Consider the following 285,244-nt stretch of genomic DNA (forward strand, 5'->3'; position numbering starts at 1 on the left):
TGTGTGTCTGTATTTGCCATGTGATGGACTGGGTGTCCGGGTGTTTCCTACCTTTCGCCCAATGAATGAATGGATGGATGGATGGATGGATGGATGAATGAATGTGTATATTGTATTGTTTACAATTGTGTTCTATGTTGCACCCTGGCCGTAGAGAAACAGTGTTTCATGAAATAACAATAAAGCCTGTTGAACTTGAGTTTAATTATTATTTAATGTTTTTATTATTTATCATGGCACTGTATCTTGGCACTTTTTGTACTTCAAAAATCCACTGAGCAGGTCTTGATGTGGAGAGGATCAGATTTCTGCCTGCAGTAACCATAGCCATGTTCTCTGTAGTGTAGACCCCACTGAGGCTGTGGGGTGATCCCACCGTTCCATTCACAGCTCACTCACTCAAACATTCAGCTCTGATTGGCTGCTGTTTGTCACGGCACACCCCACAGCCCATGATTGCTGTGCTCTGATTGGCTGAGGCATGTTGACTTCGCCTATTACACTCAGGTTTTTCTCTCACTGAAGTTCTGCTGTATGAAGTTCTGCTGTACAAAGTTCAGATTGCAGGTTTGAGATACACTCAGTGCACTTTGCACAGATCAGAGGGGACAGCATGGATACAATCATGGTGAGATTACATGTTTTATTTGATCCTCATTTGCTTTCTTTTATCTACGTGTAATCTCACTCCTGTTATATGCATTTTATAATCTAATTATGTTATAATCTACAGTCTTTAACCATAACTGTTTATGTAATTATTAATGCAATAAATTGCTGAATTAATAATTTAACATTAGTAATCCCACCACCACTGGGATCCAGGTTTTGAACCCACAGTGGTGCTATCGGCTGGTCAGGTGTGCTGGTTGCACCCTTGGCCTTGACACACAAAAATTTCTTTAGATTCCTTGAATTGTTTAATGATATTATGCACTATAGAGAGAGAAATATGCAAATCCCTTAAAATCTTTTGTTTTAGACTCTAAATAAAAATACTTCTAACCTAAATTGATTAATTTAACGTACAGTGTATCACAAAAGTGAGTACACCCCTCACATTTCTGCAAATATTTCATTATATCTTTTCATGGGACAACACTATAGACATGAAACTTGGATATAACTTAAGAGTAGTCAGTGTACAGCTTGTATAGCAGTGTAGATTTACTGTCTTCTGAAAATAACTCAACACACAGCCATTAATGTCTAAATAGCTGGCAACATAAGTGAGTACACCCCACAGTGAACATGTCCAAATTGTGCCCAAATGTGTCGTTGTCCCTTCCTGGTGTCATGTGTCAAGGTCCCAGGTGTAAATGGGGAGCAGGGCTGTTAAATTTGGTGTTTTGGGTACAATTCTCTCATACTGGCCACTGGATATTCAACATGGCACCTCATGGCAAATAACTCTCTGAGGATGTGAGAAATAGAATTGTTGCTCTCCACAAAGATGGCCTGGGCTATAAGAAGATTGCTAACACCCTGAAACTGAGCTACAGCATGGTGGCCAAGGTCATACAGCGGTTTTCCAGGACAGGTTCCACTCGGAACAGGCTTCGCCAGGGTCGACCAAAGAAGTTGAGTCCACGTGTTCGGCGTCATATCCAGAGGTTGGCTTTAAAAAATAGACACATGAGTGCTGCCAGCATTGCTGCAGAGGTTGAAGACGTGGGAGGTCAGCCTGTCAGTGCTCAGACCATACGCCGCACACTGCATCAACTCGGTCTGCATGGTCGTCATCCCAGAAGGAAGCTGACGCACAAGAAAGCCCGCAAACAGTTTGCTGAAGACAAGCAGTCCAAGAACATGGATTACTGTCATGCCCTGTGGTCTGACGAGACCAAGATAAACTTGTTTGGCTCAGATGGTGTCCAGCATGTGTGGCGGCGCCCTGGTGAGAAGTACCAAGACAACTGTATCTTGCCTACAGTCAAGCATGGTGGTGGTAGCATCATGGTCTTGGGCTGCATGAGTGTTGCTGGCACTGGGGAGCTGCAGTTCATTGAGGGAAACATGAATTCCAACATGTACTGTGACATTCTGAAACAGAGCATGATCCCCTCCCTTTGAAAACTGGGCCTAATGGCAGTTTTCCAACAGGATAACGACCCCAAACACAACCTCCAAGATGACAACTGCCTTGCTGAGGAAGCTGAAGGTAAAGGTGATGGACTAAACCCAATTGAGCACCTGTGGCGCATCCTCAAGTGGAAGGTGGAGGAGTTCAAGGTGTCTAACATCCACCAGCTCCGTGATCCAATAGATCCAAGATGGCGGCGCGTTAACACGCAGCGGCCGCTCTGGGGTCGAAAAACTGTGTTTTTTTGTTGTTTTCAGGAAAAGTTTGTAAGTTTGTTTAGGACAGTTTTGTTTATAAACGTATGGAAACCACTTTTGACTTAGTTTACAACCGCCAGACACTGCTACAATTGAGAAAACAGTCAGAAACCAACCTGCAAGATGATCTGCAGCGAACTCTGCATGAACTCTGCCTACTTCGCGAACCAGGCCTGCAGTCCTCGGTGTTACCTGAAGCAGGTGACCGGGGGAGGGGGCGCCGCAAGCGGTGCTCGAGGAAGCAGAAGCGTGGAAAGCGAGCCGGGGTCCGTGCTAGGCTAAAAGCTAACCCAAGCCGGCCGGCTCTACCATCGTTATTCCTCGCAAATGCATGCTCTCTGGAGAATAAACTGGACTGTATCAGACTTCAGCGAACTACCCAATGTGAGTACAGGGACTGTTGTGTTTTAATTTTCACTGAAACATGGCTTAGCGACAACATTCCAGACAGTGCCATTCAGCTAGACGGGCTAGCATCGTATCGCGCCGATAGAAATGCAGCTCAGTCCGGTAAAACACGAGGAGGAGGCGTTTGTGTTTACATTAACACCGAATGGTGCAAGAACTCTGTGCTTGTTGTGGCGTACTGTTCTCCGATGGTGGAATTTGCTGTTGTTAGATGCAGACCTTTTTATTTACCACGGGAATTCACCAGCGTGCTTATTGTCGCGGTGTATCTTCCGCCCAGCGCGAACGCGAAGGAAGCATTGAGCGAACTTTACAGAGCCATCAGCGAACTGCAGAACACTCATCCAGACGGACAGTTTATTATCGCTGGGGATTTTAATCATGCAAATCTCAAGTCTGTTCTCCCTAAATTCCATCAGCATGTGGACTTTGCTACGAGAGGAGCGAACACGCTGGATAATGTTTACACGAACATTGCCGGTGCGTACCGGGCGGAGCCCCGCCCCCACCTCGGATACTCAGACCACATCTCTGTAATGCTAATTCCAGCATACAGAGCACTCGTCAGGCGCTCCAGACCTGTACAGAAACAGGTGAAAACCTGGCCAGAAGGATCCATCTCTGCTCTTCAGGACTGTTTTGAGTGCACTGACTGGGACATGTTTAGGGAGGCTGCAACATACAGCGATTACACTGATCTAGAGGAGTACACGACTTCAGTGACCTGCTACATCAGCAAATGCATTGAGGAAGTCACTACCACTAGAACCATCACTTCCAGACCCAACCAGAAGCCGTGGATGACTCCAGAGGTGCGTGCACTGCTGAGGGCCCGAGACTCCGCTTTTAAAGCAGGTGACCAGCCGGCTCTGAGAACAGCGAGAGCCAGACTGTCCCGGGCAATCTGAGAAGCAAAGCGCGCACACGGCCAGAACATCCACAGCCACTTCCAGAACAGCGGTGACACACGGCGCTTGTGGCAGGGCATCCAGGCCATCACCAACTACAGGACGACTCCACCCGTCTGTGACAGTGATGCCTCCCTTCCAGATGCGCTGAATGACTTCTACGCTCGGTTCGAGGCGCAGAACAACATGTTGGCGAGGAAGATGATCCCACCTTGTGACGACCAGGTGCTTCGTCTCACCACAGTGGACGTGAGGAGAACTCTGCACAGAGTCAACCCACGGAAGGCTTCTGGACCAGACAACATTCCTGGCCGAGTGCTCAAAGGATGTGCAGACCAGCTGGCAGATGTATTCACTGACATCTTCAACATCTCCCTGAGCAGCGCCATCGTTCCAACGTGCCTCAAGATGACCACCATCGTACCTGTGCCAAAGAAGTCATCTGTGTCATGCTTCAACGACTATCGTCCCGTAGCACTCACGCCTATCAACATGAAGTGCTTCGAGAAACTAGTCATGAGGCATATTAAGACACTACTGCCTCCCACCATGGACCCACTGCAGTTTGCGTACCGTCCTAACCGCTCAACGGACGACGCCATATCCACTACACTTCACCTGGCTTCTACACACCTGGACAGAAAGAACAATTACGTCAGGATGCTGTTCATAGACTTTAGCTCAGCATTCAACACCATCATTCCTCAGCATCTAATTGGAAAGCTGAGCACGCTGGGCCTGAACACCTCTCTCTGCAACTGGATCCTGGATTTCTTGACTGAGAGACCTCAGTCCGTCCGGATCGGTAAGAACACCTCCAGCACCACCACACTGAGCACCGGCGCTCCCCAAGGCTGTGTGCTCAGTCCACTGCTGTTTACTCTGCTTACGCACGACTGTACAGCAATGCACAGCTCGAATTCCATCGTTAAGTTTGCAGACGACACAACTGTGGTGGGACTCATCAGCAACAACGATGAGTCAGCGTACAGAGAGGAGATACAACATCTAACGGACTGGTGCCAAGTCAACAACCTGTCTCTGAATGTGGATAAAACCAAAGAGATGGTCATTGACTTTAGAAAGACACTAAGGGACCACTCCCCACTGCACATCGACGGCTCATCTGTTGAGATCGTCAAGAGCACCAAATTTCTCGGTGTTCATCTGGAGGAGAATCTCACCTGGACCCTTAACACCAGTTCCATCACCAAGAAAGCCCAGCAGCGTCTCTACTTTTTGAGAAGACTGAGGAAAGCTCATCTGCCACCCCCCATTCTCACCACGTTCTACAGAGGAACAATCGAGAGCATCCTGAGCGGCTGCATCACTGTCTGGTTCGGAAATTGTACTGCGTCGGACCGCAGGACTCTCCAGCGAGTAGTGAGGACAGCTGAAAAGATCATCGGGGTCGCTCTTCCATCTCTCACGGACATTTTTAACACCCGCTGCATCCGCAAAGCTCTCAGCATTGTGGACGATCCAACCCATCCATCACATGGACTTTTTACTCTGCTCCCGTCTGGGAGACGATACCGCAGCATCCGGACCAACACAACCAGACTGTGTAACAGTTTTATCCCTCAAGCAATCAGACTCCTCAATTCAGTACTATAACAATTTCCTCCGGAAATTTTCTGCTGACACACACTAACCTGTATTGACTATGTTACTTGCATTTTTTGCACACCTCCTGGAACTGAACAAGTAATTTCTGCACCTTACTTGTATTTTTGCACCTTATTTACTTTTTAGGCACCTTATCGGCATTGCCAATTTTACGCTGCTAATGTACATGTCACTACCTCATGAACCATTGTACCATCTATTCACCATCATGTACTAACACTTGTCCTTAGTCCTGTCTTCTAATTACTTGTTTATATTAGGGATAATTAGGAATATCTTTTGTAGTTATTTATTATAGGATTTTTTGTATTTATTGTTGTATTTTACACTGTTTTGTATTGTCTTGCACTTTTTGTACCGTGTTACACCGTGATCCTAGAGGAACGCTGTTTCGTTTCAATATGTACTTGTATGTAGCTGAAATGACAATAAAACCTCTTTGACTCTGACTGACTCTGATGTCATCATGGAGGAGTGGAAGAGGATTCCAGTAGCAACCTGTGCAGCTCTGGTGAATTCCATGCCCAGGAGGGTTAAGGCAGTGCTGGATAATAATGGTGGTAACACAAAATATTGACACTTTGGGCACAATTTGGACATGTTCACTGTGGGGTGTACTCACTTATGTTGCCAGCCATTTAGACATTAATGGCTGTGTGTTGAGTTATTTTCAGAAGACAGTAAATCTACACTGCTATACAAGCTGTACACTGACTACTCTAAGTTATATCCAAGTTTTATTTCTATAGTGTTGTCCCATGAAAAGATATAATAAAATATTTGCAGAAATGTGAGGGGTGTACTCACTTTTGTGATACACTGTATGTTTAACGTATATTTAACTTTGAACAAAACAGGCAATAATGAAGTATAATATTATTTGTAAATTACATATTTAATGATCATGCAACTGATCACTAACTGCAACAAAATAAAAAATAAAAATTAATGAACAGTGATACAACATGATGAAACCAGATTAAAATATTACTAATTTTATAATTATTAGTAATACTAATATTAAATCCACAAACTAACTTACTGGAAATGTGACATTTTGTAGTGTGATCCATTCTACTGACATCGTTAACTACTTAACTAATTGAGTGTTTGTGTGTGTGTGTGTGTGTGTGTGTGTGTGTGTGTGTAAATGCATGTGCTAAACCTTTAGCACATGCATTTATTGTAGGTTTGGCAACTAAAATATGGCAACATCTGCAGGGTTAAAATATACATCCAGCAACTTCTGTTGTCTAGTTCTGTAATATCATTTAACCTTGCTGAGCACCTCAGCACCCTTCTCCTGATAGAACTCTCAACCCTCCTCTGCACTTGCTCAAACAATCTTACCTCTCCTCCCCAACTTTGTTTCCTGTCTATCCTTGTCACTCCCAGTGTGAATCTCAGCATCCTCATCTCTGCCACCTCCAGATCCCTCGCCGGTCTTTTTGTCAGTGTCACCGACTCCTAGCTGTACAACATAACAGGCCTCACTACAGAACTGGTTTAAAGTGAGCTTATGGAATGTCTTTTCCAAAGTCCAGATATTAGCTGTTAACTAATGTGATTGAAGAAAAAAAACTAAGTAAGAATTAACAGAAATTTTTGACGAAACAAAGAACAGCTGCAAAATTGTTTTACTTTACTAGTATGTGGAACGTAAACAAGATAAACTAGTAACTTAATATACACTGTAAAAAAGAATAGCCAAAATGAAAAGTATAATGTTTATTGTGATTGTGTCTTGCAGACGTTACCTGTGCTGATCGGACTCCTAGCTGTGTTAGCAACAGTGCTACTTATCTGGCTGAGAGCTGGAAACAAAGAAAGCAAGTTTTTAAAAACGCTGAATGATCCCAGTGTTAAATATCCTCTGCCCCTCACAGAGATCGAGGTCAGTAATGCAGATCCATAAAGACATTAAATCTAAACTGGTATTGTATCTAAAATACTGCTGTCACGTTAAAAGTCTTTATTAAATATTGCTGTCCATTATTTTGCTATATATCTTATTTTCTTATGCCTAGTTCACACTACACGATTTTTGCCCTGATGTATGCTTGCCGACTGGTCACCGCTAGATGTGGCAGCATGGAGGCAACTCGACGTTCACTCAGGGATTGAAACTCGGCTCTCGATCGCTACGTGTGAACTGTTCAATGACTCGATCTGAGTGCTCGCTGAGTGCTCGGCGACTCAAGATAAATATCTAGCATTTTAAATATCTGAACCAGTCGCTGACTCAAATTTGTGTAGTGTGAAAGGTATTGCGAGCAGGTTGCGAGTGGCAGCGAGTGTGGTGTCGTACTACAGCCAATGAGAATGCAGGATAAGGGGTGAGGGGAAATTTGGGAAGGAGTGTAAAGACGTGGGACAGGGGCAAAATACAGTTTCTATCAAAATACATCAGCACACACACAAGCTTTAAAGTATTTTGTGATATTATCGTCCACGCCAAACCATAATACCCACACTGCATTGCAAAAAATATTTGCACTCACTACAGAACAGACAATCTGTGCTGGTCGCGTAGCCCAATCCACTCGGATTCATTTATTCTTCCTACTTGCTTTTACGCTGTCCATCAGCACACAAACAATTTTGATTGCTGGCTTATTGTTGACGTTCATTTTTGGACGTGGTATCGTTAAACCCCTCGTCACTTCTTGTGTGTGTTTTTGTGACAAAACGTAGTTTGGGAGACCAGGTAGTAGGGCTGGGCGATATGGATCAAAAATAATATCTCGATATTTTTTCGCTGAACGGCGATATATGATATATATCTCGATATTTTTTTATCCCATAAGGTAATAACAAAAAGACATTTCAGAGACAAAGCTACATGTTCCAAATTTTTTACAGGCACTTTTATTAAAATTTTCTGTATTTTGTCTTTCCAGTAAAAATAATGTAACATAATGTAATGGCGGAGTCAGACAATTTCCATAGGGGTGGCCAGACTGAGACCATTGCTCACACAGGGGTCACACAGAAACTGATACCTTTTTTTATGTGGTCACTCACTCATTTACCTATACAGGCAGTGAGTGCCATGTAGAATTACATCACGAAGACCCGCATACTACTAATAAGCTTTTGTTCTCTTCATTTTCCCTGACAAGTAAAAAAACTAAATATAGCAACCTTAACATTATGAGGAAGAATTTCAAAGATATTCCTTTGCAATACTTTATCATTTGGCTGCCAACTTGTGTGTAATGATGACACTAAGTTGAACCCCAGAACATGCTAGCGTGAATGCAGGGAAAACTAATTTTAATTTTCTTTTAACAATATGATACAGACTGACCAACACTATTAAGCCTTTTTAAACTAGGCTATTAACACTATTAAACTATTTCAGCATTGAAAATTGACTTTACTTTTAACAGCCTTCTTCATTGCTGGAGCTTTATAAAACGGAATATTTTCTTTAAAATAGAAGTTTTATTTAACTGCTATTAAATTGTTTCCCAACAAAATCCGCCAATTTTGTTGGATAACCGCCCAATCTGGCAACACTGGAACGCGCAGAGCCCGGTGGCGCCTTTATTCGTAGCGCGCCACAATTACTACCAAGTACAGTAGTATTATATTAGTACTAAGTAATAGTAATACTACTTCTGTGTTGGTGGTTGACATTACTGTTAAGGGTTTTCCTGCACTGTTTGGTGGAGGTGTGCTGATGAATTGCGTCCCTGTGTAAACCTGCATGCAGAAATACTTCCGCAAAAAAGTTGCCGGCAATGCGGTGGTTGGGGTTCGGGTTGCCAAAGATTAATTTATGGTGGACTTGGAGTTTTTGGAACGAGCTCCTCCACTGCAGAGCCGCTTTCCACCATACTCGTTGCTGTGCCCAAATGACCCACGTAACGAACGTACGCCATTTGCGTAGCTGTATGACGTCATTACGTAAACAACGCAGAATATCGCTATTATTACGATATGGGCTTTTTTGTTTCGTTTTAAAAATTATACCGGTATTATCGTGAACGATACGATATAGCACACCCCTACCAGGTAGACTCGCCTGAGATTCCTCCCGGTGATAGATGGTGTAGTGTGTAATCCCCTAATGCCGATCTGTCGTGTAGTGTGACATACACAACGACTTAAAAGATTCCTGATTACAAGAGATCCAGTTGTGTAGTGTGAACTGTACAGCGACCTGACGACTTGGAAAGTCGTGTAGTGTGAATTTGGCATTACAAACCTTAATTGAAAAAATGCAACAGTATGCAACAGTATGTCAAATGGCAAAAAAAAAAAGCAGTGAAATTCGACTTTTTTAGACAGAAACAATACAAAAACAATACTATTATACTATTATATTATTTTATAATAGTGTTTATTAACTTTTTCAGCAGTTACACAAAGTTACATTGACAAGAGTTCTCTGAACTCAAGCTCATCTGAAATAGACTGATGAACAGTGGGAGGAATATTGTGGTCTGAGTCAGGTTGATTATGGAAATGATAAATATCGTGTTCTTCAGGGTAAACACGTAAAGGACTATTTCAATTGTTAGCATGAATTTTAAAAGCCAGGGTCTGTCATAGTATTGGTATATACACTGATCAGCCATAACATTAAAACCACCTCCTTGTTTCTACACTCACTGTCCATTTTGTAGTTCTACAATTACTGACTGTAGTCCATCTGTTTCTCTGCATACTTTTTTAGCCTGCTTTTACCCTGTTCTTCAATGGTCAGGACTCCCACAGGACCACCACAGAGCAGGTATTATTTGGGTGGTGGATCATTCTCAGCACTGCAGTGACACTGACATGGTGGTGGTGTGTTAGTGTGTGTTGTGCTGGTATGAGTGGATCAGACACAGCAGCGCTGCTGAAGTTTTTAAAGACCGTGTCCACTTACTGTCCACTCTATTAGACACTCCTACCTAGTTGGTTTACCTTGTGTATGTAAAGTCAGAGACGATCGCTCATCTATTGCTGCTGTTTGAGTTGGTCATCTTCTAGACCTTCATCAGTGGTCACAGGACGCTGCCCACGGGGCGCTGTTGGCTGGATATATTTGGTCGATGGACTATTCTCAGTCCGCAGTGACAGTGAGGTGTTTAAAAACTCCAGTAGCATTGCTGTGTCTTATCCACTCATACCAGCACAACACACACTAACACACCACCACCATGTCAGTGTCACTGCAGTGCTGAGAATGATCCACCACCTAAATATTACCTGTTCTGTAGTGGTCCTTTGAGAGTCCTGACCATTGAAGAACAGGGTGAATAGCAGTTAACAAAGCATGCAGAGAAACAGATAGACTACAGTCAGTAATTGTAGAACTACAAAGTGCTTCGATATTTTAAGTGGAGCTGATAAAATGGACAGTGAGTGTAGAAACAAGGAGGTGGTTTTAATGTTATGGCTGAGCAGTGTATACTGTAAAAACTCATTCCAGAATTACTTGCACATTAATATGGATTCCATTAATGGTATTTACACATTTTGGAGCAACACATGCTGCTATCTGGAGGTCTTTTTCAGAGTTGTCAATGTTTGTTTTCTGCATGTTACAAGTGTGCTAGTAAGTACTAAACTAGCCTGCTTGTATGAATGGCAGCATTGTTCATTCTGCTTTTAAAATTCTGATTTTATCTTTAATTCCCAAAAGATTATGAAGTGTTCTTGAACTGTGGTAAATATGCTCCTGTCCTAACATTTTTGAAATGTGTTGCAGGCATCAGTTTTGGATCGTATTATTTTTTTGGGGCAAAAACGCTAGCTCCTGAAAAGATAGGTTTTAAGACTGGGAAATGGCTTTCTTGACATTTTTATATTTGTTTGTAAAAGATAATTGAATAAAACTGCTGTATTTTTTCCATGGTCATCTGAAGTGCCAACTGAAAGGTACCTCCAGTGGTACTTGGACCACAGTTTAAAAAGTACTGGTTCAAGCCTCTCAGGTGGCGCAGTAGTAAAATACGCTAGCACACCAGAGTTGGGTTTTCGAATACATTGTATCGAATCTCAGCTCTGCCATCCGGCTGGGCTGAGCGGCTGCATGAACAACGATTGGCTGTTGTTCATAGGGTCAGGGGCAAGCCGGATCATAGGTCCTCATAACTGGCTGAGGGATAATGCTGATCGGGGTGTGGCTCTTCGTGCACGGTGCTGATCGGTATATATGAACTCGACTCATGCAGGTGAAAAATGCAGTCTGTACTGAGCATGTATCGGAGGGGGCGTGTGTCAGTTAAGCGTCCTCAGAGGGTTGAATCAGTAGAGGATGCAATCAGGGTAACTGGACACAACTAGATTAGGGGAGAAAATTGGGGGAAAAAAAGGAAAGATAGAAAAGTAAAAACTACTGGTTCAAAGTGCTAAATATGTTAAAATAACAGTCTGTAGTATTGACACCCACACTACACGTGTAATAGAGATTTATGTATAGATTTTCTTTTAGGTAAACTAATAATTAATTGTAATATCTTCACTTCATTTTAAAAACCCTGACAGGAAATCAGTCATGACACTAAAAGATTTCGCTTTGGACTTCCATCCTCCCAACACGTACTCGGTCTTCCAATCGGTATGAGCTCTTCCTAACACCTTTATAACCACTATGTTCACGATTATATCCAATGATCTGTTTTCTGTTATACCTCAAAAGGTCAGCATGTGTACCTGTCTGCTAAAGTGAACGGGAATCTGGTGATCCGAGCATACACTCCTGTCTCCAGTGATGAGGACAAAGGCTTTGTAGATCTAGTCGTGAAGGTAAGTAATAATACAGAGTTTTGAATGTTTAATAACTGTGTGCAGATGTATACACAGCAGCAGGGTAACATTAAAAAAGTAATAGACAAATATTTTTGGAGAAGAAAAAGGACATTTTTAACACTCAATGTCTGCTGCCAACTGTGGAGTACAGTGGGTGGCCTGTAATGATATGAGCAATGTTGATATACACTATATTGCCAAAAGTATTCACTCACCCATCTAAATAATTGAATTCAGGTGTTCCAATCACTTCAATGGCCACAGGTGTATAAAACCACGCACCTAGGCATGCAGACTGCTTCTACAAACATTAGTGAAAGAATGGGTCTCTCTCAGGAGCTCAGTGAATTCCAGCGTGGTACCATGATGCCACCTGTGCAACAAGTCCAGTCGTGAAATTTCCTCACTACTGAATATTCCACAGTCGACTGTCAGTGGTTTTATAACAAAGTGGAAGTGACTGGGAACGACAGCAACTCAGCCACGAAGTGGTAGGCCACGTAAAATGACAGAGCGGGGTCAGCGGATGCTGAGGGGCATAGTGCGCAGAGTTCGCCAACTTTCTGCAGAGTCAATCGCTACAGACCTCCAAACTTAATGTGGCCTTCAGATTAGCTCAAGAACAGTGCGTAGAGAGCTTCATGGAATGGGTTTCCATGGCCGAGCAGCTACATCCAAACCTTACATCACCGAGCGCAATGCAAAGCATCGGATGCAGTGGTGTAAAGCACGCCGCCACTGGACTCTAGAGCAGTGGAGACGTGTTCTCTGGATTGACGAATCAAGTGTAAAGTTTGGTGGAGGGGGGATTATAGTGTGGGGTTGTCTTTCAGGAGTTGGGCTCGGCCCCTTAGTTCATATGCGTGTGAAGGCAGACGAGCGAATACTTTTGGCCATATAGTCTATATATAAATCATCTCAAAAATGTTCACTGGGTTACATGTCAAGGGTCTGTGCAGTGTAAAGAGTTTCTTTCCACCAGACTTGTCAGATCATGTCTTGGACGTGGCTGTTTGCAGCCAGAAGGAAACAGTCATTCTAAAGTAGAAAAAGCCATTTTCTAAATTCTTGCCACAAAGTACTTGCCACAAAAACACTTGCACTTGATAATGAGATACTTTTGGCAATACAGTGTATATTCTGCATCATTGTCCTAGTAAAAGGTACACACACTACCAAGCTTAGCTTCCAGACTGTCATTCAAAATCTCCTGGTACTTAATAGTGCCCATGATCCATGTATCCTAACAAGATTTGCACAAATTGGTTAACATTATGAGAAACAAGAAACATTTGTCTTATTTATTTTAACAGGTCTATCACAAAAACACCCATCCTAACTACCCTGATGGGGGCAAGATGTCTCAGTATCTAAACGACATGAAGATTGGTGACACCATTGACCTCCGAGGACCAAATGGGCTGCTGGTGTACAACGGGAAAGGTAGAGCAACTAAGAAAAGATGTATTCATAGGAAAATCATAGATGAATTTGATAAAACATCCTGGTCAAGTGCAAACAGCATTTCTTTAAATAAACATTCATATATATACCGATCAGCCATAACATTAAAACCACCTCCTTGTTTCTACACACACTGTCCATTTTATCAGCTCCACTTACCATATAGAAGCACTTTGTAGTTCTACAATTACTGACTGTAGTCCATCTGTTTCTCTACATGCTTTGTTAGCCCCCTTTCATGCTGTTCTTTAATGGTCAGGACCACCACAGAGCAGGTATTATTTGGGTGGTGGATCATCCTCAACACAGCAGCGCTGATGGAGTTTTTAAACACCTCACTGTTACTGCTGGACTGAGAGTAGTCCACCAACCAAAAATATACAGCCAACAGCGCCCCGTGGGCAGCGTCCTGTGACCACTGATGAAGGTCTAGAAGATGACCAACTCAAACAGCAGCAATAGATGAGCGATCGTCTCTGACTTTACATCTACAAGGTGGACCAACTAGGTAGGAGTGTCTAATAGAGTGGACAGTGAGTGTACACGGTATTTAAAAACTCCAGCAGCGCTGCTGTGTCTGATCCACTCATACCAGCACAACACACACTAACACACCACCACCATGTCATTGTCACTGCAGTGATGAGAATGATCCACCACCTAAATAATACCTGCTCTGTGGTGGTCCTGTGGTGGTCCTGACCACTGAAGAACATGGTGAAAGCTACAGAGTGCTTCTATATGGTAAGTGGAGCTGATAAAGTGGACAGTGAGTGTAGAAACCAGGAGGTGGTTTTAATGTTATGGCTGATCTGTGTATAGTGTATATATATATTTTTAAAGCAGCAAGTGCTACATACATCCATAAGAGGGCAGTAGTTTTATTAAGCATTATCTCAGTACTGTATATACTATGCTTAGATTTGTTTAATTGTTTGTGTTGTGTAACTAATTTGTTAACATTTCTCAATCCTCTAACAGGTCAGTTTGCTATCAGACCTGATAAAAAGTCAGATGCCAAGGTGCGGACGTTTAAACACGTGGGCATGATTGCAGGTGGTACAGGTAAACACAAAATGCATTGCATTCAACTAGTCATGAATACTTACTAGATTTTAAGCTCAGTGTTGATGTCCAGACTGTGTCCATAATATTTTTTTTACAGGAATCACTCCAATGCTGCAGCTTATCCGCAGTATTACAGCAAATCCTGCCGACAACACCAAGTGTTCCCTCATTTTTGCCAACCAGGTATGTTTATAAATATTTACAATAAGCAGCCCCCTCTACTGGTCAAAGTAGTAATCACACAAATGTGTTGTTTCATGTCATTGACAAGAGTTTGTTCATTGTGGGTGGACATTTCTGGGGAACACTCTAGCCTCAAACAAGTTCTTAAAATTAGGGACCGTCCTTATAAATCGAGGCACCTGGTCACCCTAGTTAAAGGTGACTGTTTTAGTTTGCTCAGAAAAAGTCTTTCTTTTGTTTCATAGACAGTAGTAGCTCAGTGTTTAAGGTACTTGACTACTAAGACTACTCAGAAGGTTGCTCGTTCAAGACCCACCACTGCCAGATTTCCACTGAATAGGCCTCTGAGGAAAGCTCTTAACCCCCAGTTGCTTGCATTGCATTGCAAACCTTTGTTGTGTTTCTTTGATGTCATTTGTAAGAGTTTGTTCATTGTGGGTGGACATTTTTGGGGACAGCTCTAGTCTCTGACAGGTTCTCAAAATTAGGGACTGTCCTTATAAATCAAGACACCTGGTCACCCTAGTTAAAGGTGACTGTTCTGGGTTACTCAGTAAAATGTCTGTTGAAGGGGAATAATTTTAGTTTCAAGTATAATAGTAATGCAGTGTTTAAGGTACTTGACTACTAATCAGAAGGTTGCTGGTTCAAGACCCACCACTGCCAAGTTCCCACAGATAGGCCTCTGAGCAAAGCCCTTAACCACCAATTGCTTGCAATGCATTGCAAACCTTTGTTGTGTTTCTTTGATGTCATTTGTAAGAGTTTGTTCATTGTGGGTGGACATTTCTGGGGACAGCATTAGTCTCTGACAGGTTCTCAAAATTAGGGACCGTCCTTGTAAATCGAGACGCTTGGTCACCCTAGTTAAAGGGGACTGTTCTGGTTTACTTAGTAAAAGGTCTGTTAGAGGTCTTTTGTTTCAAGGACAACTTGTTTCAACTCTGAACCACAAGAGTTTGTTCACATTGTGGGTGGACATTTATCTGGGACAGATTTTCAAAATCAGGGACTCTCCTTAAAAATCGAGTTGTCTGGTTGAAAGGGAATCATTTTTAGTTTCAAGACCCCCTGAGACCCTCCCCAGAAGTCATGGCCCTGGAATGATTATTAGTCTGGGACCTTATATATACTGTATACATGCATATATAGGACTTTATACTGTATACAATATACAGTGTATCACAAAAGTGAGTACACCCCTCACATTTCTGCAAATATTTCATTATATCTTTTCATGGGACAACACTATAGACATGAAACTTGGATATAACTTAGAGTAGTCAGTGTACAACTTGTATAGCAGTGTAGATTTACTGTCTTTTGAAAATAACTCAACACACAGCCATTAATGTCTAAATGGCTGGCAACATAAGTGAGTACACCCCACAGTGAACATGTCCAAATTGTGCCCAAATGTGTCGTTGTCCCTCCCTGGTGTCGTGTGTCAAGGTCCCAGGTGTAAATGGGGAGCAGGGCTGTTAAATTTGGTGTTTTGGGTACAATTCTCTCATACTGGCCACTGGATATTCAACATGGCACCTCATGGCAAAGAACTCTCTGAGGATGTGAGAAATAGAATTGTTGCTCTCCACAAAGATGGCCTGGGCTATAAGAAGATTGCTAACACCCTGAAACTGAGCTACAGCATGGTGGCCAAGGTCACACTGCGGTTTTCCAGGACAGGTTCCACTCGGAACAGGCTTCGCCAGGGTCGACCAAAGAAGTCGAGTCCACGTGTTCGGCGTCATATCCAGAGGTTGGCTTTAAAAAATAGACACATAAGTGCTGCCAGCATTGCTGCAGAGGTTGAAGACATGGGAGGTCAGCCTGTCAGTGCTCAGACCATACGCCGCACACTGCATCAACTCGGTCTGCATGGTCGTCATCCCAGAAGGAAGCTGACGCACAAGAAAGCCCGCAAACAGTTTGCTGAAGACAAGCAGTCCAAGAACATGGATTACTGGAATGCCCTGTGGTCTGACGAGACCAAGATAAACTTGTTTGGCTCAGATGGTGTCCAGCATGTGTGGCGGCGCCCTGGTGAGAAGTACCAAGACAACTGTATCTTGCCTACAGTCAAGCATGGTGGTGGTAGCATCATGGTCTTGGGCTGCATGAGTGTTGCTGGCACTGGGGAGCTGCGGTTCATTGAGGGAAACATGAATTCCAACATGTACTGTGACATTCTGAAACAGAGCATGATCCCCTCCCTTCGAAAACTGGGCCTCATGGCAGTTTTCCAACAGGATAACGACCCCAAACACAACCTCCAAGATGACAACTGCCTTGCTGAGGAAGCTGAAGGTAAAGGTGATGGACTAAACCCAATTGAGCACCTGTGGCGCATCCTCAAGTGGAAGGTGGAGGAGTTCAAGGTGTCTAACATCCACCAGCTCCGTGATGTCATCATGGAGGAGTGGAAGAGGATTCCAGTAGCAACCTGTGCAGCTCTGGTGAATTCCATGCCCAGGAGGGTTAAGGCAGTGCTGGATAATAATGGTGGTCACACAAAATATTGACACTTTGGGCACAATTTGGACATGTTCACTGTGGGGTGTACTCACTTATGTTGCCAGCCATTTAGACATTAATGGCTGTGTGTTGAGTTATTTTCAGAAGACAGTAAATCTACACTGCTATACAAGTTGTACACTGACTACTCTAAGTTATATCCAAGTTTCATGTCTATAGTGTTGTCCCATGAAAAGATATAATAAAATATTTGCAGAAATGTGAGGGGTGTACTCACTTTTGTGATACACTGTATATAACCCAGAATTGGTTGTAATAATTCTGACAAAGTTCAGAAGTAAAAAAATGCTAACAGTTTTAATAATGTCCAGAAACTGGCGTGAACATCTGGAGCCTCTTGTGTGAAGTTTTGTTTACAGACATGTAACTCTGTACACAGACTGAGAAGGACATCTTGTTAAAGAAGGAGTTGGAGGAGGTCGTGAAGAATCACCCTGATAAACTCCATCTGTGGTACACACTTGACAGACCTCCACAAGGTAACACTCACTAACTACTGACCCAATAAACGAATAATTGTAGTTACTCAGATCTATCATGGTTATAAATAAATGCATGAATTTTCACATATTTCAATGACTGGAACACATGCTTTTTTGTTTATGATTTACTTATGCTGGTTACTTCTCTATGTCTATATAAATAGGGCCTGTTTGAGTGAACCATTATGCTCCAGTAGTTTATTATTCATGGCAGACTTGTTTTTGCTGGTTACTGGATTACCTCTGACCATCCAGACAACCTTTATGAGTGTGGCAAGGGACAATTGTTCCATGTACATGTTAATAGTTGAAACACTTTTATTTGGACACAGAGAAGGCAGCAGCTATGGTTGATCATAGCGATTTTAAGGCCATAGATGACTTTATTAAAATATCAAGTTCATTATGTATGTTAATGTAACACAGTGGGTCTGGAACTATTTGGAAACATTGGGTACTTGGCTGGAATACACCCTGGATGGGGCACAGCCATCAAAAAAACCACACACTCATATTTTTTATTAGAAGCAATTAAAAGCATTCAAGACACATTTGCATGTTTTTAGAAGTAAGAGGCCAAAGTACCCAAGGAAAACTCATGCACACAGGAGAACATTCTAAACTCCTTACAGACAGTGATCTGAGCACCCACTCTTCCTCCTGTGCCGCCGTGCTTCTCCATGTTACATTTGTGTCATCTATGCTATAGTAAAGCTGCTGTGTTTATGCAGGTTGGAAATACAGCAAAGGTTTTGTTGATGCTACAATGCTGAAAGAACACCTACCTGCTCCAGCCAGTGACGTGCTGATTGTGATGTGTGGTCCACCCCCCATGATCCAATACGCCTGCCTGCCGAACCTCAACAAGCTCGGCTTTCAGCAAGAAAACATTTTTTCATACTAACACCAGTCGAGACATTTAAATAGAACATAAACAATATGAAAACGATCAGACCTGTGTGAGAGATATGTGCTGATACATGTGATGTTTTTATGAAATTTTAGTACTGTAACCGAACTGAACTTGAAGAATGTTTTGTACATTCACCTTGGAATAAATATGCTGTTAGACTGTGATTATTCTCTTCATTTTACTTAATTTACATCCGGAAAGGTTAGAGCCTTTTGTAAAATGCCATAAAAACAAAATTCTCTAAATTGTACTGATAAAATAACAAAGAAAGGACTGAGAATGAAACAGAATGAAAGAGAATTTGGGAACCTCAGTTCACTAAGGGCAAAGCCTTATATATCACTGTCGATTGTTTGTGACCTTTAAGCCCTTATGCCAAGTTCACACTACACGACTTTTGGAGTTGCTGGGTCACTGTACAGTTCACACTACACAACTGGATGTCTTGCACTCGGGAGTGTTTTAAGTCATTGTGGTTTTTACACTACACGACTGATCGGCGATAGGGGGTCACACACTACACCATCTACCATCAGGATGAGTTGGTCTGGTCTCCCAAACTACATTTTGTCACGAAAACGAGGGGTTTAATGATACGTTGTCCAAAAATGCACATCAACAAGAAGTGAGCAATCAAATTTGTTTGTGCGCTGATGTGTAGTGGAAAAGCAAAGAAGACAAAATAAATGAATCCGAGTGGATTTGGCAACACGACCAGCAGGGATCGTCTGTTCTGTAGTGAGTTGGAGGTTAATAAATATTTTTTATACAATGCAGTGTTGGTATTATGGTTTGGCGTGGGTGATAAGGTTACAAATACTGTAAAAACTTGAGTGAATACTGATGTATTCTGATAGAAACTATATTATGCCCCTGTCCCACATTTTTCCAAGGTTTTTTACTCCTTCACCGGGTTTCCCCTCACCCCATATCTTGCGTTATCATTGGCTGTAATTCGACACTGCACTGACTGCCAGTTGGCTGACTGATCCAGATATCTAGCAGGCTAGATATTTTACTTCAGTCGGCGTGTCACTCGGATCAAGTCGTTGAACTATGGCGTCGATTGTGAGCCATGTTGCGATCGCTGAGCGAACGGTGAGTTGCCTCAGAGCCGGCAAATCTAGCAATCAAAACCAGTCAGCAAGCAAAAATCAGGGCAAAAATCTTAGACAGCACTGCATGAGAAAACGTTATGCTACTGTGATAAATAAAGCCAGATGAGCTTTGGTAACAGTTCAAACTCTGGAAAACAGTTGTCACTTAAAATGCTTTATCAAGAAATTCAACTTAAAATATATAAGAGAAAGCTGTACATTAATCATATGCAGAAATAAGTTCTTTGCTCCCACTTTCATCTTAGATGGACAATAAAACAGTTGACATATGCACTGCAATCAAATAAAGATTTAATAGAATTAACAAATGACAACTTATTGTTTTTAATGCATTAAATTTGTATGCTGTTAGAACTGTGGTGGCCATAGTTGCAGATGAGCAACTATGACCAGTTCTGAGGACTGAGGAATTTAACACATCTTTAACATCAGTGCCATGTGCTGTATGCCAGTCAAAAAGCCAACCACGGCAGAGCTGTTCAGTCTAATTACTCAATAATGTTTTGCAATTTATTGATGAGAATCTTACGTAAACTTCACTAGCATGGTTAGGGGGTCGTTGTCCTTTTTATTGATCACGGCTTGCAGCATCCCGCCTGAGGTAACCCAGCCTTTTGCTCCTTTGAAAAATCCCTCAACAAAATCCTGGTCGATTCTGACACACCTCCCTAGTGCCTCATGCAAGTTGTTGCTAAGCAAACCCCAAACCGTCCCTGGGTCATTCTTACGCCCAAAAAACAGGAACAGAGCAAAGCAGGTTCTACCTACAGAAGAGCAAAACTCCACCATCCTCTCAACTCGGGTCTTCTCGAGCGCCTCCGGACCAGATGTACGCAAGATCTCCATGCAGGAACATTTCTCTCTGTCCTCCTCGATGTGCTCAGAGAGATGAAGGACTTGCACAGCAATCTGGATTCTTGGGTTTTTGCTGGGCAGATCAAGCAAAGCCCAGACCCAGTCTGTCCCCAAGATGAGTCTTTGCTTTTGGGTCATGACTGTACAGCTGAACATCTTCGTTAGGTTTAGGTGGAGGCTGCGCTGGATGTAGGTCATAAGGAAGATCTCCCTCAGGGTTGCACTGCTTGGGTAGAACTTGTTTTCCAGGTCTGTAAAGTGTAGATACTCACAGGTCCTGACTGTAGCCGCATGAATACACTCACTAAAGAGAGACCAGCAGGTGACGCTTGATGGGGTATTAGTAATAGACCATAGGTATTTTCTGCTTTTGGTCTTGGTTTGACCTTTGTTTTGAGTCATCTTGCTTGATCCTGGTCAAAGAGTTGTTTCCCTGATACACTACAAAAAGTGATTAGTGTCAGTACCTTTAAATTAAAATGAACAGATGAAAAGTCAAAAGTACACAATCCTCCCTTTAACACAAACCAGCATTTGCATCCTTGCTCTGGAGCCAGAGGCTAATATGGCTAATATTGGACACTCAAAACCTATGATATTGTTTTAGATTTTTGTCCTCATCTATGCCTTGCTACAAGACAGTTCCTTGGAGTTTGTGGCTGACAATGCAGTGTAAGTTGTGTGCCCTTAAAGACCTGTGTGTGTGCCTTTCCAATCAGTTCAAATTGTAACATGGGGACTTTAATTAAGTTCTGGACACATTCAAGGATAATTTAAGCAATCAGGAGGCAGCAACACAGTCTGCAGTGCCACAGCAAAGGGTCTGAATACTTTTGGGAATAAGAGATTTCAATATTTAATTTTCAATCAATTAAAAAAAAATTTAATCAAATCCACAACACAACAAAAATCAAATCCATAACACAACAAAGTGTACAAGAATCCAAGGGGTCTGAATACATTTTGAATCCACTGTACATAGGATTTGATACTTGACGTAAGAGTAGATCTTTCTTACAAGTGTGTAAACGTTGTTTTATGATGGCTGTAATGCAAATAACTTTTATGAATAACAATCTAGACTGAACTAGTTTGTAAAATAGCAAAGATAAACATTTACAGCATTTTCTAGACTATTTTTATCCAAAGCGACAATTTTGACTGAATACAGGTTGAGCAATTGAGGGCTTATGAGCTTTGCTCAGGGACCCAACAGTGGCAACTTGGTGGTGGTTGGGCTTAAACCAACAACCTTCTGATTACTAGTCCAGCACCTTAACCACTAAGCTACCATTGCTTGTGGTTAACAACTAAACTAATGGCCAAAGGCATGTGGACACATCACCCCAAAAAAACCTTTATGAGGTCAGCCAGTCATTTTGGGCATTTCTTAAAGTTTTACATTCCAATTTATCCTAAAAGTGTTTAGTAGGGCTCTGTCCTTTCCACTGAAGTTTGTTCACACCAAACTCATCAAATCCAGAGGATTTTCCATATTTTGCCATATAAGTTGGAAGGATGTATTTTTTTCCCATATAAGTGTTTTTAAACAACTGTTAGCAATACGAGTGGCTTAAACACATGAGCTCAGTAATTAGGAGGAAAGTCCACATACTTCTGTACAATCATTTCAACAACAATAATTTCAGATACAGTACTTCAAAGAAAGTGAAAATGTGCTCAGTTTTGATTTCTGATCATGAAAGGTTTTATTGGAAACATATTAATGTACTATTTAAAACAAATAAAATCATACCTTATTATTGTTGTTCCTGTGGTTGTACTCACCAGTATCAGTCTTTCCTTGCTGTTGGGGGAAAGAGACACTCCAGTCGACTGCTTTTTCTCTGAATCCTGACAAAAGACGTGCGCTAGTTTATCGTTCAATAACAAACTTGGGTCCTCCCTAAAGCAAACCTGTCCATCTGCAATTTGGGAGTCTGCTCATCAGTTAAGTCTTGCTTGTCCAAACTCTGGTCCATATTTGTGTTGACAGAGGGTTAAAACAAAATTAGCAAACAAAGTCCAGGTCTGTTTGAACAAAAACTGGTGCTTTTAAAGTGCTCAAAGTGTAGTTTACAGAACTTTTTAGTTTCTTATTAAACGTCATGTGTATTTTAAAGTCCATTTTGGTGTTCATGCATGGTGTTACCTAATAACTCACTATTTTTAAATGTAAAATAAATTGCCTTTAAGTCAATATATGCCTATATAATAACTATATTATATTATATATAATTTATTATACAGTATAATATGCCTATATAATAAGTCTGACATGGTCAATACACTACAAGCCACCAATGCAGCAAATCCTCATCATTGCCAGTGCTTGTACTACAGGACCTACTGCCTTCATTATCCTTAAGTGCACAATGAACACAAGTGTACAAGTTAACATACAATATATTAACAAAAATAATTAATTCTATAACTGTCAATCATTTATTCTGTTTGTTTGTAGAGCAACATTTTGTAGCTTGGTGTAGTGCAGATGCTTTCAGTTTTCAAGAGACAATGAAGATCATTTATGATTTTATTAATACAAGCAACAAGCCTAAATGTTCTTTTATAACAAAACATTGAATTTCAAAAGGGTGAAATAATAAAGCTTAAATGAAACATGATATTGTTTGTAAATTGTTAGTTTATTGGTAATGGCAGACCTATTGTAATTAAAATGTCTTGGTACACTATACTGCCAAAAGTATTCACTCGTCTGCCTTCACACGCTTATGAACTTGGGTGACATCCCATTCTTAATCAATAGGGTTTAATATGATGTCGGCCCACACTTTGTAGATATAACAGCTTCAACTCTTCTGGGAAGGCTTTCCACAAGGTTTGTCCATGGGATTGCCAGACAGAGGAGTGTGATTCGTCACTCCAGAGAACACGTCTCCACTGCATTAGAGTCCAGTGGCGGCGTGCTTTACACCACTGCATCCGACACTTTGCATTGCGCTTGGTGATGTAAGGCTTGGATGCAGCTGCTCGGCCATGGAAACCCATTCCATGAAGCTCTCTACGCACTGTTCTGGAGCTAATCTGAAGGCCACATGAAGTTTGGAGGTCTGTAGCGATTGACTCTGCAGGAAGTTGGCGACCTCTGCGCACTATGCCCCTCAGCATCTGCTGACCCCGCTCTGTCATTTTACGTGGCTACCACTTTGTGGCTGAGTTACTGTCATTCCCAATCACTTCCACTTTGTTATAAAACCACTGACAGTCGACTGTGGAATATTCAGTAGCGAGGGAATTTCACGACTAAACGTGTTGCACAGGTGGCATCCTATCATGGTACCACGCTGGAATTCACTGAGCTCCTGAGAATGATCCATTCTTTTACTAATGTTTGTAGAAGCAATCTGCATACCTAGGTGCTTGGTTTCATACACCTGTGGCCATGGAAGTGATTGGAACACCTGAATTCAATGATTTGGATGGATGAGTGAATACTTTTGGCAATATAGTGTATATCATGGAGCCCATTATGCTGTACCATAATGAGGTTCCCAGGGCCTTTAGAGGAAAAACAGCCCCACAACATCACAGGCACTGCATCATAATCAAGTTGTAGCCTAGTGGTTAAGGTACTGTACTAGTAATCAGAGAGTTCCAACACTGTCAAGTTACTGCTGTGTGGCCCTTGAGCAAGGCCCTTAACCCTCAATTGCTCAGACTGTATACTGTAACTGTAATGTAAGTTGCTTTGGATAAAGGCGTCTGCTAAATGCAGAAAATGTTAAATGTTAATGATATTAACAGTGGGCATTGGGCTCCTTACAGTGTAGTTCATCGTTCTTTAATGCCGAACTGGAACCGTGTTCTATGGTCAAATGAAACAAAAACTAAACAAAGTTATAATAGTATTTGGCAAACTCCAGGGGCCTAGGTTTGTGGTTAGATGACAGAAAAGGCTTTTTGCTGGCGAGTCTTCCAAATAATCTGTTGGCATGGAGGTGGCATCTGATGATAGCTTTGAAGACTTGGTGACCCCAACATGTTAGATTTTCTGTAACTCAGACGTGTCTTTCGTGTCTTTTAAGGAAATTATATGGCTATATGGGCTTATATTTATGAGAAAGATAGTTGATGATAACTTATATTATATAAATTATAATAATACGATAACCTATTATTATTTTTAGCCTGCTAACATTCCACCTTAAGGAAAAACATACAGAATAAACCTGACTTGACTAGATATCAGAAAATCAATTAGATTTTTTTGGCTGAACTATTTATTTAATATGATATTGAGGTTTGCTGTGTTTGTCAAAATATTTGACCTAAACACAAAAATACATCATGCATATAAAAATACAGACATATAGATTAATAAAGATATGAATTTAATCTAAAGTTTTGATGCACAGTGTCTATCATACATCCTAAACATTCCTAACACACGTGCCATACGCTTAGAAAAATACTAACAATATAATCTTATTTCACTGTGTTCTAATCATATTAAGAAATGTGGCTGAATTTAAGCGCAGTGAGTTCAAATTCAGAAGTTTGATCATAAAACGTCTCTGATTGTCAGATTTTACAAGCAAAGCTCAGTCTGGTTTTTTGTAAGTGCTGTTACTGGAAGCCTCCACTGGGGGACGTGGTGTGTTAGACAGAGGGATGAGGCGTGGACTGGATCAGGCAGGGGTCATGGAGGTGCTGGAGATCTGATATGTCACTGTGCAAGGTTGGAGAGGTAATTGTGGTGTTAGCGAGGCAGTGTTTGGTCACACCATGGCTGTCTGGCTGCGTCTCATTCCCCTCAGAAGGGTTTCCCGGCTGAGTAAATGCTGAAAGCGAGAGGTAAGGCATGGCTGAGGTTAGAGCACAAAGCAAGTCTAATCGCTAATTCAGTATCTTCTCACAAAGCTCACTCAATTCCAGTGAACATCTGAAGTTGGACTAGTTCTTTTTACTGTTGTATATATGCATTTTTTCCCTTTTTCACCCAATTTAGTGTAGCCAATTAATCTTTCACTGTTGGTGCTCATTTTATCAGCTCCACTTACCATATAGAAGCACTTTGTTGTTCTACAATTACTGACTGTAGTCCATCTGTTTCTCTGCATGCTTTGTTAGCACCCTTTCATGCTATTCTTCAATGGTCAAGACTCTTCCAGGCCAGGACCACTACAGAGAGTACGTATTATTTGGGTGGTGGATCATTCTCAGCACTGCAGTGACACTGACATGGTGGTGGTGTGTTAGTGTGTGTTGTGCTGGTATGAGTGGATAAGACACAGCAGCGCTGATGGAGTTTTTAAACACCTCACTGTCACTGCTGGACTGAGAATAGTCCACCAACCAAAAATATCCAGCCAACAGCGCCCTGTGGGCAGCGTCCTGTGACCACTGATGAAGGTCTGGAAGATGACCAACTCAAACAGTAGCAATAGATGAGCGATCGTCTCTGACTTTACATCTACAAGGTGGACCAACTAGGTAGGAGTGTCTAATAGAGTGGACAGAGCGTGGACATGGTACTTAAAAACTCCAGCAGCGCTGCTGTGTCTGATCCACTCATACCAGCACAACACACACTAACACACCACCACCATGTCAGTGTCACTGCAGTGCTGAGAATGATCCACCACCTAAATAATACCTGCTCTGTGGTGGTCTTGTGGGAGTCCTGACCATTGAAGAACAGGGTGAAAGCAGGCTTAAAAAAAAGCATACAGAGAAACAGATGGACTACAATCAGTAATTGTAGAACTACAAAGTGCTTTTATATGGTAAGTGGAGCTGATAAAATAGACAGTGAGTGTAGAAATATGACTGTGGTTTTAATGTTATGGCTGATCAGTGCATGTATAAATAACAAGAACATTCTATTCTAAGGGTGTTAATAAGCCAGGACTGCAGGGCTTAATTACACAGAAGATTAGACGGATGGACTAACGGATGGACAACACTTACTGTCAGATGGTTAATTCTTTCTGATAAGGCCTCAATCTGTGTCACTGCTCCTTTAGTTATTAGCATCTGCAACATCAAATGTTACATATTTTTACTTGACACCATCATGTTCAAGAATTCATAACATTTATGACCTGTTAGTAAGTGCAGTCCGTAGGGGGATGATTACTGATTTAGAGCAAGCAATGGATGCTAATGTTAACTGAAGATTAATGGGCGGGAAAATCATGCAATGTACTAGAGTGATGTAAATATACCTGGATACAGAAGCCTTTCCTTTAAGTGCTTACTGCTCCTCTCCCATAATGCACATCTCCATCTGGTGTAAACTGGGTTTTTTGCAGGGATCATCCAGTAATAAAACATGTTAATGAATGAAGTGACGATAGCATGCAGGTCTGTATGAATGACTGGTTTTACCATAGCAACAATCATCAAAGCAACAGCTTTCGATTTCCAAATATAGTTAATGTTTGGTGTAAATTAGTGTTATGAGGTAAATGTAGCTAACGAGTAACCGATGGTAATAGCAACTAGATTAGCATCATGCACAAACACTTAACGTCATAACATATTGTTTGTCTATACAAATTGTTGATTAGAGTGAAACCAAATGTTTGTAGACACCTTATCCATTTAGTTTGGTTGGATATTTTAGCCAAACACCACTGGGTCTCCTTATACAAACAATGGTAGTAAAATGGGTTGTATTAAAAAGTACTTAATGTCCTAGATACCACCTTCCCAACATCAATGCTGTTCACATTTCTGACCTGTCAGGGCTGCCCTAGTGAAATATAACCACTGCAGTGGGTACAGAGCCTATACCAGGAACACTATCCCAGAAACCTGGTGAGTAGAGTAGTGGTAGCTGAGCAATGAAGGTACTGGACTGATAAGCAGAAGGTTGCTGTTTCAAGCCCCACCACTGTCAAGTTGTCAGTCTTGGGCCCCTTAACATTCATGACAGGAACGGTAGTTACTCATTACACAAGATTCATCAGTTCACATGGTTATATCAAACACAGTCTTGGAAAATTTTGTATCTCCAATTCACCTCACTTGCATGTCTTTGGACTGTGGGTGGAAACCATAGCACCCGGAGGAAACCCACACGAACACACGGAGAACATGCAAACTCCACACAGAAAGGACCCGGACCGCCCCACCTGGGGATCAAACCCAGGACCTTCTTGCTGTGAGGTGACAGCGCTACCCACTTAGCCCTGCTCGAATTGTAGTCATCCATAAATGTAAGTCACTTTGTATAAAAGTGTCTGCTAAATGTGACAAATGTTTATCGATGGCAGTCCATCAATTCATCCTAATGCACTTACCTATTCCCACACTTACACCTAAAGGTTTTGGTATGAGGAAAATGGCTAGGGCACACTATGAAAACATACATGGAAAACATATCAGACTCCATTTAGACAGAAGGAACATTAGCAGAGGTAAGAATCAATCCTAGGTCCTCAGCACAGTAAAGTTATAAATGACTCTCACTACCTGCTGAGCCATCATGCTGCCCCAGTGCTATTGTTCCAACATAGAAATGTCAGGATGCAACAACAGCTCATGTGCAAAAAGCAACAGCCAAAGCAACACTAACTATGGGTTTTAAACTGCTTTTGAAAGCCACGTCAGAACAAAATCTGTTCACTGGAGGCTTTAAGCGTTTGGTTTCCTTGGCTGAGTACCTGCACTCAAGCTTGGGATCATCATACCACTGGACTCCAGAGCAGTGGAAACCTGTTCTGTGACTGGTTCTTGGTCTGTGGCTGTTTTTAATAGTTTTGCTCCCTTTGTTGTGGTCAATGGAAATAATACTATGTGACGTAATATTGTGACGTTGAGATAATTATGTGCTTCCAACTTTGTTGTGGTGAGTACAGAATGCTTTTGACTTGAACCTTGAACTCTTTTAAATGTCATTTTACTACACTTGATCAATTAAGGATTAAACAGTCTTTGAGAATGCAGTTTGTACAGTGCTAAACTGGTAGCTATAAGCTTCCATTACTTGTTGGCTCCATGGCTTAGGTGCAAAACAAAAGCAAACATTGGTCGCTAAATCCTCACCCTCACCAGTGTTTGCTGCACTAAGCAAATACTGTCTGAATGAAAACACAGTATCACAGAGATCATAAAGGTTTATTGATTACTATTCATTTGTATGTATTTACAAATATATACAGTATAAAAAGTTTCTTAATATAAAGCTTTATATCCATCTATAAAAATATTGTGTTGATGTGTGATTGTTATTCTGTATAAAACATATTTGAAATATCCACGCTTAGAAAAATCATTTAAAATTGTTAAAATTTAGCAACATAAATATTAAAGAAACGTGCAAATATTGCACATGATAATTCATTAATCCTTTGATCTCCCAAACAAAACAGCATATATTAGATTATAATAAAGATACATCTAATTTGATCTTATCCTACTTCAAAAACATCAGACAATGAAGTAAAAAAACGAAGCATGGGTCACTCTTCAGCCATCGCTCAGTGGTGCATCATGAGCATAAGTGAGGGATGCCAGGGATGGGATGGTGACACTATGACAGAGGGTAGTGTTTGGATTAGGTGTTATTATGGAAGCATGAAGGGAAAGTTGGGAGAAAGTTTGGGATTTGGTTGGGTGGTTAGTTTAGCTTGAGCCCCGCAGAGGCCCCACCTGGTCCCTCCTCTCAGTGCCCCACGCCTCGATCGCAGCGTTGACCTGCTGTTTATTCCCATGCAGAGACAGAGCCTGAGAAGACCCTGGAGGGCAGATGTAGTCATCGGGGTCGTCTGGGCGCTTCTTTCTGAGCTGGCTGAAACCTATTTTCTTTGGCTATGTGAGAGAGGGAGAGAGTGTGAAAGAAAAGAGAGAGAGAGTAGAGTAAATCTTTTGCTCTGGTGGTTACTGGGTAAATTTCAAAACCAGTGTTTTAATTGTAATATAATACTATATTATAACATATAATAGTAAGGGAGTCTTTTACGTTGTTATTTGTGAGCAGTAAAGACAGGTGGTAAAGGTCCCCTGGGGGCTTTAATATCTCTACTATTTCTACACTATTTTATGGCTTTGTAAGCATTTTATACACCATTATATGAGCCAGAACATTATGACCAACCACACAATAAATGATGCCACACTAAAGCTCTGACCCGCCTATGTACCAAACACCCTGCCCTGTAGTGGTTTTCGGCTTGGCCCTCTATAAGCACCCTTTGCTGTTTAAGAGATGACCCTGTCGTCTGGCCACAACGATTTGCCATTGTCAAAATCACTCAGGTCCTAAAGCCTGGCCTGGAATGCTACAATCAAAACTTACTAAAATTCACTATTAGCTTATTATTTTATATATTTCTGACCGTTACATGCATGATCATTACAAAATAGGCATTGCCATTAAAAATTGTTGGCCGTGGTCATAATGTTTTGGCTCATCTGTGAATGCTATTATATCATACAAAGAGATTACACTATGATAAAAATGGTTGTTAGAAATAAATATTTTTCCTTATTTTTATTGATCTTTTTTCTTTCTTTTTCTCCCAATTTTAGCAGAGCCAATTAGTCTTTCGCTGCTGGGGATCCCGATCGCGCCTGCCCCACGCTACTTCCGATGCATGCGCAGTCCCTCGACCCCTTTCTATTCCCCCATACATCGGTGGATACGCACGTAAAGCCGGATATCACGCACCGACCTCCATGCTCCTCCACTTCTGTACAGTCGCCTCTGTCTGCTAACCAGGGTCCTTACACAGCGTCGAACACCCCACCAAGTTATTAGTACAAGTCTTTCCCACCCAGCAGACTAGTGACCAATTTTGTCTGCTGGAGGCACTGCCAATTGTGCCCGCTAGGGGGCACCAAGCCAACCAGTTGTTATAAATATTTTTATTTAGTGGAATCTTTTTGTGTATAATAATTAGATATTGACCAACAATTAATATTGAAATACCAGACCATAATAACAAATACACTGTTAATACACTTGCTCTTTGTAAATGTATGTAATGGTAGTATTCAAAAAAATTCTGACCATTAATTGCTGTAATTTCATTTTAATCTTAATAAGCTAGGAGATTTATTAATAGTCCTTCTTCAGACCAATTTTATTTGTGACCTTTTGTAAAAGTTGATGATTAATTTCTCACCTGAAAATCTATTCTACTGACTTGCATGTTACATCTTACATTCTTCTTTATTATCCTCTATTAAATTATGTATCGACTCCAAACCAATTCCACATGACGATTATGTACTCTGAAGACCCTAAGTACTGTGTGAAGTGCACTAGGGAAATGTGCCGTACCCGGACTTTAGCTGTGGTGGAGAGTGGTGTGTAGTTCGGCGACTCCATGTGTTCTCGTTTTTCTCGTTGGGCTTGATTTCCCACCAGAGAATTAAAATTGGTGTTGAGGTGTCTCCTCAGCAGGGACTTCTGAGGAGGAATGTTGAGCATCATCGCTAACGTGTCAGAGTTAAAGCGTGGCTCCAGGATCTAGCCATCAAAAAATAACAACAAAAAAGCCTTAAAATGAGGGATAACATTAATATATTTCTGAACTTTTTTTACCATTTTTATTCACATTCCAAAAACACTTATGAAGGATATGTCACCATTTTTATGTAATTTAATTATTAGGACAGAATACTTAATCCATTGTTCATCTATCAAGCTGATTGAAAAGGCTAAGGATATTTTGTGAGCTGTTAAAGAGTCTCTGGGGTCTCAGGGACCCCAAACATGAGGTTTACTCCCAACAACAGTGTACCTACTGTCAATCATGACTGTGGTAATATTATGTGTCGGGGCTCTAAAAGTGGTGCATTGCATTTATTGTAATTTAAGAAAACCAAATCAAATTCATAAAATCCAATCGTTTAGTCATGATTCAGATTCTAACCCTGTACGTGTATGTGAAAGCTGTATGTGCTGCTCACAATTAGACCCCCGTGCACGCCGCTGCCCCTCAGGTTTGGTGCGTATTCAGCCAGATCCACTGAGCGCATCCACTCCATCACACGATGGTTGGACCACTGAACCACCTCAGAGGGCGATGATGGTGCCTGCGACTTGGAAATAGATGCAAACACAGCATGAGCAACTGGTTATAAAATACACAGCTTCTTACCAGCAAACAATTACAGAAATATGATTAATACCTGGTCAAAAGTATATAGACACCTCTCTTAATTACTGAGTAACTACATTTATATAAAATGTCAGAATCTATAATTTAACTTAATGTGGCAGAAGTTAAAACTCTCTCCTGTTTCCAGCAGTGTTTCTAAATAATCCAGTTTTAACTTCTTGGCACAGACAGACTTTCATTTCAAATTTCCAGGTACTTCACAAGCTCCATGATGTCATGTATCCTAAGTTACCCAGTGGCGTCCAAAAAAAAACATTCTCTCTCATTCTTTATCATACCTGACAGTAAAGTTCAGATTATTTTATGTATATGACATGTTTTTATAAGGGTTTTTATTTTCAGATATAAAATGACTTTAATTAAAGATAAAATAATCATCATAATTTCAGTTGGAGATCGAGCTTATTAAACACAAGGACATTTTTATGTGGCATAATTACAGAAGTAAAGCTTTTAATACCCCCCCCCCCCCCATTTTGCTCCAAAACTAGTCGTATCCAATTACTTGATCATATTTCACATCTGCTGCTGAAGACTTCCACTCCAGACCAATTAGGGCCGTAACTAACATACACACCCCCCTAACACGTTTGCAGACCTGACCGCTTGTTTTCATATGGGGATCTGTATCACACATAGAGGGTGTGTTTGAAAACCTAGTGAGCTGCCTTGCTGTCTTACTGCCTACATAGGCAGCTGCCTAAGTAAAGAGGATTCTAAGTCATTGACTTATAAGTCATGTTATTCGAACGCACTACTTAGACAGCGATTCCATCAGTTTTCGCTTACTAAGCTAACACAGTTAGCCTCATGCCATTTAAACCAATGGGATATTAACACCTTTAACTATAGCTGTAACTCACCTCGTCCCCTGGTCTTCGTTTTAGACAGTTAGGATTAAACTTATTCACATAAAGCACATGAACGGCACATTTAATGCTCAGATGGTGCAGCTGGCTGCTCACTTTCAAAAGCAGAAGATCATTCTGGGGAAAAAAAAAAAAAAAAACTAACTAAATAAATAAAAATTACATGTATATACACACACACACTACTGCTCAAAAGCTTGAACATTCATAGTGAAAGATGATTTTTTCTCTATTTACAGGACATTCTACCTTTGAAAGTGATAATGAAGACATCAAAACTGTAAAATAAATCATGCAGATTTAAAAAATGTGCTAAACAAATCAAAAGCTTATTTTCATTATATTTTTTGCCACTGTTTAACTGAATAATAACTTCTTATTCAGTTATCATCTATTCAGTGATGATCTGCATTGCATTACCAACACAATTGAAGAAATAGAAATATTTACCACAGTGAGGTACTGCAGCATCCTCCCATCCACACGACCTTCATGGAACTGGTCTTTATACTGCGGTAACCCAATATCATCCAACCATCCTGCACCAAACACCAATCAAAATCAATTATGTGGAAAAATAGCTTTAATTCAATCATTTTCACCAAGTGTTAAAGGGCCCAACTGTTTCAATTTGGCAGTGGTGGGGCCTGAACTAGCAACCTTCTGATAAATAGCCCAGTACCTTAACTGCTAAGCTAAATAAAAAAGCTAAACTTTTTTTGCTAAATAAATAGGAAATTTGAATTGCTTATTTATGTAGAAAATTCTTAAAAGAAAATTGACACATTTACACAGCATCAGATGGCGCAGTGGTAATATGAATCTCAGCAATGCTATCAACCTTCCTAGGCACCAAACAGGCACAGTTGGCTATGGCTGTGAAAGTGGGAGAAGAGGATGAATTGGGAATTTTCCTTATTGTTGCTGTAGAAACACTTTACTAGCATCAGCATCAGATGGCGCCCTTCTAGGCGCAGGGACAGTGGTAGCTTTGTAGGTAGAGCTTTGGGATATAAACTTGAAGATGTCGGTTCAAATCCAGGCTCTGCTATGTAGCCACTGTTGCTGTTGGGCTCTTGAGCAAGGCCCTTAACCCTGTCTGCTCCAGGGGTGCCGCACAATGACTGACTCCAGTCTTCAAACAAGCTATGATATGTGGAAAATGAATTTCATTGTACTGTACATATATACTGTATATATATATATATATATATATACAGTATATATACATGACAATATCTTCTATTCGACCTGAGACATTAGTCCCTTTTAAATCCATTAACATTTACGGCTGATTAGAACCTAGGTGAAACAAACATCTATTTTTTAATACAACACACTCCCATGTCATTGCCATGCTGTTGTCATTGCTGTGCTGAAAATGACCCACGAGCCAAATATTATCTGGTCAGAAGGGGCCCCTCATATTAATACAACCCCTGGCAAAAATTATGGAATCACCACTCTTGGAAGATGTTCTGTCAATTGTTTAATTTTGTAGAAAAAAAATAAATCACAGACATGCCACAAAACTATCATTTTTCAAAATGTCAACCTTCTGGCATTAAGAAACAATAAAAAAAAGAAACAAATATAATAGTTGTGGTCAGTCACAATTGCTTTTTTTAGATCAAGTAGAGGAAAAAAATATGAAATCACTCAAATCTGAGGAAAAAATTATGGAATCACTCTGTAATTTGCAGTTTAAAAACAAAACATCTGCAGCAGATTAGATTTGCTAATTATTCTTCAGTTTAAAAAGAGTGCTTACACCTCGGAGAGCTGTTGCACAAAGCAGATTGTCATGAATCATGGTTCCAACACAAGATATGTCAGTTGAAACAAATGAGAGGATTATAAAACTCCTTTAAGAAGATAAATCATTGTGGAATGTCGCAAAAGATGTTGGTTGTTCCCAGTAAGCTGTGTTTAAAATCTGGACCAAGTACAAACAAAATGGGAAGGTTGTAAAAGGGAAGCATACTGGTAGACCAAGTAAGACATCAAAGCATCAAGATAGAAAACTTAAAGCAATATGTCTTGAAAACAGAAAATGCACAACAAAACAAATGAGAAACAAGTGGCCGGAAAGTGGAGTCAATGTCTGTGACTGAACTGTAAGAAATCACCTAAAAGAAATGGGATTTACATACAGAAAAGCCAAACAAAAGCCATCATTAACACCTAAAAAGAAAAGAACAAGGTTAAAGTAGGCTAAAGAAAAGCAATCGTGGACTGTGGGTGACTGGATAAAAGTGATCTTCAGTGATGAATCGCGAATCTGCATTGGGCAAGGTGATGATGCTGGAACTTTTGTTTGGTGTCTGTCCAATGAAATTTATGAAGATAACTGCCTAAAGAAAACATGTTAATTTCCACAGTTGTTGATGATATGGGCCTGCATGTCGGGTAAAGGCACAGGGGAGATGGTCTTCAATAAATGCCAAAGTCCACATTGAAATTTTGGACGCTTTTCTTATTCCATCAGTTGAAAGGATGTTTGGTGATGATGACTTCATTTTTCAAGATGATAATGCATCTTGCCATAGGGCAAAGGACGTGAAAACTTTCCTTCAAGAAAACATATAATGTCAATGGCATGGCCTGCAAATAGTCCGGATCTCAATCCATTTGAAAATCTCTGAAGAAAATGGTCAATGACAAGGTTCCAACCTGCAAAGCTGATCTGGCAACAGCAAGAGACAGTTGAAGGCAGATTGATGAAGAATACTGTTTGTCATTAGTTAACTCCATGCCTCAGAGAGTTTAAACCATTATAAAAGCCAGAGGTGGTGCAACAAAGTAATAATGGTGCAGTGTTTTCTAATGATTCCATAATTTTTTCCTCAGATTTGAGTGATTCCATATTTTTTTCCTCTACTTGATCTAAAAAAAAGCAATTGTGACTGACCACAATTATTATATTTGTTTCTTTTTTTATTGTTTCTTAATGCCAGAGGGTTGACAGTTTGAGAAATGATAGTTTTGTGGCATGTCTGTGATTTATTTTTTTTCTACAAAATTAAACATTTGAAAGAACATCTTCCAAGAGTTGTAATTTTTGCCAGGGGTTGTATATGATGTGAAAAGTGTACAGAGCCACAACATGCATTAAAAAAGTAGGTGTAGCTTATGAAATGCTAAATAAATGCAGATTCAATGAATGGGTACTGGTGAGGGTAAGTACTTGAATGATCAGTTTAAAAAATATGTAGATTTACTTACGTGTAACCCAGATGTGGTCGAGCTCTGCAGATTTCTCATGTTGTCTGGTGGTGAACGAGTGCAGGGCAAGTTGTAGCTTCTTCCTGTGCAGTGGGTGCTTCATCCCCAACTCCTAAAATGACATAATGCTTTTACAGCTTTGATTCTTTGAAAAACAAAGTTCATTAGGCTATGGTTTCATACTATAAAACTACTGTATCATAAATATTAGTACTAGATCGTTGTACTAAACTTTACACTGTGTAATTATTTACATATTATTACACAGCATATACTAGCACTCAGAATTGAACGTAGCATTACTACACTGCCATCATGTCAGTATGATCATGGTATCATTAGGCTTACAGCATTATAAATAATTATTATAGTTATTATGTCATCTGTGAGTTGGTGTGGCATAACTGTAAAAAGCCACTGGACTCCATCCTGAAAGGACTTTGGACTCCAAATACTGAAGGCGCTGGGTGTTACATGAACCTAGCCATTGTGGGGGTGGGGGACATATCAGTGCCCTTTTAGGTTGGATAAATAGGATCCTAAATAAATAGGAGGGTTGCTTCAAAAGGGCAATCCTATTTAAAAATCTTTGCCAAATCAAATATGAATGAATAATCCACTGCAGCAACCCCTAACAGGAGCAACCAAAAGGGAAATTATAAAGTTATTATGTTTTTATAACTTATAAACTTATCATTTTATGAACTGACACATTTACATATACATGTTAGAAGCATTACATGGGTTTTAAATGATTTTCCCAACTGTTCTTTTCTGTGATTGAGTCGTTGAAACACCTACTAATTTCTTTTAACATTTAAGATTTTAAAGTTTGTTTTTAGATGTTTTTTAATAGAAATAAGTTCCCCTTTAGATTATTCATTTGGTGACCTACAGTTGTAGAATATCTGTGAACTCATGGTATAGCCTTTTAATTCATCGTTAATAAGTATGATAGACTAGAGCTGGTGACTTCACTGTACCACTATAAATCTTGTGGTTTACACACACAAATTCACCTTCAGGTCTCAACATCATTTGGACAAACAACTGTCAGTAGAACAAAGTACATGAAGCAGAGTTTTTTTATTATTTACCAAGATTAAGACAAAAACCTAAACTGTCATCTAATGTTAAATGAAAATGTGTCAGGATAGTCAGATTAGCTGTCACATTAGCTGCCAGCCAATCAGAAATCAGGATTTTTCCTGACCACAGTATGAGCTAAAATTAGATGACGGGTATGACGAGATAAAAGGACAGGTGTGATCTGATGACTGAAATTGTTTTCTGATGCTGACGGCAGTACAGATCAGCTCTCATCAGCACCACTGACAGGTGGAACTGACATGAAAATCAGATCCCTGTGTGTGTACATGTGTGTGTGTACATGTGTGTGTACATGAGTGTGTAAAGTGTGTGTGTGTGTGTGTTGATTTTCTCTGTATCTTGTACCTTTTCGAAGTCATGTATAGAGGCTGAGAGGAGAGTTTGCCCACTGTTCACCCACTGCCGGGCATTGAGGACATACTGTTCCAACCCATTATCCTCCAACCATGCACACACCTGATCACATGACCATTTTGAGAAGGGAGTGTTCATCTCTCTGAATTTTGAAAAAGAATAAAAACAATGAATGGAAACGATGCAAAACTGCATCAAAAGATCAGACAAAACATGAAAACATAATTTTAAAAACTACAACGCACTTGTTGTTTACACACTGCTGGCCCTACCCTGACTGAGAGGGGTCTTACCTAACAAACCCCCTCTGATAAGTGTGCAGTTGCCAACCTTCTCTTTTCACCCCCCAGAGACGAGTTCACACAGAAAGCAGTATGGTGTACAAAGAGTTACACACTGATCTCCATTATTCAACATCTCTGCAGGCTGCGATTGCAGCAGTGATGAGTTCTGTCAGGGAAATGGTTAAATCCCTTAGTGTCTGTTTAGGCGACCGTCTGGGTGATAGCCGAGCTGAGATTTAAAAACGAAAGACTGAGATTTACATTTACATTTTCAGCACTTAGGAGACGCCTTCCTGGGCTGGCATGTTTTCCACTGCGCCACCCAAGCACCCAATTATATGAGTCCTAATAAAAGTATTACATCCGGTTTTCAAAAATGTAGTGTGAGTTTATTAAATGTCCCGATGAGATAATTGACTGCAGCAGGAAGTACAAAAGATTACGTAGGTGTAGATATGTAAGATATAAAAGCTTCCTAGCTATATGCTCACCGTCCTGAGAATCTGTTGCTGACACATGCTAGCCGGGGTCCCGTCGTGGCACGGACTCCTCCCCTTCTGAAGTCATCCACACAGTCTGCTGGGAGACTCCCCGACTGAGTCCTTCTGATCCTGACACAATGAGCGCTCATTTAAACAAATATGTATTATATTAATATCTCACATTAAATGATTAGAATGATTAGCTTTAAGCTTTACATGATCATACGCAGCATTATAATGAGTGTGAAACCTCCTCATTGCACAAAATGATGTCTGATCATTATTCAAAAATTTTTATGTTTTACCACCACTTTATCCTGGTCAGGGTCACAGTAGGTCTGGCTTTCCCAGAATCAATGGGTGCAATGCAGTGTAACACAACCCGGACAGGACGGCAATCCATCACGGGGCCTCTGCCATCACCACACCTTATGTGCCAGTATGTCTGTATGTGGACGCCCAACTCTAATGATCTAATCTGATCTCTAATTTCAATAGATACATCAGTTTAGCACAATGAACACAGCTAGGCAGGCCAGTAGAGTATATGAATCACTCAGCTTGAATCTTACCATCAAAGTTTAAGCAGTCACCTTAAAGATTAAACAGGAACACTATGACAAATACGAAAAGGATGCAAATACATTTTTTTTTTTCTCCCGATTTTTAGCACGTCCAATTTTTACCCGATTGCGTTATGCTTCCTCTACTGGTGTTGACCCCCGCCCCGATTGTGGAGAGCGAACTGACACATGCCCCCTCCGACACGTGAGCAGTAGCCGACTGCATTTTTTCACCTGCACGAGTTGAGTTCTTATGCGAATCAGCCTTGTGCACGGAGAGCCACACCCTGATCAGCATTATTCCTCCACTCTGTGCAGATGCCATCAATCAGCCAGCAGAGCTCGTAATTGCACCTGTTATGAGGAATCCCCTCCGGCTCCCCCTCTGCGAATGAGCCAATCGTTGTTCGTGTAGGTGCCCAGCCCAGCCGGATGGCAGAGCTGAGATTTGATACAATGTATTCGAATTTCTAGCTCTGCTGTGCTAGCGTATTTACTGCTGCACCACCTGAGCGGCCTCAAATACATTTCTAAGACAATGACAGCCTTGAAATGTAAATGAGTAAAAATTGAACAGTAGAATGGCCAACCTGCAGCGCATAATTCATTCAAAAAGTCACAATGGTGCCAGGAGGATTGGTGCTGATGTCACAAGTCTCGGTTAAAGGCAATGGTCATGATACCATGATATAAAACCATGCAAATGTGGCATTTTTCATGAGAGCAGCAATAAGGAAACCACTACTAACCACTACCAATCAAGAAAAACATAAGTGCTTGTCTGACATTTGCAACATAAGCTTCAAAAAATTTCTTCAACATCTTGTTCCAATGTATTATAGACATATTAAAACTACATCTAAAGTAAAACAACTAATATTAATTTTAAAGATTGATTATAGAAACGATAGCAACACATAGAATGTCCTAAGCTGCAGTCATTCAGTCAAAAAGGTGGTGCAGTAAGTATACAGGATAGCCTTTGTGATGCAACCCTCTTATTTCTGTTGCTTCTATTGCTTGGGTCTGGGACAGAGACTGACATAGCCCCACTGAGATTCAAACCGTGGATCCTCAATTCACCCAGAGCATACTTTAATGCTGCACCACCCAATCGCCAAAACAAATAAAGCTTATCTGTGTATGTAGTGTATCTCTCCATGTTTTTTAGATGATCTGAAATCATTCATTCATAGTGACAAATATGCAATAACAGGCACTCAGAAAGGGTGCAATTACTTTTTCCACACGTTGTAGATGAGTTTTACTGATAAATCTGAATAATCTGTGAAATCTGGTGTTGCTTACTTTCCCCACAGTTTCCGGATGCCTCTCTGGTTCTTCTTATTCTCAGGAGAAATAGGAGACTGCTGGCCCGAGTCCATGCCTGAAGACAGCGGCGACAGGTCCGACAGTGTGGACTCGTCTGTCTTCTCTGACTTTGCTGTGAAAAGAGGAAGTGATCTCATTACTTATGTTCAGTTAAATCTGGAGTTCAGATCGAGTCCTTCAGTTTGATGTTTTGCCTGCCTGCCTGCCTGTTTTTTTGTATACAGAATTTTTTGTTGAGCTGAATCAGGTGTATTAGAGCAGGAAAAACACCAAACTCTGCACACTTCAGAAGCTTTTTAGCAGCTCTCTAAACGATCTGATCTTCACCCACCGGCTGAGAAGAGCTCCAGCTTCCACCGCGGTGCTGAGGCATGCATAAGAGGACGGAAAAAAACATCTAGTAAGCATAAAGCCACACAGACAGAGTCCTAATCCCCCGGCCCACTTCTTCCCTTATATCATACACAGCTGAGCCTTGATGCAGCGCTCTTTAGACTTTAATCTGGTGTGACGGAGTGGAGAGGAAAGCGAGGGTGTGAGTTTGTACCTAAAGCCGGGGCGCTGGCACTCCTGCAGCGATCTTCACCCCGGGTGAAAATTGAAAGGAAAGCAGATGCATCCAGAGGGATGAAATGAGGGATTATAGAGCAAAAAAAGAGAGAGAAGGAAGAGTAAAGCATGCAAAAATAACAGAGCATCGGAATTAAGATTAGAACTGGTGAATTTCAGCAACTAAGCAGCACATGACTAAAACACACATCTGTTAATGAAATAGGTGCAGGGAGCTTTTAAATATGCACAACGTTTAAACATCTTAGTACACCTGGTCATTTGCATTTACATTTACAGCAACTTGGTGGCAGTGGGGCTTAAACCAGCAACCTTCTGATTACTAGTCCTGTACTTTAACCACTTAGTCATCATTGACCACCGCAGTCATCTGATGTGAGATTAACATGCAGGTGATGGGCAGTGGTGGCACAGTGGTTAAGAAACTGGACTAGTAATGAGAAGGTTACAGGTTCAAGCCTCACTACCACCAAGCAACAGTTGGGCCCCTGAGCAAGGCCCTTAACCCTCAATTGCTTGTACTGTTATGGCTAAATGGATATTTTAAATGCCATAAATGTAAAAACATGCCAAAGTGCTCTCAGCTAGTGACCAGAGACAAGGATCTTAGAACCCATGTTGTTACATTTACATTTTCGGCATTTGGCAGACGCTTTAATCCAAAGCGACTCACTAATTCACTAACTCGCTAAATGCCACAGTGTAAATGTGTAAATGAACCCAAAAAGAAGTTAATCAGATTTACAGTAAACTGCGAATGAGCCAATCGTTGTTCGTGTAGACGCCCAGCCCAACCGGCAGCAGAGCTGAGATTCAAACCAACAAGTTGAGATGTCAGCTCTGGTTTGCTAGTGTGTTTTACTGCTGCACCACCTGAGCGCCCTGGTATAAGGTTTTACAGACATACTAAACAAAATATAAAGTAAAACAACTAATATTAATTTGACACATCGATTATAGAAACTATAGTAATACACAGAATGTCACAGTTGCAGTCACTGCTGAAACAAGTGGTGCAGTAAGTATTAAAGAGCCAGTACATGTTTACGAAGGTGATATAGATAAATACCTCTTTTTCTCCTTCATTCTCTTTTGGCTGCTCCTATATACAGGGGTCTTAACATAGGATGTATCCACATACCTGATTTGGCACAGTTTTTACACCATATGCCCTTCCTGACACAACATAGCAGTGCTGATATTCAAACCCTGGATCCCCAACTCCCCCAGAGCATATTTAAATGCTGCACCACCCAACTGCCCAAATAAATAAAGCTAATCTGCGCATTTACTGTATCTCCCCATGATCTATTATTATCAGTGTAGATCTGATGTTTACTTACTCAGACTGATCTCGCTCTCTTCACTCTCGTCAGGTGATAGATGTAGCGGAGACGAATCTCTCTCCCCGTTCATTACCGGACGAGAAAACTTCCCTGGAAGTGTCCGATACTTACTGCTGTCTGATATGAGCCGATTCTGATAGCAGCAAAAGAGGAAATTATTACAACACACTCTTCATTTATTAAACTCACGAGTAACATAAGATTAATTGTTGAAATTTGTAAAGGAATTAGCATGTTATGTTAGGAGGAGTAGGACGTGTTATGAAAAGTTAAAGGTTAATGTTATCGGATGCTAGTACCTCTAGAACAGGTGCAATTGGCTGCTCCATTACATGCTTGGGTAGGCAAAGAACACAGAAAAGGGAAAACGTACACACACATACACACACACACAAAAAAAAATTGAGTTTAGTAGTGAAAATGAGTTTAGTATGGAAAACACATTCAAAGTAATTAGCTTTATCTTTGTTGAAACAGCTAGGTTAATAGCTAAAACATAAACAACACATAATACAACAGTGGAAAATTCTCTGATTGGCTGGCTGGTGTGTATTAATTCTTCAGGACAGGACAGTGTGTCACCATGCTGATGTGTAATTACAACAAAGAGCATTTAGAGGAATGCTCAGGTGGCATAGCAGTCTAATACTCTAGCCGTAGCCTAGTGGTTAAGGTACTGGACTAGTAATCCAAAGATTGCTGGTTCAAGCCCCACCACTGCTAGGTTACTGCTGTGTGGCCCCTGAGCAAGGCCCTTAAACCTTAATTGCTCAGACTGTATACTGTATCTGTAATGTAAGTCACTCTGGATAAAGGCGTCTGCTAAATGGCAAATATGTAAATGTAAATGTAATACGCTGACCCACCAACCACAAAGTTTAGACAGCCACTCAACAGACACAAATGGCTGTGTCTGAAGGAGGAACGGTTGAATGAAGTATAGCCTCATATGTGCTGCAATAGAGATCCTAGTCTGGTCAAGTGCTAGCTGAAACAGCCTAGCCTAGCCGTACACTCACTGTCAATTTTATCAGCTCCACTTACCATATAAAAGCACTTTGTAGTTCTACAGTTACTGACTGTAGTCCATCTGTTTCTCTACATGCTTTGTTAGCCCCTTTTCACCCTGTTCTTCGATGGTCAGGACTCTCCCAGGACCACCACAGAGCAGGTATTATTTAGGTGGTGGATCATTCTCAGCACTGCACTGACACTGACATGGTGGTGGTGTGTTAGTGTGTGTTGTGCTGGTATGAGTGGATCAGACACAGCAGTGCTGCTGGAGTTTTTAAATACCGTGTCCACTCACTGTCCACTCTATTAGACACTCCTACCTAGTTGGTCCACCTTGTAGATGTAAAGTCAGAGACGATCACTCATCTGTTGCTGCTGTTTGAGTCGGCCACAGGGCGCTGTTGGCTGGATATATTTTTGGCAGTGACAGTGAGGTGTTTAAAAACTCCATCGGCATTGCTGTGTCTTATCCACTCATACCAGCACAACACACACTAACACATCACCACCATGTCAGTGTCACTGCAGTGCTGAGAATGATCCACCACCCAGATAATACCTGCTCTGTGGTGGTCCTGTGAGGTCCTGACCATTGAAGAACAACATAAAAGGGGGTTAACAAAGCATGCAGAGAAACAGATGGACTACAGCCAGTAATTGTAGAACTACAAAGTGATTCTATATGGTAAGTGGAGCTGATAAAATGGACAGTAAGTGTAGAAATAAGGAGGTGGTTTTAATGTTATGGCTGATCGGTGTAACATGGAAGCAATAATGTCCATTTTTTCATCTGAATGTCTTTTAGATTATAAACACAGTGATGTTAAATAACTAAAAAAAGTCATGTTATATATACAGATTTAGAATAATGTAGTTATTTTAATGAAGGTTAGTATACTTAATAGATGAGTTCATATTATTTTATTACATTGTTGTAGAAGAGAAAGAGCAGTAAAGGAGGTTCGGCTGACATGCTTCCTGCCTATACAGCTAATACTTATCGTTTCCTTCAATTGCTTTCAACATAAACAAGCATGACATGATACGAACCCTCTGTTTATGGCCGCTCTGTAACTCCTCCAGACTGGACGACAGCATTCTTGGCACCAACCTGCAGAGGTAAAACACAGCAGGTGTTTAAACCCAGAATTCAGAAACAAATGTTGTTGTGTTTAGGTTTCCTCTTGACATACTAATATTCTGTAGTCATACACTAGCTACGTCTTTCTAATACATACACATCTGAATCAAAATGAAAGGCAGTAGAAGTTCGTTATGACAGTCTATTGCTGGGTTTACATGCAAGGATTTTTGTCAACCCAATTAAAGTCATTCAGAACCACAGCAGTACCACCTCTGAACACCTCTAACTACTGTGAATTAGGATTTTAAAGTTGCCTAGGCAAGGACTCTACTGATGGAACCTGGATGCTGTGGCAGGACCTACAGTTGTGGTTAACATTACTAAACCTCACTAAACACTTTATTTAAGATATTTTACATGGTGTACTTAATTTTCACTGGTGCCACTAACTGTGAAACAGGACGTTTATGATTTACATTACATTTACATTTTCGGCATTTAGCAGACGCCTTTATCCAAAGCGACTTACATTACATTACATTACAGCAACCTTTGTATTACTAGTCCTGTGCCTTAACCACTAGGCCACGGCTTGCCCTTCATTTCCCCTCACACCGTATCTTGCGTTCTCACTGGCTGTTCGACATAGCACTCATTGCCAGTTGGGCGACTCAGATTCAGATATCTGACATGCTAGATATCTCTCTTCAATCGCCGAGCAACAATGTGGCCAAATTAAAGCAAAAATGAGTGGGTAAATGTTCCTTAACAGCACTAAAAAGAAAAGCTATGTCTACAGGTGTTCCTTCAACAACTGATCTTTTGTTTTCTTATGTGTATTATGGTATTGTGTTACATTTTATACAAGCAATCCAAAACCATTTAGCGCAACAAATATGCAAAAATACAGCTAATGCCTAGTTCACACTACACGATTTCTGCCCTGATTTTCACTCGCCCTACTGGTTCGGCGCTAGATTTGCTGGCTCGGGAGCAACTCGGCATTCGCTCGGCGATCGAAGAGAGATATCTAGCATGTCAAATATCTGAATATGAGTCGCCCAACTGGCAATGAGTGCTATGTCGAACAGCCAGTGAGAACGCAAGATACGGGGTGAGGGGAAACGAAGGGGAGGATTTGTAAAAAGGTGGGACAGGGGCATAATATAGTTTATATCAGAATACATAGGCATTCGGCACACACACAAGTTTTACAGTATTTCTGACCTCATCGTTCTCTACAAAACATAACACCAATGTTGCATTGCAAAAAATATTTATTAACCTCCAACTCACTACAGAACAATCCATGCTGGTCGCGTAGCCAAATCCACTCAGATTCATTTATTTTTTCCCCTTGGTTTTACGCTGCACATCAGTGCACAAACTTTGATCCCTCGCTTATTGTTGACGTGCATTTTTGGACATGATTTCATGACAAAACGTAGTTTGGGAGACCAGAGAAGCTCGTCTGCGATTCCAGTTGGTGACAGATGGTGTAGTGTGAAACCCCCTATCGCCGATCAGTCGAGTAGTGTGAAAGCCACATCGACTTAAAAGACTCCCGATTACAAGAGATCCAGTTGTGTAGTGTGAACTTGGCATAACTGGGACGGGAATACTTTGGTACTGTTACGCAGAAGGAAATAAGTAGTGTTTTCATACATGCAGCAGTCACACACATGCACACACACGGACCTGCATGCACATGCCTGCAGAAACTCAGAAACTGCACCCACATGCACCAACAACCCCCTTCTACTTGCCATTGCTCACTGAGGGAACTTGGGCGGACTATGCTGGGCAGCGCACGCCAACCGCTGGCGTACAGACAGATAGAAACAGTGAATGAAAGAAAATAGAATAGAATAACAGAAAACAGAAGGAAAACAGGTGGAGCTGATGTGTTAACCACCACCTGTGTGTGTGTGTGTGTTATTCATACTTAGAATCCAGGTTATTTTGCAGATACATCGGAGACAGTAAGAGTTGAGGTGTTCCTCGTGATGCTGATGACACCTGTCGAGCAGATTATTAATTATGATTATTTTGTGTAGTTTACAGATCATGAACACTCCACTTTTTTATTGTTTTTTTACATTTTCATAAAAATTTATTTGTAATCAGTACAACATATTTTCTCCCCATTTTCCTCCCGATTTAGCGCACTCAATTTTGTGTTCTGCTGCTGAGAGATACCAGATTGCATTCGAGGAGAGCACGTCACTATACATGCCTCTTCCGACACGTGTACAGCCCTCCTCTTCTCGCCCCTGCATTCTGCACAGGCGTCTCTTCCGCCAATCAGGGTCCTTACACAGCGTATGAAGACCCACCCACCCACACATAGTCCGGCCCCCACCCTGCAGATACGGTGGCCAATTACTATCTGCTGCAGGCACTGCCAATTATGCCCGCTAGATGGAGCCCAGCCGACCAGTTGCAACACTGAGTTTCAAACCGGGGAGTTCAGAAATCGGTGCTGGTGTGCTAGCGGAATATCCCACTGCGCCACCTGGGCGCATCAATACAACTCTTTGAATATAATTATACATGCCTAATGTCATATATACCACTATAAACAGATACACTGAAGTGCCAGAAAAACTAGTACACCAGTCTAATATTTGGTAGGCTGCAGAAATATGACAGGGCATGGACCCCACAAGCTGGTGGAAATATTCTGTAGGCAATGAACACCATACATCCTGCAGAACACTCCACAATTCTGTTGTACTCTGAGGTAGGATTTCTGTGTTCTAAAGCGCATTACACGGCATCCCAGATGTGTTTGATAACACTGAGGTCTGGTGACTTAGGTTGAAATGGCAAAACCCCAAACTCAGATGAGTATTCCCACAATCATAGTTTAGCATCTCTAAACGTGTATGGTGGCGCTTTGTGCTGTTTGAAGAGGTCAAACCCATTGGAATGAATGCAGGACACAAACTGGTGTAACTCATCAAAAAGGAGGCTCACATAGTGTTCATCTGTAGACGTACCAGGGGTCCCATAGAATGAAATCTAAACAAAACCCTGTATGATTAAGGAGGCGCCACCAGCCACTACAGTGCCCTGTTGTTCTAGCTTTTCTGGCACTTCCGTGTATATACACACTGTTCCAGCATTTATGTACGAGAAATAAATATTCACCTGTACGTCAGACCGGACAATATCAGAATAAGCTTTTTTAGGAAGAACTTGTCCTTTCAAAGATCCACTTAGATCCTCCTCACTGCTGCCATACAGCAAACGATCTGCATACACACACACACACACACACACACACACACACGCACGCACATACACACAAACACACAAAGGTTTATGTACTGTAGTGAAAAAGACATTTACAGACACTTACTGTTCGATATTTTGATTGGGAGAGTTTAGTGCTAAATGAAGCGCAAACATTGGTGTACAAAGCAATGTGGAGTCAGCAAAGTGATACATTTAAAAAGTTGAATGAAGCGATGAGGCAGTTACTGTTGATGCGAACTAAAACATGCAGGTACAATTACATTTGTGGCGCTTAGCAGAAGCTTTTTATTTGAAGCGGTTTACAATTGTGACAGAATACTACCCAAGCAATCAAGGGTTAAGTGCCTTGCTTAAGGGTGGTAACATTGCATTGGTGGGGCTTAAACCAGCATCCTTCTGATTATTAGTGAGCTACTAAACACTGGTGGATAACCACTACCCACAAGTTCATAGCTGATTATGTAGCAGTGTGTCTGATTTAAAGCTCCTCTGTAAAGAAGAGTAGAGCTCATGTAATTGCAGTTTTTGCTGGTGTTAATAATACAACTAGTTATTATGTTAGAGTAAAATTACAGTCTATTTCACAACTATTGGCACCCTGAAAGAAATGTCTACGTACAAAGGGTTACGAGAAATTCACCTTTTGGCAAATTAGCTTAACCAAACACTGAAAAACCGAATAACACCCAACCTTTAATTCAATTTATTCAGTGAAAAAATGGTTGCCAAACTGATACATTCTTAAAAACAAAATATAACTGACATTACACTAACACTTTACATTTTACTTAAAGTTGATTAGAGCATCAAGAACCTTTTACTCAAAAATCCATGACCTGTTTCACTGGGGTGTACATAATTACATTTGCAGCATTCAGCAAACACTTTTATTCAAAGCTACTTACAGTACTGTGACAGTCTAAGCAACTGAGGGTTAAGGGCCTTGCCCAAGGGCCCAAGAGTGACAACCTGGCAGTGGTGGAGCTTGAACCACCTTTTGATTACTAGTTACCTTGACCGCTAGGCTACAACTACAACAATTACCACTGCCATATATGAGGTGACACAGAGGTCAGATTCTCTTAGACATTCTTCAACATGGGAAACACAAGGTCACATAATTTAAAGGGAAAACTGTGTTGTCAGGAAATGTCTGTAAAAAATTTTTACTTGACTGACTGAGGCTATAATTAAAAAGTTGGAACTGTGACAAACTTGTTTGAACAAGGGACCAAGTTTGGTAAGAGAGACAGAAAATCCTCAGACTCACTGTTGGACAGTTACAGTGGTAGCTCTATGGTTAAGGTACCAGACTAGTAATCAGAAGGTTGCAATTTAAGCCCCATCGTCGCCAAGTTGCCATTGTTGTGCTCCTGAGCAAGACCCTGAACCCTTTATTGCTTAAATTATATTCAGTCATAATTGTAAGTTGCTCTGGATAAAAACATATGTTAAGGCAGTTGATGTAAAGCAAGTATATCTAAGTAAATATGATAAGGAGATGTAGTTGATTATTAAAATATGGGGACATGACCTAAAAAGTGTCGAAAAAGGGTACATAGTGTATTTGTGTGCAGTATACATAATGAAAAAGCAACACTGGTACGTAGACCTTTAAAAGAAAGAAAATCATGAGAATGTTTGTGAGAGTTCAGCGTGTTACCTTGAGAGATCATCATGTCCTTTCCTTTTCTGTACTGACCCAGCAGAGCTGTAAGCTCCTTTATATGATGATCCTGTACAGAATAAATTCAAATTATTATTATTTTTATTATTACTATAGTTATTATTATTATGGGTGCTGGGTGCTTGGGTGTTGCGGTGGGTAAATCTCAGTGGTTTGAGATTAAAACCAGAGATCTCAAAACTGCTATCGGCCAGTCGGGCATCTAAACAGACATGAATGGCTATGTCATATGAACAGCTTAGATATTAGGAGGTGCACTTGTCAGTGCGATTTCAATGCTGGTCCCAAGCCTGGATAATTTATTTATTTATTAGGATTTTAATGTAGTTTTACAAACTTTGGTTACATTCATGACAGAACAGGCAGTTACTAGTTACACAAGATTCATCAGTTCAAGTATTTAATGTCAGGACCAAAACCAATCTACCAAACTAGATAAATAATCTGAATTGTGCTGTAGGCTTTTACCTTTTCATCATTGGCAGCTAAAAGTGTCTCCATCCCAATTCGAAGCCTCTGTAACTCCAGATCTGAAAAACACACACATACAATTTGAATGTTAAGTTGCTGGTTTACAGTGGAGAGGTTGTAAACGGATGTCAAAGATGTCAGACTTTTTCCAGTGAATTTAAGGAGGGTCAAGGGGTTGTTTATTAGGTTTATTGGGATGTGCACTTGTCAGTGCGCTCTCAGTGCCGGTCAAAAGCTTAAATTAAAAAAAGAGAACTGGGTCACACAAGGCATCCAGCATACAAGTGGACCAGATCCTTTATATGTAGAATAATATGCTATGTTTATCTGATGTAGACATTCCCTAGAACCAAACACCAGAAGGTCAGAAGCATGCTCTCAGAAAACAAGGAGTGTGTATTACACCCTTTTAACACTGGATAAACTCATCTTTCCACACACAGACATGCACAGACTCATACAGGAGGGGGTGTGACAGCATGCTGGTGTAAATTACACAATAACAGGGCAGCAAAATGCACATTTCAATTATCAAACATTTGCTTACATTTATCTGTTAACTTCCTCCTGTACAACTCCTCTACAACAGAGGGCAGTAAAGAGCAGAGAAACCACAGAAAGAAAGCCATGTGTTAGTAACTCTGACACTGACTGGTCCTGTCCCAATCCAGAGGGGGGATAAATATTTAAGCAGTTAGTTAAAATGTAATGCATGTTTCAGTGCATATATCAACACTAAACAAACATAATGTATCTGTCTGAAAACCTAGTAAGCTGCCTTGCTGCCTACTGCCTACCTAGACTGCCTAGAAGTAGAGAGGATTCTAATAAGACATCAAACTTACTGTATAAGACATTATACGACATTATTTAGAAACACTACTTAGACAGCGATTACGGTGATTATGTTATCGCAGTTTTCACGTACTAAGATAACACAGTTAGCCTCAGGCCATTCAAACCAATGGGATGAGGTGACACAACCTGCTAGCATGCCAGCTAACATCTCCCACTTTAAATCTTTTTAGATAGATAGATGGATAGATTAAAAAGATTAGCCTGAAAATGAATTGCTTTTAACTAGGGCTGTCATTAATTGTGTTAATTAACGCGTTAACATTTTAATCGCGATTAAAACAATTAATCGAGAATAACATTTTTAATCAAACGATTTTTATTGGACTATGTTTGTGGCACTTTAAACATGCGTCACTGTGGTAATTTGCGCTGCTTTAACATAGAAACGTTTGTTTATACTGAATAGCGATAACACAAGTCTTTTTCCAGTTTGCGGTCGCGAGTTACAAATTACTCAAGCTGCTGCTGCTGCTACATATTGCAAAATGTAGGGGTAATTTTTGTCTTCAAAAAGCGTGAGGAATCATCACTAGACAAAATTACAGTTATTAATTGTCACTTCAGTCATCTTTGGTCAAAGCACGGATTTGTCTCGTCAGGCGTCTGCGCGCACGGATACACGTTACAGGCAAAATGAGCTCAGACTCAGTGTAACTTTATTTCAGAGGAATTTGGATGGAAAGCCCATTAACTTTAGACGTCGTGGGAACATAACAAACACTGTTGTTTAATGTATCGCAATAGACTGTAGACGCTTTAACATAGTTAACCATGTGGGTCTACATGACGTTATACGTGTTGCATCCAGAAATGGTTCATTGTAGTACCCTGAGCGCCTGTTTTCAGTGGCAGGGTTACAAACAGGAAAAGATCCTCACTTTTGTCAGATAATGTGAACTGACTTGTCATTTTAAATAACTGGCTGAAAGCTGGGTAGCTGTTAACAACTCTATATAGGCATTGGCTGTCTTTCTAAAGATAATTTACATTTAATAATTTTATCATAATTTTATTTGAGGTTCTAGATCTCAGGAATGTTTTAATGCTTTTAATTTGTCCTTGTTTGAAAGGTGCTATACAAATAAACTTACCTTGCCTTGTTTTGTCTTATTTTCATTTATTTATTTGCCTTTTATTTATAAAAAAAATTTCTTGCAAAAAAAATGTGCATAACTTCAAATTTTGGTTTGTTATTTTGCAGTCGATTAATAGCAATTAAAAATGTTACTTTTTACAACTCTTAATTAGCTTACCTCTGTCCACGCTGTCGCCATTAGCATTTCCTATGGATAGGAGCTGATTCTGGAGGCTCTCAATCTCAGCATCTTTGGAAGAAAGGACCTGCTGAAGCTCAGAGAGTTCCCCCTGCAAAAAGAGAAACATATCAACATATTATCATTACTCCAACTGATCCAGAACCCACACATTAGAACACAGAACACCAAGCAAATCCACAGGGGGATGAACACTGGGGTAGGTGCTGAGGATAAGGAGAAAGGTAGATGCTCTAATGTGGCACCTTTACTTAGTAACCACATTGGGAACTGACATACAGGACACATCTGACATGTCTTTAAATAACAAAGCATGGACAGTAAGATATATAGTGTAAATATATAAAAACACCTCACCATGAGACCATGAGCTTGATGGACATCCTATTCCAAAAGCGTGGACATTAATATAAGTTGCCTACCCATCTTTAGTTGTGATGACAGCCTACTGCATGCTTTCCGCGAGCAGTACGTCAGTCAAAAGATGATTGTGAAGTCAGACTTTTAAAGCCTTCCTAATGTGACAGATGTTATTTTTTGTATTTAAGGTGAAAACAGGAACAGCTTTCCTTCAATTCACAATAAACAGGGAGGTAAAACAGACATATCCAGGATGGTTTCTTTGTTCTGCTTGTCTGCGCTTCCAAAATCAGACAAGATGATGGGCACGGAAAGGGGATAACATTAGATCCCATTCAGCAAATAGCACAGCTAATTGTGCACTGTCTTCTCAAATCAACATCACCAGTTCTGCTCCACCTTCTTCTTCTGAATAGTCAGGAATCTATTTCAAGCTGTATTCCATTGCAAGTACCAGATGTCTCAGCACCGGAAAACTGGACCTGGTCCTTTTTTTGTCTTTCATGTGCTAATTCAATACCAAAGGATTTAGCTGAATGTTAATGTGTTCTGATTAACTACAAATACAGTGATGCAGTACAGGCAGCATCATGAACAAACAGTCAGAAAGATCTGGTGCCGTGTTTGCTAATGGTGCTGATGTGTGAAGCATTAATCTTTCATGACTTCAACACTAACCAACACGCACACATCACAAGGATACGGACAAGCTAAACAGACCCCTTTACCCAGTAATCAGCCCTGGACCTAACCTTATATAGGAGTACATACAGCACAACAAGAACGACAGAAGCAGGTAAAGCAAGAACTAGAGTTCAGATGAGCACAAGAACTGAAGAAGAGGACCTTTAAAACCTTTGTGTACATTACCTGCCCTCATACAAAGACAGAGCTCTAGAACAGCTCTAGAACAGTTTTAAAACAGCACTGCCTACAGTGCACAGAGCACTGCCTACAGATCACAGAACCCTTTCAGCCACAGTCCAGGCTTGTCTAGATCTGTCCTCAGGACTCAAGGAATATTCAATGGCTGGTAGTAGAATAAATCCCTTTCAGAAGCGCAAACTGTTAACCACGACTAAAAACTCACTAACTCACTACTTAACTTAGTTTTTCTTCTTTGTCCCACCCTACAATCACTGAGCACTTTATTAGGTACACCTATCTGGTACATTTATTGATTATGTTTTAAGCCATATCTACCACACAGATGCAATTTGTTACCTCTCTGTACCCCATTTATCAATCATCTGCACTGACCAGATGACGTTTTGGTGGTGGACCAGTCTCAGCACAACAACGTCACTAACACTGTTGTCAGGATTTTAAAATAATATTTAAACGTACTGGCCTATTTATTAGGGACACATACCCTGTTAGCACTCATTGTAAGTGAACAGTTAGAAACTGAAGGCTGTTAAGGGTGTTAATCTTCTTCTAGTCTTTCATCAATGGACACCTGCTGCTCACAGGATGCTGATGACTTTATATTTTTGGTTGAAGGTCTATTCTTTAAGATTCTTTACTTGCTAAATTTAACCTATTGGAATAAGCAAACATCATACTACTTCTCTTACCACCACTACTACTTTTACTACTACTCCTACTACCACTCTTACTATCACTACTACTCATACTTCTTCTTTTACAACCACTACTAATTTTACTACTACTCCTACTACCACTCTTACTACCACTACTACTCATACTGCTTCTCTTACTACCACTACTAATTCTACTACTACTCCTACTACCACTACTACTCATACTTCTTCTTTTACTACCACTACTAATTCTACTACTACTCCTACTACCACTACCATTGCTACTCTTACTACCACTACTACTACCATTACGATTCTTACTGCCACTAATACTACTACTACTACTACTACTACTACTAATAATAATAATACAATTTTAGCGGTGCTCTCACAATCCGCAAGGACCATGTTTTACCCCCACTAGACTTCTGACCCTTCGGTTTATGCCATGTATTGAAAAGAAATAAAACCTGTTTACTAGAAGCTTAAGTCTGAGGCAGTTCTACAAATTACTTATAAATTATTTCATAATTTTGTTGTTTTCTTTGCAATTTGAACCAGGTTTTTAGACATAATTAACTTTGAGGTCCTGTCCTTTATGTTCTTGTCCCTCGTGATGAAGGTTAGAGGGTGAAGAAGAGGAGTTAAGCACCTGTGCAGCTCGACAGCGCTCCTCCCAGCGCTGCTTCTCTACCTGAGTGTGCTCGACTGTGAGCTTCAGGCTCGAGAGCTTGGTCATGAGCGACTGGTAACACACATGAAGAGAGTAAGAAATAGAAAGCTGGAGAGAAAACAAATGCAAAGACAGAAAGATTGGAAATTACAGGGACAGAATGAGAATTTTACACTACATCGCCAAAATATTTGGTGTTGTTTTGAGAATTAAGTGTATAGGAGCTAAAACAGCTCGGCTGATCAGCCATATAAGCAAACAGAACTGGGTGTTATGTTGCCCATAAAAATGATCCGTCTTCATTCAACTGATGCAAGACTTGAACCCAGGCAAAAAATTTAACCCAGTGTCCAACCTTACTAAAGCTGTTGTAAAGAAATGGTAGTAAATCTTCACACCCTTGATCTAAAATCTACCAGATATCTCAAAACATTAAAAGCGTTTTGCAATAGCAAATGTGGTCCAATTTTATATTAATGAACATGATTTTGATTTAAATTTAAAAAAGCATATAGGGTGGGGTGTTCAGGAGTCCACATCATTTTGGCCATGTAGTGTTCATGTAGACAGAAAGTGAGCTGTAAATAAAGCAAAAGACAGGTAGAGTAAGGTAGTGGACATAAAGTAGTAGCAGAAGATGGACAGTGTGAAAAAGACGAAGTTAGAAGTTTTTTTTATCTATAGGAGATATTCATACCTAAACTACAACCTAGTTTTAGTTTACAAAGTATTCAGACCCCTGCACATTTTATTGTGTTTTATGAATTTTCTCAGTTTTTTTCTGCCTTTTAGTTCAATTGCCCGATTGCGTCATGCTTCCTCTCCACCAATGCCGATCCCCGCTCTAATTGAGGAGAACGAAGCTAACCCACGTCCCCTCCGACACGTGGGCAACAGCCGTATACACCTTATCACCTACACTTTGATGAGTGCGGTGCAGCTTAGCACTGTGTACGGAGAGACAGACCCTGATCAGCACACGTTTTTCCCATCTCTGTGCAGGCGCCATCAGTCAGCCAGCAGAGGTCGTAATTGCATTAGTTATGAGAGAGGGCTTAATCCCACCCATACCTGAACAACAGGCCAATCGTTGTTTATGTGGCCATGCAGCCTAGCCAGCAGGCAGAGCTGAGACTCGATACGATGTATTCGAGATCCCAGCTCTTGTTCCAGCGTGTGTTTTTACCGCTGCGCCACCCGAGCGGCCAGTTTTTGATTTTTAATACATTTTTCAAAAATTCTAAAACCATGTTTTATTTTCTAATAATTCCGGGTAACAAAGTATAAATCAGGGGCTAAAACTGCAATCATATCAATTCATAATTAAACCCCCAATAACAAAGTGCACAAAAAGCCAAGTGGTCTGAATACTTTCTGAATCCATTGTATATCTAAAAAGTACAAATACTGTCATTTTAAAAGTATGTGGACATCTGAGAAACAGCTTGCTGCAGATATTGTTACCAAACCACGGTCACTAATAAGGAACTGAAACTCCACTAGGAAGGTTTTCATCAAGATTTTGGAGTGTCTGTGAAAATTTGTGCCCATTCAGTAAAAAAAAGCCTTGTGAGGTCAGGCATTGATATTGCATAAGAAGACCTGGCTCAGTCTGAATTACCCCTAAGGTGTGCAGTGGGGTTATGGACAGGGGTCAGTGCAGACCACTGAAGATTCTTCACACCAAACTCAAATAATGTCTTTATGGACCTCATTGTATGCATAGTCATGCTGATGACTTTTCAAAAACTCCTGCCCCATAGTTGGAAGCATAACATTTGTCTTATGTAACTAATTTTGTATACAGTAGACCCTTGAGTTATGAACGGTTTACCATACAAACATTTTGGGTTACGAACGATCTTTTTCAACTTAACGTACGAACACATTTCGGAGTAAACTATTCTTTCTTTCGTGCAACTGCACCTACAAAATACAACACTATTGAAATAAAGAAGAAAATAATAGAGAAATATGAGAGTTATTGTTGTTTCTGGTAGATACATTTTATATAAAAAGAAGGAAATGTATTCTGGTGTATGATACAGCACAAGTACTGTACTGAAATGTGATGTGTTTTATGTGCAGTACTACTGTGTATTGTTGTTTATTATTGTTTATTACAGTAATGTCTATTCTATAATTTAAGATTTAAGGGAAAATATACTTGTATTTATAACAAAAAAGACCATTTAAGACATTAGAAAGGTTAGGTAAGGGGGGGGGGGGGGTGGTTTGGGAGGTCTGGCACGGATTTATTCTATTTACATTATTTCTTATGGGAAAAATATGTTTAACTAACGAACATTTTGACTTAAGAACAGCCCTTCGGAAACAATTAAATTCGTAAGTCAAGGGTCTACTGTATTAGGATAAAACACCTAAACTCAAGATTAAGAAGGGGGTCCACATACTTTTTGACAATATAGTGTACGGCCATATAATAGTGGATCATGCAACGCCCACGTACAGCACACAGCACCGAACATAGCAACACCATAAGAGCTCAGTATTAGTTTATTATGAGGTTAAGCAGAAGATGGAGAGTTGAGTGACTAAGAGGTTAATAAATAGTACCTTTGTAGCCTTCAGCTTTCTCTCATACTGACATTTTTCTGTCTCCAGTTTGTCCACCTTGGCCTTCAACGACTGCAGCTCATGTAGCAAAGCCTGCTAACAACACAGATAAAAACACATTAAACAGCTGTAACGGAAAATAAACAACAGTTTCAGACGGGAGGGAACGTTAGAAGGTCTTGCAGGTCTCAGGGACGTTAATAAGCTTAAGGTCACAATTCATCAACACAGTCATTCCACCACCAAGACTACCACCAAGGTCCCGTTTACCCCTAGAGTTACAAGGAATGAAAATATGAAAATCTGAAGGGAAGGATGGGCATTTTTCCAACAGCCCCTCACCAATTCCACGCCACACACCGTGCAGTTAATGAAAATCCTTACGCACTCAGAGAATTACCTTTTAGAACATACTTATTTAGTGCAGGTACACCCACCACAAGTGCATGTTGTAGGTATGTTACTACTGTCGCTTACCCACCTGATGTGATGTACTGTAGTGAGTAGGTTCATAAGTTCAGTTATCTTTATGTAATGAAGAACTATGTGAGCACACAAGTTGATTTGCTGACTCATTTAGTTCATACAGATCATGATTCCAAGGTTACCAGATTTTTCCTATGTGGATCTTTTAGGACTAACACTTGCCATTAAGTTCTTAATTAATAAGGCAAATGAAAACATCAAATTTATACTGTATATTTGGTCAATTAAGTCAAATAAAATGCTAATGGGTTACCACATATAGGTAGCCTGATCACTTAATAATCAAGCTTGTTTATATTGATATATCCAACACATTGGGTTTATTTTTAAATTTTATTTGCCATTCCCAGGAGGCAGGATGGAGGAGGGCTGTGGCTGTCATCCAGCCCCAACAACACAAGTGCAAGCCACGAATCGCTTCTTTTCACCTGCCAAGGGTGAGGTCTGACAGAGCTCAGTATCATATGCGAAGAGACAAGCACTGCCATTCGTAATCAGCCATCCCCTGTGCAGGTGTTGTAATTGCTCCAGTGACGAGGACTGCCCCGTTCCGGCTACTGTCCCTCCAACTACAGACTCACAGTCAATAGTGTGTCTGTGTAGGCACCTGACCAGCCGATAGCAGAGCCGGGTTTCAAGCTCAAGGGGTCGAGATCTCAGCAACGGTGGGCTTGCGTGCTTTACCGCTGTGCCACCCAGTAGTCCAAATTCTTTTTTAAGCAAAAAACTGCCTCAGTTAAGAGTATGAAAATTACCTGCGTGCATTTCACACCTCAGAGGTTGACAGTTTTTTCCTGAGTAGAGCTTTCTGGCTCCACCAGAGATAACCTATTCACACTTTTATAATGCTAAAGAGGAAAAATAAAAGACTTGTGGGGTACAATCCAGTCGTTGTACACCTACAAAGTGCACTGAGATAGTAAAAGTACCTAATAGATACATGGAAGCTGTATAGCATAAACCATCAACAAAATGCTATATCTACAAGAGCACAAGAACAGACCCACTGAGTTAGTGAGAGGTCCAGTCATGCAGGAACTCCCTAAACCAAGAAACCAAGTCACATTATTCTGCAATAAACAAAAGCAGTGTGAGCACACGCAGTGGACACCAGTAGCCATGAGGATACCCTGTGAGAAAAACCTGTTAATGTTAGTTTGGGTCCAGGGAGGTAGGGAAATACAAAGGGAAATAATAACAGTAAGAGAAGGAAAGCGTGTGCAGTAAGCTTCATGGCAGAAGGAAGGTCTGCCTACGTTGTCTCCTCCAGATCTAAAGCTGCTGCTGCAGTCCTCGCCGTTCGGTGACCACATGCCCGAATCCAGGCCGTGATCTGTGGCATCTTGTCCATTGTATGCGACATGAGCCGCGCTCTCCGCTTGGCCCTCGAGAGCCCGTTGGTTCTGGATACGTGTCGTGATCTCCTGCTGGAACTTGCGCATCTGTGCCTGAAGCTCGCTGATCACATTAACCACACACTGACACACACAAAAACAATTCACAAAATATCAGAAAGATTCAGAAGGAAGAAGGAGCACATGAAAGGAAAGAATGGTTTATTTAATAAAAGTCGTCTTTTTCATGTTTTATACCTTGCACATACTGGCCATATAGTGCATGGCGTAGGGTGTAAATAACACTAAAATTTTGCTCTAATTTAGTGCTAAAATTGTACTGTAGATACACTTTAGTATTGGAAATATTCTCATTCGTTTTGTAGTTCATCACAAACCGTTATTCCAAAACCCCAAGATTCTTTAACAGAGATTTAAAAACACAATATAATGTTTAAATTAACCTTGCCAACATGTATTAAAATATACACCGATCAGCCATAACATTAAAACCACCTCCTTGTTTCTACACTCACTATCCATTTAATTAGCTCCACTTACCATATAGAAACGCTTTGTAGTTCTACAATTACTGACTGTAGTCCATCTGTTTCTCTGCATGCTTTGTTAGCCCCCTTTCATGCTGTTCTTCAATGGTCAGGACCCCCACAGGACCACTACAGAGTAGGTATTATTTGGGTGGTGGATCATTCTCAGCACTGCAGTGACACTGACATGGTGGTGGTGTGTTAGTGTGTGTTGTGCTGGTATGAGTGGATCAGACACAGCAATGCTGCTGGAGTTTTTAAACACCTCACTGTCACTGCTGGACTGAGAATAGTCCACCAACCAAAAACATCCAGCCAACAGCGCCCAGTGGGCAGCGTCCTGTGACCACTGATGAAGGTCTAGAAGGTGACCAACTCAAACAGTAGCAATAGATGAGCGATCGTCTCTGACTTTACATCTACAAGGTGGACCAACTAGGTAGGAGTGTCTAATAGAGTGGACAGTGAGTGGACACGGTATTAAAAAAGCAGTGCTGCTGTGTCTGATCAACACCATGTCAGTGTCACTGCAGTTCTGAGAATGATCCACCACCCAAATAATACCTACTCTGTGGTGGTCCTGTGGGGGTCTTCACCATTAAAGAACAGAGTAAAAGCAGGTTAAAAAAAGCATGTAGAGAAACAGATGGACTACAGTCAGTAATTGTAGAACTGAAAGTGCTTCTGTATGGTAAGTGGAGCTGATAAAATGGACAGTGAGTTTAGAAACAAGGAGGTGGTTTTAATGCTATGGCTGATCAGTGGCTGATCAGTATATATATATGTGTGTGTGTGTGTGTGTGTGTGTGTCCAGACTTTTTGAAACTTTCAAGTGTATCAATGTCTCTGAGAATTCTGTCAAGACAAATTACCAACTCAGCGTTTGGTTACGTTTGCGGCTCACCACGTTGCTAAATAGACATGAGTAAATCCGAGCTTAGTGCCGAAGAGTCTCTGTTTTCCCATTTAGCATTCTTTATGTCAGGGACGACAGAATGATTCATGGTCAGATCCGTGACAGACACGCTCAGACTCTCAGATAGAGGAAGTTTTATATGATACCGCTGCATGAGGTTGGAGCTGATGATAGGGCCACGTTCCACACCTATATTTAGCTTAAACACTCAGCAGCGTATGGCTGGTATACATGTCTGTAGGGAAAGTGTGTGTCTGTGGTATGCTGCAGATGGATTTCTCTTGTTCTGTCAGCTGTTGCACAGGGAGAGTGTTTATAGATGCACAAATGCAAGAAGGGATTACTTCCTACAATGCCAAGACAGAAATGGGATCGATTACGGTTTCCTAATTGGGGGTTTGTTAACTACTCAAGATTCTGATTAAAATAAACATAAAATGCATGTTTTACCAGGTTAAACCTATCAATGAAAAGGAACAGAAGTTAAATAAAGTACTGAGTGAATCCATGTCATGTAAAGATTGCTGGTAGCACGTAGGGTAGATGTCGAAATTATTCAAAACTGACATTTAACATTAGTTAAAAAAATCAAATAGAGAAATGTTAAAGCACATGTAGTTCATCTAAAGTGCCAAAGCAGAAATAAATAGCAAACACAATAATACCGGCCATCCATGCAATGTTAGAGAAAACAAGATGTCAGACCAATCAACCTTATTCATTTGCTCCAATGTCCAGTTATGATGTCAGCGTGCCCATATTAGGTGCCTTCGACAGTGGACAGAACTGTAGTATACTTGCAGCCTTATATGCAGAAGGGTTTGATGCACTGTGTGTTGTAACACATCCACATCATCAGCAATGTAAACCACAGTAGCCCAGGCACCATGGACTTTATTCCCATTGGCATCAATGAGTCTTAGTTGCCCAACAACCTGTCAGCCATTCTTGCTTTTCCACAGTTGTCTGTGAGTGCTCCTTGCTATATTAAAGGTACATTAAGTAACTCGGGCCAAATTTTTACATACACCGATCAGGCATTACATTATGTCCTAATATTGTGTTGGTCCCACTTTTGCTGCCAAAACAGCTCTGACTGTGGTACAAAACAAGCTGTGCTGTGGTATCTGGCAACAAGATGTTAGCAGCAGATCCTTTAACTTCTGTAAGTTGTGAGGTGGAGCCTCCATTGATCTGACTTGTTTGTCCAGCACATCCCACAGACACTCGATTTAATTAAGATCTGGGGAATTTGGAGGCCAAGTCAACACCTCAAACTCGTTGTTGTGCTAATCAAACCATTCCTGAACCATTTTTGCTTTGTGGCAGGGCGCTTTACCTTCTTCAGCAATTTGAGCTACAGTAGCTAGTCTGTTGGATCACGGACCAGCCTTTGCTCCCCACGTGCATCAATGAGCCTTGGCCGCCCATGACCCTGTCGCCGGTTTACCACTGTTCCTTCCTTGGACCACTTTTGATAGATACTGATCACTGCAGCCCGGGAACACCCCACAAGAGCTGCAGTTTTGGAGATGCTCTGACCCAGTCGTCTAGCCATCACAATTTAGCCCTCGTCAAACTCGCTCAAATCCTCACGCTCGTCTATTTTTCCTGCTTCTAACACATCGACTTTGAGGATAAAATGTTCACTTGCTGTTTAATATATCCCACCCACTAACAGGTGCCGTGATGAAGAGATAATCAGTGTTATTCACTTCACCTGTCAGTGGTCATAATGTTATGCCTCATCACATGCAAAATTGACATAACCATGCACTTTTTTGTGGGTAGGTTTTAATGTTTGAGTATTTTTAATATGTTAAATAAAAAAATGGTTTATAAATAATAATGCAGTATAATAATGGAGCTGCTGATCCAAGAGAATTAAAACTAACTAAACATAGTTTTTTTTAACTTAATAAAATGTTCCAATGTAACAAAACAATTCGTACAGGATTCATGACAGAGAGATACACCCCCTAATTCACAATGTGTCCATCACACTGAAACTGACTTTGTACTTTTGTCTTCCTTAATGTACACCCTCTCTTATCCCTTCACATCAGCCTTAGGGCACAAAACCATTGTAAAACATTTGTTATAGTGTGTGTGTGTGGGGGCGTAAACACAAACAGTACAATGTTTATTCAAACACACTGGGTTTGTCCAACAGCTGAAACACTGTGATGACCGTGTCACAGTAAATGCTTACACTCCAGTCATGAACCAATTTCAGCAGTGATCTGATTATTTAAATGGTCACTTATATGATTTTACAACTGGGCATGTGCGAGAAAACTGCTGGTTTGTGTCTGGCTGCATTCTCAACAGTGTGTAAAATAAATAAATGTTAAATAAGTGTTCACTATGCACTATATTAATAAGTGATGAATTTCTATACATGATCATGCATTAGTGTGTCAACGTATGTAATCCATCAACACAGCAAATTACTATTAAATGAAGTCTGAAGCATATCATTTTGACTAATCCAGTGATTCTGTCCAATTCCAGTGATGCCAGACACAATGAACGTTTTAACAGCACAACAAATTCTTGTGATTCAAAAATGAGATTGTGGGGGGTAAAATGTGAGAGTCTCTCTGGACTATGCTTACAACTAATCTTTTCTTAGCTTTTGAACACAAATACCCTGATGCTTAGTGCACATAAATATGGAATAACCCTGAAGTCATCAACAACATTTACTCAGATAAACTTTTGGCACTCTGGGATGCCAAAGTTTAGTACACTACAGTGGCATGTTCAAGCAAGTTTAAACTTCAGTGATTCTAGACTAGTCTGTGTCTAAGGGATGAAAAGCTGGATAGGGTTTCCGTTCATTGCCATTGCAATAGCGGCTTTTGCTGTTTTGTAGAGGCACTGGCATGAGTTTATAAGGATCACTTAGAATACAGCTTGATCCTCCTCCATCCATTGCTAGCTAGTGTAAAAGATACGTCCAGTGACTGCACACTTGTTGATGGGACGTGTGCTGTGGCCCTCTTTGGCCAGTGTAGGAGTGGAAATAATTTGTAGTGGAGTATTAGAGATGATCGAATTGTGAAAACAAGAGGGAAAAATGCAAAACTGAAAAGCAATCTTTCAGATGACGCACACAAATCAACCCTTGAATAACTGAAGAAGTTTGACATTACCCAACATGGCAACCAACGGCTTTGTTTTCTTTTTTTCCTCCCATTTTCTCCCAATCTAGCGTTGTCAATTTGTCTCCGGCTGCTGGGGATCCCCGATAGTTTTTTTTTTTTTGCTGTTGAGGAGAGTATATTGGTGCACACGCCTCCTCTGACCCGTGCTCAGCCCTTAATGGAGCCCTTTTTCACCAATGCATTCTGCAAAGGCACCTCTATCTGCTAATCAGGGTCCTTACACAGCATTTAAAGACCCCACCCACATATTCCGGTCATCCCTCCCTGCAGGCACTGTCAATTATGCCCGCTGGATGGCGCCCAGACGACCGGTGGCAACGCCGAGTTTTGAACAGAGAAGTTCAGAATCTCGGCACTGGTGTGCTAGCGGAATATCCTGCTGCGCCACCTGGGCACCCTTTTCGCTTTGTTGATTACAAAAAGAACAGTAATAAAGCCATGGTTTGGAAGAGAGAAGTATTTGTATATCCAGCAGCATCAGACGGGTTTAACTGCTTTTTACAGGGCTTCATACTGTATTTCTAGCTCTCAAGTTTATTATTCCTTGTCAAAAGCATCAACTAATACAATCTTTCTAGACTTTGGATAGAGGGGATTTTACACACCCCACAATGTAAGATTATATTAAATGATAATTGATGAAGCCAAAAGTTGCAACAGCCCCTGAGAGAACTGTCCCTTATATCCTGTTGAGTAAATTAGGAATGGGGTAGACCTTTGTATCTTTTCCTTATGATAAATCTTAACATTTTAACATTTTACCACATATTATAGTTATTTTTTTAAATTAAATAAGCCTCTTATTGTCAGTAGGTGGTCTGCAGATGAGTGTTAAAAAGAAGATGTTTGTACAGAAGGCAGCTGAACTGGAACAGACGTGTCTTAGAAGTTTTATGGAGCACTTTTGAAGCGTTTGATCTCACCGTGAGTCTGTCCAGATCTCCGTGGCATCTCAGGGGGACGACAAGAATGTGACTACCTCAAATCCGACACCCCATACTAACTCTGTCACTTCAGACAGGTCACATTTCAATTAGTGACTGACCCTTGTTCACATTCCTGAGCAACACAAGGCGTGTGCATCGCAGGCCATCACATGGTTTGTAAACTCACACATGTATGAGCATAAGCGTCAATGCAGCTGATCTTCTGAATGTAGTTTCGCAGCAAAACGTACTGCTCTCACAAATGCCACATACTTTGCTTACTTATTTACTTTCAATCCCAAACCTCAGTGCAACACAAGACAAGTTCAGTTTCAGCAATGATACAAAGTCTCAGTACAACAGAGGCTGAAGGATAAATTCTTCAGACATGAATTTAACTGAGACTTAGAGAAACTGAATTAAAGGAAATATAAAGAAAAAGTCAGCAAATAAACACAGCTGCTGGTGAAGCCGTGCCAGACAAGCCCTACATGGACAAAGAGAGCCAGAGACTTTCTGCTGTGCTAATAAATCAAATCATCTGATAAATCACCAATACAAAAACCCAGCAATATGGCAACAGAGTATAAAAAGTGCTAAAACTAGACCTGTTATAATAATACATTCTTAATAAACATCGAATAATGATTTCATTATTTTTCCTCTTGATGTTACGCTTGCATTTTAGTATTGCCATAACATTAAAACCACCTCCTTGTTTCTACACTCACTGTCCATTTTATCAGCTCCACTTACCATATAGAAGCACTTTGTAGTTCTACAATTACTGACTGTAGTCCATCTGTTTCTCTGCATGCTTTGTTAGCCCCCTTTCATGCTGTTCTTCAATGGTCAGGACTCTCCCAGGACCACTACAGAGCAGGTATTATTTGGGTGGTGGATCATTCTCAGCACTGCAGTGACACTGACATGGTGGTGGTGTGTTAGTGTGTGTTGTGCTGGTATGAGTGGATCAGACACAGCAGCACTGATGGAGTTTTTAAACACCTCACTGTCACTGCTGGACTGAGAATAGTCCACCAACCAAAAATATCCAGCCAACAGCGCCCTGTGGGCAGCGTCCTGTGACCACTGATGAAGATCTCAAGGATGACCAACTCAAACAGCAGCAACAGACGAGCGATCGTCTCTGACTTTACATCTACAAGGTGGACCAACTAGGTAGGAGTGTCTGATAGAGTGGACAGTGAGTGGACACGGTTTTTAAAAACTCCAGCCACTCATACCAGCACAACACACACTAACACACCACCACCATGTCAGTGTCACTGCAGTGCTGAGAATGATCCACCACCTAAATAATACCTGCTCTGTTGTGGTCCTGTGGGGGTCCTGACCATTAAAGAACAGGGCGAAAGCAGGTTAAAAAAGCATGCAGATAAACAGATGGGCTACAGTCAGTAATTGTAGAACTACAAAGTGCTTCTATATGGTAAGTGGAGCTGATCAAATTTACAGTGAGTGTAGAAACAAGGAGGTGGTTTTAATGTTATGGCTGATCAGTGTATACTACACATACACTTTATGGCTGGCCTACCTGCTGTCACACCCTGCTGTGTTTTTTTAATTTAAATGTGTGATTTACCATCAATGCATTCAAGTTCACTCATTTCATTAAATTGCTGTAAAAAACAGTTTTACATGCCATTTACCACCTAAGGTGTTTCTATGAGGATCCTTTTTCAAAAGGAGCATCTATATTGTAGGTGTAGCTCATAAAAAACAATGAAAAAGCAAACAAGCTGCTTCTTGCTGTGAGGCGACAGGCGACAGTGCCACCGTGCCGCCCACTTATAGCATTGTAAATAAAAATAATGTTCATTTATTAATGCTAGTGACCACTTAAATCAGGTCAAGGCTGGTGAATCTGGAGTCTAGGCTAGCACCGCTGGTTGCACAGTAGAAAACAACCCATAAATCTGTAGCCTGGCATGGTTCACTAGTCAAGTCACCTACTCGCATGTAAGCTGGTAGAATACAGAAGTTCCTGGACATGAGGAGAACATGTCATATTTAACCCAGGCAGTGACTGGAGCTTAGAATCACACTCAGGACTTTGAAGCTGTAAGGTTCTGATACTACTTGCAGTGAATACATGCTGCATTAAGTAGTGTGGGTGCCACACTTAGATTCTAGCCTTCAGTTACTTTCTGTTAGAAGTTTGGCATGTTTACCTTTGCGTACTCTGGCTTATTTCACCTTCTGAAAACATGCAGAAAGTGGATTGGCTGCTTTAAATTGCCTACAATATGTGACTGAAAGTGGGAGTGTGTGCTATTCTGTAATGAATTGATTCCCTGTCCAGGGTGTGTTCCTGGCATGCACCCAGTGTTTGCTTATAGTACTGGACTTATCATAATTTGGATCAAGATACAGTGGTGGCACAGCAGGTAGTGTTGGTGCACCAGGTTCCTAGAGATCTTAAGATGTTAAATGCCTCCAGTCACTGTCTGTGAGGAGTTTGGCATGTTTCCCATGTCCATTTGGTTTTTCTCTGGGTACTCCAGTTTCCTCCAACCTTCTAAAAAACACATTTAGACTGGTGTTTTAAAATTACCCCTATGTGTGAGTGATTAATTGATTAAAGTTCATGCCCAGTATTTCCAGGTGGCACCGGATTCACCGCAAGTGGTAAAGGCTCAGTGATATGGATACATTAACAGAGCAATGAAAGGACGGAGTACCTCGGCTTTGTGCTGTTTGTCATCTGCGTCCGTGTGCCCATGATCCTCATCCATACTGACCAGCTTAAGCTTCAGATAGGAAACCTCATCAGTCAGGTTCAGCTTCTGTGTTTCCAGTGAAGTACGATTCAGCAGCTCCTACACACGTACACACAAACACACACACAAACGTAAGCCCATACAGGTCGACATCCACTGTATACTGTATACAATTTGATCCATAGTCTGATCACCCAACACTGTGTGGATATCTGCTCCTCTACTGGGTAACAAATTCTCAGAGAGAGACTTCTGGGCCCCAGCCAGGCATCGCTAAATATATACAAGCAATGAATGCTATTTTTGCTTCCTCTCTTCCCCTTAATGTGTGTGTGTGTGTGTATCAAGAGGAAGGCTTTTCTCTGCATTCCTCTGTCTGAGGGCTAAACGCTGCTGGAGCCTGAGACCCCACTGAGAAACTCTGCTGAGTTAATGTTCCATAATCCTTCACAGACTGAGATAGCTGAAGTACGCTCATGAAGTCCCCTTTACATTGTAACAGACACAAAGCCACGGTCAGACAGAGCCTAGACCTACAGGGCCAGCAGTGACCTCTAAGAGATGACATTTGAGGAGTCTTTGCAGAGTGGACAAAAGTATTAAAACACCTGACCATGTGCTTGTTGGATATCCCATTCCAAAACCACACGCATTTATACTGAAATGCTCCCCCTTTCCTTTTTAGCTTTAATATCATCCACTTTTCTAAGAAGACTTTTTGCAATACTTTGCAGTCAGTCAGTAAGGACAGGCACTGATGCTGGAAAAGAACATCTGGCTCGCAGTCCATGATTAAATAATCCCGAAAGTGTTGAGTTGGGTTGAGTTTAGGGTGTAGGTGTAGGTCACTGAAGCTCCTTTGCACAGAACTAGTCAAACATTTTTAGACCTTGCTCTGTGCTTGGGGGCGTAATCGTGCTGAAAGAAAAAGGGGAATTCCCCAAACTGTTGCCACAATGTTAAAAGCATATCATGTACCTTATATCATTTTTATACATCTGTTAGAAGTGAACGTGGCAAAAACAGCTAAATTTAAAAGGGTGTCCACTAACTTTTTGCCATATAGTGTAAAAACAACAACATCTCAAACTATAGTGGATGAGAAAATGTATTAAGATAAATGTCTTAAAAATTGGATGACCATTCAATATACAACTATGGGAAGAGTTTACATGCACTATAGCCAATTTAGCTCTGATGCACATCACATTGCATATACTTTTTATTATTTCATTACTGTTTTCATGACAGCAACTGGCAAGTCCTTTGGTACATGCACTCCAATTGCATGCTCTTATTAGCCATGTTTCTCACTAGCATTGCTATTCCAATACTGCAGCTTGATCTAAACCAGACCTGGGCCACATCCGGCCCGCGAGCCATCCTCAACCGGCCCGCATGAGGTCAGTGGCAATTAAAAATCAGACGTAAATAAATGTACATCACACACGGCATATAACAGAATTGTTTTTATTTTGACGGGACCGCTATGTCCCTAAATTTCCGTAAGTTGCGATTTACGTGTGTGCGAGTGTAACCAGCTTCACCGTAATGTGTCGGCGAATAGAACTGAGCGCGGCTGAAAGAGACGGTTGAAGTATTTATTTACAGAAGTCAGATGTAAAGCTGTTTAAGGATCACAATTTAGGGTTTAAATTGCTGCTACAGTACTAAACAGAGAAATACAAGAACATGAACGATGCGGAGCGTCACATCTGAAGCTTCGCCAACTAAACTGCAAAAGCAACAAGGACTTTTTTATAAAGTTTAACACATCCAGAACTGAAGCAGCCAGGACCAGCTCTGTGATTTTAAAAATAATATCCAACAATAACAAAGGACTGAAAAACAGCAAATATGGTACTTAGACTCTTTGTCTAAAGATTAAACACATTTTGTTCACATTTGTTTTTGAGAAATTAGTTGATTAAATAGTGAAATAATGTTGATGTTTTTACTCTGCCTACTTCTCATTTTCTGATTGTAACATCTAAACAGTAACAGATTATCAGAACTGTACAATTTACTGCTTTTTGTAAAGAGACAAAATTAACATGAAGCAGAATTAAGTTCACCTTATTGGTCCGGCCCTCCACAACAGTCCCAGTTTCTTATGTGGCTCCTTGGAAAATTTAATTGCCCACCCCTGATCTAAACAGTTTAAGCCTTAAAACGACAACTTTTATTGCTTTACTGCATGAAACGTTTTCCTCAGTTGCATAACACAACTTTAAACTTAACTGATTTTGTCTGGAGATGAGAGCTGACATTTATCGTTATGGTTGGTGGACATTGTTTACAAAGCACACGAGTGAATTCCTGGCTGCTTTCTCAACCAAATCTTATGTGCTACATAGTGTGTAGCTATAAATTAGCCGTACACTAGTCAGATAAACTAATTAGAGTGCTAAGTGCAGTTTGGAATGCGTTCTGTTTAAAACAATGCTGTTTCTTCACAATGAACACATTAGATTATAAACTTTAAATTCACTTTTAAGCCATTCAAACATTCAAAACAAGTCTCTAGTTAGACATGAAGTCTGAGTCAGTGAGATTAAACAGCTGCTGATCCTGGATCAGTGAACTTGGTGAAGCATGGTGGGAATGATGTGGGCGACTGTGGTGGAGTGTGTATACGGGAACAGCGCTGGAGTTGCTAAATTATCATTGCTACACAGTTGATCACAAGATAATGCTTAGTCACCTTCTAAACATCACAGCCAGTTCCCATTCCTTTAAAAACACACTTCTGCTTTCTGATTTCAGTCAGTTAATGTTTTTTGCCACAAAACCTGTATGCAAAAACATGTGAATCAGAATCAGATTAATTGGCCAAGTATGTGGATACACACAAGGAATTTGGTTCGGGCTGATGGTATCTCTCTAGTATAAATGCAGTATACAAGCAATGTATACATTAAACACAAAAAATATACAAACTATAACACTATATACAGGCAATATATAGAAAATTTATGGACGTGTACATGTATGTATTACAGTATTACAGTACTGTACAAAAGGCTGCGTTCACAATGAAATAGGCTCTGGGTATAGTGTGTATTCTCATCATATGTTAGCCTTATAGATCCAATGCTAAACCAAATAAGCAAACGTGTCATGCATGATCAATACATCTGAGATAAGTGGGGAAAATTTCAGGAGATCAAATTGTTGCCTATTATTTATTCGACCATAATAGAAACTATAAAGCAATAAATAACAACATTTAATTCCAATCATAATCCACAATCCAGTCTAAATCCAGGTATCATTACAGAGGACTAACAGAGCCACTTATAGAGCCAGTTATCCATTATTGCACACGTCTGCAATCAGACCCGTCTGTAGCTTCAAAGGGCAACAACTGAAAGAGCTTCGAGTTTATCAAGAGGTGAATCACGGCCGGCTTATCGGATTGCTCAGCACACGTCCACCGGCTGTGTAAACACACTCTCAGACAGACCATCCCACATGATAAGCTTTAAACGCTGGGCATGTCCACCAGATTCATAATTCGCCATTGAGGAGGTAATTAAACCAATTTCCAAAAATGACTGTGGGTGAGACTCATGACATGGATATTCAGAATGGAACTGGTAGTGTAGAGGAACACGGACTGTGATCCGGGGATTACGTAACACCAGAGCAAACAAATACACAAACAGCTCTTGTGGTAATCTGTGGGTAATCACAGCTTACATATTGTAATGCAATGCTGATGTTTCTCAAGCAGCGGAAGTACAGTTACTGTACCGAGTCTTTTATTAAAAGTTGACTCATCTGAGGAAATGTAATATGATTTGATGACTAGGAAATTGATAATGACAAATACATTTAATGGATTGAAAAATGTTTGCAATTGAAAACTCAAACATGAGGTGTTTTTGATAAATGACATGATCTGGCCCTCATATTCTTAGCAATTAATTAATCATTAGCATTTCGATTTAAGTCGACCAGATAGCAATCCGTTCCTCCACAGAGCCAACCTTCTTCAAAGTGTTTACACAAATATGGAAGCATATAAATGTCTGAAATGTGTTGGTACAACCCCATAGTGTAATCCCTCCTTAAGCAAACTTTACAGTTGATGCACAAACTACAGGGGGGCAGGTGCACTGGGGTCCATGGCTGGGGGTAGGCCCTCCATGACATGTACTCAACCCTCCACCACACTGCCTACCCATTGGCTGCATTCGCAAGGTCGTTATTATTATATTACAATATTGTAGCGGCGATATGTGAGTGACATTCAGCTCAGCCAATCAGAATGCAGCACCTGGTTTATACATGTGCGTTCGGACGTTCTGCAGTTAGTTTTGTGTATGAGACTCACCGTATGGCCCCAGCATTGAAGTTCAGGTGCTGGAGCTAAGCAATCTAAAGTGTTGTAATGCTCATTGAAGTCCTGACTAAACAGTTGAAGTGACTCTACCTTGTCGTGTGCCTTTATTCCCACACCTCCACCAACGCACAGAGCAAAGGACTTGTAGCATCCCCGCCGGACGAGCAGCACTCGCAGCGGCTAGGTGAGCCGACCCTCTACAGTAGCAAGTGGTTAAGTTAAGTAAAATATTAAAATAACTAGAAGACAATTTTAGAATACATGTAATCAAAATATACAGTGAGTGCACAGCAAGGGATTTTGAGAATCTGTGTAACCTGCCTAACGTTACTAGACCAATATACAGTGTATCACAAAAGTGAGTACACCCCTCACATTTCTGCAAATATTTCATTATATCTTTTCATGGGACAACACTATAGACATGAAACTTGGATATAACTTAGAGTAGTCAGTGTACAGCTTGTATAGCAGTGTAGATTTACTGTCTTCTGAAAATAACTCAACACACAGCCATTAATGTCTAAATAGCTGGCAACATAAGTGAGTACACCCCACAGTGAACATGTCCAAATTGTGCCCAAAGTTTTCGAAGGGAGGGGATCATGCTCTGTTTCAGAATGTCACAGTACATGTTGGAATTCATGTTTCCCTCAATGAACTGCAGCTCCCCAGTGCCAGCAACACTCATGCAGCCCAAGACCATGATGCTACCACCACCATGCTTGACTGTAGGCAAGATACAGTTGTCTTGGTACTTCTCACCAGGGCGCCGCCACACATGCGCGCTGTCTCAGCTCAGTGTGTCCCCCGCCATCTGTCAGTGGATCACCAGCTTTCTGACAGACCGGACACAACAGGTGAGGCTGGGAGATATTACATTTACCATAAGAACAGTCAGCACTGGTGCACCACAGGGCTGTGTCCTCTCTCCACTGCTATTTTCTCTCTACTCTAATGACTGTACCTCTACAGACCCAACAGTGAAACTTCTAAAGTTTGCAGATGACACTACGATCATTGGACTAATCCAGGATGGAGATGAGTCTGCATATCGGCAGGAGATTGATCGGCTGGTGCTCTGGTGCAGTCAGAACAACCTAGAGCTGAACACACTAAAGACTGTAGAGATGACAGTGGATTTTAAAAAGAAACCTTCGACACTGCTCCCCATCACCATATTCAACAGCACTGTGTCTACCGTGGAGACCTTCAGGTTCTTGGGAACTACTATTTCCAATGACCTAAAGTGGGAGGCCAACACCAACTCCATCCTCAAAAAGGCCCAGCAAAGGATGTACTTTCTGCGTCAACTGAGGAAACATGGTTTGCCACAGGAGCTGATGAAACAGTTCTACACCGCAGTCATTGAATCTGTCCTGTGCACATCCATCACAGTGTGGTTCAGTTCAGCCACAAAACAGGACAGATGCAGATTGCAAAGAGTGGTGGATAGAGCGGCAAAAATCATCGGTGCTCCTTTGCCCACCCTCCAGGACTCATACACAACAAGGACCAGAAACCGGGCAGAAAAAATTATCACAGACTTCTCACACCCTGGACACGAACTCTTTAACCTCCTACCCTCTGGCAGGCGCTACAGAGCCCTGAACACAAAATCAAACAGACACTGTAACAGTTTCTTTCCAAATGCCATCAAACTCATCAATAACAAAAATTGAACTGCTGTTTACTGTTGTTTACACTGCACTTTATACATGCTGTATAATACCGTAACTGCATCTTACCTTACTCAACTATTTATTTTACACTATTTTTATATTTTCTGTACATATGCAAATTCTGCTGAACATGTAAATTTGTACATTGTCTACATAGTCTTGTCTGTATATTGTATTGTTTGTAAATTGTAGTGAGTCTACATAGTCTTGTCTGTATATTGTATTGTTTGTAAATTGTAGAGTCTACATAGTCTTGTCTGTATATTGTGTTGTTTGTAAATTGTAGAGAGCTAACAACAGCCGGCAACAAATTCCTTGCGTGTGTAAACATACTTGGCGAATAAAGCTGATTCTGATTCTGATTCTGATGCTGGACACCATCTGAGCCAAACAAGTTTATCTTGGTCTCGTCAGACCACAGGGCATTCCAGTAATCCATGTTCTTGGACTGCTTGTTTTCAGCAAACTGTATGCTGGCTTTCTTGTGCGTCAGCTTCCTTCTGGGATGACGACCATGCAGACCGAGTTGATGCAGTGTGCGGCGTATGGTCTGAGCACTGACAGGCTGACCTCCCACGTCTTTAACCTCTGCAGCAATGCTGGCAGCACTCATGTGTCTATTTTTTAAAGCCAACCTCTGGATATTACGCCGAACACGTGGACTCAACTTCTTTGGTCGACCCTGGCGAAGCCTGTTCCGAGTGGAACCTGTCCTGGAAAACCGCTGTATGACCTTGGCCACCATGCTGTAGCTCAGTTTCAGGGTGTTAGCAATCTTCTTATAGCCCAGGCCATCTTTGTGGAGAGCAACAATTCTATTTCTCACATCCTCAGAGAGTTCTTTGCCATGAGGTGCCATGTTGAATATCCAGTGGCCAGTATGAGAGAATTGTACCCAAAACACCAAATTTAACAGCCCTGCTCCCCATTTACACCTGGGACCTTGACACATGACACCAGGGAGGGACAACGACACATTTGGGCACAATTTGGACATGTTCACTGTGGGGTGTACTCACTTATGTTGCCAGCTATTTAGACATTAATGGCTGTGTGTTGAGTTATTTTCAGAAGACAGTAAATCTACACTGCTATACAAGCTGTACACTGACTACTCTAAGTTATATCCAAGTTTCATGTCTATAGTGTTGTCCCATGAAAAGATATAATGAAATATTTGCAGAAATGTGAGGGGTGTACTCACTTTTGTGATACACTGTATATACTGTATATATGAAATTTGTTGAGGGGCCAAATTTATTTTTTTGCACTGGGGCCCATGAGCTCCTAGTTATGCCACTGGTCTACAGGCAGGTAAGTTTCTCCTGACATTTGCCAAACCCAGGTTTATCCATCAGACTGCCACTCCACAGAACATGTTTCCACTGCTCCTAAGTCCAGTGGCAACATGCTTTACTTTGTGATTGGTGATGTAAGGCTTGCATGCAGCTGCTTGGCCAACAGGTTTGGAACTGTTTTTAAATGACTCTGATCATTGACTGTGAAGCATGTTTTCTAGTGCCTTTGTGTGTTTCACCATGTCCCAAAAACATACAGAAGGTGGGGTTTAGGTGGAAGTGAGTGTATAGGTAGGTATGTGGTGCTCTGTACTGGACTGACACCCTGTTCATTGTGTATTTTTTGTGAAGTGGAACTGGACCAAATGAAAACTTCAGGATACATTTTTAAAGATGATAGCCTGAAGTGGGCCAGTGATAGCTCAGTGGTTAAGGTACTGGACTAGTAAACAGAAGGTTGCCGGTTCAAGCCATGCCACCACCAAGTTGCCACTGTTGGGTCCCTGAGCAAGGCCCTTAACCCTCAATTGCTCATTGTGTTCCGCTCATTGTGTAAGTCGCTTTGGATAAAAGCGTCTGCTAAATGCTGAAAATGTAAATGTAAAGAATGAATGAATGAATTTCCATGTTCAGGCAAGTCAAGAAAGTCATGAGGACGCTTTCTCTACTCCTGTTTATCTTCCTCTGTCTAGATCCCCCTCCCTCCTACTTGATTCTAATCATCAGTCTAATGATGAAAGTCATGAGGAAGGTAGCTTCCCAGGGACAAGATTATCAAACAACACTTGAATAGAAGAAGCTACAGAGTCACAACAAAATCCTTTAACTTTCCAGTTAGAACTGGTTTGAACATCCACAAGTGCAAAGTCAACTGAACCCCACGTCAGCCTGATATGAGTGCGCCGCACAAGATTTTATGACATGGTTTCAGACTCATTTAAAAAAGGTAAACAGGAAGTCAGTACTAACTTTAACAGGGCTGCAGGACTACTTGTAAACAGCAGGAACAACAGCAGTAAGCTTCACCACATCTGTTTACATCTGTTCCTACAGAGGACCTTTTCTGTTGCAGCATGATTGTGCCCATGGTTTAATAAAGACATGCTTTCTGGAGTTTGACATGAAGGAACTCCACCGGCCAGCACAAAGTCATGATATGTATTTAGTCGTACAGCTACCATTACAGAGCAGCTGACTGGACGTCACATGTTTTATCAGCCAGTAAAATGTGCTCTGTTTAAGCGCCACCTCAAAGCTGCAAATATCACCACGGCTGTTAATCATTAAAAGCTCTATCAGCATTCAGCCTTAAGGTCACACAGTGAAACATAATCAGCTCATTACTGAGGTGTTACTACACTATGGTCAGTGGAAACTTGTTTAAATCTGGAAGTGACCAAGACACCAAGTGCAGAACAAAGTATTTAAGTTGGCACGATGAGCACCGTCACTGAAACCGTGGTTACATCTCCTCCAATCTACTTATAATACAAACACAGACATCCAGAACACAAATCTCTCACTCCAACAGAGCGCCAAACGTGCCAGAGCAATCATTTTTATAGCTGGTATTTACACTACACACACTTCTGAAACGGTGCTGCTCAAATTTACACATTGTAACATAATTATAGCAGGTGAGAACAGAAAACTGTCAAGTCAGAGAAGCCAACATGTGTAAGCATTTACTCTAATCCAGCAAAGTACCATAATCTGTAATGATATATCACTACAACACCAAAACAGTCTTTGTCTAATCTGAAGCTAATCATACATTGATTTAAAAGTACATATAGTGTAGAATCATCATAGCGTCAACTCTAGGAGAACTATACTAGGGCGCTCAGGTGGCGCAGTGTTGAAACACACACTAGCACACCAGAGCTGACAACTCGAACTCATGAGTTTGAATCTCAGCTCTGCTACCAGCAGGCTGGGCACCTATACAGACAATGATTGGCTCGTCTTTCAGGGTTGGATGCCACAGGGGATTTCTCACAACTGATGCAATTGTGGCCTCTACTGGCTGATCGGTGTCGCCTGCATCGGGGCGAGGGATAGTGGGGTTCGGTGCATGACTCTCCGTGTGTGAGACTGAGCCCCATATGAGCTCATCCCGTGCACGAGAAAAGATGCAGTTGGCAGGTTAGCAGCAGTAGAGAGGACGCAAAATGCAATCTGGCAATTGGACATGACTAGATTGGGAGGAAAATTGGGAAGAATACCAAAAAAAAACTACATCAGCAGACTTATAAGTTGTACATAAATTATGACTAAATGAAAGAACCCTCAAAGGCAATGTAAATACCTGGAGGAGTTTTTCAAGTGTCTTTTCCCGTTTTCTTGTCTTTCAGTTGCTTGGTTATGTAGTTTAAAAGAATTGTTTTATCATACTTTTTAGATATTTCTAACTAATTTGTATTATTAAAAACTTTAAAGTATTATTATTTTTAAATCATGCTAATTTATATTGATATTAAGTACTGTCAAGTTGATTTCAACTCCTGGTGACCATATGGATAGTATTCCTCCAGAGCATGCTGTCTTCTGTTTGGGTCTCCAGGCTCCTTAATTGCTCGTTCTTTGTTCCTCTAATTGTATCCATCCATCTTGCTGCTGGCCATCCTCTTTCTTACTTTCTACTCTTCCAAACATAAATGTCTTTTTTTAAAGAAATGGTTCTTTTCCTAATGTGTCCAAAATAAAAAAAAGCTTTCATTTGGTTATTTAGACTTCAAGTCAGAAGTGACCAGTCTGAATGTGAAACCAGTCTGTCAATTTTGTCCCTTTTCTGATATGATTTTAGCTTGTTGATTGGCGTAGAGATTCCTCATCAGAACAATGCGATGCTCTGGTATTCTCATCTTCCCGTGTGGTTCAACACAGTCAAAACTGTAGTCACTGAAGCACATCTTAACATCCTTTTCAAATTCCTTGGCTTTTTTTCCTCATAATCCAGCATACATCTGCGATGGTATCTCTTCTTCTTCAGCTTGTTCTAAATTTTTCTCCCACATCTGGCAGTTCTCTTTCAATGTAAGGCTCTAGTTTATGTTGAATCAACTTCAGGATAATTTTACTGCCATGTGTTATGAGAGAAATCGTACCATAGTGTGCACACTGACCAATAAGTGGTTTTCCAAATTTGTGACATAATTGGTCAGCAAGTTCATCAAAATATTGAATTTCTGTTGCAGATTGTTTGTGAAGCTCTTGTGTTTATTCTTACCACTGTTGTTGGATCACTGTTTGGTTAATTATTACCAGTCAATTGACATCTCTTAGCATTTCAGATTGAAGTTGAAGTTTATTTCTGAATTTAAATATCTTATGGAAAACAGCGCTTGTTTTTTCACATTGCTGACTTTACAGATGTTGTTGCTGTTTTACTGATACTGATACTTTACTGTCCTTCAGTGTGGCTCTATGTAATTCACAATATAATTCACTTAAAAGTTCTTTTTTTTTTTTGTTTGGCCTCTTTTTTTGCAATTAAAATTGAGATTTTCCATCTGTGGACAGCTTGCTGGCATTACAATTGACTGAAGAGAGCCACAAGTAACCGGCTTCATATTTACCCTGGTTAGCAGATAGAGTCTCAGCACACACCATGCTACTTCCTCCCTATTCTCTTGCCGCTTGTGCTGGTACAAAAAACAAACAGTAATTGTCGCTGTTGCAACAACAACGTGGTGACTTCCCATCTGCCTCTGTTGCTCAGACATGTGCAATAGTGTCTTTGAATTGACCCGCAAGACTCAAACTCAAAATTGAAAGTCTTAAATCTCAGTATAAGTGGGCTTGCGCATTATACTGCTGTGTCACCCGAGAGCCCCAATAAGAACAATTCAGTATTAACCAGTGGATCTTTATTTAACTTTATTCTAATATCAACTGATAAATCTAAGTGGAACAAATCTTGTTTACACTCTGTCTGTCAGTCATGTTATAGACACCCCCTCCCCCCAAAAGTTATTTAGTCCACACCTAAAAACATAGCAGACCACCCACTATATTGTTTCACTGACATTTGTTCATTCTATTTGCTTCTTCCCTAAGTAAACTGAGGCAAACCGAACTAAGGCAGAGGTTGGCATTTCACAAAACACCCTATTCAGAAATTGGTGGAAGTATGGAGGTACCTGTTGGAGCATTTCCTCAGTGGAGATGAGTTTATGATGGTGCTCCTCCAGTGAAGCCTCCAGATCTCTGATCTTCTCTCCCTGAGCCTCCACCTGCTCTGTCAGTACACTCACCTACAAGAATACACACACAACAAAGCTTACACAACTAGATCTACAGTAAGAGTCATATGTTTACATGTACATGTAAAGGTCATGGCAGTGTTAGGATTTTAATAAATTGTGCAACTGTTCTTTTTCTACAGCTGGTGCCATTATAATGGATGCACATTTGACTTGACATCCATTGTAACCTACATGGAACGGTGGACTCATGCCAAGGTAGGAAAGAAAACCCAAAATGTTTCTTTACACTGAGTGGCATGGACATTCCCTGGGTGTCACTGTCCATAGTAAGTCAAGTTTTAAATAGTCATGGGTGCAAAAGCTGTCATATAAGAAAGAACCCCCAGTTCCAATTTTGTTGCTGATTACATGGATAAAGAAAATGAATTCTGCACAAGAGTTTCAAGATGAAATGAAATGAAAAAAAAAAAAACAACAACACATAACGTGGCCTCAATGACCTCAGAGGTATGTTTGAAAGAAAAAAGTTGAGGCCTTCAAACCTAACAATGCTGTACCTACTGTCAAGCATGGGGGTTGTGGTAAATTGCTTAAGTGCTGTTTTGCTTGCAGGACCTGATGCATTTATTCGCATAGTGCCACTATTTTTATATATAGACCTTACATAAAATTTGACCTAAAGTACGTGAACACCCTTAATTCTTGTGGTAGTTTGTGCACACATATTGCTAAAAAGTAATGAAGTAAACCTCCGAACCTCAACCCCAAGATGAACCAAAATTGAACTGATTGTGAGCAAGACTTCTCGTCCAGCATCACCGTCTGACCTTACAAATGATCTATACATTCTCAGAAGAGTGGCGGCTGAAAAAGCCACAGAAAGACAAATCGGTATTAATGCTCATGGTTTTGGAATTGAGAAACTAAAAAGCTCATGGTTAATGGTTAGGAGTCAACATACTTTTGGCCATGTGGTGTATTTAATGCTTCAGAGGAAAAGTAAAGCAATAAGCTGAAATACAAAGGTTTGAACTTACTTTGGTGTAATGCAAGATATCAACAGCAAGACCTTCAAACTTTAGTGTTTAGTCTACAATAAGGTAAAACCAAAACAAAGATCTCAAGTCGCCCTCATGCTGGCAAGCTGACAAAAATACAGCAGTGAGGTTACTAGTGGTCTGTGGGTCTACTGACAAAGACTTCACATCAACTGACAAGAATCTTTTGGCCTGTTTGACATTAAAAGTGTTTAACAAAAGCAATTCTTCTTTTTCTTGGCCTTTGTCCCGTTCGGTTGCGGGGTCGGCTCTTCGGCGGATCACGATCCGCGCATCGATTTGGCACAATTTTTACGCCTGTTTTTGGACTGTGGGAGGAAACCCATGCGGACATGGGGAGAACATGCAAACTCCGCACAGAAAGGACCAAGACTGCCCCACCTGGGGATCGAACCCAGGACCTTCTTGTTGTGAGGCGACAGTGCTACCCACTAAGCCACCGTGCCGCCCTAACAAAAGCAATTCTAAATATTTAAAATGAATAATTTTAATTTAGAAACTAAAATCATATCAGTGGACAGTAAGCCAACATAAAACGTGAATGCTTAATATGAAATAAAAAGAAATGCTAATGCTAAAAAGAAACGAAATGTACTCTGGTCTATTAATAAAACATTTAAATTTGAGCATCATGTAACTTTTTGTGTTGATTCAAAATCTACAATAAAATAAAATTAGAAACATTGTCTCAGAATGAAGACATTTTAGATTTCTAGTGGTGTGTGAGTCTGTTTTTGACATTGTAACATCTTATAGTTATTTTTTTACTATCGTTTAATCCTGGACAAAGTTGTGGTGGGTCCAATTTTCCCAGAATCACTGGGTACAATGGAGTAACACACCCCGGACAGGACGCCAATCCATTGCAAGGTCTTGGCTACCCACCTCTCAGACATAGACAATCATGTCTGTATGTAGACGCCCAACCGGACGATAGCACTGCTAGAGAGTCTAACACCTGGTGGTTAAGGTTCTAGACTTGTAATTAGAAGGTTGCTGGTTCAAGCCCCACCAGGTTGCCACTGTTGGGCCCTTGAGCAAGGCCCTTAACTCTCAGTTGCTTAGATTGTATACTGTCACAACTGTAAGTCGCTTTGGACAAAAGTGTCTTTTAAATGCCAAAATGCTAAATGCCAAAAATGTTAAATGACTGAGGAGGGCTGTAACTAACACACGCCCCCTCTGACATGAGTGCAGTAGCCGAACACTTCTTTTCACTTGTACAAGGCAGATTCACACAGGGTTTGTATGGAGATCCGTAACGTACACAGAGAGTCACACACTGATCTCCATTATTCCCTGTCTCATTGTTCTGGCAATGATTTCAATAAAATCATATAATCAGCATAATCTATTTTAATAAAAAAATGAGTACAATTGCTATTTAAACAGAGTGACATCTATGTGATCTTTTCAGCTAGAACAACAGCCACTTGTCTGAGAAGGTCTCTCACCACACTCTGAACTATGTCTGTGGGAATTTGTGCCCATTCAGTCAAAAGAGCTTTTGTATGGCTGGTCACTGATGTTGATCAAGAAACCTTTAATTGATGTTCCAGTTCATTCCAAAGCCGTTCAGTGCAGGTTTTTAAACCAAGACCTTGCTTTGTGCACAGGGGTACAGCTGTGTTGGAACAGGAAAGAGCCCTCCGTAAACTGTGGCTGCAAAGTTGGAAGCATGTAATTTTCTTTTCAAAATTGATCTGTTACCCCTGTGTTAGCAATTGTTGAGGCTGAAACACATGAATTTAATAACTAGAATGGGTGTCCCAATACTCAGTGTATGAATACTAAGTAAAAAAAATAATAAAAAGTAACTTTTGGGTTTTGCCAGTTTCAAGGACGTTATACCAGCACTGATCTGTACATAACAAAAAACCAGAAGAACCAACAAATCCACATTAAAACCAATCCTCAACCCAACCAACCGTCATAAAAATCTCTGTGTCTCTGTGTACATGAACCTGTTTTACACTTTGTACTTTAGTTACATAGAAAAAGTTCCACTCACCAAGTTCTACACAGTGCTGAAGTTTAGTTACTCTGCTCAGTCCGTCACTCCCTCGTACAGTCGCACTGTTGCGACACGCTCAACCCCTGACAATCTTTCACTCCCAGTTTCACTCCACTGAAGCGTCAAACTTCATCAGAGTAGCATGGATGAAAGCAGAAGTGTAAAGTGCTAGATCACTGAGCCCCGTGTGACCTCAGTTCAGTTTAACGTCTCACTCCAAACCCCGCCCACCTGCTACCCAACAGGTAAAAGAGGAAGTCAAAGCTCTGCAGGAGCCAGTGGGATTGCTCAGTGGGACTGAACCGTCCACCAATCAGAGACAGATCCTGGTTAGGACTGCAGGAATGTGGCTGCAGACGGGCAACTGCAGGCTTTGTAAACATAAACCTGCTCATTCAGTCGGCCAGTTCTAATGCAAGAAGTAATACAACCTGTTCCTGTCTCAATCCAGCTTATTCACAGTGTTTTGTCAGGTTAGAAAAGGCGTGGAGCAAATAGGATTGGTCTTACAATAATTTCCGGGAAGAAGAGACAACAAACAAATGTGACCTTTTTAGGTTTATAGTAAATCAGAGAAAAGGAAGAGCAGAATGACCAGTTTGGGATGAGTTGAGAATAGACACACAAACACTGAAGTGAATAACAATATGTTCTCACGAGCAGCTTTATTGCTCCATTCTCTTGATTAGTGCCTTGACATGTTAAGTACTGTTTTGTTAGACGACTCTTACAATGTACAGAAAAAATCTGTCAATTGTTTTAATGCCCCCCCCTTTCACCTGATCTACCCATTTCCATAATGAAATTCCTCTTTCACTTGCACAACCTCTACTCAGACTAGTAGCAGCCCCCTCCAACGTGTAAAATCGTCGGCCACTTCTTTCCACCAGCTCATGGTAGATTTCCACAAATCCGAACTGCGTACAGAGAGTCACGCTATGCCCTATGTGTACCTCCACTACTCATGCTGACGCCAGACAGCAGGAGTCACTGTAGCAGAAATGAGGAGAATGCCTATTTAACCTTGCCTTGCCGGCTGTGCCCAGACAGGACTGTAGCACTGCTGAGACTAGAACTCAGGACTCAGAAGTCTATGCAGTGGTGGGCTAGTGTAACTGACTGATGCACCACCTAAGCACCAAGCCACTTTAATACACAGTATATACACCGATCAGCCATAACATTAAAACCGCCTCCTTGTTTCTATACATACTGTCCATTTTATCAGCTCCACTTACCATATAGAAGCACTTTGTAGTCCTACAATTACGGACTGTAGTCCATCTATTTCTCTACATACCATTTAAGCCTGCTTTCACCCTGTTCTTCAATGGTCAGGACCCCCATTATTTAGTATTTAAGTATTATTCAGGTGGTGGCAGTGACACTGACATGATGGTGGTGTGTTAGTGTGTGTTGCGCTGGTATGAGTGGATCAGACACAGCAGCACTGCTGGAGTTTTTAAATACCGTGTCCACTCACTGTCCACTCTATTAGACACTCCTACCTAGTTGGTCCACCTTGTAGATGTAAAGTCAGAGACGATCCCTCATCTATTGCTGCTGTTTGATTTGATCTTCTAGACCTTCATCAGTGGTCACAGGATACTGCCTACGGGGGGCTGTTGGCTGGTTATTTTTGGTTGGTGGACTATTCTCAGACCAGCAGTGACAGTGAGATGTTTAAAAATTCCATCTGCGCTGTTGTGTCTGATCCACTCATCCAGCACAACACACACTAACACACCACCACCATGTCAGTGTCACTGCAGTGCTGAGAATGATCCACCACCCAAATAATACCTGCTCAGTATAGTCCTGTGGGGGTCCTGACCACTGAAGAACAGCATGAAAGTGGGCTAACAAAGCATGCAGAGAAACAGATGGACTACAGTCAGTAATTGTAGAACTACAAAGTGCTTCTATATGGTAAGTGGAGCTAATGAAATGGACAGTGAATGTAGAAACAAGGAGGTGGTTTTAATGTTATGGCTGATCGGTCTACATCTACAGTTCAGTAACATTCTTTTTCCGCATATACCAGCTTGTTTGGAAGCTGTGGTCAGAGTGCAGGGTCAGCCGTTGTATGGCGCCCCTGGAGCAGACAGGGTTAAGGACCTTGCTCTACAGTGGCTGCATGTCAAAGACAAGATTCAAACCCACAGCTCTACCCACTAGGCTACCACTGTCTATACACTGGTTGGTGTATACCACAAATGTTTCTTCCGATGAAGCGCATTATACCTTAAAACATTGTGTAAATATGAATGGAGGCTACAATCTTTACTACACGCTCAATTATTGATGAGAAGCTGATAAGCAGGTAAAGTCCCCGGCATTCCGATGCTCGTTTCGGCTGTTGTCGAACGACCTCCTGTTTTGTTTGTTTGTTTATTAGGATTTTAACGTCATGTTTTACACTTTGGTTACATTCATGACAGGAACGATAGTTACTCGATACACAACATTCTTCGGTACACAAGGTTACATCGAACACAGTCATGGACAATTTAGTGTCTTCAATTCACCTCACTTGCATGTCTTTGGACTGTGGGAGGAAACCGGAGCACCCAAAGTAAACCCACGCAGACACAAGTAGGACATGCAAACTCCACCCCACCTGGGGATCGAACCCAGGACCTTCTTGCTGTGAGGCGACAGTGCTACCCACTTAGCCACTGTGCCATCCACGAGCTTCTGTGTAAGCAAATCACAGCCTTCGCTGTTATCATTTCCTCCTAGTACAATAATCTCTCTAAGTGCTCATCTCATAGCTGCTAATGTTGACTGGGTTTGAGTGTATGGGTGTATGGGTGTATGGGTGTGTGTGTGTGTGTGTGTGTGTGTGTGTGTGTATGGGTGGGTGGAGGGGTGTCGGGTGACTGTGTGCTGGTGAAGAAACCTGGCGGATTGGGGCGGAGCACTCACCTGCAGAACCAAAGACTCTTTATCCCCCTCTAATCTTTCCAAGCGCTCTTGATACGTCTCATTGTTTGGAGATGACTGTTGGTTAACCTGCAACAAACACACACAAACACACACACACACAGAGACAAGTCAAAATTGGTGGATTATGAAAGCAGAATGCCTGGATGAATGCCAAAGAGCAAATCGGTTAACAAAGAGGCTCTATACAGTAGCACAGGTGATACAAACACAAGAACACTAAAGCAAATCATTTAATTGGTCCTGAACAATAGAGTGAAGATCCACAACATAAACACAAAAGCTGCTCATCAGAATAACGTACAAGACATCAACCCTTAGCCAGAAGCATTGTGGGTATTCAGTGTTGTGAATTACCCTGTTACATGCACATTTTTCGTTAAAAAATACATCAAAAGGTCAAAAGCAAGTGGACCCCCAACAACCATGAGCTTGTTGAACATCCTGTTTCAAAGCCATGGTTATTAATATGACATTGCCCCCCTCCAGGCTCCACTTTTCTGAGAAGGCTTTCCACAAGATTTCTATGTCTGAGCGAACCTATTCAGTCAAAATGTATTTATTTATTAGGATTTTAACGTCATGTTTTACACTTTGGTTACATTCATGACAAAACAGGTAGTTACTCATTGCACAAGGTTCATCAGTTCAAGTCTTTAATATGAAACACAGTCATGAAATACAGTCATCTCCAATTCACCTCACTCTCATGTCTTTGGACTGTGGGAGAAAACTGGAGCTCCAGCAGGTAACCCACACAGACACAGGGAGAACATGCAAACTCCACACAGAAAAGACCTGGACCGCTTCATCTGGAAATCAAACCCGGGACCTTCTTGCTGTAAGGCGACAGTGCTACCCACTGAGCCACCGTGCCACACCATTCAGTCAAAAATGCATTTGTGACGTCAGGCATTAAATGTACTACATACTGGGTCTGTTTGAAAACCTAGTGAGCTGCCTTGCTGCCTACTGCCTACCTGGGCAGCTGCCTAAGTAGAGAGGATCGAATTATAAGGCAGATTATTCAGACACATTACTACTACAGTTAGCCTCAGGCCGTTCAAACCAATGGGTGAGATGACACAACCCGCTAGCATGCCAGCTATCTCCCTCCGTGTACAGAAAACAGTTAAACTGTCACTGACAAGCCCGAATTTGTAAATAAATACACTTGTGCACCTTTATACAAATTAAATATCAATGAGAACTCTGTTGTGCCGCATTCGTCCAGCATATTTGCCTTTTTTCTTTTTTTTTTTTTAGAAATTTAGAATTGTGCTGCACTGAATGCTGGGATCGCCTTGAATGAGGGACGCTCCCTCGTTATTCAGTCAGATTATTACTTTGAATTAAGGCACCTTAGTAGGCAGCATGTTAAGGTATCTAAGAATTCGGACAGGCTTCTTCTTGGGAGAGTGTAGGATGACGTAAAATGCGTCTATGTAGGGAGATCACTAGGTTTTCTGTTAGACCCACTGTTCCAGCATGAGAGCGCACATGTGCCCAGAAAGGTCCATAAAGTCATGGCTTGACAAGTTCAGTGTGGTGGAACTTTAGTGGCCTGCCATGAGGCATTAGTAATAATAATAATTTATTGGGCCGTTGATTTCAAGCCAGGACTTTTTGTCTACCATTAATTTAACCTAACAAATGGGCACAAATCCTGACAGACAGACAGACAGACTCCAAAATCCTGTGAAAAGTAGGGATGTAACGATGCACCACAAGACAGTTAATAACCGATTCAAAAATGCCACGATTCAAACCGGTTGAGATGTAAAATGAATCAATATTTACTTTAAACAGCAGAGGGCACTGGGGCTATACACCTCACCTGGCTGACGTCACTGGCGCTATATGCCTGGTTGCCAGGTTTGAGCTTTTCCAGCCCAATTGGGCTTAATTCAAAATTGTTTTGCATGGTTTGTACCTACCTCAGAAATAAAATAGCATTCATTATTTAGATAAATAAAAGATAATCACAAATACAGTATTGTATTTATTTATTTAAAAAAAAAGAAAAACAATAAAAGGAAACTGTCATAATTTGTCTTTATTTTATTTTGCTTAAAAAAAAATCGGGAAAAAATCGTGTCGTGAATCGTATTGCATTGTGGGTAGAGTGTATCGTTATATCCCTAGTAAAAAGCCTTTCCAAAGAATCTCACGGGCAGGTGTATTCTTCCACAGAATGTCAACAAAGCATGGACCCTGACCAGGGGTGTCCAAACAGGCGTGTGTTGAATACGATTCTACATGCAGATTGAATCTGGCGAGCATTTCCTGTGACTTCATCACAGTGTCGCCTCCAGAGAGGAGGAGCAGGACTAGTTTACGACCCGACCGAGACAGGCCGAGGGTGTGTACGTTATAAAGAGACAACCATATGAGGTGCTGGAATTTCCCCCCGATTTGTTCGCCATGTTTGACTGCAGTGACTAAATCTCACAGACCGACTTGCAGCCCGATGCTGGAGCAGAAACTCGGCCGGGACGGGATTTTATTATAATTATTATTATTACCGTAGTGCAGAAGAATGTATGGTGTCATGAGTCCTTCCCTGTTATGATGTTCTTCTACAAACTGCTTACACAGCCTGAATGTAATGAACATACAGAATAATTACAGCTGTTTTCCACATGAAGCTAATGGGCAGATGGAGCGGTTATGCTTTGTGGTAAGTCTGGGTTGTGGTGCATATTTGGGTGGAACAGTGCACCCTGCTGCCATGTCTCATTAAAATCCTAGTCGTCGCCAAACCACAGAACACACAGATTACAGTATGTGCTAGGGATTAAATCAAATCTGTGTACAACACAGGTGTAACACCACCACTTTAAAGAAATATTATTTGACAAATATAAATTTTTCCATTTACCCTGAATGTTGATCAGCTAAGACACGATGGTAAAAATTTAGTGACCAGTTTGGGTCTATGATTTCAATTTGAGTTTTTTTGGCTGCTCCTGTATGTAGGGGTCACCACAGTGGATCAGGTCAGCATACCAGACTTGGTACAGTTTTTACACCGAATGGCCTTCCTGTTGCAACCCTCCTATTTCAATACAGGCTTGGGACCAGCACTGAAAGCAAACTGACAAGTGCACCTGCCCTTGACTAGACCACCTCTGCAACATTAGCCAGCATATCACTGCAGACGCCTGACTGTCCGATAGCACCTCTGAGATTCAAACTCTGAAACCCGTGATCTTAGCAATAGTGGGTTAGCAAACCACAGGACCAAAATACCAAAAAAAATAAATAAATAAAAAATAAAAAAAACTGTTAGCAAGCTGAGGTTTACAGTGGCAAGAAAAAAACACTTGTGTTCCGAAAAAGAAAGGCTGTGCATGTGACTGGAAAATCAGCAAACCTACAGTGAAGTATGAAGGGTGGGAGCATCATGATATGGTGCTGCCTCTCTGGCATTAAAAGATGGCTTCATAAAAATAATTTAAACAGCCTTGAATGACCTCACAGACCTCCTGATTTAAATCCTATAATTAAAATGAATGTAACCCTAATGCTAAAAGCTAATTATTTCTTACCTTAAATGTATAGCTAGACATACACCGATCAGCCATAACATTAAAACCACCTCCTTGTTTCTACACTCACTGTCCATTTTATCAGCTCCACCTACCACATAGAAAGCACTCTGTAGTTCTACAACTACTGACTGTAGTCCATCTGTTTCTCTGCATGCTTTGTTAGCTTTGTTTCATGCTGTTCTTCAATTATTTAGGTGGTGGATCATTCTCAGCACTGCAGTGACAATGACATGGTGGTGGTGTGTTAGTGTGTGTACAGGAATGAGTGGATCAGACACAGCAGTGCTGTTGGAGTTATTAAATACCGTGTCCACTCACTGTCCACTCTATTAGACACTCCTACATAGTTGGTCCACCTTGTAGATGTAAAGTCAGAGACGATCACACATCTATTGCTGCTGTTTGAGTTGGTCATCTTCTAGACCTTCATCAGTGGTTACAGGACGCTGCCCACGGGACGCTGTTGGCTGGATATATTTTTGGTGGGTGGACTATTCTCAGTCCAGCAGTGACACATCGGTGTATGTGCATGTATTAACAAATTATTCACTGCACTTAGCAGCACTTTTTGTCCAAAAACATTTACAATTGTGACTGTATACAGTGTAAGCAATTAAGGCTCAAGAGCCTTGCTTAGGGCCCTAACAGTGGCCACTTGGCGGAAGTGGGGCTTGAACCAGTGACTTCTGGATTATTAGTCTAGACCTTAACCACTGACCTACCACTGTACTGCTGTGTGGTGTCTGGCAAAGAAAACTCCAAACATCATAACTGATCCACCTCATTTTTGTAATAACGAAACAGTGCACATTTACTTTTGGCTGAACTGTTCTTTCACAAACGTTTCAGTTGCAAAATCACAAGACCTTCAGCCTGCAGGTCACGACAGCACAGCACCTAATACACAACGTACTGAACTATAATTAAGTGTCAGATGTTGCCTTTCATCAGAGATGTTTGGAGCCATGCTGAGCTTTTAGGAAACTACTGGAGGATACAAACGCTCACGCCAAAACAGGTGGCGCTGTTCTGGATCGGAGACTCGGGTGGCGCTGGATGTTATTTTTACTTATAAAGAAATCAGACCAGTTGCAACTGAAATCATCAATGAAGGATGAAAACGATACATGTTAATAAAACATCCATGCTAAATTATCATCAAGTCACCGACCAACAACCCAACAATTCCATGCAAAGCAAAGTAGGGGCCCAAAATGTTGTCCTACCTTCTTAAGCCAGGAGAAATGTTTGTAGAAGTCTATATCCTGCTCCATAATGAAGGCCCATGTCTGCCCATGTGAGTCTATGTGCATGTGTGTGTGTGAGTGTGTGTGTGTGTGTGTGAGAAGCAAGCAGAAGTGACCACAGTCTGGGGTCGGAGGGCTCACTAGTGGGGCTTTAGTGCTGACGGATTCCTGTTTTATGGATCCTCCTCCTCCACCTCCTCCTCCCATCTTCTTCCTCCTCCTCCTCCTCATTCCAGCCCTTAAAGACCAGAGCTCCCGCTTCTCTACAGCAACTTCTGTCTGCCCCAGACACACACGTCTGGAGTTAATGCAGTCACGCAATACCTCGGTGTGTGTGTGTGTGCGTGTATGTGTGTGTGAACACACCATTCTGAGATTTGTTTAATCTTTACAAATTCTTTCTTTCACTTGTTTTAATCTAACAATTAGTCCTTGATTGAATCCAGGTATAAGCAGCCCTCATTATACAGGAACTCCACTTAGTTTTAGTCTCTCTCTCTCTCTCTTAAACTCAGTGTCTCTCGCTCATCTCAGCACACTGGATTTCCCCTTTAGGACACACTGCACTGCTAATTCAAGTCACAATGCAAGTCTGAAATAAAACACGCCCACTGTATGTGAGCCAGGAAGAGAGGAATAAACAAAGCACCCATACATTTGGATGGTTTATGATGAAGTTAGCCAAAATTAGAACATTTATTGTGTGCAGCAAGACTAGACCTATTTACATGGACAAAGAAGTTCCCCAACTATAGCCAGTTTAGAAAAAAACAAGATGCTAAAATTTGCTTTTGTGCCCTTCAAATCAGTTTATCTGCACTAAGAACAGAGGCATGAATATCAGGCAATAGTGATTTGGTCAGAAATATTGGATATTGGTTTATAAGGTTTGGAAGGCCAAGGGGTGCAGCAAGCTAATGCGATAGCTGTATTGGCTCAGAGCCTGAGCTGTTGAGTTCAAATCTTAGCTGTGCTATAGACTGGGACCTATGTCTAATAACCACAAGTGACTGTGCCTGAGAGAGGGCAGTCGACGCGGTTCCTCACTGTTGCTATAAATGGGTCCTCTGCTGGCTGGTCAAGGCGCCTACATGAGTCATAGCCTAAATCACCATATGCAATGCGTCTCTATGAGAGAGTCTGGCGGCCGTCAACTGCACACATGTCAGAGGAGGCACATGCTAGTCTGCAGCTCCCTTGGTCAGAGGGGGGGTTGTGCAAGCGGTGGAGAAATTGCCTTTGGGAATCAGAGATGGTATTTTTGGTGGGTGGACTATTCTCAGTCCAGCAGTGACACATCGGTGTATGTGCATGTATTAACAAATTATTCACTGCACTTAGCAGCACTTTTTGTCCAAAAACATTTACAATTGTGACTGTATACAGTGTAAGCAATTAAGGCTCAAGAGCCTTGCTTAGGGCCCTAACAGTGGCCACTTGGCGGAAGTGGGGCTTGAACCAGTGACTTCTGGATTATTAGTCTAGACCTTAACCACTGACCTACCACTGTACTGCTGTGTGGTGTCTGGCAAAGAAAACTCCAAACATCATAACTGATCCACCTCATTTTTGTAATAACGAAACAGTGCACATTTACTTTTGGCTGAACTGTTCTTTCACAAACGTTTCAGTTGCAAAATCACAAGACCTTCAGCCTGCAGGTCACGACAGCACAGCACCTAATACACAACGTACTGAACTATAATTAAGTGTCAGATGTTGCCTTTCATCAGAGATGTTTGGAGCCATGCTGAGCTTTTAGGAAACTACTGGAGGATACAAACGCTCACGCCAAAACAGGTGGCGCTGTTCTGGATCGGAGACTCGGGTGGCGCTGGATGTTATTTTTACTTATAAAGAAATCAGACCAGTTGCAACTGAAATCATCAATGAAGGATGAAAACGATACATGTTAATAAAACATCCATGCTAAATTATCATCAAGTCACCGACCAACAACCCAACAATTCCATGCAAAGCAAAGTAGGGGCCCAAAATGTTGTCCTACCTTCTTAAGCCAGGAGAAATGTTTGTAGAAGTCTATATCCTGCTCCATAATGAAGGCCCATGTCTGCCCATGTGAGTCTATGTGCATGTGTGTGTGTGAGTGTGTGTGTGTGTGTGTGAGAAGCAAGCAGAAGTGACCACAGTCTGGGGTCGGAGGGCTCACTAGTGGGGCTTTAGTGCTGACGGATTCCTGTTTTATGGATCCTCCTCCTCCACCTCCTCCTCCCATCTTCTTCCTCCTCCTCCTCCTCATTCCAGCCCTTAAAGACCAGAGCTCCCGCTTCTCTACAGCAACTTCTGTCTGCCCCAGACACACACGTCTGGAGTTAATGCAGTCACGCAATACCTCGGTGTGTGTGTGTGTGCGTGTATGTGTGTGTGAACACACCATTCTGAGATTTGTTTAATCTTTACAAATTCTTTCTTTCACTTGTTTTAATCTAACAATTAGTCCTTGATTGAATCCAGGTATAAGCAGCCCTCATTATACAGGAACTCCACTTAGTTTTAGTCTCTCTCTCTCTCTCTTAAACTCAGTGTCTCTCGCTCATCTCAGCACACTGGATTTCCCCTTTAGGACACACTGCACTGCTAATTCAAGTCACAATGCAAGTCTGAAATAAAACACGCCCACTGTATGTGAGCCAGGAAGAGAGGAATAAACAAAGCACCCATACATTTGGATGGTTTATGATGAAGTTAGCCAAAATTAGAACATTTATTGTGTGCAGCAAGACTAGACCTATTTACATGGACAAAGAAGTTCCCCAACTATAGCCAGTTTAGAAAAAAACAAGATGCTAAAATTTGCTTTTGTGCCCTTCAAATCAGTTTATCTGCACTAAGAACAGAGGCATGAATATCAGGCAATAGTGATTTGGTCAGAAATATTGGATATTGGTTTATAAGGTTTGGAAGGCCAAGGGGTGCAGCAAGCTAATGCGATAGCTGTATTGGCTCAGAGCCTGAGCTGTTGAGTTCAAATCTTAGCTGTGCTATAGACTGGGACCTATGTCTAATAACCACAAGTGACTGTGCCTGAGAGAGGGCAGTCGACGCGGTTCCTCACTGTTGCTATAAATGGGTCCTCTGCTGGCTGGTCAAGGCGCCTACATGAGTCATAGCCTAAATCACCATATGCAATGCGTCTCTATGAGAGAGTCTGGCGGCCGTCAACTGCACACATGTCAGAGGAGGCACATGCTAGTCTGCAGCTCCCTTGGTCAGAGGGGGGGTTGTGCAAGCGGTGGAGAAATTGCCTTTGGGAATCAGAGATGACCAAACTAGGAGGAAAAAAATGTGTGTGTGTGTGTGGGGGGGGGGGGGGGGGGGGGGGGGGGGATGGGCAGAATGCCTTTCTATATCTCCAGTGCACCTCACTTGCACGTCTTTGGACTGTAGGAGGAAACCAGAGCTCCTGGAGGAAACCCACACAGACATGGGAAGAACATGCAAACTCTACACAAAAAGGACCCGGACCGCCCCACCTGGGAATCAAAGCCAGGACCTTCTTGCTGTGAAGCAATACAAAATGAAGTGAAATAACTGTTAATTAGGGGTTTTCTGTAAATATTATGGGTTACAACTAAATATACCACACTTGTAGTAAACAATTTATTTGACAGTGTCACATGTTCTATACTGTCAACACCTTAGTGGCATGGCCTCGTTATTTTTGGTTTTTAATTATAAATACTTAAGCTGGAGACTTCTCTGTGCTGTAAAAATAGGGCTAGTGTGGTTGCACCCACTGAATGGCGTCACAGTTATTACAATGGGAAAGTCTGTGAAGATTAGCACAGATGACAGGAAGTGCATTGCAGATATAAAAGAAAAAAATTAAAATCGCACGACTGCCATGACAGACACTTTCCTTACAAGTGTATATTAACATTTAATAATAACTGCATGTGTATATTCACACCTTTAGTATGTTTTGCTCAGATCTTTCACTTGCTCAGTGATCCTTTTCAATTTGCATACGTACAGAGGAGAGTACAGAGGAGAAAGAAGCACAGACAGCGGGAAGTCAGGGACACAGTGTGTAATCTGTGCCCGTTTTATACACGATAGTAAGGTTTTGTGTGCAGGGTGCAAGCCGAAAGTCTTACACATCCGTGTGTGGCTGCAAGCTAAGCAAAGCAAGCAAGAAATAAAGGAAACGTTAGACAAAAACGATGGGAGGGCATATGATAAGAAAACAGCTGTATAGCGATAAGCTTGGGAGGCAGTTAGTTTGAGATCTGTTCTAGCTTTTCCTTTCAACTCTCAGCTCCCCAGTCTCAGACCATTTCCTGTTAGGGTAAAGGGGGAGAAATGTAAAGTGTGTGGAATTTCTGAAGACAGCTGTCACTGCCTTTTACAGCTTGGTTGGTCTAAATTTTTTCAAATGGTACTTTGAAAGTGCACTTAGGTTACACAAATTTGATTAGTGCCCTGATTGCTCTTGGCAGGTTTAGGCAGCAATTATTTGGTTGCCGCTGGCTGCTCCACTGTGGACAGTGGCGTTTGTGTCTGTTGGAGGAGGGTTCCAGGTCACTGGTGCAAGTGCAGCCTCTGCTGACCGGTCCAGGCGCCTGCACAAGGGGGAGGCTGATCACGGACAGCAGTGCGTGCTTCTCTGCTCTGTAAAGCAATCAACGGCTGTACACTGGGAGCACATGACAGCCTCTTTCCTCCTTGATCTGGGATGGGGTTGGTGCCATCAATGAGTCAGAGAGATTGCATTATCTATACCTGCATGGTCTGCAGTAGTCTTTACTTTTATCCAATACGTCCAAGGAACATCTATTATCTTGGCCCATGGTCAGCTTGGTGTCTTAAAGCCTGATCCTACGTTCGCGGTTAGTGGTGCAACACAAAACATGGATTTTAGCCCCTCTGGCTCAAACCACAATGATGCCATATGGCATTCTCAAAAGAAACATCAGTGGATGAAGGGGGTCCTCTTTCAATCATAACACAACACCAGAAAATTGGCTGCAAAAATGGTGTTTGTGTCTGTTGGAGGAGGGTTCCAGGTCACTGGTGCAAGTGCGGCCTCTGCTGACCGGTCGAGGCGTCTGCATAAGGGGGAGGCTGATAACGGATGGCAGTGCGTGCCTCTCTGCTCTGTTAAGCAATGAATGGCTGTACACTGGGGGCACATAACAGCCTCTTCCCTCCTTGATCTGGGATGGGGTTGACGTCAGCAATGAGAGAGAGAGATTGGACGCAACTGGATTTGGTGGGGAAAAAGCAGGGCCAAATATACCCCCTTGGACATGTCTTTAATTTCCTGTTGGACCATCAAGTTCTGACACAGATAAATGTTTGTACTGATGATTCCTGGACCTGAAGTTGCTTAACGTGACATTAATGTGACATTCCTGAAAATCAAATTGGGTGCAGTCAATCTGAAGAATCATTAAAAACCCAGGACACCAAGAGTACGCAACTCCACAGCAGTGACCACACAGAGCCTTGACCATAAATTCATAAAATTGATAAACACCTTTATTTATATGTCAATAACATACTTCTAGTGCAGCATCAGTGCCTCACAAGTACCTCACAACTGGCACAAATGCTCACAGAGACATTCTAAAATCTAGAAGAAATCCTTCCCAGAAGAGTTAAAGCTGTTATACAGGGGGCAACTTAATGTCTACAGTTTGGAAATAGGATGTCCAACAAGCTCATGGTCAGATGTCCATATACTTTTGGTAATGTGACATACTTGTTATGGAGAAATGTATATACTTATAGGCATTATATAACTACATGTATAACTTATGTATAAGAATGTGTGTGTGCCTGTAAGACCCCACAAGTCTTCAGGTTCTCGCTGCAAAATGAAGATTATTTACATACTGCCTGTCCACAACAGTCCACCACTAACATGGTCTGCTGAGGGTGATTACGTTCAAGCGTTTCTTTTAACCCTGTTATTAAAACAAACTGCCACCAACCAAGTTCAAGAATTCAAAAAGACAACAAGAAATTCCAACAGTTCTATCCAAATTAAGATGCCAAAAATAGATACCACAGCCATCCTAGTGTGCCTGCAGCAGAGAGACCCCCTCCTGAGTAATGATGTCACTAAGGGACTTACCCTGGAGACCGCTGGATCGTAGAGCCATGTTGAGTGGGGACAGAACCAGATTGAGAAAATAACAGAGAGCTGAGACGTGAAGAATGAGGGAGGCAGGAAACTAAGTACAGCCCTATCAGAACCTCAGAGGAGAACCCAAACTCCTTCAAACCCATCCAGGCTACACACACACACACACACACACACAGCTGAAAAACAGCCTGTGAGGAAAACCACAAAAAATCCCCATGATCCCACAGTCAGGCATATATACTGGAGACCCACTGCTGAGAACTAATGACTCGTTTAGCTCTTCACACTGTTATGAAATACATCCAAACACTCGGCTGTGCTGAAAAAAAAAAAGAAAAGCTTTTTATTCCTACCTCAGGACGCTACACAGCTTCAAAAACAGCAAAAATATAAATAACTGACGTTATTAAGTCTGTAATCATGCACATGATCACATGCTGCTCATAACAATCCTATTACGTCCATCTGTGATTGATCTGTCCAGGTTTAGACTAATGAAAATGATACTTTGCTGAGATGCAGCACTCACTAGAAAGCAAATTCAGATTCTGTAGCGTATTGAGCCAGGTTCAGCTACGCAATTCTGTCATGCACAAATCCCATTTCCAGAAAGCTTGGGACATTTGCAATGCAATAAGAGCAGAATCTGTGGTTTGTTAATTATCTTGAACCTTTATTAAAATAATAAAAGTACAAACAATGACTTTTAATGTTTTGGGTGACCAACGTCATTGTATTTAGTAAATATAAATAAATCTTGACTTTCATAGATTATTCAGGCTACACAGTTTTGAAGCATTTCACTATTGGCAGGTGCATTGAGTTTACAAAAAGTAAAGGGGGATCAGTTCAAGAATAACATTTCGCAATGCAAGATTGCAGATAATTTAAGTCTTTAACCACCCACCATACATGATATAGTGAAAAAAATCAGGGAGTCCAGAGAAATCTCAGTCCATGTAGGGCAAGGCTGAAAAAGCAAAGTTAAATGTGTGTGATAAAGAGATAATCAGTGTTATTTACTTCACCTGTCAGTAGTCATAATGTTATGCCTCGTCAGTGTACAATTAATGAGACTCTAAAACAGTGGTAAACACTCTCTGTCCCAACTTGTTTTAGAGTGTTGCAGGTATCCAATTCTAACTTTGATAATATTTACAAAATACACCGATCAGCCATAACATTATGACCACCTTCCTAATATTGTGTTGGTCCCCCTTTTGCTGCCCCATATGCAACAAACTGTGATGCACTGTGTAATCTGAAACCTATCAGATCCAGCATGAACTTCTTTAGCAATCTGAGCTACAGTAGCTCGTCTGTTGGATCGGACCACACGAGCCAGCCTTCGCTCCCCACGTACATCAATGAGCCTTGGTCGCCCATGACCCTGTTGCCGGTTTACCACTGTTCCTTCCTTGGACCACTTTTGATAGACACCCCACAAGAGCTGCAGTTTTGGAGATGCGCTGACCCAGGCGTCTAGCTGTCACAATTTGGCCCTTGTTAAACTCGCTCAAATCCTTACGCTTGTCCATTTTTCCCGCTTCTAACACATCAACTTTGAGGATAAAATGTTCACTTGGTGCCTAATATATCCCACCCACTAACTGCTGCTGTGATGAAGAGATAATCAGTGTTATTCACTTCACCTGTCAGTGGTCATAATGTTATGCCTTATCAAACATTTGTGGCAGATGCTTGCCATCCAGTCTGACAAAGCTTGGGGTGATCTGCCATAAAAAAATGGATAAACTGCCCAAATCCAGGTGTGTGATGCTTGTAGAGACATATCTAAGAAGACCTGCAACTGTAATTGCTGCATAATAAGGCTTCAACAAAAGTATTCAATAAAGGGTCTTTGCCTTCAGTGTCTCCAGAATAGGCTCTGGATTCACTATGACCCTAGTCAGTATAAAGTTGTCATTTTTATAAATATTTTATACAGTTGATAACTTAGCAATTCACTGTTTTTAATTAACACACTATGAAAGTCTAACAAAATGTAAAACGCTTTTTACTGACCGTTCCTTTCTCGAGCCACTGCAGCAGGGACTGAGCTGTTGAACAGGACAGCTGTGAGCGCAGAGACTCCGGACCTTCATGACCATCCTGAAGCTCCAGAGCTAAACGTAGCTCCTCAGCTAACTGTAACACCTGCAGCGCACTCACACTGACTGGAGAACCCAGATCATTTACACCATTACTGTACTCCACCATCGCCTTAGATCCTGCACACACCGAAAAAATAAATAAACAGAACTGAAGACAAGAGAACAGGAGACAGAGAAGGAGTACATTTGGTACCACTCAAGCTCAAGCATACCAGCAAAGATAACACATTTCCATTTATTTTAAATGGTCATGTGTTCTGGTTAAGGTAGAGGAAACTGACAACACTGAGGAAAGCTTAGGGTACTGGATACATCAGGAGGATGCTGGTTCAAGCCCCACCATTGTCAAGCTGCCACTGTTGGGCCCCTGAACCCTCTTTGGCTTGTTCATTCAGTCACCACTGTAAATACGAGGGTTCTTCAAAAAGTTTCCGCACTTTTTACAACTCTATTTATTAAGAATTTAAAAAACAAACTCCATCACTTTTCTACACAGTCAACTTGCAATGCATTTTTTCCCCAGCGTCAAACCAACTTTTTAATGCCATCAGCAAATAATGTTTTGGTTGAGCGTGTAGCAAAGATGTTCACAAGTCACAAAATACAAGTCCGAGTCAAGTCACGAGTCAATATAATATACACAAAACATGTATTGCAAGTGTAGCGTAGAAATACACAAATAATATGTAAGTTCAGATAAAAAAACAACAACAGATTAGCAACTGTATTTTGTCATTTTACTTAGTGCCTTTACTTTCCTAGGTACCAGTTAAAAGCTTAAACTGACGTTTTGTTTTCATTGCAAATTACTGCACAGCGGCCAAAATCCCAAACACAGCAAAAAATCCATAATACTGCTTACCTTACCTTGTTCCAGATGCTATTTAATTTATAAACGTGTGTCCCATTAGGAATATAATCCCTTATTTTGTAAATGTGCTTATAATTAAAAACCTCCAAACTTTTCCCGATTGTGAAGTAAAACACGAACTCGTTAGAAAGCCAATCAAGTGTTTCATTGACATCATCTGTGTGACGCTGCAAACTAAATACATGCAAATAACAGCATTTCTTACTAAAAATTTAAATCAGAAGGACTGATTGGTTCAGAAAGCGGTTCTTACAATCATTAGCGCCAATTCTGTAGGAGCGTTCCATTCACATTATCTGTTACTGTGAAGTGCACTATGTAGGGTATTCCACCATTTTAAGTAGGAAGCGACACTTCATCACTATGCCGGAAGCTGGCTGTAACATTTACCCATTGCACGCGTTGCGGGTTAAGACGGCCGGAGCGTTATTAGAGAGCAGAAAATGACACGATCAGAATGATGTCGGATCATATATGTAGCCACTGATGCACCACTGCTTTCACATCATCATCACACTAAAATCTTCTTCCCTTTAAAGCTTCTTTAAGCATCCAAAAAGGTGGAAATCAGATGGTGCCAAATCCGGACTATAAGTGTCTCTCAGTTTCTCAGACATGACCGATTACTCCTACTACACCCTCACCGTTTATAACCAAAATATAAAAGCAGAAACTTTTTGAACATCCCTCATAGCTCTGGATTACAGCATTTGCTAAATACCTGTGATCTAGGTGCACCGGACACTGAGTGGTTAAAGACTTGACTAGTGATCAGAAGGTTACTAGTTTTCACTGTTGGGCTACAGAGCAAGCACGGTCTTTAACCCTCAATTAATTGCAGTTTTGAAGATACTTTGGATGAAAGCATCTGCTTAATGCCAGAAATGTTAATGTTATGGACCTAGTTTGGTTCACATGGACGTAGTCATTCTGGAACAGGACTTTCCCCAAATTGCTGCTGCCACAAAACTGATAGCACATAACTAATGTATATTAATAATTGTATACACCACTGTTAGCACTGAGTGTGGATGAAACACCTAAACCTAATAATTAGCACATTGTTTGGCCATATATTGTCTATACACTATGTTACTTGTGACGTTCAGTAATTGCACCAGCCCTCGAGCTCTGATAACAGTGTTTCGGAGCATAACATACGTTTTGAATCTGATGTAGGATGTGCCTCCAATTATTACTGACTGATTGCATAGGGTGGCCTTGCTAATGATTATTAAAATATAACAGAAAGCAAGTGATTTGTACAGTAGTCAAAAAGTCAAAGTCAAAGTGAACTTTATTGTCATTCAGACTACACAGCTAGGAGTGCACAGCTGAACGAGATTGCGTTTCCCAAGCTCCAATGTGCAGAATATAAAAAAGAGCATATACAAGACAAAATATACATAAAGTTTTAAAAAAATATATACATTAAGTGAAAAAAAAAAAAAACCCACTATTGCACATACATTGTAAACAGACATAAAATACACGTTAAGTAAAGTAAAAAATATATACACACTAAGTAAGAAATATTGCACATAATTTGCAGTGATGAGGTACCGGTGTAATAAATAAATAAAATGCCTGGTGTTAAACACTTAAGTTATTGCACAGAATATAATAGAAGAGTAGCAGCATGATGTAGGTATTTAAATCTTAATAAATAAATAGTGTGGTATGAATTAGGCTTTAAGTGCATTCAAAGTAATTTACTAAACCTGCAAGTCACTTTGTGATCGCTGATAGCACATATAAACTGATGGCATGGAAGGGCAGGTTCTTATCTGATGTAAAACTGGTAAGTAATCAGATAAGAAAACAAGCTAGCTTATAGTCTATTGGGTTATTTACTGCAAGGCATCTTGTAGCAGAGTTTGGACTACTATAAAACAGATACCATGATGTCATAAGCCTTTTTTTTACTTTTCTTTTAGAAATGTCTGGTAAATAATGATATTTTTAAACCTCTGGCATTACACATCACAATCATTTTAATAATAAAAATAGCCAAACTTGGTGGCCAGGTGGAGCACAGGGATATTCCGCTAGTGCACCAGAGCTGGGATTCTGAACTCTCTGAGTAGGCAGGGTGCCCCCTAGCAGCCACTATTGGCAGTGCCTACAGCAGACAACATAGGCCACTAGTCTGCTAAGTGGGAAAAGACCAGATAAAAAAAATAACTGGTTAGTAGCCTGAGGTGCCTGTACAAAAGTGGAGGAACGTGGAGATTAGTGCTTGACTCTCCATGGGCAAGACTGGCCTCATGTGTGAATTCACCAACGTATGGGTGAATAAGAAGGGGTTGGTGGACTGCACACGTGTCGGAGGGAGCATATGTCAAGCAAATATAGTCTTGGACGTGATCGGGGTCCCTAGCAGCATTTATTAATATAGTATTAATACAGTAACAACATAAATTAATGAGTATTGTATTCTTAGGGGGAGGTGTGTGGAAATTCACCAGAAGCATGAGGCACGTTCGAATACATTTTAATATTACTGCTTTACAGTTAGGCCAAAGCAGAATTTAGCCTTTGTTAACTATATATCTCACAAATATTAAAAACTAAATCCTAATGAATGCAACCTCACTGACTTCACTGATCATCTCTGCACAGCCTCACACAGACACGTTTCATCTCCATCGCTGAACTCTGCTTTCATTTCCAACCGCTTCCATCTGGATCTTACAGAGCGCAGATGAACAATTCCACAGCCAGTGCAGCATGGAAACATCTGGAGAAGATAAATAGGCCCTAACACAGAATAAAAAGCCCACCAGGACATGGTAGGTTGGTCCAAAAGCAATGAGAGCCGTGAACTCTACAAGCAAACCGCAAGCAAATAAAGGAAAGAAAAATCCAGTGTGGACATTCTGGGATTTTACAAAACGGATTTATGTTGAATGACATTTAATCCTCCAAACAAGATCTAGATAAGAAAAAAATTAATGGTAATATTTAACCTGATGGTTTTACATCTTTTTCTAAGTTGGGACACAATGGGCTGCAACAAGAGACTACAGATGGTCTTGTGTACAACATTAAGTCTTGTTTTCTCAACCAAGTCTGGTATTTACCGTTGGTACAGCTCTGATGGGTGTTTATCTCACTGCTTCTGTATTTCACCAGTTGCCACAGCAGATCATTCTGGTCCACATCCTTGATCTGGAATCGTCGGATGCCCTTCCTGTCGCAACCCTCTTTATTTTATCTGGGCTTGGGACCGGCACTGAGCGCACTGACAAGTGCACCTCACAGTGGCTATGCTGTTCAGTTATCTCCCCAGACAAAGTCAATCATGTCTGTATAGACACCCAAATGAACAATAGCACCACTTAGATACGAACCTTGGATCTCAATGGTTGTGGGCTAGCGTATTTTACTACTGTGTCACCCAAGTGCCCTTTATCTCATTTTGTGATGGTACCTAAGAATTCTTTCTTAATTTATATTGTTTTACTTTTTTATATCAAGTGGTTCATCAAAGGTTTATAGTAAAAAGACAAAATAAGCAACATACAGTCACCTGTTTTCTCCTGTTGGGAAACTGTCTTTTACAATTAGTAGATGTTTTACTTTAATTAAACAATAATAAAAGCTCTGCTTTTTCTTTATTAATTCGTATTAAAACAGTTGTTGTTGCCTTCATTTCCATTTATGCTGCATCATGAACGAATATTAGCAGTTTCATAAAGCACTTGCTTAGTTGTGCCATTTTCTAGTCACCAGTAGGTGGAGCTGCTACAAAACAAAAGGTTTTAATTATCTGCTCATACAAAAGAAGCTGGAGCCTATCCAAGGCACACAGTAACACCCTGGACGGGGCGCCAGTCCATTGAAGGGCAGAAACACACACACATACACACCCCCTTTCACCTATAGGGCAATTCAGTGTCTCCAATTAACCTGATTAACCTGACTAACCTGTTTTTGGACTGTGGGAGGAAACCGGAGCTCCCAGAGGAAACCCATGCAGACACGGGGAGAACATGCAAACTCCACACAGAAAGGACCCTGACCGCCCCGCCTCGGGATCGAACCCAGGACCTTCTTGCCGTGAGGCGACAGTGCTACCCACCGAGCCACCGTGCCGCCCGAATCCGTAAACTGTAAGGCTAATTTATTTTACCACGGTAAATAATCTAAATGATATGGACATTCCTCCCACTTAATACGTTTAGGTTTTTTGCCACATTTATTGCTAACAGGTGTATAAAATCAGTGATATAAAATAAATGATATGCTTTCCGCTTTTTGGCAGCAGTTAGAGTTATGACTTGTCAAATGTTTAAAAGATCTTGACAAAGCTTTGCTATCCCCGTGTCCATGAAGGTCCATGCACCTTTGGGATGATTCCTAACATCGATTATGAGCCTTCTTGTCCATCATTAGTGCCTGATCTCACAAATCTGTTTTGACTGAATTGACACAAGTTCTCACAGATATATTACAAAATCCTGTAAAAAGACTACTGCTAGAAAAGTAGTAACTGTTATAGATGTAAAGTAAGTCAACTTCACGATAATGCCTCTGGACTGGAGATGGGATGTCCAAGAATCTTATGGTCAGATTGCTTCTTAGGGTAAGTACTTTTGAGACAAATGTGACCTCTGCTGACAAGTCCGGGCAGCTGCACAGGGGCGAATAATTACAGATGGCAGTGCGCAATACGGCTCTCTGTGAAACCCTGCCCCGGCAGGTGAAAAGAAGCAATCAGTGGCTGTGTGCGTCAGAGGGGAGGCATGACAGCCTCGGCCCTCCTTGATTGTTTGTTCGTTTGTTTTATTAGGATTTTAACGTCATGTTTTACACTTTTGGTTACATTCATGACAGGAACGGTAGTTACTCATTACACAAGATTCATCAGTTCACAAGGTTACATCGAACACAGTCATGGACAATTTAGTGTCTCCAATTCACCTCACATGCATATCTTTGGACTATGGGAGGAAACCGGAGCGCCCGGAAGAAACTCACGCAGACACGGGGAGAACATGCAAACTCCACACAGAAAGGACCCGGACCGCCCCACCTGGGGATCAAACCCAGGACCTTCTTGCCGTGAGTGCTACCCACTTAGCCACCGTGCAGTCCCCTCGATCGATTGTAAGGGGTGGAAGCTGTGGTGAGAAAGTGATAAACTCCAACTGGCCACAAATGGATTGGGCGAAAAAAAAAATGGGGCGGGGGTACAACTTTTCCTTTGTAATTTCTGTTGTCGCTAGTTTAAACCATTTACTAAAAATTTTGGCTTGTGTTAATGATACTAATTTGACGTGACAATCATTTTTGTTCAAATGTATCAGTTAAGAAGTCAAAATACATCATGTTTGTAAATCTGCAGTCGATATGTGCACAGAAATTACATTATATAAAACATCTGTGGCTTTGTCAAGCAAAAAAAAAGTCTTCTGTCACGAGGACAGCTGGGGTGTGACCTTGTTTTACTGTTTGCTTTCTTTTCTGCACATACACACACTTTGTAAATTTTGCTGACTGTAACAGCGTGTCCTGTCCACATGTAACTCATGATCGGCTCACTCGCCTCCAGCACTCATTAGCTGACTGCCTGTAATAAACATTCAGCTCCTATTAGTTCAATCATGTCGGCATCTGCTGAGTTTGCTAGAAGATACAAATACATCTACACACCCCCCATCGTAAAACCGCCTCATCACCCTTATACCAACCCGGCAGCCAATTCATCTAGCCTGCTACAGCTACAGTCAGAGGTTTACATACACTTGTGAGAGTTGTGTATGTCGTAGCAGTCTCAGTCTTCTACAACTGTTTATTTTCTGGGACTGAATGATCAAACACACACTCTTTTATCCAGCAAAATGAATTAAACTTTTACCTAGGTCAGAAAGAATACCTAAATTGCCATTTTATGCTAAGAGAACATTACATTTTAGGCATTTAGCAGACGCCTTTATCCAAAGTGACTTACATTACAGTTATAGTATACAGTCTGACCAATTGAGGGTTAAGGGCCTTGCTCAAGGGCCCAACAGCAGCAACCTGGCAGTGGTGGGGCTTAAAACAGTGACCTTCTGATTACTAGTCCAGTACCTTAACCACTAGGCTACGGCTTGCCCTACACAGAACATGATGTTTAAATACAATTCAAGAACCACCAAAAACAGGTCTGACATGGTTTGTTGTTTGTCCCTTGTCCACTGCTGGTGGAAACTCACTCTGGCTGCCTATAAGCACCCATTTAACCCAGTCTGACCCTTATCAAAATTCTTCACCCTGATCAAACCTGCTGCATTCAACACATTATATATGGGTAACTAATTAAATATATTCCTTACCATCGCATGTAAAAAAGCAAATAGGCATTGACATGGGGGGCTGATGTTTTGTGTTTTGGCTCGTCAGTGTAATGAACTTTTCTCACAGTCGAGCAAGCTTTACATCATAATGGGATTGAATAATGGGACAGGGCAGTGGTAGCTCAGCAAATAAGGTACTTCACTAGTAATTCGAAGGTTGCTGGTTCAAGCCCCACTACTGCTAAGTTGATCTATTTTCTAACAAACAAATTGAATTGAAGTGTAATGCACCAGTACAGTTTGCAGAAATCCACCACATATTATGATACATCCACCTCCGGTCTTCACTGTGGGTACAGTATTCCTGACATGCTGATTTTCCAAGCAGTTTTATTTTTGTTTCATTTAATTATTGTTCTTATTTGTGATGTCTCTGTGTCAAATTTTGACTTTTGCTCTTCTTATTTAGTAGAGAAGCTTTCCTTGTGGTGTATTATTGCAGATGATTGTGGTGCTTTTCATTTTTGGTTAGTGTTTACTGTGGAACTGCTGTTTCTGCTGCTTTCAGGTACTCCTGCAACTCGATTTAAATAACTGCTGGCTTTTCTTTTACCCTCTTTATCATTATTTCAGAGCATGTTGTGAAATCTTGTAAAGCACACCTGGATGAAGACTATTTGCCTTCAACTTTTCATTTGCAGATTATCAATATCACTGACATGGAAGTTTAAGGTGTTTGGTATGGCTCCATTTTTTTGTGTGTGGTTATAAATAATTTTGTCCCTAAGAACTACAGAAAGCTTCTTTACCTTCACCATAATTGAGACACGTTGGCTGAAATAATACCAAGCAATAGCAAAATAATGAATAGGCTGGTGTTATAAAGCTTTTGTGAATGGAGGTTAGCAGCATTCAGGGTCTCACCTGCGATAATGTCATCCATCTGCTCCAAAGCGGCCTCCAACATGTGACTAGCATTCGACGCCATACTCAGTACCTACTGCGTAGGATGAGCTGACTGGCTGCAGACTGTAAAAAAGCAAATACAATTCACATTTTCAAATGTGTTCCAAAATGTCATTCTACAATGTTACACGTAAATACACTACTATAATCTACAGTGCATCCGGGAAGTATTTCCAGCGCTTCACTTTTCCCACATGTTGTTTGTTTCCCCTCAAAATTCTACACACACACACACACACACACACACACACACACAATACCCCATGACGACAAAGGGAAAAAAGTTTGTTAGATTTTTTTTGCAAATTCATTAAAAAGAAAACACACAAATATAACATGTACATAAGTATTTTCACTTCGTCATCATGGGGTATTAAAAGTGAAGCATTGTGAATACATTCCGGGTGCACTGTATAATAGAATTATTATAAAAAAATACATATTATCATCGGCAGGTACATGAATATCACATCTATTTTACATCTATTTTGTACAGTAAGGCCTGCCATAATTACGCAGTTTTAGCTGAAAATTACCATATCAGTAATTGAGGTAATGTATTTTTCTTTCTTGTAAATTTACGGCATGAATTTTTATGTTCTCTTTCTAATTTAGTTATATCTGTTTTTTATTTCAGTTTTACAAGCATAAAACTCAGTTGAAAGTATATACTGATGTTATAAACCAGGTATCTGCTTTAAAGTCATGTATAAAAGTGGAAAATTAATTAATTAATTCAGTCATTCATTTTCTTTTCCGTTTATCCAATAAGGGTCGGGGGGGGGGGGGGGGGGGGGGGGGGGGCGCAAGGCACGGCAAGGCGCAAGGCACACAGTAACACCCTGGACGTGACGCCAGTCCATCGCAGGGCAGACACACACACATACACACACCCATTCACCTATAGGGCAATTCAGTGTCTCCAATTAACCTGACTGCTTGTTTTTGGACTGTGGGAGGAAACCGGAGCTCCCGGAGGAAACCCACGCAGACACGGAGAGAACATGCAAACTCTGCACAGAAAGGACCCGGGCCACCCCACCTGGGAATTGAACCCAGGACCTTCTTGCTGTGAGGAGACAGTGCTACCCACTAAGCCACTGTGCAGCCCAAAAGTGGAAAATTGATAAATTTTAAAATTAATAAATGTAAAAATTATTAAAATAATTAAAATTAAATTTAATGCAATACAACGTATTTGACAAGGTTGAAGAAAGACACATAAAAAGTGGTGCCAAAAAAATATATAGGGTCACAGTTAAGTTGATACAGTTGTTGATGAACCAACGACTTCCACAATTACCTTATTTATTACCATGAGGATACATTTTGTGTCCCTCTGTGCGTCTCTACTTGCTGCTGATTATTTATGTCTGATTATGTTTATAAAACGGCTATCTAGCTCCAGCAGATACGACTGCAAAAATGCCAAACAGCTGCTTTCTTTCTCCATCTCTTCATCTCTTAGTTTACATATCTTTCAGCAGTGCAGGAACCTGAGAATAATTAGACTGTCAGGGTTGGGTTACAAGCCTTTGTCATTGTGCCTTATGGTACATGCTGGCCACGCCAATGTGCACACACACACACACACACACACACACACACACACAGAATAGCAAAACGGAAACACTTTCAGTATACAATCCTTATCCTTTGTGATCTATGTGGTGATGAATATGTGGAAAAGAAATGTACTGTATTACACACAGAGGTAGTAAATGTATTATTATTAGTACTGAGGTACATTTAGCTTTTCTTACTAACAACAAAAATGTATTAACCAAAATACTACAATATAATAAGCTTTACTGAATGAAAAAAGGCTTAGCTTAGCCAATGTGGCACTAATGTAGAACAGTTACATGAAGTAAACATAATGCATGGAGTGTGTGTGTGTGTGTTGGATCTAGGTATGAAAGTTGAAAGTAGTATTACAATAAAAGAAGTACATATAGTGCAAATGACACCTTTTATTATTCTAGTTCATCTAAGTTTATTTAATCACATCCTCAGGAACCCCAACAGTTACAACAGGACAAATGGTTCCACAAAAAAAAAAGAAAGGGCACCACAATCATCCTGTGATCCTACACCACACACAAAATGTGTGTTCAGGTACACACATCATGTTTTATGTCTATTTCAATAATGTTTGCAGTTAATATTAATGTTAAATTAAGCTTTGTTATTTAAGAAGGGCAGGTGGATTTTTGCTATACACAGTGTGGGTGCATGTTAGTTTATAAGATGGGTTAAGATTTTTTAAGAGTTATTATGAGAAACTGTTAGAGTAGTTAGACACTGTGGAAGATATTTTACAAGTGTTTGCATTTTAAGTTCACTTTAAATGTTTATAGTTAATTAAAGTTTGAAAAAAAGGTACAATCTTTTTTGCTCTTTGATGGATTGAGGGGGTCTGGATATCTTTGGAAAACATGTCAGCCATAAGTGTCCAGATCATCTTAAAACTACTAAGAACCTAGGACACACACAATCACAAAAATATATCACTGCAAGGCTTCAACCATCACAAAGCACTCTTTTGAGAAATGTTCATCTCATCATAAGAAAGTGAGAGTGTGTGTCAGTTTCCACTCTGGTCAAATCAAACAAGCTTGATCACCTCTTATTATCATTAATCTCATTTACATCTACAGTAATTAACAATTAAAAGCTAAAAAGCTGACAAAAAACATTGTCAGAAAGGTTAACTTGAGTTATCAACTGTTTAATTATAATAAACAGTGACAGTTCATCTATCAACAACACCAACAACTAACTCACAGCAGGATTAGCACACCAATGACTTCCTGTAACACTTCTTTTCCACGAATAATCTTATCCTATATGACAGCAGTAATAAACACCAGACCCAAGTCTTTTTATTTTCATAGCTTTCTAGTCTGGGAAAATGCTTAACCCTACATTTTCCGCAGAGCACTTTTATGAGCTGGATTATATTTCGCTTTGGCAAAACATTTATCATTTAATCGCAGCACCTGCGTCTGCTATTCGCCACATTAGCCAAGAGAATAATGACATAGGGCACATTTAGCAGAAACTCACATGCAGAGCGATTTAAAGTTCCACAGACAAACCGACTTTGATAATTTAATCCTTTAAAAAAAAAAAAAAAAAAAAAAAAAAAAAAAAACACAGTCAGGGGGTGAAGTGACCCATGCAAATTAGGACAATCCTTTCAGGATACACGCAAAATCAATCAAGCTGAATCAAACACTGAGGCTCTGTCCTCAAGATGTCAGGTTAAACAAACTTCAACTCTGGGATGAAGCCCAAACAATCAATCAATACGCACTGTTTCTGATCTTGCTTTGCAGGTTTGTGCTGGTCAAAGCAAAACCACTTAATGCAGTACAAAAACATGGTAATAACTATAAAAATTATGCACACTATTATATCTATTAAGATATCTGCAGATATCTGATTATTTATGTAGTTGTGAAAGCAGCATATTTCAGTAACTACAACTGGAGTAGAGCCATTCTGCGATTGTCAGACATCCAATTAAGCTAGCTGGATACTAGCCCAGTAATAATTTTTATTGAGAAACTTTACTGAGTTCATTCTCTGATTGTTATTGTATTTCTGTAGCTGTGCATAGTGAGGAAACACAGCTCGCTTAAGCCAGTCTACATTCTAACAAAGTTATTTATAGTTCTTATAAAGCACTAGGAAGTGTGTATAACAAGTAGTTCTACAATTACTGACTGTAGTCCATCTGTCTCTCTACATACCTTTTTAACCTGCTTTCACCCTGTTCTCCAATGGTCAGGACCCCCACAGGACCACTACAGAGCAGGTATTATTTAGGTGGTTGATCATTCTCAGCACTGCAGTGCTGACACTGACATGGTGGTGGTGTGTTAGTGTGTGTTGTGCTGGTATGAGTGGATAAGACACAGCAGTGCTGCTGACATTTTTAAAAACCTCACTGTCACTGCTGGACTGAGAATAGTCCACCAACCAAAATATCCAGCCAACAGCGCCCTGTGGGCAGCATCCTATGACCACTAATAAAGGTCTAGAAGATGACCTACTCAAACAGCAGCAATAGATGAGCGATCGTCTCTGACTTTACATCTACAAGGTAGACCAACCAGGTAGGAGTATCTAATACAGTGGACAGTGAGTGGACACGGTATTTAAAAACTCCAGCAGCGCTGCTGTGTCTGATCCACTCATACCAACACAACACACCCTAACACACCACCACCATGTCAGTGTCACTGCAGTGCTGAGAATGATCCACCACCTAAATAATACCTGCTCTGTAGTGGTCCTGTGGGGGTCCTGACCATTGAAGAACAGAGTAAAAGCACGCTAAAAAGGTATGTAGAGAAATAGATGGACTACAGTCAGTAATTGTAGAACTACAAAGTGCTTCTATATGGTAAGTAGAGCTGATAAAATGGACAGTGAGTGTAGAAACTAGGAGGTGGTTTTAATGTTATGGCTGATCAGTGTAAGTTAAAATACTGTATAACAAAATGTTACTAGTGGAGTTTGTTGATGGATTTCAACTACATGGTTTAGATCTTGGATTATTGACCTTCAACTTAGCTAGGTAAAGCCTGAAAGCCTGCATTTCAATGATTTAGACCACTTACCTGGTAAACAAAATAGTTTTCTAAGCTCCTTAGGGTTACCAAAAATTACTTTCTATTTTAGTGTAAGCATGTGCACTGTAGCTCAAAAGCTCTCATCTTATTCATCAGAAAGAATTTCCAGTATAATGCATTTCCCTGCACAATAAGATCCAACATCTTATATTCACACTCCAGCTGGCTGCCCCATTAAGTCCACAAATGGGAAATACCCAGAGTTCTGCTAAAATAGCACAATAACTTGAAATCCTGGATTTTAATACCAGCAAGACTTTTTAAAGGATATTAGTATGCAGTAAAAAATGAAAATTCACTCATTCGAGCTCAACAACAGCTGTCAGGGTCTTTTGGATAATTTCTGCAGAAACGTTTGCTTTGGGAATGAAAAAAAAACATCTTAAAATTACTTAAAGTGCTCAGTTACTCCCCAAAGCTAAAAGAATTAAGCATGTGTATGTATAGGGCAGTGTGTATGACAGTTGTAGTCTAGTGGTTAAGGTGCTGAACTAGTAATCAAAAGGTTGCTGGTTCAAGCCCCACCACCTTTAGCAAGGCTCTTAACCCTCAATAGCTGAGACTGGATACTGTCACAGCGCTGTTAACCGCCATTGAAAAAAGTGTCTCCTTAATGCTGAAAATGTATAAAACCACAAACCCTAATTCTAATTTGTTAATTCTCTTAAATCTTTATTTATTAGACAAAAGTCAGTAAAATATTTCTAAGTTTTTACTGATCAACTTTACTGTATTTTATAAACGCATATTAAATTTCATGCGTGCGACACACTCAATAATTCAGAAGTGAATATTGTCAAAGGGGGCGTCCTCAGTCTGAGCTGGGAAGTGAAAGCAAGGTTACACTTAAATTGTGTGAAAAGGGGAAACATTATTTAATAGGAATAAAATAAAAACACATGTGCATCCATGTTGTTTAAAATCCAGTGACTAACTTTTAGGTTTTAATAAAAAAAAACGTGTGCACGCCTTTTATGAATATAAAAATTAATGTAAAAATAACAACATTAAAAAGCAAGGATTGGCCTGTTGTTCAGATAGGGGTGGGATATTAAAGCCGGATAGGGTCGCTCTCATAACTAATGCAATTACGACCTCTGCTGGCTGACTGATGGCGCCTGCACAGAGACGGGAAAAGGGTGCTGTCAGGGTGTGTCTCTCCATACACAAGTCTGATCCGCATTGCACTCGTCAAGTGTAGGTGACAAAACGCATACATCTGCTGCCCACGTGTTGGAGGGGGCGTGGGTTAGCTTCGCTCTCCTCAATCAGAGGGGGGAATTGGCATTGGTGGAGAGGAAGAATGATGCATTCGGGCAATTGGACGCACTAAAAGGGAGAAAAATGCGAAAACATATGAAAAAAAGATGTCAGCTTTTTTTCCTCAGTAGCATTTCACTCTGATTGCCTCAAAATAAAGTGTATAAAAAAGTGAGATTCCAGCATGGTCTATATACTGTACATGAGACTTAGTTCCATAAGGCAAAAAAAACACACTGCGCTTATTCAATAAATCACTCAGAGAATAGCTGAATTATGTGTAGTTTTTATGCTACCAACTGTAGCTCATTAGTTACCTAGTAGCCCATGTGACTCTAATGTGTTCTAGTGGTGGGAATAATTCATCATGTGAATGAAGATCAGTGGTTACAAGCTGCAGCGTTAAAATAAATGATCAGTTTATGAAAATATAAACACAAGTGCATTAAAGCTCAGTTGTATGTAATTAACAATGAGAAAGGATAAAAAAGACACCAGGACTAGGATATCTTTGAGAGAACTGAATCAAACAGTAAGTTTATTTTTGAAACGGTGTTAAACATAACCGTTTTTTAGAAAAGGTGTGAGAGACTTAAATACGTTTCAGATAGGGTTGGGCGGTATGACGATATTACCGTATACCGCGGTATTCAAAAATGGTGACGGTATTCAAAAATGGTGACGGTATATTTTAAATGTGAAGCGCCGAATTTCTGCTTCAGGTTTACCTTGAAAACTGAGACTTTAGGACATGCGCGCATCCACAGTAAGGGAGGGGTGGGAGGGGTAGGCGGTTGGAGCTCGCCGATTGGCTGTGGGGTGCTTACTGGTGATAACACAGAGAGACGAGTGAAGAGCCACACTGGCTAGCGTTAGCTGTGAGCTAACAAGCAGAAACTGAAAAACGGCTCGTCTTTTAATTTTTCAAAATCAACATTTTTTATCAGTTCAACCGGAAATGAACACAAGCGCGTGCATGCGCGGACATGTACTTATTTACTAAATATATCTTCAGTGTAAATCGAGCACAAGTGTTGAGAAAAAGGAGCAAACAGTAATAATAACGTTACGCCCAATCCGCTGTTCTGACTCTTGTCTGCCATAGATTTTCCTGCCTATGTAAGAACTATTTTTTCCTAAATAAAAGCGCTATATTAAGAAAAAAGAACGTCTCACCTGTCGTGTAATGTGAATTATAAAATATGTTGTCTGGCCTATTAAGAAAGTGAAGTGCACTATAGGGCGTAGGGAGCGAGTGTGTAGGGAATAGATCGGATTTGTACCGTTTCTGTGCTCGTGTTTTGCACTGAGCTTGTGTGACATGTAAAGTAGCGTTCTCGTTAACCACTCAAATGTTTGGACTTTGAATTATTTTAACATTACTTTACATCACCGTCATCGCAACATGAACATTTACATTCATATTTTTTGTTACGGTATAGAACTTAATTCTGGATTACAGGCATAACTAATCGTACACGTTCATACACTTTTAAGAAATATCTGTAACTATAAACTAAGCAGTTAACTTTTGAAATATATTGAAGTGTGTAGCCTGCTATTATTCTGTTTTGTGTGGGCAGAGAGAGATTACAATGCCAAAATGTTATGTGTTAATGTTTGTGTTAAAGTGTAATTGATACACATGCATTTATACTTATGCGTATTTATTATAGATCAGACAAGATAAGCAATGTTTGACGTTCAGATTGTTAAATCTTTTTATAATAAAACATTGAAATATTGTAATTATTGTAATTACACTCAAGTAATTGAGTGTAATTACATTCCCCCCCCCCCCCCCCCCCCCCGGTAATACCGTATACCGCTGTATTTCCTGAAGACGGTATGACGGTATGAAAATCGGCAATATCGCCCAACCCTAATTTCAGACTTTATTTTTCAGTAGTAATATAATTAGAACTCACAGCTGACCCAAGAAGATTAAAGTAGAAGTGATAAAATAAAAATAAATACATTTAAGATATTAATGGTAAGCACAAAACAGTCCATGGACAGCTGTGCCATGCAAAAAATCACAATGAGCTCTCAGACCAAGCAGAAGAGAAGCCAGAGATCGACCAAAAAGAGTTGCAGAACAACCTGAAGGCAGCAAGAACAACAGAAAACAGTAAGCCAGTGGTTTCCAGAACAGGGGTGCAGAGCTATTGTGGGCACTGCTAGCATAAGATGGACAAGTTTGTGAGAGCTACACAGTAAAAAATTAAGACTACAAAAAAGGGGCTCTGTAGACATTTTGGAAACCACTAGAAGCAGAAAGATGTAGAAAAATTGAGAATGTAGACAAATCACTAGTCAAAAAAATGTATATATATATATATATATATATATATATATATATATATATATATATATACTATATATATATATATATATATATATATATATATATATATATATACTATATATACTGTATATACACAGTGGGGGAAATAAGTATTTGATCCCCTGCTGATTTTGTAAGTTTACCCCCTTACAAAGACTTACAAAAGTTATAAATTAATTTGTATTTAATTAAGGGAAATAAGTATTTGATCCCCTACCAACCAGCAAGAATTCTGACCCCCACAGACCGGTTATGTGCCCATGAGGCACACAAATTAGTCCTGTCCCTGTATAAAAGACTCCTGTCACAGAATCAGTTTCTTCCGTTCAAATCTCTCGACCACCATGGGCAAGACCAAAGAGCTATCAAAGGACGTCAGTGACAAGATTGTAGACCTGCACAAGGCTGGATTGGGCTACAAGACCATCAGCAAGAAGCTTGGTGAGAAAGAGACCACTGTTGGTGCGATAATTCGAAAATGGAAGAAATACAAGATCACAGTAAATCACCCTCACTCAGCTCCATGCAAGATCTCACCTGGTGGGGTAAGAATGATTCTGAGAAAGGTGAGGTCAGTCCAGAATTACACGGGAGGAGCTTGTCAATGATCTCAAGGGAGCTGGGAGCACAGTCACCAAGAAAACCATTAGTAACACACTTCGCCGTAATGGATTGAGATCCTGCAGTGCCCGCAAAGTCCCTTTGCTCAAGAAGGCTCATGTACAGACCCGTCTGAAGTTTGCCAATGAACACCTGAATGATTCAGAGAAAGCTTGGCAGAATGTGATATGGTCAGATGAGACCAAAATTGAGCTCTTTGGCATCAACTCCACTCGCCGTGTTTGGAGGCAGAGAAATGCCCAGTGGGGATGTGTTCTTGGGGTCATATCCAGCATTTCTCTGCTCCCAGCTCCCTTGAGATCATTGACAAGCTCCTCCCATGTAATTCTGGACTGACCTCACCTTTCTCAGAATCATTCTTACCCCACCAGGTGAGATCTTGCATGGAGCTCCAGAGTGAGGGTGATTGACTGTGATCTTGTATTTCTTCCATTTTCGAATTATCACACCAACAGTGGTCTCTTTCTCACCAAGCTTCTTGCTGATGGTCTTGTAGCCCAATCCAGCCTTGTGCAGGTCTACAATCTTGTCCCTGACTTCCTTTGATAGCTCTTTGTTCTTGCCCATGGTGGTCGAGAGATTTGAACGGAAGAAACTGATTCTGTGACAGGAGTCTTTTATACAGGGACAGGACTAATTTGTGTGCCTCATGGGCACATAACTGGTCTGTGGGGGTCAGAATTCTTGCTGGTTGGTAGGGGATCAAATACTTATTTCCCTTAATTAAATACAAATTAATTTATAACTTTTATTTAATGTTTTTTTTCTGGATTTGTTGTTGATATTCTGTCTCTCTCTGTTAAAATAAACCTTCCATAAAAATTATAGACTGTTCAAGTCTTTGTAAGGGGGTAAACTTACAAAATCAGCAGGGGATCAAATACTTATTTCCCCCACTGCATATACATATATATATATATATATATATATATATATATACAGTGGGGTCAAAAAGTATTTAGTCAACCACTGATTGTGCAAGTTCTCCTACTTAGAAAGTTGAGAGAGGTCTGTAATTTTCATCATAGGTACACTTCAACTATGAGAGACAAGATGAGAAAAAAAATCCAGGAAATCACATTGTAGGATTTTTAAAGAATTTATTTGTAAATTATGGTGGAAAATAAGTATTTGGTCAATAACAAAAGTTCAACTCAATACTTTGTAACATAACCTTTGTTGGCAATGACAGAGGTCAAACGTTTCCTGTAAGTCTTCACCAGGTTTGCACACACTGTAGCTGGTATTTTGGCCCATTCCTCCATGCAGATCTCCTCTAGAGCAGTGATGTTTTGGGGCTGTTGCTGGGCAACACGGACTTCACAAATTTTCTATGGGGTTGAGGTCTGGAGACTGGCTAGGCCACTCCAGGACCTTGAAATGCTTTTTACGGAGCCACTCCTTTGTTGCCCGAGCAGTGTGTTTGGGATTATTGTCATGCTGGAAGACCCAGCCACGTTCCATCTTCAATGCTCTCACTGATGGAAGGAGGTTTTGGCTTAAAATCTCACGATACATGGCCCCGTTCATTCTTCCCTTAACACGGATCAGTCATCCTGTCCCCTTTGCAGAAAAACAGCCCCAAAGCATGATGTTTTCACCCCCATGCTTCACAGTAGGTATGATGTGCAACTCAGCATTCTTCTTCCTCCAAACACGAAGAGTTGAGTTTTTACCAAAAAGTTCCATTTTGGTTTCATCTGACCACATGATATTCTCCCAATCCTCTTCTGGATCATCCATATGCTCTCTGGCAAAATTCAGACGGGCCTGGACATGTACTGGCTTAAGCAGGGGGACACGCCTGGCACTGCAGGATTTGAGTCCCTCTCGGCGTAGTGTGTTACTGATGGTAGCCTTGTTACTTTGGTCCCAGCTCTCTGCAGGTCATTCATCAGGTCCCTCCGTGTAGTTCTGGGATTTTTGCTCACCGTTCTCATGATCATTTTGACCCCACGGGATTGAGGGAGATTATCAATGGTCTTGTATGTCTTCCATTTTCATACAATTGCTCCCACAGTTGATTTATTCACACCAACCTGCTTGCCTATTGTAGATTCACTCTTCCCAGCCTGGTGCAGGTCTACAATTTTCTTCCTTGTGTCCGTCAACAGCTCTTGGCCATGGTTGACTGTTTGAGGCTGTGGACAGGTGTCTTTTATACAGATAACGATGTCAAACAGGTGCCATTAATACAGGTAACGAGTGGAGGACAGAAGAGCTTCTCAAAAAAGAAGTTACAGGTCTGTGAGAGCCAGAAATCTTGCTTGTTTGTTATTGACCAAATACTTATTTTCCACCATAATTTACAAATAAATTCTTTAAAAATCCTACAATGTGATTTCCTGGATTTTTTTTTTTCATTTTGTTTCTCATAGTTGAAGTGTACCTATGATGAAAATTACAGACCTCTCTCATCTTTCTAAGTAGGAGAACCTGCACAATCAGTAGCTGACTAAATACTTTTTGGCCCCACTGTGTGTGTAATATATATATATATATATATATATATATATATATATATATATATATATATATATATATATATATATATATATACATATATATATACATATATACTTACCCTATAGAAGCACTTTGTAGTTCTACAATTACCGACTGTAGTCCATCTGTTTCTCTACATACTTTTTTAGCCCTTTTCCATACTGTTCTTCAATGGTCAGGACCGCCACAGGACCACCACAGAGCAGGTATTATTTGGGTGGTGGATGATGATTCTCAGCACTGCCGTGATACTGACATGGTGGTGGTGTGTTAGTGTATGTTGTGCTGGTATGAGTGGATCAGACACAGTAGCTCTGCTGGAGTTTTTAAATACTGTGTCCACTCACTGTCCACTTTATTAGACACTCCTACCTAGTTGGTCCATCTTGTAGATGTAAAGTCAGAGACAATCGCTTATCTATTGCTGTTGTTTGAATTGGTCATTTTTGAGATCTTCATCAGTAGTCACAGGATGCTGCCCACAGTCAGTAATTGTAAAACTACTTAGTGCTTTTATATGGTAAGTGGAGCTGATAAAATGTACAGTGTGTGTAGAAACAAGGGAGGTGGTTTAAATGTCATGGCTGATCAGTGTAACACCATACCAAGAGTGAAGGATGGATCACATGCATCATTACTTGGACCTTTTTTTCTGACACTACTTAAAAGGAAGCTGAATCTAAAAAGAAAGCATTTTAATAAGACAATGAACACAGACATAAAGACAAAATAAATCAAGACTGATATTTCCTGATTCATGCTCAATAATCCAGATACACAATACCACAACGTTGAATCAGTTTATCTGGACACAAAGCTTGGTGTGGAGAAACGTTTAGTGATCCAGGTGACATCCTCAGTCTGAGCTTGTGATAAATCCCCCAACTTTATCAAGACTGATATCTAAACAAGAAGGCACTTGCATATCCTAGCTAATCACTTGACTTAAATTCTATTATTTTACAAATGGAATTAATAGATAAAATAAACCATAATGTTGCAATGATAATCATTTTGCCACAATGTTATTAGCCACACGTTACCCAACAAAATGAGGTAAAAGTGCACTTGAGGAGCTCTGACCTCACTGACCAACAGTGATATAATACAGTACTGGTTCTGTTGCAAGTATTCATTTCACTTGCTCATGCCAGCGCACTAAACCACACTCCGCTGCACTAAGCCCTGTAAACCTCCACTGTCAGTGTGCCAAAAGTTTGAGAGACAGCCACTTTCTTCTGAACCCTGACAGACTGACTGAGTGAAGCTACAGTTACGGTTTGTTTGCGGTTCATCCCTCAAAGTTTTGACTTGTGTGAGCAACTGTGAGGGCAACGAGAGAATCCGGTCGACAAGAGAAGCTGAGAAAACAGTCTGCACTGCAAGTGTTGAGTTACAGGGATAAATGTTTTAATCTTTTTTTCTATTTATTAATTTTTCCTCTTTTCACCCAATCGGGTTGTATCCAACTGCAACTTTGCTCCCACTGATACTGCCCCGACCTTCAACCGAGAATGACCCCCTTTACCAGGCGTGCGGCCATCGACCACTTCTTTTCACTGGATAAGTCACACATTGCCTTCTTTAGTTTTTTGGAATAGGATGTCCAATAAACACATATAATAGACAGGTGTCCATATACTTTTGGCCATATAGTGTATTACTGTCCATGTTTATGTGGAATGCTACTCATATACATTTGGCGATGTACTGTAGTATACTGTACTTTGCAGTACTAACAATGAGGTCATCCTGGCAAGCGTGAGAACATTCTGGTCATTAATCTCAGCCTGAAAGTCAAACAACTCCCAAAACACAGCATGTGTAATCATTACTGAAGCGACTACAAGTAATCATTAATTAGCTGTTTTTTTTAAACTAACTCCTGCATTATGTGGGAAACATGAGCTGCTTTATTGTTTAATCCTGTGTCACGGTCCTTCACTGAAACACTCAGGTAAAGCCTGTCATCCATGTCAGCTTCACTCAGGTGAAGACCAGTGACGATGCCAATGCTGATTACACGGCCTTGATGTACACATCAACCATCACGGACAAAACTGAACAGAGGACACACATTAGACAGACAGAAAAACAAGTCCTACTTCCATCAGTCTATCAGTATTGTGGCTCCTGATGGTCTGCAAGGATTACTTGACAAGTAATTTAGACATAAATAAAAGCTTTAGACACAATTGTGGCAAGTAGAGGTTTGAGGGCAATTAAAGCCTTCTGCAGAGATTATGTAATTTAGAAACATAATAATAATAATACTAATGTCATAGTCATTAATCTCTAATTAATCGATAATTTGTGCATGAACAGTTTATTTCTTTCTCAAGAACACTATCAAGCCAGCACACAATTAAAGACACTCAGATACACTAATTATTATTATTATGCCCCTTTTCCATTGAATGGTATAGGGATACAAATTTTAGCAATTTCTTTTAACTGATAAGCAACAAGCTTATAGCGTCCCGATACATATAAACACCTGACAGAATTTTAAGTCTTTATACTTAATTTAATGACAAATCTAAAAAAAGTTTACCGTAGTGAATGAGCATATGTAGAACAAAAATGTTGGCATTTAATAAAGTGCTAGAAATATAATTATGTAAATGTTATTACTGTTAATGAATAGTACTGTTAATGAATAGTACTGTTAATGAAGTTCTAGTACTGTTAATGAATGATGTAAATTCTAGTTCTTTTAATGAATAGTACTGTTAATGAAGTTCTAGTACTGTTAATGAATAGTACTGTTAATGAAGTACTAGTATTGTTAATGAATGATGTAAATTATAGTACTGTTAATAAATATTACTGTTAATGAATGATGTAAATTCTAGTACTGTTAATGAATAGTACTGTTAATGAATGATGTAAATTCTAGTACTGTTAATGAATAGTACTGTTAATGAATGATGTAAATTCTAGTACTGTTAATGAATAGTACTGTTAATGAAGTTCTAGTACTGTTAATGAATGATGTAAATTCTAGTACTGTTAATTAATGATGTAAATTCTAGTACTGTTATAATATACTGTTAATAATACTGTTGCTCTCAGCTTTTATAAGTAATGCGTGATTATTAATTACACATAGACAGCATATCAGTACAGGAAGCATTGTTTACAGCATGTGCTAATGAGCCTTTGTCAAAAGATGATTACACGTCTGAAGCTGAACAGGAAGTGACAGACCGACATGTCAGCATGAGGTGTCACCCCAATAAAGCCTGCATGTCATCACTGCTTAATAAAGCAAATGTCAAATGACAAGTGCCAGCCAAGCAGCTTAAGCTGTTTTACCCCCCTTACCAAATCATCCTGCCAACTGTGTGCATTTACACCACAGGAGGAGGAGTGCAGCACTTTCTGCTCATGGTGTTAGGTCCTGTATTACGGCCAAATCACAGCCGGTTTTTGCATGTGAAATTTTGCCTTTGCCTGTTTAGCAAGAGGAACTTCCAGTGCAAATAAAAGTAGCCGAAGAAACTGGTAAGGCTGGTACAGGTAAGGTTTGGTACAGGTTCAAATGTCACACTATTTAATGACAAACGTTGGTTAAAACTTCAGACATCTGCCGTGTTGACGGCTGAAGAGGTAGTGCTTTACGCCAGTGGTTCTTTACCAGGTGGCTGCGGTCCACTAGTACCCTTTTCCACCGACGCGGAACGGAGCCGGTTCTGGTTCACAAACTTGATTTCTAATCTAATCTTTCTAATCTGGCACCACAGAATACTTGACCGTGACGCCATCGGTGGGCGTGTCAAAATGAAGAGGTTTGGGTGCTTTTACATGAGAAGCTGTAAAACCGCTGTGCTGTTGTCTTGTATGAAGCTTAATGCTGCACTTCCAACTTTTAAAGTTCACCTGACTAAATTTTGATCCAGTTTGCTGCTGATATTTTCAAAGCGCCTCAAAAGAGATGAACTGTGTGATATGACGTGGTAAAAGCGACCCGGACAGTACGAACAACGCTTAACGTGAAAAATAAAGAGTAACGTGGCTTGTTGTACTAAAACAATGACCGATGAATTTCGGCAATACAAAGCATCCAATTGCCTGATTGCATCATGCTTCCTCTTCACCAATGCCGATCCCTGCTCTGATTGAGGAGAACAAAGCTAACCCACGCCCCCTCCGACACGTGGGCAGCATGCCATATATGCATCTTATCACCTACACTTTGACGAGTGCAGTGCAGCTCAACGTTATGTACGGAGAAACACACCCTGAGAGCACTCATCTCTGTGCAGGCGCCATCAATCAGACAGCAGAGGTCGTAATTGCACCAGTCATGAGAGAGAGAGACCCCATCTGGATTAGTCCCACCCATCTGAACAACAGGCCAATCGTTGTGCATGTGGCCGCTCAGCCTTAGACGGCAGGCAGAGTTAGGATTCGATACGATGTATTCAAGATCCAGCTCTGGTTCCATTATGTGTTTTTACCGCTGTGCCACCTGAGCGGCCCTACTCCTTACTTTCTTTATGTAACGCCCACCATTGATGACGCAGGCTTGGTTCCCAAAGCTAGTGGAAACGTGAAACGTTTTTTGGTGAAAAAGCACTGTGGGGGGTTTCAATGAGCCCTGAATGGGGTCCTGTTGCATTTTGTTTAGAAGAGTAAAAAACAATCACGTAATAGGATGGAAAAATCAATAGCCTATAGGCATACAGGAGATTTTATATTAACTACAGCATGCAGTACTGCCCCTTGGTTAAAATGTAAGTTTTTCATTTGGCACAGTGCAGATTGTTTTGCCTAGTCATTAAACATTAATGCTGTCAGTGTCAGGTGATAACTATTAATTTATGCTATTAATTACTCATCAAACGGGCTAATTAGCAAGTCTACAGGACATGATATAAATAAAGCTGCTTCAGCCGCACAAGTTCCATTCCATACCAAACCTAATAAAACCCTCGGTCACTCGTACCACGTCCTACACACTTTCAGATCACAGGAGGAATTTGACATGGGCGTGTTAAGAACAGCATTGAAATGTGGGGCTGCAGGAGAGAAAAACGTGTTGTGTAACGTGGATCAGATGTGGCTCTGCCTCATGCTGACACAAGAACTCTTTGTTTAGTGATGTTCCTGCAGACCCTGAGGGGAGTTCTAACCAGAACAAAGTGAAATAACAGGAATAAACTGCACATCAGCTGCTCTTGTAAACGCTCACTCTGCTCTGACGTCTTCTCACCTGTGAGCCAGGTCAACCATAGCAAACCAGTTCAAATAACAGAAGGATTGGGTTGCACTTACAGACTGGCAGCTCAGACCTCCTGCTAGTGTGACAGGGCCAGTCGCATCTTAACACATTTACATTTCCAGCATTTAGCAGACGCCTTTAATCCAAAAGTGACTTACAATTAAGACAGTATACACTGACCAGCCATAACATTAAAACCACCTCCTTGTTTTTACACTCACTGTCCATTTTATCAGCTCCACTTACCATATAGAAGCACTTTGTAGTTCTACAATTACTGACTGGTGTCCATCTTTTACTCTACATATCTTTTTAACCTGCTTTCACCCTGTTCTTCAATGGTCAGGACCCCCACAGGACCACCACAGAGCAGGTATTATTTAGGTGGTGGATCATTCTCAGCACCGCAGTGACACTGACATGGTGGTGGTGTGTTAGTGTGTGTTGTGCTGGTATGAGTGGATCAGACACAGCAGCGCTGCTGGAGTTTTTAAATACCATGTCCACTCACTGTCCACTCTTATTAGACACTTCTACCTGGTTTGTCCATCTACCTTGTAGATGTAAAGACAGAGACGATCGCTCATCTATTGCTGCTGTTCGAGTTGAGGAGAGCGAACTGCCCCATTCGAAATCCCAGCTCTGGTATGCTAGCGTAGTTTACCGCTGCGCCACCTGACCGGCATATTTGATTTATTAAATATTTGATTTGTCCACCTCCTATGCACAAATGTCAACAGACAGGTACTACAAATGATTTTAATTCAGTTGTTGATGCGGTTCCCACTTAAGCAAACCCAGGTGAGGAAGTTTGTGCCACCAGTTACACAAACTCTGAAGGCACTAGCAGTAAGCACTACATCAACCGAAATCAGAAAATACACAGATATTCACCATCATCATGAATTCATCGAATTTCCCTTAAGCATAGACACACCTTAGCCAAAGTGAGTCATGAAGTGCTTTCCGACTTCTACAGTTCCACTTTAAATGTTATTTCTGAAGGACATTTCAGACAGACTGGAACAAAAATGTTAAGACAAAATGATGCTGTTTTTCTCAGAATAGAACAACATTTTCAGCACCATACGGACCCAAAACACCACTTCAAATAATAAAGATTACCCATCCAAAGGTTTTCAAGCAATAAATTAATATTACACTATAACTATCTGTATTGCTGCTATATTGCATAAGGCTGCAAAATACAATCAAGGCCTCTAAGTAATCCCTAAATGCGTTATTGTGTGCTGTGACCGTTCTGGCTGATCTTACTCCCTTTGGATGTGAGTTCCTTTGTATTTGGATGAATCACGGCATTCATTCGATATGCGATCCAACAAACACAAATCATCTTGGTCCAAATGATGCAGGCCTATCTTTAAGCATATCTTAAAGCTTTCACTACATTCTTTATCATATCGTGATCACAATATATAGCAAAAATTGCAGTCAGGTTATTTTACTTAGCAGCCTTTTCTTTTACATATTACAACAGCAGCACTAATATTTTGCCCAGCGCTGGTGGTATTTATTGCCTATGCCTGATTAAGTAAGCAGGGTAAAACTGGCTGCCCACATTGGGTTTGAATGTGGGCCATCTATACACACATCTCACTCAGGCTGATGTGTTCTGGCAGCTGGGTCAAAGGTAGCGCTTCTGGAGACGGGCAAAGAAAATGTCAGTCCTGAGCGAGTGCACTGAGGTGTGTATGTGTGTGTGTGTCTGGAAAATGTCAGCAGACTTTTCTAACAGAGAGAATGCCCAGATCCTGGCATCATTCTTCTCTGCCATAGGTCTGCAAACAGATAGTTTAAATATAACGTTACCTGTTGTCTAGTTATTATATATCAAATATTATTTGTGCTTATATGTCAATACAATTCTAAATATGAAAAAGTTGGGACAGTATGAAAAATGCAAATAATAAAAAAACAAAGCAGCTTTTCTTATAACCCCAAATCAGAAAAAGTTGGGACAGCATGTAAAATGGAAATTTACTTTGACTTTTACTTGATTGCAGACAGGATGAACCTGAGATATTTTATGTTTTGTCTGCTTAACTTCATTTTATTTATTAATAAACCTTCATTCCTGCATTATAGGCCTGCCACACATTCCAAAAAAAGTTGGGAAAGTAAAGCATTTACCACTTTGTAATTTTGCCATTCCTTTTCATCACACTTCAAAGACATTTTGGCACCGAGGAGATTGTGTTTCAGCTTTTATTTTGTCTCATTCTTCCTGCAAACGCGTCTTAAGATGTGCAACAGTACGGAGTTGTCGTTGTCGCATTTTTTGCTCTAAAGTTCTCCACACATTCTCTATTGGGGACAGGTCAGGACTGCAGACAGGCTAGTCCAGCACCCGCATCCTCTTTTTTGCAGCCATGCCTTGTAGCATGAGCAGCATGTGGTTTTGCATTGACTTGTTGAAAAATGCATGGATGTCCCTGGAAAAGACGATGTCTTGAAGGCAGCACATGTTGCTCTAAGATCTCAATGTACCTTTCTGCATTAATGCTGCCATCACGAAAGTGTAAATTACCTTTGCCAAGGGCACTGACACAGCCCCATACCATGACAGACCTTGGTTTTTAGACTGGATGGTCCTTTTCATTTTTGATCCAGAGCACACAGCATCCATTTCTTTTAAAAAGATCTGCAATACTGATTCTTCTCACCACAATACATGTTTAAACCTCTGTCGGATGTAAAATATTTGGGTGGTTAAGTAACTGTACGTATTTTAATGAGATTTAGAGCACAGACTGAAGACCGTAGCATACTAAGCCTTTTCTGTTACTTGGAAACAGGAGGGGGTTAAGAGCTTGTCAACTGCACACACAACTCAAGAGAACAGAGCTGAGGGCAAATGTTTACTCGATTATAGGGCAACATGTTACAAAGCCCTGCCCGGTTGAAAAGTTTGTGTCTGATGAGCGGTGACAGGTTATGCTCATGTTACCACATGGCATTAAAAATAACTATCATTCCTTTCATTGTTTAGCAAGCGGCTAGCAAGACTTATATCATAATGCATTTTTCCTTAAATTTAAGAGATACAAATTAAGTTTAATTGATTTAAAAATGATAGATTAATGGTCTCCATACATGTTAGCAAGACTAGCATCATGGCTCCAGTGCAACACTAAATTTAGTAGGTTTTGACAGAGCTGGCACATTTCAGGTAAGAGGAATCACTTCATTTTTCATAACTACTTTTTATGTATGGCCAGCCATTTTTACCCCTCTACTCCTTCTTGGCCCAACAGTGGCATAGTTTCCACCAGTACCCTGCTGCAGTACTAGAGGCGGTCGTTGTTAAACCAGTCCTCGACAGATCCGGAATGTAAATCTAACTTTTGTTCCGCATATTTGATTCAGCACAGTTTTGACACCAGATGCCCTTCCTGACACAACCCTTCCTATTTACCCAGGCTTGGGACCAGCATTAATACGTGCACTCTCAATAGCTAGGTTAAAGGGGATAGAACAATCTAAAAAATGACATTATAATAATAACCATATTAATGTTTTGGATTTACTTTTAGTAGAAATCCTTATTAGGAAGCATTTAGTCTGACACCAACCCTAAAACACTGGGTAAGGCTGGAAATACAATGTGAAATTGGTGCCAGTCCAATTCATCTCTGTTTAGTCAAGCACTGAAGATGGAGAAGAAGGCCCAAAACCTCATGGCACGAGATGACCACATGGATGTCCTCGAAATACTTGGAGGAGAACCTTCCACTGAGATCTGAAGGCTCTGAACGCAACTTGGGATGATGCTGAGACCGATATGCTACTTAGCATGGGAGGATCTGACTAACTAACTATGCACTTTCTACTGGAGATCCTCCACTCCAAACTTTAAAGTTAGAAGCACACGATTTACACTGTATAATTAGTTATACAGTATAGACCTGTTAGCAATGAGACTGAAACACCTAAACCGAAGAGGCTGAAGGTGCCAAGTCAGCACAAAGCATCACACACCCAGGGAGTAATTTAGAGCAGCAAGTCCACCTTCTGCAGATTATCTGGAGGCAGTAGGAAAGCAAAACACACAATTTTATGAATCGTTTTTAAATTCAGTCCATAACTAGGTGATGTGTCAGTCAAGTCACCTTTATTTCTATAGCACATTTAAAAGACAACCAAAGTGCTGTACATTAAAATCAAGTATAAATACCACGCAACTATGCAACATTTAACAAAGCATTAATATACATACAAAATAACATACAGGCCAACGGCAATGTCGTTTCAAGCACAAAGCACAGAGGAGGATGAATAAAACGGCTTTATCTATTTTGTCAGGTGCATGATTTCTCAGAGACGGCCTTGTTACTGTAAAACACATCGACTGAAATCCTCACTAAGAACAAACAACATGCAACCAAGTTCAGCATCATGCTAGATACCATATTCTTTATGGATGTGTCTGTTGTTGATTTACAGGTTAATTATTAATTCTTTATTTAAAATTTCATTCAATCAACTAGACCAGGGGTATCCAACCTTTGTATGTTCTCCCTGTGTCTGCGTGGGTTTCCTCCAGGTGCTCCGGTGCCCTCCAAAGACCAACTGGAGCTACTAAATATTGCTCTAAGTGTGAATGTGTGTGAATATGTGTCTGCCCTGTGATGGACTAGTGACCCGCCGGGGAGTTTCCTGCCTATCGCCCAATAAATCAGACCCACTGCAACCCTGACAGATAAAGTGGAGGTAAAACATAAATAAATGAATGGAAATCACTTTAAATAAGACTAATGTAAAGCTCTCAATCACTTTCTTTGCCGCTTATCCTAATTAGGGTCGTAGTAGATGATGGAAACTGTCACAGGTCTTAATGGGCACGAAGCACACAGAAACACCCTTGACAGGGCACCAGTCCATCACAGGGCAGACACACACACACACACACAGACACCTAAGGGCAATTTTAGTATCTCCAATAAACCTGACTGCATGTGTTTGGACTGTGAAGGAAACCCACACAGACACGAGAAGAACATGCAAACTCCACACAGAACGAACCCAGACCGCTCCACCTGGGAATCAAACCCAGGACCTTCTTGCTGTGAGGCGACAGTGCTACCCACCATGCCACCGTGCCGCCCCTAATGTAAAGCTTATTCCAGAAGAGTCTATGTACTAACTTATTTAATTTAATAAGTATTTAGATGTTTCTGTTAAACTAGCTACATACAGGACTGGAATAAAGCGTTTCCAGCAAGTAGAGATCCAGTCTGTAGTAAAATGCTCATACAATGTATTTAGTGTCAAACAGCTTCAGTTCCATGTTACTGATCACCTCGTTTTGATCAGGGTGGATTTAGTCTGGAGAGGACTTAATCCTCCTTCAAAAAATCTGATTTAAGCAGGGGTTTAAACCCAAAAAGCAGGAAAGCTGCTGCAAATTAAACACTGAGCAGAGATTCCTCCACACACACACACACACAGATGAAACTTTATTAATGTAACACAACACACATTAAACATTAAAAGTGTGTGTGCTGGTGTGTATCTATGCACATCATCACGAGCAACTCTGCACAACATGAGCTCCAGTAAATGCTGATTTAGTTCTACTAATTATATCTGTACATTAATCTGGAACCAATATCAGGTCTAAACTAAACCCCACTATTAACAGATAAATGCTGCATAGCTTTTAGTTCATCAGATAGATGTTAATAAAATAGTCCAGCTTACCTGCAGGATCAGAGCTCCACTTTCACACCTGTACTGCAGAAACACTTGGACTCTGTGGAGTTGCTGCTGTTATTGTTGCTCTTCCCTCTGATTAAGTGTTTCTGCACCGCCCCGTGTTTTACACCAGCACTGAACACACTGTGTGTGTGTGTGTGTGTGTGTGTGTGTGATTATGGAAAGCCATACGCTTTATAACCACATGTTTTATCCATGAATGTGTAAAACCTGCAGGGGGTGAGTTTGTATTCATGTGTGAGGTGTTTACTCCAGGAGGGCAGGCTTTGGCTAGTCAGATGCAGCCAGCAAGCCCTAGTGGCCAACTGTTGTAAAGTCCGGTGTTTATTTCTTTAATAAATATAATCCAGTTTCTGATATTATTTTTTTTAAACAGTATTGAAAAAAACAAGAATAAAGCAATTTGTAGCATTCAGGTTAATTGGAGACACTGAATTGCCCTATAAGTGAGTGTGTGTGTGTGTGTGAGTGTGTGTGTATGTGTGTTTGCCGTGTGATGGACTGGTGTCCTGTCCAGGGTGTTACTGTGTGCCTTGCGCCCATTGAAAAGCTGGGATAGGCTCCAGCACCACAACCCTAATTGGATAAGCGGATAAGAAAATTAATGAATGAATATAGTTGTTACATTTGTACATTGAGGGATATGTTGAGCAGTTCTGAATAGTGTACCCCCCCATATATTATGATTATGGCCTTGCACTGAACTGCTGCCTGATTGGATAATCGGATTGGATAATTGCATTAATATACATACGTACCGGTGTTCCCAAAAATGGAATTAAATAAAAGCATGTGCTAAATGTAAACAAATGAGGATTTATTAAAAATGTGTATAAATTAGTAAATGGTAGGATATTGGGTGTCATGGTGCTTGGTGTTTAACACTATCACCTTACAGCTAGAAGGTCCTGGCTTTGATTCCAGGTGTATTGATCCAATCCTTTCTGTGTGGAGTTTGCATGTAAAGATGTGTCTGTATGGGTTTCCTCCAGGAGCTCCTGTTTCCTCCCACAGTTCAAAAACATGTAAGTGAAGTGAATTGGAGATACAAAATTAGCCGTGACTGTGTTTGACACTGAACTGATCTGATGAATCATGTGTAACCTGTAACTACTTGTCCTGTCATGAATGTGACCTTAAAATCCAAATAAATACACAATCAACTTTATGGACATTTTGGCTTCCCATAATCTTCTGTCCTGAAGGGGCGTTTTACAGTTGCAATGCAAAACAGACCGGTTTATTCTGTCTAACCTGTTTTTAATGTGAACAGTGGCTCTTGTGTTCAGTACAAATAATCAGACTGACATTCAGACTCAACTTTTGAAATGCCAGTAGATGTGACTAAAGTGTATGACAGAAATAGTAAGTTTAATTGTTAAAAGTATGCTGAATAACTAACACACACAAAAAAAGATGCTTTTCTGCAAGATGTTTTTCTGCATTGCAACAAGTATTCAGAAGTCACCGCGACACCGACCAAACTGGCGATTAGGATGAAGCTGTCTATTCGAGTGACTATTAGACTGGACTGGAGTAATGCACTAAAACAGCTTTGGCGCCACCTGCTGGTTAATTTGTGTCCAGCAGTTTATAATTGTTCTCTCTGTACTGTACTGAATAAGAAATTGGCAGATTTTTCTGTTCAGGGTCCCGGTGGGCACAAGGCAGGGATACACCAATTCATCACAGGGTATCCCACACTCATCACTACACTCAGTCAGATCTAGTAGCAGATCTCTATTTTAGCCAAACAGATTTATGTCCAGTCTGTTGCCATTTCACGGTTGAAGACTGGGCTACTGCAAATCCCTCCTGGCAGAGTTTTCCATGTTCACCCACAACTGCAACTGATTCAGAATGCAGTAATATGCAGTAATGCAGTATTAGTTGAACATTTAATAAATGTGTCTCCTTATTTAACAAAATGTAAATGCTCTAAATCTAAATGCAATCCACTATGCACATGTTCTGTGAGGTGTCAGGAAACCAGAGTTACTAAAAGAAATCTGTCAATAAAGTAAACATCAGGTCACTCAGGTGGCGCAGCGGTAAAGTACGCTAGCTCACCAGAGTTGGGGTTTGAATACATTGTATCGAATCTCAGCTCTGCCTTTCCGACTAGGCTGGGCGGCTGCATGAACAACGATTGGCTGTTGTTCATGGGGTAAAAAGTCGGATCATAGGTCCTCATAACTGGTGCGACTGCGGCCCCTGCTGGCTGACTGATGGTGCCTGCACAGGAATAATGCTGATGGGGGAGAAAATTAGGTGGAAAAATAGAAAAAAAAAGAAACATCGGAAAAAATACGGTAGAGTTCTAACACACAGTTAGGGGTGCAGTAATATGTTTAAATTGGCAGGGAAGGGGGGCAGAGAGAGAGAGAGTATGAGGGAGAGCAATAATCACATTACATAAACATACCGACATTACATGCTATTTATTTGTAATATACAGTTTAGCATTTTATGTCATTAGCACGTTAAAATAATTTATATCCCCCGCATATAACTGTAAATGTAATTATATAAATGTTTACAAAATTACAAAACTGCAAAATCTCTGACTGACCAGGAGAGGGCAGTAGAACCAAAGGGCATTTTATTATTCTTCTGCGGTATTCTAGAAGCGCTTTACTCACACGTGTTGCTAACTGTTTATAGTTAATGTTATGTATGATTAAGATTCTTTCAAATATAATGCAACAGTTTCGGGAAGGCCCTTCTTCGGCTCCAGCTGGACTCTGTCTTTGTACATAAATCAGGTTTAATAAAGAGATGGTTTGATCAGTTTTGTTTTAAGGCGCTCCGGTGGCCGGCACAGAGCCCTGAACTTACAAGCACATGGTCAGGTGTCCACATACTGGACATATAAAGTACCATCATATAAATGGTTGAATTTAATGCAGCATTTTAGCAACATTAAATGCTTTTAAGGGTGTGAAAGAGCATCTAATAGCATCTACCATAACTTTACAGGTCAGTGTATTTTCTAGCTATTCTATTTTCACTTATAAGTATATTTCTTTATATAGTAAGAATTTGCTGATATATTTTACAAATTGTAATACAATGAAAAAGCAGGAAACAAAAACAGAAGAGCTATCAACATCACATAATCCCAATCCCAACACATTAAACCATTACAGGTTATTTGTTTAGAGTTTGTTTAGTTTGAAATATTTGCTATCCAATAGTAATAATTTTCATTTCATTTTTACCACTGCTTTATCCTGGTCATGGTCTCAGTGGGTCTGGTTTTAGCCAATCATTCAAACCCAGATCTCAGCAGTAATGGGCTAGCATGATAGACCGCTGAGCCACCCTAGCTCCCAATAATAATAAGAAGAAGAACCATTATTATTATAGTGTTTTCATCAACTACTTGATCCTGGTCAGGGTCACAGAGGGTCTGGTTTTATCAGGAATCAATGGATGCAAGGCAGAAATACTCTGGACGGCATCCCTCCCCCAGCCAACAGCACTGCTTAGATTTGTTTAGTGCTAGCATAATAGATATCAATATATTATGAATTTATTATTAAACTGGACTGATCTGATATAGTCAGTCAATTACATTTTGTTTAATAACATGAAATCAGTAGGACAAGTATCCAATAAAAATTTCTAGCTATTCTATTTAAACTTATAAGTATATTTGTTTATATAGTAAGAATTTGCTGATATATTTTACAAATTGTAATATAATGAAAAAGCAGGAAACAAAAACAGAAGAGCTCTGGCATATTGGCTAAATGTTACAAAAATGCAACAGTCACCATCACATAATCCCAATCCCAACACATTAACCAGGTATTTTATTCATTACAGGTTATTTGTTTAAAGTTTGCACATTCCTAATTAATCTGTGAGCTCATATTCATGGAAGAGAGCAAGTAGTTCTCCTTCTCAAAGAGTGTTAGTCTACCCAATAACATATTGTGAAAGAAGAATTGGCTTTATGTGTTTTAAAAGAAATATTCACCCCAGACACAAAACTTTGCTCCTTGTTTTTCAAAGCTTTAGGTCTGTTGGATGCTAAAAGAGATTAAAAACATCTGCATTCTGAGGACTAGATTAAAAAACACTGACCTACCAGACTTTAGCAATGCTAGTTATATAGCCCAGTCCGGCCATTTAGGTGACTTACAATTTCCTTCCCATCTCCAGCTTGTAGATAGTCTGGAAGCCATCGTCCCAGGCATAGACCTGACTCTCTTGTGGGTGGTAGTGCATAGCAGAATGGCTGGCATAGCGTTTTGGAAAGTAAATCACAGGTATATCATCAGGTAAGATAGTATCATGGATATCATACAGACACTGGATTCTGGAGCGCCCTCCGGACCGTGAGTTGTAGACCACGTACAGGGTACCACACACTATAAAAGCTCCCTCAGCATCGCTGCTCTTGCAGCTGGTGTCCCACGTGTGCTCCACCGCCAGGCTGCTTGAGTCCAGCTTGGTGATCACGAGGTTCCCTCCGAAATCTGGATCTGCATGGATGACCCATAATCCGATTTCATCCACAGCGAAGTCCAGGAAGGTGTGTGGCGAGAGCGCATAGACAGGCATGCGACCAGCGTTGGGCAGGAGCATTCGGTCAGCTATGGTGCGGTTGAGGAGGTGAACCTTCAGCACTTCATTTGGGGAATTAGCATTGTGATAGTAGAGGAACCCATCATGGACGGCGTGGCCACTTCCTTGCCAGGGCAGAGGGAGCTGGATGACGTGAGCCTTTCTGGATGAGTTTGAGTCAGTGAAGGTCTGAAGAGAAGGAAACTGAAGTAGTGTCGTGTTCCTCGAGCCACTAAATAAGTAGATCTTTGAGGAATATTTGGTTGGGTCCTTCAGCCAGGAGCCGATGTTATCGCCTGCCTTCTGGACTATTTTTTGCGATTTGATGCCAACAACTTGAATGTTGCACTCTAAATTTATTTAAAAAGAGAGAATAAAATGATAATTAGTTTTATTTTTACCAGCTAGTTACTAGACAGTTGTCATAGTGATATGAATAGGACTAGCGAGAGAGACGCTCGGAGTCAACTTGTTTGTGACGTCACGTGTTTTGCGAATTTCAGTTTGTAATCCGAAATTTGTTTGTACGTTAAGTTGAAAAAGATCGTTTGTAACCCAAAATGTTCGTATGGTAAACCGTTCATAACTCAAGGGTCTACTGTATTATAAATTTATTATAAAACTAGACTGGTCTGATATAAACACTCATTACATTTTATTTAATAAAATGAAATCAGTAGGACAGGGATCCAATAACATACAGAATGTTGCTTGGTGTCATTTATAGCAGGTTCTGCATATAGAGTTGTGGCCATTGTGTGTACACTATATGGCAAAAAGTAATGAGGACAGCTGACCATAAGAGTCAATTGGACATAGTATTGCAAAACCATCAGATTTAATACAGAGTTGTCTCCCTTTTATTGCTATAACAACCTTTAATGTTCTGAAAAGTCTCCATACAAGACATAGAACATCAGTTGAGGCTTTCTTGACCAACATCAGTTCTCAGCCATACAAATACTCTTTTAACTAAAAGGGCCTCTAATCCAGTCGTATCCAATTACCCTGGCTGTGTTACGCTTCACCTCTACCGATACCGACACACGCCCCGTCCGACACATGAGCAGTACCGACTGCCTCTTTTGACCTGTACAAGGCGAGTTCATGTGCGGATCAGTCTTGTGTACGGAGAGCCACACCCTGATCAGCATTATTCCTCAACTCTGCACAGGCGCCATCAATCAGACAGCAGAGGTCGTAATTGCACCACTTAGCCGGCAGGCAGAGCTGAGATGCGATACGATGTATTCGAAATCCCAGCTCTGGTGCGCTAGCGTATTTTACCACTGCGCCACCTGAGCGGCCCGAGGTCACCTTATTTTAATATCATTTGTTTTTAAAATGGAAAATCTAACAAGCTCATGGTCAGGTGTCCACATACTTTTGGCCATTTAGCATACCTTTGGCAATGTGGTTAAGACAGTTTCGGCCATCTATGCTTTGGCTGATTGACTTCATTAAGATTTACTGGAAACTTTTCCTAATTTTATTTTGCTCAGTCTTCCTTTAAGCGAACGTCTAATTAGCAAATGAATATGTAAACAAATGGAAACCTTCAGTCTCAGCTATATTACAACTGGTAAACATCCTGAAGCATTTCTCCGGTAATATCTGTTAATCTTTATTTGTGTTGTTATGCATGATCTCTGTAATGCATCATCCAGATCAGGTTTGTATGAAGAGCTGAGAGCTGAGTATTAGATTAGCATCGTTTACCTTTTTCCTGCTTGCTGACCACGGCTTTCCTCTTGATTTGAGCTTCTTTAACCTGTTGCTCCAGCAGAGTTTCTGAGATCTCAATGCTAGAAGATTCTGGAACTTTACTGTGTAGGTACTCCACGTCTCTCTCCACCCGGTCCACCCGTGTGCTCAGGCTGTTCATAAAGTTTTGGATCTCTGACTTTAGGGTGTTCACGTTGCGGAGCTGGCCGCGCATCTCTGTAGACACGTCGTACATCTTCTGGTTAAAGATCTGGAGCTCACGATCGCATCTCATCAGACGTTCCTGGATAATGGAAACAGAAGTTGGCAGACTAGCTTAATGCTTATACACCGATCAGCCATTAAATTAAAACACCTCCTTGTCTCTCCATCTGTTTCTGTACATGCTTTGTTAGCCCCCTTTCATGCTGTTCTTTAATGGTCAGGACTCTTCCAGGACCACCACAGAGCAGGTATTATTTGGGTGGTAGATCATTCTCAGCACTGCAGTGACACTGACATGTTGGTGGTGTGTTAGTGTGTGTTGTGCTGGTATTAGTGGATCAGACACAGCAATGCTGATGGAGTTTTTAAACACCTCACTGTCACTGCTGGACTGAGAATAGTCCACCAACCAAAAATATCCAGCCAACAGCGCCCCGTGGGCAGCGTCCTGTGACCACCGATAAAGGTCTAGAAAATGACCAACTCAAACAGCAGCAATAGATGAGCGATCGTCTCTGACTTTACATCTACAAGGTGAACCAACTAGGTAGGAGTGTCTAATAGAGTGGACAGTGAGTGGACACGGTATTTAAAAACTCTGGAAGCGTTGCTGTGTCTGATCCACTCATACCAGCACAACACACACTAACACACCACCACCATGTCAGTGTCACTGCAGTGATGAGAATGATCCATCACCCAAATAATACCTGCTCTGTGGTGGTCCTGAGCCATTGAAGAACAGCATGAAAGGGAGCTAACAAAGCATGCAGAGAAACAGATGGACTACACTCAGTAATTGTGAACTACAAAGCGCTTTTATATGGTAAGTGGAGCTTATAAAATAGACAGTGAGTGTAGAAACATGACAGTGGTTTTAATGTTATGGCTGATCAGTGTATACTGTATTAGCAGTCACAAGTAGGCTTGAGTTAGGGTGGTCATTTCCATAACCCCAAAAAGGAGGACATGACAATGGGTAGTCAGAATGGTCTCTTCAGCACACAATTTTTTTGTTTATTTGCTTTATAATTGTGATGCAACCTAATGAACCAGAACATTGTAATGTTGATGAAGGTTCTACTCTCACCACATTCATAATTGTGACTTGTTTTACTTTAGTACAAAAAGCATAAAATTAATCCTTCCTGCACCTTCCAAATAAAAGGGTGGTGAGTGACCACTCAGAGCTGTACACTGTTCTTTGTTTTGACGTGTAAACATCATGAACAATTATTAAAACTTAGTAATTAAGTAGCATTTTAGGGCTGTACATTTCACAATAAAGGGTGGACGTCTCCATAAAAAGTAGTGGCTTTAAAACAATGAAATTCAAGTAATTTCTTTTGACATGTTCATAAGCCAATGGCAGGCAAAATAATTATGATTGTTACAAGCATTCGGTTAGCTTCCAAAGGAGAACAAATATGTGTCCTTCCAGGCATTGTGCTGGACTGCAAACAGGTATAATAAAAAAAAAAACCTGTCCACCCTAAAAGTGAACTTATGGACACCATAACCTGAGTCATAATGTTTTTAAAGTTTGTGCAGTTTATTTATTAGCAGTAAGACCTGTTAAAATATACACAGATCGGCCACAATTGTGATGTCAGAGTCAGGGATGCATTATATGTCATGCTGATGGTAATTAAATGTAGTATACAGGTTGAATGCAGCATAAAAACCTGGGTGACTTGGAGACTGGCAGAATCATTATGGCCTGACGACTGGGTTAAGTATCTCAGCAAGGCGTGCTCACAGGCAGCAGGGGTAAGTACCGGTGAGTTGAAGGAATTTGGATGTGCTGTAGGATGATCCAAATCACCACCTGGTAACATCCTGGTACCAGATACCACAGGACTCCATATCTTGGTGGGTAAGAGCTGACTGACAGCACTTTAGGCGGGTGGTCCTAATGTTTTGGCTCATCAGGGTATGTTTAAATCACCTATTTACTGCAGTCAAATGCTGCCATTTACACAAAATGTCACCCAACTGAATAGTTTAGTCTATTAAATATTTCCACTGACGTTCATTAAAATCAATATAGAGTTGAGATCAAGAGTTCACAGTCTGTACAGATCTAAGAGCTGTGACTTTTTGAAAATGTTATTGATTTCTGCCCTTTAATGATTTCTTCTTTTTATCCTGTGACTGAATTGGAGCACACAATTCTTTGTGCACAAAAATGTAATTGAAAATTAAAAACGAGCTTCTTTCATACTTTTTCTTTCAGACTTTCTTTATACGTATATCACAAAATCATTCATTCACGCTTCATTTGCTTCACTTCAAGTACAAAGTTCTGTAATGTCACTTTTGTTTGACTTGTCTTTCTTGACTGCACCTATTTACACTGATCAGCCATAACATTAAAACCACCTCCTTGTTCCTACACTCACTGTCCATTTTACCAGCTCCACTTAGCATATAGAAGCACTTTGTAGTTCTACAATTACTGATTGTAGTCCATCTGTTTCTTTACATACTCTTTTCACCCTGTTCTTCAAGGTCAGGACCCCCACAGGACCACCACAGAGCAGGTATTATTTAGGTGTTGGATGGTTCTCAGCACTGCAGTGACAGTGACATGGTGGTGGTGTGTTAGTGTGTGTTGTGCTGGTATGAGTGGATCAGACACAGCAGCGCTGCTGAAGTGTCCACTCACTGTCCACTCTATTGACACTCCTACCTAGTTGGTCCACCTTGTAGATGTAAAGTCAGAGACGATCTCTCATCTATTGCTGCTGTTTAAGTTGGTCATCTTCTAGACCTTCATCAGTGGTCACAGGATGCTGCCCATGGGGCGCTGTTGGCTGGATGTTTTTGGTTGGTGGACTATTCTCAGTCTAGCAGGGACAGTGAGGTATTAAAAAACTCCAGCAGCGCTGCTGTGTCTGATCCACTCATACCAGCACAACACACACTAACACACCACCTCCTGTCAGTGTCACTGCAGTGCTTAGAATGATCCACCACCTAAGTAATACCTACTCTGTAGTGGTCCTGTGGGGGTCCTGACCATTGAAGAACAGCATGAAAGAGGGTAACAAAGCATGCAGAGAAACAGATGGACTACAGTCAGTAATTGTAGAAATACAAAAATCTTGAATGATCGTGATCTGTGATCACTTAAACGTTTGGTGAAATCAAATGGTAGAAAAACTAGTCCAGCTTGGTTTCTGCTTTGCTTGTAAAACTTCCTGTCAAATAAAAACATGCAAATGTGATTGAATCTTTCTGTGAGACTGTGTGGGCTGTATAGCTCTTACCTCCAGCTCCAGAATTCTTCTCTGAAAATAATCCATCATAAATGCATCCTGGGTCGATCTCTGGGCTTGTCCAGCACCCCAGGACATTAACAGAACTGCCAGCAGCTTTAAAATCATGCTGCACAGATACAGATTTTTTATTAGATAAATGCTAGAGAACAGTAAAGTTTTCTGCTTCTCTGGTACAGTCTGGTGAAAACGGGTTGTGGTGGAATCTGGAGACCGGAATCTGGTTGTTTTGTCTATAGTTTCTGGGACTTGATCCGAGTATTCTTCAGCATCGACAGATCTTTGCAGGCTGCTAGTGTTTTTGGAAGCGTAATAATCTCCAGATGTTCTGACACGTCCCCACACTGTAAAAGGTCCAACCCACATAGCATATTAACTATTTAAATTATATACCTGCCATGTTATAAAAGAGCAGGAATTTAATTAGCATTAAGGATCATTTTATCTCACATTAAAAGTATTTTGTAGCAAAATCTAATGTAGAGTTTTACATTTACCATTAATATAGCTGACCATTTAAAGACACAAAAACAAGAGCAAAGTTGGTCTAGAGCCTAAAAATAAAGATAAAAACAACAATACAATATATTTTATTCATCTATTGGAATCATTATTATAGTAGCATATTATATCCTTAAGCTACCAAATCCATTGGCCACTGCTGCAGGCCCATCAATAGCACAAATGCTATTTATACACCGGCTTTCAGTAACTCCCAGGGATTTCTGTGTGTGGGTGTAAAATTTTTATTGGATGGATAAAGGTTAAATGTCTATTATTATTAAAAATAATATTGCTTAAATAACTATATATGATAAATGCCCCTATGACTAAATGGGTACAATTCTCTCCAGAAAGCTCTCTCGGAGGTGACAGGAATGTTTAAAGTGTTTGCTTTGGCTGTAGCCGCTTCCATTCAAGTGCTTTTTACATGGAGATGCTCCCTACAGCACGCTTTCTACTCGTTGCATTAAACTTTACAAACAGTGGTTGTCTTTGTAATGACAGCAGGTGCAACTTAATTTGATCTAACATTTACATTATTTTGTGAGCATTTATAGATTATGTGAAATTTGAAGTGGACATACGCACTGGATGTGTATTTATTAACTTGATTTATCTCTATGTAAATAAGTTTGATTAATATTCATCCTCACTAGGATATGTGATTATGTGTATATTTATTTTAGAAATTCTAACCCGTAGAGGGCGACCATCAGTAAAACAGTAAAATCAATGTTCTCTATAAACCTTAGCCAAAGGATACATACAGTCTGTTGTTGACATTACTCTCAGCAAATATCAGCACAGAGTGGAACATTTGCTTTCACTTCTACTGTATATCTGTGGTCCAGAAAGTCAGATATTTTATTCATTATTATTATTATTATTACTGTTATATTTCTAAAATATATAAAGTAAAGACTGAAGAGTTTCACTTTTCCCCAAGAGAAAGTCCGGTATTACAGTAGCTCAATGTACATATATTAAAGTAAAAAGTATTAAGGTAAGTATTACTGTACAATACAATAGTTAAATATATACGAGTGTTCTTCAAAAAGTTTCCTCACTTCTTTTAAACTATTTATTAAGAATGTCAAAAACAAATGACATCACTTTTCTACATAGTCACCTTCCAATGCATTTTTCCCAGCATCGTACCATTATTAATTGGTTGAGCGTGTAGCCACTGATGCAGCGCTGCTTTCACATAATCATCACATGAAAATCTTCTTCCCCTTAAAACTTCTTTGAGCATCCAAAAATGTGGAAACGTATATGTGAGTGGATCAGACACAGCAGCGCTGCTGGAGTTTTTAAACACCTCACGGAGGTGGTTTTAATGTTATGGCTGATCAGTGTGTGTGTGTGTGTGTGTGTGTGTGTGTGTGTGTGTGTGTGTGTATATATCATGTACATCACAGAAAAATGTAAAATAACATAAAACAAAGCTAAAGTTTAAATCAAATACTAAACTAGTTGCAAATCACTGTGCATATGTCATATGCCTTATGGAAACTGAAAGTGCAGTGCTGTTCAGTGTGCAAGTTCAGGCCAGGTTGTTGTGGTGGGCGTACCCATGTTGAGTCTGATTGCTTGGGGAAGAAGCTTCTCCTGAGCCATCAGACAGCAGAAGCGCTTGCCTGATTGCAGAAGGTTAAACAGAGAGTTACTGGGGTGGTCGGATTCCTTGATGATTTTTATTTTTCTGGTGCTGCAACACCTGATGTATATGTCGTGCAGAGAAGGAAGAACAGTCCTGCAGATGTGCTCAGCTAAGCTGAGTTACCATATCACACTGAGATGTGCTACATCTGTAAACGTTCTCCGGCCCAGTGTAGAAAGCTTTTAGGATCACTGGAGAGACCCTGAATTTCCTCTGCTGTCTCAGGTGGTACAACCATTGTCTGGCTGTTTTCACCTAAGCTTGAATGTGTGAGTCCAGGTCAGGTCCTCAGAGATGTGTACTTCTGGGTACCTGAAGCTACTCACACTCTTCACTGGGGACTCCCCAGTCCTGAGTGGAGTATAGGTGTGCTGCTGTCTCCTTCTGAGGTCCACAACCAGTTTCTTAGTTTTGCTTATGTTCAGTGACAGACAGTTAGCCTGGCACTATCAAGGTAGGTGGCCTCATCGTTGTTGGAGATGAGGCCCAGAATCACTGTAACATCAGGAAACCTGATGACAGAAGTAGAGTCGTAGGAGGCATTCATGTGTGTGTAGAGAGAGAGTAGAGAGAGAGAGAGCAGGGGGCTCAGGATAATGGTGTTGGAGGTGAACTGGCCCACTCTTACTACCCGGGGTCTTTAAAAAAGTCAAGATCCAGCTGCACAGGAGGGGAATCAGTTCGAGGTCCCTGAGCTTGGAGGCCAGTCTGTGTGGAACTATAGTATTAAAAGCTGGTCTATAGTCTCTAAACAGCAGTCACACAGATCCCTTTGTTACCATCTGTGTGTTCAAGGGTGGTGTAGAACATGATGGATAGTGTCGTCAGTAGACCTGTTTGAATGGTAGGCAAACTGGAGTGGGTAAATGGTGATATGTATACTGGAGCAGACAGTGTTTTTAATAAAAGTTCTCTCAAAAACCTTTATGATTATTGAAGTTATGGCTACCGGTCGATAGTCATTCAGGCATGATGGCTTATTGTTTTTCAGTACAGAGACAATTATTGATTTTTTTAAAAACAGATGGGGACCACAGACTGTACTAAGGACTTATTGAAGATGGAGGATGCCACCTGGGCCATCTACTTTCCTGATGTTGTTTTTGGCATGGAGCGGTCCCTATGAAATATTAATGTCATATTCTTTATAAAATGGCCAGAGATTGTATATTATGTTCTGTGTGGGACAAGATAAAGCCTTGTGCAAATAGGACCCAGACTTAATTCTTAATAAACTTCCTATTGAACGCATGTCACCATTCACATCCTATTCCAGTCAGTAATTGTAGAACTACAAATGTGCTTCTATGTGGTAAGTGAAGCTGATAAAATGGACAGTGAGTGTAGAAACAAGGAGGTGGTTTTAACATTATGGCTGATCAGTGTATAGGGAACATAAACACAAAGTCTTTAGTTACATATAAGAGAAGCTGATGTTTTTCATTCCATACTATTCTCCCATGGCTCTGACATTTTACATAAATTGTTTATAATGAGTCAGTTATGCTACCGGGAGGATTCCCGTAGAAGATCAGTATCTGTACCTGTTATAGTATCTGTGCTAATGTTGTTCGTATGGATGATCGGTAATGATCTCATTGTGAGGGTCTCATCTTACGCTTTTATGTTAATGCAGCGGAACCACACGCACATTATGCACTTGGTATCAGTGATGTAAGAACAATAGGAGTAAGAGCATTTCTACACCGTGATGTTTATTCTTTGTGGTATGATATCCGTCACTATGTCTCTTTTTGAGAGACGCCAATCACTAATGACCCCAGTCCTTCATACAGAGAGCTTTTATACATATCAGTGAACAATGTAGATCTGATATTAATGTAAATACTGGAAAAGAAAGGAAAATGGAACAAAAATCTTTTAGTGCATGGGTTATAAATATTCTCTTCTTTAAATGTTCTTCTTTTTTGATATCTTTTAACAGTATTAGCATATTTGCTTTGCTATTTTTTACATTTTTGACTCCTGTTCTAATGCACAAAATACCCTACAAGCTTTATTTTAGGAATCTCTGCAGACTATTCAGATCCCTGCATGCCCAGCATTGTGCCTCATGCCCCCCCGTGTTTACATTTCTATAATGTGGCACTTCTCAACCATACTGGCTTTGTAAGCATAGTGTTTGGCCTGGTGCCCAAAAACAATGGGTGCAAAGCAGCACCCAATTTGTACTAGGCAGTAAACCATTTACCTTGTTTTGCCATTTGCCGGATTGTGACTAAATACAAGCCAAGCAACTGAGGTCCAACAGTGACGACCTAGTTGTGATTGGGCTTGAACCAGTGATGTTCAAATAACTGGCCCAGTACCCCAACCACTGTGCTATCACTGCCCCGCTGCATAAGCTGGTCAGTGCATCCTATCATAATAACTCACTTGGTTCCTCAATGTTTAGAGATTTCTAATAACCTCGTATTAGATTTGTTCTGATGATGACTTCTGTTTTCACAAGTTGTAACATGGCTTCAGTAGTTTGCAGCTACTACCTAAACAAAAAGAATAAGTGTTAAACATGAGATCCTCCTCAAATGCCCTTTAAAATCTTTATGAGATCCAGATGGCTGTTTATAAAATACAGTAGGTCCTCAGAGTAAAAAAAAGCTCCAGTTTTCTCCTTTATTGTGTAATATTGTTTATTAACGACTTTAGAGAGTTCCTGCTGCACAAGACAACTGCGCTCTACTTATCTGTGGAAATCTGGATCAGCTAATAAAACATAAATAATTTCATTTTATTCAGTTTTTAATTCCATTGCAGGTCACATCTCAATCAGAATCAGGACCCCTTTAGTGCCTGGGAGTAGCGCTCACAGAAAGTGGTTTTGGTTCTAGTGCACACGTGTCAAACTCAAGCCAAATCCTCATTATTTACAAATCGCAAAATGTACAAGAAGAGAAAATTGAAGCAGTAGGAGGTAATTTAATGAAAGATGAAAGTGAATACAAGTTTGTGCCTCAAAAATTAAAAAGGTACGTCTCTTGTGTTATGAGGCCGTGTCTGTGGTAAAGGAGTACAATATAAATGTAGATATACATTATAAATACAGTATATATATATATATATATATATATATATATATATATATATATATACTGTATATATATATATATATACAGTATATATACAGTGTATCACAAAAGTGAGTACACCCCTCACATTTCTGCAAATATTTTATTATATCTTTTCATGGGACAACACTATAGAAATGAAACTTGGATATAACTTAGAGTAGTCAGTGTACAGCTTGTATAGCAGTGTAGATTTACTGTCTTCTGAAAATAACTCAACACACAGCCATTAATGTCTAAATGGCTGGCAACATAAGTGAGTACACCCCACAGTGAACATGTCCAAATTGTGCCCAAAGTGTCAATATTTTGTGTGACCACCATTATTATCCAGCACTGCCTTAACCCTCCTGGGCAAGGAATTCACCAGAGCTGCACAGGTCGCTACTGGAATCCTCTTCCACTCCTCCATGATGACATCACGGAGCTGGTGGATGTTAGACACCTTGAACTCCTCCACCTTCCACTTGAGGATGCGCCACAGGTGCTCAATTGGGTTTAGTCCATCACCTTTACCTTCAGCTTCCTCAGCAAGGCAGTTGTCATCTTGGAGGTTGTGTTTGGGGTCGTTATCCTGTTGGAAAACTGCCATGAGGCCCAGTTTTCGAAGGGAGGGGATCATACTCTGTTTCAGAATGTCACAGTACATGTTGGAATTCATGTTTCCCTCAATGAACTGCAGCTCCCCAGTGCCAGCAACACTCATGCAGCCCAAGACCATGATGCTACCACCACCATGCTTGACTGTAGGCAAGATACAGTTGTCTTGGTACTTCTCACCAGGGCGCCGCCACACATGCTGGACATTATCTGAGCCAAAAAAGTTTATCTTGGTCTCGTCAGACCACAGGGCATTCCAGTAATCCATGTTCTTGGACTGCTTGTCTTCAGCAAACTGTTTGCGGGCTTTCTTGTGCGTCAGCTTCCTTCTGGGATGACGACCATGCAGACCGAGTTGATGCAGTGTGCGGCGTATGGTCTGAGCACTGACAGGCTGACCTCCCACATCTTCAACCTCTGCAGCAATGCTGGCAGCACTCATGTGTCTATTTTTTAAAGCCAACCTCTGGATATGACGCCGAACACGTGGACTCGACTTCTTTGGTCGACCCTGGCGAAGCCTGTTCCGAGTGGAACCTGTCCTGGAAAACCGCTGTATGACCTTGGCCACCATGCTGTAGCTCAGTTTCTGGGTGTTAGCAATCTTCTTATCGCCCAGGCCATCTTTGTGGAGAGCAACAATTCTATTTCTCACATCCTCAGAGAGTTCTTTGCCATGAGGTGCCATGTTGAATATCCAGTGGCCAGTATGAGAGAATTGTACCCAAAACACCAAATTTAACAGCCCTGCTCCCCATTTACACCTGGGACCTTGACACATGACACCAGGGAGGGACGACGACACATTTGGGCACAATTTGGACATGTTCACTGTGGGGTGTACTCACTTATGTTGCCAGCTATTTAGACATTAATGGCTGTGTGTTGAGTTATTTTCAGAAGACAGTAAATCTACACTGCTATACAAGCTGTACACTGACTACTCTAAATTATATCCAAGTTTCATGTCTATAGTGTTGTCCCATGAAAAGATATAATGAAATAATTGCAGAAATGTGAGGGGTGTACTTACTTTTGTGATACACTGTATATTATTATTATTATTATTATTTTTTTTTTTTTTGATAACAAACACAGAATTTAGCCTCCAAGAAAAACAACACATTGTCCAAGACTTAAAAGGCAGACTGCAATTACAGCAGGATACGTTACAATCGGCCCTTTGAGGGCCACCATAATGCAGATGTGGCCCTCTGTGAAAATGAGTTTGCCACCCCTGTTCTAGTGCATAACATAAGACAACAATGATGAACAGCAGACTATAAATAAAATAATAACTAATACAGTGCAACAGACAAGGCAACAATAACAGACAGTGCAACATAAACTAAGTAGAACAAGGTACATCACAGTGGACAGTCCATCAGACAGTAGTTGACTGACCAGTACAAAAACAGTGTAAGGTAAGGAGTGACAAGGAGCAAAGAAAACTATAGTGTGCGAAATCATTCTATCATTCCCCACGATGTACTGCGCCCTGTCCGGAGTGTGTTCCTACCTTGCGCTCAGTGTTTCCAGGGAAACCGAACTCACTGTAACCCTAAACAGGATGAAGCGATGGTAAACAGTAAAATGATGATGAATGAAGTTGTTATTAATAATGTTATTTACCAGAGCTGTTTAGTACATGTAATTCCTCTGGAAGGATTTTATGTAGGTGGCATTTGGTTAAGCCAATAATGGACCTGTAGCACTTCTGTGATGGTAATAAATCTGATCAGAGAGAATTAAGAGCAAACATATCATTTTCTACACTATATGGACAAAAGTATGTGGGCATCTGACTATGATTCTTGGACATTGTATTCGAAACCATGAGCATTACTATGGATTTTGATTTGACCCAAAGTGTTGCAGCTAGAACAGTCTGTACTGTTCAGGGGAGCTTTGTCACATGAAATTTTAGTGTGTCTGTGGAAATGTATGCCCAGGTAGACCATTTGTGAGGTCAGGCAGTGAGGCTTGTCAAACTTGTCAAACCATGTCAAATGGGCTTACCAAAAAAGCTAGCCAATGTACACTGATCAGCCATAGCATTAAAACCACCTCTTTGTTTCTACACTCACTGTCCATTTTATCAGCTCCACTTACCATATAGAAGCACTTTGTAGTTCTACAATTACCGAATGTAGTCCATCTGTTTCTCTACATAATTTTAACCTGCTTTCAGTTTCAATTTTCAGGACCACCACAGAGCAGGTATTATTTAGGTGGTGGATCATTCTCAGCACTGCAGTGACACTGACATGTTGGTGGTGTGTTAGTGTGTGTTGTGCTGGTATGAATGGATCAGACACAGCAGTGCTGCTGGAGTTTTTAAATACCGTGTCCACTCACTGTCCACTCTATTAGACACTCCTACCTAGTTGGTCCACCTTGTAGATGTAAAGTCAGAGACGATCGCTCATCTATTGCTGCTGTTTGAGTTGGTCATCTTCTAGACCTTCATCAGTGGTCACAGGACGCTGCCCACGGGGCGCTGTTGGCTGGATATTTTTGGATGGTGGACTATTCTTAGTCCAGCAGTGACAGTGAGGTGTTTAAAAACTCCAGCAGTGATGCTGTGTCTTATCCACTCATACCAGCACAACACACACTAACACACCACCACCATGTCAGTGTCACTGCAGTGCTGAGAATGATCCACCACCCAAATAATACCTGCTCTGTAGTGGTCCTGTGGGGGTCCTGACCATTGAAGAACAGCATGAAAGGGGACTAACAAAGCATGCAGAGAAACAGATGGACTACAGTCAGTAATTTTAGAACTACAAAGTGCTCCTATATGGTAAGTGAAGCCGATAAAATGGACAGTGAGTGTAGAAACAAGAAGGTGGTTTTAATGTTATGGCTGATCGGTGTATATGTGACTGAATGAACGGAACACATACTTTCACAAATTTTGACAAATGGTCAATATGGTCAATATACATACAGCCACTTAGATTATTAATTTGACAATGTAGAAAGTTCTATAACATCATTTAATTTTTTGGCATGGCCTCAAATAATGACTGATGACCATAAAATAGTAAACCTTCATTGTAGATTTACAAATTTTCTAGTTTAAAAACAGGATCAGTTGCTCTCATGGATTACCACCTAGAGATGTTTATGAAATCATCAAAAACCTTGTAATTCTGCAACACTTAAACAAGCACCAGACTCCCCCAGCTTTTAAACTGCAAGCCCTCCTGTTTCTAGATTTGCTCATTACCAAAAATGTTGATTATCATGGTGGTCCGTCTTCTTCTCCCTATAATCTGTGCCTCATTAGTTTACAGACTATACAGAATACAGACTGGAGTCCTCTACACATGGACAGGGATGTTTACTTGGTTATAATCAGTAGTGCTGAAGTTTAATTACAGTGACTTCTTGTCTGAATTGTTCTGTCAAAATGTATGTAGACACCTACTGTGAGATTGCTTGACATTTCAAAACCCTGGGCATTACTTCAGTCAAAAGAGCATTTGATCAGGTACTGATGTTGGACAAGAAAGCATTCCAGTTCTTGTGTGGCTGTGGTTAAGCCTCACAACTTTTACTTTTTACCTGCTATTACATTTTCCAGTCGTTTCATGGACCCCTGAAGCACTGCAAAACATAACACAGACTGTAAAACAATAAAACTTTATGTTCTGTAAAAATGTGTAGTAAAAACTACAGTGGTTTATTATAGTCGTGATAAAGGGGAAACCATCTCATCTGGGTGACAGCAGTAAGAAGTCTTTACAAATCCTAAAATAATGTAAAAATAAATAATAAATAAAGAAATAGTGAGAATTAAAATTCTCCACACATTCTCTATTGGGGACAGGTCAGGACTGCAGGCTGGCCAGTCCAGTACCGTACCCTCTTCTTACATAGCCATGCCTTTGTAATGTGTGCAGCATGTGGTTTTGCATTGTCTTGTTGAAAAATGCTGGACGTCCCTGAAAAAGAAGTGGTCTTAAATGCAGCACATGTTGCTCTAAAATATCAATGTACTTTTCTGCATTAATGCTGCCATCACAAAAAAACAGAATTGTAAATAAGCTTTGCCAAGGGCACTGACACAATCTCATACCATGACAGACCCTGGCTTTTGGACTCGTTGCTGATAACAGTCTGGATGGTCCTTTTCATCTTTGGTTCAGAGCACACAGCATCCATTTCTTCCAAAAAAGACCTGGAATGTTGATTCATGTGACCACAATACAAGTTTCCACTGTGTGATGGTCCATCCTAGATGCCTCAGAGCCCAGAGAGCTCAACGTTGCTTCTGAATTTGGTTAACAAAAGGCTTTTATTTTGCACAGTGAAGTCTTAAGTAAGATTTATAAATGTAACTCTGTATTGTAGTGCCTGACAAAGGTTTGCCAAAGTAATCCCTCACCCATGTGGTTAAATCAGCTATTGATGAATGACGGTTTTTGATGCAGTGCCGTCTGAGGGATCAGAGATCAAGGGTGTTCAGCTAAGGCTTGCACTCCTGCCATTTACACACTAAAATTCTTCTAGATTCCTTAATTCCTTTAATGATATTATGCATTGTAGAGGGAGAAATATGCAAATCCCTTTCAATATTTTTTAAGGAGCACTGTTTTTAAACATTTTAATAATTTTCTCATGCATTTGATGACAAACTAGAGCTCTGTCTATCTCTTCTCAGTTTTGGGTGTTATAGCGCAGAAACATTGTGTTTGATTTTATTCTGCTTGTTATTCTGTTTAATTGGTTGAACAGACGTGTTTGGTGCTGTCGTGTTTTTAGAGAACATATTGTTATTACAAAGATTAGCTCCTCTTCTGAGCATGCTGTGTATTTGAGATACTTAATCACAGCTTGGTACGTTTGGGCCCGATGGGAAAAAGCTTGCTCCATTTTCGAACCCCTGAATATTTATAATGCCAAAGCTACAGACCAGCAGAGGCTCCAAAACAACTCTCTACAGACCAGGATGAGTTATTCAAATGACAGTCAACAACCCTAAGATGACATAAGGTGATCTACAAACAGTGTAACTTCAGGTGACCTAATTTACAGATCTGAACCCCATTAAAAATGATCAAGAGATAGGTGGATGGAAGCCCGGCACCAAACCAAGCTGAGCTGCTTGGATTTCTGTGGCTGGTGTGGCATAAAGACCGCTGAAGAGCATGGCAAGGCGCATGAGATAAAAAATCAGTGTTATTCCATTGAATATCAATTTTTAAACACTGAACACTGAAATCCTAAAAGTAGCAATGCAAGGTGAAAGCATGTCAGAAGGAGCATGTGCTACCTAAAGCACTTTTTGGCCAGTTTAGGTTTGGTGCATGTGGTAGAGAAAATCCAAAGACTAATTGGAAAAGACCAAATTTAAAAAAAGTAGGAAAAACAAACACCTGGCAACTCACTAAAGAAACCTAAAGTGTAATAGTATTGACCATAAACATTAACACAATAACAATTCAATTTAATCTGAATACAGATTATTTATTCCATTAGTGATTTAAGTTTTAGTTAGCCTATACACTGTATAACAGTAACAAGGTGAGCCACGCCTTGCTACTGAAGTGCGAGATGAAAGCCTCAACCTTGCAAGAGAAAAAAAATGAACCCAAGTGCAAGCTGCTTAGCCAAGAAAGGACAATACTAGGTGCCCAGGTGGCGCAGTGCCCAGCTAGCACACCAGCACCGAGATTCTGAAGTCCTCGTTTCGACCACTGGTCGGCTGAGCGCCATCTAGCGGGCATAATTGGCAGTGCCTGCAGCAGACACGGTTCTGCTAGGGCGGGATGACCGGAATATGTGGGTGGGGTCTTCAAACGCTGTGTATGGAACCTGATTGGCAGATAAAGAGATGCCTGTGCAGGGTTCCGCAAAGAGCTGCACGTGGATCGGAGGAGGCGTGAGCAGCAATATACCCACATCGACTGCAATCGGGGATCCTTCAGCAGCGGAGGACAAATTGACTACGCTCTATTGGAGAAAATGCATAAATAAAATAGAAAAAAAAAAAGGACAATACTGTGGCTAAAAAGTCCCAAACAAAAATGAGACAATTGCAATTCGATACAAATGAGGTGGTCAAAATAACAAAACAAAAGTAACAAATGAATGACACAAAAACATCTGCAGCCTGCAATGGAGAAGGTAGTTAAAACAGGGGTAGCACAGACCTGAGAACTGGATGGCTGCTCTGGCCATTTGTGACAACCCAGTTCTCAAAAAAGGGAAAGATATGGAACCTTCAGAACTAGCTAGGGATGGCAACACATGGACGGCACCCCCTCCCCACCAACTGGCGCAATCCATGCTTGACGTGGATTTACAGGTGGGGTCCGATCCGCAAAAGTGATGTTACACAGCATCTGGGGCAATGAGTCCTGAAAGTGCTGCAACCGTGCCGAGGTTTCTATGAAAAGATAGCTATGGTGGCATCCCACACTAGCAGAAAACCAGATCATGGTTCCAGGATGTCATACAAAGGAGCTGGCAGGTCTGTTAGAGGAAAAAAGTAAAATATAGCAACACTACCGCTTGGAGCGAATTCTCTCTTAACTAGGTGCAGATGACTTGTCTGTTCAGTGAAACTCATACCTAATTCATCTCCTCCTCAATGCCCCATCTGCCAGCCAAATTTGGGATGTCGGAAAGACATGAATTCATAACTGAACCATGCCGCCGATCTCCACAGCAGGTGGGCTGGTTGTAATAGCCTTGTATAATGTCAGGATTTTAAATTGGGATCCATGACTTGTGGATTATACACATATATACACTGATCAGCCATAACATTAAAACCACCTTCTTGTTTCTACACACACTGTCCATTTTATCAGCTCCACTTACCATATAGAAGCACTTTGTAGTTCTACAATTACTGACTGTAGTCCATCTGTTTCTCTACATACCTTTTTAACCTGCTTTCACCCTGTTCTTTAATGGTCAAGACCCACACAGGACCACCACAGAGCAGGTATTATTTAGGTGGTGGATCATTCTCAGCACTGCAGTGACACTGACATGGTGGTGGTGTGTTACTGTGTGTTGTGCTGGTATGAGTGGATCAGACACAGCAGCGCTGCTGGAGTTTTTAAACACCGTGTCCACTCACTGTCCACTCTATTGACACTCCTACCTAGTTGGTCCACCTTGTAGATGTAAAGTCAGAGATGATCGCTCATCTATTGCTGCTGTTTGAGTTGGTCATCTTCTAGACCTTCATCAGTGGTCACAGGACGCTGCCCACGGGGCACTGTAGGCTGGATATTTTTGGTTGGTGGACTATTCTCAGTCCAGCAGTGACAGTGAGGTGTTTCAAAACTCCACTCATCCACTCATACCAGCACAACACACACTAACACACCAGCACCATGTCAGTGTCACTGCAGTGCTGAGAATGATCCACCACCCAAATAATACCTGCTCTGTAGTGGTCCTGGGAGAGTCCTGATTATTGAAGAACAGCATGAAAGGGGGCTCACAAAGCATGCAGAGAAACAGATGGACTACAGTCAGTAATTGTAGAACTACAAAGTGCTTCTATATGGTAAGTGGAGCTGATAAAATGGACAATGTGTGTAGAAACAAGAAGGTGGTTTTAATATTATGGCTGATCAGTGTAAATCCCCACAATCCATAAAAATATAACAAAAATGTGAATTTGTGTGATTAGAGATGATTGGAATCATAATTGTTTCTGAGTATTAGCACTGCAGTTAGCTGGCAGTTGCAGTTACTGGCTAACAGTGAAATCCCCTGATGGTTATAGTGGATAAGTGCAGAGCTTTCTGAATAAGTGATGCCTGCTAACTGCACAGCCCTAATTTCCCATAATCCCCTCAGAGATATAATTCAAAACCACGAGAATCAAGAATCAGAGACATGTGTTATATCACCCTGCACTTAGTGGCTAAGTCTCACAGTTGCCCTTCCTGAGTTTTAATAAATGGAGAGTAAGGTCTGGAGATGACAGCCCATTAAAACACCATGAGAGGGAGTAGTGGGGCCAGTAAGAGCCGAAATAAGCACAGTGAAGAGCCTCGGTGTGATATCTGATTTGGTTAAACACAGCATTCTCAAAGCGCTAATAGGCACAAGACCACAGCTAAGAGCTAGGTGTGTGTTTACAAATTAAATATTCATAGCAGAGAGAAAGTGTGTGTACAATTCCACAGAATTACATTAAGCTGTCCACTAAACATGGCAGAACTTACTCTGCAGCTCTTGTAGGGTGTTCCCGGTCTGCAGTGGTCAGTATCTATCAACAGTGGTCCAAGGAAGGAACAGTGGTAAAACAACGACAGGGTCATGGGCGGCCAAGGTGCAGGTGGGGGCGAAGGCTGGCCCGCGTGGTTCGATCCAACTGACGAGCTACTGTAGCTCAAACTGCTGAAGAAGTTAATGCTGGTTCTGATAGAAAGGTGTCAGAATACACAGTGCATCACAGTTTGTTGCGTATGGTGCTGCATAGCCGCAGACCAGTCAGTTAGGAAGGTGGTCATAATGTTATGCCTGATCATTGTTCATTGAGCTCAGGTGTTTCAGCCATAAATATTGTTATCAGGTATAAAAAATAAAATAATTAAATAATTATAAAACAATCTATATGCTTCCAAAAAGTTGTGCCCACAAACTTGTTGTATATAGTGTAGAACTGTAACTCAACTTTAATTAGTTTTCACTCAGGGTGCCCAGATGTTAACTAGAACTATTAAAGAATCGATTCTAATTTTCTAATTTGGAAATGTAATAATGATTTGCTAATTACACATCACAACACAGAATTACATGGCTGAATTTCTTTAGGGTTTATAGAATAATTTTAGCCCTGATGCATTCTCAGTTAGAAAGACTTTAATTCAGAGGTTAAGATGGGAAATGAAGGTAATGAGGAATAACATTTAAGAAAATAGCATCTGACATGACATTATACAAGTACACGGGAGGTTTGGCAGAGAACAGAAGTCTTCCTACATCCAGACTCCTTCTCATATAATGTCAGACCACCATGACATAATGCTCGACCTACTGCCAGAAAACCCAGGGGTGGTAATAGCGTCCAGTGTAACATTGGGCTTTTCTAGCTCTAGGGTGTCAGCTTTACACTTTGAAGTATTGGATCACAGAAAAGACATCACTGCTATCCAGCATGGTGTAGAAATTGAGTCTCCTAAATTGCCTGATGCCCTGCCAGCTGAGTCACACTCTCTAATGGAAGGCTCCTTTCAGTAAAGCAGCTCAGTCCGACTGATTGAGACCGAATCATCAGGCTGATAGCAGAGACCTGACCTACTGCTGTGTTTAAAAACTCCAATATGACACATTCGGATACGGCTGAAAATTATAAGGATCACATGCTAGATTTGGACTGGGGCAAGCAAAAGAAAATTTGCCCAAGTGTGGTGAATTAGCCAATTATGTGGCACCTTACTTTAAAAATCTGTGAAATCTGTGATTTTTGAAAAACAAGGTCCATGAAATTAAACACATTTACCGTGAATTTATTAGGGCTCTAACTACACCCATTAACCATAACATTAAAACCACCTCCTTGTTTCTACACACATTGTCCATTTTATCAGCTCCACTTACCATATAGAAGCACTTTGTAGTTCTGCAATTACTGACTGTAGTCCATCTGTTTCTCTGCATGCTTTGTTAGACCCCTTTCATGCTGTTCTTCAATGGTCAGGACTCTCCCAGGACCACCACAGAGTAGGTATTATTTGGTAGGTGGATCATTCTCAGCACTGCTGTGACACTGACATGGTGGTGGTGTGTTAGTGTGTGTTGTGCTGGTATGAGTGGATCAGACACAGCAGCGCTTATGGAGTTTTTAAACACCTCACCAACCAAAAATATCCAGCCAACAGCGCCCCGTGGGCAGCGTCCTGTGACCACTGATGAAGGTCTAGAAGATGACCAACTCAAACAGCAGCAGTAAATGAGCGACTCTGACTTTACATCTACAAGGTGGACCAACTAGGTAGGAGTGTCTAATAGAGTGGACAGTGAGTGGACACGGTATTTAAAAACTCCAGCAGCGCTGCTGTGTCTGATCCACATACCAGCACAACACACACTAACACACCACCACCATGTCAGTGTCACTGCAGTGCTGAGAATCATCCACCACCCAAATAATACCTGTTCTGTGGTGGTCCTGTAGTAATCCTGTCCATTGAAGAACAGCATAAAAGGGGGCTAACAAAGTATGCAGAGAAACAGATGGACTACAGTCAGTAATTGTAGAAATACAAAGTGCTTCTATATGGTAAGTGGAGCTGATAAAATGGACAGTGAGTGTAGAAACAAGGAGGTGGTTTTAATGTTATGGCTGATCGGTGTATATTTATTAGTACTCTTTACACATTCCTCTTTTCTCCTAATTCAGTCATATCCAATTCCTCCATTTATCTGCTGCTTGTGCTACCCCAACTGCTTGCCGAGGAGGGCTGCAGATGAACACCTGCCCCCGGCCGCTTCTTTTACATCAGCCAGCAGTAGATTCTCACAAATAGCCGCATCATGCATGGAGAGCCACACTACGCCCTGTGTGTCAGTGCTTCGACCAGACATGGGAGTCGCTGTTGTGGTGGCAACAAGGAGAAACAAAAAAGTAGATTACAAGTACATTTAAACTACAATAATGTTGTAGATGAGCCGCTCAGGTGGCGCAGTGGTAAAGTACGCTAGCACACCAGAGTTGGGGTTTTTAATACATCGTATCGAATCTCAGCTCTGCCTTTCCGACTGGGCTGGGCAGCTGCATGAACAATGATTGGCTGTTGTTCATAGGGTTAGTGGTAAAAAGTCAGATCATAGGTCCTCATAACTGGTGCAACTGCGGCCCCTGCTGGCTGACTGATGGCGCCTGCACAGGGCTGAGGAATAATGCTGATGGGGGTGTGGCCCTCCGTACACAGTGCCCGTCGTTATGTGAACTCGACTGGTGCAGGTGAAAAATGCAGTCTGTACTGACTGTACGTGCCGGAGGGGGCGTATGTCAGTTGAGAGGCGTCTTCAGTCAGCGGTGAAGGGTCGAATCAAGAGTCAATAAGGGTAATTGGACACAACTAGATTAGGGGAAAATGGGGGGGTGAAAAAAGTGGGAAAAATAGAAAATATTCAAAATAATGTTGTAGATGCAGCACAGCAATAACGTACTAGTTTATCTGCCACCAGGTGACTCGGGTGATTGATTGTGTTTGCAGGAAGTGGAATATTGTGTCCATTTGTTTCTTCTTTGTTTATTCTTAAAATTCAACTCTTTGATAAATTCTTCTTACATAATACAACTAATAGATACTATAAATACACTGTTTCATGTGTGATCCTGCTGTAAAAATAATAGCTGTTAATGAAATAAACATAAGGACCTGGTTACAGTACTGCCCTGATTATCATCAGGAAGGCGAATATAGCCTAAATGTGCTTTTTGAAAAGCCACGTAGGAGGAGAATGATAAAAAAATATGGATGTTTCTCTCCCACACAGCATCGTTCTGCATTATTATTTAGTTCTGACAACCTAAAATGACTTTTCTGTTGAGGGTACCTGCATTAGCCAGAAGTGCACAAGATTATTTAACCAAAGGAGGAAAAGCAAGACTACTTGAAAGAGATGTATGTTTGTAGATATAATGCTCTGGTTTAGCTTTTGGATGTAGGTTTATTTCCCATTCAGAATTATTTGCTTTCATTAATCAGCCAGCCTTCAGGATTAAGCACAGAATCTGACCCCGAATCTAAAGTGGATTTAACCATTCGTTATTCAACCATGTAAAATTCATTTATTGATTCATTCTTTGTCTGTTTTACCACCACTTTATCCCAGAGTCGCACATAAGTCACACACACAGCGACTTCAGACTCGACTCGAACTCATTTCAAAGGACTCGGACTCAACTCGTGACTCGCAAAAAATGACTTGTGGACAACAAAAGTCAGCAACATTAGTTTTGTGTGACAATTATATATATGATCCAACATCATTCTGATCGTGTCATTTTCTGCTCTCTAATAACGCTCCGGCCGTCTTAACCCGCAACGCACACTTGGCTTGGCTTTCTAACGAGTTCTTGTTTTACTTCACAACCGGGAAAAGTTTGGAGGTTTTTAATTATAAGCACATTTACAAAATTAGGGATTCTATTCCTAATGGGACAACACGTGGTTCTAAATTTAATTTAATCTAGAAGAACATAAGCTAAGGTAAGCAGTATTATGGATTTTTTTTTGCTGTGTTTTGGATTTTGGCCGCTGTGCCGTAATTTGCAATGAAAACAAAACGTCAGTTTTAACTGGTACCTAGGAAAGTTAAGGCACGAAGTAAAACGGCAAAATACAGTCGCTAATCTGTTGTTTTTTATCTGAACTTACATATTATTTGTTTATTTCTACGCTACACCTCCAATATATGTTTTGTGTAGATTATATTGACTCGTGACTTGACTCGGACTCTAGCCTAAGGACTCGTGACTTGACTCAGACTCGTATTTTGTGACTTGTGAAAATCTCTGCTTTATCCTGGTTAGGGTAGCAGTGGGTCTGATTTATTGGGCTCAAGGTAAGAATCACCCCAGACAGGTCAGTCAATCAGCCAGTCCATCACAATGCAGACAAGCAAACATACACATTCACACACGCTCACATCTAACCACATTTCTTTTTTTAAATGCATTTTCTTCCCTTCTCTCTTGATTCTTAGTGCGTCCAATTTTTACCCAACTGCGTTCTGCTTCCTCTCTACTGGTGCTGACCCCTGCTCTGATTGAGGGGAGCGAACTGACACACACCCCCTCCGACACGTGCGCAGTAGCCGACTGCATCTTTTCACCTGCACGAGGCGAGTTCATATGAGGAACAGCTTTGTGCACCTAGAGCCACACCCTGTCCACATTATACCCCAACTCTGTGCAGACACCATCAATCAGCCAGCAGAGGTCGTAATTGCATCAGTTATGAGCTCCCAGCTCCGGCTTACTCAACCTGTATGAACAACAAGCCAATCGTTGTTCATATAGCCGCCCAGCCTTGCCAGATGGCAGAGCTGAGATTTGATATGATGTATTCGAAATCCCAGCTCTGGTGATCTAAGGACATTTCTAGTAGCTCCAGTTAACCTGACTGCATGTCTTTAGACTTGTAAAAGGAAACCGGAGAACCCGGAGGAAACCCGCGCTGACACAGAGACAACATGCAAACTCCACACAGAAAGGACCCTGGCAGCCCAGCTGGTAAATCAAACCCAGGCCCTTATTGCTGTGATGCGACAGCGCTACCCACTGCACGTACGCTGACACAGAGACAACATGCAAACTCCACACAGAAAGGACACTGGCAGCCCGGCTGGTAAATCAAACTTAGGCCCTTATTGCTATGATGCTACTCAAAACTCACAAATTGATTTTCTTTGATCTAGATAAAAATATTCCTGGCTGCCCAAAAATAGGTAGCATAATTAAATACTAATTTATGCCTCATTGATTCCTAAGTCGTACATTCTTCAGTCATTGACTCAAAAATCAATTTTTAAGGACATCTCACTACTCTAATTGGGCTTTGAGGAATCACTGGGCTCACTAGAAAGAAGGAAGCTTTTATTAGCGTATCATATGCAGACATTTTTTGCATTCTATCCATGAATGTAGCCTCCAATGCATTAAACACTTACCCTCACAGCTGGAGCAATTGAAAGTGATGAGACCAAATTAAGTGCTTTTAGGTCTGTGAGTGACATCACTTCAAAGTAAAGCAAGCAAGAATATCATTTTCATTTCACAAATATGTTCAGCCTTGATTTCTGTGTCCTTGTTTCCTTTTTCTTCCTTTCTTCCCTGCCATCCTAAAAAGCTAGCACCCATAGAGCCTATTGCTGTCTTCAAAGAACAGTGTATAATCCACCTACCACAAGGCAGGAACACCCTGGACACACTTGACCATTTACTCAAATTAAACCCAACAGAGCTCCGGTTTCCTCCCACAGTCCAAAGACATGCAGTGAGGTGAATTGGAGATACAAAATTGTCTAGACTGTGTTCGACATTAAAACTTGTTGAAAATGAAATAACTACCGTTCCTGTCATGAATGTAACCAAAGTGTAAAACATGACGTTAAAATCCCAATACATGAACAAACAAACAAACAAACAAACAAACAAACAAACCCAACTATCACACAGTCCCAACAAGTCCACCCATACACTGCCAAGTCATTACCACAGCTTACAAAGTCTGTTACAGCAATCCCCATACCCTCAATCAAACAACTGCTGAACTAACCAGCTGAAGAACAATCCAGACCAACAGCCACAGTGGAAGATCATCCCCACTCCTGTTGCTGCTTTCCTTGGGTCGTCACCTCAGAAAGGTCCTGTAAACAGTTAGTACACATCTAACTAGAGATTTTGGGGCTTTGGCTGCCCAGTAAAGGAAGAAGCCACCTGGTGTTCTCCCCCCAGGCCCATAATCTCACTTCATTCACTATAGTAGAAAGGGCGTCATGGTGGCTAAGTGGGTAGCACTGTCACCTCACAGCAAGAAGGTCCTGGGTTCGATCCCCAGGTGGGGCGGTCCGGGTCCTTTCTGTGTGGAGTTTGCATGTTCTCCCCGTGTCTGTGTGGGTTTACTCCGGGTGCTCCGGTGTGCTCCCATAGTCCAAAGACATGTAATTGAGGTGAATTGTTCATGACTGTGTTCGATATAACCTTGTGAACTGATGAACCTTGTGTAATGAGCTACCGTTCCTGTCTGAATGTAACCAAAGTGTAAAATATGACGTTAAAATCCTAATAAACAAACAAACTATAGTTGAAAATGTGGCCTGCACTCATAAAATTGAGCTAATTTGAAACTACTCCCACATCCTAATTAACTGATTATATACCCATCATTCCGTTCTTTTCTGTTTGATGAATTCTCACACCCACCTCCCATTTCCTCCACAGCTCTAAATGCTTTAGTTTTTTTCAAAATAAAAAAGAAGAGGAAGGGGGGTTGGGTGTCCAATACAAGGAAGAAGCCACCCAGAACCCAAAGTTCCTCTCCCTTAATTCATTCAGAATTACTCTTCATTTACTTTAATTGAAGGTTTGGCCTGCACTCATAAACTGACTTCTAGGATCCTAAACTAATAATAAAACTAAAACAAAATAAAGCTAAAACTACTACCAGACTGAATGTGTCATTCATACTGGCTTGTCAAATAGACAAGGTCAGGCAGAAAATTAAAGATTTTTGGTAGTAACTGCACTCAACAATAGCTGATATAACCACATAGTTGAGGGATTACTTTGGCAAACCTTTGTCAAGCTCTACAATACAGAGTTACATGCACAAATGCTACTTAAAACTTTACTGTGAAAAAAAGAAGCTTTATATTAACCATGTCCAGAAGCAGCGTCGACTTCTCTGGGCTTGGAGACATCTAGGATGGACCATCACACAGTGGAGATGTGTATTGTGGTCAGATAAATCAGCATTCAAGGTCTTTTTTTTTTTTTTTTTGAAAAAATGGACGCTGTGTGCTCTACACCAAAGACAAAAAGGACCATAAAGACTGTTATTAGCAACGAGTCCAAAAGCCAGGGTCTGTCATGGTATGGGGCTGTGTCAGTGCCCTTGGCAAAGGCCATTTACACTTCTGTGATGGCAGCATTAATGCAGAAAAGTACATTGAGATCTTAGAGCAACATATTCTGACTTCAAGTCATCATCTGAAGGTGTGGCCTGCACTCATAAACTGACTTCTAGGAGCAACCGAGACCAGCCAATTAATTTCTGTTTTTGGTCCAAGCAATTGCAGTCACTGGATCTCTGAGGTTCACCCTTGTGTAGATAGAAAGGCCAGACAATTGGATCCTAACCTAATAATAAAACTAAATAAAGCTAAAGCTACAGCCAGACTGCATGTGTCATTCACACTGGCTTGTAAAATAGACGAGGTCAAGCAGAATTTAATAAAGAGATTCAACACCCACTGAGAATCAATGCTAGGCTCTGTGTGTTCCCTCACCACTCATGCAAGAGCCTCAACCAGGCCGCTCAGGTGGTGCAGCGGTAAAACACATGCTGAACACCAGAGCTGGGACCTCGAATACATCCTATCGAGTCTCAGCTCTGCCAGCCGAGCTCTACGATTGGCCTGTTGTTCATAGGGGCGGGACTAAGCCGGATAGGGTTTCTCTCTATCATAACTAATGCAGTTGCGACGTCTGCTGGCTGATTGATGGCGCCTACACAGAGATGAAAAGTGCATTGGACAGGGTGTGTCTCTCCGTGCGCAGTGCTGATTTGTATGCACACTCATCAAAGTGCAGGTGGAAAGATGCATACGGCCTGCTGCCCACGTGTCGGAGGGGGCGTGGGTAAGCTTCGTTCTTCTCAACCAGAGTGGGGGTCGGCATTGGTGGAGGGAAGCATGATGCAATTGGGCAATTGGATGTGCTAAATCGGGAGAAAAAGGGAGAAAATGCATAAACAAAATTAAAAAAGAGCCTTAAGCAGACAGTAGGCATTGCTGTTGCAGCAGCAGAAAAGGGACTCGTCACTCACCCTTTCCTCCCTCAGACACGGCCACTTTAGACTGATGGCATTGACTATATCTCTGCAGGGCTGGGCTAGAGGATTAGACTGATGTGCCATCCAAGCACCTGAAATGTCTATAATTAATTTTAATCTGTTCATGGTCTTTATCACAGAGTAAAACGCCACATTTTCGGTGGTCAGATGCCCGATCTTGATTAAAATGATTACTCTCAGGAGGGTCCTGTTACATCCCTCCAGCCTGATGCTACAAATAAGAGGCAGCAGGCAGAAGGGGCAGTCAATGAGAATATTTACAATCTAATCGATTTTATAATTAGAGAAAGAGGAAATGGAAGCAGTGACATTTTGGTGAGTACATGTTGTGTATGATGACACCTCAGTTCCCGTGGGCTCTGTGCTAAATACAGGGCTGCTAGTGACACATTCGCTCTGGCCAACCATCACACAGACCACATATTTGTCTCTGCTTTGCACTTCAGAGAGATGGTTCTGCTAAATAATTCATGTCTCACAGTTATCACGGAGAAGTGGGGCCTGCAGAGAGATGGGCTTTAATAGAAAAAATGGGGGCACCATTCATGCCAGATTAAATTCTCATGAACTATATACAGGAGTTGGACAATGAAACTGAAACACCTGGTTTTAGACCACAATAATTTATTAGTATGGTGTAGGGCCTCCTTTTGCGGCCAATACAGCGTCAATTCGTCTTGGAAATGACATATACAAGTCCTGCACAGTGGTCAGAGGGATTTTAAGCCATTCTTCTTGCAGGATAGTGGCCAGGTCACTACGTGATGCTGGTGGAGGAAAACGTTTCCTGACTCGCTTCTCCAAAACACCCCAAAGTGGCTCAATAATATTTAGATCTGGTGACTGTGCAGGCCATGGGAGATGTTCAACTTCACTTTCATGTTCATCAAACCAATCTTTTACCAGTCTTGCTGTGTGTATTGGTGCATTGTCATCCTGATACACGGCACCGCCTTCAGGATACAATGTTTGAACCATTGGATGCACATGGTCCTCCAGAATGGTTCGGTAGTCCTTGGCAGTGACGCGCCCATCTAGCACAAGTATTGGGCCAAGGGAATGCCATGATATGGCAGCCCAAACCATCACTGATCCACCCCCATGCTTCACTCTGGGCATGCAACAGTCTGGGTGGTACGCTTCTTTGGGGCTTCTCCACACCGTAACTCTCCCGGATGTGGGGAAAACAGTAAAGGTGGACTCATCAGAGAACAATACATGTTTCACATTGTCCACAGCCCAAGATTTGCGCTCCTTGCACCATTGAAACCGACGTTTGGCATCGGCACGAGTGACCAAAGGTTTGGCTATAGCAGCCCGGCCGTGTATATTGACCCTGTGGAGCTCCCGACGGACGGTTCTGGTGGAAACAGGAGAGTTGAGGTGCACATTTAATTCTGCCGTGATTTGGGCAGCCGTGGTTTTATGTTTTTTGGATACAATCCGGGTTAGCACCCGAACATCCCTTTCAGACAGCTTCCTCTTGCGTCCACAGTTAATCCTGTTGGATGTGGTTTGTCCTTCTTGGTGATATGCTGACATTACCCTGGATACCGTGGCTCTTGATACATCACAAAGACTTGCTGTCTTGGTCACAGATGCGCCAGCAAGACGTGCACCAACAATTTGTCCTCTTTTGAACTCTGGTATGTCACCCATAATGTTGTGTGCATTGCAATATTTTGAGCAAAACTGTGCTCTTACCCTGCTAATTGAACCTTCACACTCTGCTCTTACTGGTGCAATGTGCAATTAATGAAGATTGGCCACCAGACTGGTCCAATTTAGCCATGAAACCTCCCACACTAAAATGACAGGTGTTTCAGTTATTTTACCCCTGTATGTACACAGTTCCAATTGGAACTCCCTCCCCAAAAGAAAATAAGAATTAATAACTTTTCTGCAGGGTTAAATTTTGCTTGAAATGAAGTCTTTCAAAAAATAAACAGGTAAATAAATGATGTATTTTAAATCACGAGTAGCAGGGTGTTTGTTATTAATTGTCACAATTATTCAACCCCTCCATAATACTGCTGATCTTATAACTTACTGCTAGTTTGTATAATCTAAAGTTGGGTTACAACATGAATAAACCACTGGCACTGGAAACTTAATAACAACCCTTAATTTGCTTCTGATGTGTAATATAAACACCATCCAGAGATTCCGGTGTTCAATGTGTGTTGCAACTATGGTGAACACTAAGGAGCTTTTCAAACTAGGGGTGTGTAGCTCCGATCCTGGACGTCTGGGGTCTGGGCAGTCTGGTGCTCTCATGTTTGTCAGATTTACTTGCGCTGCGTGTTGGCTTCTGGCTGCATCTGGCTTCTCACCTCTAGGACCAGAGCTGCCCGCCCCGACTATAGACAAAGGCACAGAGTTTGGGGGTTCTTGGTCATAGAAACTTATGGTAATCAGGGATGTTGGGTTGCTGTCGTTCTGTCTCTCTTGTCCAATCACTCAGGTTTGATGACGGTGGGGGAGATGGTGCGCTGGTGTCCTGTGAAAGCCTTCATGACCTTGTTACCTGCTCGCTCTCCGTTTTTAGTTATGCTGTAATAATTAGTGGTGCCGGAGTCTAAAGCTACCCTCTATAAAACTGATGTTTTACTCTTAACGATTTCACATTGTAACTACATTTTCTGTTGTTTTACCCCGAGGTGGTTCTGACAGAAACCTGTTTAACCTCTTGAGGTTAAAGACTGCAAGTCGAGACTGCAGTGCCAACAATGCTGCTCCTACTAGATGGGATGGTGACCTGGAGTGTTTGCACCAAAAATGTCCAGAACTTACAACGGATTTTTATCACAGACTGGACTAAACAATGAAGAACTCCAATTATTTTTTGCTAGTTATAACTTTCAGTTCAATTTAATTCGGTGCATGTATAATTTGTGTAAATCCTATTTATTTAAAGTATCCTCCAGACCACCCAAAGAGGATGGGGGGTCCCTGCTGAGTCTGGTTCCTCTCAGGGTTTCTTCCTGTAATTTTAAAGGAAGTTTTTTCTTGCCACTGTTGCCCTCGACTTGCTCAACAGAGGTTTTTGGTCTGTTGGTCCTGAATTCTATAAAGTTGCTTTGAGACAATGTATATTGTAAAAAGCGCTATATAAATAAATTTGACTTGACTTGACATGTAAATGTTATAGCACAGCAGGGGAGAAAGTCCCAGTGTGACCATGTGACTGGAATCATGGATTTACAGAAATACAGTGGCATTTGATGAGGCATGTTCTGCCTTCTGTGGTGAAATCAAACCTTGGTGACTTTCCAGCAAGACAATGATCCCAATCACACTTTTAAGTCTACCAAAGCTTGGATAAGGAACCAGTCCAGGAATATCCTGGAAAAATGGGTACAGATTCCACTTGAGAGGTGTGAGAAGCATGTTTTGAAATTGCTCACCAGAGGTTATCAAGGTAAAAGGAGGTTCCACCAAGTACTGAGGCAGGGGGTTGAATAATGGTGCACATGAACATTAGTCAAGAGAACTAGATGTTTAAACTCAAAATGATGTCAGCTTAATAAATTGCTTATATTAATAAAAATTAGTTTTAGTATTTTCTGTTTATGCATTTTCCTCCCAATGTTGTCGTTTTCAATTACCTGATCACAGTTTGCCTGTACTGCTACAAACCTCTCCTACTGACCAAGGAGGGTCGCAATGGTCACACACCCTCTTCTGACTGGAACGATCTCCATAATAGCCCATCTCTGTGCAGGTGCCATTGTGCAGTTAGCAGGGGCAGTGATTGTAGAAGTACCGCCCCTTACAGACACGCAGCCAATCGTGTGTCTGTGTAGGCTTCCGGCCAGCTGATAGCAGAGCTGAGATTTAGGGATGTCCCGATCATGTTTTTTTGTTTCCGATACCGGTCCCGATTATTAATTTTGATCCCGATCCGATACCGAGTCTCAAACCGATACTTGTATTTTCTAGATATTGTCTAGATAAGAACTAGATAATACTGTTCACACAGTGCACACTTCAAGTACATTACAGTTATTCAAATTAATCCAATGTATATGTTTAACAACTAAATAGCTCTGCAGTGCTGAAGGGAAAAATGCTGCATCCAAGCTATTGGCTTAATGTTTTGTATTTTTACAAAATCAATCAAAATGATTGAGATAATTACAGTTTTACTTTAAACTTTACATTCGAAGAAAAAAAAATCAGTTTGATGCACTAAAAATGAACAGAAATCTGTGTAGCAGCTTAACTTGAATATAAGAAAAAAAGGTACTTAAAAGCATTACAGTAAAACCTGAATACCAAAATAAAATGGAAAGGCTCTTTTGTTATGAAGGAAAGCCAGTTTTTAAAGTGCTTGTATTGTGACAATGGTTTGTTGGACGTTTCTATGCAAAGTGAGTGTTTTTTGACCCTTTGGGGCTTCCATAATGCATGAAATAGCGTGCTTGACTCTAGCTGTCCGCTATTCGGAACCGTAACAGAAGAAGTTAATAAAGTGTTTTGCTCCCGACAATATGTGAATATACTGTGTATTTATTTCTTTATTAAACGAGTGCATCACTACGTTGTTTTGTAAACCGGTGTGATCCTTGACTCACACACCATATAAACAGTAAAATTCTACATTAATGAACGCAGCTCTGCTACTACCGCCTCGTAAAACGCTCACATTGCAGACATTACACCGTTGGACTTGTTTCACTTTCCAATTCAAACAATTTCCACACAGCGGACATGCTGATGTAAAACAAAAGATCGGATTATGATCGGCATTAGTAAAGCCGATTCCGATCAGTTAAAAAATGCCTTGATCGGCCCCAATCCCGATCTTTGAGATCGGATCGGGACATCCCTACTGAGATTCGAACTTGACAGCTTGAGACCTCAGCACAGGTGGGTTAGCATATTTTACCACTGCGTTGCCCTTTGATAAATATTCTTTGTCTGTTTACTGAGACTTACTGTGACTTTAACCACCCTACACACAACAAGACAAGACAATGCACCAGTGGTGAGGAGTCCGGCCAAGCCAGTATTCAAAGCTCCTCATGGCTGAAGCGAATTAACACTTACAGAACTACTAACACTTACAGTTTCTGAGCCTCAGTCTCTGTGGCTAGACCAATTGGCACGACAGGTAAGCATGATACTGCATCCGTGCCCCCTGCTGCTCTACACGGCACATTATAATTGTTATTATTAGGTTGTTTAAGTGCTTGTAAGCATGTTTAAGAAAGACAGAAATCTGATTTCTTGCAATTATAACATTTTCTGTATAGAAATCATTATTGTTCCTGAGTGCATTTTTAGAACACTAAAAAGTTTCAGGTGGGAGGTGGCAGCAATTTTTGGACTGATTTGAGCTGATGAGTAATCAGCGAGTGCACTGCCTGCTGTCAGTAATTGTGAGCTCCAATCGGGTAATGGCAGGAAATATTTCTGCCATCATCTGCCAACCCTGGTACACCCCAGCGTGAGATTAAGGTTATTTTTAAAAGCTTTCACTCTTCCTGTGGATCTGAACCCTCATGTGCTGCAGGTCATGTGGTTGTCAATTTGATAAGACAGTTCTGGAACCAATCATGGTTTGGTAGTTTACTTTTTTATAAACTTTCAGAAACAGGTATAAAGTGAAGCTTTGCTTGCCCCCTGGGAGGCTCACTCAGGAGTTTGTATTTTGAGCATTTAGTTACAGGTGAGTGAATGCAGGCTACCTTTGAGGTACATAATTGGTTCATTAATGGTAACACTATGGTACAGTGTTTGCTCCTTAGTAAACAGAAATGTTCCCTACAGCAGTTTTTGCTCTCACTTTGTGTTTACCACCCAAAGGCCTTCAGAAATTACAAAAATGTTGAGACAAGAAGCAGGTGGATATGGCTTACTTATTTATGATTCCCTAAAGAACTATATTGTTTATGGTATTTTTAAATAAATATTTTGAAGCCACACACAGAAAACAACTCACATAATGTAAATATACTGGTCGTTAATCTTTTTTAATTAATGCACTTCAATAGGAAACAAACAAATCTGACATTACTTCCTCTTCTGACTTTCATGAGCATCACATTAATGTCATGTGTAACAATCAAACACTTTATTATAGAATATGAAATTTTACAGTATTTAACATTGTTATTATTCAGTCTCTTATTCAGGAATTCTCTTGAGAAAATATAGAAATAACATTAATTGGAAAATGCCACTTTTTTAGTTAGCCCAAGTAAAATAGTTAATTGTTGCTTGTGTTTAAACTACAGTATGTTGTTCAGTTCATCTATAGATCTGTATTTAAAATTTTGTGTTGCAATATAAAAGAAAAGAACTGGAAGAAAAGCTTATGGATTTATCTTTTAGCTTCTAGAATGTTAAAATAATTTAAATTTTTTTGTTATTTGTTTGCTTTTTTACTTTATTTTTTATATTTTCTTTACTTATTATTGAATTATTATCATTATTATTATTATTATTATAATTAATCTTTTTCTGCTTCTTGAATTTTTTTGATTCCCTTTCCTAGTATTACTTTTTTGTTTTGCTTTAGCATTTTTCTTTTTGCCTTTGGATTTTTTTTTATTTTTATTTTTTTTATTATTATTATTTTTATTATATTTTTTCTTGTTTATGGTTTTATATTATATATTTTATTTATTTATTTATTTATTTATTATTATAATTATTCATTTTGCTTTTTCAGAATATTTTATTTGATGAATTTTTACTGGAACCAGTAATTGCTGTCAATTTTGGGCTGTTTAAAGAACAAATACGAGCAAAATAAGCAGGGAGGGGAGGGGGGGTGGGGTATTATTATTTATTTAATTGTATCGTTTTGTATTTGCAACACCTATTTTGATTTTGAATATTTTTGTGACTGTTTTGATTTTGTTTAATATGTCTGGGCAGTTCTAGCACAGGCGGCACGGTGGCTAAGTGGGTAGCACTGTCACCTCACAGCAAGAAGGTCCTGGGTTCGATCCCCAGGTGGGGTGGTCCGGGTCCTTTCTGTGTGGAGTTTGCATGTTCTCCCTGTGTCTGCGTGGGTTTCCTTCGGGAGCTCCGGTTTCCTCCCACAGTCCAAAAACATGCAGTCAGGTTAATTGGAGACACTGAATTGCCCTGTAGGTGAATGGGTGTGTGTATGTGTGTCTGCCCTGCGACTGGTGCCCCGTCCAGGGTGTTACTGTATGCCTTGCGATTATTAAATAGCTTGGATAGGCTCCAGCACCCCCTCGTGACCCTAATTGGATAAGTGGTTAAGAAAGTGAGTGAGTAATGAGTTTGTTTGATATGTCTGGGCAGTTCTAGCAGAGCAGATGGTCACTGGGTCAAAACACCTTTAACAGCAAGATGCCTGCGCAAGGCTGTAAACCCTTTATTGTTTGCAATGCATACAGTCACAGTTGAAAACGTTTTGAATAAAAGTGTTCTAAACTGCCATAAATATAAATGTATTCATCCTAAAACTGCTTCCATAATACTAATGTTACTTAGTGGGGGGTGAAGTTATGCAAATTTCTCTGAAAAATCACAAGCAACCACTTAGCTGTTGTACTTATGTATTTTCATACAGAATGTTTTAACATTGTAAAATTTTATACCGTAACAACAAAATTACACAAAATAGAGCCCATGCACTGCACTCAAAAACATCAAACAATTATTACAAGGATTGATACGATACAGAAACTTTCAAAAATACTCACCTCTCAAAGCTGTACCATGTTAGGAATTAGTTTCATTTTTTAAACAGAAACCTACAAACGCTGTCACTGTGACATGCAGCAGAACAGACAGTCACACTTTCCTTCCCTATTAAAAAGTTCAGCGTGTGTGTGTGTGTGCACATGGTTTAAGTGACCTTTCTCTGAGACGTCACCCTGTCTAATTTGCCCTGCACCGGGATCTGAGACATGTTTGTTCTTCGGGACAGGAGATCAGACATGTCCATCAGGGTGACGGTGGAGTTTTGAGGGAGTTGCAGGATCCTTGGCTTCCTCCTGGATTCACCTGACTGCTCCACTGCAAAAAAAATTTTAAACAAGAGTTTAGATCAGTGGTCCCCAACCTTTTTTGCACCACGGACCGGTTTTAATATAAGATATAATTTCATGGACTGGCGGGGAGGGAGGATTTAATAATATTGCTCACAAATGATGTACAATGATGCTGCTCCCACCTAGGGGTGACATGAGACAATAACACCCAAAATAGAAGCAGTGAAAACTGCTTCTCTAGCTATCTCTAATTATTTATTATTTCTGTGCGGCCTGGTAATAAATAGTATAAATAGCAGCCTGGTGGTTGGGGACCACTGGTTTAGATGATGATTTAGTGCAGGGTTTTTTCAACCTTTTTTCAAGCAACCCACATGTTGTCCATGATTTTTACCGCGACCCAGGCAACACAAACAACACATCAAAACAAAACACAAAACAAAATATACTTAATTAATCAAAATAGTGGCAATCTGGTCCCAATGTGGTTTACAAGATGTATTGTAAAGCCTCCACAAGGGGGCGTTTATTTTGTTTATTTTGTGTTTGTGCCTGGTAAAATTTGTTGATATAATGATTATTATTTCTGTCTGTGACCCATTTTTTGGCTTGTGACCCCCAGGGTTTGAAAAACCCAGCTGTAGGGTACATGTACTGGACATAAATAAACACAGTCGTATAGGAGTCAAAGGTAGCATTAGAGTGCAGAGTAGGCTATTAATTGGCACTCCTGATGCCCAGTGGTGTAAGGGCATTAATTAAGATAGATCAACAGTGGCTACTTGGCAAAGCCCAGATTCAAATCCTCCACCTTTTGATTGATGACCAGAGCCCAAACCTGTAAGGTGCCACTGCCCACAGTTAGCATGTTTTGTGTATAATGGATTCAAGTAGGACGTTTAATGCGTGCCATGTTTGTGTTAAAAGACAGAATGATTAGTGTGACTTTTGACCTGTTTTGAATATGTATTTGTTTAATGTTAATACATTTATGACAGGGTATTCAGTACGTTGTTAATAATAATTCTTTAAAGCAGTGATTCTCAACCAGGGGGCCAAGGCCCACTAGGGGGCCTCAGTGAGCCTAGAGGGGGGCTCACTGAGTTCTTGTTGAACTCACTAAATTCTTGTTGCATTTAATTGACATTTACATTTTACACTTTTGGCATTTAGCAGACGCTTTTATCCAAAGCGACTTACAGTTCTGTGACAGTATATTGTCCAAGCAATTGAGGGTTAAGGGCCTTGCTCAAGGGCCCAACAGTGGCAACCTGGCAGTGGTGGGGCTTGAACCAGCGACCTTTCGATTACTAGTCCAGTACCCTAACCGCTATGCTACAACTGCCCAATTGAGAAAGGTAAAAAAGAATCACAAGTGATGGGACAAAAAAATCAACAGGCTACTGGCATATGTAATGTAGATCTATTTTAAGCTGCCTATAATCTATGATGGTTCTTTGAGAATGGACACTTATTTGATTTGGTACTGGGATGGGTATCAACCCTGAATAAAGTCCTGGCTTTAAAAATATGACTAACGGGCCGCTCAGGTGGCGCAGCAGTAAAAACACACACTGGAACCAGAACTGGGATCTTGAATACATCGTATCGAATCTCAGCTCTGCCTGCCGGCTAAGGCTGAGTGGCCACATGAACAACGATTGGCCTGTTGTTCGGATATGGGTGGGACTAAGCCGGATGGGGTCTCTCTCTCATGACTGGTGCAGTTACGACCTCTGCTGGCTGATTGATGGCGCCTGCACAGAGATGAGAAAAGAGTGCTCTCAGGGTGTGTCTCTACACAAAGCTGAGCTGCACTGCACTCGTCAAAGTGCAGGTGATAAGATGCATACAGCATGCTGCCCACGTGTCAGAGGGGGCCTGGGTTAGCTTTGTTCTCCTCAATCAGAGCAGGGATCGGCATTGGTGGAGAGGAAGCATGACACAATCTGGCAATTGGACGCGCTAAAAAAGGGAGAAAAAGGGGAGAAAATGCATAAATAAAATTTAAAATATATATATATATATATATATATATATATATATATATGACTAATGTCATGTCCCAGCCCCCCCTTCCCAAGCAAAGCAGTCCAGAACCGGGGCTGCATGCAGATCACAACACATTTTGTCATCCTTTCTAAAAGCGTAAGAATAATATCATAATAATATCATATGTGTGTTTTTTTTAACACGAGGGTCAAAAAAAAAAAACTAATATGCTTGACCACGTGTAAACATGTTACGTACAGAATGCATCATTTTAAGCTGCACTTCAATGTAGGTAACAATAGAAGATAGTAAATTTACTCTGACCCCATGCCAACACAGGTCTCTCAATTCAGGATCAACAGATTTATGCATAATGGAGTTAACAACATTACAGGATAACCAGTGCTGGATATTTGAACAGCCTAATCAGATCCACAGATACCTCTGAACCTTAAAAAACCCCTTCTGATTCCAGTAGACAGAGAGAGGAGGTGCTATGAAATCATCACCTCAGCACTTTAACTCAATTTTTTTAGAATTACCCTCTCGCCACTGAGCTTTACATCGGGTGTTATTTCAGACCTGATCCTAAATCAGTCGATGCTCTCTTGGGGAACGCCCATAAGAGCCCCTAACTTCAGTTTCTCTTAGCCAGGCAAATAGCATCTCTGATTCAATTTTCACTTTCTCCGGCTTCACGTCATCTCCTGTTGAGTTTCTGAGTCCTACCATGCTTTTATCATAACTTTATATGAATAGGTTTGGACAGCTCTGTGTACACGTTGAAAGAAAACCACTTTTGTTTACTAGAAAATAAGAGGGCTGTAGAGTTAACCTTAGCTGTGAACCTTAGCCCCCCCCCCCACAAGACACATGTGCAGCAGCTGACTTCATCTTTTTACTTGCACGAAGTGGGATTATACGGGCCTCTTGTGTACAGAGACTTACACACTGATCCCTATTATCCCTATACTGATACCTATTCCCTGTCAATCAGCAAGCAGATATAGTAATTGTATCAGTTATGAGGAATCTCTTCCAGCACCCAACCCAATGGATAAGCCAATCATGGTCTGAGCCAATCAAAATCAGATGGAAACAAAATTTTACATGATACCTGTAAGGTTAGAGTAAGCATTAGACTACAGAGTGGGCTATTATATGGCACCCCTGATGCCCAGTGTTGTAAGGGCATTAATTAAAAACAACAGTGGCTACTTGGCAGAGGCCGGATTTAAATCTTCCACCTTTTGATTGATGGCCAGAGCCCACTGAGGTGCCATTTCCCACAGTTAGCATATTTTATGCACAATGGATTCCAGTTTGTTTGTTTGTTTTATTGGGATTTTATACTTTGGTTACATTCATGACAGGAACGGTAGTTACTCATTACACAAGGTTCTTCAGTTCACAAGGTTATATTGAACACAGTCCTGGAAAATTTTGTATCTCCAATTCACCTCACTTGCATGTTTTTGAACTGTGGGAGGAAAGCGGAACTCCCGGAGGAAACCCATGCAGACTCGGGGAGAACATGCAAACTCCACACAGAAAGGACCCGGACTGCCCCATCTGGGGATCAAACCCAAGACCTTCTTGCTGTGAGGTGACAGTGCTACCCACTGAGCCACCGTGCTGCCCATGGATTCCAGTAGAACCTTTTATACATGCCATGCAACCCAATGGATGGTCAATCATTGTCTGTTTAGGGTCCCAGCTGAAAACTCAAAATTTTAAGATGTCAGCTTTGGTGTGCTAGCAAGTTTTACCACTGTGCCACCTGAGCGCCAACTGTAGAATTTAATAAATAACTCTGCACATATGGACAGTTTCTCCAGCAGTAATGTAAGGGAAATATGACAGTCCTCATGGTGTTATGAAGAGAGAGGTCGGACCCAAAGATGCAGAGTAAAAGGTTTCTTTTTATTTAACAATAAATAATAAAATACCGTCAAAACAAAAGGGGAAAAGGAGAACAGAAAACAAATCGGGGAATCCCGATCGAGCCTCCGACGTCACTGGCAACTGAAAAAGAGAAAGAAAACACAAAGGAACAAATTGGCGGACGCGAGGCGCGAACCCGGGTCGCTCACTCGCGGACCAACCGCCTATCCAACAGCGCTACGGCGCGGCTGAAAGCACAACAGCTCCTTAGGGTTATAAGGAGTATAAAGAGAAGGGGATCTCAGGATATTAATCCGTGAGCAACACAAAGCCCCATAAAAGCGGGCTTTTTAGAGAAACCAGACCGGCACTGTCACCAGCACGGGATTGCTGGGAGGAAGCCGATTTGAAAAAGGGATAAAGAAGAGAGACGTGGATTCGAACCGGGGTTGCTCCACTGCCAGTGCTGAGCTTACACCACTCAGCCAAACCGGCGCCAATGAACCCGGGAATCTGACAGCGCCTTAACAAGACTGCGGTCGTATTAGCATTAGCCCGCTGCTAACCATGCAAGCGGGGGAAGTAGCGAAATCAAAACAAACCGCAGCGCGAGGGCTGCACGGAATCGCACCAGCTTTTCTTATTAAAGAGATCTAAGCCCTAAAAATACCTCGGCCTTACGACCTACACACCCAACCACTATACAGTGCCTGGGGAACCGAACTAACCCTATGAAAGAAAAGGGCTGATGCGATGCAGCCATGGACAAAAAAGAGAACAAAAGGTGCGACACCTGCAGTGTGGCGACACCCCCTTAAATAGGAGGCTCGCACCTGCAGGTCGTTCGCCCTAATCAGCTGGCCTCCTATTTGAGGCCACGCTGCCCTTTGTTCTGTAACGCCTGCGAGGCTGGGAACTGGTGGTCTGTTCACCAGACCTCGCAGGCACCCTAACACATGGTGCTGTAGGTTATGTACCATGGTATGAAGGTGTGATGTTAATCTGTGCAGTATGCCACAACACTCTGGGCCCATGTTACGTCTGACATTAATGTTCAGTTTACTTCAGCTGTAATTCATCACTCAAATTATGCCTGGACAGACATTTAAAGTTGCAATTTCCTTATACAATTCCTCTCCGGTAGCCAAGCAGGGTCACATGCTAGCACTTACCCCCACCCATATTAATTTTATCAGCTAGTGGTGGAGAGCCACACTACACCCTACTTGTTCCTCCTTGACCAGACGACAGGACTTGCAACAGCAAAGAGAAGAAATATATACTGTAGGCTGTAATATATACACTTTTATAACAATAAAAGTGGTTAAAATTGTTTAATGTTTAATGTCCGGTGGCTTGGTGGGTAGCACTGTTACCTCACAGCAATAAGGTCCTGGGTTTGATTCCCAAATGTCCAGGTCCAGGTCGTTTCTGTGTGGAGGTTGCATGTTCTCACCATGTCTGTGTGAGTTGCCTCTGGGAGCTCTGGTTTCCTCCCACAGTCCAAAGACTGTGTGTGTTTGCCCAGTGATAGACGCAGGGTGTGCCCTACCTTTTGCCCAGTAAATTGTACCAACTGTGACCCTGAATAGGAAAAAGCGGTGGTAAAACAGACAGTCAATAAATATCTTAAGACTTCTTTTTTCAGGATGAAACCAGCACAGACCAAGGACGGATTAAGGATAGTCTGGGCCCCTGGGCAAAGAGCTGGGGTCAAAGTCCCTAATAGTCAGAGGATCCTTAAAATGGAGGGCCCTCGTAAATAAAAATATATAGTATCATAAATGTTGATAGGCATCGCAAAATGTTTTGGGCCAGGGCCCCCCCGGGGCCCCCTGACCTCAAGGGCCCCTGGGCGCTGGCCCCACTGGCCCGGTCAGTAATCCAGCCATGGCACAGACACAGGAAGATCATACACAATCCACACAGAAAGGACCAGAACTGCTCCACCCGGTAATCAAACCCAGGAACTTTTCGCTGTGAGGCAACAGCGCTATTACAAAGCCCCCCTCGAGGGACATTGAAAACAATTTAAAATGTATAAAAGTATAAAAAACTGAGTTTATGGCTATAAAAGCCTAGTGTCCTGAAGGTCTTCATAAATTGATGTTGTTTTTCATCATTACCTCCATGAGCGGGTGCCAGTGGGCGATGGGCTTGCGAGGGTATGTCAGCATCTCATTCCAGTGATCTCGGCCCAGGCTCTCGGCCGTGTTTCCCACCCGACACACACCGATAATCTCATTATGGCCAACGCTGTGGGCGACAGAGAAGACACACACACATTCTTAAAGGAAGCCACTGGCAGTTCAGACACCAGACTCTGGTCTGCTGCACTTGTCACCTGAATCACAGGACTGCTGGTGTTATGATCAGTAATGCAGAGAAACCTAATAACAGTGTTATTCTACTATCATTAACTCATCCTGCATAACATAAGTATGTGGGCACCGGACAGACAAGCTGCTTTGGATATTTGAAGAGTCTACTAAATGCCCCAGTTTTGGCCCAGTTTTTGATGTTAAGTGCATGTCCACTAGCAGTAAGATAGCAGTAAGATAAAAACATAGTAGGCAAAGATGATATGAGACCTGGTGGAGGAAAAAAAAAGCCCAATATGATTGAAGGGAAGGAAATTGAGTGGGCATTAGCTTTGAATTACTGTGGCTAAAATGAATATTTTATGAGATGATATCATCTGTTGAACATTTCTGCCCTGGCATCCTTGAGCCCTCTCATCCTCACCACAATGCACTCTTGAATACACACATAAAAGCATCAATCAAGATTTGCTTTAGTAGCACAAAACATTTCAAACATCGACTGGATGCCGTCCTGGGACTTTAAAGAGCTTTTCTGAAGAAATAGTGTGTATGAAAGAATCTGATGCCTTGAAGTCACCATGAGCCTGTGCTGAAAAAAGAAAAGGATCACTGGTTTTCATCCCACTGAATGACAAAGGATTTTCCCTGCACTTCCACTATATGTCCAAAAGTATGTGGACACCATTTCTGCACATTTCATTTGTGTTTCAGCCACAAAGAAAGCCATAAGGAAAATATAAATTATAATGTGCAATTGAGGTCTTTGTATGTTGGCTTGCAAAGAGCGCTGATCTCAGACCAGTTGAAAATACCTTTGGAATGTGATGATGATGATGATGATGATGGCTGGTTCCTTGCGTGCGAGGATCATGGGAAGAAAGAAGATGATTTCAGCTTTTACAAGCCCTCTGGTGACTGAAGACGCCGATGCCTGAGGCGCACATTCTGTCGCATCTTGGGCAGATGAAGGAATGAACTTGAGCTGTGATTGGTTGATACTTTGATCCCTCTTTCCGCCTCCTGCGCTTCTCTTTTGCTGCATCGCTCCTCTCGTGTTCGAACTTTCTGGTGGCTCTTCTGATGGAATAGCGCCACTTGTCCCGATCAAGTGCTTCCTGTTGCCATGTCTGGTGCTGGATCCCAGCCAATGACAGCTGCTTCTTGAGTTGGTCTTTGAAGCGTTTTCTGGGAGCGCCGCAGTCACGTTTGCCCTGTTTCAGCTCGCCAAGGAAGATGGCTTTAGGCATTCGTGTGTCCTCCATCCTTGCTACGTGTCCAGCCCAACGAAGTTGCTGCTGTAGCAGTATGGACTCCAGACTGGGCAGGTTGGCTCGCTGGAGAACCTCTTCGTTGATGACGTAGTCTTGCCACTTGATACCAAGAATGGAACGGAGGCAGCATTGATGGAAGCGCTCCAACAGCCTGATCTGCTTGCAGTATAGGACCCAGGTTTCTGAACCATACAATAGGGTAGGGACCACCACAGCTCTGTATACCTGGATTTTTGTTGAGAGGCGGAGGGAATGGCTCTGCCATACTTTCTTGGACAGCGTCCAAATGCACTGCTGGCCCCATGGTCTTTGGGATTTCCAACCATGACGTCGGACATGGTTAGACATCCCAATTCAAAATCATGCCAGTAATTCAGGAGCTGAAACTATGATAAAATTGCTGCTTTATGAGTACAGTAAGTTCACAAAGCACTTCTGTTCAGCTTGCACTACGCACTATGTTTAGCCAAAATATTTTAAATAAGACGCCTTCACTTTACCCCAAGCACAGACAACTCACTCCTCTTTAAACTGCATTCATCAGCTCTAAAGGCTCTGTGTGGCATCTGAACTGCATCTAGCGTTTCTTACCGATCGTAGTCCATCACCGCTATTAACAGGCTGATTTGGTCGATGTTCTCTGGGGGAACGTCAAACACTATGGCTTCGTTGTAGTTGGGATTGAGAGTGTTCCTCTTGGTGGACGTTTTTCTCTTTTTAAGTCGCCGGCCATCACACATGAGGGAGACCTTCACATACGGATCTGAAAAGCACCACATTAAGCTGAGCAGAGGCTGTCTGTCTGGAATCTAAATCTGATAATACCTTACAAAATATTTACTGAAAATACACCGATCAGCCATAACATTAAAACCACCTCCTTGTTTCTACACTCACTGTAAATTTGATCAGCTCCACTTACAATATAAAAGCATTTTGTAGTTCTACAATTACTAACTGTAGTCCATCTGTTTCTCTACATACCTTTTTAGCCTGCTTTCACCCTGTTCTTCAATGGTCAGGACCCCCACAGGACCACCACAGAGCAGGTATTATTTAGGTGGTGGATGATTCTCAGCACTGCAGTGACACTGACATGGTGGTGGTGTGTTAGTGTGTGTTGTGCTGGTATGAGTGGATCAGACACAGCAGTCCACTCACTGTCCACTCTATTCGACACTCCTAGCTAGTTGGTCCACCTTGTAGATGTAAAGTCAGAGACGATCGCTCATCTATTGCTGCTGTTTGAGTTGGTCATCTTCTAGACCTTCATCAGTGGTCACAGGACGCTGCCCATGGGGCGCTGTTGGCTAGATATACTTTTGGTTGGTGGACTATTCTCAGTCCAACAGTGACAGTGAGGTGTTTAAAAACTCCAGCAGCGCTGCTGTGTCTGATCCACTCCTACCAGCACAACACACACTAACACACCACCACCATGTCAGTGTCACTGCAGTGCTGAGAATGATCCACCACCTAAATAATACCTGCTCTGTGGTGGTCCTGTGGGGGTCCTGACCATTAAAGAACAGCATGAAAGAGGGCTAACAAAGCATGCAGAGAAACAGATGGACTCCAGTCAGTAATTTTAGAACTACAAAGTGCTTCTATATGGTAAGTGGAGCTGATAAAATGGACAGTGAGTTTAGAAACAAGGAGGTGGTTTTAATGTTATGGCTGATCGGTGTATACACCAGCATAAAAAAATATACAATATAACCATGCAATTATTAAATATGACTTTAGCAAACATATGGTAGAATATGTGACTGGTTTAGAAGGGCTTTGTGGCAAATGGCAACAGCAAAAAATATTGTTAGCAAGTTTTCAGGCACCATCACACAGTGGTGAGTTTACAGTGGTGAGAAAAAATAATTGTCCCCTAGCCAAAAGCCGTAACTGATATTACTGTATGTCACACTGAATTATTTTAGCTTATTAAACAAAACACAGTATTACATGAAGAAAATGTACCTGAAAAATATTATTTCATTTTTGTGAGGAAGAAAAACACACAAATCACCTATTTCATTACAAACTGCCCCTCTGTTACTCAATCAACCAGTTTTCCTAAGTTAATTCTGCCAGCCCAGTAAAACTGTCACCTTCAGGTTTCTACAGGAACACTGTGGTAGGATCTAAGGTAATTCCAGAAGAGCTGGAAAAAGTTTATGTTTAAGCTTATTTATTTATTTATTAGGATTTTAACGTCATGTTTTACACTTTTACCTCACTTGCACATCTTTGGACTATGGGAGGAAACCCACGCAGACATGGGGAGAACATGCAAACTCCACTCAGAAAGGACCCGGACCGCCCCACCTGGGGATCAAACCCAGGACCTTCTTGCTCTAAGCTGACAGTGCTACCCACTTAGACACCGTGCCACCCCCTCATCTGAACATGAAAAGTAAACGCGTGAATACCAGAGGCTCCGGTGATGTCCATGGCTTTCAGGTTCCGGGCTTTGATAATGGTGATGGTCAGTCGGCCGGCAGTTGGGAGATAGCAGAGAGAAAACATCAGCTCACCCAAATCCACATTATCCTGTAACAAAATCACAACACATTTATACTTTACAACACAGAAAATCAATCCAACAGTCTGTGATACTTCTGCATCAGTTTACAAACCTAACGTTGGTTTATTTACCAGAAAAAAAAAACCTTGATTAGTATTTCTTTGGCCAAATGTCCCTAGAAGGTCCATCACTAGTTTTCCAATATACACCTTTCACCTTTCACGAGCCATGAACCATTTCCAGTGTAATATGCAATTTGATGTGAAATTCAAAATTTAAGGTTTGTGTTTAGCAATTTAACATGTTTTATTGCCTTATCATTTAATTATCGCATGTTTACTGGTTAATTTGCCCTATGAGCCATCCTAGCAATCCTACAGCAATTCAGTTAGCAATCGGTTAGTCAAACTGTCCAAGATGTCGAACTCTAAAGCAGCTAAAAACATGACTCAGGTAAACAACAATACAACAACGAGAAATTTCGAACATGAAGCCTCGCACCGTCGCATAATGTTCTAGGTTTACATTTAACTATTAAGGTAGGTGTGCTGTGTATTGTAGCTTCCATTTATTCTATCATTCAGTTTATGAGTGTTATTTAATGACTATTATTATTTATTTTCTGTGAAATCTGTGATTTTTGAGGAACAAGGTCTGTAAAATTAAGCAAACTTTCTTGTATTTAGTGTGGCTTTACTAATACGGGATAAGTAAACACCTGGCTAGTTTGGTCATTGCCATAGCATGAACTTTTAATATTAAGTCTTCAGTACAGCCTTGTGTTGAGTTTAACACACTGTTCCAGCATAACGGTGCACAAAGCATAAAGACTTAAATACACCGATCAGCCATAACATTAAAACCACCTCCTAGTTTCTACACACATTGTCCATTTTATCAGCTCCACTTACCATATAGAAGCACTTTGTAGTTCTACAATTACTGACTGTTGTCCATTTATTTCTATGCATACTTTTTTTTTTTGCCCCCTTTCATGCTGTTCTTCAATGGTCAGGACCCCTACAGGACCACCACAGAGCAGGTATTATTTAGGTGGTGGATCATTCTCAGCACTGCAGTGACACTGACATGGTGGTGGTGTGTTAGTGTGTGTATGAGTGGATAAGACACAGCAATGCTGATTGAGTTTTAAACACCTCACTGTCACTGTTGGACTGAGAATAGTCCACCAACCAAAAATATATCCAGCCAACAGCGCCCCGTGGGCAGCGTCCTGTGACCACTGATGAAGGTCTAGAAGATGACCAACTCAAACAGCAGCAAAAGATGAGTGATCGTCTCTGACTTTACATCTACAAGGTGGACCAACTAGGTAGGAGTGTCTAATAGAGTGGACAGTGAGTGGACACGGTGTTTAAAAACTTCAGCAGTGCTGCTGTGTCTGATCCACTCATACCAGCACAACACACATTAACACACCACCACCATGTCAGTGTCACTGCAGTGATGAGAATCATCCACCACCTAAATAATACCTGCTCTGTGGTGGTCCTGTGGGGGTCCTGACCACTGAAGAACAGGGTGAAAGCAGGTTAAAAAAGTATCTAGAGAAATAGATGGACTACAGTCAGTAATTGTAGAACTACAAAGTGCTTCTATATGGTAAGTGGAGCTGATAAAATGGACAGTGAGTGTAGAAACAAGGAGGTGGTTTTAATGTTATGGCTGATCAGTGTATATGAGAAGTATCACCACTGGAGAGTCACGCACTGCACATCTTGGTGCAGACGTCTTAGACCAGCCAGCAGTTGTATGTGGTACCACACAAAAAATATTCCTTGTATATCCTCTACTTGGCAATTAAAATCATTCTGATTCTGGAAGCCAATGTGCCAATGGTTAGGTGTCCACATACTTTTGGCCATACAGCACATATGGTGGAAATATCTGAACACACTGAAGTTAAGTGATAACTCAGTAATTATGAATGCCGTAGTCGGTGATGAGAATCCCTGCGCAATCACGCACATTATCCGACTTCCTGAGACATCCGAGCGGACTCGGTGTGACACGGGAGATGAGCTCGAGGCTCGTTATCAGTGCTGATGAGAAACGGCATCCTCTCACGCTCCATACAAAGGTGTCAAAAATCAGCCAGATGAGATTCCTGATGAGAACAAACGGCAAACATCTGTCTGAAACACTACAGATGAGCTACAGAGAACACCGTGTACACGGTGCTCATCTTACATTAGCAAAATGTCTGGGTGTTAAAATTCTGGGGAATCAAGATTTGGTTACAATGAACAGTTAGTTGAACATTTAGAGCGACTTTTCCCCCCTTGCTTGGAGAATCCTGCCCCTCTGTCTATGCCTAGTACATCTAGATTTTCATTTCTCACTTTCAGGTGGAACAGTGAGCTCTAATCAATTAACGCCTCTCCTAAAATAGCAAAATTTTCACAAAAACACATGCCTGCCTCACAGAACTGCAGTGGGGTTTTTGTAATTACAGAAATGCTAAAGTGCAGACCCCCATCCCCACCCACCATCAATTTAATGAAAGGGTTCAGAGAGAAAAAAATCCTAGCACACCCTGATCAGCCAAGGTGATTGACGTCTGACGTTTGCTTTTTTTGGTTTTGTCTTCCAGTCAGGGTCATGGTGGGCTCAGTGCCAGTTGAAGAATCAGAATCAGAATCACTTTATTTCACCAGGTATGTTACACATACGAGGAATTTGCTTTGGTGATACACATAATAGTACACATAGTAGTACACACAATACACATAACACAACATTTACCCAAGAGAACAACTGTGGTTAAGAAGTGTTACAGCTCTGGGGAAAAAGCTGTTAGCATGTCTGGATGTGTTTGTTTTTAAGTCTTCTGCCAGATGGAAGAGTTTGAAAAAGGTGATGTCCAGGATGAGAGGGGTCTGCTGTAATTTTGCTGGCTCGTTCAGCACTCTACTGTTGTAGAGTGAAGCAAGAAATCCGCTTTACAAGCACCAGTCTATCTCAGGGCAACATAAACTGTGCGGTTTATAACAGTCCACCTTTAGATTGCTTTTGGGAGGTTAAAAAATTAGGTAAGACTCAAACTCATGGCATGTTGGGACTAATGTTTATCAATGAGATGAAAGCTTCCTTTAACTTAAACGCACAAGGAACTTGTGTATAATAATATGTAAGGTCTTTAACCAAGCCGTTGGCTTGCTGAATTTGCAGACTACTGCATATTCCACCTAGTTTCTTCTTCCTGAATGAACCCACTGGGTTCTGAGGGCGCCGTAAGGTAAATAATCCACCCTGAAGGGATTTGTCCAATCTATCTCAGGGCAACATAAACTCATACCAATGGGTGGTTTATGGTAGTCCACCATTAGATTGTTTTTGGGAGGTTAGAAAACAAGGTAGGACTCAAACTCAGGGCATGTTGGGATTATTTTCTTGTTGAGACCTCCAGGAAGGCCTGATGACTAGCAGGTAATGTTGGTACTGCACAGTTCAGCCAGGTTTGATCTCTACTGAATACTGAGTGGATTTTCCCATTACCCAATAATCTGGATTCCCGTTTCCTCCCAACTTCCAAAGACATGTTAGTGAATTTTAGGGAGTATTGTGAGCTTGTACCCAATTCTAGGATGCTCCAGTCCCACTGTGTGATAAACTGGTTACTTATAGTTTTAGAATAGTTTTCTCAGCTGCTTTAACATTAAGAACAAGTTGTTATTTACAGTGACAGCCTGTCAAGTGCCAAGGAGCATTTGTAAGAAAGCAAGGATGAGAGGGACAAAGGGAAAAAGAAAGCAAACAGAAGAGAGAAACATTGCACATCACATTACATAACAAATTAACATTAAATACGCCTTTGATTAAATCCCTGAAAGCATCAACAGAACTTAAAATGTTAGAGTTCTTTGTAAATGATTCCAGTCATTGGAAGCAGCAAATTGAAATAACTGACCAAAAAGTGTACTGGATTTAGGGCATGTACTTTGATATATTGTGAGGACCATTTAATACACTTGACCACAGACAGCGGCGGCATTAACTGTGTTTTTAAAACAATAGGGATCACAAACTTACCCATTTACAACCGGAGTACCCAAAGGAAACCCATAAAGATGCAGAAAACAAAGTTCTTACAGACACTGGAGGCAAGGATCAAACCCAAATCTACAGGACCCTGGTGCAATATGACACACCGCTGTGACACCCCCAAAAAGTTATATACATATACACTTCTATGTGATTGGTAGATGTTCAGGTTCAGTTGCTGCATTAGTGGCAGGGCAGGTGGACATCATTCTGTAACCTGAGCCCACTGGCTGATCTCACGGCAGGTTGGCCTGTTACAGTTATCATGATTTTGATTTACCAACTTCACATTTTGTTTTTTTGAATCTGTGAATCAGTGGAATAACACAACAGGATGGAGGAGAGGAAGATATTAAACCATTCATGAGATGTAAATGATTGTTTGCATTGCCTAAATGGTTTTCTAATGTGCATGGCATCCAGGCCCCACCCAACCACAAAGCCGCCATAACATCCATGGACTTCCAGCTATTTAGTAATAAAGCTACGATAATGGAAAACACTTACGTGCATGTTGTAAGCGGTGGATAGTAATGCTGTGGGCTTATAACAGTTTGGGTCTGGTCTAATCAGTCTGAGCAATCTTAATGCAATCTAATCTGGACGCCCAAGAGTCCTGCACGCTCCAGATTGAGATCTTGATTTAAAATAACATAATGCATTCATGACTTTAACCTTTGCTAATGTTTATCAATGAGATGAAAGCTTCCTTTAACTTAAACACACATGGAACTCATGTATAATAATGTGTTGGTATTTAACCAACCCGTTGGCTTGCTGAGACTCCTGCGTATTCCACCTAGTTTCCTCTTCCTGAGTGAACCCACTGGGCTCCGAGGGCGCAGTAAGGTAAATAATCCACCCTGAAGGGATTTGGGTAGGCACAGAAAGGTTCATGAAGGTTTAGGACCCTCAGGTTTGTCTCTCACCAGGAGATTTTATTTATTATCTCAGCAGATAAAGGTCAGAGAGGGCTAGCTGCAGAGAGATGCTCATTATTATCCGATTTCCCTGACTGTGCCTGCCAGTCTACAAACAACGCTCATTATCACCCAACAGGGGGGTCAGGTGCTGAAACAAGAGCCACTTACAATCCTCTACCCTTACATAACTTATAGGAACAATGAAATACAAAATCAGTGCAGATGTGATCATATTTTAGTGGCATGTGTTTATTTTATTCATTAACTTATTTAGTTGTACTACGCGGGCGGCATGGTGGCACTGTCACCTTACAGCAAGAAGGTCCTGGGTTCGATCCCCAGTTGGGGCAGTCTGGGTTCTTTCTGTGCAGAGTTTGCATGTTCTCCCAGTGTCTGTGTGGGTTTCCTCCGGGAGTTCCGGTTTCCTCTCACAGTCCAAAAACATGCAGTCAGGTTAATTGGAGACACTGAATTGCCCTATAGGTGAATGAGTGTGTGTATGAGTGTGTGTGTGAGTGAGTTGTTCTACGCTGTCCTTAAACAATTGTTATATTCCCAGCAGGAACGGTAGGTCATTTTCATCAGTCTATTGTGGCATGTGTAAAACTGATAATCAGGCCAAGGTAACCTCAGTTAGCAGGAGCTTCAGCATAAGCATGGACTAAAATTTTATAGTAACAGTAAACCTATTCAGACATTAGAAAGGTTTAGACACTCACACAACATTAGTCACTAGCACATTCAATGCTACTTCTTTTCAGATGATTAAGAACGTCAACACAGGATGTGATCAGACAGCGTCAGCAAGAACAGTATGTCCACAACTACACAGAGACACGAACATTATAGTGCACAAACCCTTCATAACAAAGAGCTCAGTGGTGCAAATCAATAAGTACCTGTCAACAGAGATCAAGAACAGAGGCCTCCATACTAGCCTCATAAAGTCAGGGAGTCCGGCGAGGTGTCTCTTATGCTGCCATGCTTTGGGTCCATTTGTCTCCTTAAAATAAAGCATCACTGCAGATCAATGAAGGTATTCCATCTTAAAGAGAGGTCTCTTCCAGCATGTCAATTATACCTCATACACAGGGCACAGGGGGTCACTAAATAGGTAGATACGTATAAAAAAAGCACTATCTATGAAATTAGTCTTTGAGAAGCAAAGATGGGCAGAGGATTTCCAGTTTGTTGACAAATGCATGAGAAAATGATTGAAATGTTTTAAAATAATGTTCCTTAAAGAAAGATTGGACATAATTTGCATATATCTTTCTCTACAGGGCATAATATTATTAAATGATTCAAGGAATCTGGAGGAATTTTAGTGCATAAAGGACAAGGGTGCAAGCCTAAGCTGAACACCCATGATCTCTGATCTTTCAGATGGCACTGCATCAAGAACCGTTATTCATCAAGAGCTGATATCGACATCGACAAGGGATTACTTTGGCAAACCTTTGTGAAGCACAACAATACAGAGTTACATGCACAAATGCCACTTAAAACTTTACTGTGCAAAAAAGAAGCCTTATGTTAACCATGACGTGTTTGCAGGAAGAATGAGACAAAATAAAACCTAAACCACAAAATTGCTTGGTATCCTCGGTGCCAAAACGACATTCAAGTGTGGTGAAAAGGAATGGCAACATCACAAAGTGGTAAACGCTTTACTGTCCCAACTTTTTTTTTGGAATGTGTTGCAGGCCTGAAATGCAGGAATGGATGTTTATTAATAAATGAAATGAAGCTGACCAGATAAAACATGAAATATCTCAGGTTCATCCTGTCTGCAATGAAATAAAAGCCAAAGTAAATCTGGCTGTTTTTTATTATTTGCATTTTTCATGCTGTCCCAACTTTTTCTGATTTGGGGTTGTAATATGTTGTTTGAAAAAGGGGCAAAAAGTCGATTCTTTGACGGGAAAAAAATGAGAATAGACACAGGTTTAAGATTTTCCTGTTTTGTTGATGATGAATAGATGTTCAGGCAGGTTTATGAGTTTGCTCAGTTTATTCATGTTTACTGGTATGAAAATATCTAAAAGCTTAAAACAACTGAATCTGTAATGAAGCTGCCTGAAAGCATTAGTAGTTTGTATCACACCTACCCACATGAAAAAGTCTTTAATTTCCTTCAGGATCAATAAAGTATCTATCTATCTCTATCTATCTATGAAAAGGATGATATGAGGGGCAAAAAATTCTTAAAGTATAAGGCTTTGGGCGCCCAGGTGGTGCAGGGGGATAATCCGCTAGCACACCAATGCTGGGATTCTGAACTCTCCGTGTTCGAACCTGGGTGCCCACTAGCGGGCATAATTGGCAGCACCTGCAGCAGACAAAATTGGCCATTAAAGTCTGCAGGGTGGAAAAAGACCGGACTGAGAGTGGGTGGGATTTTCGACGCTGTGCAAGGACCCTGGTTAGTAAATGAGTGTAATTATATGAGTAAATTATACTCTCCGACACGACCGGTGTTTTGAGCAGTGGAAGATGAATTGACTACACTAAATTGGAAGAAAAGGGAAGAAAATGCATAAATAAAACAGCAAAAAGAAGTATAATGCTTGGCGTTTTGTACAAGATACAGTGATTAGCCATAACATTTAAACCACCTCCTTGTCCTATGACCACTGATGAAGGTCTAGAAAATGACCAACTCAAACAGCAACAATAGAAGTGCGATCGTCTCTGACTTTACATCTACAAGGTGGACCAACTAGGTAGGAGTGTCTAATAGAGTGGACAGTAAGTGGACACGGTATTTAAAAACATACCACCACCATGTCAGTGTCACTGCAGTGTTAAGAAAGATCCACCACCCAAATAATACCTGCTATGTAGTGGTCCTGACAATTGCTAACAAAGTATATAGAGCTAACAAAGTATATAGAGCTAACAAAGTATGTAGAGAAACAGATGGACTACAGTCAGTAATTGTACTGTAGAACTACAAAGTGCTTCTATATGGTAAGTGAAGCTGATAAAATTGACAGTGTGTGTAGTAGCAAGGAGGTGGTTTTAATGTTATGGCTGATCAGTGTATAATGACATAAAACAAAAAAAATTGAAAGGTAGGCCAAACTGCAAACAAACTGATATTTATGGCAACACATGGTTAGGCAGGGTTTCATTTTCAGGATTGTGCTGTTTTCATTACAATAATAAGTAGGTATTAAGGGAGAGATACAAAAAAAGCTCGACTGGTAGTTTATGGTCTGTCTCTTTATGCAGTAGCAGTCAATTTAATAATTCGAGTGGATTGATATGTGATAGTGTGTTAACAACGGAGCAGGAAAGCTAATTGACGTTTTCATGACAAGCGCACCCGGCATCTCTCGCTCTCTGGGTTTGAATTGGCGCCACGGTTGTAAACCATGTACAAACGTTCCTCGCACTCAGGTTCTTTGTATGAGCAAAGCATTAAGGGCCGGGCCGTGCCAATTCTGTGCTCCTCTCAGGAAGGCTAACTGGATCAGGCCCTTCCGTCTGTAGAGTATAGAATAACAGTCGCCTCCATTCTCATAAGCACTTAAATCAGGTCAGCGATAAAATTATGGTCACGCGTGTGCCGTCAATGTGATTACAGCACGGTTGTGCAGGAGTTCAATATGGCTGAGAGAGTGCAAGCAGTCCATCTCGTCTGATTATCTGGACCTATAAGTCCCTCTGGAATGCCTGTCTACTGTCTTACAAAGGCTTCTTAAAGGAAAACCTCATTTAAAATACTGATATAATAAATGGAGATGAGTAGAAGTGTGTCAGCATGGTGTAAAGCCTTGTTTAAGCTCCAGCAGAAAAGTTTCTCAGACACTGAAAAGTATTTAGGGTCTTTCAGAACAGGTAAGATGGTTTCAAACTAAAACACCACTAAAAACCTCAACATGCTTTCTTTAAATGTGACACAAAATGCTAGTCAAGAAAATAAAACCAAGTTTTAATGCAGCTTTTCATGACAGTTGATTAAATAATTCAATGGATTTTAAAAAGCTACTTAACCATCCAGCTTTTCTTACCCACTGACAGCTGATACTCCTTCATCACTTCCCCAAATAAAACATTACGTTACCCTGACACACTGCACTCACTACCACTATCACTACCAACATTATTACCACTGTCCATTCTGCTGCTGCTATTATCACCATCATTATGATGATGATGATTATTATTATTACTGCAGCAATCATCACCATCATTATTATCATTATTATATTATAACTAAAGTTATCATTATTATTAAAATTATTATTATAACTGCATTATTATTATTATTATTATTATTATTATTAATAATAATAATAATAATAATAATTATTATTATTATTATTATTATGGCTGCAGCAGTTATTATTACTATTATTATTATTGTTATCATTATTATTATTATGGCTGCAGCAATTATTATTATTATTATTATTATGGCTGCAGCAATTATTACTATTATTATTATTATTACTGCAATATTATTTTTATTATTATCATTATGGCTGCAGTAATTATTATTATTATTATCATTATTATTGTTATTATCATTATTATTAGTATTATTACTAAAGTAATCACTGTTATTTTTATTGTTTTTATTACTGTAGCAATCATCATTGTTATCACAGTATTTTTTTTATTATTATGATTATTATTACTCCTGTAATCATCATTATTTTCACAGTATTACTATTATTATTAGTGCAGTAATTATCATCATTATTAAAACATTATTATTACATTGTTTTTACATTACTATTATTATTATAATATCCAATATACGTTAAATATTATAATAATACTGCTCACAGGACAACAAACATAAACAAGGCTAAACAATGACCATAGTAAATAAGTCTCAGTTTTACTTTAACGCATGTTTGACAGTTCCAGTAGCAGTAAGAAATCCATTATCAGGATGCTTAGGTTAGAATAAGTGGCTTGCCTGAGTCATGAAGCATCGTCAATGGACTACTGAGTATTATAAATAGGTTTTAATGAAGCCAACATACAGTATATTTTTTTAAAAACCCTGAAAATTCCGTAGTTCATTACACATAGAGTGAGACAGCATGTGTGACTGCAAGAGTCAAATATGGAGGCGGAATCGTGATGCCCTAAGGCTTTTAGTCGACTTGCAACTGTGCATCTGAGTGACCGAAATCCTGACCTAAAGAGGCTACCATCACATTTTAAAGCACCATGAAAACCCTCTGGAATAGCTAGTGCAGTGTACAGACCTGAACTCAAGCTGGTTTGTGATTAACTTGACTGAAGCATGAAAGCAAAGTAACCTAAATCACGCTCGAACTTCAGCCTATAAATCTGAGGATCTAGTGGCTTACAGGTATGATGCCCAAAAAACCATCAGGTCCACCAAGAGATCCTACAGAGACAAGGTGATGTCTATGAAGGATCTAAACACAGATGGGATGGATTAGGCTCCATCACAGACTACAAAAGCAGAACCTGTGATGTGAGTCCTTCCACCTCATTACCTGATGAACTAACACCTACTATGCACAGTTCGAGGCAGGTTTAATTACCAATTACCAACAACAGCTGCACACTAACCATCTCTGTGCCTGATCAGATCCTTCAGGGTGGTAAAACCATGCAAATTGCCATGTCCTGATGGCATCCATGGCTGTGTGTTTAAAGCATGTGCCAACATATATACTGTATGTTTGTTATAAGTATTTGCTTGGACACCTGACCATGGGCTTGTTGGACATCCAATCACCCCATTAAAATGCCATTTTTTCTAAGCCATTCCTCTAAGTACCCTTTTCACAACATTTTGAAGTATGTCTGTGGGAATTTGTGCTTATTAAGTCAAAAGAGCAAAAACATTGGTACTCATTTAAAAACATTATATGTAAATCACCCCCCTCTGCTTGGTTACAATTGGAGTAATGTTAAATTATTTAATCAATATGCTAGGTTTTTGGATTATTTTACAACCCCAAATCAGAAAAAGTTGGGACAGTTTTTATTTGATTGAGACAGTTTGAACCCAAGATATTTCATGTTTTATCGGCTCAACTTCATTTCATTTGTTAATAAACAGCCATTCCTGCATTTCAGGCCTGCAACACACTCCAAAAAAGTGATTCCAAACAGGTGATGTCAACAATGATTGAAATGATTAAAAACAATGAACCTCACAAAAAGATTGGAGAGGATTTGCATATTTCTCCCTCTACAGTGCATAATCATTGCACGATTCAAGATATCGGGAGGGATTTCAGTGCGTAAAGGCCTAGGGCGCAAGCTTAAGCTGAACGTCTGTGATCTTCCATCCCTCAGACGGCACTACATCAAGAACCACCACTCAACAATAGCTGATATAACCACATGGGTGAGGGATTACTTTGGCAAACCTTTGTCAAGCACTACAATACAGAGTTACTGCACAAACGCCACTTAAAACTTTAATGTGCAAAAAAGAAGCCTTATGTTAACCATGTCCTGAAGTGACGTCGACTTCTCTGGGCTTTGAGGCATCTAGGATGGACCATTACACACTGGAAACGTGTATTGTAGTCAGATAAATTTGCATTCCAGGTTGAAAAAGACCATCCAGGCTGTTTTTAGCAACAAGTCCAAAAGCCAGGGGCTGTCATTGTATGGGGCGGTGTCAGTGCCCTCGGCAAAGGTCTTTTACACTTCTGTGATGGCAGCATTAATGCAGAAAAGTACATTTTCCATGCTGTCCTAACTTTTTCTCATTTGGGGTTGTATGAGATCTGAGTACTGTAATGAAAACTTGCTGCACAGCACAATGATTTTTTAATGTATTTGTAATATCATGTCAGAGTTTTGCAGAAATGTCTTCTAGCACAAGTTAGTTGTAATGACACTTTATTCTCAAGCACTAAATCATCCGGATTAACCTTTTACTCCTTCCTTAATATCCGCCTCTGCCTTTCCTCAGCCCAGAGAAATAGATTGACCTTCATATATATTAGGTAGTTTGTGTTTTATTTACAGGAGGTCCAGATTACAGGACCAGACAACAGCATTTACATTGATCTAAATACAACACAATGCAATTTTAAATAATAGAGTTTGGAGACTCTAAATGTCATACAGAAATGTATTTATTACTTTTGAAATATGTATTGAACTCATTTTTAGATTGGTGTGTATTAATGAAATCCATGCATACATTTTTTTAAACAAGAGCTAAGGTCACTATTAACAACTACAGCTACTATCAGCTATCCAAGTCAATGAGTCCAAGTGAGCTCTCCACAGAAAGCATTTTACATCATCCTATGTTGACTACTGCGATCTTATGCTGCCTACTGACCAATATGCTCTATGCTGACTGATATTTTAACAGAATAACGAGGAAGCAGAGCAGCGAGCTGAATTATTTTCAAATGTAAGTAATACACAATTTATTTTTTTTTACTTTTTTTTGCATTTTCTCCCCATTTTCCTCCCGATCCCGATTTAGCACACTCAATTTCTGTCTTCTGCTGCTGAGAGATACCAGATTGCATCCGAGGAGAGCACATCGCTGTAAATGCCTCTTCCGACACGTGTACAGCCCTCCTCTTCTCGCCCCTGCACTCTGCACAGGCGTCTCTTCCGCCAATCAGTGTCCTTACACGGCGTATGAAGATGGCCTGCAGATACGGTGGCCAATTAATATCTGCTGCAGGCACTGCCAATTATGCCCACCAGATGGCGCCCAGCCGACCAGTGGCAACGCCGAGTTTCGAATCGAGGAGTTCAGAAACTCGGTGCTGGTGTGCTAGCAGAATATCCCACTGCGCCACCTGGGTGCCTCACAATTCATTTTTAAGTTTAATTTTTGGTGCACATAGGGAGATGTTAGCTGGCATGCTAGCGGGTTGTGTCACTTCAGCCGTTAGGTTTGAACGACCTGAGGCTAACCTTGTTAGCTTAGTAGGCTAAAAGTGTGGCAGTGGGCGTGGACAGCCAATGATGTAATTGCTGTCTGGCTAGAGCATCTATCTAATCTGCCTTTTAAAGTTCATGTCAGGTAGAATCCTCTCTACTTAAACAGCTCACTAGGTTTTAAGACAGACCCAATACAACTGATTTGACTGCACTTATGATTTAAATTGTTTATATGTATATGCTATATAGGTTTCTAAAATAAGATTATCCATAATCTGAAAAAGTCTAAAATACTTTCTCTCCCTCTGGACTGGTAACTGTTAAGAAACATAGTTATACTTCTAACTTTAAGTACTTCAAATGTTCCCTTAAAAGTACAACAATAATCATTATGGTACAACTTTGTACCTTATATAAGTTTTGTAGGAACACTGCAGGAACATCATGTACAATAGTCATATTTAAAACTACCATAAGTGTTTCTTAAAAGTGAACAGATCCGGAATCACATCCCCCTTTTTTTGAATGCCCTAACCAGACATCAGGCATTAAAGTCGCTGCAGCATGGATGTGACTCCCAACACAGCCTGTCCTCCTTTAGACATAGCCAATTGTGCATGTAGAGCGCCCACTAGAGCTCATTTAAATCTCTGTAAGAATGTGCTAGTGCCTTAGATTGCTGCACCACCCGAGTATTTTATTTATTTATTTTTTTATTTCCCTTGTGCAGGTTGCGGAGAGCTACAGACTAGCAGCCGGCCCATCCAACACGTGTGAAGTTGACGGCCAGTTCTTTACACCAGACAGCGGCGGATTCTTACAGAGAGTACACACTATGCCAAATTTGTTCCTCCACTACTTAGCCCTCCCTCAGATGCCACCATTTGTCTCTCTTAAGCTCTTGAACAGGCTGGTTGCATAGGTAACATTTGAACCCAAGAGTTCAAACTCCACGGGGGTTGGATAGTGTATTAGACTGCTGTGCCACCCCACACGAGCGCTGATCACATGCACATTTCTAATCAGTTCCACAAGTGTCTCAGTAAAGTGTTGAGCCACCAGAACAGTCACCAGAACGGCTTTAACACACCTTGGGACTACTGTAATTGTATGAGAAAGATGAAACACCGTTATTTGAATAGATTTTATTCTGAATTGGTGTTTTCACATTGGTGTTAGAGAGGTCCAAACACCATCTTTCCAAAACCCTTCATATGTGTTCAGATGGGTTGGGATCTGTACTTTGTATTGGCTGTAGAATAAACTTTACATTATTTTTATGCTCATCAAACTCAGTGGATGCTCGGGTGGTACAGCGCTCTATTATGCTAACACAATGTTACTGAGATCCGGGTTCGAATCTCAGCTGTGCTACTCGTCAGCTGGGTGTCTACACAGACATGATTGGCTATGGATAAGGCCTTGAGATGAATTGTGTTGCACCCAGTTCTGAACCCAGGGCAGTGATAGCTCAGTGGTTAAGGTTCTGGACCAGTTGCCAGTTTAAACCCCACCACTGCCAAATTGCCACTGTTGGGGCCCTGAATAATCTTAATACCTTAACTGTTTAAACTGTATTCAGTCATAATTGTAAGTCACTTTGGATAAAAGTGTCTGTTAAATGCAACAAACATAAATGTTTCCCAGTGGAACCGGACATGCCCCAACCCTGACCAGGATTAAGTGCTTGATAATAAAAATAAAACGAAAAGTGAACCCCCTTGTGCACTGTGGATGTAGTGAGCATCCTGGAGGAGACCATTCCCATTGGGATATTAATGTTTCATCTCACTGAGTATGTTGTATCGATTTGCTATACATTTTACGGCCTATGGGAACAAGAGGACGAAACAATCAACTGTCTGGGGTCAAGAATTCACGTCTGTACGATTCTCTTGGTGTATGCCATAATCTGACTGTGTCACTATAAACCAGTGTCTCTATCTCTTCCTCTGGACTGGTAACTGTATAGAGACATAACTTCTATATATAACTACTTAAAATGTCCCCTTAAAGGTACAACAATAGTCGTTAGTTCGGTTTAATTTTGTACTTTATATAAGTTTCATAGCCTGTCCTCCTTTAGACATAGCCAATAGTGCCTGTAGAGTAGAGCGCTTTCTAGAGCTCATTTAAATCTTAGCAAGGGTATGACAGCGTACTGAATTGCTTTACCACCTGAGTGCTTTTTTGTTGGTTTGCTTGCTTCCTATTCCAATACCTACAATACTTCTATAATTCTAGTAGTAACAAACCCCATTTATTTGCCCCTGTGCTGGCTGTGGAGAGCTGCAGACTAGCAGTGAATGAACATACTCACTTATGAAGAATATGCTAAAGAATAATCTGTGTCACTGTAGACCGATGTCTATGATTCTTGCTCCATAAATCTGACAGATCTTTTCTTCTTGTTATATTGATCTCAGTTTAACTAGGGCGGAACATCAATTGTAGTGTAAATCCATGGCGTGACATGAAGGCTTATCAACACGGGTCTTCTTCTGAGGTGGGAATGCAAACAGCTTCATTACGCCCTGGCATGGATGCCTTTGCCCCCTGTGGATTTCAATTTGTCACCCATGTGTAGGTGTGATCAACAGACCCCACCAGTCACATGTATTCAGCGGCCCTGCCATGTTCATGTGAGCACAGAATAAATTTAGATTTTTCCCACTGTTGAATATGGGGTGTTAAATATTTAATTAGGATGTTGCATGGTTTATCTATTCACATATGTGCATCTGTTCTGACCCTCTACAGCATGTCTCTTTGGATTTGACCTATATGAAGGCTGGAAGGACCTCTAAAGCTTCTTGGTTCTTTGAAGCAGACGTCCAGATCTATAGCAAGATCTCAAAGGCTATTAAAAAAAGCCTATTTGATTTAAAAACCCACATAAAAGAAAAACAGGACCAAGAAGTTCACGGGACAGATGTTTTGGAGTAAACTGGCCTCACTCTGTAATTTATTTATAGGTCTGAGTTCACCATGTTGCACAATTGTGTGAACAAAGTTTTTTTTTCTTGTAGAGTGCAGTAAACTTGTGGATTTTACCATCTACCATTTAACATTATTAAAAGATTCAGAGAATTCTGAATGCATGATCTCTGCATAAAGGGTTAGACCAAAGACCAATATTAAATACGTTTGAACTTTGATTCATCAGACAACACAGCAATTAAAAGCATTATACACCGATCAGCCATAACATTAAAACCACCTCCTTGTTTCTACACTCACTGTCCATTTTATCAGCTCCACTTACCATATAGAAGCACTTTGTAGTTCTACAATTACTGACTGTAGTCCATCTGTTCCTCTGCATACTTTTTAGCCCCCTTTCACCCTGTTCTTCAATGGTCAGGACTCTCCCAGGACCACCACAGAGCAGGTATTATTTGGGTGGTGGATCATTCTCAGCACTGCAGTGACACTGACATGGTGGTGGTGTGTTAGTGTGTGTTGTGCTGGTATGAGTGGATCAGACACAGCAGCGCTGCTGGAGTTTTTAAACACCTCACTGTCACTGCTGGACTGATGAGTATTGCTTATTCATTGCTTTTGGGAATGATGGACGTTGTGTTCTCTAGACCACGGTTTTTCAAGGTGGGTCACCAGCCAAAGAAAATGGGTCGCAGAGAAAGATAATATTTAAATAAACTTGTACTCAAACGTCCCCTTGTGGAGGCTTTATGCTACATCTTGTAAACCACAGTGAGACCAGATTGTACAGTAAGATGCATTGTTTGTGTTGCCTGGGTCGCGTGAAAAATCATGGACAAAATGTGGGTCACCTAAAAAAGATTTATACGCCACTCAGGTGGCGCAGTGGTAAAAACACACGCTGGAACCAGAGCTGGGATCTCGAATACATTGCCCGGCTGGGCTGGGCGGCCACATGAACAACGTTTGGCTGTTGTTCACAGGGTTGGTATGCCAGACCAGGGGTCCTCATAACTGGTGCAATTCTGACCTCTGCTGGCTGATTGTTGGCACCTGCGCAGAGTTGGGGAATAATGCTGATCAAGTTGTGGCTCTCCGTGCACAAGACTGGTCAGCATATGAACTCGCCCAGTGCAGGTGAAAAAAGGCAGTCGGTACTGCTCACGTGTCGGAGGGGGTGTGTGTCAGTTGCGAAGCTTCTCAGTCAGCAGTGGAGGGGTGTATTGGTAGAGGTGAAGCAATCAGGGTAATTGGATACCACTAGATAAGGGGAAAAAATGGGGGGGGGGGGATTCGGAGAAAAGGAGAAAAAAAAAGTAAGTGTCTGCAATGGTATGGGGATGTACAGTATAAGTGCAAATGGGTAACTTGCACATCTATGAAGGCACCATAATTACCAAGGGGTTTTGGAGCAACACGTACTGGCATCTAGACAAGCCACATAGTGTATATGCAATGCTAAAAACAGAGGTTTCTGACTATAATTGGCCAAGCTGTCACATCCCCTGAACATACTGTGCTCTTATTACTAGCATTATTGCAGGTAAACCATTAGCCAAAACGTATACTGTACTGCCATTTCACAGGATTAGCTTTTTTAAATCACAATACCTCCAGGTTTTATTACAGCTGTATTATCTTCCAGCTGATTACAGTTCAGAACTGCTATGCAACACTGTGGAATCTCTGAAACCTGCTAGCATCACAGCAGTCCAATTTCATGCCCAGTTAGCAGTTAGCTTATGGTGATTTTTACAGCGTAATGAGGACACTTTACAGAAGGCTGCAATAAGTTAGCATCATAATTCTTAATGATTATCCCAATGAAGAAATAATGAAGAAATAATCAACTTAAGTACGGGCCTCAACGCAAATAAAAATCCTAATGGAATTTTCCCTCTCATTTCCTTAAACAATTTAGCATGGACTCAGATTCACCTCTGCTTCTAATAAACACCAGCTCCAACACAGCTAAGTGACCTCATTTCCTGTAATTCAAATTAAAACTCTTTTAGAAGCATTCAGGTAGATAAGATATATTTATTGTCACTGTACAAGTATACACCAACCAGACATAACATTATGACCACTGGTGAAGTGAATAACACTGATTATCTCTTCATCACGGCAGTGGGTGGGATATATTAGGCAGCAAGTGAACATTTTATCCTCAAAGTTCATGTGTTACAAGCAGGAAAAATGATCAAGCGTGAGGATTTGAGCGAGTTTGACAAGGGCCAAATTGTGATGGCTAGATGACTGGGTCAGAGCATCTCCAAAACTGCAGATCTTGTGGGGTGTAGTGGTCAGTAGTATTCATCAAAAGTGGTCTAAGGAAGGAACAGTGGTAAACCGGCGACAGGGTCATGGGCCAAGGCTCATTGATGCACATGGGGCACGAAGGCAAGTGGATTGGACAAAGCAGCACTGCTGGAGTTTTTAAATACTGTGTCCACTCACTTTCCACTCTATTAGACACTCCTACCTAGTTGGTCCACCTTGTAGATGTAAAGTCAGAGACGATCGCTCATCTATTGCTGCCGTTTAAATTGGTCATATTCTGGACCTTCATCAGTGGTCACAGGACGCTGCCCACGGGGTGCTGTTGGCTGGATATATTTTTGGTCGGTGGACTATTCTCAGTCCAGCAGTGACAGTGAGGTGTTTCAAAATTCCATCAGCACTGCTGTGTCTGATCCACTCATACCAGCACAACACACACTAACACACCACCACCATGTCAGTGTCACTGCAGTGCTGAGAATGCTCCACCGCCTAAATAATAACTGCTCTGTGGTGGTCCTGGGGGGGGGGGGAGAGTCCTGACCATTGAAGAACAGGGTGAAAGGGGGCTAACAAAGCATGCGGAGAAACAGATGGACTACAGTCAGTAATTGTAGAACTACAAACTACAAAATCTAGCAAAATACTAAATGGAAATAAAATTAAAACTTGATCCATGATTATAATAAAGTGTCTGTTAGGGACACAATCTATTGCAGGGATATTGCACAGTATTGAGCTTGAGGCTGGTTAATAATATAATAGTAAAATAAATATATTTTACACTTGAGGGACAGGTAGAGCTTTGGGCTATCAATCAGAATCTTGGTTGAAATCCAGGCTCTGCTGTGAAACCTGCTATAAAAGGCCCTTGAGCAAGGCAAGGCCCTTAACCCTGTCTGCTCCAGAGGCGCCATACAATAGCTGACCCTGCACTCAGATCCAAGCCTCCAAACAAGCTGAGATACGCGGAAAAAGAATTCAATTGAAGTGGACACGTGTATATTCTACTTTATACAGTGCCTTGCAAAAGTATTCAGCCCCCTTGAACTTTTCAACCTTTTGCCACATTTCAGGCTTCAAACATAACGATATGAAATTGTAATTTTTTGTGAAGAATCAACAACAAGTGGGACACAATCGTGAAGTGGAACGAAATTTATTGGATATTTTAAACTTTTTTTAGAAATAAAAAACTGAAAAGTGGGGCGTGCAATATTATTCAGCCCCCTTGCGTTAATACTTTGTAGCGCCACCTTTTGCTGCGATTACAGCTGCAAGTCGCTTGGGGTATGTCTCTATCAGTTTTGCACATCGAGAGACAGACATTTTTGCCCATTCTTCCTTGCAAAACAGCTCGAGCTCAGTGAGGTTGGATGGAGAGCGTTTGTGAACAGCAGTTTTCAGCTCTTTCCACAGATTCTCGATGGGATTCAGGTCTGGACTTTGACTTGGCCATTCTAACACCTGGATACGTTTATTTGTGAACCATTCCATTGTAGATTTTGCTTTATGTTTTGGATCATTGTCTTGTTGGAAGATAAATCTCCGTCCCAGTCTCAGGTCTTTTGCAGACTGCAACAGGTTTTCTTCCAGAATGGTCCTGTATTTGGCTCCATCCATCTTCCCATCAATTTTAACCATCTTCCCTGTCCCTGCTGAAGAAAAGCAGGCCCAAACCATGATGCTGCCACCACCATGTTTGACAGTGGGGATGGTGTGTTCAGGGTGATGAGCTCTGTTGCTTTTACGCCAAACATAACGTTTTGCATTGTGGCCAAAAAGTTCGATTTTGGTTTCATCTGACCAGAGCACCTTCTTCCACATGCTTGGTGTGTCTCCCAGGTGACTTTTTATAGATATCTTTGAGAAATGGCTTTCTTCTTGCCACTCTTCCATAAAGGCCAGATTTGTGCAGTGTACGACTGATTGTGTCCTATGGACAGAGTCTCCCACCTCAGCTGTAGATCTCTGCAGTTCATTCAGAGTGATCATGGGCCTCTTGGCTGCATCTCTGATCAGTCTTCTCCTTGTTTGAGCTGAAAGTTTAGAGGGACGGCCGGGTCTTGGTAGATTTGCAGTGGTCTGATACTCCTTCCATTTTAATATGATCGCTTGCACAGTGCTCCTTGAGATGTTTAAAGCTTGGGAAATCTTTTTGTATCCAAATCCGGCTTTAAACTTCTCCACAACAGTATCTCGGACCTGCCTGGTGTGTTCCTTGGTCTTCATGATGCTCTCTGCGCTTTAAACAGAACTCTGAGACTGTCACAGAGCAGGTGCATTTATACAGAGACTTGATTACACACAGGTGGATTCTATTTATCACCATCAGTCATTTAGGTCAACATTGGATCATTCAGAGATCCTCACTGAACTTCTGGAGTGAGTTTGCTGCACTGAAAGTAAAGGGGCTGAATAATATTGCACGCCCCACTTTTTAGTTTTTTATTTCTAAAAAAAGTTTAAAATATCCAATAAATTTCGTTCCACTTCACGATTGTGTCCCACTTGTTGTTGATTCTTCACAAAAAATTACAATTTCATATCATTATGTTTGAAGCCTGAAATGTGGCAAAAGTTTGAAAAGTTCAAGGGGGCTGAATACTTTTGCAAGGCACTGTATATGACAAATAAAGGTGTTCTTTACTAAGCGTGTGTGTGGATGGGGTTGAATAAATCACAGTCCTTGTTTTCCTTGAGATGTTACAGTCACAGTTGAAATGTTTTTGCACTAAAGGTGGTGAACAAAATAAGAAAAACAGCAGATAAAAAAGGCTTGGCATACACTATATTGCCAAAAGTATTCGCTCGTCTGCCTTTACACACATATGAACTTGAGTCTCATCTTAATCCATAGGGTTTAATTTGATGTCGGCCCACTCTTTACAGCTATAACAGCTTCAACTCTTCAAGGCTTTCCACAAGGTTTAGGAGTGTGTTATGGGAATTTTTGACCATTCTTCCAGAAGTGCATTTGTGAGGTGTGTTGGACGAGAAGGCCTGGCTCACAGTCTCCGCTCTAATTCATCCCAAAGGTGTTCCATCGGGTTGAGGTCAGGACTCTGTGCAGGCCAGTCAAGTTCTTCCACACCAAACTCGCTCATCCATGTCTTTATGGAGCTTGCTTTGTGCACTGGTGTGCAGTCATGTTGGAACAGGAAGGGGCCATCCCCAAACTGTTCCCACAAAGTTGGGAGCATGAAATTGTCCAAAATCTCTTGGTGTGCTGAAGCATTAAGAGTTCCTTTCACTGGAACTAAGGGGCCGAGCCCAACTCCTGATAAACAACCCCACACCATAATCTCCCTCCACCAAACTTTCCACTTGGCACAATGCAGTCAGACGAGTACCGTTCTCCTGCTCTAGAGTCCAGTGGCGGCGTGCTTTACACCACTGCATCCGATGCTTTGCATTGCGCTTGGTGATGTAAGGCTTGGATGCAGCTGTTTGGTCATGGAAACCCATTCCATGAAGCTCTACGCACTGTTCTTGAGCTAATCTGAAGGCCACATGAAGTTTGGAGGTCTGTAGCGATTGACTCTTCAGAAAGTTGGCAACCCCGCTCTGTCATTTTACGTGGCTACCACTTTGTGGCTGAGTTATTGTCGTTCCCAATCACTTCCACTTTGTTATAATACCACTGACAGTACACTGTGGAATATTTAGTAGCGAGGGAATTTCACGACCGGACTTGTTGCACAGGTGGCATCCTATCACGGTACCACGCTGGAATTCACTGAGCTCCTGAGAGCAACTCATTCTTTCACAAATGTTTGTAGAAGCAGTATGCATGCCTAGGTGCTTGGTTTTATACACCTGTGGCCATGGAAGTGATTGGAACACCTGAATTCAATCATTTGGATGGGTGAGTGAATACTTTTGACAATATAGTGTAGATGCATGTATCAGTCATAAAAGCAGACTGGCTGCTCTAAACGTGTCCTAGAATTAAGCGAGTGAATACATTAGTGAGTCGTGATGAACTGTCGTGATGTCGTGATGAACTGACACCTTCTTTAAAGTCTCTTTCTACTTTGTGTTTTCAGGTGGCGCCAGACCCAAAGTGACCCTGACCGGGATGAATAAAAAGATGAATAAAAATTCTAGTTAAAAGCTATAAATAAATGACAACTTTCATCTTCCGGAGACTCATGCTTCAGAGTAACATGACTCATTAGCACTTATTGATCCGAGCGTAATAACTACAAACTGGCATCAGCTGGCTCCTCTGAGGAGTAACATTAAAGTCAGATGAAACAAATCAAGTGGGTTTTCAGCGTCCTCTCAACGGTTTTTATATTACGCATCGACTTTTCATCCAGCTGTCAAATGGCACAGCAGTTTTTATTGCGGTTTTTCTTTGAATTTGTATAATTGTACTTGACACTTCTCAGTAATGCTCATATTGTTTCTATTGATATTAAATATGAATCAGAGAGTTTGTTAGAAAAGCTCTGTGCTGCCTGCCAGCATTTACACTTAGACAACTTGACTAAGTGCTTATCTCCCTTATGCAATTCTGGCCACATCTTTTCACCCGCCAGTGGTAAAGTCTCACAGAGAGCTGTACCATGTACTGAGAGCCATGCTGTGAGTATAGGTGCCTTGACCAGACAGTGAATGAAGCCCAGTCAACATCCCTTCCTAAGCCATGGCCAACTGTCCAGCCATTAGACCACTGAACCACCCAAGGTAAAACAAAGTGTTATTTATTTACCTGATGGGTTGCTAGTGTACCAGTATAATTATTTCACCAACTGTTCAGTATTAAAATGAATCCATTTTTGAGGAGCTCTTGTGGCGCAGCAGTTTAATCCCCCAACCCACTCTCGCTGAGTGTTTAAGCTCTTGTGGTGAAGTCTCAGAAGTACTACTAACCAGGCTAGGAGTTCAACAGACACAACTGCTCATGTCTGAGGGAAAAGTGGTTGGAAACTGTTTTTTCTTATTGCCTCTACAACAGCAATTCCTAATGTCCAGTTATGGCTCTAGCACAAGTACTAAAAGATTTACATTGTGCATACTGTTACTTTCTGTACGGGATACAGTTCTCTGTGATAAACCACCACTGACCGGTGTAAAGAAGCAGCCAGTGACTAAACATGTGATGAGGAGGGAGATTGCTAGTCTGTTGATCTTTGTAATGGGTAATTGAAACACACTACATCGGAAAAAAAATAGTAAATCCAATTACAATTATTATTGAAATAATCAGCATGGTGTATCTATTAAAACAGCTCGACAGATAACCATAAATAATCACTAAAATAGTTATATATATTATAATATAGCAATAAAGATAACCAGGTATATCCACTGATAGTCATGTATAGCCAAATAGCTTAATATAACTTATTATTAGTCATATGTAGCCAAATATAGATTGCTGTGAACATACACCGATCAGCCATAACATTAAAACCACCTCCTTGTTTCTACATTCACTGTCCATTTTATCAGCTCCACTTACAACGAAGCACTTTGAAGTTCTACAATTACTGACTGTAGTTCATCTTTTATCTGCATGCTTTGTTAACCCCCTTTCACGCTGTTCTTTAATGGTCAGGACCCCCACAGGACCACTACAGAGTAGGTATTATTTAGGTGGTGGATCATTCTCAGCACTGCAGTGACACTGACATGGTGGTGGTGTGTTAGTGTGTGTTGTGCTGGTATGAGTGGATAAGACACAGCAGCGCTGATGGAGTTTTTAAACACCTCACTGTCACTGCTGGATTGAGAATAGTCCACCAACCAAAAACATCCAGCGCACAGCACCCCGTGGGCAGTGTCCTGTGACCACTGATGAAGGTCTAGAAGATGACCAACTCAAACAGCAGCAATAGATGAACGATCGTCTCTGACTTTACATCTACAAGGTGGACCAACTAGGTAGGAGTGTCTAATAGAGTGGACATGGTATTTAAAAACTCCATCAGCGCTGCTGTGTCTGATCCACTCATACCAGCACAACACACACTAACACACCACCACCATGTCAGTGCCACTGCAGTGCTGAGAATGATCCACCACCCAAATAATACCTGCTCTGTGGTGGTCCTGTGGAGGTCCTGACCATTGAAGAACAGGGTGAAAGCAGGCTAAAAAGTATGTAGAGAAACAGATGGACTACAGTCAATAATTGTAGAACTACAAAGTGCTTCTATAAGGTAAGTGGAGCTGATAAAATGGACAGTGAGTGTAGAAACAAGAAGGTGGTTTTAATGTTATGCCTGGTCAATGTACAGTACACTGATCGTATCATTATTATTACCATTATTATCACTACTACTATTCTTCTTCCTTTTCTTCTTCTTCTTATTATTATTGATCATAGTAATAGTAGTAGTGGTAGTAGTAGTAATATTAAGTGTCATTAAGTCGATTCTGACTCCTGGCAATCATATGGATAGTGTTTCCTCAGAACATCCTGTCTTTTGTTGGGCTTTGAGGTTTCATTCACTATTCCTCTAATTGTATCCATCCATCTTGCTGCTAACTGTCCTCTTTCTCTTTTACCTCCAACTCTTCCAAGCATATTATATTTGTGTTTTACAATGCATTGGTTTTTTTCATAATGGGAAATATGGTAAATGGAAGATTACCAGCATGAACTTGTAGCTGTCAAATCTGTTGCAACTATGTGATGCAATCATGTCAACAACCTGTTCTGAGAGCAGTTGAAGATGGTCCAACCCATGCAAACTTCTAGATAGTCATATATTTACCCATAATAGCTATATAGATAGCTGTATGAATCAATTGATAACCATATAGATAGCCATGAGAGCCACTGATAACAGCCATGTCTGCGCACATTCATAAGTGTTTACAGAAATATGTGGACGTCTCTTGTAATCAGCAAGTTCCCAGTGTTTTAGTCATTTCCACTAATTTACTATATGCAGTAAATTATATGCATCCACTTTGTAGCAGGTATGTCATGCTTGCACACAAAGCATAAAGACAGTATTACCTCCAGCTAACTGCACAAAGCCTTGATCTTAACCTCATTGAACACATCAGGGATGAATTGGAATTTTAATTGCAAGCCAGGCTTTCTAGATCAAAATCAGTGCCTGGCTTACAAAGCTCAATTGACTGAAAGGCCACAAACTTCAAACATTTGCTGAAAACCTGTCCAGAAGAGTGAGGGGTTGGTATACACCTGCAAGGGAGAGGTCTCCAAGTGTGTGTGTAAGTGTGTGTGTAAGTGTGTGTGTGAGAGAGAGCAGGCATAGCAAAATAAATTTGTTTAAATCAAGAGCCATAACTTTATTGAAGACAGAGAGGCGTCTTACCGCAGTGACGTAAAGAACATCTCTGCAGAGTCTGGTCTCCCCAGGAAAGTCTGGTAGATCCAGAAAGTTGTCCACCACCACCTGGCCGATAAGGTCATGCCGCGAGAAGCGATCAAAATCATAGACACTGAAGTGCAGCTTGCGCACATTGAGCTCGGCGTACGCCACGGGGAACAGAAAGACCTCGTCAAACACAGGGTTCAGGGTCTTGCGGTGCACTTTGGTCTGATGCTTGGTCTTGCGGTCGGGCAACAAATAGATCTTCACATACGGGTCCGACGTCCCCGAGAAGTCCTTAGCGGGCAGATCCTCCGCCCTGTGGATCTTCACAATGAGCTGCTCCAAGTCGCAATCGTACTTGACGATGAAATGCAGACGGCCGCAGCTGTCCGCTCTCCGCCCGTCGTCCGTGTCCACAGAGCGCTGCTTGTACAGCTCCGGCTTGATTCGACCCAGACCCGGACCCGAGAGGGACTCCTGCCTCTGGAACTGTCCTGGACTGAACTCAGGGCTGGAGAGGTTCATCTGTCTCCGGATGGAGTCGTGCCTGCAGAGAGAAGCAGGTGTTTATTGTTTTAGTCACTCATGTTTCTGGCGTCATTGTTATGCTGAGTTTCATTATTTTGGATGATGCACATCTGCCAGGTTTACAGAAGTGAACAGACAGCTTGCTGATGAGTTTGGAGAAAAATTTAATTTCATTGTTTTGTTCTCTGACCGCTGAGTTGCCAAAATGATAAAAAAAAATCTGCAGTTTGTTCAGAGATGATGCAGAAGAAGAATGAATCAAACTTACCAATTAAAAATAAACAAACAATATTTTTAAGTTTAGCATTGCAAACTCAGCTACAATAGACAGTATACACCAATCAGCCATAACATTAAAACCACCTCCTTGTTTCTACACTCACTGTCCATTTTATCAGCTCCACTTACCATATAGAAGCACTTTGTAGTTCTACAATTACTGACTGTAGTCCATCTGTTTCTCTGCATGCTTTGTTAGCCCCCTTTCATGCTGTTCTTCGATGGTCAGGACTCTCCCAGGACCACCACAGAGCAGGTATTATTTGGGTGGTGGACCATTCTCAGCACTGCAGTGACACTGACATGGTGGTGGTGTGTTAGTGTGTGTTGTGCTGGTATGAGTAGATCACACACAGCAGCGCTGATGGAGTTTTTAAACACCTCACTGTCACTGCTGGACTGAGAATAGTCCACCAACCAAAAGTATCCAGCCAACAGCACCCTGTGGGCAGCATCCTGTGACCACTGATGAAGGTCCAGAAGATGACCAACTCAATCAGCAGCCATCTCTGACTTTACATCTACAAGGTGGATCAACTAGGTAGGAGTGTGATTCACTCATACCAGCACAACACACACTAACACACCAGCACCATGTCATTGTCACTGCAGTGCTGAGAATGATCCACCACCTAAATAATACCTGCTCTGTGGTGGTCCTGTGGGGGTCCTGGTCATTAAAGAACAGGGTGAAAGCAGGCTAAAAAAGTATGTAGAGAAATAGATTGACTACAGTCAGTTATTGTACAACTACAAAGTTCTTCTATAAGTGGAGCTGATAAAATAGACAGTGAGTGTAGAAACAAGGAGGTGGTTTAAATGTTATGGATCAGTGTACAATAGTGAGTGTTTGGGCTTGATGCAACAACCTTCTGAACACTAGTCCATGACTCCAACCACTGTGCTACCACTGTGTACTCTTCACTGACTTTCTGTAGCTGCACGCATTCAGTTTAAAACACTATTGCTTGCCTACAAAGCCAAAAATTGACCAGTCTTAAGCTACCTTTAAGGTCTAATAAAACCCTGCTCTGTACCACGCATCATCCGAGCCACTAGTCTCACTTGACTTGATCCTCCACCCAGAACTCGAGGAAGACAAGCATCAAGGCTCTTCTCTGTACTCGCACCCAAGTGGTGGAACAAGCTTCCCTTGTCTGTCCGAACATCTGAGTCTCTCGCTGTCTTCAAAACACGATTAAAAACCTTCATCACCTCTTTACTAAACACTTAAGCTGACATGTACTTACTTACTAATGCTCTTATTCAATGCTCTTATTGCATAAAAAAATTATAATTCTTCGACTGTTGTCCACTTAAACTAGAGTAAGGTAATGTTCACTTTGGAAGCACTTCTGTAAGTCGCTTTGGATAAGAGCCGAAAATGTAAATGTAATGTTGACTCAGCAAACCTAAAAAAGTTTTCACATATACAGGATTTAATCAGTTTAAATCGAACCCTGGGTCTGATTCCCCTTTGCTCCATCTGAGCAGGTTCAGAAATCAACTACACTTGAACCAACTGATCATTCTAAGGGTGCATTAGTGAACAGAACTTATGAGCAGTAATAATCTAGAGAAGTTTAGTGTTCCTGTGTCGTTCTTTTAGTACATTAAGCCACGTTAAGCTTTTTTCATAATAAGCTGATTCTCTGCGTTTCTCAGCACCCCGAGCTATAACACAAGTTTAAAAGTGAAACAGGAGGAAAATACAGGTAAACGTAGATGTATGTGGATGCTTTCAGAGTGGATTTGATGGTTGTTTCACACTTATGCGCCGAGGCTCGCGATGAGAGAAGCGCAAAACGCTTCTCATGTGAACGTGCCCTTAGACTGCTCGAGTAAAAACGTCTCGGTCCACTTCCAAGTAAACCTACTTTGACCATATTGATTAAACCCAATGATACAGTGGTGCTGTGGCCTCACAGTAAGAAGATCCTGATTTCAATTACCAGGTAGAGTTTGCATGTTCTCCCCGTGTCTGTGTGGGTTTCCTCCAGAAGCTCTGGTTTTCTCCCACAGTCCAAAGACATAAAGTCAGTTTATCAGAGTCAGGTTAAATGGAACTACTAAAATTGCCCTAAGTATGTGTGTGTGTTTTCCTTGTGATGAACTGACAACCTGTCCAGGGTCTCCCCTATTATTCACCCAGTGAATCGGACCCATTGTGACCCTAAATATATAGGATAAAGTGGTGATAAAACAATAAACAAATGAATGATGTGCTTATGCTGAATAGTATATTATAAATATCTGGACAGAATAAGAGAAAGGGATAACCCCCCTGTACCCCTGCTCCCACCCCAAAAATTAATTCAGTTCACAAAAATACTGGTGCTGGTCATAAAATAAGAATATCATGAAAAAGTTGATTTATTTCAGTAATTCCATTCAAAAAGTGAAACTTGTATATTATATTCATTCATTACACACAGACTGATATATTTCAAATGTTTATTTCTTTTAATGTTGATGATTATAACTGACAACTAATGAAAACCCCAAATTCAGTATCTCAGAAAATTAGAATATTGTGACAAGGTACAATATTGAAGACACCTGGTGCCACACTCTAATCAGCTAATTAACTCAAAACACCTGCAAAGGCCTTTAAATGGTCTCTCAGTCTAGTTCTGTAGGCTACACAATCATGGGGAAGACTGCTGACTTGACAGTTGTCCAAAAGACGACCATTGACACCTTGCACAAGGAGGGCAAGACACAAAAGGTCATTGCTAAAGAGACTGGCTGTTCACAGAGCTCTGTGTCCAAGCACATTAATAGAGAGGCGAAGGGAAGGAAAAGATGTGGTAGAAAAAAGTGTACAAGCAATAGGGATAACCGCACCCTGGAGAGGATTGTGAAACAAAACCCATTCAAAAATGTGGGGGAGATTCACAAAAAGTGGACTGCAGCTGGAGTCAGTGCTTCAAGAACCACCACGCACAGACGTATGCAAGACATGGGTTTCAGCTGTCGCATTCCATGTGCCAAGCCACTCTTGAACAAGAGACAGCGTCAGAAGCGTCTCGCCTGGGCTAAAGACAAAAAGGCTGCTGAGTGGTCCAAAGTTATGTTCTCTGATGAAAGTAAATTTTGCATTACCTTTGGAAATCAAGGTCCCAGAGTCTGGAGGAAGAGAGGAGAGGCACAGAATCAACGTTGCTTGAGGTCCAGTGTAAAGTTTCCACAGTCAGTGATGGTTTGGAGTGTTTTCTGAGGTCCAAGGTCAACGCAGCCGTCTACCAGGAAGTTTTAGAGCACTTCATGCTTCCTGCGGCTGACCAACTTTATGGAGATGCAGATTTCATTTTCCAACAGGACTTGGCACCTGCACACAGTGCCAAAGCTACCAGTACCTGGTTTAAGGACCATGGTATCCCTGTTCTTAATTGGCCAGCAAACTCGCCTGACCTTAACCCCATAGAAAATCTATGGGGTATTGTGAAGAGGAAGATGCGATACGCCAGACCCAAGAATTCAGAAGAGCTGAAGGCCACTATCAGAGCAACCTGGGCTCTCATAACACCTGAGCAGTGCCACAGACTGATGGACTCCATGCCACGTGGCATTGCTGCAGTAATCCAGGCAAAAGGAGCCCCAACTAAGTATTGAGTGCTGTACATGCTCATACTTTTCATGTTCATACTTTTCAGTTGGCCAACATTTCTAAAAATCCTTTTTTTGTATTGGTCTTAAGTAATATTCTAATTTTCTGAGATCCTGAATTTGGGTTTTCATTAGTTGTCAGTTATAATCATCAACATTAAAAGAAATAAACATTTGAAATATATCAGTCTGTGTGTAATGAATGAATATAATATACAAGTTTCACTTTTTGAATGGAATTACTGAAATAAATCAACCTTTTCATGATATTCTAATTTCATGACCAGCACCAGTACTTTATACTTTAAATTTATTATTTTTCCCCAGCATGTTTCTGACCAAGAACAACGCGCAAAGCTAATCGAAAGTCAAACATTCTGGTCTGCATGTGTGATAAGTTAAAATGATAACCTATGTGATAAGTTAAAATGATAATGCACTGTCATGCTGTTAAAAAGTAGTAAAATCTGCACTATTTAAAAAAAGAGGTTAAAATGTTAAAAACATTCAATTTAGCCATTGTTTTGTTGATTCTTAATTGTTAAAAATGAAGTTATATTATCTATGTAGCGTTATCTATGACACAGGTCTTGATCCACTAGTCGGAGATTGATTGCTTTTGCCTCCACTAGTGATGCTGGGGAAATCGCGGTGTTTTTCTCATTCCAGTAAAAGTTCTCACTGAGAAAACATCGCTTTATCACTCTCGTGATTATTTCTCCCCATTTTCAGGTATAATGTGTGCACTTTATTTTGTTCAGTGATTGTAATAGAAAAAGTGTATGTTAAAAGTTTGGAAGTTGTAGCGAAGTTTTGCTGAGTATGCTCAAGTGTGTGTGCGTGTGTGTGTGTGTGTGTGTGAAGCTCCAGCTCGTTAGCTGCATTAAACTCGTGGCTAATTCTAATGCAGTCACCATCTTGTGAATCCACATGTGCATGTTAACGAATGTATTTGCCAATTGTTTGAACATTGAACAGTAGTAACTCATGTCAGTTTAATGAGAGTTAACTCAGTTGTAGTTTTACATTTCTTATCCGTGTTGGAAGTGAGAAATACCTCAGAAAAATATTGTTAATGAGTTATATATGATTATATATGATATGATTTTGGAACATTAAGATATAGACATGTAGCCTTTAAAAAGGGTATTGTATTTTTCTGTTCCTTTATTATATCAAAGAAGGTAACAAATATGCTTTTACATCTGACATTGAGTATTGTAGCTAAGATGTTTGAGTACTGTAGCTAAGATGTGAGTAAATGATTTATGTATTTGTTAATTGATTCCAGTAAAAGTTCTCACTGAGAAAACATCGCTTTATCACTCTCGTGATTATTTCTCCCCATTTTCAGGGGTACAACATTTTGGAGGCACCGCTGGGATTGCTCTTCAGATGCCTGGTGTCCACATCCTGGGGGCCGGAGTCTGAGGTAGCTAATCTCCTTTCACAAAACAACCCAGGTGGGCTACAGGGAGAAGCGTGTTGCTGTTGGAGGAGCGCTGGAAGCTGGGTGGTTGAGAAAGTCACTTGAGGCCAACTAGAGATCATCAGAGACCCTGATCGCCCAGTTCAGAGCTAGTTCCTGCACAGTAAGTGTTGCCCCTGTCCCGCCAACATGACGTCAGCTTGGGAAGAACTACAGGAGGAGGTAGTGGGAGAATTACACACCCTAACTAAGGACAATTTGCTTAGAATCTGCGATTTTCTTAACATATCAGGCGAGCAAAGAGCCAGTGTTGAAGGAAAGTCCCGTATCTCACTAGTGACTCATGTAATGAAATACCTTGAGAGAGAAGAAATGGCAGAGTTAGAAGATGGTGGAATGTCAGAATTGCTGCTACTCAAAGACAAAATTGCAGATTTAGCTACCAGTACAAATAATGGGGCAGTACAAACAGAAGAAAAAAAGGAAACTGAACAGGCCACTTCTGCTACTGTGACTGTCAATGAGTCTAAGCACCAAACCCAATCTGCTGTAAGTCCACAAGTTAGCACACAGCCCTCTGTCAGTACTCAGCCACAACAGCCGGGTCCATACTGGCGCAAGGATTTCAAAATTTCGGGTCAAATAGGTGAACCAGGCCAGAAAGACAAATTGACATTTTCAAGTTTAGCTCACCAAATTGAAAATGGGCTAAATAGAGGGTACCATGAAATAGAAATAGTAGATGCTGTTATTAGAGCTATTTCTCCAGGTTCACAGCTACGCAGCTATCTGGAAGGAAAGTCCCATCTGACGCTTCCGACACTTCGACGCATCCTGCGCTCCCACTTCCAAGAGAAAAACGCTACAGAGCTCTACAAACAGCTAGCATCGGAAGCACAACAAAGCAAAGAAACGCCTCAGAGTTTTCTCATGCGAGTTTTTGATTTGAGACAAAAAGTGCTGTTTGCCTCTCAAGAGTCCGAATCAGGGCTCAAGTATGACCCAGCCCTAGTTCAGCGCATGTGTCTTCATACATTACTGACTGGTCTCCAGAACGACAGTGTCAGAATAGACATGCAGCCACTTCTATTAGATGCTGAGACCTCAGATGAGCTTCTCTTAGAAAGGTTAAATGTCGCCTGCGCTACTGAGGCTGAGAGAAAAACCAAAAGAAAGTCTAACATCCCACAGTCAACCACAAATGTGAATGTAGTGCAGTCAGAAGGTACTCCCTCTGCAAAGTGCCCGGTGAAAGAAACCAAAACCGGGGTTCCTTCTGAACTTTTAACAGAACTACAAGAGCTTAAAACGGGTGTAGCTTCTCTGAAGGGTCTCAGTGCCGAGATAGCTCAAATTAAAGAGACTTTACAGCAAACTAGGTTATTGCCATGGCCTGAAGCCTCATCTGCAGTTGGGCTAAATAGTAACGCTCAACCATTTGTCCCACCACAGCAGTTCTATAGCAATTATGGTCAGCTTCACGCACCTGGCCCAGTCTGGCCTCATTATGGACCTAACCAGTATCCCAGTCACCCTGCCCGAGTCCCACGGAGGTGTTTTCACTGCCAGCAAACAGGGGCTGAAGAACGCTGCATGCACTGCTACAGATGTGGAAGTGAAGAGCATTTTCAAGCTGGGTGCAAGATCAGAGGAACCAGACTGATTAGAGAGGCTCCTTTAAACAAGGAACGGTTACCACCACGGGACGAGTGTTAACCGTAGCTACCAAAGAGTCCCACAAATGCGCGACTTGTGACAGTGGGGATCCACTTGACAGACTGAAGCAATGCGCTCACTCGTTAAGTACCAATGAGAAGCTTGACTATAAAGTTGACCACCCTTACAGAGTCACCTCATTAGTTGGCAGGCAGTGTTTGATTGAATGCTACTTGAATGGCCACCGATTGCAGGCTCTATGGGACACAGGTTCTCAGGTGTCGATAATTGATGAACGATGGAAAGAGGAATATTTAGCAACTACCAGATTGAGGGATGTTTCTGAGATTCTAGACTCACCTGGTGATTTGACATTGACTGCTGCAAACGGTACTGAAATGCCATACTTGGGATGGCTTGAAACAACTTTCCAGCTAGCCTCTGAAACCAGTCCAACAGAAGAGCTGCTCATCCCAGTACTTGTAATGAAAGGTTGGCACTTGTCACATCCCATCATAGGCTTCAACGTTATCGAGCACATCTTGACAAAGACCAAAAGAGATAAACGCTATCATGCAGTAAGGAAAGCTTTTCCAAGTCTTAAAAGAAATACAGTGAAAGCCCTAATACAGGCTGTTAGCGCAGAGCAAGAAGCTGAGTATGCAGTAAAAACCAAAAAAGAGAAGGTTACAGTGTCAAAACACAGTAGCATTCAAATCAGCTGTCGTATCGCCACACAGCCTTTCAAAGAGGACATGACCATACTGTTTCAGCCGGACCTGAACTCACAGTGGCCGGATGGTCTTGAATTTTATGACACCTTAGTCAAAATCAAGAAAGGGGCACTACCGACCATCACACTTGATGTCTCCAACTCCACTGACCACGACATCTGTTTGCCAGGACGCACTTTAATTGGCACAGTGCAGGCTGTTATGACAGTCTTGCCTGCTCAGGTTTTTAAGGAAGCTGCAACACCAGTCACAGTGAGTCACACCAGCATGAAACCTGCAAATAACTCCAGTGAACAATGGGATCCACCTGTGGATCTAAGCCATCTTAGTGAGGGTCAGAGACTGGTGGTGAAACAGATGCTGAGAGAAGAATGTCAGTCCTTCTCAAGGTCAGATGACGATATTGGCTGTATTGAAAAATTGCACATGTCCATTTCCCTCAAAGACACTGATCCAGTAAAACGCACATACATATCAGTGCCTAGCCCTCTCTACCAGGAAATGAAAGACTACCTCCATGATCTAATAGTACAGGGCTGGGTCAGGAAGTCAAACTCATCGTATTCCTCACCTGTTGTGTGCGTTCGAAAAAAAGATGGCACACTTCGGTTGTGCATAGATTACAGAGACCTGAACCGAAAGACCCACCCCGACCGTCAACCCATTCCTCGCGTTCAGGACATTTTGGACAGTCTAGGTGGTCAGTCCTGGTTTTCTCTCTTAGACCAAGGGAAGGCTTACCACCAAGGCTTCATGTCTGAAGAAAGCAGAGCACGGACAGCCTTTGTAACCCCATGGGGCCTATATGAGTGGGTTCGCATTCCATTTGGTCTCATGAACGCACCTGCAGCTTTCCAACGCTGTATGGAGGAGTGTCTAGAAGGGCTCCGGGACAACATCTGTATTCCCTATTTAGATGACACACTGGTTTTCAGTAAAACGTTTGACAGTCATGTAAATGATGTGCGAAGAGTGCTACAACGGCTCCGGGAGTACGGCATAAAACTTAAACCAAGCAAATGTAACTTGTTCAAATCTGAGGTCCGTTATTTAGGCAGAATAGTCTCTGCGGAGGGTAGTAGAGTTGATCCAGCCGACTTAGAAGCTGTCAGGGCCCTGAAAGACATTAGTCCTCAGACGGTGGGCCAACTCAGAAAAATGCTTGGTCTTCTCACCTACTACCGGCAATACATCAAGGACTTTTCACAAAAAGCCAGCTGTCTATATGAGCTTCTGAAAGCAGACTCGGATGATGCTTCTCACAACGACAGGAAAACAAAAACAAGACCAAAGAAAGCGAGTCATGTTGTGCCCTCAAAAAAGCCAATTGTGTGGACCGACCAGCATCAGCAGGTACTTGAACAGCTGATTGACTGCCTGCTCCATCCACCAGTGTTAGGCTTCCCTGATTTCAGTCAGCCATTCATTGTACATACTGACGCGTCACACCAAGGGTTGGGTGCGGTATTATATCAAAAACAAGAAGGCAAACTGAGAGTTATCGCCTATGGTTCACGCACTTTGACAGCAGCAGAAAAAAACTATCATCTCCATGCAGGCAAACTGGAATTCCTGGCTTTAAAATGGGCCATCACTGATAAGTTCCGCGACTACCTGTACTATGCCCCAAGTTTCATTGTGTATAGTGATAACAATCCGCTCACGTACATTCTGTCAACTGCAAAGCTGAATGCGACCACTTCCAGGTGGGTTGCAGAGTTAGCGGATTTCCACTTCACCATAAGGTATAGACCAGGGAGGGAGAACAGTGACGCCGATGCCTTGTCGAGGATGCCACTGGATGTGGAGTCTCTAATGAGAGAATGTTCAGAGGAATTACCAAGCAATGCCATCGCTGCCGTCACTCAAGCTGTTGAGGTACAGGAAAAGTCCCTTGCAATTTGGCCATTTACAACTGCGACTATATCAGCTCCCGCTGAAGGTGAGTTAGCCACTGTGTCAATCAGCTCTATTCCGACAAAACAATTAAGAGAAGCACAAGAGTCCGATCAAGTCATCTCTCCTGTGTTAGAGAGTAAGCTCTCGGGTTTCAAGCCCACAGCTAAGGGGTTGCAGATGTTCAGTCCAAAAACTAAATGTCTGTTCAGAGGATGGGACAAATTGACTATAGATGATGGACTTCTGTATAGGGCCACTGCCACCCGCAAGCAACTGGTCTTGCCAGAAAAATACAAAGGGAAGGTGTTGGAAGAGCTGCACAACAACATGGGCCACCAAGGCATCGATCGCACAGTATCGCTGGTACGTGATCGCTTCTTCTGGCCACACATGCAGTCCGACATTGAGCACTATGTGACAAAAGCCTGTACTTGTCTAAAACAGAAAAAGCCCAGCCACGACCCAAGAGCCCCCTTGACCAATATTGTGACAACACAGCCATTCGAACTAGTCTGTATTGACTTTCTCCATCTGGACAAGTGCAAGGGTGGATATGAGTACATCCTTGTTGTTGTTGATCACTTTACCCGGTTTGCTCAAGCATATGCCACCACATCAAAGTCAGGAAAAACTGCTGCAAACCTTATCTTCAATGACTTTGCGCTGAAGTTTGGCTTCCCGGCTCGTATCCATCACGACCAAGGGGGAGAATTTGAGAACCAGTTGTTCAGCCAGTTAAAGAAACTTAGTGGAATAGCTGGGTCCAGGACAACACCCTATCACCCGATGGGAAATGGTCAAGTAGAGCGCATGAACCGGACATTGTTGCAAATGATGAAGACCTTGACTGAGATGCAAAAATCGAACTGGAAAGAATCCCTGAATAAATTGGTGTACGCCTATAACTGCACGCGTTGCGAGGTGACCGGCTACTCTCCATTCTATCTTCTGTACGGGAGGTCACCCAGACTTCCAGTTGACATACTTTTCAGGCTGCACACAGGGTCAGGCTCCAGTGATCAGCGAGATTATGTGAAGAAATGGAGACAAGGCATGGAGGAAGCATACGCCATTGCAAATCAAAATGCTCAAAAGGCTGCTGGACGGAGTAAAAGGTACTATGACGCGAAAATAAGGGGTCCAGTGCTACAACCTGGTGAGCGTGTTCTGATAAAAAACTTGACGCCCAGAGGAGGACCAGGTAAACTCCGGAATTATTGGGAGGACACAGTTCATACAGTAGTGACACAAATGGGGTCTGATCTGCCAGTTTATGAAGTAAGACCAGAAAAGGGAAAGGGACGCTCCAGAGTGCTGCACAGAAACTTGCTAATGCCCTGTGATTATTTACCTATCGAGACACCACCAGAATTACCTAGGAATGATGAGGGGAAACGGAAAAGAAGACTCCAGCCTGCATCTCAAACTCAGGAATCTGATGAGGACAGTGAGGATGAGTACAAACTTCATTATGAACCCTGTCAGAGTCCAGCAGTACCAGCAAAAGGGGATGAGACATCTGAAGAATCAGAGATTGAGCTTGAACACAGACACCCACCAGAGGAAGAGGAAGATGAAATGCCAGATCCTGTTGTACCACCAGCATCGTCTCCTGGGGAAGATAGGTCAAGGGAGTCCAGTTCACCTGCTGAAAACCTCCCTGATGAGGAGATCAACTTTTCCACTGTGTCCGATGAGCACTCATCACATGCCTCTCCTTCACCAAGTACTGCTATTGATCCTGAGAGACTGCCCTATCAGCAGCCATATAGAGTTAGACACCCACCGAAACGTACAACCTATGATCAACTTGGTGTCCCTTCCTGCTACAGTGTCCAACCATCTCCCCAAATGTTGCCTGTCTACCATGCAACAGGACTGATTCCGTGGCTGCCACCCTTACAGCCATGCTATTTTCAACCCTCCGGTCCTGTATGGACTCCAGCGAACATGAGCCCACAGGTATCTTGTGTGTGACTAACACCATGAACGGTTCATGGGATACTTCATAAACTATCATCATGGACTATTCACAGACTGTTTATACAGCTTGTTGCCATGAAGACTATAAATGGACTGTAAAAAAAAACTGTCAATGGACTGTTAACGCAAGGGTCAGTTACCAGGCATGGACTGTGGCCCTATCCATGGACTGTTTGCAGTTATCAGTTTATGATCCCTGAACTTTGTTTGAGTACCAACTCACAGATCTTCAATTTCAGTTTTATGGGAAAAAAAAAAGTTTAATTGTTTGAATGTCGGGACGACATTTATTTTGTAGGGGAGTATGTGATAAGTTAAAATGATAACCTATGTGATAAGTTAAAATGATAATGCACTGTCATGCTGTTAAAAAGTAGTAAAATCTGCACTATTTAAAAAAAGAGGTTAAAATGTTAAAAACATTCAATTTAGCCATTGTTTTGTTGATTCTTAATTGTTAAAAATGAAGTTATATTATCTATGTAGCGTTATCTATGACACAGGTCTTGATCCACTAGTCGGAGATTGATTGCTTTTGCCTCCACTAGTGATGCTGGGGAAATCGCGGTGTTTTTCTCATTCCAGTAAAAGTTCTCACTGAGAAAACATCGCTTTATCACTCTCGTGATTATTTCTCCCCATTTTCAGGTATAATGTGTGCACTTTATTTTGTTCAGTGATTGTAATAGAAAAAGTGTATGTTAAAAGTTTGGAAGTTGTAGCGAAGTTTTGCTGAGTATGCTCAAGTGTGTGTGCGTGTGTGTGTGTGTGTGTGTGAAGCTCCAGCTCGTTAGCTGCATTAAACTCGTGGCTAATTCTAATGCAGTCACCATCTTGTGAATCCACATGTGCATGTTAACGAATGTATTTGCCAATTGTTTGAACATTGAACAGTAGTAACTCATGTCAGTTTAATGAGAGTTAACTCAGTTGTAGTTTTACATTTCTTATCCGTGTTGGAAGTGAGAAATACCTCAGAAAAATATTGTTAATGAGTTATATATGATTATATATGATATGATTTTGGAACATTAAGATATAGACATGTAGCCTTTAAAAAGGGTATTGTATTTTTCTGTTCCTTTATTATATCAAAGAAGGTAACAAATATGCTTTTACATCTGACATTGAGTATTGTAGCTAAGATGTTTGAGTACTGTAGCTAAGATGTGAGTAAATGATTTATGTATTTGTTAATTGATTCCAGTAAAAGTTCTCACTGAGAAAACATCGCTTTATCACTCTCGTGATTATTTCTCCCCATTTTCAGGGGTACAACACATGAGCAGGCCCGCCTGTTTAAATGAATTTTAAAAATGACCAGAATCAATAGAATTGATCGTACTCTTCTCTGTGTAGTGTCACTTAGAAACACTGTGTGCAAGGCATTAATGCACTTTGGACAGGACGGTGTGATCAAATAGCAACACACACACACACGCACACTAACATTTACTCACACACAGCTAGAGCCAATTTAAAACTTTCTGTATGCCAATCTACCTTCTGTATGTTGTAAGGAGATTGAAGCAAACCAATACCTCCAGTAATTAAAAAAACCCTTCCAAACACATAAACATAAAGGAGTGTTGAATATGGCCAGAAGTATGTAGACACACCTTTTAAAGATTAAGTTTTTCGCCACACCCATTACTACTAGGTACATAAATCAGTTATATAAATTAGATACTACCAAATTTATGACAACAGTTAAGGGAGAGCTCTTTCCTGTTTCACAAGACTCACCCCTGTGAACAAAGAGAAACCCATAAAGCCATGGTTTGGAGACTTTGATGTGGAGGAACCCCAGTGACCCCACTCAGGTGGCGCAGCGGTAAAAACACACGCTGGAACCAGAGCTGGGATCTCGAATATGTCATATCGAATCTCAGCTCTGCCTGCCGGCTGAGGCTAGGCGGCCGCATAAACAACGATTAGCCTGTTGTTCATATGGGCGGGACTAAGCCGGCTGGGGTCTCTCTCTCTCATGACTGGTGCAATTACAACCTCTGCTGGCTGATTGATGGCGCCTGCACAGAGATGAGAAAAGAGTGCTGTCAGGGTGTGTCCCTCCGTACACGCAGCTAAGCTGCACTTCACTCGTCAAAGTGTAGGTGATAAGATGCATACGGCATGCTGCCCACATGTTGGAGGAAGCATGGGTTAGCTTTGTTCTCCTCAATCAGAGCAGCACACACAACTATGTGGTAACCCTACTGAGAGCAGCTACTTACAAAAAATTTATTACAATAATACACTTTAATGTCATGATAATTCATTCAGATTTAGCAATATGAAGATGCATCTACCCTTATTATTAAAAAGTATCGGTATCTGTATCAATATCAGCGATACTGGCCCTGTATTTACTTGGTATCGAATCGATACCAGATTTTGCAGTATCGCACACCACTAACTGGCAAGTTGTTCAGATTCTGGTGCAAAAGCACCTGCGCTCCACTGCCATTGGACTGCTGGAATATTTTCATAAAATCTGACCAGTATCTATAAATTAATAACCCAATAAGTCTGGAGATCATCCAGGGACTTTTTTTGCAAGTATTAGATAAGCAGTGATTTTTTTTCTTACAACCTTTCCATCAAAACATTTGCCTCATCTCTTGGAATATTCCGGACCTTCACTGAAGATTTAAACATCGATAATTCTTTTGATTTTTTATTTATGTACTTTTTGACTCACCACTCATGTGTAGCTTTATGACTATTTAAAGATACTTTTACTTGTTTCCAGAGCAAGTTAAAAATGTCAGATTTAATTTCATCTGTATAAATAAATCCATCTCACATAAAAAAAACAGATGGATTTGAGTTACTTGGATCTGAACCGTGATCACACAGTGTGACTGTATCAGATCTGAGATCGTCGATACGCCCAGAAACCAAATGCTCCTCAGAGAGAAATTCATGCTTATTAGATTCAACAAATTTGATTCAGTGAACCCAACACCAGGACTTACCGGACGGATGGGGTGGGGTCGGTGATCTGCCTTTGCACACGGGCAATGTGGACATGATTGTGTTCCTTGGCTTTGGTCTGTGCCTCTAGATTGATGTCTGGTGACGTGTGGCTGATCTTCATCGCTGACTCAGGTACCAGCATGGGTGCTGAAGGGTCTTTTACAAAATCTGTACTATACTCGCGTGTCAGGAGCTCCTCGTCGGTCAGCACCGGCTGCTGCTCGCCCTCCTGCTCCTTTAGGCTGAAGGGAAAGAAACGGTCGCGCAGCGGCACCCAGACCAACTTCCAGGATACAAAGAGCGAGACCCCAAACAGAGCCAGGCCACATGATGTCACCATCAATGACAGCAGACTCACCGACACATCTGGTAACACACAAAGAAAACAAGGGAAACTGTTACTGTCCATCGCAGGGCAGACACACATACACACACACACACACATTCACCCATAGGACAATTCAGTGTCTCCAATTAATCTGACTGCATGTTTTTGGACTGTGGGAGGAAACTGGAGCTTCGGAGGAAACCCACACAGATACAGGGAGAACAAGCAAACTCCACACAGAAATGACCCAGACCGGCCCACCTGGAGACCGAACCCATGACCTTCTTGCTGTGAGGGGACAGCCACCGTGCCACCCCTCCCTTCAGTATTATGTTAAAAAAAAATACATGTAATAATGTAGTCTAGATGTGATGAGGTCCATTAATGGCACAGGTTTGGAAGGAAGCGCTGTTTGGCTGCATCTTACAACATACAGTGATGAGTCAAAAAATTATGACCACAGTAAAACATTAGCACACCAAAGCTGACTTCTCGAACTTGCAAGTTCAAATTTCAGCTTTGCTACTGGCAGTCAATGAATAGCTCATCCAAGAGTGGGGGTGCCAGAGGGGTTCCTTCACAACTGATGCAATTTCAACCTCTGCTGGCTGATCGATGGCACCTGTACCGAAACGGTGGATAATGGAGATCAGTGTGTGACTCTCCATTTCAACATGCCTTGTGCAGGTGAAAAATAGTGGTCGGCTACTGCACACATGTTGAAGGGGCGTCTGCTAGTCATGGCCCTCCTCAGTCAGGAGTGGAGGTCTGCATCAGTAGAGGAGGCGGAATGCATAATTTAGTACCAATCACATGTCAGTCATTTGGGCTTAGTGATGAGGGCCAATATGTTGTGGACAGATGAATGGGTCAGTTATTTCTGAAACAGTCAGGGGTGCTCACAGGCAGCCGTGGTAAGTGCCTATCGGCAGTGGCTTGGGAGAGAAAAACCATAGTCGGCCACCAGTTTGTTGGGCACCTAGGACTCATTGATGCCAGAGGACAACAACTGTACTCGTAAACCTGTACTACATTTCTCAATCTAAGGGGACCCCATCAAACCAATTAGAGCGACTAAACATTACCTTACTCTAGTTTAAGTAGACAGCAGTCCAAGAACACAAATCTACTGAAACCCTGACAGAACCAAAGTTTTTTTTTGTTTTTTTTTGGAGTAAGTAACTAAGTACAAGTCAGCCTAAGTGCTTAGTAAAGAGGTGATGAAGGTTTTAATCATTTTTAAAGACAGCGAGAGACTCAGATGTTCTGACAGACAGAGGAAGTTCGTTCCACCACTTGGGTGCCAGTACAGAGAAGAGCCTTGATGCTTGTCTTCCTCGAGTCCTGGGTGGAGGATCAAGTAACGCGAGACTAGTGGCTCGGAGGTTGCGTGGTACAGAGCAGGGTTTTATTAGACCACAAAGGTAACTTGGGGCTGGTCCATTTTTGGCTTTGTAGGCGAGCATCAGTGTTTTAAACTGAATGTGTGCAGCTACAGGAAGCCAGTGAAGAGAACTCAGTAGTGGGGTGATGTGGCAGTGTTCAGGTCGGTTAAAAACCAGACGGGCAGCTGCATTTTGAATGAGCTGCAAGGGTTTAATAGTGGACATGGGAGCACCTGCTAGAAGGAAGTTGCAGTAGTCCAACCGTGAGATTACAAGTGACTGCACAAGAATCTGAGTAGCTTCCATGGAGAGAAATGGCCGAATCTTCCTGATGTTGTAGAGGAGGAACCGGCACGATCTTGTCATGTTGGCTACGTGAGAAGAGAAGGTCAGCTGGTTATCCAGGACGACACCAAGGCTTCTTACATTATCAGCTGGTCTGATCTGGGAGTCATCAGGAGAGATGACTAGGTTCTGGGTTGGAGATTGATCTCCAGGAATAAGTAACAGCTCGGTCTTGCTGGGATTGAGTTTTAGATGATGTGCTGACATCCATTGTGAGATGTCTCGCAGACATGCTGAGATGCGAGCTGAGACTTGCGTGTCTGATTGAGGAAATGACAGAATGAGCTGAGTATCATCTGCATAGGAGTGGTAAGAGAAGCCATGGAAGGCTATGACCTTACCCAGAGAGCGGGTGTAGATAGAGAATAGAAGTGGGCCAAGTACAGAGCCCTGAGGAACACCGGTTGAGAGAGTGCATGGAGGGGATATAGATCTTTAAGCTCTTAACCTCAGATTTTGTATTTTTACCATTGGAAACCCAAAATAAACTTAAGAAAGGGCTCAAATTTGTGAAAGTTTTCTTTTTACAAAAATAATTGTGTATCAATCATTCAGTTACAGGAAAAAACATAAAATGGAACACAGGAATCAGTGAAATTCCCAAACTGCCATTATAAACATGCTCCTTACTAGTGTAAACAAATGTAAGTACTGTAAATTACTTTAACCATTCTAGCAAGTACAGAAACATGTTAAACATGCGTGGTGGGGCCGCTCAGGTGGCGCAGCGGTAAAAACACACGCTGGAACCAGAGCGGGGATCATATACATCGTATATACATCATAATACATCGTATCCAATCCCGGCTCTGCCTGCCGGCTAAGGCTGAGCGGCCACATGAACAATGATTGGCCTGTTGTTCATATGGGCGGGACTAAGCCGGATGGGGTCTCTCTCCCATGACTGGTGCAATTACGACCTCTGCTGGCTGATTGATGGCGCCTGCACAGAGATGAGAAAAGAGTGCTCTCAGGGTGTGTCTCTCCGTACACAACAGTGAGCTGCACTGCACTCGTCAAAGTGTAGGTGATAGGATGCATACGGCATGCTGCCCACATGTCGGAGGGGGCCTGGGTTAGCTTCGTTCTCCTCAATCAGAGCAGGGATCGGCATTGGTGGAGAGGAAGCATGACACAATCGGGCAATTGGAGAAAAAGGGGAGAAAATGCATAAATAATATATATACGTATATAAACATGTGTGGTGAGTTTCTAAACAAATTCTGTTCAACGTTTGAACACATTGTACCCAAGGATGGATTAAGGATAGTCTAAGCTATCCTAAACATACCCCCCCCCCCCCCCGCGCCCCCCCCCCCCCCTCCAAAAAAATTAATCAATTAATACATTAAACAACCTGTCAATAACTAACCCTAACACAAGAATCTATTTTATATAAGTTTCTTTCTACTCTTCTTTCTTTTGGCGCATCCTAATCCTGAGTTCATTCTTAATACGAGCCAGTTTGGAGAATGAATGCTCCCCTTCACAATTTGTGATAGGCACAGTCAAAAAAAGTCTAAGTGCGATGTAGATATTTGGAAAGGTTGACTGTAAATTCAAATTTATCATGGTTTTGAGCATTTTACTAGGACATTTTTCTTTTTCTGTTATGAATGATTTGTATTGTATCAATTCATCTGCCAGGCTCATGTTCAGATCTGAAGGATATGCTGCAGCGAGTGAGTTAGCCTTTAAAGTGAGCTCACTGTTGGACATATTGTCAGGCATGAAAAGAACATCAAATAGCTCAGTTAAGTGTGTGTATGCATTCAAACTGCTTGAAATTGCTTGTCTTAAATTTCAATAATTGCAAAATTGCAAAATTTATTTGTGTCTCTGCGCTTAAGAGAAATTGAATAATAATAATAATTTTGAAACAATACAAATTCAGAAACATTAAGTAAGGGCCTGAATCGCATATTTGCAACAAAACGTCTGTTATGAAATATGGTAGCTTGCCTGGCAATTTGTAGGTCCCTAGAAAGTCAAGGAGCCATGGTAAACGACTTCTATGGAAGTCAAGGGCCCCATAGCAGGGGCCCTCGTGATCAAGGGCCCTCTAATGGTATGCCCTGCTCTTCTCTAGGGCCCCCTGGTAGGGGCTCTCATTACCAGGGCCCTCTAAAAATATGCCCCCCTCTTTCCTAGGACCCCTAATAGCCAGAAGTCGAAGTCAGAGCAGTGCCGTAATCCATTTTCATAAGGGGCCCAAAAGCATGGCTAGGGCCCAAAAGCATGGCTAGGGGCCCCAAAAGCATGGCTAGGGCCCCCAAGAGGCCCTGGGGTCAAAGTCCCTAATAGTCAGAGGATCCTTAAAATGGAGGGCCCTCGGAAATAAAAATATATTGTATCATAAATGTTGATAGGCATCGCAAAATGTTTTGGGCCAGGGCCCCCTCTGACCTCAAGGGCCCCTGGGCGCTGGCCCCACTGGCCCGGTCAGTAATCCAGCCATGATTGTACCACTGAGTATGTCTCCTGGCAGTTAATGTTTTGACTTTTACATAAGCGTCCAATCACAATCATTTGCGCTCACTGTGATTACTGACTGCAGTTGGAGTTTCCTTGTTAATGACAAAGTTTAAAGGATAATTTCCAGACTGGTTGAATCTAACAGTGAGCCTATGGCAAGGCTGTAATCCCAATATACTTTCGAGGGGACCGAATATACCCCGGATATTTGGTTATGCTCAAAATGTCCTTTCAGTATACTCACTCACTCACTTTCTTAACCACTTATCCAAGGGTTGCGGGGGGTGGGGGGCGCGCAAGGCACACAGTAACACCCTGGACAGGGCGCCAGTCCATTGCAGGGCAGACACACACACACATTTACCTACAGGGCAATTAATTGTCTCCAATTAACCTGACTGCAGATTTTTTTCAGACTGTGGGAGGAAACCCACGCAGACACGGGGAGAACATGCAAACTCCACACAGAAAAGACCCGGACCGCCCTACCTGGGGATCAAACCCAGGACCTTCTTGTTGTGAGGGGACAGTGCTACCCACCAAGCCACCGTGCCCCCCCTCTTTCCAGTGTACTGATGTAAAAATGATAAACATATCCCACTCACTGGCTTTGCATAATGTTAGGATCTCTTACTGTTCCCATCAGATATTGACTGCAGGAATGTTTATAATGGCAGGAAACCCCAATAATCTCACGCCCAGGTGGATTTAGTCCTTTGCCAATGTTCAATTAATGGGCTATGGTAACATACATATTCATGCTTACAAATGTAGTGAGCAGAAAAGCATCTCAGAACGCACAACACATTGCACCTTGAGGCAGATGGGCCTGATTCTCTCAGCCAATTAAAAGAATCCTAGGCTATAGTGGACAGTTGAAGATTGTCCAGTTTGGGTATATATATCTCCAGGGACACTCAGTTCACACCAATTAAGTATGTATGGAATCTTAGGGTCATTTCGGATTGCCAGCTTTCCCTTCCTGCTCATGTTACTAACCTGACTTAATCATGCTGCTTTTTCCTTTCTCAGATTCTTGTTCAGACTCTTGTCTTTTTAAGGCCGGACTACCGCAGCTTGCTCCTGGCAGCACTTCTCATGTCCACCATCACCCTAAACTGTTTTATTCTAACCAAAAGCTGGCTGACCACCATCCTTCTGCAATGTTTTCACTGGCTTCCTGTAGCTGGCCGCATTACAATGATTTATACAATGCCAATAACAGACCAGCCCATACTTACCAGCATTCATAAAACCATGTTTTGTATCTCATACTCCTCAAGCCTTAAATGTGGTTTACAAATGACTAAAGACCCACATCTTTATTATGTGCTTAAATGGAAACTAATTTTGTATTTACTAATTTCTCCTTATTAAAAAATAAACAAATTCTATGTATAGTTTGTGCTACCATGGTTTCTGTTTTTAGACTGTTGTCTACTTGAGCTGGCATAAACTTAAACAGTATACTTAAACTGGCTTGGACAAAAGAATCGGCCATGCTGTAAATGTAGATGAAATAAAGATTAAGAAAAAAAATTACTATTAATACCAACTAGTTTAATACCACAGCCTACTGAGAATTAATGCTGACCATGTTCTTCCATTTATGGACACATCTTTTTTTTAAATAATTGCTACTTTTAGCATAAAAAATACACCATGTCACAAAGCACATATACAATAAGTTCAGTATATACGACCTTATCAGTAACTACATCTGAATTTAGTAGCAATTTGTAGCAATTTTATTACACAATGGGTGTGTTCGAAAACGTAGTGAGCTGCCTTGCTGTCTTACTGTCTACATGGGCAGCTGCCTGAGTAGAGAGGATTCTAATAAGTCAATGACTTATAAGGCAGGTTTATTCGAACGCGCTACTTAGACAGCGGGTTAAATTCCATCGGGTTTTGCTTACTAAGCTAACACTTAGCATCCTGCCATTTAAACCAATGGGATGGGGTGGCACAGCACGCTAGCATGTCACCTAACATCTCCCTCCGTGAACCAAAAATGGTTAAATTCGCTGACAAAGCCCGAACTTGCAAATAAATACACTTGTACAAGTTTATACAAGTTAAAAATCAATAATATATATTTTTTATGCATTTTACTAGGATTTATCTCCCCCTTTAGCACGTCTAACTGCCCAATTTGCATCACGCCTCCTCTATGCCTCTGCCGATCCCTGCCCTGACCGAGGAGATTGACGCTAACCCACATCCCCTCCGACACGTGAGCAGCAAGCCGTATGCATCTTGCCACCCACACATTGACAAGTGTGGTGCCACCTAGCGTTGCGTGCGGAGAGACACACCCTAAGAGCACTTCTTCCTCATCTCCATGTAGGCACCTCTAATCAGCCAGCAGAGGTCGTAACTGCACCATTCTGACAGAGAGAGACCCACTTCCGGCCTTAGTCCCGCCCATTTGAACAACCGGCCAATCGTTGTTCATATAGCCGCTCAGCCTCAGTCGGTAAGGCAGAGCTGAGATTCGATACGACATACTCGAGATCCAGCTCCGGTTGCAAAGCGTGTTTTTACCGCTGCGCCACCTGAGTGGCTAATAATGATTTATTTACTTTTGAAAGTAACTCCATTCGTTTCTCCGAAACCGTCAGCCATGTTTTTTTTTTATTTTTCTGTGAGAAAAGAGCTGCCGCACTGAATGCTGGGATTGCCTTGATCGCTTCCGATGCTCACTCGTTCTTGAGTCAAAATAAAATTGAAATTTTAAGATGCCTAACTAGACAGCTTATTAAGGCATCTAGGAATTCAAACAGCCTCATTCTCGGGAGCGTGCATAGGATGACGTAAAATGCTGTCTATGTAGAGAGCGCACTAGCTTTTCGAACACACCCAATATGTCCATTATCAGAAAGATTGATGTATAGCTGTATACATCATGCTACAGACTGCAATCATTGATTGGGATCATTTTAAAACCACTGGGAATAATAATAAAAGTCAAATCTTTTAACTTTGCTTTTCAATGGGGTGGTAACTTCAAGAGTACTTACTTTGTACTGTTAGTGTGTATTTTTACTGAAAAGTATAAATTAGGCCAATTGCACAACAGTGTGTACTTTTAATGAGTCCAACCTCATGTAAAAAGAAACCGCCTTAGGGCACCACCATGGCAATAAGAGGAACTTTTTAATACTTTCATTATTGAGAGCATTTCTGAGCATATCTGACATGTCCCCCCAATATAAATTGTGATCACAATCTTGATGAAATAACCTAATGAGTTTAAGAAAAAAACTTTTGCATACTCTTGTGAGTTTCACCCAAGCAACAACTGTACAATTTGGTGCTTCAATTCATCATTCTTTTTTTTTCACTCACTACTTCAAACTAATCAGGGTCGTTGACTTTTTAAAGCCATCAGAATTCTGAGGCAGCTTACTTTTTCCTATTCTTGTTGAAGAGGTTGGGAATGTTAGAACGCTTTAGTATTTGAAATGCACTGTATTTTAAAGCTAGCTGTGAAATTAAATTGAGCATCAGTCATGTTCATTTCACAGCAGCCAACAACTAGACAATCAAGCTTCAAGACTCTCATAATCACCATCAGCAGCAGCAGCGTTTCTCTTCTGGGCGACTCAGTCTAAACTTTTTCCAGTCCCAGTCAGAACCAATCTTTTATATATGAGCTGATTATTCAGAGAAAACTCACACGGACACGGAGAGAAATGAGGTAAAAATAAATAAATAAACGATTGATGAATTGGAGCACCAAACTGTACCTTCGTAAACTCCTTCTTAAACTAATATTTCTTAAATTTCATTCATTAAAGCTGTAAACACAATATATAGGTGAGTGTCCTTTTATTCAGACATGCTCAAAAAGCCCCCCAAATATTTACAATTATTTACACCGATCAGCCATAACATTAGAACCACCTCCTTGTTTCTACACTCACTGTCCATTTGATCAGCGCCACTTACAATAAAGAAGCACTTTGTAGTTCTACAATTACTGACTGTCGTCTATCTGTTTCTCTGCATGCTTTGTTAGCCCCCTCTCATGCTGTTCTTCAATGTTCAGGACCCCTGCAGGACCATCACAAAGTAGGTATAATTTGGGTGGTGGGTCATTCTCAGCACTGCAGTCGCACTGACATGGTGGTGGTGTGTTAACGAGTGTTCTGTCCTCCACTAGTTACCTGTATTAATGGCACCTGTTTGACCTCGTTATCTGTATAAAACTCAACCATGGCCAAGACCAAAGAGTGTAGAAACAAGGAGGTGGTTTTAATGTTATGGCTGTTCAGTGTATGTGCATTTATGTTTTATTTTATGAAATAATTGTATACAATTTTTCATCTCTTTCCATCCCTTCTTACACCCTCCTTCATTTCCTTCAAAATATCATTTTTTTTATCTCTTTATTTCTTGTTTTATGCATGTGCTTTCTTTGCCCATCTCTTTTCCATCCAGCCCAATCCCACCCTTCTGTCTCTCTCTCTCTCTCATTCATGGTGTTTGGCAGTTCTCGAGGGACGTTCTCTCTTTGAATTAGGCCACACAGATGGAGAGAACTGGCTTTTAGTGAAGAATGAATGAATCATGGTCAGGCTGCTCTCCACACCCATCATTTTATCTCTGTTGCTTTACTTTCGCTTTTACTGAAAATTAGAGCTCACGATTTTATCTGTGCTACAGGTAGGAATAAATTAGAATACAAAAAAGTACAAAATGATCCTACAACTTTACATTTGCTACAATTCACACAAATCTAAAAGTGAAATTTAAAAATGAATGCTCAGGTGGCACATGAGTCTGTTACGGTACCCACTACTGCTGAAACTCGGGTTCAAGTCTCAGCAGCAGTGGCGTAACCAGGAGCTCATGGGCCCCAGTGCAAAAAACAATTTGGGCCCTACGGTGAGTCTTATATACAAAACTAACTGCAGAATGTATTAGCCGGGTACTGAATTGTGACTGGCTGAACTGAATGTCACATATCGCCACTACAATATTGTAATATAATAATAACAACCAGGTGAGTGCAGCCAATGGGGGTTGAGTTCATGTCGTGGAGGGCCCCCACACGCCATGGGCCCCAGTGCACCTGACCCCCCCACCACATAGTTATGCCACTGAGTCTCAGCAGTGGTGCCAGTCTCAGCAGGGCACTCTACTGACATCATTAGCTGTGTCTGATAGAGGAGGGGCGGCACAGTGGCTAAGTGGGTAGCCTCGCCTCACAGCAAAAAGGTCCTGGATTCGGTCCCCAGGTGGGCCAGTCCGGGTCCTTTCTGTGTGGAGTTTGCATGTTCTCCCCGTGTCTGCATGGGTTTCCTCCAGGTGCTCTGGTTTCCTCCCACGGTCCCAAAGACATGCAAGTGAGGTGAATTGGAGATACAAAATTGTCCATGACTGTGTTCGATATAACCTTGTGATCTGTAATGAGTAACTACCGTTCCTGTCATGAATGTAGCCACAGTGTGTAAAACATGACGTTAAAATCCTAATAAATAAAACAAACAAACTGATAGAGGAGAAATAGACGGGTTAGAGCTTCAGTGACTCTACCTTTTGGTCAAGGCACATGCATGGGTGAAAGAATACCTCTGTCTAGCGTGTTACTCTGTGCATGTTAAGGCTTTATATAGGAACCTGCTGCTCTCTGGTGAAAAGAAGAGCCAGATAGATTTACATGTGCTAGTCTGACGTCTTTCTTTAGCCAGTATGAATGTTGTGCATAAGGCAGAGATTGCAGTAAGTGACTAGATATAAAACGTATATTATGTAAATACTCTGCAAATTGTTACAATATTGAAATAAATCCTTTGGCAAAGTAAAATGATTGTTAGTAGAATGCCTATGATTTCTAATCCAGGAGAAAAAAAGAAAAAAAAAGGAGAAACACCTGGATGAAACTAGTGAAACCCCAAACTGTCATCTTATATTAAAATAATAAATAAGAAACTGCTGGAACACATTTGTCTCTGTCCACAGTTCCACCAGCTTTATATCAGCATGAGCATAAAGGCAACTCCAGGCTCAGAAATTACTTTGTTACTTATTATATAGACATAGACTACAGCTATCTGGAGCTGTTTGTAGAAGTAAATATGAAACATTAGATTGGAAGTTTCAGCAAGACATCAGAATTGGTTTTGAAATAACAAAAAATGTTTAAACTATAATAAACAGTAAGGACAAGAGAACTGAAATAGAACCAACATATTTTATAAAGCTTTACTGATTAGACTAAGCACAGATGCTACAAACATGGTTCTGGAAGCTTCTTAATGGATGTTAAAAGCAAAAGGTAAAGAACAGACAGACAGGCAGATAGATAGACAGACAGATAGAGACAGACAGACAAATAATTATACAGATAGAAAGACAGACAGACAGACAGACAGACAGACAGACAGACAGACAGATAGATTGATTGATTGATTGATTGATTGACTGATTGATTGATAGACAGACAGACAGTCAGATAGACAGATAAATAGATAGATAGATAGATTATATATATATATATATACAGTATATATAGATAGATAGATAGATAGATAGATAGAAAGATAGATAGATAGATAGATAGATAGATAGATAGATATATAGATAGATAGATAGATAGATAGATAGAAAGATAGATAGATAGATAGATAGATAGATAGATAGATAGATAGATAGATAGATAGATAGATAGATAGATAAATAGACAGACAGATAGATATACAGACAAATAGATAAATAGAGAGATGATGGATAGATAGACAGACAGACAGACAGACAGATTGATGAATAGACTGACAGACAGCAGTGCAATATAGAAAAGACAGCAAAAAGAGAGTGAAAACTGACCTAATTATATTATTTAATACAATAAGAAAAGAGTAAAGTTAATTTGTCTAATGTGTCCATTTGTTCAATTTGTTTATTAAAATAATCAAATTAAAATTTTGAATAAAGGCAGCCAGGTGGCGCAGTGGGATATTCCGCTAGTGCACCAGCACCGAGATTCTGAACTACTTGGTTCGAAACTCTGCGTTGCCACCAGTTTGCTGGGTGCCATCTAGCAGGCATAATTGGCAATGCCTGCAGGGAGGGATGACCGGACTATGTGAGCAGGCTCTTTAAACACTGTGTAGGGACCCTGATTGCATGGGTTTGCAGAGGGCATGGGTGGAAATAGGTTCTGTTAAAGGCTGCGCGCAAGTCTGAGGAGCTGTGAGCTCTCTATTCTAAAAAAAGTCTAGTTGGTAGCTTAAATGTTCGGCAGGTGCCAGTGTAGAGATTCACCAGAATATAATAAAAAAAAAACACAATAATAGAAAGTGGCTGTGCAGGTACCATGTACATGTTTTAATCACATGTACCATGTGTGTGCAATAAACATGTGCAGTAAAAAAAAAAAAAAAAAAAAACAGTAAGTGTGCAGTAAGTATAATAATAATGTTCCAAATGTTCCAATCATTTCATCACAGCTGCTAAAATGATTAAAAACTCATCAGGTCTAAAACTGCTAATAGGGGTTATCATTGTATTGTACTGCTGTATGTAGAGATAGCGGGCGGGGCTGAAGAACACTAACGTAAAAATGTATAGCTATGAAATGAAACCGGGCATCAGTCATGTTCATTTCACAGCAGCCCAAAATCAGACAATCAAGCATCAACAGCGTTTGTGTTCTCACTTTGAACACTTTCCAGTCTCAGTCATAATCAATCCTCTGTACATGAGCGGATTAGCATGTGCATTAGCATCATTAACAGACTGACAACTCATTAGCTGGGTGGACTAATGCAGACTACTTTACAACCGTGTTCATGAGATAAATACTAATGGCACTTAGTACACACATAAAAGGCTGGATTAAAAAAACAGCTATCAGAACACAGAGTTCTGGTTTTTACACCAGATTTCAGTTTGGTGTTTGACTAATTTTACTTGTCAGTAGAATTTTCTGTCTTCTATACCTAGGGCTGTATAATTCCTGTATGGTTTCTTGTTTCTCAACCATAAAAGATTGTGGTTACCATACACCTTGTAATATATTATAACCCATTATATTGTGGTAAACAAATAAACAGATTGCTGATTAGCTAGCAGGTGTGTATTAATTGTTTAAATAAATTAGCACTTGACTAGTATGGGTGACAAAAATTGCATATGGCCCACGTGTCGGAGGGGGCGTTGGTTAGCTTCGTTCTCCTCAAATCAGAGCGGGGGTCAGCATTAGTGGAGAGGAAGCATGTATATATATATTCACTGATCAGCCATGACATTAAAACCACCTCCTTGTTTCTACACTCACTGTCCATTTTATCAGCTCCACTTACCATATAGAAGCACTTTGTAGTTCTACAATTACTGACTGTAGTCCATCTTTTTTTCTGCACTGCAGTGACACTGACATGGTGGTGGTGTGTTAGTGTGTGTTATGCTGGTATGAGTGGATAAGACACAGCAGCGCTGATGGAGTTTTTAAACACCTTACTGTCACTGCTGGACTGAGAATAGTCCACCAACCAAAAATATACCCAGCCAACAGTGCCCCGTGGGCAGCGTCCTGTGACCACTGATGAAGGTCTAGAAGATGACCAACTCAAACAGCAGCAATAGATGAGCAGGGTGACAATAGATCTACAGGGTGAACCAACTAGGTAGGAGTGTCTAATAGAGTGGAAAGTGAGTGGACACGGTATTTAAAAACTCCAGCAGCGCTGCTGTGTCTGATCCACTCATACCAGCACAACACACACTAACACACCACCACCATGTCAGTGTCACTGCAGTGCTGAGAATGATCCACCACCTAAATAATACCTGCTCTGTGGTGGTCCTGTGGGGGTCCTGACCATTGAAGAACAGGGTAAAAGCAGGTTAAAAAGTATGTAGAGTAATAGATGGACTACAATCAGAAATTGTAGAACTACAAAGTGCTTCTATATGGTAAGTGGAGCTGATAAAATGGACAGTGAGGTGGTTTTAATGTTACGGCTGATCAGTGTATATATACAGTGTATCACAAAAGTGAGTACACCCCTCACATTTCTGCAAATATTTCATTATATCTTTTCATGGGACAACACTATAGACATGAAACTTGGATATAACTTAGAGTAGTCAGTGTACAGCTTGTATAGCAGTGTAGATTTACTGTCTTCTGAAAATAACTCAACACACAGCCATTAATGTCTAAATGGCTGGCAACATAAGTGAGTACACCCCACAGTGAACATGTCCAAATTGTGCCCAAATGTGTCGTTGTCCCTCCCTGGTGTCATGTGTCAAGGTCCCAGGTGTAAATGGGGAGCAGGGCTGTTAAATTTGGTGTTTTGGGTACAATTCTCTCATACTGGCCACTGGATATTCAACATGGCACCTCATGGCAAAGAACTCTCTGAGGATGTGAGAAATAGAATTGTTGCTCTCCACAAAGATGGCCTGGGCTATAATAAGATTGCTAACACCCTGAAACTGAGCTACAGCATGGTGGCCAAGGTCATACAGCGGTTTTCCAGGACAGGTTCCACTCGGAACAGGCTTCGCCAGGGTCGACCAAAGAAGTTGAGTCCACGTGTTCGGCGTCATATCCAGAGGTTGGCTTTAAAAAATAGACACATGAGTGCTGCCAGCATTGCTGCAGAGGTTGAAGACGTGGGAGGTCAGCCTGTCAGTGCTCAGACCATACGCCGCACACTGCATCAACTCGGTCTGCATGGTCGTCATCCCAGAAGGAAGCTGATGCACAAGAAAGCCAGCAAACAGTTTGCTGAGGACAAGCAGTCCAAGAACATGGATTACTGGAATGCCCTGTGGTCTGACGAGACCAAGATAAACTTGTTTGGCTCAGATGGTGTCCAGCATGTGTGGCGGCGCCCTGGTGAGAAGTACCAAGACAACTGTATCTTGCCTACAGTCAAGCATGGTGGTGGTAGCATCATGGTCTTGGGCTGCATGAGTGTTGCTGGCACTGGGGAGCTGCAGTTCATTGAGGGAAACATGAATTCCAACATGTACTGTGACATTCTGAAACAGAGCATGATCCCCTCCCTTCGAAAACAGTTTTCCAACAGGATAACAACCCCAAACACAACCTCCAAGATGACAACTGCCTTGCTGAGGAAGCTGAAGGTAAAGGTGATGGACTAAACCCAATTGAGCACCTGTGGCGCATCCTCAAGTGGAAGGTGGAGCAGTTCAAGGTGTCTAAAATCCACCAGCTCCGTGATGTCATCATGGAGGAGTGGAAGAGGATTCCAGTAGCAACCTGTGCAGCTCTGGTGAATTCCATGCCCAGGAGGGTTAAGGCAGTGCTGGATAATAATGGTGGTCACACAAAATATTGACACTTTGGGCACAATTTGGACATGTTCACTGTGGGGTGTACTCACTTATGTTGCAGCTATTTAGACATTAATGGCTGTGTGTTGAGTTATTTTCAGAAGACAGTAAATCTACACTGCTATACAAGTTGTACACTGACTACTCTAAGTTATATCCAAGTTTTATTTCTATAGTGTCGTCCCATGAAAAGATATAATAAAATATTTGCAGAAATGTGAGGGGTGTACTCACTTTTGTGATACACTGTATATATATAAAAGAAAAACAATCACTACACTAAATCCAACATTTAAGCCACCTAATAGACAAAGCAGAGTCACAACCAAAGAGCAGAAGCTGCATTTTCAGCAGCAATAAGAAAAAAAACCCATTTCAACCTGCACTCCCTCAGATGTCTGAAATTGTGTCTTCTAAGCATCCAGCCAGGCCGGTCGCACCACTAAGAGCAAAGCTGAGAAGCTCTAAATTTAAGCATATTAAACTGCTGCACCCCCCCAAGTGTCTTTTACTGCCGTTTTCAGCTAAAAAGTCTGTCTGTGATGTTTTAGCATCAATCACCGACCCATAAACTGTGCACTCCAACTCTGACACTTATAAAAACTAAAAACCTGTAGCACCTTCTTCTGCATCAGTTTTTATTTTGAGGTCAGATTTAATTCTTATTTGAATCATTAACTCAGACTGAAATCTGTCTGGCTGACACTCATTCAGTGCTAATGAGAAGCGGAGCTGCACTTTATACTCCGGGGATTAATCCGAGTTTATTTCAATAGGACTTTTAAAGTAAAGTGCTAGCGGAGGATGAGCACACCTCATCTCTTGCATCATATTGATTAGGTCTGAGAGACAGACACAGAGCTCATGTCGGTATCTGTTTGATTTCATAAACTCTTGACCCCTGCACTTGTCTTTATGATGCTCAGCAAGGTGTAATAAAGCTAATTAAAACGGTATTAGCCTTTGACATAAAAATTGGAGTTTATTTAGCAATCATTGCTAATTACATGCTATGTCTGGAGAAGCTTTGAGACGTTTATTTGCTTTACCCTTATTAACATAGCAAATGTACTGATATGACTAGTGTTGGGTGATACATTAAATTCTCTATTATGACATACACTATATTGCCAAAAGTATTCGCTCGTCTGCCTTCACACGCATATGAACTTGAGTGACTTTGTTATAAAACCACTGACAGTCAACTGTGGAATATTTAGTAGCGAGGGAATTTCACGACCGTACTTGTTGCACAGGTGGCATCTTATGGTACCACGCTGGAATTCACTGAGCTCCTGAGAGCAACCCATTCTTTCACTAATGTTTGTAGAAGCAGTCTGCATGTCTAGGTGCTTGGTTTTATACACCTGTGGCCATGAAAGTGATTGTAACACCTGAATTCAATTATTTGAATATGTGAGTGAATACTTTTGGCAATATAGTGTATGTCTGGAGAAGCTTAGACGAGTTTATTTGCTTTTACCCTAAAAGGGTTGGGTGATATATTAAATTCTCTATTATGACATATTTAATTTTATATCATGGTACCAATACTTAGTATGTTGTGACAGTCCTTTTTGACACCCCATGACAGCGCCATACAGAATGAGTTGTACTGAAAATGGATTTTCAGGCACCTGTTAGCAATGGCTAAGGCATAAATCGCTGAACCCACTAATCATTGTGATCCGTCTACAAAATAGCTCTGTGCTCTTCAGTACCACTGAGGTAAGTGTGGCCTCTGTGCCTGTCAGTCTCAATACAAGAGGCATGACTTTCTATTTCAAGACCATGAAAATTAACAAATCACACACACCTGAGGCTATAAAAGCCTTTACTACAAGTCAGACACTAATGTTGGACTAAATGGGGCCAATTTACCTAAAATGTTTTAATGGGATTGAGGTCAGGGCTCTGTCTAGGTCACCAAATTTATCAAACCATGTCTTTACAGACCTCACTTTGAACACTTTGAAAGACCTTCCTCAAAACTGCCACCACAAAACTGGAAGCATATTATTTATTTTATGTTAGCAAACACCAAACGTCACATCAGTTTACAAGTTTAACGTCAAACACAGTCATGGACAATTTTGAATCTCCAATTCACCTCACTTGCATGTCTTTGGATTGTGGGAGGAAACCGGAGCTCCTGGAGGAAACCCACGCAGACACGGGGAGAACATGCAAACTCCACACAGAAAGGACCCGGACTGCTCCACCTGGGAATCGAAACCAGGACCTTCTTGCTGTGAGGCGACAGTGCTACCCATCAAGCCACTGTCCCACCCCCCAAAGTCACAAGTATGTTCACATTGGACAATAGTAGCCTAGTGGGTAGAGCTCTGGGCTATCGATCAGAAGCCTGGCTCTGCTATGCAGCCTCTGTTGGGCCCTTAAGCAAGGCTCTAAACACTGTCTGCTCCAGGGGTGCTGCACAATGGCAGACCCTTAGCTCTGACCCCAGCTTCCAAACAAGATAGGATACAGTGAAAAAGCTTTTCATTGTACTGGACATGAGTATCTGTATATATAACAAAGGCCTTCACTGATGAAGGAAACCCACATGGAAGCAGAAAAATGTGGCATAAACTGTGAACATGGTCAAGGTTTGAACCTAGGCCCCAGGAGGCTGGAGTTGTGCAGCACTGATGCTACTTGCTGCATCACTATGCTGCCAAATAAACTAATCTAAATACATAATACATGTATTACTGAAACACCGGATTGTTAAACAGCTCTTGAGTTGCAGACCAAGCAATAACAGCTGAATGGTCATAAATACTATGAGAGATTAGAAACGGACCACTTTTAAGTCACAACAGGACGTCAATGCTTCAATTACAATATTGTTGATTAGCGAATGTAATTTTCAACTCCTTCAAACAAATGATGAATTTGAACAGTTAAATTATGGGGTCTGGTCACCCAGCAACCAACTGGCTAGTAAAATTTCTCTAGTGAGTCTATCAAACTGAAGTTAAAATCCAACATTAATATAAAAGTGTAAAACAAAAGAAAGTAGAAAGTATACAATGGACATTAGGCCCTGTGATGGACTGGTGACCTGTTCAGGGTTTCCTACTATTCACCCAGTGACTCTGACTTACCGCAACCCTGAATAAGATAAAGCAGTGGTAATACAAACAGTGAATGAATGAAAAGTGGACATCAATAAATGTCACAGATTTTTTTTCTTTTGGCTGCTCCTTTATTGAAATGTCGCAACAGTGGACCATTTTGGAGTGCATCACATCTTCCTAATGCAACCTCCTATTTTAAAAGTACACTGAGAGGTGCACCTACCGAGGGCTCATCATTACCACGGGCAATTAAATATTATTTAATTGAAATATTATTTGATAATCCTATTTCATTAAAACAATAACATAAGACAGTGGCGTAATCAGGAGCTCATGGGCCCCAGTGCAAAAAAAATGCACATTTCAGTGAGCTGTGTTTTACTGAACCATCCCTCCCACATTTTTAATTTATCGTTTTTATTTGATGAAAAATCTCAAAGGCAAAATCTTATAATCTTGTTAAACTAAAATGAGCATCTACACAGCACTAAAGCTAGCTTTCTTCATGGTTTTAGCATGATTAACATGTCTTTTGAGTTAGACGTCAAAGAGCTGCGATTCCGGCTTTATATCTGTCTCTCACCCACGCTGGTCTAAAACACAATATACAACACTGTGCTTTATCAACAATAAAACATTCCTAATCCTGATTTAGTTCCCTAAAGCTTTGCCTCTGAACTTACTTTGGATTCTATGACATCTAAATTCACACGATTTATGGTCTACAGAAGCCCTGAAGTGCAAAATCAATGAATAACATAAAAAATAAGATAAATAAGATAAAGTCTTAATGGTGCTGTCATTTGCTAGTGTGTAAGGAAGGGAAGGCCTGGTTTATTCCTTCATATGTGTAAAAGCTCTTTACAAAAATCCACCACCATGCAGTTCAAGAAGCTGTTAGGTGGCCTTCAGTCCTTTCAGCCTGTGTCTCGCATGAGTCAGGGGTTACAAGCGGAATAGGAAATATACAAATATTATAATAACTTACACATTGCTAATGCATAAACTTCATATAAACTTTACATTTGAATAATTTCATCATTTACATTTACATTTTCGGCATTTAGCAGACTTATCCAGAGCGACTTACAGAAGTGCTTGCATAGCAAACATTTCATTACTCTAGTTTAAGTAAACAACAGTCCAAGAACACAAATCTGCTAAAACCCTGATAGAACCAAAGTTTCTTTTTTCCTAATGCAACCTCCTATATTAAAAGTACACTGAGAGGTTCACCTACCAAGGGCTCATCATTACCAAGGGCAATTAAATATTATTTAATTAAAATATTATTTAATAATACTATAGAACACAAATCTGCTAAAACCCTGAAAGAAGTGAAAGAGTGAAAGTACAAGTCAGCCTAAGTGCTTAGTATAGAGATGATGAAGGTTTTTAATCGTTTTTCGAAGACAGTGAGAGACTCAGATGTTCGGACAGACAGAGGAAGTTCGTTCCACCACTTGGGTGCCAGTACAGAGAAAAGCCTTGATGCTCGTCTTCCTCTAGTCCTGGGTGGAGGATCAAGTCGAGTGAGACTAGTGGCTCTGAGGTTGCGTGGTTCAGAGCGGGGTTTGATTAGACCACAAAGGTAGCTTGGGGCTGGTCCATTTTTGGCTTTGTAGGCAAGCATCAGTGTTTTAAACTGAATGGGTGCAGATATAGGAAGCCAGTGTAGAGAATGCAGCAGTAGTGTGATGTGGCGGTTAATCATTTGGATTAAAATTACTTGATATATGAGGGATCTTAAAAAAAGTTTCTGCCCTTTCATATTTGGCTGGAAATGGTGAGGGTGAGAGAAGTAATTGATCGTGTCTGAGAGACTGAGAGAGAGCTTATAGTCCGGATTTAGTGTCATCTGATTTCTACCTTTTAAAATGCTCAAAGAAGCTTTAAGGGAAAGAAGATTTTCATGTGATGATGATGATGTGAAAGCAGTGGCTACAAGCTTAACCGAAAACATTTTTTGCTGATGGCATTAAAAAGCTGGTACGACGCTGGGAAAAATGCGTCGGAAGGTTTTAGCGTCGGAAGGGCCAGTGATAGCTCAGTGGTTAAGGTACTGGACTAGTAAACAGAAGGTTGCCGGTTCAAGCCCCACCACCACCAAGTTGCCACTGTTGGGTCCCTGAGCAAGGCCCTTAACCCTCAATCGCTCATTGTGTAAGTCGCTTTGGATAAAAGCGTCTGCTAAATGCTGAAAATGTAAATGTAAATGTAAGGTGACTGTAGAAAAGTGATGATTTCTGGGTGGTTTGTCGTGAGGAAACTCCATTCCCTCCAAAAGTGAAAGAGAATTTGCTTGGCTCATAATCAACATTCCAATTCATTCAAAGCTGTTCAGTAAGGCTGAGGTCAGGGAACTGTGCAGGACACTGGAGCTTCTTTTAACCCAGAATTTCTTCATGTCTTTATAGAGCTTCTTTGTGCACAGAGGGACAATCATACTGGAACAGGAAAGGGCCTTCCCTAAACTGCTGCTGCAAAGTTGGAATGACATTGGAAATAATTACCTTTATGTAACTGATTTATTACAGCTGTTAGCAACTGTTGTGGCTGAAACACATGAATTCAATAACTAGACGGGGTGTCCCAATACTTTTGTCCATATACAACGATCAGCCATAACATTAAAACCACCTCCTTGTTTCTACACTCACTGTTTATTTTATCAGCTTCACTTACCATATAGAAGCACTTTGTAGTTCAATTACTGACTGTCGTCCATCTGTTTCTCTACATGCTTTGTTAGCCCCCTTTCATTCTGTTCTTCAATGGTCAGGACTCTCCCAGACCAGGGCCACTGCAGAGCAGGTATTATTTGGGTGGTGGATCATTCTCAGCACTGCAGTGACACTGACATGGTGGTGGTGTGTTAGTGTGTGTTGTGCTGGTATGAGTGGATCAGACACAGCAGCACTGCTGGAGTATTTAAACACCTCACTGTCACTGCTGGACTGAGAATAGTCCACCAACCAAAAACATCCAGCCAACAGCGCCCCGTGATCAATGATGAAGGTCTAGAAGATGACCAACTCAAACAGCAGCAATAGATGAGCGATCGTCTCTGACTTTACATCTACAAGGTGGACCAACTAGGTAGGAGTGTCTAATAGCATGGACAGTGAGTGGAGTGGAAAGTGCTTCTATATGGTAAGTGGAGCTGATAAAATGGATAGTGTGTGTGAAAACAAGGAGGTGGTTTTAATGTTATGGCTGATCAGTGAATGTATTGATTAGTATAAAGAGCACAGCTTGAGAACTCAACGTTGTGTATATTTGTCTTTTTGTATTGGATTTTTGGATTTTCTGGTGGGTTGCAGAGTGGTGCAGCAGGCCGAGTGGGTCAAGACCATGAGTCCTGAAGACCTGGGTTTCAAGCTGTTGCTTTCCATTAAGAGTATAATGTTTTTCATGTACACATGAATTTTTTTCTGGATATTCCCATTGTCTAAAAACATTTTTTAAATGAGCTCAGCATTTCCGACCCTGCACAAGATAAATCTGATAAAGAACTTGAATAAACAAGTTGTGTTTTTGATTTGCGTTGGTGTTTCTTCTGGCTTCCATAACTGTCGTCACACTTATCCATATTCATTGCTTATATTTGGAATAAGAGAGATGATTAAGACATGGCAAACATCTGTAGACACCCACACACCCGCATTAACATACGGAGTCAAACATAAAAGATTCACAGTCATTAAGGTCATTTCTACATTATAAGAAGCTGCTGACTTTCACACCTTCATCGAGCGCTGATCTAAATTTGGCAAGTGTGGCACTGCTCAGTAATATAGTGATGTTACCAGGTGTCTTATTTCTGAAGAATGAAGAGAGATTTTAAACCACAGAAAACACAAAGATGGCACATGGGCATTAATATGGAGTTGCCTCCCTTGTTTTGCAACTATAAAAGGGAGGGAGCATTTCTCTGGGATGGATTTAATAATAATAATAATAATAATCCATTTCATTTATGGCACCTTTCAAAACACTCAAGGACACCTTACAAAAGCAAGAAAGTAACAGACATCAATAAACCATTAAAATTTAACAGAAAAATCAATAAATATAAATCCAATAACATCAATACAATAAAAATAAAAAAATCAGTACAAACTCATCCATAAAATCAATACAATCTCTAAACAGTCAAATGTAATCACTGTTAAACAAATATTGGGGTAGTAGTGCCAATCAAGTTCAAAAGATTTTAAAGAGGTGAGTTTTAAGTTGGGATTTAAAAGTAGAGAAACAATCGATAGTACGGATATGGATTGGGAGGGTGTTCCAGAGAGAAGGGGCAGAGTGGCTAAAAGCCCTCGCGCCCATAGTCGACAGGCGGAGGAGGACCTAAGAGTGTGGGTGGGATTGTAGACTTGGAGTAAATCGGAGATGTAAGAGGGTGCTAGACCATGTAGAGCTTTGAATGTGTATAGATTTTTGTATTTTGGAGTTTGTCTGTGGGAAAGACTAGGGCGGCACGGTGGCTCAGTGGGTAGCACTGTCACCTCACAGTAAGAAGCTTCGATCCCCAGGTGGGGCGGTCCGGGTCCTTTCTGTGTGGAGTTTCCATGTTCTCCCCGTGTCCGAGTGGGTTTCCTCCGGGTGCTCTGGTTTCCTCCCACAGTCCAAAAACATGCAAATGAGGTGAATTGGAGACACTAAATTGTCCAGGACTGTGTTTGATATAAACTTGTGAACTGACGAATCTTGTGTAATGAGTAACTACCGTTCCTGTCATGAATGTAACCAAAATGTAAAACATGACATTAAAATCCTAATAAACAAACAAACAAACAAAATCCTAATAAATCAATAAATAATGGAAAAAACTGAGTCAGGCAGATTTTGGATTAGAAGGCCTCGAGCACATCTACGCTCCAAGGCATTACAGTCATGTTCAGTAGAACTGAGGTTCCCTCGCAGATGTTCTGCCTTCCCTCTCAAAGAAATTGTGAACTATCATATTAATGTCAATGTTCTTGACTTCTACTGCAGTAATACAGAAATGTACGTACTACACTTTGCTATGGTAACAAATCTTGACTGGAGCTAATTCAGTCTTACTTGAAATAAATACGTATTACAGCTGCAGTGTCCTCATGCAACATCAGTTAGCTGCAACTCCAAATCAGAAAAAGTTGGCCTCCAACACCAGTGCAGCTCAGCGTTGTGTACGGAGAGGACACACCCTGAGAGCACTCTTTTCTTATCTCTGTGCAGGCGCCATCAATCAGCCAGCAGAGGTCGTAATTGCACCAGTCATGGGAGAGAGACCCCATCCGGCTTAGTCCTAACCATATCTGAACAACAGTCCAATCATTGCTCATGTGGCTTCCAGCCCAGCCCAGCCGGCAGGCAGAGCAGAGACTAGATGCGATGTATTCGAGATCCCAGTTCTATTACTTTGTCTATTTTTAACCTCATTGCTAGCCCTAAATTGCCCCCATCTCTTTTTTGGAATATGTTGCAGGTCTGAAATGCAGGTATAGATGTATATAAACAAATGAAATGAAGTTGACCAGACGAAACATAAAATATCTTGAGTTCGTACAGTCTGCAATCAAATAAAAGTCAAAGTACATGTAAGAAACACTTTTTTTTTTTATTTGCATTTTCATACGGTCCCATTTTTATGTTTTGGGGTTGTACAATTACAGTGGGTTTCCAAAAAACTACTTTTAAGGATAGCCATGCCAAATTCACAAAGCTCTAATGCAGGCAACATCATTGGGCACCTACATACCCTTGCTGTCTGACAAACACAATTGCAAGGAAGTGCAGTTTTACTGTTTTTCCTTAACTACAACCCCTAAACCCCTTTGTGAATGTATATTCTCCTCCTAGCTACCCTAGAACGAGCAACTGTTGCATTGTCTCTTTTATATAAGTGATAAAATCATTCCTATAAGCTCCAGTCAGACTGATCCTCAGCTGTTTTCACTACAGCCCTGTACTCTTGTGTAACTCCTCTTGAGGGAAAACTATCAGAACATAGTTCAGTGGCATGGCAGCATGTGTTACACCTACAGTACAGTGGGCTCTGTGGACTACAGGCACAGGAAGACGGTCTGTATGGGGTTAACACGACGAGCCTGGCATTGTAGCAGCTGCTGTCTGTTCCCAAGAGAACTACAGGATGAATGGCTTGAGCTGAGAATGAGGGACAAGAATGAACATGACTTATTGTCAACGTCCTTGTCGATGGCACTGACAATACTAGGTACACTACAGCTTGATGATACATGATGGGTACAGGAACAGACAGGAAACAGACAGTACATGTTTTATTCTCCAGCTGCAAATAGGTCAGGTCTGTGGGGCTATCCGCAGGTTAAAACAGTGGGCTCTGGTTGGCCTGTGGGGTTCGGTATGTCAGTAGTGTAAAATACATAAAAACAGTATATTAATTATGTGAGTTATAATGAACATGACTATTAAATGATTTTAAAAATACAAAATAAAAAAAAACATGCACACAGTGGCTTATAATGGATATATTAACCAGAAATCATTAAAAAAAAACAATATAGGAAGTAAGGTTTGACCATCGAAAACGCTATAAAACCCACAGAAGCATAAAATTATATATTTAATTGGGACTTAATGTAGAAAATGTTAAGAATCCCTAAACTACAGTTTTGTTCTATTTATTGCCAAATAAGGATGAAAGATTTAATAGAAAGGTAAAACTTTTGGGGCGGCACAGTGGCTAGCACTGGGTTCGATCCCCAGGTGGGGCGGTCTGGGTCCTTTCTGTGTGGAGCTCTTGTTTCCTCCCACAGTCCAAAAACATGCAGTCAGGTTAATTGGAGACACTGAATTTCCCTATAGGTGAATGTGTGTATGTATGAGTGGTTTGAAAAGCTGGAATAGGCTCCAGCACCCCCCACCCGACCCTGACTGGATAAGCGGTTAAGAAAGTGAGTGAGTGAGGTAAAACTTTTGGACATAAACAATCAAACACCCAGTGCAGATTTCTCATAACAATGCCAGAACAAAGCTAATAAATTCCTCCCAAAGCTGTTTTCATTGTTAGGCCAGAGAAATAGTATTTGTACTGCAAGAGTACTGGGGTGAATTAACACTGACCAATTTTACACACTAAATGCCTTTTAAAGCTAAAGTTAATTAAGTTAGGCAGGTATACATTGTTAATTTCTTTTGGCTGATTGTATTTCGGGGTTAACACAACAAATTTGATTCACACAACTGACAAGAGCACTTTCCAATAACTAGGCTGTTTCGGCCACCCTCCTTCCTGGACATTAGCCAATCATTTCTAGGCAGAGGCTCGACTGGCCAATAGCACCATTAGGATTAGTGTGTTGTGCTTCCTGAGCCCAATTAAGCAAGTATACAAAGGTCATAAAAATGAAGCATTAATTTCTAGACATGGCCTGTTCTGACTTGAGTTGAAAATTCCGCCAATAAAAAATACAGCAGGATCCTACTGTGCCCCACTTTTTACTTAAAAGTTTTTTTTTTTCAAAAATACAACCCTCCCTGTGTCTGCGTGGGTTTCCTCCGGGTGCTCCGGTTTCCTCCCACAGTCTAAAGACGTGCAAGTGAGGTGAATTGGAGACACTAAATTGTCCATGACTGTGTTTGATATAACCTTGTGAACTGATGAATCTTGTGTAATGAGTAACTACCGTTCCTGTCATTAATGTAACCAAAGTGTAAAACATGACGTTAAAATCCTAATAAACAAACAAACAAAAATACAACCAATCAGAAAATGGAGGCTTAAAAAAAACCAAGCGCACACGCTGTGTTAACAACGTGTTAAGACGTTAAATTATACAGGTTTTAGTCTTGAGCACAGATTGGTGAAGCTGGGGTTGCACTTACATTTACATTATCGGCATTTAGCAGATGCTTTTATCCTAAGTTGTGACCGTATACTGTCTATGCAATTGAGGGTTAAGGGCCTTGCTCAAGGGCCCAACAGTGGCAACCTGACAATGGTGGGGCTTGAACCGGCAACCTTCTGATTACTGGTCCAGTACCTTAACCACTAGGCTATGCTGCACTTCACACCTCTGGTAGTGCAGAAGGTCTGAAAGATAGCACCAGGCTAGTCTAAGTCTGGAGAATCTGTTAAGTGATTTGGGCTTGAAGATGTAAATGAGCAAAGCATTATTAGACTGGGGACAAACTCAAGTCAAGATGTACAAGTCAAACTTTGCAGGTTAATATCCTACCAAACCCATGAGAGCATTCTAAACAGCTTTGAATCACACAATATGTAGGACATCTGATGCAGTTTGGTTCACAGCCTGGAAATCAATAGTAAACAATAATGCATGAGCAGAAATCTCCACATAATGTCAGCAGATTGTGAAATGTTTTTTTGCAAGTGATGAAAATAAATCAGTAAAACATAATATTACTTTTTCAAAAAGATATTGTCTTTAGACTGAAATTAGCATAAGAAGAAATCTCTGTACAGGATGCAATAATGGAGCATTGGAGCTAAATGCTGTGCTGTAACCCATGAGTAATGATTTAAAACTACAACAGTGAATTGAAAAAACAAGGTGGCACAACGGGTAGCACTGTTGTCTTACAGCCAAAAGGACTGGGTTCAATTCCACGACCAGGCGGCCAGGGTCCTTTCTGTGTTGAGTTAGCATGTTCTCCCTGTGTCCAAGTGCACCCTATGTATGTGTCTGGGCAACCTTTCCAGGGTGTTTCCTACCTTTAGCCTAATGAATAAGACCCACCGCAACCCTGATAAAGATAAAACAGTGGTAAAACAGACAGTAAATGAATGAATTGGAAAACCTCTAAAGAACTGAATCAAACAGCAGGTTTATTTACTCCTTTTACAACTTGGCTTGTATTCTGTGTGTTGTGAATTGAGCGTTTACTGTCTTGGGACAGAGTTTTTAAAAACTGTGAGCTTGGCCGTGATTTACTTTAGCAGCCGGCATTATGAGTTAGTAACAGGTCATCAGTGACGTTCACCAGAGATGGGGAGTCGCACGTAAGTCGCACACACAGCGACTTCAGACTCGACTCAGACTCGTTTCAAATGACTCAGACCTGTAGTGGTTAAACATCAGACACATGCATTAGAGATCTGCTGCTAAAGCTCACTTAGCACTGCCATCGGATCACAAATAAGCATTGTTGCTAACATCTATATTTTTTTCCTACATGATATTGATAATGGAAATAATCAAAAGAATTCAAGCACCCTCAATGTTAAAAAATTATAAATATTGTTTGATGTCAACATTGCGGGTACAATATATTTAGCTTGCAGTGGCTCAGCTGCTCTACACTCGGCTATATTAAAATAATCAATAATATGAGGAAACATTTTATGGCCGAGTCTTTGAAGACACCTGATCAAAAGCTTCCCAAATGTACATTTTAAATGTATTCAGTCGGGGTCTGTGCAGATCACTGAAGGTCCTTCACATCAAATAATGTCTTTATAGACTGTGCACAGAGGCATGGCCATGCTGGAATATGAAAGGGCTTTCTTTTCAAAAGCACACAATGTAGTTTAGATAATTGATTTTACACAACTGTAAGCAATAGGTGTGACAAAAAACACTTAATATCGATCATTATAGTATAGTATAGTATAGTATAGTATAATATGTTTATATACTTTTTGCCATTAAGTGTATTTTTTTTTTCTATTTATTTATGCATTTCCTCCCTTTTTGTCCCGATTTAGCATAGCCAATTAGTCTTCTGCTGCTGGGAATCCCGATTGCATTTGAGGAGGGTATATTTACCTTTTTCGCACATGCTTTCAGTGGATTCGCACATGAGGCCCATCCACTTCTGCACAAGCGCCTCGGTCTGCTAACCAGGGTCCTTGCGCAGCATTTGAAGACCCCACCCAGCAGACTTGGTGGCCAATTGTGTCTGCAGCAATTGTGCCTGCTAGACTGGGAGCAGAGCCGAGATTCGAACCTGGGATCAGAATCTCAGCGCTGGAGTGTTAGCGGAATATCCCGCTGTGCCACCTGGGCACCTTATGAAGAGTATTTTATGATCCCATTTGATGATTTTAGCACATCAATATCAGAGCTTTAAGTATCTGCCTGTTAATGATTTAACTTCATGATCTCATTTTAAAAACATATTTTATTACAAATCCCTTCAGTGCTGCTTTGGCAGATTTGGTTTACTGTCTTGCTCAATAATATACGTTTACACATGACCTGCTGCTGAAGATCATTCCATTACGTGATACTACCGCCACCATATTTTACAGTAAAATGGTATATAGTGTATGCAAGGATAAAGTACTTGTTTTCACTTGCTGGTACTGTCCAGAAAGGAGTGAGTTCAATCATGCTACTCCCATCTGTGGCTTGCTCATTTAAAATAGGGCAAACAGTGGCACTAGTGAAGTGGGTGCTGAACATGGGTCTTTGAAACCTGGATTCAATTTTCTCTCTGGTTACTGTCTGCCATGAGTTATGCATGCTTTCAATGTCTATTTGAACTTCCTCCAGGTACTTTTCTACCTGTGTAAATGTGTGTATTTGAATTGTGTGCTGTCTTGTTTTTCACCGGAATAACCATGACCACTACGACAAAATACTCACATACATTTATGAGTGATTTAAAATAATGTCTGCTGTTAAAGCACTCCCTTACACTCCACGTGTTACTGTGCTTAAGAAAATTAGTACTGTTTACTCGGGATTGTGGCCAATATATAAACAACTTATTATCTCATTACACACACTCCGTACTGGATAGGTGCATCCGGACATTGATTGATGTGTGTGGGCAATACATCTCACTTTAATGCTAACAATTATAATGCAAATAAAAATGGCAAATAATTTTTAATACACTGTATGTATACAGTGATTTGTTGGCTTGGTGGACAAAAAAGCTCATTTTAATTTATTAAAAAAGACAGCAACTCCAAATATAAAGCCAAAATAACATAAAAGTCCTGTTTCTTAAAAAAAAAGAAGAGGTTGAAGGTGTTTGCATGGGCATCTAACTTTAATTCCACTAGAATTGTATGTATGTACAGTGTATCACAAAAGTGAGTACACCCCTCACATTTCTGCAGATATTTAAGTATATCTTTTCATGGGACAACACTGACAAAATGACACTTTGACACAATGAAAAGTAGTCTGTGTGCAGCTTATATAACAGTGTAAATTTATTCTTCCCTCAAAATAACTCAATATACAGCCATTAATGTCTAAACCACCGGCAACAAAAGTGAGTACACCCCTTAGTGAAAGTTCCTGAAGTGTCAATATTTTGTGTGGCCACCATTATTTCCCAGAACTGCCTTAACTCTCCTGGGCATGGAGTTTACCAGAGCTTCACAGGTTGCCACTGGAATGCTTTTCCACTCCTCCATGACGACATCACGGAGCTGGCGGATATTCGAGACTTTGCACTCCTCCACCTTCCGCTTGAGGATGCCCCAAAGATGTTCGATTGGGTTTAGGTCTGGAGACATGCTTGGCCAGTCCATCACCTTTACCCTCAGCCTCTTCAATAAAGCAGTGGTCGTCTTAGAGGTGTGTTTGGGGTCATTATCATGCTGGAACACTGCCCTGCGACCCAGTTTCCGGAGGGAGGGGATCATGCTCTGCTCAGTATTTCACAGTACATATTGGAGTTCATGTGTCCCTCAATGAAATGTAACTCCCCAACACCTGCTGCACTCATGCAGCCCCAGACCATGGCATTCCCACCACCATGCTTGACTGTAGGCATGACACACTTATCTTTGTACTCCTCACCTGATTGCCGCCACACATGCTTGAGACCATCTGAACCAAACAAATTAATCTTGGTCTCATCAGACCATAGGACATGGTTCCAGTAATCCATGTCCTTTGTTGACATGTCTTCAGCAAACTGTTTGCGGGCTTTCTTGTGTAGAGACTTCAGAAGAGGCTTCCTTCTGGGGTGACAGCCATGCAGACCAATTTGATGTAGTGTGCGGCGTATGGTCTGAGCACTGACAGGCTGACCCCCCACCTTTTCAATCTCTGCAGCAATGCTGACAGCACTCCTGCGCCTATCTTTCAAAGACAGCAGTTGGATGTGACGCTGAGCACGTGCACTCAGCTTCTTTGGACGACCAACGCGAGGTCTGTTCTGAGTGGACCCTGCTCTTTTAAAACGCTGGATGATCTTGGCCACTGTGCTGCAGCTCAGTTTCAGGGTGTTGGCAATCTTCTTGTAGCCTTGGCCATCTTCATGTAGCGCAACAATTCGTCTTTTAAGATCCTCAGAGAGTTCTTTGCCATGAGGTGCCATGTTGGAACTTTCAGTGACCAGTATGAGAGAGTGTGAGAGCTGTACTACTAAATTGAACACACCTGCTCCCTATGCACACCTGAGACCTAGTAACACTAACAAATCACATGACATTTTGGAGGGAAAATGACAAGCAGTGCTCAATTTGGACATTTAGGGGTGTAGTCTCTTAGGGGTGTACTCACTTTTGTTGCCGGTGGTTTAGACATTAATGGCTGTATATTGAGTTATTTTGAGGGAAGAATAAATTTACATTGTTATATAAGCTGCACACAGACTACTTTTCATTGTGTCAAAGTGTCATTTTGTCAGTGTTGTCCCATGAAAAGATATACTTAAATATCTGCAGAAATGTGAGGGGTGTACTCACTTTTGTGATACACTGTATGTATTTTAAATTGTCTACCCGAAGAACATTTGTAACTCTAAAGAATAGAACATTTAGCTTAGAGAAACATGTCAAAATCTAACCTAAAATTAAAACTCAGTGGTTAAAGTACTGGACTAGTAATCAGAAGGTTGTCAGTTCAAGCCCTACCACTACCAAGTTGCCACTGTTGGGACCCTGAGTAAGGCTCTTAACCCTCAATTGCTCAAACTGTATTCAGTCATAATTGTAAGTCACTTTGGATAAAAGATTATTTTGTTACTGTAGACATTTAAGACAAATTACTAATGTTATAAATGTGGTGTCAAAACATTTGTTTATGCTTATAAATACATACATTTTGCATATACACTGATCAGCCATAACATTAAAACCACCTCCGTGTTTCTACGCTCTACAATTACTGGCTGTAGTCCATCTGTTTCTCTGCATGCTTTGTTAGCCCCCTTTCATGCTATTTTTCAATGGTCAGGACCCCCACAGGACCACCACAGAGCAGGTATTATTTAGGTGGTGGATGATTCTCAGCACTGCAGTGACACTGACATGGTGGTGGTGTGTTAGTGTGTGCTGTGCTCGTATGAGTGGATCAGACACAGCAGTGCTGCTGGAGTTTTTAAATACCATTCCTACCTAGTTGGTCCACCTTGTAGATGTAAAGTCAGAGACGATCGCTCATCTATTGCTGCTGTTTGAGTTGGTCATCTTCTAGACTTTCATCAGTGGTCACAGGATGCTGCCCACGGGGCGCTGTTGGCTGGATATTTTTGGTTGGTAGACTATTCTCAGTCCAGCAGTGACAGTGAGGTGTTTAAAAACTCCAGCAGTGCTGCTGTGTCTGATCCACTCTTAGCAGCACTACACACACTAACACACCACCACCATGCCAGTGACACTGCAGTGCTGAGAATGATCCACCACCCAAATAATACCTGCTCTGCAGTGGTCCTGTGGGGGTCCTGACCATTGAAGAACAGGATGAAAGCATGCTAAAAAAAGGTATGTAGAGAAACAGATGGACTACAGTCAGTAATTGTAGAACTACAAAGTGCTTGTATATAGTAAGTAGAGCTGATAAAATGGACAGTGTGTCATCGGTGTATATTTTGCATATATACACGACCATGGAAGTACATTACAGTGTCTGAACACTTGAATCCTTTAACTGTACAGGAATATAAGACCAGTCGAGTGGTTTCAGCTCTGATGTGAAGTGTAAAGGCACTTTACGGTCTGTAAATGGGTGCAGCTCTCAGTCGAAGCATTCCCACTCCTCACTCTCTCACTGTTTTATTGCCTCCTAAATGACTTTATAACATGATGATGCACATGGACTGTACAAGCATCCAAAAGCACAGAACAGGAAACAAGAAAACAAAAGTTAATTCAGCATCAAGTGCAAACTTGAATCTTGATGAATACACCCAAACAACTAATCAGCAAGTCTATTTTTACTTTTATAACTTACATTTGACAACATAAAGACAAGTCCAGACCTTAGTGGCACCTCTCAAATTTCTTATGAACAAAATATTACTAAAGCATGTTTTGATTTTAAATTTTTTTGTACTTCTATTTATCAACATGGTACAAAGAATATTAAAAAAACAAAAGTGTGCTGGTTTTAAGAAATGATGACATTGATATAAAACATACTGTAGATTCATGCTTAAACATTCTTATATTTGCTGTAAGGGCAGTAATTAAAATGCTGTAATGAACCAGTATGGAGGAAGATACAAGTGTATTTTATTGGTTAGACCAGCAAAAAAAGGATGACACATGGAAACTGGCACAACTAGTGTGTGTTGTGCTGGTATGAGTGGATCAGACACAGCAACACCTCATTGTCACTGCTGGACTGAGAAAAGTCCACCAACCAAACATATCCAGCCAACAGCGCCCCGTAGGCAGCGTCCAGTGACCACTGATGAAGGTCTAGAAGATGACCAACTCAAACAGCAGCAAAAGATGAGCGATCGTCTCTGACTTTACATCTACAAGGTGGACCAACTAGGTAGGAGTGTCTAATAGAGTGGACAGTGAGTGGACACGGTATTTAAAAACTCCAGCAGCGCTGCTGTGTCTGATCCACTGAGCCACTGAAAAATGGAGACCCTCACATCCTCAGCCCTACACTATTAAGAATATTTAAACTGGATTAATGTACCACCCCCCCACACACACCAATATAATATTACATACACCAACATATTTTACTCCAACCATATATACATTACATTTACATAAGTATTGGGACACCCCATCTGATTATTGAATCCATGTGTTCCAGCCACAATTGCTAACAGGAGTAATAAATCAATTATATAAATGTAATTTTACACATCAAGCTTTGCAGCAACTGTTTAGAGAAGGCCATTTCCTGTTTCAGCATGACTGTGCCCCTGTGCACAAAGCAAGATCTATAAAGACATGACATAAAGACATATAGAAGTCCTGACCTCAGCCCCGTTGAACAGCTTTGGAATGAACTGGAACATCAATTGATGCTTTCATGACCAACATTAGTGCCCAGCCATAAAATGCTTTTTTGACTGAATGGGCACAAATTCCCACAGATTCTTTTTGTTTTGTGAGAAGCCTTCCTACTGTCTTTGGTGTTGTTTAGTATGTTCTCTTTATGAATTTTCTCCAGGTAAATCAATTTCCTTCTCGCTCTCAGACCATATAGACGACTAGACTAAATTGCACTTAGTTTTGAGTGAACAGGTACATTTTTGATAACCTTTAATAGATTGGAGCCCTGTCCAGGGTGGGTCTATTCCTGCCCTGCACAGGGCTCATTTTACTCCTGATCAGGATGAAGGGGTTGATTAGAATAAATGACTCATAAATAAATTGGTCATTAAGACACCAAGTTTAATCACAATTGATTAACTGTTATATATGAAGATGACATTTCTTTTTTTATGTGCTTTGTTGTTAATCCCTCTTTTTTTTCACTGCTCACAATGACTTCAATGACTGACAGCAGAAAAAAAAAGGAAAAGTAGGAGCTAAAATCATTTTCCTACCTGTATCTGAATAGTCGGGTCGGCCCAGATCTCGGAAGGAGTAGATGAAGTGGGAGCACTGGTCGCTGTGCAGCTCTCCGCGGGAACAGAGCTCAGCGAGCAGCTGGAGAGCCTTCCCGCACATCTCATCCTCCCTGCCCTGCCGCATCCTCCTCCAGCATCGTCCTGCTGCCCCCAGGTGCTCATCCACCACCCGCGCAACCCGGACCACCCGCACCCGCGCCCGCGCACCCTCAGTCTCACCCGCGCCGCCGCCTGGTGCGCACACGCCCCATCAACTGTACAAGAGCTTCATCCAAACCACAAAGCTTTATATGAGACCTGTGAAATGCGCGAGATTTACCAGCAGGGCAGCACGTGAGAGAAAGTAGCGCAGGAGAATTGAATGAGCCTCTGCGCGCTCGCGCTGGAAGGAGCGCATCTGTCGGCGCGAGCATGAATGAAAGGATGAGCGGCGCGCGCAGCATCTGAGGAATCCCAGCTTTTAGTGAACGTCCCAAATCACAGACTCCTCCTCTTCATCATCCTCCTCCTCCTCCTCACTTTATTTCTCAGTCTGTCAGCTGTCAGCAAGAGCAACAGAAACAAAAAATAAAGAATCAAATTAACTCTCAGCAAACAAGTGACACCACTTGTGAAAACCCTTCAACTGTATTTTGCTTTTTTCCAAACTTAAATACATTTTCAATGACAACATGAACTTCTGATGAGTAGATAAAATGCACCAATCATCTGAGCATGTGCTTAACAGTGTCAAATACACAGATCAGCCATAACATTAAAACCACCTCCTTGTTTCTACACTCACTGTCCATTTTATCAGCTCCACTTACCATATAGAAGCACTTTGTAGTTCTACAATTACTGACTGTAGTCCATCTGTTACTCTGCATGCTTTGTTATCCCCCTTTCATGCTGTTCTTCAATGGTCAGGACCACCACAGAGTACGTATTATTTGGGTGGTGGATCATTCTTAGCACTGCAGTGACACTGACATGGTGGTGGTGTGTTAGTGTGTGTTTGCAGGTATGAGTGGATCAGACACAGCAATGCTGCTGGAGTTTTTTTAAACACCTCACTGTCACTGCTGGACTGAGAATAGTCCACCAACCAAAAATATCCAGCCAACAGCTCCCCGTGGGCATCGTCCTGTGTCCTGTGAGCAATAGATGAGCGATCGTCTACAAGGTGGACCAACTAGGTAGGAGTGTCTTATAGAGTGGACAGTGAGTGGACACGCTATTTAAAAACTCCAGCAGCGCTGCTGTGTCTGATCCTCTCATACCAGCACAACACATACTAACACACCACCACCATGTCAGTGTCACTGCAGTGCTGAGAATGATCCACCACCTAAATAATGGGGTCCTGACCATTGAAGAGCAGCATGAAAGGGGGCTAACAAAGCATGCAGAGAAACAGATGGACTACAGTCAGTGTTGTATGTGTTTGTAACATTCTTACAATCAAAAATTTTGACATTTGCTGTTGTACGATTGGTTAGAAAGTCAAAATAAATAACTTTACACACCTATCATGTGCTTTAAGGTGGTGTCTATTCCAGTCAGTGAGCTTCCACTTGTAACCACATAATTAATGCCATGACTTTTGAGTCTATTTTATAACAATAAAACTATTTTATTTGTACACTTTGGTTACATTCATGACCGAAGCGGTAGTTAATCGTTACACAAGATTCATCAGTTCACAAGTTTAATATCAAACACAAGTCATGGACAATTTTGTATCTACAATTAACCTGACTGCATGTTTTTGGACTGTGGGAGGCAACCAGAGCTCCCATAGGAAACCCACACAGACACGGGGAGAACATGCAAACTCCACGGAAAGGACTCGGACCGCCCCATCTGGGGATAGAACCCAGGACCTTCTTGCTGTGAGGCGACAGTGCTACCCACTGAGCCACCCCATAACAATAAATCTATTTGAATGCTTTGCTTTGTGTTACTTTGAAATCTTACATCAATGTGCTATTTTAATAGCTTGTACATGTTAATTAAAATTTGTAATAGAAATCACTGATGCAAGCTGTGTTTGTAATTAATAATAATGCTATGTTAAAATCAAGCTGTTTTGTGCCATTTCTGTTAATTTGTCCATCACCTGTGACTTAAAGAAAAAGAACACTTACATTTTCACCTAGGATTAATTTTACTAGAGCTACAAAGTGCATCTGAAACAGCTTGAATGATGGATTTTAAGGGGTATTTCAATTTCTGGGGAGATAAGAGGACTGGATATTTATATATATAAATAGTTTTTGCACATATATATTTTTTAATACATCAAATTAATACATACACACAATCACATATAAAATAGGTCTACTGATGCTAAACTCAGAATGTAGGTTGATACAATTCAGAAGAATAAAATTCTGAAGCAGAATGTAAAGTCTGCTGTCTGTGAGCTGTAGCTGAGACATACTGGGGTGCAGTGCAGGAAAATAACAAAAAATACAAAGATAAAATTACAACAGCTTAAAATAAACAGAATTTTGAAAGCTTGACTAAAGACGAGCATTTTAATGTTAGAATTTCTAGCAGGGTATCTGATTTACAGCATATCTGCAAAGAGGTGTGGGCTACAATAGCATAAAAATGTTACACAACAAAAAAAACATGACCCTAGTAATAATTGTTTACATTTTCGACATTTAGCAGACGATTTTATCCAAAGTCACAGTACTGTGACAGCATACTGTCTAAGCAATTGAGGGTTAAGGGCCAACAATGACAACCTGGCAGTGGTGGGGATTGAAGCAGCAACCTTTTGATTGATAGTCTAGTACCTTAACTGCTAGGCTACAACTGCCCTGAGGGTTAAAGGCCTTGCTCCAGGACCCAAAAGTGAAAACTAAGTCAGGGTGGGACTTGAATTAGCAACCCTCTGATTGCTAGTCCAGTTCCTTAACCACTGAGCCACCACTGCACTGTGTATTTATTTAATTGTTAAAAATAACAAAACAACATTACGTTTATAAGAATTTGCCTTTCATTTTAATAACAGCCAGCTTCCAAAATTAAACTGACAGGTCTGGTTCCACCATCTCTCTGTAAAATCCAGATGCAGTGTTTTCTCCTGGATTTTTATAGAAACAGCAGACTGATCATTTTTAGCTCTGCACAGCTGCTTCCAGCGTATTTAAAGGTTCATACAGATTATCCAAGATTTGAAACACAGCATCGTACATTCTGTCTGAACCTTAATATGAAGCGTTTGCTACTAGGTCGTGATTTTTAAACATGAACATAAAAGGAGTAAAAAGTGTTCTGATGTGTAAGTGATGTTTTTGTTATTTCCTCAGGTATCCCAAAAGAACAGGTCTGCTTTTAATATGACTTTGATCTATTTTGGGAGGATGCAATTAGAGCTTTAATCCTGGATGAAGCTTCGTTATTGTGTGGTGACAGCGCCGGCTCAGCCGAGTGCAAAAAGCTTCCATGAATTGAGAGTGCTTCAGTCATTTGAATTCTGCTCAGAGTTACAGCTCTAATTGACTGTCTGCCTTTAATAAAGAACCTTAATTAGATGAGAACATCGGATACAGTTATTAATTCATCCTTAATACATTGAATATTAAACCAATTGGGTACCGGTAATTATACCTTTAGCTGTCACTAAACTACAACTGAAATCAAAAGTTTACTTTCACTTCTGCATCCCATCATATTTGCTCCAGTTTAAGTTTTTTTTCCTCTTCTTAGTTATCATATAATCATATATATATACACCGATCAGCCATACCATTAAAATTACCTCCTTGTTTCTACACTCACTGTCCATTTTATCAGCTCCACTTACCATATAGGAGCACTTTGTAGTTCTACAATTACTCACTGTAGTCCATCTGTTTCTCTGCATGCTTTGTTAGCCTCCTTTCATGCTGTTCTTCAATGGTCAGGACCCCCACAGGACCCCCACAGAGCAGGTATTATTTAGGTGGTGGATCATTCTCAGCACTGCAGTGACACTGACATGGTGGTGGTGTGTTAGTGTGTGTTGTGCTGGTATGAGTGGATCAGACACAGCAGCGCTGCTGGAGTTTTTAAACACCTCACTGTCCCTGCTGGACTGAGAATAGTCCACAAACCAAACATATCCAGCCAACAGCTGAAACACTAAATCACTTGATCTCCTCGGTGCCAAAACATCTTTTAAGTGTGGTGAAAAGAAATGGCAACATTACAAAGTGGTAAATGTTTTACTGTCCCAACTTTTTTTGGAATGTGTTGCAGGCCCGAAATGCAGGAATGGATGTTTATTAATAAATGAAATGAAGTTGACCAGATAAAACATGAAATATCTCAGGTTCATCCTGTCTGCAATCAAATAAAAGTCAAAGTAAATGTAAGAAACTATTATTATTTGCATTTTCCATAATGTCCCAACTTTTTCTGATTTGGGGTTGTATTTTAAATATAATCTAGTTAACTAAAGAGCTGTACAAACTTTTCAAAAAGTTATATTTATTAGTGGTGCTGTATGACCGCTAACCTAGATTCTGTTTTGTCCTGTTTCATATGTCGAATTGACTTTCCCCACTGATTTATTTTAGCTCCAAGCCAAGTGTAAAACTAAAATTACAAAACCAGTCAAATGTTTCTCTTATCTTCTCAAAATTCCCGGTGGACTCATTAACTTGATATCGCCTGAAGTATGAACAGACATTTTAGTGATATTAAAACTGTCAGTTTGGACATGGCTTAACAAAAGACAGAGGAAAGTTTTCCCCTTAAAAGTCTGACCAACTAATATCAGTAAATGTAGTAGATTTATAAAAAATATATTATATTATATTATATTATATTATTACATATTTATTTTCTTTAATTCATTTTCTGGGGGTGGCATGGTGGCTCGGTTGGTAGCACTGTTGCCTCACAGCAGGAAGCACTTGGGTTAGATTCCCAGGTGAAGTGTTAGTCCAGGTCCTTTCTATGTGAAGTTTGCATGTTCTCTCTGCATCTGTGTGGGTTTCCTCTAGGAGCTCTGGTTTTAGCCCACAGCCCAAAGACATGCGGTCAGATTAACAGAAATACAGAATTGCCCTAAGTGTGTGTGTGTGTGAGTGTTTGTCTGTGCCCTGTGATGGACTGGTGACCTGTCCAGGGTGTTTCCTGCCCTTTGTCCAGTGAATTGTACCCACCACGACCTTGAATAGGATAAAGTGGTGTTAAAACAGACAATGAATTCCATATATAAAAAGAAATCTGTTTTTTTACACATTTATTTTGAGTTTTCTGAAAATATGCTGAACCAAAATGTACAGCAACTGTATTTTTTTTAATGCATTTTCTCCCCGTTTTCCTCCAGATATAGCACACTCAGTTTTGTCTTCCGCTGCTGAGGGATACCCGATTACAACCGAGAAAAGGATGTCACTGTACACGCCTCTTCCAACATGTACACAGCCCTCCTCTTCTTGCCCCTGCATTCTGCATAGAAGTCTCTTCCGCCAATCAGGGTCCTTACACAGCGTATGAAGATCCCACCCACGCATAGTCTGGCCCCCACCCTGCAGATACGGTGGCCAATTAGTATCTGCTGCAGGCACTGCCATTTATGCCCGCCAGATGGCGCCCAGCCGACCGGTGGAAACGCTGAGTTTTGAACCGAGGAGTTCAGAATCTCAGCACTTGTGTGCTAGCGGAATGTGCAGCAACTTTGACTATTCATTTAGTGGTTTCTTTTATGTTCTCTTATGACCATTTAACTAAAGGTTGCTTAATTCTGTGTTAGTTATTTGTTTAAATGGTCAGATGTGATCCAAAAACTACAAGTCTGCCGTGAAATAAAATCTGTGACTGTCCGCATTCAAGCAAGCTTATCATCCACACAAGCTTAAAGACTGCTGCACAAGAAAGAAGCTTTAAAAAACCTAAGGCACGACCAAAGTTTGTCTCAGAACCCAAAGATAAAAAAGGCAGGAGAAGAGGTTTGTACCTCACATTCAACTTTAAAATATCTTAATAGAATTCTAAATTCATTGTTCTCTCAGTGACTACGCAATGACCAGACCCAAAAAGCAGCAAACTAGCCCAAACCATGATGCTACCACCACAAGGCTTTACAGAGACTGTTATGGTGAGGCTTTGGTTTAAGTGTAAACACTTGACGCTCAGGTGGCACAGCAGTAAAACATTCTAGCAAACCAAAGATGGCATCTGGAACTCGCATATTCAAATCTCAGTAGAGGAAGCGAAATGCATCAGATAACTACGTAGATATGAGTAGATTGGACAATTGGGGAAAAATGCAAAAGATCACTTAACTTTAGTCTTAAAAACTTAATATTTAGTCGAGCGGTAACATATTAGATAGTGAATAATTAATCTGAGTGAGTGTGTGTGTGTGTGTGTGTGTGTGGGAGGGGGGTGTTATTAGCTTAGGTAGAATCTATTTGTTTTGACTATTTTCAAACGATTCACAAACTCCATACATGGACATACACCGATCAGCCATAACATTAAAACCACCTCCTTGTTTCTACACTCACTGTCCATTTTATCAGCTCCTTACCATATAGAAGCACTTTGTAGTTCTACAATTACTGACTGTAGTCCATCTATTTCTCACTTGTTTAGCCTGCTTTTACCCTGTTCTTCAGTGTTCAGGACCCCCACAGGACCACTACAGAGCAGGTATTATTTAGGTGGTGGATCATTCTCAGCACTGCAGTGACACTGACATGGTGGTGGTGTGTTAGTGTTTGTTGTGCTTGTATGAGTGGATCAGACACAGCATTGCTGCTGGAGTTTTTAAACACCTCATTGTCACTGCTGGATTGAGAATAGTACACCAACCAAAAATATCCTGTGACCACTGATGAAGGCCCAGAAGATGACCAATTCAAACAGCAGCAATAGATGAGCGATCGTCTCTGACTTTACATCTACAAGGTGGACCAACTAGGTAGGAGTGGCTAATAGAGTGGACAGTGAGTGGACACGGTATTTTAAAAACTCCAGCAGTGCTGCTGTGTCTGATCCACTCATACCAGCACAACACACAGTAACAACCCACCACCATGTCAGTGTCACTGCAGTGCTGAGAATGATCCACCACCCAAATAATACCTGCCCTGTGGTGGTCCTCTGGGGGTCCTGAACACTGAAGAACAGGGTGAAAGCAGGCTAAAAAAGCATGCAGAGAAACAGATGGACTACAGTCAGTAATTGTAGAACTACAAAGTGCTTCTATATAAGTTGAGCTGATAAAATGGACAGTGAGTGTAGAAACAAGGAGGTGGTTTTAATGTTATGACTGATTGGTGTGTGTATGGCAGTACGTGCAAAACTCACAATGCGTCATACAGGACCCTTGTGTTAAATTCTGTCAGTTCAAAAATGTCACAAGACCCCAAAAGACACCACTGGGTTACTATAGAAACAATGCCACTTCTACTTCTGTAGTTGGAAAGGTTATAAAAAAAAATAGCTCTAGCATATCATTTGTTCCCATAGCACCGATCAAATGTAAACTTTATGGACAGAATGACACATTTAAGAGGTATCAAAGATGGTCTGGACTGGACTAGGGTTGTATTAGGTGGTATTAAAATTCAATCTTACATTTTACAATATGGAAGTTTGTTTGCAGTCTACCTGTTTGCCAAACTGTTGGTTGGTTGCTAGTGAGCTGATTTATCAATCATGTAGAATAAAAAGTTGCCAGGTTAAAACTCGCTGATATTGTAGAAGATGAACCTGCATGACCACTTTAGGTTAGCAGCATGACAGAATGATACCTGGTCAACTAGAAATACTTCAGAATTTACCTGAATTGTTAGATGTATACCAGGAAGTTTTCAGCTAGAGGAAAAGATTCTGACCTTTCATCACCAAAACATGTATTGCTTATTTTTTCTCACATATGCTGGGTATATACACAATAGGTCAAAAAGGGACCTATGTACCTTTGCCCATAACTAATCCACAAAGTTGAATCAATTCATCTGGACACAAGTTTGTTGTAGAGATACGTTTCTTCACTCACCCAAGAGACTTCTTCAGTCTGAGCTGGTGGTAAATACTCCAACCTTATATGCAACTGTTTTGCATAATGACCGACACCGACCCATTGCATAATAACATCGAGGAAACTAAACAGCCACTGGTGAAACGGATGGCCCAAAATAGAAGATCAACCTCCTCTGGCCAGGACTCCGCGGTTCACACTGATCTGCAAGCCAGCGGCCACTCATTTAATGATGACGATGTGATCCTTGACAAGGAAAAACACTGGTTTGACCGAGGAGTCAAAGAGGCCATCTATGTGAAGAGGGAACGATCCCTGAACCGAAGGCGGGGCCTGAGAGTACATCTCTCACCATCTTACAACGCCATGACTGGAGCTATACCCTAATCATATGTGAAAGGCACACATGGCCATTGTAATTAATGGTCATTATAATTTGCATATAGACCTGATCACCGGTTCCACTGTTATGCAATGGACCAGTGTTGGTCGTTTTGTAAAACAGGTTGTTCACATAAGGTTGGGGTATTCACCACCAGCTCAGACTTGGATAAGTGACGAAATATCTCTACAACAACTTGTGTCCAGATGAACTGATTGAACATTGTAACTTGCAAAAGCAAATAATTTAATTTGGTCATAAATCGATATTTTATTTCTCACAGTTCAAATTCTCATTTATTGCGAATATGAAAATATCATTGTAAAAATTTTCATTTCATAAGGGGCCCAGGACCCTCGCTGCTCCCCGCTAAGCCACCATGCCGCCAAATGCAGCAGTGATCAGCTTTTGCCAAAATTATGGGCAAAGGTACAGAGGTCCCTTTTTGACTCGCAGAATACCTACAACAACTCATTTTTTATTTATTGGTGTAAAAACTCGTTATGATGGTGTAACTCATTTGGCTCTGTAACGTCTTTTTAATTTGTGGCATCAACAACATTTAAGACAGCCTCTAGCACTATGACATTCTTCTCATTCTCAACAGGTGCGTCTGATTGATCTAGGGTTGGCGTTGGTCAAATCGTTGGTCAAGTCTTAAAACAGTGTTGAGTGCATGTGATGTATGATTGTAGCAAGGTATCTGTCTGTATGTTATTTTTTAGATAGAATTTAGATAGAAGACAGAATTTTTTAGAAAACACTTATTTATTGATCATAATAACAAATAAACCCCTTAATGGTTTTATAAAAAAATATATATAATATTTAAAACTTTCCAAGGTTGTTGCAAGGTTATCTGTAGTACCACCTAGGGGAGCATCAACTACCACTAGTAAAACTCTTACCACAGTTCACAAACCACAGCTTTAAGCTCATGATCTATGAGTGAGACATTATAGTTCTAGCTATAGCTTCATTGCAAAACTAAAATAAACTTCTATTTCGGTAATGCAAATAAAATGTGGCACTCATGTACAGAAAGGTTTAGTGCAGGATCTTTTTTACAGATGTTGTCCTCTCGCAGATCTCCATTTGCATCATATCTAAATGTCACGTGAAGTCTGAACTGATGTTATTAGCCATTCTTAAATGTCATCTTAGATGAACCACCAGAGCCTGACATTTGCAAAACAAAATGAAGAAGGTTCTGATAAGAAAAGGGTTTTTATTTAACTCGTAACAGGTGGAGGAAAGTCATGATGAAGCTGAAATGTTAACAGTACTAGTCTACAGTGTGCACAACATTATGAACAATTCAGATATTCAGGTCTTAAACAGGTCTAAATTGGATATGTATTCCACACTCCCACAACATTTACATTTGTACATTTTTGGCATTTAGTAGAAGATGCTTTTATCCGGTACTGTGACAATATATTGTCTAGGGCTGTATTGGTGTCAGTCCGATATTGGCCCAAATCACTGGATCGGATATGGGAGGGAAAAAAAACGTGTAATCCGATCCGATACTATTGCTTAATGTAAATAACACTTAATGTCAATAACACTTAATGTAAATAACACTTAATGTAAATAAGGCCATTGTTTGTATGTAAAGCCAATAACCCACGAAGATATGTTCCAACAGAGTGCTGGTTATTGCCACTCACTCTGCAACTGCCGTAACAAGGTGCATCTTGATGACATCATTAACATGTGCCACTGATCTACAACTCATCCGCAACAGCCATTCAGAAATTAAAACACACTGAACTACTTAAATTTTAGCATTTAAAAAAAAACATCTACTACTGCCACATCTAAAAACACTGTTGAAACACAATAAAAATCACTTTGATAAATGATAAATCGCTCACCTGAGATGAAGAAAAGCTATCTTGTTCCGGCTTGGAGATCTCTCACATCCTCAACGATTTTTCCATTAGTGTTATGAAATAAAACAAACTAAACGATTCCCATTTAGCCACAGATGTTGTCTTAAAATCCAGCAGGGTTTTTTTTAATAAGCGCACTTTAAGCGGTTTTTAATCATCTAAAAATGTGACAGAACTTTAACGGAAAGTCTCAACTCGGTGTCAATTCTAACTGGTCCATCGCATTTGACTGACATCCACATCTTCCAATTGTAGACACTTTGGACGACACGCCGTAAAGCGAGATGTGTCACGTGAACAACAGCTCGAACGTAAGTGAAACCAAAAATGCTGCTAAATGTTCTTTGTGTACAAGTTCAAATAAAAACAGCAGTTTTGCATAAGTGTGATGTTGTAGCTTCTGTATTTATTCCTTTAGAATATTAGTTTCACAGTCTGAGCGTTGTTATTTAGATAGCTAGTTTAACCATGGTGCATTGAGACATGTATTATTACTGCTTAGTTGTTTGAGAGAAGAAATGACGGTATCGGATTGGTATCGGTATTGGCAGATACTCAATTTTCAGTATCAGATCGGACATAAAAAAGTGGTAAAAAGTGGGCAAGAGCCCAACAGTGGCAACCTGGCAGTGGTGGGCCTTGAACCAGCGACCTTTTGATTACTATTCCACTAGGCTACAACTACCCACAACAAGATCTTGCCATCACACTGGATAATCTTTAATCATATCGTCTGATAAAGCAGGAAAGTAGTTCTGGAAATGCAATTCTTGACTTGTATTGCAGACTTTATTCATTCTTGTAGGTTCCTCCTCTAAAACGTGATGGCCTTTTCACTCCAAGGATTTAACTCCGGTGCTTGTTTACTATTTTATGTCAAGATTACTGCAGCACTCTTTTGGTAGGACTTCCCACGAGTACTATTAAAATTTACTCTCACAAACCTCAAGCTGCAAATATAAATTGACCCATTACTCATGTCTCAAGCCCACTGCTTGATGCTAAAATGGCATGCAACGAAAAATGTTTTGTATCCTTAGAATGAGCACACATTTTTACTGATCAGGTTAAAATGTTATGCCAACAGTATGCCATCAGAATTCCAATGATAAAGCACCATGACCCAGCAAAATCTCAGCTGAAAATTTTGGATGTAAGTTTTTAATAATTAAAAAATATATACATCTATCAGCCATAACATTAAAACCACCTCCTTGTTTCTACATTCACTGTCCATTTTATCAGCTCCACTTACCATATAGAAGCACTTTGTAGCTCAACAATTACTGACTGTAGTCCATCTGTTTCTCTGCATGCTTTGTTAGCCCCTTTTCATGCTGTTCTTCAATGGTCAGGACTCTCCCAGGCCAGGACCACCACAGAGCAGGTATTATTTAGGTGGTAGATCATTCTCAGCACTGCAGTGACACTGACATGGTGGTGGTGTGTTAGTGTGTGTTGTGCTGGTATGAGTGGATCAAACACAGCAGCACTGCTGGAGTTTTTAAACACCTCACTGTCACTGCTGGACTGAGAATAGTCCACCAACCAAAAATATCCAGCCAACAGCGCCCTGTGGGCAGCGTCCTCCAGCACAACACACACTAACACACCACCACCATGTCAGTGTCACTGCAGTGCTAAGAATGATCCACCACCCAAATAATACCTGCTCTGTGGTGGTCCTTTGGGGGTACTGACCACTGAAGAACAGGGTGAAAGCAGGCTAAAAAGGTATGTAGAGAAATAGATGGACTACAGTCAGTAATTGTAGAACTACAAAGTGCTTCTATATGGTAAGTGGAGCTGATAAAATAGACAGTGAGTGTAGAAACAAGGAGGTGGTTTTAATGTTATGGCTGATCAGAGTACAAATTATACACAGCTTATTAAAGCAGTGATGGAATTAGAACTGAGCACTTCGACATGAACATGTCATCAAACCTGTGAAACATTTTAGCCCTGGGTTCAGACTGTACCTAATGAACTTCAAATAAAATAAAAAAAGGACCCACAGGCTCATCTCTGCAATGTGCTTTCTGAACAGGAATACTGAATTTGGGAGACAGAAAGATTTTATCCCTTGCAGGAAGTAAACAAATACAAGGCAGGAAAGCGGCAGTCCCACAAGGCCAATAGTGAGCTACAGTCCAATTATGTTTAACTTTACCCAGCACACATCGAGACGTGAGGAGGAATTATTGGTAAGTGGTTGAGTGGGTACAGAAGGAGACTGGAGGACACAGAGACCGAGACATTAAAGCTTTAATAACTGAACCTGTATACAGAAGTAATTAGACGAGGCCTGCCGACACCTGATGGTAATAACAGTGATTTGTCTTCATTAAAGTTTATTGTTATTAAAGTCGGAAAATCAGGTTTCACTTATAACAGTAAGTCATTAATCAAACGTTTTAATTAGCATTTATTCCACTGTCTTGCTCATTTACCTAGAGCGATTTTCAAGTGTGGCACAATGTAAGTAAAAACCAGTGGGGGTAACTAATTTAGTATGGAAATTAGTCCTCCTGGCACTACCCTATCCTTTTAAATCTTTATATATATATATATATTGTTTATGCATTGTCTCCCCTTTTTCTCCCTTTTAGCACGTCCAATTCCCCGATTGCATCATGCTTTCTCTCCACCAATGCCGATCCCCGCTCTGATCGAGGAGAACGAAGCTAACCCACGCCCCCTCCGACACGTGTGCAGCAGACGTATGCATTTTCTCACCTACACTTTGACGAGTGCAATGCGGATCAGCACTGTGTACAAAGAGACACACCCTGACAGCACTCTTTTCCCGTCTCTGTGCAGGCACCATCAATCAGCCAGCAGAGGTCGTAATTGCATTAGTTATGAGAGAGTCCCAATCCGGCTTTAATATCCCACCCCTATCTGAACAACAGGCCAATCGTTGTTCATGTGGCTGCTCAGCCCAGCCAGTAGGCAGGCAGAGCTGAGACTCGATACGATGTATTCGAGATCCCAGCTCTGGTGTTCTAGTGTGTGTTTTTACCGCTGTGCCACCTGAATGTCCTCTGAGTGGATGTAAGTGATGGACCTGCAATTACACTGCAATACCAGCAAATGCAACTTGGTGATGAAACTGTGTAATTCCATGACCTACATTAAGATCCCATGAATTTTGCACCATGTTAATGTTTTCTAAACCAGATGTTTAATTTTGTTATCAAGCCTTAATTTAAACCAAACGTTTAAACTAATCTGAACTGCATTAAAAACCGATGCAGATATTGTGCCATAGGTTGCAGAGAAAAAGCAACCAGAGATGGAATCGGGAAACAATACAATTTAAAAAATATTCAACAATATTTTACAATCATTTACTGTATTAATTTATTAATTAATTTTAATGAGAATAAAAAATGAGATTATTGGTTAAACACAGGTGTTTTAAAACCCTCTCCACCACTTGGTATCTTGGTATCTGAGCAAATACAAAGTGGCACGGTCCTCCACAGGTCCATAAACTCTCGTACAAATCTATCTCACACAGTGCCGGGGTTTGTTTAAAATGCCATCATTTGATTGAAGTAAATTTGTCTGATCTTGTGTTGTGGGATGGTTTAACAGTTTGAGCCAATTTGAATCACAGGTTGAATCAGCTGTTAGCAAGAGCTGATTTATTTCCCAATACATGTGATGACTAACATAGAAGCCCACAAGTCTGGACCTGCTATTGATTCTTGTGTGTTTGCAACACAGTATGAATTATTCAAACCCAGGATCATGTTTGTTCTAAGTCAATTTCAGGAACTACAGCAGGAAGGCGAGTGTGTCAGGTAAACATTTGAACATCGAATACACGTGATGGTAAATATTATGTGAAATCTAAAGAACATCTTTGATTGGTAGAAAAGTAAGACATCATGTCCTTGATGAAATCCTGCACTGTGTGTGTAGAGAATGAAAAGGGCTGCCAGTTTACCAAGGCCAAACGCTGACAAGTACACAGAGTGACTAAAGTAAAACATTATACATTATTACATAAAACATTTTTATTATTTAATTGGTAAGGTTTGCTAGTCAGACAGCACTTAGAAATGTTTGCTGCACACCAGGAACACAACAAAAAGTGTGCCAGTCAGTCCCAGGGCACCACACTTACCTATTCACTTACCCACCCATTTACACATGGGGAAACATAACGTTTACATTCTGAACATAATTCTGTATGTATTTGTGAGATGGTTTAACTAGGGATGAAACAATGCACCACAAGACAGTAAAAAATCGGTGCACATGTGCCACGATTCGAATCGGTTATTCATTTAAGATGAATCGATGTTCACTTTAAACAGCAGAGGGTGCTGGTGCTAGTCACCTTACCTGGTTGACGGCACTTCACAAAGTTGCCAGGTAGGGGATTTTCCAGCCAAATGTATTTATGTGAGGATACTTTCTTTATTTGTATTATTCATTTATTTATTTAATGTTGGATTTGTTTTAAAATTTCATTTCAGTTTTTTTACACGATAAGCATTATTTGGCATAGTTTGTACCTATCTCAGAAATAAAAGGGCATTCATTATTTATATTAATAAAAGATAAGCACAAATACAGTATTTTATTTTATTTTTTAAGAGAAATAATAAAAGGCACTTTGTCATAATTTGTCTTCAATTTCAATTTGTTTAAAAAAAAATCGGGAAAAAATTGTATCGTGAACCCAGTATCGTGAATTGCATCACATCATGGGTAGAGTGTATCATTACATCCCTAGGTTTAACACAAGAAAACTTAAGTGGACACAGGAAGAACATGGCAGATTACTGAAAGACAATGAGGTGACCTGTGTTTGTAGGACTGCTCTGTGGCATTCACACTACCTGTTGCATCACAATTCTTTCATATAAGAACATGGCATGAGGTTCAAACCTGTGTTCTTACTAATAATAATTACTAATACTGCTCTAAATGTGTAAAATTTGTGCCACAGTGCCACACAGCACCATGGACCCTAAAATCATGGTATCAATAACGAAGTAAAAAATTTTTTTTTGTATTTGTATGATTTGTGTAAATCCTATTTATTCAAATTATCCTCCAGGCCACCCAAGGAGGATGGAGGTCCCTGCTTAATCTGGTTCCACTCAATGTTTCATCTTGGAATTTAAGGGAGATTTTTCTTGCCCTGTCGCCCTTGGCTTGTTCAACTGGGGTTTTCGGTCTGTTGGTCCTGGATTCTGTTAAGTTGCTCTGAGACAATGTCCATTGTAAAAAGCACTATACATAAAATTTAAAATAAATTTGACTTGACTTGATCATTTACGTTGGCAGCATTCAGCAGACGCTTTTATCCAAAGTGACTTATGGTTAAATACACTTCAAGCAATTGAGAATTGAGGGCCTTGCTCAGGGGTCCAACAGGGACAACTTAGCAGTGGTGGGGCTTAAACCGGCAAATTTCTGATTACTAACCCAGGACTTTAACTGCTGAGTATTAAAACATTCATGTGGTTGCTGTCTGCAAAGAATTTGGTATGTTCTTCCTTGTGTCCAGGAGTGCTTTCTCTGGCTCTTCCAGTTTCCTCCCACCTCCCAAAAGCCACAGAAAATAGACAGTCTGATTCAAATTGCCCTGGGTTTGAATGAGGGTGTGCGAGGCCCTGCAATAGTCCATTCCGCTTAGTGCTGCACCCACCACAGACTCACAAGGATCTTCAGGTTAGTAAATGAACAATTAAAAACTTATTTAGACTTATAAATTCAGTGAAACGAAATTGTGTGAAATTATTCATTGGCGTGCCTGAGGGAGGTGTCAGTAATACATTGGGCTACATAAGAAGTGGTTGGTTTTGTGCACTTTACACATTACACATACTTATTGTATACATGGATACTCTCATTTCACCATGGATATTTATACATAATACATCAGCAAAAGTCTCTCCGTCAGAGCCCATTAAATGTTTCATGAGCGTGCCATGTAGCACTGTGTGTGTTACCCTAGCTACGACAGTGCTAAATAACACTGCGATGTAAAGCTCAGAGCACACATCTAGCTTTGTTGAAGGTCTACACCAAACATCATTTCTGCTGGACTATAAAGAGACCCGGATCTTTTCAGGCACATCAAAGTATTTGCCCATCTGCCAATGGGCATTAAATATTTATAACTGGACACGTAGGTTTAAAAGCTTCCTAAACGACACCGCTACACTAAGGAACCACAGTGGAGGAAAACACTTCTGTTTTAGTTGTTTACTATTCAAATTCAATTCCTTAAAAGGAGAAGTCATGAGGGGAAATTGTAAAATAAAAACAGACCAGTCCAGTTTGATCTGTATAATTATACTTGTCCTAAATGTCATGGCTGGAACATGCTTCAAAGAATTTGGGACGGGCATGTGTACCACTGTGTTACATCACTTTTTAATCATTTGGAAAACGAGGACACCAACTGATCTGGTTGTGTAAGTGGAAATTATTTCCATTTATGCTTGATGTAACACTTCATAATGTTCCATGCACCTTTAATAAGAGTCAGGTCTGGACCAGAGATGTTCACAAGTCACAAAATACGAGTCCGAGTCGAGTCACGAGTCTTTAGGCTAGAGTCCGAGTCAAGTCACGAGTCTTTAGGCTAGAGTCCAAGTCAAGTCACGAGTCTATAGGCTGCCTTTACTTTCCAAGGTACCAGTTAAAAGCTTAAACTGATGTTTTGTTTTCGTTGCAAATTACGGCACAGCAGCCAAAATCCCAAACACAGCAAAAAATCCATAATACTGCTTACCTTAGCTTATGTTCTTCCAGATGCTATTAAATTTATAAACGTGTGTCCAATTAGGAATATAATCTGTTATTTTGTAAATGTGCTTATAATTAAAAACCTCCAAACTTTTCCCGGTTGTGAAGTAAAACACGAACTCGTTAGAAAACCAATCAAGTGTTTCATAGACATCATCTGTGTGATGCTGCAAACTAAATACATGCAAATAACAGCATTTCTTACTAACAATTAAAATCAGAAGGTCTGATTGGTTCAGAAAGCGGTTCTTACAATCATTAGCACCAATTCTGTAGGAGCGTTCCATTCACATTATCTGTTACTGTGAAGTGCACTACGTAGGGTATTCCACCATTTTAAGTAGGAAGCGACACTTCATTACTTCGCCAGAAGCTGGAACATTTACCCATTGCATGCGTTGCGGGTTAAGAAGCCCGGAGCGTTATTAGAGAGCAGAAAATGACACGATCAGAATTATGTTGGATCATATACAGGTGCTGGTCATAAAATTAGAATATCATGAAAAAGTTGATTTATTTCAGTAATTCCATTCAAAAAGTGAAACTTGTATATTATATTCATTCATTACACACAGACTGATATATTTCAAATGTTTATTTCTTTTAATGTTGATGATTATAACTGACAACTAATGAAAACCCCAAATTCAGTATCTCAGAAAATTAGAATATTACTTAAGACCAATACAAAAAAAGGATTTTTAGAAATGTTGGCCAACTGAAAAGTATGAACATGAAAAGTATGAGCATGTACAGCACTCAATACTTAGTTGGGGCTCCTTTTGCCTGGATTACTGCAGCAATGCGGCGTGGCATGGAGTCCATCAGTCTGTGGCACTGCTCAGGTGTTATGAGAGCCCAGGTGCCAAGTCCTGTTGGAAAATGAAATCTGCATCTCCATAAAGTTGGTCAGCAGCAGGAAGCATGAAGTGCTCTAAAACTTCCTGGTAGACGGCTGCGTTGACCTTGGACCTCAGAAAACACAGTGGACCAACACCAGCAGATGACATGGCACTCCAAACCATCACTGACTGTGGAAACTTTACACTGGACCTCAAGCAATGTGGATTCTGTGCCTCTCCTCTCTTCCTCCAGACTCTGGGACCTTGATTTCCAAAGGCAATGCAAAATTTACTTTCATCAGAGAACATAACTTTGGACCACTGAGCAGCCTTTTTGTCTTTAGCCCAGGCGAGACGCTTCTGACGCTGTCTCTTGTTCAAGAGTGGCTTGGCACATGGAATGCGACAGCTGAAACCCATGTCTTGCATACGTCTGTGCGTGGTGGTTCTTGAAGCACTGACTCCAGCTGCAGTCCACTCTTTGTGAATCTCCCCCACATTTTTGAATGGGTTTTGTTTCACAATCCTCTCCAGGGTGCGGTTATCCCTATTGCTTGTACACTTTTTTCTACCACATCTTTTCCTTCCCTTCGCCTCTCTATTAATGTGCTTGGACACAGAGCTCTGTGAACAGCCAGCCTCTTTAGCAATGACCTTTTGTGTCTTGCCCTCCTTGTGCAAGGTGTCAATGGTCGTCTTTTGGACAACTGTCAAGTCAGCAGTCTTCCCCATGATTGTGTAGCCTACAGAACTAGACTGAGAGACCATTTAAAGGCCTTTGCAGGTGTTTTGAGTTAATTAGCTGATTAGAGTGTGGCACCAGAAGTCTTCAATATTGTACCTTGTCACAATATTCTAATTTTCTGAGATACTGAATTTGGGGTTTTCATTAGTTGTCAGTTATAATCATCAACATTAAAAGAAATAAACATTTGAAATATATCAGTCTGTGTGTAATGAATGAATATAATATACAAGTTTCACTTTTTGAATGGAATTACTGAAATAAATCAACTTTTTCATGATATTCTAATTTTATGACCAGCACCTGAATATATATACAGTGGGTACGGAAAGTATTCAGACCCCTTTAAATTTTTCACTCTTTGTTTCATTGCAGCCAATTGGTAAGATCAAAAAAGTTCTTTTTTTTGCTCATTAATGTACATTCTGCACCCCATCTTGACAGAAAAAAAACAGAAATGTAGATATTTTTGCTAATTTATTAAACAAGAAAAACTGAAATATCACATGGTCATAAGTATTCAGACCCTTTGCTGTGACACTCATATTTAACTCACATGCTGTCCATTTCCTTCTGATCCTCCTTGAGATGGTTCTACTCCTTCATTGGAGTCCAGCTGTGTTTAATTAAACTGATTGGACTTGATTAGGAAAGGCACACACCTGTCTATATAAGACCACACAGCTCACAGAGCACATGAGAATCATGAGGTCTAAGGAACTGCCCAAGGAGCTCAGAGACAGAATTGTGGCAAGGCACAGATCTGGCCAAGGTTACAAAAAAATTTCTGCAACACTCAAGGTTCCTAAGAGCACAGTGGCCTCCATAATCCTTAAATGGAAGAAGTTTGGGACGACCACAACTCGTCCTCGACCTGGCCGTCCAGCCAAACTAAGCAATCGTGGGAGAAGAGCCTTGGTGAGAGAGGTAAAGAAGAACCCCAAGATCACTGTGGCTGAGCTCCAGAGATGCAGTAGGGAGATGGGAGAAAGTTCCACAAAGTCAACTATCACTGCAGCCCTCCACCAGTCGGGGCTTTATGGCAGAGTGTGCAAGACATATGAAAGCCCGCATACAGTTTGCAAAAAAACACATGAAGGACTCCCAGACTATGAGAAAGAAGATTCTATGGTCTGATGAGATGAAGATTGAACTTTTTGGTGTTAATTCTAAGTGGTATGTGTGGAGAAAACCAGGCACTGCTCATCACCTGCCAAATACAATCCCAACAGTGAAACATGGTGGTGGCAGCATCATGCTATGGGGGTGTTTTTCAGCTGCAGGGACAGGACGACTGGTTGCAATTGAAGGAAAGATGAATGCGGCCAAGTACAGAGATATCCTGGAGGAAAACCTCTTCCAGAGTGCTCTGGACCTCAGACTGGGCCGAAGGTTCACCTTCCAACAAGACAATGACCCTGAGCACACAGCTAAAATAACAAAGCAGTGGCTTCAGAACAACTCTGTGACCATTCTTGACTGGCCCAGCCAGAGCCCTGACCTAAACCCAATTGAGCATCTATGGCGAGACTTGAAAATGGCTGTCCACCAACGTTCACCATCCAACCTGAGGGAACTGGAGAGGATCTGCAAGGAAGAATGGCAGAGGATCCCCAAATCCAGGGGTGAAAAACTTGTTGCATCATTCCCAAGAAGACTCATGGCTGTACTAGCTCAAAAGGGTGCCTCTACTCAATACTGAGCAAAGGGTCTGAATACTTATGACCATGTGATATTTCAGTTTTTCTTGTTTAATAAATTAGCAAAAATATCTACATTTCTGTTTTTTTGGGGTGCAGAGTGTACATTAATGAGCAAAAAAAAGAACTTTTTTGATCTTACCAATTGGCTGCAATGAAACAAAGAGTGAAAAATTTTAAGGGGTCTGAATACTTTCCGTACCCACTGTATATATATACAGTGTATCACAAAAGTGAGTACACCCCTCACATTTCTGCAAATATTTCATTATATCTTTTCATGGGACAACACTATAGACATGAAACTTGGATATAACTTAGAGTAGTCAGTGTACAGCTTGTATAGCAGTGTAGATTTACTGTCTTCTGAAAATAACTCAACACACAGCCATTAATGTCTAAATAGCTGGCAACATAAGTGAGTACACCCCACAGTGAACATGTCCAAATTGTGCCCAAATGTGTCGTTGTCCCTCCCTGGTGTCATGTGTCAAGGTCCCAGGTGTAAATGGGGAGCAGGGCTGTTAAATTTGGTGTTTTGGGTACAATTCTCTCATACTGGCCACTGGATATTCAACATGGCACCTCATGGCAAAAAACTCTCTGAGGATGTGAGAAATAGAATTGTTGCTCTCCACAAAGATGGCCTGGGCTATAAGAAGATTGCTAACACCCTGAGGCATGGTGGCCAAGGTCATACAGCGGTTTTCCAGGACAGGTTCCACTCGGAACAGGCTTCGCCAGGGTCGACCAAAGAAGTTGAGTCCACGTGTTCGGCGTCATATCCAGAGGTTGGCTTTAAAAAATAGACACGAGTGCTGCCAGCATTGCTGCAGAGGTTGAAGACGTGGGAGGTCAGCCTGTCAGTGCTCAGACCATACGCCGCACACTGCATCAACTCGGTCTGCATGGTCGTCATCCCAGAAGGAAGCTGACGCACAAGAAAGCCCGCAAACAGTTTGCTGAAGACAAGCAGTCCAAGAACATGGATTACTGGAATGCCCTGTGGTCTGACGAGACCAAGATAAACTTGTTTGGCTCAGATGGTGTCCAGCATGTGTGGCGGCGCCCTGGTGAGAAGTACCAAGACAACTGTATCTTGCCTACAGTCAAGCATGGTGGTGGAAGCATCATGGTCTTGGGCTGCATGAGTGTTGCTGGCACTGGGGAGCTGCAGTTCATTGAGGGAAACATGAATTCCAACATGTACTGTGACATTCTGAAACAGAGCATGATCCCCTCCCTTCGAAGACAGTAAATCTACACTGCTATACAAGTTGTACACTGACTACTCTAAGTTATATCCAAGTTTCATGTCTATAGTGTTGTCCCATGAAAAGATATAATAAAATATTTGCAGAAATGTGAGGGGTGTACTCACTTTTGTGATACACTGTATATATACGTGTATATACAGTATATAATTGTCACACGTAACTAATGTTGCTGACTTTTGTTGTCCACAAGTCATTTTTTGCGAGTCACGAGTCGAGTCCGAGTCATTTGAAACAAGTCCAAGTCGCTGTTTCTGGACTGAATGCCGGTCTAGCACCTGTTCTCTCATACTATAAAGCCATGCAGTTGTGAAATGTGCAGACTGCAGCGTGGCATTGTCTTGCTAAAACAAGCAAGTACGTTTCTGAAAAACATCACCAAAGTGTGTGTGTATGTGCCCTTAAACATTAATGGTGTTTTCACAGATGTCCAAGTCAGTCATGTAATTGGTACTAACACACCCCCATATGCTGACAGAAGGTTGCTTATAGTCTGCAGCTCTTCTCGGTCAAGACAGGGGTCTGCAGCAGTGGAGGAAGTTACCATCTGCATCTGGACTTGACTGGTTGAAGGCACTGGCACTGACTAAAAAAGGTGGCGAGATCAAGATGCTACAATTCTCATCAGGAGTGACAAGTATAGACAAGATCAGGAATGAGTTTATTAGAGGGACGGTGCAAGTAGGATGTTTTAAAGACAAAGTTAAGATGGTTTGGGCATGTGCAGAGGATGACTGAGAGTTCTATCAGGAGAGGGCTGCTGCTGATGGAGCCACTGGGCAGAAGGAGGAGAAGAAGGCCAATTAGGGGGTTTATGGATGCGATGAGGAAGGACATGCAGGTGGTTGGTGTGACAGAGGAGGATGTTCTGGACAGGGAAAGATGGAGACAAATGATTCGATGTGGAAGACCCAAATGGGAGCAGCCGAAATAAATTGATGTGTGAAATAGCAGCTTTAGGAATATATGGTAAGAAATAATTAGGTTAGGATGGATAAATTCTGCCCATTCCTCTTAAATTGTGTTTAATTCTCCATTACAAAGGTCCCTCACAATATTAACACCTCTAAACAACAACTACTCAGCTGTAGAGTGACTGCTCACAAATACTCACAGGTCAGGACCACTGAATGCTGAAAAGAGCATGAAAGATTATCTGAATTAGGTTGCAACACTCCCTATCACGTTTTAAACTGCCTCTGGATGTAACATGTAACTCACTTTTGAGTTACATGTTACATGTTGGTACAAGACCAGCACACATAACTAAGAATAAGCAGCAGTAAAACAGAGTCACTGGAGTTTTCATCATGCTTCACTATTGGTAGTGTGGCAGTAGTTTGTTTGTTTATTGGGATTTTAATGTCATGTTTTACACTTTGGTTACATTTATGACAGGAACGATAGTTCACAAGGTTATATTGAACAGTCTTGGACAATTTAGTGTCTCCAATTCACCTCACTTGCATGTCTTTGGACTGTGTGAGAAAACCAGAGCACCCGGAGACACGGGGAGAATATGCAAACTCCACACAGAAAGGACCCGGACCGCCCCACCTGGGAATCGAACCCAGGACCTTCTTGCTGTGAGGCGACAGGGCTACCCACTTAGCTATAGTGCCGTCAGTCTGGCAATAGAATCTGTTTGACAGATGAAACCTACCCAAATGCAAATTGTTAACTGTAAAGTTTGATAGAGGAGAATTAATTCTAATTGTATTCAATTAATTTAATTTAGTTTTACATTTCTACAATATAGAAGAAAACCATAATAGATCTTTATTAAAAATGTCAAGTATGTAAAGCCACCAAATCTGTTTCACTCAGCAATGTAGAATGATCTCTATAGAAAAACCATTACAGCTAACCTAGTCATAAAGATGTATTGTGCATCTAATATCATTTGTGAAGAACAACAAAGAGTTCCAGATCTTTGTAGACACATCAAAGCTAGATTATTAGTGCAGCTTTTAATAGGGTACGACATCAAACGTTTTTCATTAAAATGAATGATAAATGCCTCCTGAGCAATGCTGTTACACACTGGTACAGGTGCATAAAATCAAACACTATGCAATTCCAATAGACAACACTGAGAGTAGTTTGTATATTAGGATTTTAACGTCATGTTTTACACTTTGGTTACATTCATGACAGGAACGGTAGTTACTCATTACACAAGGTTCATTATATCAAACACAGTCATGGACAATTTAGTATCTCCAATTCACCTCACTTGCACGTCTTTGGACTGTGGGAGGAAACCGGAGTAAACCCACGCATACATGGAGAGAACATGCAAACTCCACACAGAAAGGACCTGGACCGCCCCACCTGGGGATCGAACACAGGACCGTCTTGCTGTGAAGCGACAGTGCTATCCACTTAGCCATTGTGCTGCCCCACTAAGAGTAGAATGGACCACACTTTGGAACTCAGTGACCTTTCCCACACGGGAATGTAATATATAGCATAATAATGTTTTTTCCATATATGTGACCTGTGAGGTGATAATTTATCATAACATACATGTATCCTCTGGATATATGTAATATATGTAGATATAAGTTTATAACATATATGAAATACCCATGTACATATATTAAACATATATGATTATTTTTTATTTTATTTTATCCATATATGTTAGCATACATTTTTAATTTATATATGCAGTTCTATAAACATAACATATATGAAAAAGGCTATAAGCCAACATATGACTTTTCTTATTTTTAGACATTCATTGTTTTATATTTAAATATTGTGTAATATCCACATATATTGAGTATATATTTATATGAAAACAGCAATTACAATTTCAGTGTAAACCCCCAGACCGACTGACAGTAATAGGATGTTACCTTTACAACAAATCAGTTTATTTTATATCTTTCCCATTGAGACCAAACATTTGCTGTTTATGATGCTTTACAAAGCAGACATGATCAGACATGGAGTGAACTATCATCAGCATCAAAAATTAGTTTGAGTTAGAATTTGGCAGATAAATGCATAGGCCAACTGTGTAGAGTCTGATGGAGCAGAAATAATTCTGCTATTAAGAATATAAAAAAAATAATTATTTTGTATTAAGAGACACATACAAGCAGATTACTTTTTACGTGATAATAGTTTTTGCTAAACATAGCGGGAACCAGTTAGCTTCATGTTTGTGAAAATGAAGCCTCTATTTAGTAACGTAGCACTTAATACTTTTCTTCACTGCACATTTAGTGTTAAATCAGTACAAATGTGAGCAAAGGTTTTTGTTTTTTAGTCCTAACAATGATCTGTTTAGAAAGTTTAGACTTTCTTGACACAGAATTCCTGACTTGTAGCTTGTGTGCTAATTATCAGGACATTTATTAGGTGGTTAATTTGTTTGGTATAAGCTAAAACGCTACAGGTTAGCCACTCTCCAGGAGGACTGATAGTAAGAAGCGTGTATCCATCTATCCGTCCGTCCGTCCGTCCGTCCATCCATCCATCCATCCATCTATCTATCTATCTATCTATCTATCTATCTATCTATCTATCTATCTATCTATCTATCTATCTATTTTTGTTTTGTCACCCCCTAGTGGACAGATTTCAGTATGACAATAACATGAAACAACTATTGGAGCCTTAGTGCTTTATCATCTAACAAATAAGGAAAGAAACTGTAATATTGAACACAAATCTGCTTTTTTGGTTTTGTTGCATGCTGGCATTTTTGTCTTCATTTGGAGAACAAAGTTTCGTAACAACAGCAACATACAACCACTAATTACTACAACAATTACTAATGTACAGAGAAGGCTAAACAAATAATGAATTGCCCACCCAATCCGTCCTTTCTTCTTTTCTTTAGTCCTTACTTCCTTCTTTTCTACTTTTTCTTAAAGTTTTTTTGTCTTCTTCTAGAGGACAAAGTTTAGTAACAACAACATACATAGTAAAGCCTCTGGCTTACCCCACTTTTTCTAAATCGCTGATTTCTGGTTGTTTCATAGCTTGTAGTCGTTTCTATCATTTGTTCTCAGTCTTCAGCCATTTTGCTTTGCTCAGCCTTCTCAAATGAATGACTTCAGCTGCTGGTGTAAATGCAGGGTTAGTGTTCTGCTCAAGGTTTTGGGAACCAGTCAGCCGGTTTAGGTTTGTTGTAATTCCATGTTTTCTGTCTCCATCTAGTGGACAAATATGTACCTCATCACTTACGAATTAAGAAAGAACTGATCTGGACCAGAACTGTACACGCTGCATTATTTATTAGTCCCAGCTTTCAGCCATGAATGGACTGCATAATCAGCACTTAAAATTGTTCTGTGGACAGAGTGAAAGCTTTTCTAGTGTGAAACTGATGGAAGGATAACTGCATTTTAAATGCAAAGCCAACAATGTTGTGAAGGGCCAGCTGTAGCATAGTGGTTAAGGTACTGGACCAGTGATCAGAGGGTTGATGTTTCAAGCCCCACCACTGCCAGGTTGCTGCTGTTGGGGCCCTTGAGCAAGGCCCTTAACCCTCAATTGCTCAGACTGTATACTGTAACAGTACTGTAAGTCGCTTTGGATAAAGGCGTCTGCTAAATGCTGAAAATGTAAAATGTAAATGTCAGTTAAGAAAGGAGTAAAAGTACATTTCTGTCATAATACTGCAAAGTAATGAAAATGATCTTAACACAAAAATATTATTTGGGGCAAGCCGTAGCCTAGTGGTTAAGGTACTGGACTAGTAATCAGAAGGTCACTGGTTCAAGCCCCACTACTGCCAGGTTGCTGCTGTTGGGTCCTTGAGCAAGGCCCTTAACCCTCAATTGCTCAGACTGTTTAATGTAAGTCCCTTTGGATAAAGGCGACTGCTAAATGTAGAAAATGTAAATTAATGTATTCATTAACTATTTTATTTTAGCACACTTTAGTACAGGCTATATGATGTTTGGAATGCAACAGCTCTCCTATTTCACGTTTATATAGGCTGTTGTGTACATGTGATGCTCTGTGTACATTTTATTTGTACATTTTACATTACAGAATAACAGAAAACTAGGACTGCTCAAAAATACACATAACAGAGATTGTTTTAGAGTTTTGTTGTTTTCTTTTTTGGATGGACAGATGATTTCTCTGGGTGGGCAGTTCATTATTTTAGGTAGGCACCCGCTTTAGCCCACCGTGAACAAGCCCCGTTCAGTGGTGATTTAAAAATATACTTGTGATTATATTCTTGTCATACATGGTGCTGGCTTACAGGACAGATCTAAGCACATTACACAAGTTTAAACATGTTAAAAAAAATTATTAAAATGACCAAATAATCCTCTGTTTTTTATATCTTGTTCTACACTGTCAGTGTTACCAGCTTATCAGTCTTTATGCCTTGTTTGTATGGACTACATATTGAATGTGTCATAGCTGATACCAAGTCTGTTGTTACTTTCTTTGTTCTTACCAGTATTGCATCCTAACATGAGTTTAGCTTATTAACTTTCTTAGTCAGTTGCCTAAAGTGAGGATAAGTTTACTGAGGAGAATATGCAGCATTTCTGTTAGTCGCTTTACGTAAATGTAAAGTTCATTTATATGATAAATGATGTCTAACACCATCATGCAGTAACACATTCAACACATTCAATTAATTAAATGCAGGGTTAGTGTTCGGCTTGATTGATTCCAGTTTAGGTTTAGGTTAGTTTTGTTATATTCCATGGTTTCTGTCTTCATCTAGTGGACAAAGTGGAGTAACACAACATACACTGATCAGCTATAACATTAAAACCACCTCCTTGTTTCTACACTCACTGGGCAGCGTCCTGTGACCACTGATAAAGGTCTAGAAGATGACCAACTCAAACAGCAGCAATAGATGAGCGATCGTCTCTGACTTTACCTCTACAAGGTGGACCAACTAGGTAGGAGTGTCTGATTGAGTGGACAGTGAGTGGACACGGTATTTAAAAACTCCAGCAGCGCTGCTGTGTCTGATCCACTCATACCAGCACAACACACACCAACACACCACCATCATGTCAGTGTCACTGCAGTGCTGAGAATGATCCAACACCCAAATAATAATGGTGGTCCTGTGGGGGTCCTGACCATAGAAGAGCAGGGTGAAAGGGGGCTAACAAAGCATGCAGAGAAACAGTCAGTAATTGTGGAACTACAAAGTGCTTCTATATGGTAAGTGGAGCTAATAAAATGGTCAGTGTGTGTAGAAACAAGGAGGTGGTTTTACTGTTATGGCTGATCGGTGTATAAAGCATTTCTGTTAGTCACTTTGAATTATACAGTATAAAGTTCATTATATAATAAATGCAATTTGGTGTCAAACTGAAATGCAATTCAGTACAGTGGGAAAAAATGTAAAATGCAATTTACTCGTGATGACGTAGTTGTGACATAGTTTATGACGACATAGTTGTGTTTACGAGCTAGTTGTTTATAATAAACACAGATAAATAAAAAGAGACAGCCAGGCTGTAAAATACAAGGATGGTCCACCACTAGTGCAGGTCCCTCGACCAGACAGCAGAGGTCGCAATTGTACACCCAAATAAATCCCATTTGATTCCCTTCCCTCATTTACAGTTGATTGTACCTACAGTGTATCACAAAAGTGAGTACACCCCTCACATTTCTGCAGATATTTAAGTATATCTTTTCATGGGACAACACTGACAAAATGACACTTTGACACAATGAAAAGTAGTCTGTGTGCAGCTTATATAACAGTGTAAATTTATTCTTCCCTCAAAATAACTCAATATACAGCCATTAATGTCTAAACCACCGGCAACAAAAGTGAGTACACCCCTTAGTGAAAGTTCCTGAAGTGTCAATATTTTGTGTGGCCACCATTATTTCCCAGAACTGCCTTAACTCTCCTGGGCATGGAGTTTACCAGAGCTTCACAGGTTGCCACTGGAATGCTTTTCCACTCCTCCATGACGACATCACGGAGCTGGCGGATATTCGAGACTTTGCGCTCCTCCACCTTCCGCTTGAGGATGCCCCAAAGATGTTCTATTGGGTTTAGGTCTGGAGACATGCTTGGCCAGTCCATCACCTTTACCCTCAGCCTCTTCAATAAAGCAGTGGTCGTCTTAGAGGTGTGTTTGGGGTCATTATCATGCTGGAACACTGCCCTGCGACCCAGTTTCCGGAGGGAGGGGATCATGCTCTGCTTCAGTATTTCACAGTACATATTGGAGTTCATGTGTCCCTCAATGAAATGTAACTCCCCAACACCTGCTGCACTCATGCAGCCCCAGACCATGGCATTCCCACCACCATGCTTGACTGTAGGCATGACACACTTATCTTTGTACTCCTCACCTGATTGCCGCCAAACATGCTTGAGACCATCTGAACCAAACAAATTAATCTTGGTCTCATCAGACCATAGGACATGGTTCCAGTAATCCATGTCCTTTGTTGACATGTCTTCAGCAAACTGTTTGCGGGCTTTCTTGTGTAGAGACTTCAGAAGAGGCTTCCTTCTGGGGTGACAGCCATGCAGACCAATTTGATGTAGTGTGCGGCGTATGGTCTGAGCACTGACAGGCTGACCCCCCACCTTTTCAATCTCTGCAGCAATGCTGACAGCACTCCTGCGCCTATCTTTCAAAGACAGCAGTTGGATGTGACGCTGAGCACGTGCACTCAGCTTCTTTGGACGACGAACGCGTCGTCTGTTCTGAGTGGACCCTGCTCTTTTAAAATGCTGGATGATCTTGGCCACTGTGCTGCAGCTCAGTTTCAGGGTGTTGGCAATCTTCTTGTAGCCTTGGCCATCTTCATGTAGCACAACAATTCGTCTTTTAAGATCCTCAGAGAGTTCTTTGCCATGAGGTGCCATGTTGGAACTTTCAGTGACCAGTATGAGAGAGTGTGAGAGCTGTACTACTAAATTGAACACACCTGCTCCCTATGCACACCTGAGACCTAGTAACACTAACAAATCACATGACATTTTGGAGGGAAAATGACAAGCAGTGCTCAATTTGGACATTTAGGGGTGTAGTCTCTTAGGGGTGTACTCACTTTTGTTGCCGGTGGTTTAGACATTAATGGCTGTATATTGAGTTATTTTGAGGGAAGAATAAATGTACACTGTTATATAAGCTGCACACAGACTACTTTTCATTGTGTGAAAGTGTCATTTTGTCAGTGTTGTCCAATGAAAAGATATACTTAAATATCTGCAGAAATGTGAGGGGTGTACTCACTTTTGTGATACACTGTATATACACATGGAATTGAATTTACTGAAACCTTCAAACTGGCCAGGGGTGATGCCTGGGACAGCTTACAGCAGAGGTTCTCAACCTTTTTGTTAACTGGACTGTAAGGCAGCACAACATTATATGGGAATGATATGCCAATAGCATAAAAGTCTGGGCCGCATCTTTACGTGACAGATACAAACAGCCATGCACTGCTGGTTAAAAACCCAGCATGTTTGGTGTTCTAATTGTGTTTCTTTGACTTTGTACTGGAACTACAATGTTAGGACTACACATTTTTGATTATCTGTAACCCCAACCCCATTCAGCAACTTTGATAAATTAAAATGTTAACTAAAAGCCACAACTTGTCATCCAACATCAGTGCCTGGTGCTCTTTTGACTGAATAAGAAAACATTCCTACTGACACAGTACAAAAACTTATAGAAAGCCTTCCCAGATGACAAAAATCTGCCAACTTAGAATAGGATGTCCAACAATACCGTAGTCAGGTGTCTACATACCTTTAGCCAAACAGTATACAAGGATGTTAAACAATAAGACAGCAAGAAAGAATCATACAACGTGATTTTGTCACATTTACTTTTATTGTAAAGGTGATTTATTCCAAAATAGTAATATATTGTAATAGGAGAGGAAAAAAGAGAGACAGAGAGAGAGAGAGAGAGCTACACATGACCTTGGCAAGAGTTTTGGGTGTCGAGTATATCAAAATTTCACAGCAAAAGTTAAAAAGTTTCTAAAATTATTACTACTTTCTATGGTGTTACTGTGCCTCTACGTGGATAATAGTGGAGTAAAATTCACAACATACAGTTAAAGTCCAAAGTTTACATACACTCATATGACATGGAAGGATTTTTAATATTTCTACAATTGTTTTTTTTTTCCAAGTGACTGAATGATTCGAATACACACTTCTTTGTCAAAATTTACAGCAAATTAGATTATTAATTTAGTTCTATACTGTTCTTTTTTCTGTTGCTCTTATTAGGTGTCAGGGGCCAAAATAGAGCAGTCTTGCCCTGTCCTGAACACCCTCCACCTGCATGTCCTCCCTCACCGCATCCATAAACCTCCTCTGCAGCTCTATACTGTGATCTGATTATGTGGCATGGCCTCTTTATTCCTTTTATGCTTTGTTTGAGTAAATAGTTATACAAAGTTGCAGATTGACCTAAAGAGCAGCAGGAACAAGAGTTACACTGTAAACAGTGAGCGAACTGCACAAGAATCATCTTCGTTCCTACACCCTATACAAAAATCCTCCACTAAAAAAAGAGGCACATCCAAGCATTTCGATAAACCAAAACAACAAACAATGATAAAACAAAAACAGGGCGCTCAGGTGGCACAGCGGTGAAACACACTAGCCCACCAGTACTGAAGGTGTCAGGGGCCAAAATAGAGCAGTCTTGCCCTGGGTTGAACACCCTCCAGTGTCACCCCAATCACCTGCATGTCCTCCCTCACCTCATCCATAAACCTCCTTTTTGGCAGCTCTATACCGTGTTCTATGTGGCATGACCTCTTTATTCCTTTTATGCCTTGTTCGAGCATGATTGACTGATTATGATGAATGGAAATTTGTCAGGATGGTCAAATGTCCAAAAATGATAAATTAGAAACTTTCGAAACCCAGGTGTCAAATTCCACAGTCAAACAAGTTTTATGTCACCATGGGCTTAGAGGCCATGCTTTTGGTTTTGGTTTTACATCTGACTATATGGACTTGAAGAACCACTGATTTAAGTAGATTTAAATTGGTGCAGTCAATCAAGCCCTACTTATCTGGGCACAAAAAGTTACCAGCTATAATACATGATAATCAGTAACAAAGGTAATGCAGCTAAACGTTATTACATTTTTCCATTAAACTGATAATCTGACGTACTGCACATATATTTTAGACCCAGCAGATTTGAAAAACACATTTATTAAACTTAGTCTTTTAGCAAAAGATCTCTATTCAGTCATAACAAATGAACAATTGCAGAAACTATAAAAATTTCAGGACAGCCATTACAAGTGTATGTAAACGTCTTCAATTGTAGACTATTTTCAGGCTAAATTAATATATCTTACAGAACGGTTGGAATAGTTGTTCTTACCTGTGCTTCTGAACAGCAGGATCATTTTAAACCACCCACACACTATCATACATTTTTATTTTAACACATGACCATAATAAAAGAAAAATTCAATTCTTTGAAACTGAATGACGAAACTGAACTGGTTTGTACTGACAGGAGAAAATCGAAGGCTGCTCAGCAGATGGTTGCTGTCCAGATCGATCAGGTATTGACTGTGGGCGACCCACCTTGATAGTGCTCGATTGCGGAGGCCTGATGTGTTGACGCTCGGCTCAGATTATAAGCAGAGACGGGACAGAGTGGTCGAGCGAAACTCGATTGAAATGCAAATCCTGCGTGATGTCCTTGAACAAGAACAGCCGACACTGAAGAGTGTGAAGTTGTACCTGTCACTACTCAGACTGGAGTTTTGTTTTAGACATCGTGTTCTATGAGTAGACGTGTTTAACAGGCTTCGGACAAACTTGTGCGGTCTACCATGAGCTGGAAATCAATACTGTGTCTTTATGTATATATACATGGAATTGAATTTACTGAAAGCATCAAACTGGCCAGGGGTGACGTCTGGGACAGTTTACAGCAGAGGTTCTTAACCTATTGTTAACTGGACTGTAACAGGCAGCAACAGTGGCCAAAGTCAGTCTTAAAAGCGGCACATGTTCAATAATATATGGGAATTATATGCCAATAGCATAGAGGTGTGGGCTGCACCTTTATAAAACACAAACTGCAAACGGCCCATGGGCTGCTGGTTAAAAACCCAGACCAAAATGATCCATTTAGCCAAAAATGATTCTTACACAATTCTACTAAATGCTCAGACATGTTTAGTGTTTTACTTTTGCTTCTTTTACTCTGTACTGTAACTACAAGGTTAAGATTATAAGTTTATCATAGTGCAAAATGCAAACTTCCACTGTACACGCTCAACTGACTTCAGATAAAATTTCTGTTTTTATTTCAATAAATATACAAATTGAATTGAAACTATACTGCATCTAAATCACATACCATAAGGGAAACAAATATTAAACCGCTGTGGTTCAGTGTTTAGTGTGCACATGCACACAACTTTAAATTTTGACTTTATGCCTTGAAATATACACTGATTAGCCATAACATTAAAACCACCTCCTTGTT

The 285,244-nt window shown here is 41.0% G+C and overlaps 5 protein-coding genes and 1 long non-coding RNA gene across 22 annotated transcripts; 1 reads left to right on the top strand and 5 right to left on the bottom strand.

Annotated features, from left to right (window-relative positions):
* Positions 1-237: 237 nt before the first annotated feature.
* LOC134319561 (uncharacterized) lies at positions 238-9,473 on the bottom strand. Of its 2 annotated transcripts, none has more exons than XR_010013537.1 (4): positions 9,303-9,473; positions 7,043-7,099; positions 6,636-6,756; positions 238-542 (listed from the first exon to the last, which is right to left on the bottom strand). It is a non-coding gene; the product is annotated as an uncharacterized LOC134319561 (long non-coding RNA). The 2 variants fall into 2 exon arrangements; XR_010013536.1 differs by having other exon boundaries at positions 238-545.
* Positions 572-18,841, top strand: LOC134319558 (NADH-cytochrome b5 reductase 2). Of its 2 annotated transcripts, XM_063000809.1 has the most exons (9): positions 572-628; positions 7,036-7,179; positions 11,769-11,841; positions 11,923-12,029; positions 13,346-13,475; positions 14,478-14,561; positions 14,662-14,747; positions 17,662-17,761; positions 18,496-18,841. In XM_063000809.1, exons 1-9 carry the CDS (start codon positions 614-616, stop codon positions 18,666-18,668), a joined length of 912 nt encoding a protein of 303 aa, XP_062856879.1. In that variant the 5' UTR covers positions 572-613; the 3' UTR covers positions 18,669-18,841. The 2 variants fall into 2 exon arrangements, with proteins under 2 accessions (XP_062856879.1, XP_062856880.1); XM_063000810.1 differs by lacking the exons at positions 572-628; positions 7,036-7,179 and adding an exon at positions 9,131-9,163.
* A 1,186-nt stretch (positions 18,842-20,027) lies between these two features.
* On the bottom strand, positions 20,028-21,052 carry rep15 (RAB15 effector protein). The gene has a single exon (XM_063000802.1). The coding sequence runs from the start codon at positions 21,050-21,052 to the stop codon at positions 20,321-20,323; it is 732 nt and encodes a 243-aa protein (XP_062856872.1). The 3' UTR covers positions 20,028-20,320.
* Positions 20,984-127,923, bottom strand: ppfibp2b (PPFIA binding protein 2b). 12 transcript variants are annotated; one of them, XM_063000791.1, is made up of 29 exons: positions 127,838-127,923; positions 105,472-105,576; positions 97,304-97,509; positions 84,348-84,434; positions 78,282-78,395; positions 66,773-66,910; positions 58,430-58,651; positions 56,688-56,780; positions 51,513-51,624; positions 49,949-49,981; positions 49,399-49,460; positions 48,907-48,979; positions 47,136-47,239; positions 45,928-46,001; positions 43,949-44,009; positions 42,184-42,219; positions 41,882-42,017; positions 39,945-40,080; positions 38,083-38,202; positions 37,299-37,449; positions 35,844-35,955; positions 33,069-33,157; positions 32,613-32,735; positions 31,538-31,669; positions 30,906-31,094; positions 29,273-29,431; positions 26,585-26,650; positions 22,439-22,504; positions 20,984-21,091 (listed from the first exon to the last, which is right to left on the bottom strand). In XM_063000791.1, the coding sequence occupies exons 2-29, from the start codon at positions 105,533-105,535 to the stop codon at positions 21,068-21,070; spliced, it is 2,982 nt and encodes a 993-aa protein (XP_062856861.1). In that variant the 5' UTR covers positions 105,536-105,576; positions 127,838-127,923; the 3' UTR covers positions 20,984-21,067. The 12 variants fall into 12 exon arrangements, with proteins under 12 accessions (XP_062856861.1, XP_062856860.1, XP_062856868.1 ...); XM_063000790.1 differs by having other exon boundaries at positions 56,688-56,783; XM_063000798.1 differs by lacking the exon at positions 58,430-58,651.
* A 4,075-nt stretch (positions 127,924-131,998) lies between these two features.
* Positions 131,999-137,745, bottom strand: olfml1 (olfactomedin-like 1). The gene is made up of 3 exons (XM_063000124.1): positions 137,629-137,745; positions 134,147-134,435; positions 131,999-132,777 (listed from the first exon to the last, which is right to left on the bottom strand). The coding sequence occupies exons 1-3, from the start codon at positions 137,743-137,745 to the stop codon at positions 131,999-132,001; spliced, it is 1,185 nt and encodes a 394-aa protein (XP_062856194.1).
* A 29,912-nt stretch (positions 137,746-167,657) lies between these two features.
* On the bottom strand, positions 167,658-252,503 carry syt9b (synaptotagmin IXb). Of its 4 annotated transcripts, none has more exons than XM_063000805.1 (8): positions 252,160-252,503; positions 218,518-218,884; positions 203,423-203,969; positions 177,944-178,064; positions 176,109-176,280; positions 174,049-174,178; positions 168,873-168,897; positions 167,658-168,049 (listed from the first exon to the last, which is right to left on the bottom strand). In XM_063000805.1, the coding sequence occupies exons 1-8, from the start codon at positions 252,305-252,307 to the stop codon at positions 168,000-168,002; spliced, it is 1,560 nt and encodes a 519-aa protein (XP_062856875.1). In that variant the 5' UTR covers positions 252,308-252,503; the 3' UTR covers positions 167,658-167,999. The 4 variants fall into 4 exon arrangements, with proteins under 4 accessions (XP_062856875.1, XP_062856876.1, XP_062856874.1 ...); XM_063000806.1 differs by lacking the exon at positions 168,873-168,897 and adding an exon at positions 171,658-171,673; XM_063000804.1 differs by lacking the exon at positions 168,873-168,897 and having other exon boundaries at positions 167,658-168,071.
* Between the last annotated feature and the right edge of the window lie 32,741 nt (positions 252,504-285,244).

The sequence above is a fragment of the Trichomycterus rosablanca genome, chromosome 8, assembly GCF_030014385.1.
Source record: "Trichomycterus rosablanca isolate fTriRos1 chromosome 8, fTriRos1.hap1, whole genome shotgun sequence".
NCBI classification, from domain to species: domain Eukaryota; kingdom Metazoa; phylum Chordata; class Actinopteri; order Siluriformes; family Trichomycteridae; genus Trichomycterus; species Trichomycterus rosablanca.

Excerpts from the sequence above, each read along its gene's own strand:
- LOC134319558 (XM_063000809.1), top strand. Across the intron at positions 14,562-14,661 it reads CATGATTGCAGGTGGTACAG|GAATCACTCCAATGCTGCAG; the intron begins GTAAACACAAAA and ends TTTTTTTTACAG. Across the intron at positions 17,762-18,495 it reads ACTTGACAGACCTCCACAAG|GTTGGAAATACAGCAAAGGT; the intron begins GTAACACTCACT and ends GTGTTTATGCAG.
- rep15 (XM_063000802.1), bottom strand. The coding sequence starts at position 21,052 with ATGACTCAAAACAAAGGTCAAACCAAGACCAAAAGCAGAAAATACCTA.
- ppfibp2b (XM_063000790.1), bottom strand. The coding sequence starts at position 105,535 with ATGGCGTCGAATGCTAGTCACATGTTGGAGGCCGCTTTGGAGCAGATG. Across the intron at positions 78,396-84,347 it reads AAGAGTCTTTGGTTCTGCAG|GTGAGTGTACTGACAGAGCA; the intron begins GTGAGTGCTCCG and ends GTATTCTTGTAG. Across the intron at positions 21,092-22,438 it reads GCAAGGAAAGACTGATACTG|TGTATCAGGGAAACAACTCT; the intron begins GTGAGTACAACC and ends CACTTTTTGTAG.
- olfml1 (XM_063000124.1), bottom strand. The coding sequence starts at position 137,745 with ATGATTTTAAAGCTGCTGGCAGTTCTGTTAATGTCCTGGGGTGCTGGA. Across the intron at positions 134,436-137,628 it reads GAAGAATTCTGGAGCTGGAG|GAACGTCTGATGAGATGCGA; the intron begins GTAAGAGCTATA and ends TCCATTATCCAG. Across the intron at positions 132,778-134,146 it reads GGTCAGCAAGCAGGAAAAAG|AGTGCAACATTCAAGTTGTT; the intron begins GTAAACGATGCT and ends AAATAAATTTAG.
- syt9b (XM_063000803.1), bottom strand. The coding sequence starts at position 252,307 with ATGCGGCAGGGCAGGGAGGATGAGATGTGCGGGAAGGCTCTCCAGCTG. Across the intron at positions 218,885-252,159 it reads ACCCGACTATTCAGATACAG|ATGTGTCGGTGAGTCTGCTG; the intron begins GTAGGAAAATGA and ends GTGTGTTACCAG. Across the intron at positions 168,092-174,032 it reads GGAGGTAATGATGAAAAACA|GTTTAAAATTTTTTTTGCAG; the intron begins ACATCAATTTAT and ends ATCTAAACTCTT.